General features: G+C 41.9%; 1 protein-coding gene and 1 long non-coding RNA gene across 5 annotated transcripts; both read left to right on the forward strand.

The window, feature by feature from the left end:
- Positions 1–78,839: 78,839 nt before the first annotated feature.
- On the forward strand, positions 78,840–217,071 carry MPPED2 (metallophosphoesterase domain containing 2). 4 transcript variants are annotated; one of them, XM_065592523.1, is made up of 8 exons: positions 78,840–78,860; positions 79,000–79,468; positions 85,200–85,443; positions 134,518–134,699; positions 165,281–165,506; positions 206,754–206,869; positions 210,783–210,896; positions 215,717–217,071. In XM_065592523.1, exons 3-8 carry the CDS (start codon positions 85,316–85,318, stop codon positions 215,833–215,835), a joined length of 885 nt encoding a protein of 294 aa, XP_065448595.1. In that variant the 5' UTR covers positions 78,840–78,860; positions 79,000–79,468; positions 85,200–85,315; the 3' UTR covers positions 215,836–217,071. The 4 variants fall into 4 exon arrangements, with proteins under 4 accessions (XP_065448595.1, XP_005286924.1, XP_005286925.1 ...); XM_024099950.3 differs by lacking the exons at positions 78,840–78,860; positions 79,000–79,468 and adding exons at positions 80,838–81,025; positions 81,580–82,443; XM_005286867.5 differs by lacking the exon at positions 78,840–78,860 and having other exon boundaries at positions 78,988–79,468.
- LOC135983076 (uncharacterized) lies at positions 196,785–206,626 on the forward strand. The gene is made up of 2 exons (XR_010600564.1): positions 196,785–200,059; positions 200,095–206,626. It is a non-coding gene; the product is annotated as an uncharacterized LOC135983076 (long non-coding RNA).
- Positions 217,072–288,358: the final 71,287 nt, after the last annotated feature.

Below are 288,358 nucleotides of genomic sequence, written 5' to 3' on the forward strand. Positions count from 1 at the left end.
ATGTAGGGGATCAGGAGGGATTGGGATCCAAACGCAGTTGCCAGGTTCATAGCCTGCCCACAGCTTTATATTGGGCCAGACCAAACCTTGGATCTGCAAATCTCTGAACATTGGAGGCTTCAAAAGATGGGTCTGACTTTTATTTAATTTCAGTTCTTTATTTTAATTTAATTCACCATTAAACTATTAAAGTATTTGACTTCTTTCTCATTACAGATTGAAACTGAGAAGCTGGGGGAGAGAGAGATTCTTTTCCTGTCCCTTTCCTCCCAACATGCATATGTCAGAGATTAATTACTAACAGGGTAAGACTGTAGGCAGCATTTTTTTTTTAATCTCTGTCTTGTGATTTGGCAAAAGCAAGTCAGAAGTGACCTTAGAAGGTCAAGAATGTTTCCTCAAAAGTGTGCATGTTAGTGAAAGTCAAGTTCATGATATTGATGACCAACTTCAGAAAGTTAGGCTAGGGAAAGCTGTGTGTCCTGTGCCTTGTAGGATTATAGATGTATACTCCAGATTCGTGGAATGAAAAGGATTCTGGAAATTTTGGGACCAAATTCTCCAAGTGGCCTCAATCCGGTCTCTAAATTTGTGCTAGCAGTTTTGCATAAGCTAAAACCTCACATTTGAATGTACACATTGCATTTACACATTTGATAATTAACTACTCCATTTAAAGACCTGATCCAATACCTATGTAATGCAATGGGTGCCTTTCAATTGACTTCAGTGGGCATTGGAAAGGACTTAAGCACACTGATGTAAATTTTGCATCTACAAAAAATTATACACAAATGTTCAGGTGCAAATTTAGGGCCCAATCCTGCAATACTTACTGATGTGAGTAATTCTAAGAAAGTGAATAGGATTTGAGTAAAGCATTGGAATACTTGTAGGGATAAAGGAGGGAGGATGGGGTTCTTTCCTTTTTTGGTTAATATAGTCCTTATATTTTCCCTCAGGATTTAGTAGAGATTTGATTTGATTATACATTTTTGATGCAAAGCCAAACTTTCCGTATGTCTGGGATACTCAGTCCATCTCCGATATTTGCCTTTTTCTGCTTTTCATACTCTGGCTGCATAACTCCCTTTTTAAATGAAAAAAGAAAAGGTTTGTATGAGTACTCATAATTTTATCTGGAGACTAACAATTGCTGTGGAGAGTCATTTAGGAGTAATGATGATTTGAATAATATTAATTAACTAGTCAGGTTGAGAGCACCAGGCTAGGAGGAGAATAGACAGACAAGCCTTTGATATCCAGAAATGCTCCTATGTTTTTGTTTCATGTATTCAGTTTCTTCTGCCTCTAATTCTATTTTATCTCTAATCAGATTTTCTTGTAGTTCAAATCCACATCTTTTGGGGTTCTGTGGACTTGTTCTCATTATGAAAGAGAGATCTTCCTTCAGAATCGAGGAAAGGCAATACAGATGAAAAATTAAGAGAATAGAGAATACTATCTGAAATGAAATGACTGTGGCAATTTCAGGATATATCACTGAGGCCAGGGCTCTTGAAAAATGGCCTGAGATTAATATGTTTTGGTGATGTTGTTTATTTTACTTGATAATATTCTGATTCTCCTGAAAATTCTCCTTTGGTGTAATATTCTATTCCTAGTCCAACCTTAATCCCAAGATTCAGCATAAGAATCTAATGAGCATACGAGAGTTTCAACTATGTGACATGTCATTGACATTTTCACAACAAAAATATTTTAATGAGAACAGAAAATGTGGTGCAGAGAGGGGAATATAGAAACTAATGCACAATTAGCTTCCCAAAAGTACAAATATTTACTTTGGAGGGTGACAGTAGCATCCACATCTTCCTTCTGCAAAACAATTTTTAAAGAAACTCCTGAGTGTTATTACAATGGGATGTCATGTTAATCACATTTCACCTGCTTACAAAGCGGAGCGCAGACCAGCAGAATATAATGCAAAGTAAGAACTCTGACTTTAGATACAAGAACTTTTTTTTATTCATGTTATTAGGGAGTGGAGAATGATGCCAGTGGTATCCATATCAATTGTTCTGATAGTGCATTGAAATACTACATTACTGAGAGAAACTGGGTTATAGCATGTTGCAGCACAATATATTTTAATCCATTATCAGATCACAATAATCTGAATTTAAAAACAGATTAAATATCTGTAAGAAATAACATTGACAGCTCCACCATAAATTGATTTGCCTGTGAATCTGGAACGGTAAAATCTCCAAAGGTCTGTGTCCCATATGCCCTGGCTCCACTGTAAAATCTGTAATGGATCATTTGGGACAGTCTTTTCTTGAGTTAGAAATCGTAGGAATTTTGAGGGGGTTTTCCTAGGACATTTCATTTGTCATTGTTGAAAGTTAGAGGGAGTAATCAAAAAACAGATTTCATATTTAAGACATACTCTGAGAAATCAAGCACTCAAAAGCCAGGAAAATACAGAGTTAAAGGCAGAAGAAAATGTTATCATAAATGTGTGCCCTCCTACATATTCAATATATGTGCTTTCTTGTTATATCATTATAATCTGATATTTCTTATACAACCTTGTTTACACTGTAGCACACAAACTGTACAACCATGTAGTCTTAGAACTTCATGGGAAAACTGTCAGGAAAAGGAGAGTTCTGCCAAGAGATGAGAGCTGGTGTGCTCAAAAGAAAGTTTCAGAGTGGAGAAGCCATCAAGGACTGAGCAAGAAAGACAAAAGAATTGCTTTCCCATAGGGCTGGATGGAATGAGCCTCCAGTCGATGTGGAGTCAAGTAGTAGTAACAATTTAAAGCAAAAATTGGTTAACTGATCAGAACTGGACCAATTGAAGGGTTTCAAGTACTTGAAATAGACTATTACATGGGGCTGGCAGGGGAAAGATGTTTATGTTCCCAGCTTGATACAGTGAGACTGAAGGGGCTCAGCTAACTAGGCATCTGCATACACAAACACAATTTGCACATATATCCTTGTAATCGTGCAATCAAGCTAAGCACAAGCCTTGAACACCCTGACCCCCCGCTTCTTTGTTCAGATCCATTTCCTTCAACACTGCCTTGCTTCCCCCTTGTCCCAGAGAGATTTACACACTCTTTTTGCTTGTTGGTGACTGGCTCTACAGACAAAAAGCCCACTCCTTAGGATGCCAACCCACAGTACAGTTATCCGCTAGAGCGCTGGTCTGTTCACTCCTGACTCTTTCTTCCCATAGTCCTGTAACAGCAAACAAAAGTAAACACACTTTCTCCCCACCAGCTCTCCACAGTGGGCCTGCTGAAGTCCTGAAGCACCTCTTCTCCCCCAGGGCTCCTTATCAGACATCTGGCTCTCACTCAGAATATCCACTGAGTACTGTGGTTGATAAGCTAACAGTAGTTACTGTTCTGTGGGTCCACAGGGCAGTTTGCCTTGGAGCCTTTTCACTCTGTGGTCTCCTCAGACTAGAAGAAGAGGTCACTTCCATAAAACCAGCACCAGGCTGCTTCCTCTTCAAGCATGTGCTTTGCTATATGGCAAGTTGAACAGGTTCTCCGGGTGCTACCTCTGACTGGCTCTCTCTGTAAGGAATTAGCCCCCTCCTTGTCTGAACTAGTGTCCTTTTATTCCCTTGGGCACAAGCAGTGTAAAAGTGTGTAGGTTCAAGATGGCAAAGTTGTGGCCTAAGCATCTGTAACACCGATAGACCCCGTTTATTGGCAGGCAGGATCGAACCTGGGATCTCTGGAGCTAAATGCATGAGCCTCTACTGCATGAGCTAAAAGTTATATGGCATTAATCTGTAAGTGTTCTCTGTGCCACTAGAGGGGACAGAGCACCACAACAAGGAGGTGTGTGGGTTACACATCCAAGACATGATGAGCCTAAAGCCTTCTTGCCTTGCATGATTATTATACAACTACGGATGAATCCCTATGTTCTTCCTGTCAAGCACAGTCTATATCTGCATGAGGAACAGACACAGCAAACTAAAAGGAGCAAAGAATGTGAGGGCTCAAAAATCACTGTGGTAGCAGAGAGAGAGCTCGTGTTCTTCTCTCCAAAAGGACGCCTCCCTCCCACTGTTTGACCAAAAAATTCCATCAGCTATAGTCAGTATAGAGTCCATGATGCACAGTTGAATAGTTCATACTCCATCCAGTAGCAGGAGTGGGACACACATGCTAGCCTCTTCATTACATTACTACCCTGTTTCCCCGAAAATAAGACATCCTCCGAAAATAAGGCCTACTTACAGTTTTGCCTCTCGTTGTAATATAAGGCATCCCCCCGATAATAAGACCTCCCCGATAATAAGGCATCCACCGATAATAAGGCATTTTTCATTTCTGAAAAATAAGACATCCCCTGAAAATAAGACCTAGCGCATCTTTGGGAGCAAAAATTAATATAAGACACTGTCTTATTTTCGGGGAAACAGGGTATGTGCTTAGAACAACGGTTTTTTTATAAGACTGAGGTGATGGCGTTTGTCTTAAAATAAAAAGGGATCAGCATTTGGAATCATAGATATAAAAGGGAAAAGTAAAGAGAAAACAGCTCAATGTGGCTCCTGAACCAGTTTCCTACTATTAGCTGTGTGTGTGCCTTAAATTTATTTTAAAAATTACTCTGGATATTAAATACTTTTGCAGTGTTATCTTGGTCAGTGTCGGTGTGAGAGGAGAGTCAAAGCAGTGTGGACATTCTTCATGTGGGTTGTGTGTGTGTTTAGTAATTCCCTTGAAAAGGAGTCCGAACTTTTGGCAACTGTCACTTTGGTACAGTAATACTGGTCTCATGAAACTCTCACCCAGGCCATTGCAAAGATAATTGAAAAATCATGTAAAATCCTAACATATAACTCGATGCCTGTGTTGAGGGCTTCCTACTTTGTGCTATAGTGATGTGACTTCAAAGAAAGAGAACTTCAAAGGCTAGATACCATATGGATCAGAAAGGGAATTATGTAAATTACTACTCGGCTGAAAACAGTCCTGGATTTAGGGGAAGTCCTTTCTTCATTTGTACTATACTGCCCCATCTCTTCATGCAGTCAAACCAGAACCCCAGCTCCAAACCTCTCTCTCTTCCTGAACGTTGGCAATGTTCCAGTCCAGAGCTGAACTTTGTAGCTTGAGCCATTCTTTAGAAGCAATTTTAGAAAGATACATGAGGGTCAGCATTCTTGGGGAGAATGTTTTAGGTCAGTGGTTCTCAAACGTTTGTATTTGTGACCCCTTTCACACAGCAAGCCTGAGTGTGACTCCCCTCCCCTTATAAATTAAAAACACCTTTTTTTATATTTACCACTATTATAAATGCTGGAGGTGAAGCAGGTTTTGAGGGTGGAGGCTGACTGCTCGCGACCCCAACATAATAACCTTGTGACCCCCTGAGGGGTCACGACCCCCAGTTTGAGAACTCCTTATTTAGGTGAATATACTAATGTATCTTAGGGTCAGATTCTGATATTATTCAACATGAATAAGAATACTTTTCGCCACAAATTGCCCTATTGACTTCAAAGGGCTGTTGTGGATTAAGGTTCACACTCAACATGAATACAGGTATCAGAATCTGTCCCTGAGCATGTTGTTCAAGAAAACAAGACTACCAGCCACAGGCAAGAAAATGAGACTAGCACTACTGGTCTCAGGCAGACAGAGTGGCAGGTATTATACAAGCTTCCATACCTTTTCCCCAACAGCGCTGCCAGTTCAACTCAATCTTGGTTGGCAACACCCCAGCTATTTCAGACAGGGGGTCCTCTTGATCATAGACTAGTCCAGTGATACCAAATTACGTGTTTTATACAAATTAGCACTAGAGTGTTTTCCTCCACCCCAAACTCATTTTCACTTGTGCTTCTGGGTGAGTATTTTCAGATGAAACAATGCTAGCAGGGACAAGTCATCTTACAAATTTCTGATGAGGAAATACATTTTCCAGGTTGCCTAGTGCAGTGGCTTTCAACCTTTCCAGGCTACTGTACCCCTTTTAAGAGTCTGATTTGTCTTGCATACCCCCAAGTTTCCTCACTTAAAAACTACTTGCTTACAAAATCAGACATAAAAATATAAAAGTATCACAGCACACTAGTACTGAAAAATGGCTTACTTTCTCATTTTTACCATATAGTTATAAAATAAATCAATTGGAATATAAAAATTGTACTTACATTTCAGTGTATAGTACATAGAGCAGTATAAACAAGTCATTGTATGAAATTTTATTTTGTACTGACTTCGCTAGTGCTTTTTATGTAGCTTTTTGTAGAACTAGGGCAAATATCTAGATGAGTTGATGTATCCCCTGGAAGACCTCTGTGTACCCCCAGGGATATGCGTACCCCTGGTTGAGAACCATTGGCCTAGTGTAACATAAAGCCCTAGATAAATTTAGCTATAGAGAGGGACGGGGTAGTGGAAAGAAGGATCTCTATTTTCCAGTGTCCTTGCTAATAGTAGTGTTTAGATTACAGTTTTGTTTCTGTTTTTACTCAAAAATGTATTTAAATGAAAATCCATTAGATAGACAAATTTTCATAGCAGAAATAATAACATGTTTTCTTCAGAGTCCATGACCTTGCAAGTTGTGCCACTGGAAGGTTTTGCCTTTTTAAATAAACCAAGTATTGCTGTGCAAAGAGCTAGGTATGAAGGGCTAAAATTCATAACACATAATTGCAGTAGAACAGTTAAAGGTAATTTATCTCTGCATCTTCTTGACAAATAAATACCTACTTGTATGTAAGTATATGTGATGCAAGGTCAGTGTGCAATGTACAGAGGAAAAAACCATTATTCCAGAGATTGATACACATCCCTCATAGTGACTGAACTTCATTGGCTACAAACTGAACCTCTGCAACAAGAAACTGGAGGGCAAGGTGTCATGGGCAGTGATCAAAAAAGCAAGGACAAAATTAGATGGAGTTTTTTATTGTAAACAGAAGACTGTGTTAATTGTCAACTGAATTTTTTCTTCTCTCTAAGTATTTGGACAATTTAACTTCAAAATGGGGTTTATGTAGAATTCTTTTGGTGGCTTCCTTGAGCTTGAAATGGAGAAAAGGTAGAATATGAAAATAAGAGTATGGAAGCAGGTCATAGCACTGAATACACAGCATTATCTGATCCTCTTTTTTTAAAAATCTCTAAATATTAAGCTTCACTAAGGGCAGTCAGTTCATCATCACTTTGACATTTAAATTAGCTCCAAGCTTCAGGATTCAGAAGCTATATCTCAGACTATTTACCGGCCAAGAGGCCAGCTGAGAGAACCACCATTCTTTTTAAAAACGCATACCTTGGGCAGTATTGTGTCTCTGGGCATCATTTCACAGCTCTCAGGCAGACTCTGGTTCAGTTTCAGCTATGATTGATAGGTGTTTCTGCATCTTGTCCAATTAAATTATGATACATCTAAATTAAGGCCTTCATAATCAGGAAATTTTAGAGAGAATATTTCCCAGCAACATGACTCAGCTGAGTTTGCATTTGTTGTGTTGCAATAATGATCTGTGATTATTTCCTTCCCAACAGTATTTTATTTGTCTAAATTTTACGCTTACAACCTTTGGCCCCAAAACAGAATTTTCACTGATTACAATCAAGCAGTAGCTATGTAACTGTCACACGTAAAAAAGCAAGAGCATCAACAATTTCCAATAGTAGAGGGCTTTCATGATAGTGTCGGTGCTCAAAGACAGGGGGACAAAAGATGGAGAAATGTCTCCAGTGTTGCCACTCAGCTCTGAATTGGGAACTGCAGAATATTACTGACCTGGACTAGATTCCAGGTAACTGACTTGGGGCTGATCTACACAAAATTTGAGCACCAATTTGGCTTAGAAACCTAACTTAGTTTTATAACCAAATTGAGCAAAATGGACTTAATGTGCTCTTAAACTGACTGAAGAAGAACCGCACCAGGGAGCTGCCTGGGTTTAACTAAATCTGTTTTTAAACCAACCTCACTAAATTGGTACCCAAACTGGGTATAGATCAGCCTGTGGAGGTGAAAGGTTCTGTATTTCATTGCTAGTTTCCTGAGCCATCTAGAACTGGTTAGAGTGGACATTTCATTAACTGTGTGCAGCACTGAACATGTGTCATAATTTTCTTTTTTAAATTAAACACACTTGGAAAAATCTGAGGAGGAGCGTCTCCCTGTGCCTTCAGAATGGTGAAAAGACATTGGATGGTAATGAAATTGTATTTTGTGCATTTTCCATAAAATGAAGTAGTCATTCCACTGTGTGAAGTGCTATAATTATAAAGCAATTTGCCACCCCTAATGGGAAGACTTTTATTTCATAAAATATTAACAAAATAGAATATCAGTGCAATAGGTTAGGAATAGTCTTATTTTCTCCATAAAAAGTCAATTTGTAACCACTGCAAAATGTCTTTCTCAAGATGACTATGTCTGGGTAACTGATCCTTTTATATCAGTGTCGAAATATAAGCATTAAAGTAATCACAACTGATCTCTCAACTCTAATGCCTTTCAACTTAGTAGGCAAATACTTTCTGCTATGAACATATTTAGTTTAGATTCTGGTGTCATTTCTGAATGGCATTGGTCAAGTGAGGAGGTATATGATCAGAGCCTAAATGCCTAATGTCACTGAAAGGAAACTAAATCTAAAGGCAGGGCTTTCTGCTCCACAACTCAGACCTGTCTGATTTGCTAAGGTGGCTAGTTGCACAAGCTGAGAGAGTAAAGAGAACTATTTTATATAATATGGGGAAAAAATCAACATTTTTTCCAAAGAGAAACAAGAGAGAGGAAAATGAGCGAGTGTCTGTAATGCGGCAATACAGTTGTGACCTGGGCAGCTGCAGGGCACATATGAGGAAGAAAGGACCAAGCAGAGCAGGTCAAGCCTTATTGGATTCTCGGATTAACTAATCTCACTTTTCTTCTCTCTCTTTAAATATTTTCCTTAACCTACTACTAGAATTCATCTTTTCAGTCTTCATTAGTCCAATTTCCCATGGTGCAGAACACCCTCAGCTCCCATGGAACTCAGTATTATTTATCGCATTTATTATGGTAGCCCCTGGGACCAAGCCAGAATGGGGCCCCATTGTGCTAGGCACTGTACAAACATAGAATAAGAGGCAGTCCCTGCTCTGAAGAGCTCACAGTCTAAATAGACAAGACAGGCAAAAAGTGGGGGGAAGGGATAAAACAAACAACAGAGTGAACAATGTGATTGGGGTGGCTCTAGCTATTGGCACACTAGGAAGATGCCTAGGGCAGCAGATTCTGCCTGGAGTGGCTGGGCCAAACCTGAGTGGCTCTGTGACCCCAGTGCCAGGTCACAACACCACTCATTCAAATTTGGACCGGCCACACACTCATCATGATGGAGAGGCATCTGGGCCAAACCTGAGTGAGTGGTGCTTGGCCCACCCACTTCTGCCATAACCACTGAACAATCAGAGAGCTTGCTGTGCCCCCTGGAGAAAGTCCAATGCGCTTACCCCCGACCCCAGTTAAAACCTCTGCATTCGATGGTTGGGGGAGGGAGTTGCTTTGTTGTTTATATCCATTCATTGGGGTTACGGTAGGAGGTGATTAGCTAGATGGAAAGACAAAGTAAGGGGAGGAGTTTGAGGGTGCAGGACACTGTAGGTATGTTTACATTGCAATTATGGGTGGATGTACCTAGTTTTAATCTACCTAGCTCAGGTACTAGAACAGTGAAGCTGTGGCAGCATGGGCTTCAGCACAGACTAGTCACCCCAGTAGGTACCCAGGGTTCCAGGTGAACCTGTATAGCCTCTGCTGAAGACCATGCTGTTGCAGCTTCACTGCTGTAGTACCTGAGCTAGGTAAATTAAAGCTAGCTTGGGTATGTCCAGGGCCGGCTCCAGGCACCAGCTTACCAAGCAGGTGCTTGGGGCGGCCACTTCAGAGAGGGGCGGCACGTCCAGCTATTCGGCGGCAATTTGGCGGACGGTCCCTCACTCTGGCTCGGAGCGAAGGACCTCCAGCTGAATTGCCGCCGCAGATCACAATCGCGGCTTTTTTTTGGCTGCTTGGGGCGGCCAAAACCCTGGAGCTGGCCCTGGGTACGTCTACACAAGCTGCAATCAAACCCCGAGATTGTAGTGTAGACGTACCCCAGAAGGGAAGGGTAGGAGCAAACAGTCAATCAGCACAAGAGGATAGGAGAAGAATGTGCTCATTGTTTTTGAAAATCATTTGTATATATATTTTTTCTTTTTGTTTGTTTTATTTAAAAATCCTTGTTGCTATAAAAATACCTACCTGGTATTTTGGATTTAGGCTTCCTAGTTTGCCTCACAAATCATCATTCTTTGCACATGCTTAATTAAGGTTCATAGGAGATAAGTTATAGTAGAAATGTAGAGGGTACAGGGAGCCCTTACCCAATCCCCTGCATTCCTGACATGGATCCCCTTCCTTTTCGCACTAGCTAGAGAACCCCTGAGGGTCAGCACATTAAACCTTATTACAGGATATACCTGCAGCTGCATTGTGCACCCAGAGGGGAATGAAGGATGAATGCTTCTGGGGACTGCAACAAGATGGTTTGGTTTTTAAAGCCACAGGACCAGTAAATGTGTGTTGCTTCATTGAGTCCAATAGAGCTATGCCAATTGATACCAGCTGAAGAACAGGCTCCTTGACTTCAGTGGAGTGACACCAAAAGAGAATCTGGCCCTAGATGTTCTGTCTTTGTCCATTCCAAAATGGTGTGCAATTTTGCCCAGTATTTTAGAAAAAGCCATAGGAAACCATGACACTCACAGTGATAAGCTGTAAGGAGCTGGTTTTATCTCCTGATGCTGTGCATCACTGCTCTGAGTATTTTATGAGTAATGAATATATAACAGTGTCATTAGATGCCTTCTGTCTGTAAAGTAACAGAGGAAATCTATAGTTTGTCATTTGCAGATAGCCCAAGGGCTGCATCCACAAGATATAAGCATTCACCACCCTGTTTCCCAAATGTACATCTAAACCAGCTTCAGCTGAATCATTTTGCTCACTTTCTCCAAGTGAAATAAAATACCCTTCATCGCAACCAAACAATTAAAAAAAAACCCTAATCTTTTTTTTATTGGATTTTTATAAATTTCATCCAAACAAAATAAAAACAGCTTAGGGGAACTAGACTTTTTTTACATACAGTACACACAATAAGGCAAGGCTCATTAGTATTTTAGCCATTCTAATGCCCAGAGGCCCCATCCTGGTGTCCTTTTATTGAGGCAAAACTCCCATTGACTTTGTGTTAAATTCAGTGGGAGACTAGTTTGAGTTAAGGAGCTTAGGATGGGGCCCCAGCTGGATAGTTGGCCCAAGTGCGTATGAGCTGCATATTTAGCCCCTAAAGAACGCAGTGTAATGCACAGGCTTGATTATTAGCAAATATTGAGTGGCAAATTTTAGCCAAGCTGCCCTAGCTGCTGGTGAAAAATCTGTATCTAGCAGTGTCGTTCACTCTGGAAACCCATCCTGCATCTATTATTAACAGAATGGAAGCAATCTTGCTTATGTCTGTGTGTATGTTCACAGCTGTCTGGCAATTGGAGGTGGTGGAAAACACAGAAGAAACATAGCCTAAACTAGTTGCTTGTGGGTTGAAAAGCAGCGTGTTGCTATTTATCCCCGTCAGCTGCAGGCCCTATTAACTATTTTTAATGAATCACCACTGCTTTTACTTTTGCCATCAGCCATGACCTTCACCATTTAGAAACACGCGGTCTCTCATAAACGATAGCCCACGACATATAAGCTTGAGAAGGATTCTATCACGGCTCAAACTACAATATCTATCACTAAAACAAACTGCTCTTTCTAGCTGAAGAGACACTCATATATATCACAGAACCAGCCATCCATATTTTGAAATTTACTGCTCTGCATCTATGCTTTTTTTCTTTTTTTCCTTTTTTTTTTTTTTTTAAGGAGGCCATGCAACCTTGCTCACTTAATACTTTTGATAAACTTCTACTGACAAGGAGCTTGATTAATGATGGTTAAAAGAATTGAATCAAGTGTAGGAAAGACAGGGCCAAAAAAGCAGACTGCTGGGCTGATGGAAACTAACGTCTCTACAGAAATATATGATGGACCCTCCTTTTTGCCATGCCAAGTAATTACTCGCACAGGCCTGTTGTAATAATTCCTATTACAGCCAAAACGGAAAAGTCAGTAACTCACAGCCCTGGGACAAGGTGAAGGCAAGGCCAGAGTAGTATGGATCAATATTTCATTTACTCACTGAGGTTAGCTTCTATCCCTGTATCAAATTCTTTTACAGAAAGCCATGAAAGAAATGAGGTTTGCTGAAAAACACCAATACAGGGCCCTCATTTCCTTGGGGGTGCTCATAGAGTAAGCGGAGCAACAAAACCTTTCAGCAAAACAATATGCACTCAAGGTCACTCATTACTCGCTACTGTTGGAAAATAAAGTGCCATTAGCCTGATATGAGTAATGTACATCAATCAACTGCAGACCAGCAAAAGTATGTTTTCAACTTGGTATTGCTGCTGAAAATGAATGAGCCATGTTAACACTTTCTGAACAGTTTGGCAACTGTTGTGGAATTTTTTCTTTGGCATTATCATTTGTTTCAAAGTTTCATTGCAACTCAACTCTTCACAATCAAAGCAGGTCATTTATGTTGGTTGCTTTGCTTTAGTAGAACTGAATGTATTTTCATTAAACAAAATTAATTAATGTTGATGATGATGATGCGCACACTATGCTGGATGCTTTCCAAATAGGCAAAAAGGTACTGTCCCTGCTTGATGGGGCTCACAGTCTAAGTACAGAGACAGACAGATGCATAATGGGGAAATAATACAACATGTACGTAAAATGGTCAAGGAGATATTTGGTCAGGCTTTAGCAAAATGAGATTAAGGTGCACAAGAATTGCTGTAGGCAGCTGAGTAAAAGTGGGTTTTCAAAAGGGACTTAAGTGTGGAAAGGGTAGGTTCATTGGATGGAGTTTAGGAATGCCATACTATATGTAGGGATACCACCACCTGAGCTCAAGGGCAATATACATATGTATTATATAATAATAAATAAATCTCTAAGATCCTGAAATGGAGATAGCATTCTACAATACATTTTCCCTCTGTCTTTTTCAAACTGCTTTTTAATATTTTAAATGTTTGTGTTCCCTGTGGATGTGGGGTTTTCTGACAAGCTAGCTGGGACAGGGGGTAACTGTGTCTTCTTGAGCACTCACTGCAAAATAGTCATGGTGAAACTGAGACCATTTGAAATGTGCTTGTTTTCCACTTGGTGGGGCATCTGTGAAAACCCAGCTTTTCTTTTGAAACTTTCAGCATTTGCGAAATTTGAGTGGAGATGACAGTGAAGTCTCTTGCACTCTCTGCATCTATGGGGGTTTTGATGCAGCTCTGACTGCTTTTTTAAAAATAATTTATGCTTGGGTTAGTTGGGATTGGTCACATGATTGAATTTATATGTTACTGTTTGAGGTTTCCTGATTGGCTGAGCTTCCCCTTGTGGTCAGGAAGTTTGGAAGAAGCCCTTTTGATTCTGTTCTTCTCAAAAGGGGGCTGTAGATAAGTTGCTCATCGCAGTCAGTGCTTGGTTGTTCCCTGACCAGTGAGGGATTAAGGAATAGTTATGGGCTACAGAAGCCTTGCCCCTACGCCCTTGCTAAGCATACTCTGGTTGAAGGTGGGGTTTAAAAGCCAGCGAGACAGCTGTATCTGGAGCTGGCAAGTCAGGACATAGGACATGCCCAGGGAGCTCACAGGGAGGACCAGAGCTGAGCCAGCATTGAGTCAGTGAGCAGGGAGAGCCCATGGCACCCAATGTGAAGATGTGAGTCAGACACCTGGGAGACAGGGTCCCTCAGAGATAGGCAAAGGCCGGATGGGATATGGACTGGGGTAGGAAGTGGCCCAGGAAAGCTGACTGGAGATTGACATCCTACAAAGGCAGGTGAGCAGCCCAACCAGCTACACAAGGCCCTGGGTTGCAACCCAGGCCGTGGGCCTGGGTTCCCCTACTCCATCTGCGCAGTGACCACTAGGTGGGACGGCTGCCATATCGAACTGTTGCCCCTAGGCAGGAGCCCCTGCACCATCACCTGGATCACAATTGGTGGATAAATGGAGTGTCTGTGACAGCATTAATCAACTCGGGCTGTAGTCAGACCATAGTCTGGAGATAACTCGTGGGAGAGCAAGATAACAGCAATACAGTTAACCTGCAGTGTGTTCATGGGGATGTGTGCCCCATGAGGGCTGTGGAACTCGAGATAAGGGGACGCATCAAGATGGTGCAGGTCGGGGTCTCACCAACTCTCATGTACCCAGTGATTCTGAGACAGGATCTGGAGGAGTTTAGGGAGATTGTAAAGGTTTGGGGCTATGGGCTCATCCGAGAAGAAGTGGGAGCCCCCCAGAGAGAGGATCTGGACCTTGGACAGAATGGGGGCGACAATGACCCTAGAGAAGACCTCCTCTATCCAAGAGCTGCCAGAAGGGAGGCAACCGGCTCCCAAACCCCAAGATTGGGATGAGCTGATTACAGAGGTGGACTTTATCAGCACCCAGAAGGAGTACCTGATGCTGAGCTGGGCGTATGAACAGCTCGCCAGCATAAATGAGGAGGTAGCAGATACCCATCTGGGGAATTTATGGCCCCATTTTGAACTGCGGGATGAAAGATTGTATTGAGTGGCCCGGGATGTACAGACAGCTGAGACCTGAGCCCAGCTACTGGTCCCCAAGAGTTTCCGATGGGAGATATTGCAGCTGGCCCACATGATAGATACCCTGTAGGGGACACCTCGAGTGTGAGAAGACTCTGGACTGAGTGACGCTTTGTTTCTACGGGTTGTGGGTGCATGCGGAGGTCAAAGGCTACTGTGCCTCCTTAAGTGTCAGCTGGTGGGGGCCCAGAAATCTCCCCTCCAGTCCCCCTTCCATTAGTCAGGATACCATTTTGAGAGGATTGGGATGGACCTGATGGGGGCCCCTGGAGAAGACAATGATTGTCTACCAATATATCCTGGTGATATTGGACTATGCCACGTGGTACCCAGAAGCCACACCACTCTGGTCAGCCATCATCACTCACATAGCGCCGGAGTTGCTGAAGGTGTTCGCGAGGGTAGGGGTGCCTTAAGAAATCCTGACAGACCAAGGAACCAGTATAACATTTAAACTGATGCAAGAACTGCATGTGCCCTGTTTAAAAATCAAAGCACTAAAGACCTCCGTCTACCAGCCCCAAGCTGATGGGTTGGTAGAGGGCTTTAAGAAGACCCTGAAAGAGATGCTACAAAAATTTGTAGCTGGGGACCTGTGACATTGGGACTTCTTTTATTCGCCATTCACGAGATGCTGCAGGCCTTGACGTGATTCTACCCATTTGAGCTCCTGTATAGGCAACAGCCCGGGAGGGTGCTGGACTTTCTCCACGAGACTTGGGAAGAACAAATCTGCTGAAGTCCAACGTGGTCCAATATGTGAACCATCTGCAGGAGGACTTGGAGAGGCTTGGGGCTTTCACAGGAAAAATGGCAGAAGGCTCAGCAGAAGTAAGAATGGGCCTATAATAAAGGAGCCAAGGGAGTTTGCGCTGGGGACAGGGTGCTGCTACTACTCCCGATCACCAAATCAAAGCTGATGGCGCAATGGCAGGGCCCATTCAAAATAGAGAGAAAGGTAGGGGCTGTCCATTTGAGATATGCCAGCCCAGGAAGCGGAAGGAAACTCAAGTATACCACATTAACTTGCTCAAATCCTGGCACAAACAAGAAGGACTCCTGATGACCTCAAAACCAGGGTGGTCCCAGGTTTCCCTGCCCCATCTGCATGACAACCACTAGGGGGGACTGCCACTATCATCAAGTGTTGCCACTAAGCAGGAGCCCCAATCACACTCCCCTTTGTGTTTTTCCCTTGCATATTACTGAAGAGAAGAGGATCCTTTGGCCCCAATGCCGAGTGTGTTACTCATCTCAACAGCTAACTCCTAGAATCTGAAATGCAGCCTCCCGTTTTGAAGTTGTTCAGTCAAATGAACAAAACTTTGCACTTTTTCCCCGAAGATCTCAAAGTACTTTACAAACATCAGTTAATAAAATGTATGCCTTTGAGTTAGGCAAGTAGTAGTAAACCGAGATGGTGAAACCAAAGGAAAACAAGAGGTGAAGAGATTGATCATAATTTATACAGTAAGTCAGTGGCAATGAACAGAACAAAAGTGAGGATTCCTGATTCCTCATCCCTGCTAGCTAAGACTGCTTTCTGTTCTAGTAAAACCATTGACAAATATGGATTTGAATATATCCGAACTTTTTTTCTTTAAATATGCTCCTGATTTTGACTTTGTAAAATACAAAACCACTAATACTGCAAGACTCCCAGGTTTATCTCTGGTTAGCTTTCACACACCCACGGAATGGGGTGTTTCCTGTCGAGTATGCACATGGCATGAGTGTCCAACAATACTTCCTCTCCCCCACCCCACTTTCATTCTGCTCTGCCTGCCTGTTCCTTTTCATTGTGATAGTACCCAGTATATCAGTCCTAAGGCATTTCACTTCCAGAGGGCTAGCTCTGTGTGTGTGTGTGTGCGCGCGCGCGCGTGTGCGTGCATATGAAGCAAAGCAGTGGTGTTGAATATAAAACTCTGACTAAACAGGGTCAAATACAGTCAATTTACTAAACAGTCTAGTATTAACAGGGGCAGGTAGTTTGCTGTCATAAAAGCTTTAGGCATTGCCTGAGGAGATTGTCAAAGGTACAGAGTGGAGTTATGCACTCCCTTCCCAGTGACTTTCCGGAGGATGTAAGAACCTAACTCCCCATTATAAACCTCCCCCGATGTGGTTTAAATGCATCTCTTAGCAGTCTCATTCACTGCAAATAGCAGCCCTTAATCTATCTCTGGTAGTTATATGGTGTCTCTTACCATACTATCTGAGTGCCTCAATATCTTCAGTGGATTTATTCTCCTAACACTCTTTTGAGGTAGGGAAGAGCTATTATCCCTATGTTGGAGATGGGGAACTGAGGCACAGAGAGACTACGTGATTTGCCTAAGGCTGTAAGGGAATTGAATGTAGGGTCTACTGGGTCTGAAGCTAGCATCCTAACTACTAGGAAATTCTTCCGTCTCTGTTCATAAAACAATGAATGACCACTTGGTATCACTGAGCACTGAGAATACATACTCTTGCCTAGCTCTGAACAGTGAAGATGGACGTGAGATAGGTAAAGGGACATATCCATCACCCAGAAGTATACAAGTGAGACAGCCTATGCTGTGCTTATAATAAAGAATAAATGTTTGGTCTGGAGGTCAAGATCCTTGGATCCATAGTGCACTTAGTTAGATCAAGATCTAGTATTAGGTTAGAATCAATATTGCAAATTGCAGCTAAAATGACAAAGGATATGTTTTCATCTGTGTTATGATTTAGGTACAGTAGTTGTAATGCATAAGCAAGTCAATTTCATTAAGAAGTAATTTCTTTAAGGGATCATAACTGATACTGAAACTTGGCTACTGGATGAAATTTGTATCTGAAACAAATGCTAGGGATATACATATTTCTTGAATGTCACTCAGTCGTGTTTCAGGAGAATAAAGCTAGCATATTACAGTGCACTTTGCCGAAACAAAGATCAAAGGAAATGAAGGAAAATTGTATATCTGTGCTGAATATATTGTGCTCCATGAACTGATGCAAACACCACTGTCAAAGCAGCATAATAAAATGGAAACTTATAATTTTATCTGTTACAGGAAACATTTTGCAGTTTAAAACACAAAAATATATTATCTAGAACCTTATCCCTCAGGCTGTCTTAACTCAATCAAATCAGGTGTGAGGTGAAACTCCTGTCTTTTAAAAGTTTAGTTTCAGTTTCTGTTGTATGACAAACCTGAGCAGAGTAAGCTTTTAATGACTTAAAAGCTTCTGAATATAAAGATAAAAGAGAAAGTGTCACTTGAAAAAACATTCTTTTCCTGTGCTTCAGCTGCTTAATGTGTAATCTTCTATTCCCAAGAAAGGATTAGGATCCCCCAAAATAAGTCTTGTTCTCAAAACCTAGGACAAAAAAAGTGATGTTTTTTATTTGACCATACATAGTAAGTTTTCATTCAAAAACATGTAGTCCAGAAAGGTCCCTGTAATACAGTATGTCACCAGTTTACACAGTACGGTTCTCTGTCGTCCTCTAGTGGCTGAACTGCTTACAGGTCTATGAGTCATCTACAGCGTTAGAGCTAAACGAGTTGTGTCTTTTAGCTCAGGCAGGTGAGGCTCATGGTTTTAGATCCAAACTCCCTAGGTTCAGTTCCCCATTATGGAGTCAACCAGGAGCATTGCTTTATACGTGCAATATAACCATGCTCTCAAAAGCTTAATGAGCCCTATGCTTCCGTCCATTCGCAATGCAAAAGAGCAGGAAATCCATCTAAAGTTACAGCACTGGGGGTGGTGATTCTGTGGCCTGCTCCTCTCTTCGGTATGAGCCCGAAAGTACTTCTCTTTGCACAACGATCTGCTCTGTGTTTGTGAGGAGGGAGTCTGGGTAGAAAGGAATCAGAAGTGGGGAACAGCTGCTTTGCATGGCCTGCTCCCTTGGCAACCTGGCAGATCTCCAAGTGGAAATCTCAATAGGAGAGTTAATACTGGCTTGAACCAGCATTAACTCCTCTCACAGCTTCAACACTTCTGCCTCTCCTCGCCCTCTGCAATGGAGTGGGGTAGTGCTGAGCTGAAATGGAGGGTGGTGATGGCCGTACAGCTTTTGAGGGTCCATGCTGACAGTGGGGAGAGTGACCTATGGAGCAGAGCATGGGGGGGCTAGCTCTAATCACAGATGCCCAGTGTAACAAAGGTGTTATACACAGGGGTGCTCGTCAAGCTGGGCTGCAATGACTCTACAGCAGGGATCAGCAGCCTTTGGCACGTGGCCCATCAGGGAAATCTGCTGGTGGGCTGGAACGGTTTGTTTACTAGCCGCGTCCACAGGTTTGGCCGATTGCAGCTCCCGCTGGCCGCGGTTTACTGTTCCAGGCCAATGGGGGCTGCGGGAAGTGGCGGCCAGCACATCTCTCAGGCCACGCCGCTTCCTACAGCCCCCTGGCCTCGAATGGCAAACCACGGCCAGTGAGAGCTGTGATTGGCCAAACCTGCAGATGCGGCAGGTAAACAAACCGTCCCGGCCCGCCAGCGGATTTCCATGACAGGTCTCATGCCAAAGGTTACCAATGCTCTAGAGCATGAGTGCCAATGTCAAGGCAGACTGTTAGGAAGCAGGGCACAAACCCCTAATTGGTTGTGAGATTTTATCAACCAATCATCACGTTTAAACTCCTCAGGCCCTGTAACATCCTTAACATGGAATCACAGTCCCCTGGGGTATTCTGATCTGTCTCACCACCCCAGTGAGCCTACGTTTGTGATAGATGGTCCCTGATACCAAGAATCACAGGAATATCCAGGTTACACTCAGTCCTAAAGTACCAATCACTTACCCCAGGTAAGTTGCCCCTTAGATCTCACACCAAAGACAATGCTTGTAGTTTATTATATAAGTGGCTATCTAAAGATTTATTAAATAGGAAAAGGAAACAAGGAAGTTATTTACAAGGTTTAAGAAGGTAACCATATTTATACAAATGAGTTCCAATCTTAAGTTTCAAAATGTAATAGAAGCTTCTATAAAAAGCACGCTGTCCTTTAATGCTAACCCAGGCTTAGCAGCTGGGGATCCCTTGTTTATACTTAGAAAACATTGCCCCCCAGAGTCCAAGCAGCATAGAGATACACATCCTTCTTTTTAGGGGTTTTTATTCCCCTCCTCCTACATGCCCTGAGCTGCAAAATCAGTTGATTGGGGGAAATCTATTTGCATGACTCATCTTCATGGGTGGAAGTAACGGGGGAGAGCAGAGTAGCAAAGTATTTTCTCCTTTTAGTATTCCACAATAGTCCATTAGGTGTTGATGGGCCTTCCTTGTTGTTTAGGACATAACATCTTCTGATGGAGACCAGCACTTTACACTAATCAATGTCTCTCGCCTGTCTGGTGATTTACAGTCACAGAGGCTTACCATACAAATGCTTAAATATTACTTTATAGTATGGGATACAGGTACTATACGTGAGATTAATGCATGCAGCAACTCACAAATATTTAATAAAGACTAAACACATTCTTATAATCCTAATACCTGTTTTAACAATACTAGCACACAGGGGGGCCAGACTGATTCAGTGTTCAGTTGAGACATGGGGATCTTGGTGCGAGCTAGCACCTGTGTCTGCCAGAGTCACGGTGATGGCAAGAGGCTGATCTTTATTTCGTGGCCCCAGTCGTTGGACATCAGCCAGGGTTACAAAAAGTTAACAACCTTGTCGCATGATTGGGTGAGCGTCCAGTGACTCCCTTTACAGACAGAGTTTTCCATGTGGCCTGAGGATCTTGAGGTTGCCTCCTGCCTGCTTTATGGGTTGGTCATCACTGCAACAGTTAGCTTGAGTTAGTACACAAGTTCCTCCACTTGAGCTAACCTAGCTTGATTAAAACCACACAGTGGGCATCTCTCCACTGCAAGGGAAGCTGTAACATAGGGCAAGTAGGCAAACCTGTACTAGTTGTAATCTAGCTACCTGGGGTACAATCACACCCTCGCTTGCAGTGAGACATACCCTGTGAAATGACACTGGAACCACACAGAGTGATCTGGTTAGCAGCACCCAGGGAATGGATTAGCACAGTGATTGGATTAGCAGTTGATGAGTTGTTGTAACAAACAGCTACATCACCACTGCATTACTAACTTGAGCATCAACAGCACTTGAGCTTCAACCATCTCACCCCGACCCCACACACATCTCCCCAAACAGGCCAGCTAACTCCAGTTTAGAGCACCACTTAACTCAGAGCTACAGATTTGTGTGTGTGGATGGGAATTGGGTTAGGGGCCTGTCATGTTCTGGGCTGCAATCCAGACCAGTGATGGGTAATGTGAATATCTGCCCTGAAATCCCTGGGTGCCTTAAATGCTCTGCTGGCTGTCAGTGCCCATGCAGTGTCTGTGTGATAAGCAGCTCCTAACTAGCAATTCTGATTCTAGCAGCCTGCTTTGTTACACCCCAGCCTGGTATACACCAGCTCTGGTTATACCTGGCAAGATGACCCCAGCACCCCCAAGTCCCTGATTTTCCCACAACTGTATATTCTGCAATGTCCAGTCCTCTTTTGGACCATTCAGTGGACTAATAAGGGTTCTTTGCTGCTCTAAAGAGACAAACTGCACAGTTGATCACTTTAACTGGTATTATCACTTTAATTCAAGCACAGCACTGGGATCGTTTAGATTAAAAGTAAAAGAAGTTTATTCACAAAAGGAGATAAGATTTTAAGTGAGTTCAGGTATCAAGGATAGAGTTAGAAAAGGTTACAAGCAAATAAAAGTGAAAAATGATTTCTAGTGACTAAGACTTAACACAACAAGCTACAGCCCTTGTTCAAGGTAGTTTCCTTATCAGTCTACCTTCCGCAAGATGGCTGACCACCCATCTGGTCAGGATTTCCCACAGAGTCCAAGGTGCTCAGTTCCTAGGTGAAAGATAACTTGGGGTTCTTTGCCCCTCTCTTGTATAGTCCAGTGAACCTTTGAAATGGATTCTTCTGAAGGTTACCCCCCAAAGTAAAGTTAATTCAAGTTGTGAAGTAGGTGACAGTCTACTGGTGAAGGAAATTCCATGCTGTCTTCTTCTCCCATTGGTGTTTGCTAAAATGCAAACTGATCTGTTTCCTGCAATCTTCTTCCCTTGGTGGGTCTGTTTACCTTCTATGTAAATTGCACTGCCATTGTCTTTTAATGTACTTTGGAAGAACCTTCAACTTCAAGGTGGGAGAAGCATATTCCCTTGTCTAGGGTGGGGTAGCTTCAGCCTTCCCTGGCAGACACTTTTTCAGAACATAATTCCCAATATGCTTGTAATTTTGAATTTCACCTTTGTACATGCACCACACAGTAACAATAATCAGTATTTCAGAGTAGCAGCCGTGTTAGTCTGTATCTGCAAAAAGAACAAGAGTACTTGTGGCACCTCAGAGACTAACAAATTGATTTGAGCATAAGCTTTCGTGGGCTACAGCCCACTTCATCGGATGCATGGAATGGAACATATAGTAAGGAGATATATATACACATACAGATGATTTCATGTTCTCTGTATGTGTATGTCTATCTCCTTACTATATGTTCCATTCCATGCATCCGATGAAGTGGGCTGTAGCCCACGAAAGCTTATGCTCAAATAAATTTGTTAGTCTCTAAGGTGCCACAAGTACTCCTGTTCTTTTAATAATCATGGGATCTTACAAGATTCCTTTTATATACAGGTTATGACCTTAGTGAGTTGGGGGTACACTCACCTGGTTAGGCCAGCTGGAACTCACTACCAGATACCAATGAGCCTCTTGCACTGGGATGCTGTTATGGTCATCTGGCAAAACTCAACGATCACTACAGTCAAGATCAACAAGGAGTGACTCAAACCCTGCTGAGGGGGGCATTCTTTAGAAGTTCCACCGCATAAGCGGAGTTTGCTGAGCTCTTTTTCAGGATCAGTTAGCCTGCTGTCAGGCACCGTTGAAGTTCCTGTTCTTCATTTAAACCCTCTGGTACATAAACAGTTTTCTGCCTCTTACATATTTATGAACATAGTTTGTATTTTAAGAATTAAATATCATAGTAATTGACAAAAGCTTTTTAAAATGCTGCCTTTCAATCATGCCATATTCTTCCAGGTCACTTCTGTAATGGTTTTGTATTTTCACTCAAAGCCTAAGGTTCAGATATTACTGACTAATATATTCCAGGATATTGCAATAGGGAAAGAAAAATCAATTGTCTGTATATTCAAGGGGTTCCAGAGTTTGTAAAAGTTAAGAAAGATGAAAATTAGTATCCGTTGACTAAAGCCCTCATGTTTATTTTTCCAAGACACACAAAAAAAGCAGCATTAAATTAAATTGGAGTAATCCATGCTCTGTTAATAGGTACAGCTACTTTGTGCTTACCATTCAGTTTTCGCTCCATGAAGGCAGTAACAGCAGCAGTTCAGACAGTTTCTTAAGGCTTTTCCTGCTCTTCTGTGCCCCCTATTTGATCATCTGCCAAGGCTTGTGAATAGTGCCAAATCAAACAGCACAGCATCTTTATGAGTCTGCTCTTGGGAGCTAAGGAATTCAGCAGTTGGAGTGCAACACAGGATGTAAAAGGTGCAATTATAGTGGACTTCTAGGAGTTTAGATTTAGAGTGTTTTATTTTTAATCATATATCATAGATATTTGGGGCATTGAGCCTCTTATACTGAAGACCATTTGCTTCCCATGTGCTTTGCCTACTGTAGATCTTACACCATGCAAAATTACACTTGCCTAGATTCAAGGGTAACATATTGCTTTCATTCTTTTGAGATACCAGAGGTCCATGTAAAATTTGGAGACTGTATTTTGTGTATGCTGTTGTTGATAACTGAAGTGCTGTGTTAATTTGTGAACAAGAAACATGCTCTCAAAGGCAAATAAGCACATACTGGAAATAAACAAGACCATGCTTCTGTGCGCAAGTGTTGCTTTTTTTTTCATAAATCGGTGGGGCCCTCCTTACTTTTTTAGTTTTAGTCTCTTTACTTGATGTCAGAGAAGAATGCGTTTGATATGATCAGTCATTATTGGGTTTTTATAATGGTTAAGTTAATCCATCAGTAGTGAACAAGGATGTAGTGAACTGTTTAAAGTGAAATAGGAGGAAATCTCTGAATTCTTCCAGTGAATTACAGTGTGGACGCTATAATTCTGATAACAGGGCAAAATGCACCCTCAGGCAGAGGGCCAGCACATGGAACTTAAAGCATCTCTACCACTTGTGCCAGCATGCTCAACAGAAGTGAGTTTCACCCAAAGTGAAATCCACTCTTCGTTTAGAGGCCGTTACTAAATGGGAAGTGTTGCACATTCTCATCAATTGTAGCTGATTCAGCACCTTACACAATTGAGTCCTAGGTGAAAAAAGTCTGAGTAAATGGGCTTTGTTCACTTTAAACTCCACTATAATTAGGCTTGGCAGAATCCATTTGTGTGTGTGTTTTTTTGTAATCATTTCAGAGGATAACATCGATGTTTACTTTAAAGCATTTTTTAAATTTATTGATTTAAATTTTAACAGTTGTGCAAAATTATGGGTTGTAAGCCTTTGATTTTTATCCATTTAAAATTCACAGCTATGGGAAATTATGTGGTGGGGGCATTCAGAGGGTGGGATAGCTCAGACAATAAATATTTAGTGACAGTAGAAATTGAGATCCAAAAGGTGAAAGCTTTATAACTGTTAAAACACAAATTGTCAACATCACATGTCAAAATATACAAAGTAAATATCCTTACATCAAATCCTAATAAGTTCTCGAGCAGAATTTTTCTTTCTTTGCCTATCTGTAAATTTCAGTTATCATCAATGGAAATATTTTTTCATCGGTTTGTGTGGGTACAGTCACCTGAAGAAGAGCTCTGTGTAAGCTTAAAAGTGTGTCTCTCTCACCAACAGAAGTTGGTCCAATAAAAGATATTACCTCACCTACCCTTTCTGTCTATGGTGAAATGGACATTTTCTGATCATCTAATCCTTCCAATTCTAATTTATAATACATTGGGGCTGAGGGAAGAAATCTTTACCACCAGTGTACATTTCGTGACCAGAGCGCACACATAGTTGGCCATGAGAGGACATATTGGATGCAGTCTTCCCTTCTACATGGGGCTTTGGGTTATGTGGATCAGTGCAGTGTGTGGAACTTTACTGGCCCCCTTCCCCATTTGTGATTGGTGTGCCTGCTTCTCTGACTTCTTATTCTCCTGGGAAGACCCACAAATGACTTGTTCTGACAGCTCAAAACAGGTTGCAGAAATCTCCTCCACGCGCTTGCCCCTCAAGTCTGTTGGGAGCACATTGGGCCTGATTTTCCTTTCACACGGCTGTGTAAATCAGGAGTAACTTCACTGAAATAAATGGCATTACCCTGGGTTGAAATGGGCGTAAGAGGAGAATCAAGCTCATATTGACTGCTTCATGTAGGCCTCAGGTGCTCACAAAGGGCATTTCAGCATTTGACCCAAGGAAACAAATGTGACCTCATCTAAGAGAGTTCCTGTGGTGCTTAGGACCTGATTGAGCTCTATTGAAGTCAATGGTAAAACTGCTTCATGTGATCCACATTAGAGTGCCTAAGGCCTCGTCTACCCTGGGGGGGGGGGATCGATGTAAGTTACATGACTTCAGCTATATGAATAACGTAGCTGAAGTCAACATACTTAGCTCTATTTACTGCGGTGTTTTCACTGCGGTACGTCAACTGCTGCTGCTCCCCCGTCAACTCTGCCTGCTCCTCTCACCGAGCTGGAGTACAGGAGTCGACGGGAGAGTGCTCGGGGGTTGATTTATCGCGTCTAGACTAGATGCAATAAATCGACTCCCGCTGGATCGATCGCTGCCCGCCGATCCAGCGGGTAGTGTAGACATACCCCAAGTCTTATTTTTAGGCACCACCACAATCCACAAAGCTCTCACTCAATTGCTGCCTAACCCTGCGGGTGTCTAACGTTGCTTGGCACATATGTTTTTGCAGTAAAAGTTGCCTGAGTGTCTATGTTTCTGCGTGTGTGTGTGCACTGCTGCCTCACTCTAGGAGCCTGGATGCCTGTCTCCCCACTAAACCCCAGAACAATCCACATAGCGGGGGAAAGACAGGCATTCAGCTGCCTAAGTCACATGCAGTGCCCGATCTGGTAGGTGTGCTCGGAAGCCACCTAACTCCACACAAAACAGCCTGGGTGCGAGGAGTGGAGAAGGATTTCCTTCAGCCCACGGGTTAGTGTACTCAGCAGGGATGTGGGAGATCCCCAGTTCAAGTTCCCCTTCTGCCTGAGAAGGAGAAGGGATTTGAACAGGGATCTGCCACGAAAGCTAGAACTTGTATGTGTGCAGGAGAAGGGGAATCACATCCTTAGATCATAGTGTAGACATAGCCTTAGCCTACAAGCAACATTTCTTAAATTGACTGTGTGTTAGAACTCATTACTACCAAGAACAAAATAAAAAAAATCCTTTCTAATCGTACTTGTTCCCCCAACCCCCACCGATGGTGTTTTAGAATTCAGGCTCAAATCTTTTCTACAGCAGATCAATACAGAACTTGTTTGCATTTGCAGGGCTAACTTTACAATTGGCTTAGGTGGCTGGATGTATACAGAGGTCAGTTCAGCTGGAAATGCTTGAGAGAAATCAAATCTCTTTTACCTGTTCTGGTTGAATCTAGGGCCAAGTTCAATACATAAAGAATTCCTCCTTTCTCCACAGAATATTAGCTTCTTCTTAATTGTAGCTACCATAGTTCGTTATTTATAGTTTCTATGAGGCTAGTAGGAGCAGTAAGAATCTTAGGTTTAATTTTATTTTTAATCTCACTCAGCAAAAACTCAAACCACCTGTCTGTCTTGCAAACCCTTTTTATGTATGTCCTCCAAACCTTGCAGTCAGATTAATTTTCAACATATTCATTCAAAAAGATTTTCATAAATCGGTCATTTTGGCTGATGTGTGCTTAATTGTAGCACATGCACTCACTGCATGCTAAAGGAGGGCAGGCTCATTGTAAAAGATATCACACTTACGCCCAGAGCAGTTGACTCTCCCTGTTACCTGACTCTTCCTGTGGGTGAGTTTCTAAATTGTACTGACATATGCTGAGGAGAGGGTTACTCCCTCAGTGGAGGATGTAAGCAGGAACTATGACCATTTATCAAGTAGAAGTGGATTCAGATGTATAGAGAGTAGGTAATAGCTGGTTGTGGGAATCAAGAGTGCTAAGAAAATGAACTTAGCATCTTTCATCCAACTGATTTCCATAATGACATTACAGCTTTCATTTTCTTCTATAAGGAATGGTGCTTTTCACCCATATGGATACCAAAGCACTGTACATAATATCATGTACTACAGTACTAACTGACTATACCATTTTGTATGTATAAATTGTGTACCCACCAGCTGAGTACAACCACTTTTGGGATGAAATCCATGAACTGTTTTACAGATCTCAGCAGTATTATACAGATTATGTCATGAAGAAAGGAGAACTGTATCCATTTGAAACTGTATTTGGAACTTTTAGTGAGACAGGAAGCAATAAAAACTCAAGTTGGAGTTTGGCCAAGGCCCCAGGGCTAATTTAATAACAGTACTCTTGTGAAAAGTACCACCGGACTCTTAATTATCACAGTTGGCCAGAGTCTTGGTTCTCTGGAAAGTCCAAAAGCTGGCACCTCTAGCAGCTCAGTAGCCACAGTACCATGCTGGAGCAATGGTTCAATACCAACTTGATGGATGCAGCTATTTACTAAATCAGTAGCACCACTTTCCTGTAGCATGCTGGGTTTCCTGATATGTTCCTCCTCCAAGTACTGACTGAGCCCAGCGCCATTTAGTTTCTGAGATCTGACAGAGTCACAGCTTGTTCATATGGCTGCAGAATTCTTAGTGTACAGCCTTTTGATTTAGGGCATGGTGGAACAAGGAAAATCCCAGGCTCAGGATGGAATGGATGGAAACGTTAAAGTTCCACAGGTGGAAAAAGTTTTTGCTTCACTTATGAATCTTGTGAATTCTTTATTTCACTAATGTGTAAAGTATCCTTAGAAAACAACCTACAGATACACTTTTATCCATCATTACAGAGGTTCTGATTTTTTTTTCTGAGAGAAGCACAGTAATGCTTTGGGCTTAAATCAGATACACGTGTAAAGGTAAAATAATTCCACTTTCTCATTTCTGAAAGTGGCTCTTTGTAACTCGTAAACCTCAACTCCCACTGACTTCACTGGGAACAAAACTGGGCCCATTGTATCTATTTTGTCTAAGACTGGTTGTGTGAGGTGCTCAACACCATAAAGGAAGCTCTCAAGACCTTCCAGGATTGGGACCTTACTTTTTCTGTTCTGTGACAGGGTGGTCTGCCTCTTAAGGGTAGTGGTGCCTAGGGGGTCAGCCCACCTCCATCATGTGTTGTGGGGCTTTAACATTTTGGAGGTCTGGTATATAAGGACCTAGGAGATTCATAGATTCATAGATTCTAGGGCTGGAAGGGACCTCAAGCGGTCATTGAGTCCATTCCCCTGCCCTCATGGCAGGACCAAATACTAAGGCTGGAAGGGATCTCAAGAGGTCATCGAGTCCAGTCCCCTGCCCGCATGGCAGGACCAAATACTGTCTAGACCATCCCTGATAGACATTTATCTAACCTACTCTTAAATATCTCCAGAGATGGAGATTCCACAACCTCCCTAGGCAGCTTATTACAGTGTTTAACCACCTGACAGTTAGGAACTTTTTCCTAATGTGCAACCTAAACCTCCCTTGCTGCAGTTTAAACCCATTGCTTCTTGTTCTATCCTTAGAGGCTAAGATGAACAAGTTTTCTCTCACCTCCTTATGACACCCTTTTAGATACCTGAAAACTGCTATCATGTCCCCTCTCAGTCTTCTCTTTTCCAAACTAAACAGACCCAATTCTTTCAGCCTTCCTTCATAGGTCATGTTCTCTAGACCTTTAATCATTCTTGTTGCTCTTCTCTGGACCCTCTCCAATTTCTCCACATCTTTCTTGAAATGCGGTGCCCAGAACTGGACACAATACTCCAGTTGAGGCCTAACCAGCGCAGGAGTAAAGCAGAAGAATGACTTCTTGTGTCTTGCTCACAACACACCTGTTAATGCATCCCAGAATCATGTTTGCTTTTTTTGCAACAGCATCATACTGTTGACTCATATTTAGCTTGTGGTCCACTATAACCACGAGATCCCTTTCTGCCATACTCCTTCCTAGACAGTTTCTTCCCACTTTGCATTTGTCTTTATTAAACTTCATCCTGTTTACCTCAGACCATTTCTTCAATTTGTCCAGATCATTTTGAATTATGACCCTATCTTCCAAAGCAGTTGCGATCCCTCCCAGTTTGGTATCATCTGCAAACTTAATAAGCGTACTTTCTATGCCAATATCTAAGTCGTTGATGAAGATATTGAACAGAGACAGTCCCAAAACAGACCCCTGCGGCACCCTACTTGTTATACCTTTCCAGCAGGATTTGGAACCATTAATGACTACTCTCTGAGTACGGTTATCCAGCCAATTATGCACCCACCTTATAGTAGCCCCATCTAAGTTGTATTTGCCTAGTTTATTGATAGGAATATCATGCGAGACCATATCAAATGCCTTACTAAAGTCTAGGTATACCACATCTACCGCTTCTCCCTTATCCACAAGACTTGTAATCCTATCAAAGAAAGCTATCAGCTTGGTTTGACATGATTTGTTCTTTATAAATCCATGCTGGCTATTCCCTATTACCTTACCACTTCCAGGTGTTTGCAGATGATTTCCTTAATTACTTCCTCCATTATCTTCCCTGGCACAGAAGTTAAACTAACTGGTCTGTAGTTTCCTGGGTTGTTTTTATTTCCCTTTTTATAGATGGACACTATATTTGCCCTTTTCCAGTCTTCTGGAATCTCTCCTGTCTCTCATGATTTTTCAAAGATAATAGCTAGAGGCTCAGATACCTCCTCTATTAGCTCCTTGAGTATTCTAGGATGCATTTCATCAGGCCCTGGGGACTTGCAGGCATCTAACTTTTCTAAGTGATTTTTAACTTGTTCTTTTTTTTTATTTTATCTTCCAAACCTTTGTGTCTGGGGTGAAATCTATTGCTGTTTCATTAGGGCCAGCTACCAGGAGCTTTTCAGGGCAAAGCTGCCCTCTCACCCAGATAGTGGGGGATCAGCTTGCGGAAGGAACCAGCATATATGCTGCCTTCTCTCTTCTAGCAAGAGACACACCAGTGAGAGCAGGGTATTTGCGGAACCCTCTAGCCAAAGAACTAATTAGGGTGGGGGGGAGGGGATGGAGCCAGCTGGCTAAGGCCCTAAAGGTAGCCTAAATTACAACCCAGCTCCAAGGAGGAGAGCTGGAAACTCCTGCCTTGAGAGGATGACTGGAGAAGATGCAAAGGAGAAGTAGGCCTTATTCTTTAATAAAAAGAAAGGGAATAGTCTCAAAATTTCAAAATACGCAAAATTATCAGTTTGCTTTTAGAAAATCACAAACTGCACAGGAATTTTTGTTACAGAAACTAACATAAATATTTCAAAAGAGACTTGGACAATAGGTATAATAAAAAATATGTGATTATCTATTCTTTAGTAATGAAAATACTATGTATAGTCCCTTGGAGGATATTTTGCTGTGTTAGGATGGAGATGGTTAATTCAAAATAAGATTAATTATAGTTCTACATATTGAAAAATCTATCAGTTTTAGTCTGATTTCTGACATATAAAAATGGATGGGTTTTCATTCTGAAGGTGCAATTGGGCTGTTTTACTGTGTGTAGTCAATATATAAATGCGCAACATCCAGAATCTTAGTCAAAGTTGTGTTTATACAATCTGCAGTTCACATTAGAAATCTAAAATAAGCCTGTTAATAGGAAATCTTTATATATCCTTCACCAATCATTTTTCATACAATTTAAATTCATATTAACTCACTTTGAAAACAAAGGAAGAAGCTAATGCAGGGTCTGATCCTGCCGTCACAAGTTCTGAGTCAAGGATTGCATGATTGGGCCGGAGATAGGAAAGTTACTATTATAGCATCCTGTGTTCACCTTGAGCAATTATATGGTTTAAAGTTTATGCAGCAAATTATTAGGTTTGGCAATGACTCAGTCATCAAGATTAGTTTTACACCAAATTGCTTTCAGACACCAAATGACAAGCTGTGTAATGAAAGGTTGGAATTATTTCTAATTTCTTCAGTAGTAGTCACTAATCACTGATGCTAATTCTCCCATTTGAGCATGGCTTATTTTTTTAAAGACTATCCCGATGTGTCTGCCTTACCAATGCTTTTATTCAGCTCCTAAAATTGACAAAGAAATCAGGTAAAGTTCTAAACAAGCAGGAGGAATTTTCAGACAAATTACTGTTGAATTATCAGTATTTGCAGTGCATTCTTATTACGCCTCTAGCTCCTAGGTAGCATTGTTCATTGTCTATCATTCATGTTTATTTATGTTTTCTCCTTTGGATTGATTAAAGTGAATTGCAACAGAATGTTTTAATGTGATTTATATCCATAATTTTTACAGTATGATATTAATACTGAACCAAATGCTGCAGCCATTACTCAAGCTAGACTCCCTTTGAGTTCAGTAGGAGTTTTGACTGAATAAAGGCAGCGGGATTTGGCCCGATAATATTGATAATACTACTCTCATAAGCATTTTACAAATTCTGGGCCTAATCCATACACGCTGAAACAGGAGTGGGCTCTCCTTTTAGGTATGTATCACTTATACCCATTTTTATACAGAGATGGACTAGTTTGCCAAAAATCTTGGTTCCTCCCAATGTGGAGTTTCCAATTACTTTTGAAGAGACTTAGAAAGTAATCCTTGTATCCCAAAGAAGTTTTATCTATAGAACACATGACCTGATTCTTTGCTTCAGGGACCTGGAATCTGAGGAATCTCATTAAACATAATGAGGGGTTGATTTCAAACTGAATCTCTGTTATGCTTAACCTTGGGCTACATTAGCCACCTCAGTATTAGTAGCACTCTCCTCTGCAGGCCAGAAAGTGAGCCATTGGAATGTCACCCCATGACATGAACTTGTATCCATTATGGAGAATCCACTATGGTACAAATGTCAGGGGGAAGGTTTTCATATATAAGAGGTGGGATAAAATGAGATATTAAACTGAGATGCCTATTTGCCCATTAGGGTTGTCTCAGTGCATCTTAAATATCAGATTGTACTTTGTAGATCACTGATGATGCATTGGAGAGGTTTAAGCTGAGGACTGTAGGTGATGGCCAATGGAGTTCTGTTGGTTTCTTTTTTGGGCCTGTCTTGTAGCAGGAGGTTTCTGGGTACATGTCTGGCTCTGTTGATTTGTTTCTTTATTTCCTTGTGTGGGTATCGTAGTTTTGAGAATGCTTGGTGAAGATCTTGTAGGTGTTGGTCTTTGTCTGAGGGGTTGGAGCAGATGCGGTTGTACCTCAGCGTTTGGATGTAGACGATGGATCGTGTGGTGTGTCCAGGGTGGAAGCTGGAGGCATGAAGGTAGGCATAGCGGTCGGTGGGTTTTCGGTATAGGGTGGTGTTAACGTGGCCATTGATTATTTGTACTGTGGTGGCTAGGAAGTGGACCTCCCGTGTAGATTGGTCCAGGCTGAGGTTGATGGTGGGGTGGAAGCTGTTGAAATCATGGTGGAATTCTTCCAGGGTCTCCTTCCCATGGGTCCAGATGATGAAGATGTCATCGATGTAGCGTAGGTAGAGAAGGGGCGTGAGTGGACGAGAGTTGAGGAAGCGTTGTTCCAGGTCAGCCATAAAAATGTTGGCATATTGAGGGGCCATGAGGGTGCCTATAGTGGTGCCACTGGTCTGGAGGTATATATTGTCACCAAATTTGAAATAATTGTGCGTGAGGATAAAGTCGCAGAGCTCAGCAACAAGTTGTGCTGTGTCATCATCAGGGATACTGTTCCTGAAAGCTTGTATAACATCCCACACACAGATGGAATGTAATCTTCTTATCATGGTCACTCTCACTCAAATAACGTGACAACTTATCCTTATGGTGTCCTGGCCAATATTAATTTATTCTCTCTTTCATTAAAAAAAAACAAAACCTGCTTCTAATTGCCTAAGCTGTGTGTGAGCTATTGTCTACATGGTTACTACTGCTACTACAAGTATTGAACAAATGACTTTGCAATGCCATAAGTATAAAAAATGCCATGTAAAAAGAAGCTCTAGTCTATTTTGTGTCGTGTTTCAACAGCCTAACGTACCTGAAACAATACTATTGTATTGGGCTCCTACTGCACTTTTCTGATAAGTGCTTTTTATAGAAAGCTTTTGCTCATGGTGCACATATACTGCATCCTACCAGGAATGTGCAGCCCCGGGCTAGCTATTCAAATGCAATGGAATAGTAGAAAGTTTTTGGATGCTATTGTGAGTAAATCTAGAGAAAGTAGGCCCTGCTTTTTGTTAGAAATAGTCTTTTAGGTTTTCTACTGTAATTCCTTTGTTTTTTTTTCATGGTAGTATTAGGAAAGAACTATACTGTGCAAGAGTCAACTCCTCATCTGCAGTAACTAAATGGGACTTTTTATTTAATTAAATATTAATTTCTTGTTCATCTGCAGTCTCGGTCCAAGCTGTGTTATCATACTACAACTTTGTATATGGTGTAGGTACAGCTAGTTGGTATTCCTATGGTGGGTCATCTCTAAATTTGTCCAACTATATCACTTACTAAATTTTCCAAATGATCTGGTTATCAAACATTCAACTCAAATCCTGTCTTATTGCAGGAAGCAGCATAACTAATGCAGCTTAACATAATACTGTATAGAGAAGGCAATACTCCACTTGGGACACTTGAACAAACTCTGGGGTTTTCTACTTGCGTTCCAGAATGAATCTCATTTTTAAAAAATGCTGAAGTGTTTGCATTGAATTTATTCACATGCAATGGGTATTTCCCCAGACCCAGGGGTACAATTGGATAGATATTTGTTGCTGTAGAGAGAACCTCTTCTCTGTTTCTGGCAAGAAACAAAGTGTGAGGAAATGACTGCTAGATTAGCAGACAAGGAAAGGTGTCTCCATATTCCTCATGGAGACCCACTCCTCAACACTTTGGAACAGATTTTCCACTGGTGTAAATTGTCATAGTTTCATTGAAATCAAGCTTACATCATTTGGTTGAAAAATTAAGCATGAAGAATAATCCAAAACACATAAAGAAACCAATCTGGCCTCTGTTTTAATGCTTGCAACTTTTTGCACCTGCAAAATTGGTTGTATGTTTGTGTGTGTGCGCGCGCGTGTGTGTGTGTGTGTGTGTGTGTGTGTGTGTGTGTGTGTGAGATGGAGAGAAAGAGACAGAGAGCAAGAGCACTTTGTTTGAACAGGAGCAAATATCAAACTTTAATACACCTTCAAGCATTATTATTAAAATATAATCTGTCAATAAGTGTTGAAATAATTAAAATAGGATTTTATTCCCAACAGTGGTATTTAGAGTATGGTGAAAAAAGAAATTCTGAAAGCTTGACGATAAAATGTTTTCAGTTTCTTGAGGGGGGGCGGGGAGGGGCACAATGTTCTTATTTCTTAACTAAATGGGGTTCAGAACATACAGAGTCCTGATACAGATACAGGCTGCTAGTCTGGAATTGAGCTCATTCTCAAAGATGTAAATTTTTATCTAAAAAGACAAATCACATTGAAGAAAGTTGATGGGCACAGCTCTTTTATGTCTGTCTCTCTCTCTTACAGGCTCCGCAGGCTTTTCTGCTTTATCAGTCAAACTCAAGTTAGAGGACCACTGCCTACTGTATGCTGGTGCTACTGAAGAATAGCATGGTGTGGGCTGCTAAACTCAGAAAACCTGTCACTACACTGAAAAATGCCAAAGTAGCACTGACAGCCAGACCATAGCAAAGCTTTATTGAGAGATAACGAGAGCCTGCAGCATATCTTACACATGGCAGTGTAAGCAAGCCTGCTGACAGTCCAGTGTAACACAATGAATTCCAGGAATTCATCTTAGATCCTGACTCTATATGATGGAAAAATAATACTGTATACTGGCTGGGGAGGGAAGGTAGCAAACCATTATAATCAAGAATATATTTTGGGGAGGCACCAATCTTGTTTGTTCAGCATATTTTATTAGTTGTAGAATATGTAGCAGGTTCTTAGTAGCAGTTTTGTGGTGGACAGCCTTGACACTATACAAATAATAAACGAAATGGAATTAAGTACAAAAAGGATAGGAAGGTTACCATCTGCTTGCAAATAGAATACGACTGTCACTATAATCACAGGAGGGACAGTAAAGCTAGCTCACAAGGCTAGCATTTCAGTCTCTATGGTATTTGATTCTTAGTACTGCCGGGTGATTTCCACTCCCCAGGCTGCCTTTACATTGACTATGTTCTTGTCTGACCTAACAAGCAAGTCAGTATTGAACCTATTCTTCATCACGGTATTAGGGAGCACTTTCCTACTGGAGGTGCTGTCTTACAGATGAGACATAAAGCTGAAATGTTAACCACTTGTATTCTGACTAGATTGCATTTTGGGTAATTACATATGTTTGTTTCCCTCTGCAGTTTCAAGAGGATGCAGTATTCTTCACTTCCTGTCTCAAATTGTGCAACATTTGAGCAGTAGGTGAAGTGGTGCCTGTATATTGTGAAGTTCTGCAAAGCACTTGAGTGCTGCAGATGAAAGGCTCTATATAAGTGTAAGGCAGTATGAATAATTAGCCTCTTAAATCCTGCACTATAAACTAATTAATCTAAAAACTTAAATGGTACCTTAATTTCTGTTGTGCATTTCCTTTGTATTAGGGAATCATCTTAGGCAGGAATATACAGGTGGCTATGTCACAGAGAACAAACCAAATAGCAAGGAAGCTGGCTTTCTCTTTTCGCCTCATCATCTTCTAGCATATGAGTTCCATACACTGTGGTTAATATTTGTCACATGACACAGATCAGTAAATATTGTAAAATTTCCTGCCACAATGGCTTTAGTAATGAGAGATCAAGATCCAGCAGACTGAGCCAGCTCAGACAATACAGAAATACCTCCATCATCTTCCTTTCTCATTCTCTGGGAAATTCCACAATATATAAAAACTCTCCATTTTTTTGCAGCTCTGTATAGTCAAAGCTTAGTTATCAATCTACTTTATTTTCAGCTGTCTCCATGCTAGTTTAAAATATATTATTTTCTTTAATAAGTTCAATAATAAGAAGATCATATCCTTCTACTGAGGTATTCATTATTACCACTGTTCTTTGACTCCAGAAAATCTGGTCTCAGAGGTAACAGATTTATTAAATCCAGAGGTATAACAACTTTCTGAATGGCATCCAATCTCCAATAACAGGTGCTTTTTTACTGGAACAATTTAACTTTTCTAAAGTATTTTGCCAGTGTGAGTGAAAAGTTAAGAGGTGATGGGACATCACAAAAGAGGGAGACTACTTCAACGCCCCAGCCCTTACTGTTTGCTATGACTAAATTGCTTTGACTTCCCACTGAAGAAATATTACACACAAACTTGAATTTCCCACCACTCTGAAAAAGTGAATGCCATAAATCAATGTGAGATTTGAGGCTGATATAAAGTTCACCATCCTCTCTACTCTCTCTCTCTCTCCCTCTCTCTCTCTCTGAAGTCTATATGACCATTCCTTCGTCATATGGAGTCCATCCCTGCAATGGTTGACACAATTTATTTTTCTGTATTCTGTCATTTGTTGCAGTCTCTTCTTCTTAGTCTATTCCCATGGGCTACTGCCTGGGACTTCCGCTTCATCAAAGTACAACTATGATGACAGGGAGAACTTAATAGCCACAGTACTATTCTTGCAGGGTCCAGAAGACACCAGCAAAAGCATAGTTAGTTTATATTTTTATAGTGCTTTGACTATGTAAACCACTACAGGCGTAAATGAAAAATACTGTTATTACTGTTAATTGACAGAGGGATGATTTGCGGACTCTTCCTCCGTTGTTGTTAGATCCACAGCATAAGGCCCCCTTTCAGGAAAGCATCCGTATTCAGGACAGCACTCAAACATATGCTTAAAGTCAATTGGAACTAAAGCATGTACTTACAAGTAAGTATGTCCTTATGTGTTTTTCTGATTAAGAATGAACTGAAGCACGTGCTTAAGGGCTTTACTTAATCAGGGCCACATTTCTTGAAGAGCACCATAGACTGAATCCTGAAGTCCTCACTAAGTTCTTAGTCAGTGCTTACTCAGGCAAAACTCCCATTAAAGTGAATAAAGTTTTGCCTCAGAACGGGCTTTAACGTTTGACCTCTTAACTTTCGCAGCAGGTGTGATGCCATAAGGTATTAACATTAGGGTTGAAATCTTGGCCCCACTGAAGTCAATGGCAGAACTCCCATTGACTTCAGCAGGGTCAGGATTTCACCCTAGGTGCATGCCTGAGCTAATCAACCTCAGCCATGCTGCATAAAAAAAGAACACAATGTAATAGTGACATCTATAGAAGTCAAAGAAGTTTATAAATAAAAGAGAGAAACATCCTGGATATATAGGAAGGTCTCTCAGCTACAAATGTGTAAACTTAGCTTGGTCAATTAGCAATAGCTACTCTTCTATGCTGTCATGAATACTCTCTTTAAAAAACTAAAGTAAGATGATGGGTATATTAAGTTGTCATTAGAAGAGAATGAAAACAAAAGATTCTGAAAATAAATGAGTACTCACATTGTTCTCTGCAGGCGTTCCAGCTTTGGCTGGGTGTGATCCCATAAGATCTCACAAGCCAAGCAGTGTTGGGTGGGAAATACGTAAGGAAAACCCAGGATGCTGCTCGAGGTGGTTTTAGAAAGTCAGTAGATGGCCTGCAGACCCTTCCCTCTGAGTGTGTGCTGAACCTGTGCCTCACCATGCTAGGGGATGCAGCACTGCTGAAGATGTGTGATAACACCAAGGGATTGACCTCTTGTGGTCATTAAAGATTCCACAATACTTCTTATGAGTTGGTCATTTGCCTTGTGTCCTGGCCAATTGCCATTTTTATAACTAGATTCTGCCTACCGAATTCCCCCCATAGAGTTTCAAATAGATAACATGGGTCAGATTCTGTGGCCACCTCCAGCCCTTCTGTCCCTCTCTTGCAGTACCAAAGGGCCAAAAAACAGCAGATCTCTCCATTTGGAGACTTGCCTGCTGTGGACAGTTCCCCAACTCATGTATTGCATATGGAGTTGGCTTTTACGTCAACCTGTCTGCTGTAGGTGCCAACATGGGGAGTTAGGGTTAGAAAAGAGCATGTCTGGAGTGCAATTATGCTTTGGAAATCTCTGGCTAGTGAATAACCCTTTGGGAGGACAATAACTAGCCAGTGTAGATTGGAGCAACCTTGTGGCTGCCCTGATCTACTCTGGGACTGGCAAAAAAACTGGTACCAGAATCAGAAAGCTGTAACCAGTTCCTTTGCAGCCCTGCACCAACCCTCTCAGCTGCCCTCACTGGATAATACAAGCAGCTGAGAATCTTATCATATTTTTCATACTTCCTGTCACAAACTGTTGTGCATTGTAAATATTTGCTGCATTCCACTATCGAAGTGGCTGCATTTTAATGGTGCATGAAACAATTGCTACATATAAATTGAGTAAAGAAACTTGGAGTGAACAGATGCCACACAAATGTAAGATATTTATTATTGCATTTAATTGATTAAAAAAATCTGAAGCCATGTTTGTGATGATGGTTGAACAATATTAAGAAACATGCTGTGTAGCTTCAAAAACCACATGGAAATGAGAAAGCACAGAATAGCCTGCATTCTTTTAACCTCTGTCCAGTATGCCTGATGGCTTATTTTTAAAGAGGTAGAATATTAATCATGAGAACTGGATCTGCAGTGGTATTTGCAGAATAGAATAAGAATTGGATATGGCCTTCAAAGTAAATCAAACACAGATGGAGTGTTTACCAACATATCTTTGCAAGGGATCTTTAAAATAAGGTACCTATCTACCCGATCTTTTTCTTGTCCTTTCTACTAAATTGTCATGGAGCTTTGACTCCAAATAAGGGAACTATAATGAAATAAAGGAAACATTGTTTAGTTGTCAAAATGAATTTGAAGTTTGACGTGTGTGGGAAGGAAGAAACCATACAAGATTGGATATTGGGTCCCTGAAATGTACCTATGTGATGTGATGACTATGTTCTGTCTCAAATGAAAGCTAGCCCTTCATGCTTGATAGAATCAACTGTTTTGTTGGTTTTCATGATTTCACAAACAAAGCAGAAAAAGTGAGATGGTTAACAGGAGCTGGGAAAATACTGCAAGAATGTTCAGTGAATATCTATTTGAATTATTAAACAAATTTGCCTTGACTGTTTGTGCCTCCATTGCATTTGATTTTTGTGAATTTTACTGGACGGACGTTTGTGGAAACAGTAAATTTTAAGTGAATGTTGCAGAATGTACACAGAAAGTACATTGTTGAATTTGTAAAATGTCAAATCAGGTTTGCAGAGCAGATACGAAGAGTCACTCTCATCCAGTCAGGAATCAGTAACATATCATGTGATCTTTGAGGCCAATCAATACAGCTACAGTTTCTAATATCAAATGTTTCTGGGATAAGGGATAAATGTCACATATTCTGACTACTGCTCAGTATCCTGTACAAAGGTTTTTACTCAGGGTTTGTGTATAAGGGAGCATTTTTCTCCGTACCTGTGATTGTTGTGTATATTATTATGAGTAAGTTGAAAAAATTATGAATTGACACATTTTAAACCAGAGACACGAATTTAAGATATTGTGTTTGTCTTGCAACAGCTAAGCAGTTTTAGGTAGCTATGATTGTCAACTTTGCAAGAGACACACAGAATCCCAAACTCAGATCTTGATAGTTACAGAAAGTATCTTGTTTTAGAGTGTCCCTTTATAGAAACATTCTGGAGCATTCTTAATAATGAGGAAGCCAGTAGGGTGCTATAAAAACTTTTTTATAGGTTTTCATAGAATTTTATATCATTGTTCAAAAAACCGGTTATCGTTGTTTTTTTCCAAAAGGGTCATGCAAAAGTATTTGATATTTTGAAGTCTATGCCTGTTTTAAGTTATGGTGTTCGTTGTTGAATAGAGGTATTTATTTTTTTAAATACGAGCATTGCAGCCCACCTTTCTGGGAAATAAACTGAAAGGTAAACGAATTAACTTGGGAAATCTGAACTCAGGGCTGAAGAGCAACTACAGATGTCTCCTCTCTTATTTACTCAATCCTGTGTACTGTACTTTACTCTGAGTACTTTTTTTTTTTACCATTTCTGCTTGGGGAATTGCACACCCAACTCTATTTCTGTTAACAAGTTATTGTTCCTTCTGCATTATGCTGAAAATATTCCTTAATAAGGTTACATTTTTGTCATGCATTTTCCCCAGATCATACGTCACTAGAACTCTGGTTAGAAATCAAGAAAAGCCCAATTATAAGGTAAGCCCTTCTTTCCTTCAATAAAGTTAAAGCTGAGAAATAAAGGGACATGGTTTTAATATATTGTATTAAATAAACATTCTTGGCCAACCCCGTCTAGGTGCTTTGCACTACTCAGGCAGCACAAAGTAGCTGGAAAGCTGCCCTAACAGGACAGCTGGGGATTCCCCTAGCTGAGGGGAATCCTGCTGTAAGCTAGTGGCTTGAATGGGCTCTCTCCTGCCATCTTCTGATGAACTGTGGGGAAGATTCATCAAGAGCACACTGTATTTGCATGGACACACCTACTTTGCCTAGGTGATCAGCAGACATACCTGCTTTCCCAAAGTGATCACTTTTCACTGTTTTGGGTTAAAAAAGTCTTGGATGTTATCCTTGTTGTATGACTAAAGAGCCACAGAAATGTACTTAATATACCCTAATTAAGTAAGGGGTAGTGAGGCCAAAATCCAAATGAAAGACACAGGGAGTATGGAAAGGTCTTCCAACCAGCTCTTGCTGTTTAAAGGGTCCTGGGTACATTAGACCCTTCTCCTCTTCCAGTGTCTAATCAAGGGATCTAATCAGCTCTGTCTTTAGAGTCCTTGTTTCTTCATGGTGATCACCAAAGCCGAAATCACAGATAGGCTGGTTTGCGGGGGCTGAGCCTTAGATCTGGTTTGGGGACAGTGTTGCGGTGAAAGATGCAGTGGAGGCAGCAGCAGCGAGGTTCCTCACTACCAAGTCAAATCACTAACAGTTGAAATCACTGAGAAGTGGGCCAGGTGCTGCAAACTCAGAATACTGCATCGCAGCTAATGGCAGCAGTGAACCACAACAGTAGTAAGCAGCAATAGAGGCAGTGGGAGAGGTAAGTACTATCATCCACCTGAAATTACTCCGGACTCTGGGACTTCTCTGACCTCTGACAACAAACCATGAGTGGGGTGCAGCAGAGGGAAAGCGGAAGTGGCAAGTTAGTGGATGAATGTCCCTTTGGACATTTACATCACAAGGTGAGAAGATGAGGCACAGGATTACTGCCCAAGATTGTGGGAGGTGGGTGTTCACTTATTGTTTGCATACTTTTGAGTCATTATGGTGTTTTCCCAAATTAATACTGTGTTCCCGCTCCTCTTAATAAAAATTTCATTTTGTTATACACAGACTCAGTGCTTGCAAGAGGAGAAGTATTGTCTCTTAGAGGCACCGAATGGTGGTGTTTAGTTTTCCCAGATTTCTGGGTAGGGACTTGAGCCATTTCTGTTATGTGATGTTAAGAAGAACCCCTAGATACTGAACCCAGCCCTTGTTGCGGTTGACACCACCTGGTAGAAGAATTACACCTTGTTGGTGTATAACCATGTAAACAACTCTCCTCCTCCTGCCCCTGCTCTCTTTCATAGTGAGCATGTTGAGGAAAGGGCAAAGATGGGAGGCTATCACAGGAACACACTGCTGCTGGCATAATATAGAGCAGCTCTCAAGCTATTCTGGAAGACAGGCTGTTCCCCTGCCAGCCCAGGATTTGGGGAGCAGAATGCTGATTTAGAACCACTTGACTCCTGAGATCCCTCACTGAATGCAGCTCAGTTGGAGCTGAGAATCTGGCACATTACATTTAAACGTATGGGTTATTAAGGAAAGTACCTTCCTCCAAAGAATATAATATTTATTCCATTTCTTAAGAAGAGACTTGCTTTTACTAACTGTACAGGAAAGGTTTAACAATGGCAGGCAATCAACATTTCTATCATGTGGGGCTGGATAGCTCAAGTGATTGGTAATAGGCCACTGGTTAGAGTCTGCCATAGGTTGATAGTGACTAAAAGTCATTACTATCTGACAGCTGTTTGTTAATCAATGTAAATAAATTGAGTGGATGTCTGGTCAGCTCCAGGCTGACAAGTGTCCCACATTTCAGAAACCACTAGTGTGATTGTCACCAACTGCCATGCTTTTTTTGGCAGTCTCTGCAGGGAGATTCAGGGACTGAATGGGTTATGGGGACATGACTTAAACCCCTTACAACTACAGGTGGGATAGACCTTCCCTCTACAACCCACAGTATGATATTGATTTATAAAGCCCTATGAGTTTTGTGCCCTAGCTATGTAACAGGAGAACCTCTCTCTTTTCTCTCATGCTTTGCTATGTCAGTTGAGGTAACGTGAGGTAATAATCTGTTAATGTAAATGTTGTGGGGCTGGTAACAGGACTTTCTCATGGCGGGGGAGGGATACAACTCTGGACTTATTTCTCCTAGTGACCTGACAGAGCCTGAAGTTTGCACATAGTGCAAAGCTCATCTGTTTATATAGGCGTTTCCATAAGAGAGCTTTGTGTATGCATCAAGAGCATTCAACCCTCTACCTTTAGCTTCAAACTCTAAAATAATCACCCCGAAGGGCTCCTTTTCAAAGACCTAAGATGATTCTGACAATTACTCTAGTATTTTATATCCATCTGCCTATCTAGCGTGCGTTTTGATGGCAAGGATAATGTGGTCTGTGGTGTTGAAACTAGTGCATAACAGGTGGAATTAAATATATTTGTTCACCAAGTCATGTATATGGATCTGGTCTTTTCATTTTTCTGTCCATGACTGTCTTGAAATGCAGTCCACTAGTGTGTACCTGTGCACCATCTTGTTGAAGTCACTGAGACGCCACATGAGTTCAGGGCTCGGCCCTAGTGGTTCATACTGCAGGAACAACGCCCACAATTTCAAATGAATAAATGATGGGCCAGATGTGTATTTAGGTGCAGCCTGCTGTCTAGAGTGAGGCGCAGCCTGCTGTCAGGAGTGGTGTGCAGTTGCACCACCCCAATGTAGCTCAGGGAATTGCTACTGCTTTCCTGAACCTTACTTGTTCATGGGGAAAAATAATCTCCTACTACTGACCTTTAGAAGTACCAACTTAATCCCCCCTCCTTCCTGCACCAGCTCTGTTGTTCTGACTGGGGCACTGAGGGCAAAGCCAAGGCTCCACTCATTCCATGTGTATTTACTGTGGGGGAGAGGGAAATTGGGTATGCAGCACCTGCTCTCCGGCTGTACATATAGCTGAAATGAAAAGAGGCTACATCCCTTTATGCCCCAGTGTGGCGATGTAAAACCAGTCCACAATATAGTCTCGAGCAGGGCCGGCTCTGGCTTTTTTGCCGCACCAGGCAAAAAAGCCTCCCGCCGCCCCGCCCCCGGTGGGGAGCGCGGCAGGGGAGGGCGGTGAGCCCGGCCGCGGTCCCGCTCTCCCCAACCGGCCGGAGCGCCAGGAAGAGGACGGCGAGCCCGGCCGGGGCTCCGCTCTCCCCGACCGGCCGGAGTGCCGGGAGGAGGGTGGCGAGCCCGGGCGCAGCCCCGCTCTCCCCGACCGGCCGGAGCGCCGGGAGGAGGGCGGCGAGCCCGGTCGCTGCCCTGCTCTCCCCAGCCGGCCAGAGCGCCGGCGGAGGGCAGCCCCGCTCTTCCCGGCTGGCCGGAGCACTGGGGGGAGGGCGGCGAGCCCGGCCGCGGCCCCGCTCTCCCCAGGTGAGCGCCGCCCCCCTCCAGATGCCGCCCCAAGCACATGCTTGGAAGGCTGGTGCCTGGAGCCGGCCCTGGTCTCGAGTTAAATAATTTGGTGAACCAACAAAAAGCTACAAAACTCAGATGAAAATGGCAGTGCATTTGTGCTGTATGTGAGTTGTTCAAATATTTCATCAGCAGCTAAACTGACCTCTGTTTAAATGGTGGTTGAGCCATCCCAGACTTGCAAAACTCACAAATTAAGAATTCAGTAAACAGAGGTTCCATCATTTGCAATCTGAATCTCGATGCAATGTTTGTGCAGACTGTTGAAATGGATTCGGAACAGTGTGTGTTACTAAGGAACGGAGTTTGTTCACCGAGGCTACAGTGGCGATCAGCCCGTGTGTGGGCTCCACAAATGGAGGAGGCTTTTTACACCTCCCTCTCTTTCCTCTCCCCTCCTTCCCTCCCCCCCCCCCCCCCCCCCCCATTGTGCCTGTGGAAGGTCGGTCACAACCTAGCTCTAAGTGTAAGGAGTTCTAGTTCCTCTACTAGACCTAGGTATGAAGGCAGAGGGCCAGACTCTGATCTTCGTTACACCAATATAAATCTGGAGTAACCCCATTCGCTGTAATGGTGTTACTCCAGATTTCTTGTGGTGTGTCTCAGCTCAGAATCTGGCCCTTAGATAATATTTTGAAGCATGCTTGAGAATGGGTACCTGGGCTAAAAACAGGGAAATGTCTGTTATTAGGGAAGGGTTTTTATTCTGTGTTAAATGTTAGATCTTTTTTAGCTTCACTTTCCATGTGTATTTACACTGTACATATAACTGTACATACAGTTTTTTATCATGCTTTAGTAAGATTGAAAGTCCTTATGGTAAATTGCAATTAGGCATTTAAGCTTATTCTGAACAATTTAATGTCTAAATCACTGAAATACGCTCTGACATGTTTAAAAGACTACCAAGTACTGTATTTCAAAAGCTTATATTTATGCTAGTGTCATTATATTTTATTAATAGGAAGTCACGCTACAACAACAAACTCCCAATTTACATACGTAAGATTTTAAAGATGAGGTATTATCCATTCTAAGTACATAATTCAATTTTGATGCTGGTTTTCCACTAAAAAAACAACAATTTGGCATATTTTTATTATTAGAAGTCATTTTGCCTTGATGGAGGACGTTTTAAGTAGCCAATATTTTGGAACAAAAGTTCTGATTTGTAACTTGTCATATGTATAATGTATAAGAAAATCTTATCTATTCATTTAATTAGAGTGCGAGGAGAAAGAAATATTTCTTTGATCAGTAGTAACCAAACTCTAACAATAAAGGGGGGGGAGATGTGCAGAAAGGTTCAAAATACAGAACTGCATTGTTTGCAAAAAGCCTGCTGTTTCCTTTATGTCTAACTGATCCATGCCAGAAGCCCTCTTGAATTTCTACAAGAATAGAGCTTCAGATCATCTGCATTCAGTGCCAGAGTCATGGCCCTGGAACCGATAATTGCCTCTGACAGGATTTAATTACCTTCTCCAGGACCTTTTCTCTGTTTGATTGGAGACCACCCCCTGCCTCCGATCAAATCAGACAGTAATAACACACTGAAGCACAGCAGCCAATCACGAGTCAAGTCTGAACAGTGACCTTGCTGAGTAGAAGCTGATTGGTGGTGTCAGCCTTGTCAACTGTGTCAGTGAACCATCAGACAAGAAAGAGAGAGAGAGAGAGAGAGAGAAGGAGAGAGAGTGGAAGATAAGAGAACAGCATTAATGCTAATGGAGTCTGTCAGCATGCAAAGCTCGAGGTTGCATTTCAAGCATGGCAATGCACAAAAACAAAAAATATTATAAAGCTAATGCAAGTCTGAAATATTCAGAATTGTACCTTTTTCAGGAGGCTAGTTATGGGAACACATCAAAGCTATAATTCACTGACAGCTCAGACACGGTGAAAGATACAGACACATAATGTGACAGAATCACTTTCAAGAAAGATTCTCCCTGCACCCCATCCCTAAAATTTCTCAATTTTAAGCCCACCACTGTCATATCAGATTGTAGCGGAATATTAGTAGCTGGTTTGCGCCAGGCAGCCTGTGTTTTTAATATTAACCTGACACATGCAGTCACTATAATATTTATGGTCATTTTAATGTGGAATCTAAATGTACCTGTGGTTTTAAGAATATGGTATTCTTTTAGCAGCTAGCTTTTAAATTCTTATTTCTTTTAAAGAGAAGCAGCTGAAGAAGTTAGAGTGTGGTATTTTTTGCCGAACATTTTCTCAGGATAGCATGGAAAACTTGACAAACTTTCCTCTTCACACCTCCTCCACGTGTCCCCTATTTATAAACCAAATATGCTCATGCTATTGGCTATGAGTACCAAAATCTTGAGACTTGAACTGACTGGGATTGGAGGGAAATTAGAGTCTTAATATGTTGACAACAGGCAAGGAGAACCAACTGGGGTCTTTTCATTTTTGCTTAAGTTTATATTGCTCTTGGTACAGGTAAAGGGCCTATTTCTGTTTGTCAATGGCAAAACTCCAAGTAAAGTAGGGTGGGGCCCATGCTCTTTTTGCTCTGTATTGGTTACTTTATCTGTTCCACCTCAAAATGAGATGTGAAAACATTTTGGTAAATGAACAGAGAGGTGGTATAGTTTCATGGTGGCTTCTCCAAGCATCCCTACATCCTTAGGTGAAATGCTAAACTTTGATTTACAGCAATGCTTCTTAGTGAATTGTAGCACCCCCTAGTGTTCTGTTGCTGTATTTCCTGTCTCCACCAATGGGAAGACCTACTGTGCTAATGAATGTGCTAAATTGGGGCATTTCCCCTTCTGTCCTGATATCTGTAGATGCCACTCTCAGGGTGTGTTTACAAAAATGAAGTCATAATTGAGCATCCATGTTGCTCTGGCAGTGTCAGTAATGGTTGAAGCTGTAGTGTAGAAAGGGCTCCTGTATTAGCTAATCAAGATCTGTGCATGAATTCCACATATGAATTTTGCTAATGTAGCTGTACCCTTAGCACCATACCTCACCATCACACCGAGGCCAGAGATATCAGGTAAGTGGCTTATATTGTGGTCGAAAAATATAACAAAGGTTATTTTCCTACTCTTGGAACAGCAATTTACACTGGAGCTGAAACTTCCACATTAAGGCCAAAGAATCCCACTACATGGAGTATGGCTTCGGTGAAAATAAGTGGTTTTACTACCATGAACCAGTGAATCCGATTTTTCTGTCCTTATGCTGGTTTGACTGAAGGACAGTTCTGATTATATTTTGCAGTGTAGTTTGTAGCCATGTTGGTCCCAGGATATGAGTGCGACAAGATGGTGTGGGAATATCTTTTACTGGACTTCTATTAGTGAAAGAAAATAACTTTCTAGCTCTACAGACCTGAAGAAAAGCTCTGTGGCATACGAAAGTCTGTCTTTTACCATTACCAATAAGAGATATTACTTCACCCACTTTGTCTCAGTTCAGATTATAATTATTTTATCTGTTAAGTGGACTCTAGCACACAGCAGTCTCCTTAGATATAGAGCATCTAGAGAGAGAGGGTTGTATGTATACATTTTTCACTCCATTGCTAGTATAAAGCTAAGAATCAAGAACACGTCTGTGGATTTGGGGCATCCAATGAATGATCCTAACTCCATTACAAATTATTTGGCAGCCTGTTACATACAATCCTGCTTCTTACTTTTTTCAGGGCGAACTGTCAAATAAATATATTAAAATAAGCACCTCCGTCTCAATATAAATCCATTTTGAAATATAGAAAAAAGGACTGCATCATTGTATGAAAGTGCAAACTTCTAGGGCTTACAGAACAAATAAAAATTTTCTTTACACTGTTTTGTGAACTTTCAGCAGTGAGAGAGCAGAACAGAATGGAAATTGCCTACCCTAAACATGGAAGGAGATTTGCATCATTTTTCTTTTGCCACTTGCCAGCCATCTGCCACAACCTTACAACCTATACAAAACTATATAGCCACAAATTCCATAGCAAATGCATAGGGCCTGATGCACCGGTTTTCTGCTGAAGTAACTCCACTGATTTCAGAATGGAGAATCAGTTTCATGTTTCACACTTGGAGGGAATAGGAAAAATGAATCTGATTTCTTTCTCCTTTAGATGGCTATACGGTAGTCCGTGCAGATTACATCAACTGCATCCATAATGGCAAAACATACAAGTGAAAGAGGGATGAAGGATTGTCCAGGGGTTAGGCTGCTATTTTGGAGACCCAGGCTTAATTCCCTGGAGCCACAGACTTCCTGTGTTACTTTGGCAAAATCACTTAAGATAAAATGATCAAACACACTTAAGTGACTTGGGAGACTGAGTCCCAGTAAATGTGAAAGTCATTGGAACTTAGACTCCAAAGAGTCTAATTCACTTTTGAAAATTTTATCCCAGTCTCTCTGTGCCTCAGTTTCCCATTTGTAAACTGGGGATAATAGCCAGAGCCGGCTCAAGGCACCAGCCCTCCAAGCATGTGCTTGGGGCGGCACCTGGAGGGGGGTGGCGCTCACCCGGGGAGAGCAGGGCCGCGGCTGGGCTCACCGCCCTCCCCCGGCGCTCCGGCTGGCCGGGGAGAGCAGGGCCGCGGCCGGGCTCACCACCCTCCTCCCGGCGCTCCAGCCGGTCGGGGAGAGCGGGGCCGCGACCGGGCTCACCGCCCTCCCACCGGCACTCTGGCCGGCCGGGAAGAGCGGGGCCGCCCTCCCCCAGCGCTCTGGCCGGCCGGGGAGAGCGGGGCCGTGGCCAGGCTCGCCGCCCTCCCCTGCCGCGCTCCCCGCCGGGGTGGGGGTGGGGGGCGGCAGGAGGCTTTTTTGCCTGGGGCGGCAAAAAAGCCAGCCCCAACCCTGATAATAGCATATCCTTAACTTCTTTCTTGATCACTGTGGACAACATCATCTCCTGCCTGTCACTCAGGTCCATAACCTAGACATGATCTTCAACTCGGACCTCTCTCTAGATTAGGGTGACCAGACAGCAAGTGTGAAAAATTGGGTCAGGGGGTGGGGGGTAATAGGTGCCTATATAAGAAAAAGCCCCAAATATCAGGACTGTCCCTATAAAATCGGGACATCTGGTCACCCTACTCTAGATCCTCATGTCACACTATATCTAAAACTTGCTGATTCTTTCTGAATAGCCTCTCTAAGATATGGCCTTTCCAGTCCATCCATGCAGCTAAAATTCTTGGCCAGACTCTCTTCGTCTCCCATCTCGGTTACTGCAACATCCTTCTCTCTGGCCTTGACAAATGCAATCTTGCCCCACTCATATCCATTCAGAATGCAGCTGCAAAGATCATTTTACTAGCCCATCACTTTGACCATGTCATCTCTGTCTTTGCACCCCTTCATTGGCTCATAGACTCTAAGGTCAGAAAGGACTAAAGGACAATCATGATCATCTAGTCTGACCTCCTCCACATTCCTGGCCACAGAACCTGGCCTGGATCCCCCTTGTCTATCACATCAAACATAAGCTGCTTCTCTTCACTTTCAAAGACCTTCGTGGCCAATCCCCACCCTATCTATCATCTTTCATTCACTATCAAACTGTCATTGCTTGCCTCTGATTGGTCCATGATGCCAGCCTCCATTGCCCACTTTTTAAATTTTCAAACAAACACCTTTGTGCTTTCTCCCATGCTGTCCGTCATGCTAGGGAGGAGCTCTCCATAAACGTCCATAAAGCTACCTCATTAACTCCTTCTAATCTCTCCTCAATATTCTCCTTTGTTATAAAGTCTAAAAAATACTTGATCATGGTTAGTCTGCTGGTGTGCAGAAATCACTGGCTATCATGCTGACCAAAACTGTTTAAAGTTTCCTTGTATTCCCCAGTCTGTCTGCATCCATCTTTTATTTTGTTTTGTACATAGATTGTAAGATGCTTGGGGCAAGGACTGTCATTTAGTTTTGTGATTTGTACAGCATCTAGCATTATGGGGTCCTGGTCCGTGACTAGGAGTCCTAGATGCTAAAGAAATACAAATAGTAAATATTAATAATCATGGGCATGGTGTGAGGATAAGTACATTCAAGACTGTCAAGTGATCAGATAATTACATGACCCCAGTTACAGTAGTATCTAAAATAGTGCATTTTCTCATTTTCTGGCATCATATGGTCCCTACAGCGACCAGAAGATCTGCAAGTGTCTACAAAATTAAACAAACACACTCAATCTAAAAAAATTATTCACTTTTGAATGAACAGTTGGGCTGTGATTGCTTTCATAGTCTGTGCTTAGAAAAGAAATGGGTTTTCCAGAATTGTGAATGTTCTGTTGTAACATATCAGTAGGATTGATCCTGCTCCTATAGAAAACTGGGAGAGTTTTGCCCTTGATTTCAATGGGAGCAATACTGGGCCCATAATTTCTGTATATTTTATTTTTTGCTTTGCCAGAACATGCTAAATACATAGACACTATCCTATGTAAGAGCCATGTGAAACAGCATGTAAGAGTTACGCTGTTCATCATTGGTGATCCCTCAATTCGAGCATGATCTCTACCACAGATTTAATATGGGTCCTAAGATCACTCAGGAGTCCGATCCTGGAACCACAGATCCACCTGCAGCAGGTACAGACATTTCCTGCAGGCCAGCTGACTGCTGGGAAAAAAGTTCTTTCTTTTTCCTTCCTTCTCTCTCTCTTTTCAGCTTCAAGGAAGGTGCTTCTCGAAGCGGGCCACTGCCTGATGGAGAATGTCTCCATTTGGGTCAGTTGGTGGCTTGCTCCTCCCAGCTTATGATGTCCACTTCAGTTTTCAAGTTACACTGTTAGCCACAGTGTAGATCACCAATTTGTGTTTGATAACAATAATCTTCAAATATGTTAAGGGCTGTTATAAAGAGGATAGTGATCAGTTGTTTTCCATGTCCACTGAAGGTAGGACAAGAAATATTTGGCTTAATCTGCAGCAAAGAAGATTTAGGTTATATGTTAGAAGGAACTATCTAACTATAAGGATAGTTAAACTCTGGAATACGGTGCCAAAGGAAGCTGTGGAATCCCCATCACTGGAGGTTTTCAAGAACAGGTTAGACAAACATCTGTCATGCATAGTTTAGGTATAGTTGGTCCTGCCTCAGTGCAGAGGACGGGACTAGATGATCTCTCAAGGTTCCTTCCATCCCTACATTTCTGTGATTCTATATAGGGTCAACTCCATCTTTGGTGTATCTTCATGGGCTTCAGTGGAGTTACACCCAGGATGAATGTAGACCAATCTGTCTAGCACAGGCTGTGTAACAAGAAAATGCTTTTACTAGCAGAACAAGTTAGGATCCCATCTGGCACCAAGTCCTTCAATGGCTAGATCTGTCCTGATATCTCTATAGTGATTATTGAGAGGAGTAAAGAAACAGGAGAAATTCAGAGACTCAGAGTGTTACAACTTGCTAAGATAATTCTTGATTTTACATCCTTCCTCACCCCATTTTCCTGATCTTCAGCCCACTTTGAGTAGTTACCAATCTAATTCACAGGGCGGTTGTAAGGATTTGTTGTTTAATATTTGAAAAATGCTATAAAAACAGATCCTGATCCTGAAACAGCTACAGAGGCCTGATCCAAAGCCAGTGAAGTCCATAGGTATCTTCCATTGACTCTAATAGACTTTGGATGAGGCTCTACTGAATTCTTCTCATTAAGTAGCTGCAGGATCAGGCCCATAAAGCATAAGTGCTGAGGAGCAGTAACATAGCTATGGGAAGCCTTTTTTATTTTGGAAACCCAAAACTAGGCAAAATTTACCAGGGTTCATGTTGTTATGAACCTGAAAGTTGGCCCATGCTCATCAAGAATTGCAAACCTATTGGTATGCCTTGGCTGAGCTTCAAGCAAACCTAGGCTGATTTATGATTTCAGGTAGAAACCAGATGGAACATGGCGTTTTCAGCTGCGTTCTGCTTTGATCTTCTGAACAATTTGAAGCCCTGGAACATGAAACAAAGCTGGAAAAAGAAGTACACATGAGTCCTTCTGAACCAAAACTCTTTACATCTAAATATATATTTAGTTAGGCCTGTGACTTGTAAATATGTGTATATTGCTATACAGGGAGTTGGGTGAAACCTCATTGAAATTGGTGGGCATAACAGCTGGATAAATGTAAGTAGTCCTTTGTAAGTAAGATTTCTGAAACAATAGTAGCCACTGCCTAAAACAGGCCACATGCAAGGCCAGTGAGGAGCTGAGTTATGTGGACAGAGAGGTTTCACTGGACATTGTTTGGTAGAGCTGTGAGTGAGAGTAGCAGCCAGAAATACCATAAAAGAAAATAGAGAAGGCACTAGAAAGCCAAGAACAACTAGAGAAGTACTTCTAGCATGGCCCTGAAAGAAAGCCAAGATAGAGGGCTTTTGGAGCAAAGTCCTGGTTGGAAAAAGAGGCTTGGAATATTCAGCAAGCAGTCTGTCTTCTGTTGTTTGATTCCTATGGTGTCCAGCAAAACACTACTTTGTGTACATTCTTTGTAAATAAGATTGCATCAAAGAAATACTTGACCCCAGCACCAATTCCTCCTTCCCAATAGAAACAACCCATTTCGCCCCAAATATTGGTGAACCACTTGGATAAAAAGTGGTAACAATATGTACTACAACATATTTTTATGTTCTACAAGATGTACTACAACTATTTTTACCACTTGTGCTGATATCAACCAACTAACCAACACAACAAAGAGCTGTTTTGTATAGTTGTATTATTCATAAATCACTGTATTTCTATGTGGTGTTTTACTGGCATAAAATAAGGTAAGGTACCCACCCAGGCAATTTACAATCTGTGTAGTGTCCACAGAGTTTGAGATTTGTGCTGATCTTCCAAAGTGAAGATACATTTCCCCTATAAGGAAATGACTAATTCTTAGTTACATTATGCTAAAGCCACATATCAAGTGGACTGGGATCAAAATTCACAAAAGTATATTTGAGATTAAATAGTTAATAGAGGCAAACTGTCTTTGAGACTATTAATCCGGTGCTGTTTGTGATCCTTAGCACAAAACTCCTGTCAGAAACATTGTAAGTGAGAGCAGGACCAGGGGAAATTAATGTAAAAGGAGTTGCTTATAAAATACCAGTGGATGCTTTTGTTTGTGTATGTGTCTGGGGAGAGAGGGTTGTTTTTAAGGTGACCCCATCTGCTTAAGTGCACTGCATATTTATTTTAAAACCCTCATAAAAAAGATAAAATCCTGAATGCAAAAAGGCCTAAAAATGCATCTAAATTGAGAAACTGCAGCCAATTGATTATTCAGCTGGCAAAATGGAAATTTCAAGTTGCATAGACTGCTAATTGTGGCCTGCCTATGGAATGACAGGTCTATAATTTTTAGTTTTGTGCACATTCAAAGCCAGTCACCTTGACACTTAGCAGTCCATTATCTGCTGGCCACCAACCATATGATGATATTCAAAGAATGACAGGTCTCTTCCATTATAGAATGATAAAATGTGCCATGCTTTATTTGGATAAAGCTGTCTTCACAGACAGAACAAACCAGGTGCTTATCTGATCCCTACATGTGACAGTGACTCTGGGGCACCTTGTACTACACAGGGTTAAGATTTTCTTTTGTTCTTCTGGGAAAAGATGAGTGAAATTGGCATCCTCCGCATTGCTTTCTAAACAGACAGGTCACTTGTGATTCACTTCTCTGGATTCTTTCAGTATTGAGCATTTTCACACAAGACAGATTGAGGGAAGCTCTGGGTTCCAGTTCATAGAACTAAATGATTCACAACCTGATGAGAAATGTTTTCTTTTCTTTTCCTTTTTTTTCTTTCTTTTTTTTCTTTTAAACGTTTTTATTGAGTATTTTGTATGAATAGAGAACAAGGTCATGAAAAGTGTCCCAGGCGACACATTATTAGACAATAAAAATCAACAAACCAGGACAAATCAACAACAAACCAGGTCAGGACCCAGCATTTAACTCAAATTTAAACAAACAGAGCGCCAGATTCAGCTTGGGTTTATGTCAGTTTCTGCTGCACACACAAGAGTGCAGTGCCTGGTAAGTCTGTCAGTGGCACCTGGTAACAGAACAAGATGGCTGCAATCTCCCCAGTGCTATAGAGCAGTGGTTTTCAACCTGTGGTCCGTGGACCCCTTGGGGTCCACAGACTTAAGTCTAAGATTTCCAAAGGGGTCTGCGCCTCCATTTGAAAATGTTTAGTGGTCCGCACATAAAAAAAGGTTGAAATCCACTATTTTTAGAGGACAAGCACAGACTGAAAAGTGGGTGATGCCTGCTAGTGAGAGGTGTTGCCATTTTGACTGTGGGATTCTCTGATACTGTAACTCCTCACTTAAGTCATCCCGGTTAACGTTGTTTCGTTGTTACGTTGCTGATCAATTAGAGAACATGCTCGTTTAAAGTTGCACAATGCTCCCTTCTAACATCTTTTGGCAGCCGCCTGCTTTGTCCACTGCTTGCAGGAAGAACAGCCCGTTGGAGCTAGCTGGTGGGGGCTTGGAACCAGGGTGGACCAGCAGCCCCCTTATCAGCTCCCCGCTTCCCTAAGTTCCCTGTGCAGCAGCCACCCAGCAGGCTATCAATTGCTGGCAGTTCAGCTGTCCCTCCCCCCACTGCCTCTGCATTGGAGCTGCTCCCTGGAGCCTCCTGCTTGCTGTGAAGGGCGGGGAGGAAGAGAGGGGCTAATGTCAGGGTGTCCCCCTCCCTCCTGCTCCTGCACCCCGGTTACCCCATCTTCCATAGAACAGGGGGGACACACGACAAGGCTCAGGACGGAGGGAGCTTCCTGGCAGCAGCTGCTATCTCAGCTTGCTGATCTACTTAAAAAGGCAGTGTACTTAGAGTGGGGTCAGCGTACTTAAAGGAGCAATGTGTATCTCTCTCTCACACACATGGTGTGTGTCTCTGTCTCCCATGCTGTCTCCCCTCCCTCCATTCGTGCTGCCTTAGGGCTCAGCCAACTGCTAGTTCATCATTTAGCAGTAAGGCATTACCTGGGAAATATCCCTCTGACTTCACCGTCTCAACCAAGCTTCACAATCATCATCGCTGTGTACCAGTATTAAATTGTTTGTTTAAAACTTATACTGTGTGCAGGGGTGGCTCTATGTTTTTTGCCGCCCCAAGCACGGCAGTCAGGCGGCCTTCGGCGGCGTTTCTACGGGTGATCTGCCGGTCCCACAACTTCAGTGTACCCTCCGCTGAATTGCCGCCGAAACCGCGGAACCAGCGGACCTCCTGCAGAAATGCCTCCGAATCCGCGTGACCGCGGATGGCACACCACTGAAGGCCGCCTGACTGCCGCCCTCACAGCAACCAACAGGACGCCCTCCACAGCTTGCCACCCCAGGCACGTGCTTGCTGCACTGGTGCCTGGAGCCGCCCGGACTGTGTGTGTGTGTGTGTGTGTGTGTGTGTGTGTGTGTGTGTGTGTGTGTGTGTGTGTGTAGTTCTGTTCTGGCTCCAAAGGTTTTGTCTCAAGCCTAACTCTCTAGTTTCAGTAAATAACCAGGCATAACTCAGTTACTTTACCTGAGGTTTGATTTGAGAATTCTGTACAACCCATTCAACAGGAAAACTGTTTTAGAAATATTTTAGGGGGTTTTAGTGAGACACTAGTACCATGTTTGTATCTCTCTGCCTATAACTCCAAGGCTGCCTTACTCACTGTAGGCCTGATCCAACACCCACAGAATCAGAATCAGTGGGTCAGGCTGTATAAGCCCAACTGAATGCAGACAGAGAAAAACTTTCAATAATATATTTTAGAAATCTCTAAAAATGACCTAAAATGGATTTTCTGTACAAAATAAAATTGCAGATTTAAGGTCCGGTACCTTCTAACCTGAGCTAGAAACAATAGCCTTATACTTCAGGAAAGGAGGATTCCTGGCTTTGAAAATGATACCCAGCTTCCATTTCAATGTGAGATTTTATACCATAAACTCCGCACTCAGCCAGGACTGAGTACTGAAAGCTAGAGTAATTTGAAGGGAAAAATCCACATTATTCTTGTAAGTTTTTTGTTTTTAAGAAATATTTGTGTATAATATATTGCATACACACAAATACCCCCCTTTTAGATTCTAATGTGTAGATCTTGTACAGTACACTCCACATACCTTAACTCTAGAGAATGGACTAATGGAGAGAGAGTGCTCTAAACCGAATAATCCTGAGATTCTCATCTATTCCTTATATGCTACAATAGCACTAACACACCTTTTACGCCACAGGATGGCTTGCACTCAGGGAATTGTGTTTCATCCAATTTTCTTACAAATAATGAACAAGTTCTATCAGGTTTATTGGCACTATCTTTGTGCACACTTTTTTGGTGTAAATTATTTATTCTATTAATTTAACTGCAAACAGTCATGGACCGTGAGCTTACTGTGGCAATTTCATACACATTGGTTGTAGGTTAATTATTTAAAGATTGAGATATGTGTGGTAATGCCAAATAAGTGCCGATCTTATCAGTGAAAAAAATTGGATGCTTCTAGGTTTTTCCAGACTTCAGATCATGCAGCCATTATATGATGCCTACTAAGTTCTGTGTGTTATCACAAAAGAACACAAATGTGGTTTGAGATAGTGCAGGAGTTAACCCCTTTGGTTCCCATTATTTCCTCGGCTGACAAAGAGCTTTGATCCTTGTAAATCAGCTGGCCAGAGCATGCAAATCTACAAATAGTGTTGCTGTAGTAAAGGGGATGGTGCATGCTGCTACTGGACATATATGTTATGAGATGTTCCAGTGCTTTAGATGTGTTGAGCATGTTGAAACTTGCATGCCTAAGAATAAGCACCCAAATCCATGTTTAGGCACCCCCCAAAATGGTCTGATATTCCAGAGGTGCTGAGCCCCCCAAAAAGACAATGGAATGTGTGGGAGCCCAATACTTCTGACAACCGAGCCACGTTTATTTGGATATCTCAATATGGATTTTGATGTCCAAAAGTTTGAAAAATTTGGGATTTGAGTATAATTAGATATCTTGAACTCCACATAAGATTGATATTCAGTGTTAGTAACATAGAAAAATTGCACAGTATTCCATTCCTACATCACTGACAAAACCTCATTCTCCATCAACATGTGGGTTACTCAGCTCGCAACAGGAAACTTTAACAGTTCACTTGAGGTAGTGCGACTCCGATTAGCATGGGCAGGGAATGAGTCTAAAGAGAGATCACCATCTCCAGCGAGGATAGAACGTTGATGTTACAGCAAAGCTGCTCCCTTTCTGTCATCTCTTTTTCTGCAATAATATTACTGCCCTGTGCTGCACCATACCGTTACACACCTCACACTATTTTCAAACCAGGTCTTCAAAAGGGCTAGAAACGCTACTTTTGATTCTCAGTATATTTTATATCCAGTTTCTGCATGACAACATTTAGAGCATTTTTTAAAGCTGCAATTACAATTTTTAGAGTTTTATTTATCAGACTATATTTGAGCTTATGCCTAGGCTGTGACCACCTGATTCTGTTATAGCTGTTATAGTTCCTATGATGGGTGGTCCCAGCTCAAGCCAGCCAGGAAAAACACTGGATTAGTGCATCTCCTAGGAAACTACACTGACGGAACTCCCATGTAGCACCAGCCCAGACTGTAAGCCTTTCTTTCTTCTCTCCTTCCATAACCTTCAGCAAGATCCTTTCTTGTTTCATAACCTCCAACAGGCCCACTATTCTTACCTCAAGCCTGTGCCTTCTCTGTAACCTCACAGTCATCACCACCACTGCAACCTCAGTGCAACACACTGTTTTTTGTCATCTTAAATGCACACATGTATGACATACCATGTTGGAAACTTCACTGCAGGCAGGGTGTAATGATGCTGCCCTTGGTGGGATACATCTGAGAGTCTCAATTCAGGACAAATTGATTAAAGCAGGGCAGTTACAGCCCAAGGCTGGGGTTCCTGTGCACACCAAGGCAAACCAAACCAGCCAAACAGAGAAGACTTTGGCTTTACCCCACTGGCTAACTATAAGTCACACAAGCGATTCCCTTAGAGACTCCAGTTTCCCAGTATCACCACCAGTGCCACTCGTTATGGGGATGAATGGTTATGAAAACCAATACCCCAGTAATAGAAAAAAGATTCTCCCGATCCCAAAAGACCAAGCCCCAGACCCAGATCAATATACAAGTCAGATCTTACCCACAAATCACGCTGTTGCCAATCCTTTAGAATCTAAAATCTAAAGGTTTATTCATAAAAGGAAAAAGATATAGATGAGAGCTAGAATTGATTAAATGAATCAATTACATACAGTAATGGCAAAGTTCTTGGTTCAGGCTTGTAGCAGTGATAGAATAACTGCAAGTTCAAATCAAGTTTCTGGAGTACATCCACAGCTGGGATGGGTCATTCCGTCCTTTGTTCAGAGCTTCAGTTTGTAGCAAAGTTCCTCCAGAGGCAAGAAGCAGGATTGAAGACAAGATGGAGGAGATGCAGCAGCCTTTTATAGTCTCTTGCTTTCTTTGTTCCAAAGACAAACTATCCAGCACATGGCATGGAAAAACCTTAGAGTTCTGTCCATAGGCATGTCCCTGCATTCCTTGCTGAGTCACAAGGTGTATCTGCCTTCTTTCAATGGGTCAGTTATATAGCTGATGGTCCTTAATGGGCCATCAAGCAGGCTAGGCAGTGCTGATGCCAAATTGTCTGGGGTGTCACCTAGAAGCACAGCACAAGTTTGAAATACAGCCAGTATAGAGCCAATACTTATAACTTTAAATACAAAAATGATACATGCATACAGATAGCATAATCATAACCAGCAAACCATAACCTTGTCTTAGACACCTTATTTGACCCCCCCTTTATATGAGATTTGGTGCCACTACAGGACCTTGGTTGCAACAATGATCTATAATGTCGATATGTCGTTCCTGTCGATAACGTCACACAGGGCCCAGCTGGTTTCATAGAATCATAGAATCATAGAATATCAGAGTTGGAAGGGACCTCAAGAGGTCATCTAGTCCAACCCCCTGCTCAAAGCAGGACCAATTCCCAGCTAAATCATCCCAGCCAGGGCTTTGTCAAGCCGGGCCTTAAAAACCTCCAAAGAAGGAGACTCCACCACCTCCCTAGGTAACGCATTCCAGTGTTTCACCACCCTCCTAGTGAAATAGTTTTTCCTGATATCCAACCTGGACCTCCCCCACTGCAACTTGAGACCATTGCTCCTTGTTCTGTCATCTGCCACCACTGAGAACAGCCGAGCTCCATCGTCTTTGGAACCCCCCTTTAGGTAGTTGAAGGCTGCTATCAAATCCCCCCTCATTCTTCTCTTCTGGAGACTAAACAATCCCAGTTCCCTCAGCCTCTCCTCATAAGTCATGTGCTCCAGACCCCTAATCATTTTTGTTGCCCTCCGCTGGACTCTTTCCAATTTTTCCACATCCTTCTTGTAGTGTGGGGCCCAAAACTGGACACAGTATTCCAGATGAGGCCTCACCAATGCCGAATAAAGGGGAACGATCACGTTTCTAGTCCCTCTGCTGAGAAGCACATGACATGACCAATTTACATCATGTATGCCCCATTATGCTCCTCCCTTAGAGACATTAGAGTGATCTGAAGGATTAAACTGAAGGCTGGGAGTCTGGAATGCCTCAGTTCTAGTTCCAGATCTGTCACGGATTCACTGTGTAACTGGGCAAGTCAAACCAAGCTTCTGTCAGTTTTCCAATCTGTAAAATGAGGATAATAAATAATACCTACTTAACACACTGAATTTTGCAACCTTTATTTCCAGGGTGGCACATCTGTCTGTTGCCACTGTCCTACGATTTTAGTCCCCTGATTTAGTCTCAGTTTTTAATCCCCTAATTGCCTGTTCTGATACACTTTTCTTTAGTATTTTACTCCCTCCCCTGGGAAGTGTAAACACTTCATACATTTATCCCTCCCTCTTAGTGGAATTGATAATATTTCTCTCTCTCTCTAGTAATATCTTTTTCTGTTAATTATTTACCCCAGCCATCTTTCACTGGCCTCTTTCCCTTTTTGCACTTAAATTGACTTACCATGTATCGTAACCTATATGTTAATCTTTTCCCAGCTTTGCCTTTTTTAAAATCAGTGTAATGCTGTGAGTGGAAGTGGGCAGATCAGAGGTATCATTTCTAGTCTGACAGTAAGGGTTGGTCTCACTGCAGTCACAGGATGCAGCATGTGTATACATACCTGAGTGAGTTTTAATATAGCTAGCTCAGGTACCAGAGCAGTGAAACCGCAGCAGCACACTTCAATGCAAGTATCAGGAGGTAGCCGTGTTAGTCTGTATCCACAAAAACAACAAGGAGTCCGGTGGCACCTTAAAGACTAACAGATTTATTTGGGCATAAGCTTTCGTGGGTAAAAAACCTCACTTTTTCAGATGCACCCACAAAAGCTTATGCCCAAATAAATCTTTTAGTCTTTAAGGTGCCACTGGACTCCTTGTTGTTTCAGTGCAAGCTGTACAAACTTGTCCGGAATCGTGGGTAATTACTCCTGCAGCTAGCCTGTGTGGAAGCCCATGCTGCCTTGGTTTCATTGCTCCAGTTTCTGACCTAGCTAGATTAAAGCTAGCACAGGTGTGTCAGTGCGAGCTGCAGTCATTCCCCGTAATTACAATGTAGACATTCCCTAAGACATACTGATCTCCTGCTTTGGTGTTTTTTGAGCTCCCTGGTTCCTCTGAGATTTTTGCCCTTACACTTTTGTATTATGATGACAACCTCTCCCCAAAAAGAGAACTAATAAAACTCAGCACCCCAGCGAGAGGATAGAACTTTGGACAGTACATTGATAATGGAGTTGCTTTAGCAGTTATCCAGTCACGCAAGAGGCTAGAATTTGATGTTGGTCCATGGCCAACTTCTCAATAGAGATCCAATGGATGGATACTGAGGGCTTTCAAAAACTCACTTGGGTGGGGTAGAGGTAAACTTCCAGTAATGAGATTAAAGATTGATTCTGTCAACCTACATTTCATGGAGCTCTGGAAAATAAAACTAAAAGTCATGGAAGAAAGACTGCAATTGTTGGAAGCTTATGAGGAAGATTAGCTAGGACATGAAGGAAAGTATATAGCAGCTGTAATTAATGGAAATACTCCACTTTAAATATCATATGCCATTAGAATGTGTTAAAAAGCAAAAAGCTGCATTATTTAGAGTGTCCAGCAGGTATGGAGGAGGAAGAAGGCCACAAAGCAATTAATTGCAAATTTTCTTTAAATTATTTTAGTTGATCAGACTCCTGTACAGAGCCACAGCCAGGGCTTGGGCTGTAAGGCCTAGTGGGTGTAACCAGAGTCAGGCCTAGTTGGTAAGGCCAGAGCAAAGGGTCAGAGCCAGAATCAGAAGCCGGGAACCAGACCAAGCCGGGGTCGGAAGCGAGGAACCAGAGCCAAGGGTCAGAGCCAGAAACTCAAATAAGGCAAAGGAACAGGGTCTGTCACCGTAGCTGGCAGGGGATCCACGTAGTTACACAGACAACTTCCTGATGCCCCTCCCATCTTAAGGAGTGCACCTGGACTAATCAGGGATCCCGGGAGCACTGCCAATCAGGCCCTCTGTGGATGACCACACAGACTGCTACTTTGCCAGAGTTGTCAGGTAGTGATGTGGATGCGGCAGTCTTTCAGGGTCCAGCAGCCACAGGTTCTAGTCCTATGGAGCATCACACAGTCCCTTTGCCTTATTCACAGGTCCATCCTGTTGGCTTGAAGCCCTGAATGTACTTATAGAAATGGAAACACGGATTGAAAAAGTCTTCAGAACTACATTATGATAAAAAATAATAATAATGTGGAGTTGATAGGATTATATGAAAGATTTGGAGCAACTGGGAAATGTGCCCACTATCATTACTCTTTATAGACTTATTTTATTAAAAACTGGCTTTGAAGCCTGTGAACAGTAAAAAGGATTTTTTGTTTCCTCAGAACATAAGAATATACACTTTGCTGACCTAGTAAACTGGGATGAAAGAAGAAAATTTCTTTAAATCTGACTTTCGAGGAGTAGGTAGTAGTACAAGATTAACTTGATTATTTATCCTGCAAAGCTGAGAGCCCTGTATAAGGTGGGGGTGGGGTGGGGGGAGGAGCTATGCAAACTAATTATGAGTAAGGTATGATTTAGCAATTTAGCTATTTTACCTGGATAGTGAGTTAGAGCAAGAATTGGAAGAGAATTCTTTAAAAACTGAAAAAAATCTTGAATGAGACAATGCAAATCTTGAATATAGGTCCAACATGAGAAGAAAACATTTATGCCAAGCAATAAAGTGATGCTTCATAGGACACTAAAAGCCTCAATGTTCTCAGGATTTTCAAGCATAGAAATATTTATTTTACTGACCCTAGTATGGGCATCTTGGCTAGTCCAATGTTTAACTAGGATGTTTTGCTATAAATTCTATGATCTCTCTCTGGCTGTGAAAGAACCTAAGAGCAACTTACAGGCTATGAACTTGCATGTAGCACTAGAATTCCTCCTGTTTTTAAAGTGTTCCATTTCTGCTAAGTAAAATCTATTTATTCATGCCTGAATATTGATAATATACCAGAATTTTCAGAAGACTTCTTGATCCATCGCTAGCTTTGAGTACTCAGCAGCAGACCTCCCAGAGATCAACCACACATCATATATCCATCTCCGCACTGGTTGACGTACCACCATTCCTGCCATGATAACCTTCTCAAGGTTATTTCCATCTCTACACCTAATGTGACCAAAGCACATAAGTTTATGCATCTTGATTTCTGACAGCAGGGTCTGCTTCTCTCCAGTGATATTTCTAATATAAGTATTTGTCGTTTTCTATCCAGGAGGTACACAAAAATCTTCCTTAGCAGCACATCTCAAAGGCTTCAGTTTTATTTTTGTCAGCAGCATTACTTCTTCTTCGAATGCTTGCTTGTGTCCATTCCATGCTAGCTAGGTATGTGCCATGTGCACAGTTGCTGGAGATTTTTCCCTGAGTGATATCCCTAGGGTCAGCTCTAGCACCCTCTGGAGCCACACACATATGTGCCAGCGCCACTGGCCCCGCATGCTCTCAGTTCCTTCTTACCACCCATAACAATTGCTGGAACAATCCTTCTTGCTGTGGCAAGGTTTCTTCCCCAATGGTTGGACTTTCTCTGTCATATTCTGTATAGTTATCATAGTTAGTGTATATAGTTCTTAGTTAGAGTTAGTATATATGTAGCGTTAATAGTTTTTCCTGTCGTTGGGGGACTATTTGCCCCTGGGGCTGGGCATGCCCTGGGCTTCAAGCCGTGTGCCTCTTGCGGCAAGCTGATGCCATTTAATGACCCGCACACTAGCTGTCTAAAGTGTCTGGGGGAGTCTTATATCAAAGAGAAGTGCTAGATCTGTAGGACTTCAAACCCCATAACAGAAAGGACAGGGACATTTGGCTGAAATCCATTCTTATGGAGGCGGCCCTCAGACCAGCCTCAGAGCCAAGCCACTCCAAATTGGATCAGAGTACTTCAGTATCCGTGCGGAGTGCTCCTCTGGCACCATGTTCTTCACAGAATTCTCCAGTGCTGAAGAGAGACAAGCGGGGAGGGACTGATGCAGTGAGACTTGCATCAGGCCACTCATCCTCCCCTGAGCCACTGATGGCTTTGCAGACTGCCTAGAGTGCTGAGTCCGGTATGGGACCCACCACCGACTCTCAGGAACAGCCAGGGGGCCATACGGTTGTAGGCCCCCTCGATACCAGAGGCCTTTCAGATGGCGAAGGATCTGCTGTCCTTCCCGATCCCACCAACCCCTCAAGGAACCCCGCCGGGTAGGGCGACATGGGTCAGAAGGGAACAAGGTCTGGCAAGCTCCATCCTGGTACTGACCACCGTGGCACTGTCTGGAGGCAAGTCCTCCATGGTACCAGTGCATCGGTCACCATCCCGGCACTGGTCTCCAATCTCTCAGCACCACCTGGTGGCAGAAGCAGGTACTGCACCGCCATGGTCTACAAGGGAAGAATATTCTTCGGAGGGCAAAGAGGAATCCTTCACTCCAAATCTCAAAGACCTACCCATCCTCCAGGCCTCCAGATTTTGGTACTGGTCCTTCCATGACACTTGGCTGCCAGGCCACTGGCCGATGCAGTGGCAGTACTGGAATCCCTGAGGGTTCCCCCCAGTACCAGCTCCCAACTTGTGGCTATCTTAGAGGAGTGCAAGACAGTGGCCAGGACCTCCCTTCAAGCAGCTCTGGATGCAGACAACTTGGCAGCCTGGACTATGGCATTGGCAGTCACCATGAGGTGCTTCTCACGGCTTCAATCGTCTGGCCTTCCTCACAAGGTTCAGCAGTCTGTCCAGGACCTCCCTTTTGAAGGCTCCTCCCTGTTTTCCAATCAGACATACTCGAAGCTCCAGAGCCTCAAAGACTCAAGACCTACATTTATTCCTTAGGCCTTTACATGTTGCTAGCCTCCAGGAAGCTTTTCAGGCCCCAGCAGCCTCCCAGGTTCATGGCACCTGCCAGGCAGGAGCCCAACAGAAGAAAGGGGAAAGGTTATAAACAATGACAACTCCACCCTTCTACCTCAGCCTCCCAGTCGGGCTCTCATAGATATTTCAGTGAGCCGAGCGGGCCTTTTGAAGATACGCCCAAGGGGGTTAACCAGTCTCAACTCCAGATCCGACCCCATTTTTGTTTTTTGGACTACCTGTCACCCTTCAGTTTAGCGTGGTCATAGATAACATTGGACCATTGGGTACTGACTACAGTAACAGTCAGTTAACCCTTCAAATTTCATCCATCCCTCCCAACCCCTTCCCCCGTTCCTCTTCAGGGACCCTTCTCACAAGCAGCTTCTCATTCAGGAGGTGCAAGTCCTCCTACATGTGGGGGCCATGGAGGCAGTTCCTCAAGACTTGAGAGGGGGAAGGGGTTTTACTCCTGATATTTCCTAATCCTGAAGGCCAAGGTGGTCTACAGCCTATCCTGGACCTGTGTCACCTCAAGAAATATCTCAAGAAACTGAGGTTCTGCATGGTCTCTCTGGCCTCCATCATTCTGCCCCCTCCTTCCCCTCTTCTCCCCACTCCCCCCCCCCTGAGCCAGGAGACTGGTACTCTGCCCTCAACTTAAAGAATGCCTATTTTCACATCTCTATTTTCCGCAGTCACAGAAGATTCCTCAGGTTCATAGTTGGGCAATGCCACTACCAATTCACTGCTCTTCCCTTCAGTCTATCAGAAGTCCCACAGGCCTTAATGAAGTATATGACAGTGGTGGCAGCCTTCCTCAGGCATTGAGGCATGCAAGTCTACCTGTATCTCGATGACTGGCTGATCAAAGTTCGGTAGCAGGCTCAGATGTGGCACAGCATCTGCACAGTATGGGCCACCTTCCAGGCGCTGGGCTGTTGATAAATGAGCAGAAGTCAACCCTGGTCCCAATTCAGAGAATAAAGTTAGTTGGGATAGCGCTCAATTTGACCCGGGCCAAAGCTTCCCTACCGGAAGCCTGTTTCCAAGCTATGTCGGACCTGATTTCCAAGGTCACAGTCCACCCACTAATGATCACTCAGGTCTGTCTTAAGCTGTTGGGTCACATGGCAGCATGTACCTACCTGCTGCCACTCACAAGACTACACCTCAGACCTCTTCAGATGTGGCTGGCGTCAGTCTACTCCCCGAACAGATACCACCTGGACTCAATAGTCACGAATCCGCCTCCAGTCCTCGCTTCACTGGCCTGGTGGAGAGACCCAAGATCTGCAATGAAGGGGTACCCTTTGTTGCCCCTCATCTGTCAGTAACCTTAGTCTCGGACACGTCAGACCTGGGATGGGGAGCCCACCTCGATCCCCCCATGGGACTTAAACCTGGTCCTGTCGAGGCTCACAGGGCCTCCCTTCGAGCCGTTAGTATCATGCCCCATACTGCTTCTCTCTTGGATTGTATGTGTGTGTCTAACAATGGATTCAGGTAATGTCTATTTAAACAAAAGCTCACTGTTGTAATGTTTTCTTTCTGATATGTACATGACAAGAATTTGTAAACCTGTTAATGCTTCCTAAATGAATATAATATATATAATATAATATGGATATGGATTTAAGAGCAAAACCATCACCCAGTTTTAAAAAGTTTGGCTTCGGGTTTATGTGAGTGGAGTGAATTTTAACTACCGTGACCACCAGCAAGGATGGTGAGGTGTGTTCAAAAGTGGTGATCAGTGAAAAAAGTAAATCTGTGTTTGAGAACCTTTTTATAGTTAAGTAAGTCTCTTCTCTCACTCACTCTACATTCACTCTACATCTCTTCTTCCAGCATTCTGCTTAGTAGCTGTTTGAGAATATACTAATAAATTAGCCCATCCCATGATACCCACTGTCAAGGAGTTGGTGGCAAAATGTCGATTGGATGGTGAACGTCCCCAGGGTGGAAGTTGCCAAAATGAATCACTCCAACGTACATCTCAACTGAATTCCCAAAATGCACGTACATTTTTTTCATTTACCATAGTTTTGATTGAAACAACCGATTTAAGATGCCTGAAAGAAAAAACATATTAAAATGTTTAAAGTCATCAAATACTGCATAGTAATAATACATGATGCTGATTAAAGTAATGGAATATAGAATAGTATGGTTCCAATGCTGGTACTGCTTATATATGAATGTCTTATAACTAGAGCTGTCAAGCGATTAATCACTTTGTTAAACAATAATAGAATACCATTTATTTAAATATTTTTGGATGTTTTCTACATTTACAAATATATTGATTTCAAGGGCACATCCCCTTGAGCACAATGCAAATCTTGAAACTTACAAGTGGAAGGACTGTACTTTAATACAAAGTCTATAATGGCATCCAACATATTATTGAACTGTTTTTCAGTTTCCTTTTTCATGCTGCTGGTAGCACAAAGCTGAGGCTGTGCTATAGGAAAACTCAGACTTACACTAGTGGTGCTTGAGTTTCAGATCTAAAGAACTCCTTTGTCTGGACTGCCTCCCTTAACTTTGTTCAGAGAGCTCTTAGACCATCCAAATGAAAATGAGGGCACGTGCCTGATTTGGATTGGAACCACAGTGATCTGAGAGGTTTGAAATAAAAGGAGTTGACAGATTTGGGGGTTTCCTGTTGGAATCTAACCTTTAAAAGACTCTCTAGAGACTAACACTTTGTCTTTCATTGAACTGAGTCCTCTCATTTTTACCAAAGGACGTGTTATTCTTTAGTTTAAAATGTTAAACTGAGATTCCATCTGCCAGTTTCAGAAGTAGGTCAGTATTTGATAACTGTATGTATTAGAATTAGTTTTTGCTAGAATCCTCTCTTGCTCTCCTTCACGAATGTGCTTACCATCCCTCCCAATTTTCCTAAGCATGCACATTCCATTGCGGAGAAGAATTTTAGTCTCCTCTATTTTATTTTTTTTAAACTGTCCCCCACGATGGAGGTGGAGCTTTGTTATGTGTGTTTGGTTTTTGTTTGGTTTCCATCTGCTAAAACAGCTTCCATCCAGTTACAGATATGGGTCCAAACTGGTGTAAACAGTGACAATCCCCACTGATTTCAGTGGGAAGTGCACTCACTTATTTCAGGGCTGAATTCTGTGTCTCGCTTCATTGTCCTGAAAAGTGCAATCTGTGATCCTGTGGAAATCTCTGCAAATGCTTAGAGTATATTCAGAGAACATTTAAATATATTTGGTTTAATTCTCAAGTCTAACACCCAGCTCATTTTCAATGTGGTCCATCATTCTGGTATGACATTACTGAAAACCTTCTGATTAAAGCCAGCTCTCTTATGCATACTTTACCTCTGTGACCTATGAGTAGCTTGAAACCATTTGAACTCCCTCTAAATTGGATTCCCCTGGTTGTGAGTGTTACTGCCTGTCAGTTCTATGTCAGTTGGATGGAAATCTTGCTGCAGAGGATGAAAGTTCATGGCTCAGTATTAATCTACTGGGCAAACTACATCTATTGCTTTCAGTTTTCTTGAAATACAGTTTCTGATGACCTCTGACAGGTAAAATGCAATATAGAATGTTCTAATATTCATTTTTAGTGGGGATATTTAAAATGTAGCATGTATCACACATGTATGCCAAATAAATACTATGAGAGACAATATTAAGAACACCGAGAAATGGCTATTGAAAATGAAGGCCTTATTAATAGAACATGTTTGGGACTATTTCTATGTTATTGTCTTTTTCTCCATACAGAAAACAATGAGCTTTTCTTATAAAGGAGGCTCTCTCCTGAGAAGCCAGTCCTGGTTCCCTTGATGTCAAGCGAAGCAGGATCGGGCATCCAAATTGGTAAGTGAAAGTGACTCTCAAAAATACCTGGAGCAGCACTACTTTCAAAAGTGGCAGGATAAGTCACGAGGGTGCTTGTGCAGTGTGTCCTCCACACACACACATGTGAACATTTAATTTAGCATCAACAAATGTTTAAAAAGAGAATTTGTACAGAATATTGCAGCCCAGGTGACACAATAATTAACCCAGAAAGGGCCTGATTGCCCTTGTACAACAATTTGGCAGTGTAAAGGAGCCCTAAACTGGGAGCAAATTACATTTATGCCCCCTTTAAGTCAGTGGAAAGGGACCTACGTGTAAATGAAAATCCATCCATGTCCAGCCCAAAGAATAGAACAGGTGTGGGTTTGTAAACCTAAGGCTCAATCCTACATCCGTTTAAGTCTATGTTAAAATTCCTGCTGATTTCAGTGGGAGCAAGGTCTGGCCCTTGATTACTATCTTATTCATTGAAAGATGGGCAGCAGATCCTGCATTCCTTGCACACTCAAAATTGCATTTGAAGTCAATGGATTTGGAATCAAGAGGATTGATCTCTAACTGCTTATATTGGCAAAACCAGTGTCACTTAATACAAATAATGCTCCTAAAGTACGAAGCATGGATCAAATTCATCCTTGGCATAGCAGGGTTTCAGTCCTATTGAAGTCAACTGGAAGAAGTGACACTTCTGCCAGGGCTGAGTAGAGCCCTGTGTGCATAGAGAACTTCAGATATCAACACCATGTGAACATAGAAAGCTTAAAGCAAAAGACCTATTAATCTAAACACCATTATGTTTAGCTTCTTATACTCTTCACCTCTTTAAAAGGTTTTTCCTTTTAAAAAACATGACAATTCTGACAAACCAGACAGAATACCACATCTGGCAAACCCTTGCCATGCTGCCATTTGGTTTCTCTCAGACACTGCCAACAATAAATGAATAAACATTTTTTTTAAAAATGATGAGATATAATGTTGATATAAATAAGGGTGGGTGTAATTCCAGATGTTGACTATGTGATCATTCCTTGTACAGGACAGGAGCATATTTTCCCACGAGTTCTGTGTTTGAATCCAGACTGTACTTATGCACTCATTGTGACATTTTTTTCCTGTGAGCCACATGCAAAAGTAAAGTTGTGAACTCATATTATTAACAAGTGCAGAAGAATTACAGTCCAAAACAGGGGGGAAGGGGCTCTTCTCTATCAATAGCTCTAATGCTGCAGTTGAATCTAAGGCAGTGGAACCGCTCATGGGTGCAGAGGTCCTTCTGTGTAGCTCTGATTGATGGGCTGGGGCCTAGTGTGTTAAGTCCTTGGCTCTGAGACCAGAAGGCAAATAAAAATAATGTAAACATTTTTGTTTTTAAAATGTCATGATTTTTTAAGCCAAGCTCATGATTTTGGGAGGCCTGTTTCATGATTTTTTAATGCTTGGGTTTGGCAATACTGAGCTGATGCAACATTAGTGTTATGAACTGTCAAGCCTAGTGCAAAAAAAAGTGATACAAAAGTGCAGAGGATAGATGCATGTTTTAGAATGTCTTACAGTATGTCTAACATGTATTTGGCCTACTAGGGAGCTTCCCAAATTCTGAATCAAAATTAGCAAAGAGTACATTGGATTGATAGTGGTGATCTTGTCCTTCATTTCTCTTTTGTTCTGATTGTTGACTTGGGATAGAGAAACCCCAAGCATGAAGAGATAACCTGCCTTAAGTACTAAATGCTGCATTTTCTGATAGTACTGACAAGTTTCAGCTTACAATGTACTTTGTATGTTAATAAACTGGGAATAAGAAAAATTATTTAATTCATACAGGATGGAAAATAGAGTAGTAGGTTTAAATGTATTTGTTGCTTATACAGCACCTGGCTTAGAATAATGTGTGCTTAAGAAAAAGTTCCCAATATACAGTGTAGTACAGACATTTCTACATCTGATAAGTCACAAATAAAAGATCTGATCAGCGGAAACCCAGAGCATCTACAACTTCCGATGTTATCAGTGACAACTGGCATTTCCGCATTTCCATGAGGAACGCACAGATATTGCTTGCAGACTTAAGTGGGATGAAGGGGACTCCTCTCTCGCTTCAATGTAAAATATGGCTGTAGTCAAAGAGACAAAGGTACACATATACTCCAAGATTTTTCCTAATTTGACATTGTTACTTTTTTCTAAAGAGACCAGATGGGTGAGGTAATATCTTTTATTGGGCCAACTTCTGTTGGTGAGAGAGACAAGCTTTCGAAGGTCAGCAGTTAGTTCATAGTGGTGAAGAGACTGATTTTCAGGCCACTGATATATCCGGCATCTATTTTCCACTCTTACCTCTAGGGATAGGCTCCAGTTGGAGCAGGATACCAATCTCCACCTCAAACTCTGGGACAATTTGGATTTGGCTCCAAACATTGCAGATTTGGCCTGTGTGTAAAGTGGGCCCAAACTAGAATCCAAAATGCAAACACCTCTACACTTGCAGAAAGTTGTGATCTGAATGTGGATCCTATCATTGCTGTTCAGCCCGGCTCTATTTTTTTTTCTTTGCCTCCTTCCTTATCTTTTTCACTCTGTTTTTCCTACTCTCTTTATTTTATTCTCACTCTCCTTTCTTTTTTCCATAGGTGAGAGGCTTTCCAGACTACTGTGATCAGTGACAGACATCTCAATGGACAGTTCCTTGTGACTACTGGGGTTTTACAAAGAGACAGTGTGGTTCTGCTTCTCTCAGCCACTTGCTTTCAGACTATGGCATGTGCAAGTCTGAAAGCAAAACTGGAATCAACATGAATCCTAGACAAACTAAAAGATACCTTGGTAAAATTCTAAATGATCTTGATTTTTATAGACTGCTTCTGCTTTGGATGGCAGATTTTACAATGAAAGCATTGTTTTGAATTCTCAGTAATAACACTATTAAATACGACCTATGGGGTCAATATGTCTGAAAAACAAAATTATACAGAAAGGTTCCTGAAATTCAGAGTTCGGTCTGAACGGTGAATTGGCAGAGAAAAAATGACTTTTAATACCTTGGTTTTGAGATTTCCTCCCATGTAAAGATGACATCAAAAGCCCAGAAACTCATGCCTGGATTGCTTTTAGAAGCCTGTATGTATTGCCTGGAAATCCTCTCAAGATTCCACTCATTCTTTTTTCTAATAAGCCTCCTATCTTTCCACCCTTTTATAGGAAGACATCTTCAAGCTGTTTATTAACACAAGTTGTACTCAAGCCCATTGACAATTATTTTATATAAAACTGTGTGATGAAATTTCTCAAATTGAACTTTAAAACACAGTACAAAACTTGCTTGTGGCATTGTTTGTTTAACCACTTACAAATCTTCTTTAATTCATACTATCTACACCTCACATTGGTGTTGTGGGGAGTAATTAATGTTTATACAGTGCTTTGAAATTGTAATGAAAAGAAAAAAGTGCTAACTATTGTAAATGATTATTTTGATATTAGTATTTTTCTTTCATACATAAATAAAATCTTGATGCCGTTTTAATCAAACTCTTGATATTAATTTTTAACCTATTCTAGCGTTTTCTCCCCCTGCCCCATTACTTCCTGACTATTGTTCAGCTCTGAGAGTATGCTGCTAAATGGCAGCAGGAATAACATACATAGCTTGCAGTCTATCATCTGCATTCCCTTTGCATTAGGTGTAACACTGGCATGAAAATCAGAGCCCCAGCTCCAATTTTTCCAGCTGTCTCTGTCTCCCTGTGATCTTTTGGTATAAATTTTCTGGCATGTCTTTGAATATACAGGCTTACACCCCTTGATTGTACCTAGGCATGTCGCCAGCTTAAAACATGGATAAATCTGAACAGAATCATTGACTATTTTGAACATCAGTAATTGTAGTGAGGTTAGTGACATAGTTGAGCCCTAAAAAAACAAAACAGAAAAACAAACAAAAAATCAGAATGTCTTTTTTTTTCAAATTTATATATGGTTTAGGTCTGTTTAGATTTCATTCAGATGTAGGAATATCAGAATTTCCTCAGTGTAGTCTTCAAGTTGTCTTTATGAAGTCCCTTAACTCCTTCATGAATTGCTAACTTTTAAGCAATTTGTGCCATCTTACTTCTGAGGTTACATTCTTTCTCTTTTTAAATTCTGTAATATATGTTCTATTTTGGTCTCTTTCTGTTCCCGTGAGGGCTTGAGCTATAGCCAGGATTTACGCTGGCCACTGCAAACTGTTCTGAGTAGGCACATGGCTAGCGTAGACAGGCTACAGTGCCAGGACCAAACATGACATTCCTTGTGAAAAGCCTGTGCCAAGCTGTAGGTCTGAACAGTTTAGGGGAGACATGATGTCACTGTCTACCTAATGTTAATTTGGACAGTATTTTTGTTGTATTTTTAGGTGTTGGTTTCAAAAATAACAATAAAAAAATGATCACCTACATTTCCTTAATTTTTTAGTATACTATGTGGTTGCACAGCTCTTGCCCTGCATTTCTCATGTACTGGTAGTATTTCTGTTTCATTATTTTTCAAGCACTGTTTGATTACACTGATTTAGCAGTTTCTCACAGTTCACTGCTTCAGTTTTCATCAAATTATACTTCTAGTTACACTAGACACTTTCATCATCAATTTCCATATGCCTCAAAGACATGTAGGGACCAGTTTGCCAACACTGAACTCAAATGCTAGACAATAACTAGAGTAGAATAGTTTCCTCATAGAATGTCTGAGACAAAGGGCTTAGAACTCCACAATTCTTCCTTGTAGCAGGCTGTTTCTGCTTCTATATGCCCAAAATCTAGACACAGATAACTGCTAGAGAATATTCATTTTAGTGTCAAATCTAAGTGTAAAAATGAGCATTAGCCAGAGATTAATCTTACTGTAGTGTAGGAACCTTTCCCAATTCTTCATAGGAACCTACTTTCCATGAAGGTTCACTTCATGTGAATTAAACCTTAGTTCTCTCTCCACAGGATAGAAGCATCATAAGCAGCCTACACCATATTTTCTATATAACAATTGAAATGTTTATTGTATGTATATTATAGTAAGTATGATGTTTCATATTTATAATGATTATGATTTCTGCCTTCAGGATCTAAGCTATTTGAAGCTTCAGATCATTGGTGCTACTGGCAAAATTCAGGAACACTAAGAGCCAAGAATTGTGGGACTATAAAAAATGACCATGGAAAGACTTCTCTTTCTTTTTCTCTTCATTAGAGCTTGTTCATTTTGTTTATGGCTAAAATTAAGACCAATAACTGTATGGAGAACAATTGGGAGATATTTCCACATTCTGATACTTACTCCCTTAGAAAACTTTTAGTGATATTCACTCTACAATTTCATTTTCTTTAAAGGGAGCCCTGCACATGAGCAGAATTTGTCCCATAAACTAGAACTGAATGTAAAAATGCTGGAGACTGTCAGTCATGCATCCATCAAAAACATAAAGTTCATTATGCAAAGCATAAAATGAAGCAATGATGCCCACATATCTGAATGTAACAGAGGTTAATCCTGACTATCTGTTGACAATGATTGTCATCAATAAGTTGTTTTTCTAGTGTAGACTGGACTTAACTCTGAAAGGGAATATCCCTTAAAATAATCTTCAGGACTGTTACAAAACAAAAGCACTGTGAGTTAATCTGTATGGCAGATTTTGCAATTGTTCCATATGTGGAACTCCCACTGATGTCAAGGGAAGTTTCACATATGAAATGAGTGCAATATGTGCAATGGAGAGCCACATCGAGAAGAGAATTTTACTCTAACGGTAGGAATGTTGGTTCAGTAAGTCTTTCTTTTACTTAGTGCACATAGCGTAATATGAACTGTCTTCATCTATGCTTGACTTCTCTTACTAAAATCAGAAAGACATAGCCAGAGTAGGAGCATGAGACGGAAGCCCCCTGAGTTGGTTGTGGCTTCCCAAGACTCTGATCATTTTTGAGTGGAAATGTAATGTGATTAGAAGGTTTTAGTCAGTACAGTATGCCTCTCTGCACTGGCTCATGTTCAGGGCTGCTTCTTGGTTGAATAATCTACATGATGAAGAGGGAGGGGACTGTTGCATAGGTCAAAGGTCAAGCACTATTGATGTTCATGATAATGATCTTTGTTGTATGAGTGTGCACTTGATTTCTGTCAAAACCTAGAGTACTGAAACTTTCCCCTACAGTAGGTATGTATGTTAGCTGTGAGAGTGGCTGGGCTGCAGCCACAAAAAGGTGAAATTACTGTTATGATATATTGGCTCTGTTGCTGCCTGTATTGCAGCAAAGTCAACCCTTTTGAGCATCCTTAATCCTCCCACTTTACATCGGCAAATAAGTGGTCCTTTGAGAGAACTGATTTAGTGAACAGTGTATACATCTGTCATCTACTTAACAGATAACTGATACAGAACAAGCAGGAAGTTTGGACACCCAACATTACTTTTAAGCAGGATTCTTTTGCCTTTTGTGTTCAAGACCTGAAAGTGAACTGCCACAGATTGTTGACCAGAAGGCAACCTCCAAACATCTTTCCTCCAGTCATGGTCCGTCTTTCCCACATTTCACTAGGTTTCACTGTCTGTGGACCCTAAGTGCTCCTGATGTAATGTTTGTCCCATAACTACCATGTGTGAATCAACGTTAACATTTTTACAGTACATGTGTATTTATAAAACTGAAGTAACTATACACCCAGTTTACCAAGGAGTTATAAATCACTCTGATTTCCTTTGTATTTTTAAAAATAGTACTCAGCAGAATATGCAGAAGACCAAAAATTCGCTGCAATAATTTCTTATCTGGGTGCATTTACGGGTAGATACACTTCTGAAAATTTCAAATGTAAGTGATTAATCCACAGATTTTTACATTGCTTTATTATTTTTACAGAGAACAAGTGGGAATATTCCAATTAACTAATTTAATTTAATAGGAGCAAGACAGCAGATGACCATTATCTTGTGACAAAGTTCTGGTCCAATGAATGTAAAAAGAATGCCCAGAGGAAACTGGTGATATTTCCTTTGGTAGCCTTACCGATGCTCTATCAGCATTACAATGATATATCCCTCCCTGACTGAGGATGCTGATAGCACATATGAGAGTCACATCCCTATGAGAATTGTCCCCTTCTCAGAATCCTGGACTGCTTAAATGGACAGAGAGAAAGATGGTCCTTGTGTCCTTCCCTAAGATGCAGTGTTTGCTGGAATGTTCAACAGCTTAGTTTCTGGAGCTTGTTTTTGTGAGAGGGGGGAAATCAAATAAAGCTACAGACCAGAAGAAACGATAGAGGAATGAGATTACAAAACCCTAAACCTTGGACACAAGGTAGCATTCATTTTTTCATGGTTCAGTTAGCTGCTGTTTCTTCTTGTTCTATTTATTTTCTTAGTTGAAAGCACTTTTAAGAGCTATAAGAAGAGCTTTCTAGCTAGTCTGGATAGCTTGTAGTCTGAACCCTCTGACTTCTGACCTTATTCTGTATGTACTAATTGTATTCATATAGTCAACGAAATTGCTGGGGTCGGCTCCCGGCATCAGCGCAGGAAGCAGGTGCTTGGGGCGGCCAATGGGAAGGGGCCGCACGTCCAGGTCTTCTGCGGCAATTTGGTGGCGGGTCCCTCAGTCCCTCTCAGAGGGAAGGACTGGCCGCTGAATTCCCACCGAAGAATGAAGCGGCGTGGTAGAAGTGCGCTGATCGTGGCTTTTTTTCTTTTCTTTTCTTTTCTTTTTTCTTCGCCGCTTGGGGCAGCAAAAAACCTAGAGCCAGCCCTGCAAACTGCCTATCCAATATGCACATTTTCAGGCTATAAAATGTGGAAAAAACAAAACCCAGTAGAGATCTTCCTAGATCTAACATTAGATCTTCTCTCTCAGATGTGATGACTGATCCAATGTGTTAGTGTTTGCTTTAAGTGTCTTCTCTTCCCCAATTACTTAAAAATATATCCGTTTTACCAGATGTGTGGGCCTGTATCCACTGTAATCCATGGCCAAATCCCACTGACCTCTGTGTGAATGTGATCAGACCATTGGTCTTTGTTGTAGAGTTCTACTTGTAGAGTTCTTACTTGAATATGTTGCTACTAATTAATGATCACTTGGGGACAACCAGATTCCCAGATCATACCTTTCTTCAAGCAAAAAGAAGAACAGGAGTACTTGTGGCACCTTAGAGACTAACAAATTTATTAGCAAGAATCCTTAACTCTCTAACCTTAAGATGTCAGAACGTTGTAAACACTAAAGCAATACAGAATGTACAGAGTATCTCTTTAGTGTTGCATCCAAACCAGAAGAAACTTTCAGTCACACTGGGTAGCACTTTACTGCAGAAGTAGTCCCATTGAAATAAATGGCGCTGTTCATGGAGTAAGGCACTGAGTAAGGATGGCATAATCTGACCCATAGATTGTATGCTCTTTGGGGCAGGAATTGTGTAATTGTGTATGTCTATCCAGTACTGCAAACACATACCAGTACTATGATTTAAGTCAGAGTCTGAGAACTCATTTCTTTCTTTCCTTATGGAAGATGTGCAAAACTTTTCTTTGTTTCGGAAAACCATCCTTAAAGAAAGACTTTAAAAATGCTTTTCTTGTACAGTTTCACAGATGATTTGGAGAGACTTTCCAAAGTGACTGATGGAGTTAGGTGCACAAGTCCATTGACTTTCATTGGGGGTTGTGTCCCTAACTTCCTTGTGCACTTCTGAAAATCCTACCCTCCTTTCTTCTGTTTGCCAGAGATAAAATACAGTGGTATTAAGCAGTGGAACTGCGATGGGATGACAAGGGGAGCTTCTATAGCACCTATTTATTTTACAAAATAATGAAATCTGTAATGAAACTTTTAATAGGCATCAGCCTAGTCCGTGTATTTCTTGTAGTTCATTTTAAATTAATATAAGTGTAAAAAAAGTGTCTAGGGTCAAAAAACATGGTTACGTAGATCTTTTTTCCCATTAGAACTAGGAAGCATTTATGTAAACAAAAGCTGTTTGTTAGAACCCGAAGAACATTTTTAATTTCATCCAACCAGAAAATCAAACCTGTGGCAATCACAACAAACCACTTGTTTACTTTTTCTATTCCCAAATGTATATCCTTAGATAATCTCATCAACATTTGTATTAAGAAATCAAAATCCCCAGTCGAAATAAAGACAGACTTTCACAGTTTTTCTATTCTTGCTTATCTTGCATTCTTGTATTTAATTTTTTTCAGGAACTTAACACTTCTTTATCAATTAAGGAAGAAAGGCGGGAAAACAAAATAAGAAGTTGTATTCCAAAAACCACCTTAATCAATTTAAGAAGATTTGCTCTGCTGGAACAACCTCAGGACCACATCTATTCCTGTTTCACATCCTTCCAGAGTAGCCACTGATCTCTGGTGCCCTCATTTTTAACCAGTGATCACTTAAGAACGTTTTGGCCCCAATTCCTTCCTCCTTCCTTGCAGTGTCAACTTGACTAACGATTACTCAAAAAGTCTTGCCACTCCTCTGTGCATATAAGAGAATTGCCTAGGAGGCCCAGAATTGTTAGAAATTAATTCCTTTATTAAAAGAATTTGGGGTCCAATGGGTCCCCATTTGACTGGAAATGTTGCATTTCTCAGAAACATTTTCAGAATGGTGATCCAGATGACTGGGTAATGACTTAGCACTTATAGACTGAAATGTGTGGGTGGAAGCAAAGTGATCTGCAAGTTGAGTAAATATATGCCCTCAATTTACAAATGAGGAAACTGAGGAACAAAGAAGTGCCCAAGGTGAGGCAAATCAGTGAGAGAGCCAGGAATAGACAGCACCTGTCTCTTCTGATTCTCAGTCCTGTGCCCTATCCAAATACCTCAGGGCAATATTTTTTCCAGTGGTGGAATATATTTCTCTGAAGTTCAGTACTTTAAATGCCTTTATTTGGTGAGAAGGAAGACTCACTTGTTTGAGGACCATTTTAGCCAAAACAAATGAAATCTCTTTGGGGCCTTACAATGATCACCCTAAAATAAGCCCAGAAGGGCCTTATGACCAGCCTTGAAAAAACTCCTGCGACTCAATATGTTTTAGGCTGCTAAGTGGGATAACTGTTTATTTGTTGCATATGTACACTGCTACCTTTGCTCTCATACTGGATTTCTACCTGATGATAGTCTAGATCTGTGAGGCTATCTTCAACAAGAAATTTAGGTCTGGTTGCCATGCATATCCTAAGGCTGGCCAAAATCAGCAGTACTTTTAAATGCATAGGACCCTACTGGGCATCATTCTTCAGGGTCAGATAGAAATAGTTTTATCAGCCTGATTTTCTGGGTTTTCTTTGACATTTCTCTCCCCCCTTTGCCCCTACTTGTATGTTTTTAGAAGTCTTTTCTTCCATTTGTTGTCTTCAGAGAAAAAGAACAAACAGTTCCAGTGTTTACTTTGCTTCTGATGTGACTGTTGATACAATTACTATAGGCTTCTTAGGAGGACAGCGAGGGGGAAAGAAAAATCCCAACAAACTACTAAAAAAAACCATGTTTATTATGCTTTCTTCTGGGCACTGAGGTTAATTCTTGCTATAGAACAATTAACACATTTCAACCAGCTATTGTATTTGTACCTCCTGCATTACAGAAAATGTGCTTTTCACAAGGGAAAGCAGAAGTGCAGAAATCTGGGGAGACAGGTTTTTGTTTTGTTTTGATCATAAAGTATGCCTACTTTGTTCTCACCTAGCCCCAGCTGAGGGCTTTTCCCCCTTCAGGACTGGGGAGGTGTTACAATGCAGGTTTGTTTGTGTGCTCCCTTATCCGAAAAGTCTCCTGAATTTCCTGCCTTTTATTATTATTTATTTCAAACGCGATGCTCAGTCTGTCCTTCTCCTTTGACCCAACTAACACAGCGCTTCTCCTTTCTTTCTCTTCCAGGCTCCATGGGAGGGGGAATTGCAGCAGTTTGGCAGAAGAGCTCTGCCCCCTTTGCTTGGGGAGTGAAGTCAGAGGCAGCAGGAGGAGCTGGCTGGCTGTGTGTGTATGTGCAGAGCTCCTTGGCCGCCCTGTTTCCTGGTGCTCTGCTCCCTGACCCCAGTGGCAGTCCCTTCTCACTGCACGGCTCTGCTCTCTCCCTTCTTTGCTCTCGCTCGCTCTCCCCTCTGTCTCTCTCGCTTGCTCTCTCTCCCAGATCGAGGCTCTGCTCTCATTCTTTCTCTCTGTCTCTCTCATTTCCACTCTCCAGCCAGCCGGGGGACCCTCAGGGTCGAAGGTTTTGCCCTGCCTACACCAACCTCCACCTTCCAGCCTTTCTCTTAACCAGCTCTCTCAAATCCCCCATGGATCGGTTCCTCTCCCAGCACTGAAGGCATCCCTAGGACACACAGCAGCAGCCAGAAAAAGAAAGGTAATCAACCCCGATTAGAGAGAAGGGGAGAGAAATCAAATGGAAAAATAACAAAACACAAAGCCTCGGGTTAGAGGTGCCTTGTCATGTACAAGTAGAAGGGGATCAGACAGGGGCTAGCGCAGCAGCGCCTGAGCCAGGCTGCTTTAAACAATAATAAGAATAAAACTGGCTGCTTATTTTCCGTTCACCAGAATGATCATTTAGCTGGATGGTTTGGTTTTCATTTGTTTGGGGGTTATTTTTTGCACAGTGAAAAGCTAATTATTTTGTTGAGCGGCGTGTCTTGTCTCCCTCCCTCCACCCCATGCAAGCCCCCCCTCTATCCCCCACTGCGTTATTTCTTGTCTAGGGGGGAGGAAGTGGTGGAAGTGATTTGGCAGCAGAGAGAGAGAGAGAAATGGGATGAATTTTCCTGGCTGTTTACTAGAAAGTCTCGGGTGATCGGGGTTATAATGTTAGAGCACGACCGGGGGAGGGTAGGCCAGGGAGCATTTTGCTTGCTGGAGAGACCAAGGAAACGGCAGATCAAGCGGGCGAAATGCAAAGTACAGTTACATTCAAACTGAAATGTGGCGTTTGCTCCGATTTTTTGTGCATTTGAAGGGGGCTTTTTCTCCTCCCCCCCCCCCCAGCAGGCAACCGGAGGGGCGGAGGGAAGCGAGACTCCAAGAAAAGTACCGATTGCAAACCGGTTTCTTTTATATTCAGAGCTGGAGTTTCGGTGTCTTATTTATATGCGAGAGAACTACATTTTAAAACATGCTTTGAAATCCTGATCCCAGAGGCCTAGAGCACTTGGAAACCTTTAGAGAGGAGGGATATTTTTTCGGGGGGGGGGGGGGATTGTGGAAATGACACAGCTGCAATAAAAAGCATGTATTCTCTTGTTATTTGACTATGTCGCTCGTCCCCCCCCCCCCAAAAAAAATCAGTTTTAGTGCAAATGTGGGCGTGGAAAAATAACGTGCATTAATTTCAGAGAGCGGGGAGGAAAAAGGAGGGTGGAAACTTTATGTATTTAAAAAAATCAGAAATGCCCCCATCCCCGAGGAAATAATAAACACAAGAGCAATTGCAAAATCAGGAGCTTGCAGGGCGGGTTTGTGCTTCCCGGGGGCTCTGTCTGTGTGGTGTGTTTGATCTGGGCTATAATGCCAGCTCGCCTAGTGGAAGGGGAAGATCGGATGGGATGAATGACGTTGGGAAAAGCGGGATGTTGTACAAAAGGCAGGATGGTGCGGTGTCAGAGCCATTGGCCACTGATTGCGATCAATCGATCCGAGCCTGGGAAAAAAGGGGGTGAGAGGGAGTGAGCCAAGCACCCAGCGCATTCACAACAGCCAGCACAGAGGGTGCCCAGAGAGTACGAGGCGGCAGCCGGGCATGGACTGACTGATAGAGGAGGTAGCTTGTGCAGACTGGTACCACTTCTGCCTTTTCCGCCTAGTACTGAGTGCTACAGAGTTAACCATTTTGGCAACTGGATCGTTTATACTGAGGGATCGGCTTGCCACGAGGTTTTATTCCACAGACACATGAAGGGAGAGGAAGTCGGTGTGTGTGTGTGGGGGGGGACGGGGACGGGAGGTGGTATTTATGAATGTACAGCGTTGCGTTTGTTTCTCTATGCGACTCACGGTGTGTGTGCATAGTTTTTTGGATAAGCTTTCTGTGGGCATCACTAGTTTGATTTAACTTTTCATGCCTCCCGCTCTCTCTTGAAGTCTGCGAGCGCTTATCTAGAAGTGTGTTAAGAGTGGGTAATGTGTTGTCTAGAATGAAATTTTAAAACACACGTCTACACTTAGTATATGCGATGTCACTCTGATATATGCACCACTCTTGATGAATAGATGAAGTTGGAGTTGCATGAAAAGTATAGTACTATACAGCATTGTAGGGATTTCGGGCAAATTATGAAATAATCACTAGCACATCCTGCAATAACCTATAAGAGACCAAATAACTATCTTATTTATTGTGGTGGGCTTGTGTTAATATTTTTTTAATATGTTGTTGCTCTATCAACGTTGATGTAACAGATATTGGAAGCCTACTTGAAAAGAAAACGTTAACAGATAATTTAACCCCTTTTTTTCCCTCTTCAGTCTTGACAGACTTCGACATTTTCTCCCACCAGTCAGAAGAGAAAAAGCATTGATTGTTCAAACTGAGGACACACAAGTGCTTAAATCTGAGGGGGATTTTTTTTAATATAGTGCTATATAAGTCCAAAGAGCTATTATGTATAATGTTTTAATTACAGTTAAAATTAAAATAAAATTGTAAAAGCTGCTCAGTATGAATACTCCTTAGAAAAGTAGGCTGTAGTATAAAATTTTTGTCTGCCTTTTGTTTTTAAAAGTGCCAGCCTTGTACATTTTATAGATGTAAAACTGAGCAAACAGACCCATGCACTAAGGCATCTCTTTGTAACATTCTAAATCATAAATACACACTGAAAGATGGCTATTGTCATTCCCAGAATAACCTCTGGCATATCATTAGTAAAACATGATATAATGAAGTGGATTGCATATCCTTTTTATAGTTAGATTTCTTGCTTAAAAATTATCAGGTAAGAAGTGGCAAATATTGCATACTAGGTTGCACTTGACAGCTATGAAAAAACATGCAACTATTCTTTTGTGCTCATCATCTCAGTGAGTGCTTACTGTCAGGGGGGTGAGAAGAACAATAGTGCTGAAAAATGAGCCTTTTTTTCCTTGGGCTTAATACAAATTTGTTTATGAAAGTTCTGAAATACTCTGTTTCAGAGTAGCAGCCGTGTTAGTCTGTATCCGCAAAAAGAACAGGAGTACTTGTGGCACCTTAGAGACTAACACATTTATTAGAGCATAAGCTTTCGTGGGCTAGAGCCCACTTCTTCGGATGAAATACTCTGCTTCTGTTTGACATTGTCTTCAAAGAACTCCACATTAAAGAAGATAATAATCCAACACCTCTGATAGGTGAGCTGTATTGCTATATAAAACATTCAAGAGAAATTAGAAAATGAAATTAAAATCAGCCTCCCCGTCATATATTTGACTTTTTTCCACGTCGGATATTTGTTGTTACCTTTCAGTTGAATTCGTTGCTTTGTTTAACTTAGTCTTATTTAATCATAAAGGTATATTTTTAGGATTAAATATTATGGGAAGTTTTTACTTTAAATATTACAATGAAACAACTTAAAAGTATTTTCTATGACTATCAAATATCCTCTTAGTACTTCTGTTTTGTTAGTTAGCGGAAATTTATATTTTTGTAATAGTTTTATGAACACTGTAAAATGATGTTTAATATTATCTTTGTGTGTAATTCACTTTAATGAGCAAATTAATTTTTTTCTGAGTTACTTGTAATAGGAAATGTAATGTTCTGACTTTTGCTTATACTATTAATAGAAGTACATAGCCTTCCTAAAAGTCTGAGCAAAAATTTGGTTGTGGTTGCTTTTAATGTTCTCTGTTTTGCACAGTAGATTTTGATTGCAAAAAAATAAGATTGGGCATGTAATTTCCACACTATTCCCTAATTTATGTAAACCCTAAAGTTCTTGTATAAAAATGTGTTTTTCCCCCCCCTTCAAGCCTTGATGGCTAACATTCTTTTTAATGACAGTCATTTCTCTAACAGGAAGATGTTTTCATTTGTAGTTACTTTTGAGTGCAGTGCAATTATGCAGTTTTTACGCTGCACACTCTTAATAGTTTGTATCTCAAAAGAATTACAATACTTAGAACAGGACTGCAATTTGAAGCAGGTGTTGTGTTTTACTGTTATGCAAAATAACAGTATAATATAATTGTGAGGGAAATTAAGGAAACAGCTGCAAATTTGGTATGGAAACTACCACATTATGATTCGTGAGCAGTTATTACATGTATCTTACATCACACTTAACAGGGCAAAGATTTGATTTAGTAAATCTTACCTTGTTGATTTTTATCCCTCAGACCCTTAGTACTATTCTTATGAGGGCAAATTAGTATAAAGACCAAACAGTGATTTCACTGAAACATACAAAATCACAAGTAGCTCTCTCTCGTGGTGAGAATTTTAAGGTTTAGTTTAATTTTGTCTGCTTTTTACTGATATTGGAAATGGATGAGAGAATCCTATTCCTGGAATGAAGATTGTGGTATTTCTTTGCCCAACTAACATATGGAAGCGGAGGTAGGCCTGAGGTTGTAAAATAATAAAATAAATGGCCTATGGCAGGCCATCTGCCATTTGCTGGGCATTTTTTCAATATTTTATGCCAAACTGGAAACTAGTCTCGTAATCTAAATAAGTTTTATTACAAAGAAAAGATTTCAAAATTTTAATGTTGCATGTGGTAAACATACTTCTGTTTGGGAGCTAAGAGTAGTCCAAGAGTATCACTGTAGGGAAAATATTGCATAGTTTGATGCCTGAGGTTCAGATCAGTCTCCTCCCTTCTATTTCGTATGTTCTCATCTCAGCACATAGAGATTTACTCTTGTAACTTACACATAAATACAAGAACCTGCACCTTGCATCTAGTAATTTAAGGCCAGATCCTCCAGCTGAGGATCTGGCCCATAAATAGTACTATACAGAGATTGAAAGCGCTTTACAGACATTAACTGATCAATTTTCACAATACCCTTGTAAAGTAGGGTCGTCTTGATACCCTCATTTTACAGATGGGAGGGCGGGGGAGAAATGATTTTATGAAGCAGTCAGAACTAAGATTAGAAGTTGGGAGTTCCTGGCTCTTAGGCCTGTGCTCACACTGCTAGACCACCGGGCTGGGCTTCTCCACTATAAATACTAATATTCTTTATGATGGCTCTGTGTGTGTGTGTGTGTGTGTGTGTGTGTGTGTACACGTATGTGTGTGTGTACGTATGTGTACTAGAATTTGATGCTGTCTGGTGCACCAGAAAAGGTGTTGGTACTTTAGTGACTGGCACATTGTGAGTGACTTAGGCATGAGTGTGTATAAGCAGAGAAGCATGTTTTTCTTATATCTTGTATATGTATGTAGAATTCTAATTATATATGTGCACTGAGAGAATGCTGGTAATAGTAGCAAATAAATCACAACTATTTGATTACATAAAGTGTGTAGAAAGCTTAGTTTTGTTGCAGGTAGAATGAGTATATCGGTAATGCTGCTCAAATGCCAGTTTTCCTTCTGACCGATATAACTACTTTGAACCAAAGTGGTTTACCTTTTGTTACAGCTTTGTAAGATTGGCTGTCTTATATTCAGCTGGCAAAAGATCTGACGAAGTGTAACCAACTTTGTAAAGCTAACTGTGCTTCCAAGAGGGTGCAGGCATTTGACAAGAGCCATTTGACCTTCGTGAAGTTAGGCCCAGTTATTAACTTTCACAGCTGTAATTAGCACTAGATGTTTATTTAAAATTAAGAGGAATAGTAAATATAGGGCATTTAGCTGGGGCTTTCCACACAGATTATTTTGTAGTGTAAACAAAGTCTTATTTTAAGCAATCCATACTACAACGGTTCTTAAAACAGTGCAAAGTGAGGAAGCCTTAGAAAAAGATGCAGATATAATTAACCTTTAGTGGCTAGATACTAAAATAAATGGGTACATTAGAAATATATAGATAGAAATTTCCAAAGGATATCAGCATAGGGCTAGATTGAAATACAGCCATAATTTGATCTTTTTGGCATCTCGGGACTTTAAACACTGTCTCTTGTGTTATTTTTCTTCCTTTTGTAGAAGTCTGTAGTGTTGATGAGGAGATCCTTGGGTTCAGAAGTTGGCTGGAACACAATGCCCTCCGCCGTTCTTGACTCTGGAAAGTTGTAAATTGCTCATGTCTATAAGGAGGAAGGATGGCTCATGGAATTCCTTCACAAGGCAAAGTTACCGTAACAGTGGATGAGTACAGCTCAAATCCAACTCAGGCATTTACACACTACAACATCAACCAGAGCAGGTTCCAGCCTCCACATGTACATATGTAAGTATTATTAACCTTGATTTTTGAACCTAATTTAAAATGAGATCTGTCAATAGGACAGTTGGTTGAAAGCTAGAACAAGGGATTTGTCAAATAAACCACTTGACGAAAACTGCCAATATTTGTTACGTAATATATTTTACAAATAGTGTTCCATCACCTCTAGATGCTACTGACTTTGCCTTCCCAAGAGCATGGCACAGACTTAGGCCTGCTCTACACTAGAAAATTAAGTTGGGTTAACAACTTTGCTCAGGCATGTGAAAAATCTGCACCCCTGAGTGGCATAGTTAAGGTGACTTAACACCCAGTATAGACAGCGCTAGGTCAACAGAAGAATTCTTTTGTCAGTTTAGCTACTGCCTCTTGGGGAGGTGAATTACGTACACCAACAGGAGAATCCCTGCTGTCGGCGTAAGTAGCATCTACATTGAAGCACTGCAGCAGCGAAGCTGTGCCACTGTAGCATTTTTACTGTAGACGTAATCTTGGTGAAACTCATCAGAATGTAGTACTGTGTATGAGGTGCCAGGGTCTGAAGTTCACTTGTAACTTTAGTGATCTCACTGCAACTTGCTGGAGGAACCTATTTCTTTAAAATTTTAGCACCCTTCCCCCACCCTTTACACTGAGCTGCAAAATAGGCCTAATTGGGACTAATTGTCCTCTGATCACTGAATCCTTTGTCCTCCTTGTTGTGAGTGGAACGTGTGCCGCATGCTGTATTCCACTCACAACAAGGATTCAGAGATTGTGGAACAATTAGTCCCAAGAAATACAAATACCGAGTTAAAATAATGTTCATGGCCTGAACTTAAACCAACAAAAGCATGGGAAATTCAGATCTAAGGCTCCTTACCTCATGGTGTTATCCCTTAGTATTATATGATTTGTAAAATCATTCTACAATATAGTATCTAGGCACAATGGGGAGTGCTAAGAACTAAGTGCTAGCTTTAACTCTGAATTTCCTTCCCATTGTTTGGCTAAGTCAGATCCTTATCAGCTATTTCTATTTAAGTTCTTTTTTTCTTAATAGCCTCAAATGTATGTTAAACTATAAAACAAAAGGGACAGCTCTTGACCTCAGAGGGGCCCCCTGTGTTAACCAGGATTTTGCACATTGTCACGCTATTGCATTTGATAGGGCCTTTGCATAGTAAAAGTGCTAAAGTAGCATGCCACTTCATAGCATTTTTGCTATGCAGAATCCTGTCAAGAGGTTGACAATCCAACAGTTGAGCACCTTCTCCTGGGACTTCATGTAGTAACAATATGCATAAAATCATAAACCATTGGTGGAGCTTCTAAAAGGATTAAGTTCAGAAGAGTAGCCACTTCCCAAACTTGGAAATGTTTACCTTAATTACATTTTGTTGTTGCTGAAAAGATCATATTACTCTGCTTTCGGGGCAAAACTCTCCCCTCTGCTCCACAGTGTGGATCTCTTATCGGCAGTGCAGATCTCCATTGCACATTCTGCACTCCAGGCTGCCCTGCTGACTCCCATCAATATCAATAGAATTTTTCTGTACAGATGAGTTCAGAATAACCCATCAAGATCTAGACTGTAGATTGGAGAGAATTTTTGTTCTTGAAGGGCCTCTTCTAACTCCTATTGAATGCAACAGGAAATTATTGTGGATTTCAGAAGGTCCTGAAAATGGCTGAAAGACTAAAAAAAATTTACTTTTCAAAATGCATCTGTGATTGTTCTAGAAATAGGCAATAATAATAATAATAATGATAATCTCTAATTTTAATATTTTTGTGCATCTCTAAGCCAGAAGTAGTTTGGCAGATATCTTAGTTTCATTGGATTTGAAAAACTCCCTAGTCTGAATTAAAAAGCTGAGGATATAATTTACAACATAATGAAAATGAAAACAGACTCTTAACTACAATGTTGCTGCTTTGATTTCAACATGTAAGCATAAAAGAAGGGTGTGATATGATAAAGGGATGGAGTGATGGGAGAAGGAAATGATTTTTGCACCAAAATCTTGACTAAACTGGAAGAGAGTGAGTGAGGTGAGTTACAAAGTGCAGAAGGCCAAAGATTGCAGAAGTTGAGGCAAATTTTGGCATTAGGAATGGAGAGCAAATGCTGGATTTTAGAGAAGTGATAGAGGAAGAAATGACAGGATGTGGGTGCAGAGGCGAGTGATGAGGTAAATATGTCACCAGAGTTGTGAGTGTGAATAATCAGGACAGAGGAGTTGTCTCTGGTCATGGAGAAGTGACAGAAAAGTGAGAGCTTCAGAAAAGGATGCTCATTTGCCTTTCCAGGGTGTTATAATGGAAGCTGTGTGCATACACAGGAGTCGGGGGATCAGCAGGCAAAAAAATCTGGGGAAGAAAATTGGGAAAGACAAAAATAATCAAAAAACCTTTCTCTAAAAGCACACCTGCTCTTTTTACCCTTCAGTCTCTGTATTAATGCCACACTGCTGCAGCTGCCAATCTTTTATGCAGCTTTGTTTTTCTTATTGCACTATCTTGTTAATGCCTCTTTATAAAGAGTTCGAAGAACTTTTTTCTTCCTGTTAATGGAAAGTTACAATGCAGCCTAATAAAAGAGTGTTGGGAAGTTGATAAACGAACAAAAGAGTATACAAGCATTGAGCATACTAGAGTATACAAGCCCATGCCAAAGGACTGGTATATTGCTTGCTTGTTCTAAACACCATAGTCTAAGGTAGAACTCAGTTTGAAGGCCAAGCTGTCATGTTAGCACCCAGGTTTTCTTCTCAAGGAATTTTCAAAATTATGTGTGTGCAACACATCTCAGTTTCTCCTTTGTGTGCGTGTTCCTCTGGGTGTGAAGGCAAGGGTTGGGGACAAGGCTTAAAGGACTACTGAATACAATTTAATCTTGATTGCCTGAGCTGCGTACACATCTCTTGCATTCATAGGGCTTGATTCTGACCTCACACTGGTGTAAATTAAAAATCAGTGGAACCTTATCAGTGTAAAACTGCAGCATGAGATCAGAAACATGCTTACTGTTTCCTTAGACTTTGTCCACCTCTTCTTCCTCCCCTCCATTTGATGTCTCGGTACAGAGACACCTGGTGTAATCAGCACAGAACAGAGAAGTACTCCTGTTCCTTTTGCGGATATAGACTAACATGGCTGCTAGTCTGAAAACAGTTTCTCTTGTGTTCTAGTCCCGGTTCTGACACTTCCTGTGGCTGTGGATGAGGTGTTCTAAAGCGGTACTGTCAGGTGAAAAGTCATTTATTAAATACCCCAACCAACCAAAACCCACATTTGTCTACTCTTGTTACTCATAGCAGCTTTAATTACTAAATTGCAAGAATTGTACAACTCTAATATAATTTTCCCCATTTATGCTTTTTTAATTTTTGCACTGCAAAAATTAAATAATTTTGAGCAGGTGACACAAGGCCAGTTTCACTTTTTCACGGTCTGATTGTTCTGTATGTGTGCACAGTGATGCAGTGATTGGTTTGCAGACACCATGAGACCAAAAATACTTCTTTTCATTCATATTTTAAAGAATTTATTAAAATATTTCGCTTGCATTTTGTAAAATCCATTCATTTTATGGTTTTGGACTAAACTACCTGATTGTACCATGCTTAAAGGGAAACTACTAAGGAAAAGTTACAAAGTAGCAGCCGTGTTAGTCTGTATCCGCAAAAAGAACAGGAGTACTTGTGGCACCTTAGAGACTGAAATAAATTTGTTAGTCTCTAAGATGCCACAAGTACTCCTGTTCTTTTTACTAAGGAAAAAACACCACAAATTGCATTTGTATCCCTTTTTGCTTCTTAAGAATGTATAAAGAAGCTGTGAAAGATCGCTTTCCCCTCAGATTTTTCTATTTCCTCATTTTAAAATGTTAAAAGTATCAAGAATATATTTTTCCCCCTCCTGATTCTGCTGGAGGTCTCATTGGCAGACTCTGAGAAATAGGTTGAAATCTTTCATAGTTCTTAATTGAAACTTTGACAAAGATAACTTTCCTTTCATTTGCTTACTAGGTATTTGAATTAAATAGGTATCAAAAACCCAGCTGGCCAGCCAAGAAAACAAAACAGAACACTAACCAAAAAACAAATACAACACAGATAGTTGTAATCAGACTGAATAAAAATCTCTTTCCTTCTCAAACAAGTTTCACTTCTTTGATAATTGTGATTTTATTACCAGTTCTTCAGTCATCCATAGAATAATTTAGGAAAAACAAGGTACTGAATATTTCTAATGTAATAAAGAAACATGGAAGAAAAAAATCTTTAAAAAATAAAATGACCTTCAAGACTTTTAAATACATGCATCATTTATGTAGACTGTAAGCTCTTTGGGGCAGAACTTTTTTTTAACTGAAGGATTATACAACACCCAGCACTTCTGGGCTCTGATTGTGGCTTGTGGCCTCTGTGTGTTGTTGTAACACAAGCAATAATAATAAAGCAAAATAAAAAATGCCTCCTCTTCCACACCCTCACCCCACTTTTTCTAGGCCACCTTTAATCTTCTTTCCTCAGTTTTATTCACTAGGGGTGGTCTTTTTGATTAACAAATAATAATTGTCCAACTATATGAAAACTTTCACAGCAATACTCATTTTTTAAATTTTTCATTGAAATGAATCAAAAATGTTTCGATTTGAAACAAAAAAAATGTTATTTTAAGTGAACTGAAACTTTTTTAATTTTCTGGGTTCAGACCTCTCTCTCCTCTCCGCTTTTATTTTCATCTTGAAAAGAGAGTAAATGGATGTGAAATTGAAAAGGGGAGGGAAAAACCAAACTGAAAAATGTTCAATTAGTGCCTAATAAAAATGCATTTTTTTTGTTTAGTTTTGACAAAAAGATCACAAATTTCCAGGAAAACTTTTTTGGGGAAAAAAGGTCAATTCTTTTCTTTTATTTTTTTTCATGGAAAATACTTACCATTTTTTGACCAGCCCCATTATTTACTCCACAGTAGTGTTGAGAGGATTTGTTAATTGAAGGTTCTACTACTGCAAATTAGTCCATGTAGACAGATCCTCATTTACTTTTTTGGGGCTCTACCCAGTTATAAAGGTCCACCCATGCAAAATAGCTTGCAGGAATGGGATCATTGTTTTTAAGGTGCTTTGAAGATGAATAGTGCTATATAAGCATTAAGGATTAGTATGTTAAATGTATGGTATGGTTTAAGGACAGTTCACCACTTGGGAGTAAGGAAGGTGGCGATCTCAGTACAACAGCAATCGATGGAAACTTGCCTAAGGGCTTGTCTACGTGGGAAAATTTACTAGTATAATTATGTTGCTATCATTATACTAGAATAACACCTCTTGTGGACACTCTTATTCCTGAATAAGAATACCCTTTTCCACTTCAGCTTGGAAAAAAGGAGACTGAGGGGGAAGGTATGATAGAGGTATATAAAATCATGAGTGGTGTGGAGAAAGTGAATTAGGAAAAGTTATTTATTTGTTCCCAAAATATAAGAACTAGGGGCCACCAAATGAAATTAATGGGCAGCAGGTTTAAAACAAAAGCAAGTTATTCTTCACACAGTGCACAGTCAACCTGTGGAACTCCTTGCCTGAGGAGGTTGTGAAGGCTAGGACTATAATAGGGTTTAAAAGAGAACTAGATAAATTCATGGAGGTTAAGTCCATTAAAAGCTATTAGCCAGGATGGGTAAGGAATGGAGTCCCTAGCCTCTGTTTGTCAGAGGGTGGTGATGGATGGCAGGAGAGAGATCACTTCATCATTGCCTGTTAGGTTCATTCCCTCTGGGGAACCTGGCATTGGCCACTGTCGGTAGACAGGATACTGGGGTGGATGGACCTTTGGTCTGACCCAGTTGGGCCGTTCTTATGTTTAGCATATACTCCCACCAAAGTGACACAAGGTTAACTGGAAAAAAACTTTTATTCTGGAATAAGGGTATCCACATGGGAAGTTATGTCAGTATAACAGTGGCAATGTAATTATGCTGGAAAACTTTCCTTTACACTGGGATGCTAAATTGTTAAACCCACAGTCATTATGAGAGAGTTAACCTTGGAAAGTAGGATCTTTTACATTTTTCTTCTTATAGGGAGCTGATCCAACAGTCACTCAGTGCTTGGAGCTCCTATTGAAGTCAATCTGTATGTTGCTTGGATTTACTTTTTAGTATTTACTTTTCAGTATTTATGCTGTTTTTAAAAAACAAACAATACAAAATAATAAAAAAGCAAACACACTACATTTAGGGCTCAAGCCTGCAAACACTTAGGGCTTGTCTACACTTACAGCTCTATGTAGCTTCTGTTAGCATAGGTTACTCCACCTCCCCGAGAGGCAGTGGACATAATGCTATCTACACTGGGAGTTAGTCTGGTAAAGTTCCGATTTTCCACATTGCTGAGCAACATAGATATACCAACATAAGTTTGTATTGTAGACCAGGGCTTGCACACCTGAACGTGTTTGCAAAATCAGGGCAGTGAAAACAGGCTAGTCAGTTTTATTTAGTCAGTGTCCGTTTCATTTTCTGGTGCTCATATAGTAGAACAATGGGATTTGAACTGCAAATATGGTCATTTTTACTTGCTTGCAAAAGGTCTGTTCCACTGTTTTTTTTTTTGTTTTTTTTTAAGTCATGGAAGCATTACTATTGCTCTTAAATTTTTAATCACTTATTTTATAAAATCAAAGTTTGGGACCTGCCAGTATTCCTTTAATTTCATTGTGCCTAAAATTCTTTATCTGTAAAGTGAGAATAACAGTGTTTATCTACCTCACAAGGACATTGTTAGGTTTAATTCATTGTATGTAAAGGACCTCAAGATCCTTAAATGGGATGTGCCAGAGAAGTGAAAAGTATTCATATTATTTTCATTTATAGCTCAGAGATTTGAATTTCATTATTAAAGTTCAAATTAGGACCCCAGTCCTGTAAGCACTTATACATGTGGAGAAGTTTAAAAACATCTGTAGTCATTCACACTATTCAGATGCTTAAAGTTAAGCATGGAGATAAGTGTTTGCAGGACTGGCGCCTAAGGGTGAAATCCTGGCGCTATTGAAATCAGTGGGAATTTTGTCATTGACTTCAGTGGGGTCAGGATTACACCCTTTGTTACATTGAGTATATTGTGCTAAACTCTCTTTAAAAAAGTATTCCCTCTGCTTTCTGTTTGTAAGGCACTTCACATCAATTTTAACATTGCAGCTTTATAAAGAGACTGCCTGTGATGGCATGTGGCGCATCAGCGACTGTCAGTAGTAAAAATCCCCAACGGCTGGAAATGGGACACTAGAAGGGGGAGGGCTCTGAGTTACTACAGAGAATTATTTCCTAGGTATCTGCCTAGGGGGTCTTGCCCACATGCTCAGCGTCTAACTGTTCACCATATTTGGGATCAGAAAGGAATTTCCCCCCAGGTCAGATTGGCAGAGACCCTGGGGGGTTTTCACCTTTTTCTGCAGCATGGGGCCTGGGTCACTTGCAGGTTTAAACTAGTGTATGAAAGGAATCATGAGTCTGACTCACAGATTTTGCTGATCCACTAAGATTTATAAGAGACAAGAGCAAGCCAAATATGTGCTTTGCACCAGCTGATGTCACCATCCAGATTGTTGGTCGTCCCAACATAGTACGGCCTGGAACAGCTCATTAAAAGGGGTTTGCTATTGTGAAAGGGCTCAATAGAAAAGTTGACTGCCTCATGGGACCAGTATTCTCATCCCTACTGAATGTGGCACTTCCAAGGCCCTCCCCAGCATAGAACCCAGAAATACCAGGAAGGCAGGGATGTTGCTGTGGAGGCAGCAGACCCCTCCCCTCCGTTCATGCATGAAGAGTAGGATCAGGCAGGTACAATCTGACCTTTTGTTATCTGTATGTTTAGAGCTACTGCCTGATTGTTTCCGCAGAGGGGTAGGGAGGAGATGGCACTCCTTGTGGAACTGACAAGGGAGTTTGACTCCTGCATGCTTTGGATCTCCCAAGTTTGGCAGAGGCTCTGTACTTCAGCAGTGATTCCCGGCCTCTTATTTTATGTGTCTTTGCTTGAATTTCTCCATTAGAAAAGCAAACTCAAATGAGACTAAAGGAGAGCCCTGCAATGAGTGTATGTTTGTAATGTAACTGCACATAGCCTTCATGCTTGTTTCTTGCATGACTGTTTCAGAAACATCAAAACATTAGTGCAAGCATCAGTTTCAAATAATATTTTACACAATGACCCTCAAGTTTGGATTTCAAATCTTGAGCTACCAACATTTACAGAGGTTAAAACAAACAACTCACTGCTGAGCCAGCTGTGGAGCAGGAGCTCTGTTGTAGGGTCCTAGAAATTCAGGGCAGCATGTCTTCCCTCTCCTCAAATGGTACCTGAACGTTTTTGCTTATTTCTGAATTCTGTAAAATGTCTTTCTCAGGATATGTTGACCCTAGGTAATAAAGCTTCTCAGACATGATAGAAAAATCATAGGGTAGGGGAATTTCTTGAAAGCATGTACCTTTTCAGAATGCTGCAAAGTTACTTATTCAGAGACATAATAAAATTTGGCCTAGGGGCTACCTGTGTTGTCACAAATGACAAGTGCTAGCTGAAAAAGTCAGCACCAGAGTCAGGCAGAGAATCTCCTGAGTGTCATAATGTGAATTAATTCACCTGTAAATCTCAGACCAGATTTTTCCAAGTCCCTAGAAAGGATTCCAGTATGTACTAATCCTTGAAATATTGGCATATATAATCTGTGGGCCAAATTCAAATGAGATATAAGAAGGGGAAATCCCATTTATATCAGAGATGTTGTTCCTGCTTTACCATGCCTGATTTTGGCACCTCCCTCCCCCTGATTTTCTTTTGTTTCTCATTTGTTTTGTGCAGAGCTGTACAATATGCATAGACTAAGGATATTTTAAATGTACTTAGCAGCATTCATTCCAAAAGATCCTAAAGTGCTTCACTAACTATATACATATTACACCATGGAAATGCAGCCATCTGTGAGGTGGAGCGCAACAACCAACTGGAACATAACTCACTGTTCAACAGATAAAGAGGGTACATTTTGGCTAACGACACTAGGTACCCTATTCTTGCCATAATTTTTTAAATTTTGACGCAGAGCTGACAAGGCCTGAGTTCTTAAGGTTTGTCTGATGCAAATAAACAATATAAAGATAGCCTGCTGTGTTTTTGTTGCTTATGTTTATAGGGCAAAGACATATCCAATACAGTGACCTTATTTATTGTGCAGCATTTTGGAATTTTGTACTAGTCCTCAGGAGAGGTAGTGACCAAAAGGGAAAATATGTATAAGTTAAAAACATTGTGACAGGAAGTGCTGTGTAATAAACACAACTGGATCTTTTATGGTTTTATTTCAGTGGACATTGCAAAACAAGATTATAGAATCTAATACAATAGGTCCAGCATGCAAAGATGTACTTCCCCAAAGTTTAAAGCAGGACACTGAAAGTCAAGGTTCCTGGGGACCTGAGTTTTCATTGTGTTAAGAGTTCCTTTATGCAGTCCATCAGAGTAGGGGCCATAAACCAACAGATCCGTCCAATAGGTACTATCCTTGCATAGTAGATCTATCTCTCTTGCAGCTGCTAGGGCAGGGGAGCATGTGTTGAGCAAGATGCATGTGGATGTGCTCTGACTATTCTTGGTCACTGGAATGTTGAGGCACTCGGGGACCGGAGCAGCCTATAGCTGGCCCCAGAATATAGGTAGCCCTTTTTATGCTTTGTGAAGCTCAGCTAGACCTGAGAATCAGGATCTTACCATCTTTTCCTGGTTCTTCCATTGACCTGTTAACACATGGATAGTCTTGTATCAAACAGCCTGTCTGTTCTTCCTATTCCCATGTCTAAAGTTAGAACGATACCACCCTATCTCACTAGGGTGTCCTTTTGTAAAGGATTTGGAGATCCTTAGATAAAAACATTTCTCAAAGGAAAATTTGAGGAAATATTCTGAAATGGGAAGAGCAAGAAGTTTTCTCCATAGACATGCTTCTTGTGTGTAATTTTAGATTTTATGGAAAAGTCAGCGCTGACAGGTTTTGTACTTTTCACTGACGGAAGAAATTTCTGCCCTTCTTTTTTATAATGTGCATATTTTAAACATGTATCATTATGTATACGGATAAAATAAGTAACAACAAGAAAACCAAACCCCTACCTTGTTTTTACCAAGAGATTATTCTTCGCTTTTGAACTATTATACCATGGTATCTTGTAAGATTTATTTTTATCTCCATTTTTGTATTTCTTATTCCAAGCTCTTTCTTCTCTGTATGCTGCTTGACATTAGGGCTACAAAGACCCAAATAGATGTTGACAAGAAGAGATGGTACTGGAGGCTCCTTCACAGCAAAGCCCTGACTTATAGTACTGGGCATTACCTTATATCCAGTACATTGGATTGAAAAGCACACAGCCATTCAGCAGTAACTAGTTCTGTCCCTTCCTAGGAGGGAGGATAGCTGCTGGGGAGGGGTTGAGAGAATGTGTATGAGAGAGGGACCTTATCTGATGCATTTATAAGCCAGGAACTTGCTAGTTACCACATTTACAGTTTCTGTGGCATAAGGAATTGAGTGCAGTGATTAAAGATAGGTACACACTACCCGCCTGATTCGGAGGGTAGAGATCGATCTTCTGGGATCGATTTATCGCGTCTCATCTGAACGCGATAAATCAATCCCAGAAGCGCTCCCCCGTTGACTGCGGAACTCCTGCTCGCCGAGAGGAGGAAGCGCTGTTGATGGGGGAGCTTGCCTGCGCTGCGTGGACCCGCAGTAAGTAAACTTAGTTCGATCTAGGAAACGTCGACTTCAGCTATGCTAATCTCGTAGCTGAAGTTGCGTTTCCTAGATCGATCCCCTGCCTCAGTGTGGACCAAGCCTGAGAGCAGCAGGGTCAGTACATTATTCCTAAATGTTTAGCTACTGTATCAGTTTGCAGGGAGGCAATGGTGCTACTACTGTACATTTTCCCTGGTACTCATGTTAGAGGACACAAAGCAAAAACTCACCAGGGTTCAATTATATTAGAATATCCATCTTTTGAATGTCATGTTTGCTTTTGACGAACAGTTGGAAACAAAGAACCCTTCTGTGAATCCTCAAATGCAGCAAGGCAATAAATGGTGAGGCTGTGAATTTTGGGAGAAACAGTAGTGTATTTGAAATTCAAATTTCATGTAATTCAGAGTTTGTTGTAACTCAGGGCTCTGTCCTCCTCCCATCCCATTAAAGACAGTGGTAACACCCTCATTGGTTCCATTGGAGCAGAACCAGCCTCTAAGAGGCTATATAGCAATATTAGTAGATTAAAGGGACTCATCAACTTATCAGTCACACTTTTTAGTGGAATTCTTTTACCTGTGATTGTTACAAATAACACCTATGATTGCCATAACTAGCAAATATTTGGGGTGGAATGCAGGGGAGTCAACATTTTCAGTTTGTTTTCTTTGTGCATTTGATGGCAATTGTATAGTGCAGCTGGTCAAAAAATGAAACAATTTTTGCAAATTCTTTTGAGTTCAAAATTTTGCTGAAAACATCAACATTTTGGGATTTTTTTGATCTGCTTTAATGTATGGGAAGTTTCAAACCTGGACTGCACACAGTTTTTGTATCAGTATAACTATGTTGGTTTAGGGTGTGGTTTTTCTTACTGAACAACACCTAGCTAGTATGGACTAAACTATAAGAACATAAAGATGTTATATACTAGTGTAGTTTATTCCCTTTCCCATGGGGATTAAACCATACAGATATAAGCATCTTTATACTAATATAACTGCATCCATACAAGGGGGGTGCTCTGCTTTAACTATATATAACTATATATATAAAACGTGTACAACTTTGGGTGTTTTTTCCTCAATGTAGTCAGCCAGTTTTTGGTTTCCTCTGTTGTTGCTGTGTGACAAACTTGCACAAAGAGGGGAGAGAATACATTTTAAAAAATTAATGTGACTAAAACCACAAAAATTGGGTGGGAGACCCAGAGATGTGTAAGCTCTGAAACTACTTTTAAACTCATTTTAAAAAAAGACTAGATTTCAAATAAATGGTATCCCCTTAGATACTACCTTGATTTTCCTTCCTCTTTTCATATGAAGAAGAGATGTTTGTGGTTTTGAAAAGAATGCCATTTTATATGCAGAACCTATATAGTGGTAGGATCGCTATATATAGATAGCTTGAGAAGAAGAACATTTTCACTTGTTGAGGTCTGATCCATATTGCAACCTCTTGGATCTTTTGGAGATTGTTTTACTTGCTTGTGCTAAGTTTCTAGACTATTTTGTCTACTAGGAATGTTATCATTATAATGAGGCAGCACAGATCAAATACAGCAATACAAGTTTGTAGATACCCTGTGAGAATTTAAAAAAAAAAAAAAAGAGAGAAAATAATAATCCACTGGGGTATTATTTATAATGTTTTTTCTTTTTTTTTTTCACTGTGACCTTTGATGGTATTTTTGCCAGACTATTTTGTATTGCCATATCTTGACAGTGCCACAGTATTAACGGAAGGAGGCACAGGCTTTGTTTATTTCGGAATCTGAGACACCATTTTGGCAACAAAACTAAGACCTTTAACTCTTGGAGTTTTCACCATTTGTTGTTAATTATCCAATCTTGTAAATTCAACGCCTTGGAGAAAAGGGTGTGTTTTGAAATGTGTATGTAAGTAGAGCATTCAGTTTCTCGGGGCAAAAAGGAACAGGGAGTCCTAACGGTATTGCTTTCAAGGAAATTAAATGCTCTGGGTTTTTGTTTTTGTTTTTCAATCTGATTCAGCTAGATCCCATTAATACTGAGAGGATTTTACTGTAAAGAACCTTTGCAATTCAGCTATGGTCTAGATTAAAGAGAAATCCCAATTTAAGTGAAAAATGAACTTTGCATTGTGTTGCTTTCCTGATGGTCTGTTCATGCTGTAATTATGTATTGTACGTGCAAGAACCATTGTTTCCAGCCACCTCTTCCTTTCGAAGCTGAAGACAACATGCTATAGAATGGCAAGAGGCTTTAGCTGCCCATCTTTTATGATGTGTTTATTTTGTCCAATATAGAATTAAAGGGTTTGATCCAATGAAAGTCAATGGAAATTTTTCAAGTGACATAAATGAGCTTGCGATCAGGCCCTACATGAACTAGGAGCCATTAGCAGATTTCATGCAAGAAATGACAATTTGCAGGGAAGATTTTACCTTGAGTCACACTATAAAGAAATAATGCAGTTTCCTTAGGCACAGTATGAAGGGCCACCACACCTCCTGTCTAATAAAATACAGAAGGAATGCAGGAAAATAGCAAGTGAAAAACACAATGATGTTAGGCAGGGAACAGAATAAATGGAAAATGAAAGATGAGCAAATGATTTGAAATAACCAGCAAGCAACCAGAGGAAAAAAATATTGGAATTAAGTATAGCTCTCTCTCCATGTCCTGCAGCTGTGCTTTGTGTGTCAGGATTTTACTGTCTGCATATGAGTTTGAAGGCATTCCTGCTCTAGCATGAAATATAGTGATTGCATATGGCACACATTATTACTGAAGCTTTAATACCAGAGTCAATCTGAAGTTGTTTGTATTTTATTATTTCCTAAACAAAAGCTTTTTTCAGCTCTTAAGCCTCTAGTCTTGTGTCTTGTAGTTGCTCACAAGGGAATTTCTCAGTGCTGAACAAGGGCTTGTATGTTCACATACTCATGCAAGGTCATTTAAACCTTTCAGTGCCATGTCCAGAGCCTAACCACTTTAAAGACACACTATTATTAATTATTATTTTATTCTTTACAGTTTTTCTTCTATTAAGCTTAGTGTGCTTGTGAAAGGTGCCAGGCTGACTGCACTGGGAGAAAAACCCACTCTCTACAGAGCTATTGTAGTTGCCATTAAAGCTTCCTTCATAGTGTCCAACAAATGACCCTCATCTCTTACTTCTTTCAGGATTGCAAGGGTAGATTCGGCTTCAAACCCATTGAGCCCTAGGCATTTCTTCAGAGAAAGCCAAATGTAATGGTTGCATTTGCAAAGCAGACACTCATCTATGAGGAAACAGACAGAGGCCACTAACTTGTTTCAGGCAGGTTACCAACAACCCATCTGATTGTAAGGGTTTTTGTTGTTGTTTCTGTTTGTTTGTTTAAAGTCAGATTAGAAACAGTGATCTAAGTGAACAACCGCATGACCCATTACCAATTCCCCAAGCCATCTACTTCTGTGCAATATACTCTATATCCCTAGGACATAAGGATGTCTCAACTGGACCAACAGGATGTTTCTAACTAATTTACGGATTTCATCTTTTTATTTTCCAACATGAAACTGAGTTACTCTGACTCATATGGTGATTAATTTCCCCTTTTCCCCAAACAAACAAGATCTTCTTGTAGCACTTGTTACATAAAGTGGTCACCTTTAAAAGTTTGCTAGTTTTGCCTTAGATTGATGGATAGGTAGTCTATGTACTGTTCCCTAATTTTCTAAGGGAATACCTACAATAGTGCAAATACAGTGTTAATATTACTTAGTTAACTGAAGCAAGTGTTTATGGGTGACCACTTTCTCATATGAAAGTTATATCATCATCAGATACGACAGGACACTTTAGGATCTTTAGGGTTGAGCTAGTGTAGTTCAGAGTCCAAGACAAGTACAATGAGTTTAACTCTTTGCACATTTTAAAGCTTACAAGTGCCGTTAAAAATTCAACATTTGCCACTCTGTAGTGGTTGTGGGTACCAACCACAGTGTCACCTAAGAAGTGAAAGGTTACTGCAGGGGTTGTCAAAGGTGAGATTTTGTAAATAGCATTCACTAAATGGTCCTCCCGGCAAGGTCATCATTTTAAGAACCATCACAATGGTGGAAAATTTTAAAAAAGATTATTTACAGTTTACAAAAAATGACTTACTTTTCTACTAGTTTTGTGTTCCTTCTGCTATTATTTGTGTTTGAATGAAAGTTTTCTGCTTCTTTATCCAGGGTCACATTTCCTGGATCCTGTGAGGAAGCCATAATGTTGTGTTTTAGAGATGAATTGCTTGTTAAAGACATAACTGGGATGTCGCAGAGTTAGTATTTAGATATCACAGCAAAATCAAGTTGAAAGTTCATATGGGCTGTAAGAGAGAGAAACTTTATTAACCACCCCAATATATCTTTTGATGATTAGAAGAAGAGGCAGAGGCAATATTAAAAAACACTTGAAAGGTGTAAAGTATGATATATTAGTGAGTATTCCCCCAGTGTGAGAATCCCTTTTTAAAATGGGGTGAAGAGAGAGACATCAATATTCAGGTCCCATTTAAATGAGAGACAAGGTGGGTGAGGTAGTAGCTTTGATTGGACCAACTCCTGTTGGTGAAGAAGACCTTATGTTGGTGAAAGAGACAAGCTTTTGAGTTTATACAGAAGTTGATCCAATAAAAGATATTACCTCACCCACCTTGTCTCTGTAATTTCCTGGGACCAACACAGCTACAACAATTCTGCAAACAATTTAAATGCGTCTGTAGTCTACATTATAAATATACACTGGATGCAGCGGAGAAAACCGGCACACTCTCTCAGGATGCTGTTAGGGCCAAGCAGAATCTCATTAGGGACAACTTCAAAGATCAGTTCCTCATGCCCATAAAAACAAGTGTAAATTATCTTGTGTGAGTCTGCTGTTAGCAGTTGCACTGTTACATTATGCATGATTCTAGACTGCACATGGTTTGTACAAACTGCACTATGTTCCATTAGTGTTTTTCATTTTTATGCTAAGCCTTGCAACTTAGCAATTTATTGGTGTTATTTTGGCTAATATATTATTTGACTTATAATTTCCAATACATTTGCTGTTAATAATGACACAATATCTAGAAAGGACTAACAAGGTTCTACAGAGGTTAAAAGAAATAAGACATACAGCTCACTCTGTTTTATTGACAGCTTCACCTGCTTTCTCATTCCACTGCTTCCCCAGTCATGGGTACAGATTTTGAAGGTAGTAACTGCTCTTGAGTGACTGTGTGTTTCAAATGAATCTAGAAATGCTTCTTGGGATACTGCACTGAGGCAATTGACCTAAATATTTGTGAAAATAAAAAATACATTCAACCCTCATTAACTTGTACTGTAGCCATCCCACACACCCCATAATACACATAATACCAAAAGGACAGTCTCTTACCACTAATCAGGAGAGACTTAAATGTAAAACAGCCTCTGTATACTATGGAGTTTTGCCATTCGCTTTGGTCGGACCAGGATTTGGCCCCAAGACTTCACTATCCTTTCAAATACACTGCATAATAGTTACTAATATGCCATGGTGACAGGTTTCAGAGTGGTTGCTGTGTTAGTCTGTATCAGCAAAAAGAACAAGGAGTACTTGTGGCACCTTAGAGACTAACAAATTTATTTGGGCATAAGCTTTCAAAAGCTTATGCCTTAATAAATTTGTTAGTCTCTAAGGTACCACAAGTATTCCTGTTCTTTAAGATGCTATGGAATATTGTATTACATTTCTAAAAAAGAATGAAGTGCATTTTGTGATGTGGTGTCTTAATTTTTTTATACAGTTTGGTCACTTGGGGCTCAGTCCAACTCCCAGTGAAGTCAGAGGGATCCTTTCCATTCACTTTCTTTGAGAGCTGGATTGGGCCCTTAACTGGTAATTTCATAACTTCTAGTTGATCACTAGTGTATAGTTTACAGCTAGCTTTACAGGTATCAAACAAGATGCTCTTGCAAATTATGTCTAGGTTATGGGTTTACATGGTTGGTGATGGGTGGTTCAAAGAGGTCAACATTCAGTGTGCTAGTGAATTGTTTTGTAACATTACAGAACAAGGAGAAAGGATTTCCCACCATTGTCCAAACCTACAGGAATCAGGACTCTGTCATGCAAGACAATTACCACATCCTTGAAGGCCTGATTCTGCATCTGTTGAGATCAGAGTGGGCATTTTAACACTGACTTCCATGGGAACAGGGCAGGTCCCTAAGGCAGAGAGAGATCTGAGCTTCAGACCCTCTGGTTTCTTTGCCAGAGTCAGTGAAATCACAAGCACCTGAGACAAATGTTAAAAAGAAACATCCCATTCTAAATGCCTGTTCTCATTCCTTTTACATGTGGCAGTTGTGGTGTCGCTCATTGTCAGGGAAACCAGGGCACCTACAGCTCTTCTCAGAACCATGAGGCCAAATCATCTGCCTCTGCTCAGGCAAACTCTCATTGATTCCAGTGGACTGGCCATGGAGAAAGGATACATGTCAGATTTCAAACATTAAGCCCTCTGGGGCTGTCTTATCTCTCCATCCTGAGCTATGCAGACTGTAATACCTTTCCACTGGGCTTCCTCTGAGGTGGGGATCCCCAGGGTCCGTGACAGAGCTGAGCTGCAAGCTGCCAGATCCCTGTCAACATGGTTCCGTTGGAGCTGTGCTGGTGGAACATGGTGAGGGAAAGGAGCCTTGAAACACCTGCCCTGACCTCTCTCTCTGTTTCCCTTGAGAACCATGTGGTGATATCCTCCTGTTTAGCTCTGTCCTCCAGTCTGATCATCCCCTCCCACAGGAAAACTGAAGTAGATCTAGTTTACATGACGAAAGGTTGGCTGGCATAGCTATACTGGTGTAACCATAGCAGTAAACCTTCCTAGGATAGACGCAGCTTATACCAAAAAATATGTATACTGGTTTGGTGAGTGAAATAAGCTATACCAACGAAGTGCTTTTATGCCTGTATCACTGCATCTATGCTAAAGCCTTTGCTGGTATAAAAATGTGGCCAAAAAAAAAAAAAAAATCACACTCCTCACCAACACTGCTATGCTGTCTGAAGTTTCATAATTACCTCCCTAACAGACAAATCCAGAGTTCTTTATTTAGGCAAACTCCCAATGACTTCAATGGTGTTAAAATATAGTTAGCCTGATCACTCCCTTCTACTTATCCAGGTGTAACTGAGCACATAATTTGGTCGGTTGTCTTTATTTCTGTGACTAAAAAGAAGTTTACAAAAGGTCATTGGGTGTGTTATAGGTAACACTTACCAGTTGCCTGGGGAAGATGGTTACATCCATAAATGCCTTTGTGATTGTTGAAAACCTGCATCTTTATGACATTTTTTAAGCTGTAACTTTCTTTTTAATTCAGCAGAATCCCAACAATTTCTGCATTATCTGAACCTAGAGTGATCAGTTTCATTCGGAGTTTAGTAAGAACAAGGTGGGAAGAAATGTTCACTTAACATAATAGTTCAAGCCTGAGTTTTAGATGACCGTGGCAGATGACCTTTGAACTGGCCATAAGATAAGAAGCAACAGTGATAATCATGCTATAAGGTTACTAGTAAGGCATGAAGTAACATTTGGACATTAAGCATCAGGGGGTAGCAGTGTTAGTCTGTATCCACAAAAACAAGGAGTCCGGTAGCACCTTAAAGGCCAGATTTATTAAGCTTTCGTGGGTAAAAAACCTAACTTCTTCAGATGCAATTTGGACATTGGAGGTCTGATTCATAGGTATGTCCACACGTGGCTGTGTAGTCATGGCACCAGCGCTGGGAGAGAGTTGTAAAAAACCCATCCCCACCCGGGGGGGGGTAGCTAACAGTGCTGGGAGCCGTCCCAGCACTGGTGCACTGTCTACACTGCCACTTTACAGCACTGAAACTTGCAGCACTCAGGGAGGTGTTTTTTCACACCTCTGAGTGAGAAAGTTGCAGCACTGTAAAATGGCAGTGTAGACAAGGCCTTAGAAGTTGATTGAAATGTTCCTTTTCCCAGGTTTGGCAGTTCAAGTGGCATTCATGTCACTGTGTCCCTTGGGGGAAAAAAATCAAGGTGTTGTGAGAAAAATCCTGTGAACGAAGGCTGCAAAGCAAACTTGAATTTTCATTTACAATATAGTTGTATACTTCTTTTAAAGTAAAAAAGAAAAAGAGGGGGGAGGGTTGGGTGGTGTAGTAGTCGCGGTCTAGCCTCAAAAAAAGCACAGGATTGGAATAGCCGAGTAGGTAGGGACTGAGAGGCATTCGGAGAGATGGTGAGGAAAGTTGCAAAACCTGGTGCCCAAGCACAATAAATAATGCTGGCACAAATCAATGCTGCTATTTACCTCAATCTCACAAGTGCTAAATTTTCTCCTTTTTGCGGGGTGGGACAGCAGCCTGGGGAGGGGAAGAATGAAAGTAAATTATGGGGAAAGTATTTTTGAGTCTGTTTGGTTGGGAAGTTTATGAGACTCAAATCTAACTCCATCCTTAACAAAATGGATCTTTGGAGGGTTAAAACTATGATGCAAGTTCAAACTACCTTTGGTATTAAAAGAGAATTTAGCCTAATGAGCTTGACAAACCAATGTAAACTTTGTGCTCTGTCCTTGTACATAATAGCAAAATAAAAATACCGAGGTTGCACTGGGGAGCTGGGAGTGTCTCAAACTTTTTCATGGTGTGGACCACATCGCAATAGAGAGTTGATCTTGTAAGTACCTCCATTCCCATTCTTGATTACACTGACTACTTCACCTACCATTGGTGGCTGAGTAGCATCTCTGTAGCAACAATGGGCCAATTGCTCACACAGAAGAGTAATCGGGTAATATTTATTGTATATTTAGCTTTTCTTAATATGATTTAGCAGCTGGAAACAAGGAGGAGCCAGGACCATGTGATCAGCTGACGCTACATGGACCATCAGCAAGTACTCTGTAACCATTGTTGGTACATGGAATCACAGTTTGGGAACCACTGGGGTAAATCCAGGAAGTAGCAATCAGGTCATCATAAGTCTTCCCTTTGCTCTGCCCATTTGGACTGTTTGTGCAGTAAATAGTGATTTACTGTGGTTAATTTCAAATGCAAAAATGGTACAACTTTGTACTCACCTTACTGCATAACTTTGACATCTGGTTAGCTGGTGAGAGATTGTGCTAAGGCAGAATTTTGTTTGTATCATACTACAGTTGTCCTCCCAAAGATTGTGCATGTACCCCTCACACTTGGATTGGAATTGCATTTTTACCGTCAGGTTGGGAGCTGAAAATTGAGTGGCACATGCCCAAAGTAGGATGACATGTTAAATTCCAGTGAGGTTGCATGCCATCTAAAGCTTGAATGAGCTGAATGTGGCTAAACAACCCTAGATTCACTAAGGTCTGATGATACAAATGGCAGGTCTCCTCAGACTGAGGAATAACTAGATGGCAAGTCTGTGACTTGTGCATGCTGTGCTATGGTCATGGTTATTTATCAAAGGTCAAGGACAAAGCAATGAACTGGCTCATATGGTTTTATATAGATTTGTTTATATACCACTGCCCTCTAGAGGAGCAATTATCGGATCTACTGTTGACTATTATATCACACGTTAGTTAGCTGGTGTACAAACTGGCTACACAGATGCTTATTTAGCTAATTTGTGTTTGGAGTGATCCTTGATGACAACTGTGGAGGGTGTACAGCCATGGAATCATTACAGCAAGGACACAGGTACCTCTAAGAAATTCACTGTGGCCATTGATTGGTGATGATTTGGAGTACAAAGAGGCTCTCACATTGCAGAGAAAATCAGAGCAATTCCTCAGAATTAGGAACTGCATGTTAATCACTTCACCAGGAAAGACTGTTGAATGCATGAGATCTGAGAAACTTTGTCACAATGGAAAAAGGGTTTCATGATCCAGGAGAATTTGTAATAGCCTCCCCCCCCCCCTTTGTGGAGAGTGCATCTGAAAAGTGTAAGGCATTAGATTCACTTCCTTATGTGATTGAAGCAGCTGCTAGAGAGCCAGTTGCAATGTCCCCTCCCCTTTCAATGGGCACCTTTAGACAAATTTCACTTTTGACCAGTAATTTAGTACAATAGCCATATTATGAGGCAGATTTGCTTGAGCCTTCTAACTGTTCCTGGAAGTTTAAAGAGAATGGGCCCAATCCTGCAAGTTGCTCAACATGTCCTTTGAGGAGGTAGGCCCCTTAAACTCGCTGGGAAGTCAGCAGATGTTGAGAGTACTTCCCAGCTTGTAGAATAGGGTCTGCTGCAAACAGTGACAATAGAACCTTAGTTTATATTAATGAATGATCAAGTACTGAAGCAATTTCTAGAGCTGGGTGAATTATTCTTTGCAAATAACTTTTCTTGCCAATTTAGCCCTTTTTTCTGAAGATTGGCTCAGAAACACCCTATCTATGGGTCTATTTGTTATTTGTATTTGCTTAATAGTTTGTGTGAAAAATCTTAGCCTATTGGTTGTTTTGTGAGCTTGTTTTTCAAGGTGTGTGATTGGTCACTTAAGTTACATGGTTTTGTTTTTGTTCCATGATTAGATGACTGAAATTTTTCAAAGAAGAGAATAATGAATAACAAATAACTTTCAGTACTAATCATTTGACCTAAAATGGTTGAACATTTCTGCTGGTACTTACTGTATGTTCTTATGGATAATGGATAATATAGCACCACCAGTAACAGCAAGCCAGCTTTGCTTTTTCTAGACATGAAAATATTTGTGAATCACTGCTTGTGTTTTTTTGACCAGGTCTAGAGACTTCACCTAGATTTTGTTTAGATGTGTTGCTTTTTGGTGCTGAAGATGTGTGGAATGTGAAAATTTGTGAAAGAAACTGGTCAGTTTTAACCATAATTCAACTTCAACTCATTTTTCAATTATTCTTATGCTATTTATTATTTGTATTATTCTAATCAAATACCAGGACCAAACTATAGAACAAAAAAATTGACCCTACTTCACAGAGGTTACAACAGTTTCAGCTAAACAACTACTGGTGCATTGAGGTGAACAAAATGTTGTCACTTAGGCCCTGATCCTCCACCATTAAAGTCAGTGGGATTGTTGCCATTGACTTCAATTAGCGTAGGATCCTGGCCTTAATGATGTGCTAGTAGCAACATTGGTCACATTGCCAGATTGCAATTGCTTGCGAAAATATAAAGAACACTACAAAAGAATAGAATTCCTGAGAGAAATAGTTCTGTGTTTAGAGGATAGAGTGGTTAAAGGACAGCTGTTCCCAGCTCTTTAACGGACTGGACTTTGTATCTCCTCAGGCAGGTCACTTAATTTGTGTCTCCTCATCTACAAAATAATATTGCCTGCCTCTCAGGGGCATTAGGAAGTTTAGTTATTCAGTATTTTCAAAATGCTTTATGATCATTTTGCTGGAAGGTCATAGAGAATTTAAAAAAAAGATACTACAGCATGGCAAAGCTGTTATGAAACTTTACCAGCCCATGAACAAAATGCTTCACTACTCTTGCCACAATGATGATGATGATGATAATGAAAAAAACTGATACCTTATTTGCATGTCAAAAAAACCTAATTACCCTGTATGACTGAGTGGATAGAATTTTGCAAATTTTATTATTAAAAGCAACTCCCCTTCCCAAAAAATTTACTTGTGTTGATACAATCCAATAGGATTGCTGCCAAATATCACTAACATATATTTGCATGTCAGTGTTGCCAACTCTTGTGATTTTATTAAGTGTCTCACAATAGCTGGTGTTGTCCTTAAAGCCCCAGCTACGAAAGGTAACTGGTTACATGAGAATTTCAGCTTTCATTTGAGAAAAAAAAGAAACAAAAATAAGTTTCTAACCTTCTTGGTTGCAAAGAAAAGCTTGAAAATGTAACCCAAGTGTCCAGGCTTATCGGCCTGGGGAAATGGACTTTAATGACTATTGCGGAATAAACTATTCTGGAGAATAGCTATAGTGATTTAGGCTTGGTCTACACTAAACCCCCAAATCGAAGTAAGGTACGCAACTTCAGCTACGTGAATAACGTAGCTGAAGTCGACGTACCTTACTTCGAACTTACCGCGGTCCACACCCGGCAGGCAGGCTCCCCCGTCGACTCCGCGTACTCCTCGCGGCGAGCAGGATTACCGGAGTCGACGGGGAGCACTTCTGAGTTCGATTTATCGTGTCCAGACAAGACGCGATAAATCGAACCCAGAAGTTTGATTGCCTGCCGCCGAACCAGCGCGGTAAGTATAGACAAGCCCTTAAATTCAAACCCCACTTTATTCCAGAATAACTTGCCTGTGTGACAACTGTAGAAAACCAGAAAGCAAATAAAAAGAACCAAAACATTCTTCTTAAAGATCTCATGTTTTTAAGCTAATCTTGTGATTTTTGGGGCCTGACACATCATTTTTAAACATTTGGTGTTGGTAATATTTATGTTGGGTAAAATTCACTCCAATGCACCATTTACAACCTGGGTTAAAGGTTTAAGTAAGGTTTAATCTGTTCCTTGCCTGCATTCACTGTAATGGGGTGAAATTCACTCATTGTGGTGCCTATTTGTTCTACTGCAGGTAGGTTGTGTCATGATTTTTACATGTCTGTTGCACTGGTTGCTAAACAAGCAGATTCAGTCTTTTGTTTTAAAGCATAACCAGCAAGACAACATTTGCACTGCTTGTAACTGAATCACATAAGCGAAATTACATTGCCTGCATCTCATTTTGTATCATAAAATGTTATGGGATGCAGCTTGTTTCCCTACCCCCCCTAGAGCTTCTTATGGTGGCATTCTTTTTCCGCATTTCAAAGCTAGATTGCATCCGCTTTCTTTGTTAAGCATGGAAATAGCTGTTCTCCAATGTGTGGCAACATCTGCTATGCAAACCAAGATTTCAATTCTGCAAAGTGTTGATTTGGAGAGCATTTGGATTTCCAAGTTTTCAAGGTCTCATGTTCTGCTGCATAACAAGCGATTGCTAATCAGGTTTGCATCATTAGTGATGACTTCTGCTTACTATGTAGTAATGCCTAAAACTATTCACATTCATGGGCATATAAAACTAACATATTGTGGTTTTTCAGCATGTTTGACTACAGAATTGACTTGTGTAGTAGAACTGCAAACATTGTCATCCAGTCTGTGGTTTTTCTAATTTTCGTTACGGGCATAAAAGTGAAGGTAAATGTATTTTCATATTGAGTTTTCTAGAAGTGTTCCAAGGCAGATCTTTATCTTGACCATAATTCATGTTAGAATTTGATTTTTTTTGTACCTCTTTTTGAAAATAAATTATTTAGTACAGTAAGAATAATTGTCGACGGCAGAAGTCAGAAACATTTGTGATAAATTTGAATGTCCCAGATATTCCCTCTGAGGATTTCTTAATTCATTAATTTTTAAGATGGAAAATAAGATAAGCAAAAGTAAATGTTCTCAGATAACCTATAACATAGTGTGGTTGCCCACAAAACCTCTGCTTATTAACTACATTATTGATAAAACCTCCTAATGCTACATACAGCAGTGCTTCTCATAGTGCTGTTTGCCTAAATGCAGTATGTGTTTCAAATAAACTCTATAGACAAGTTATGATAGTGATGTAACAAAAATATTAATTGGTGTCTGTTTTAAATTAATGCAGAAAATAGTTTTTATGGTGCTATAGGTACGAAAGGGGTTCAGTGACCTGTTGCATAAAAATAGTCATTGGAGAAAATGCATGACTGCATCAAAGGGAGAAGGAAAGTTTAAATAACAGCAACAAAGGTTAAAATGTCTGGGGTGTACAGTTTTGAAGTGGGGAGGTCCTGTTACTCTTTCTGGAGTTGCACTATGCAGTGCTTTATTAAAGAGGATGTCAAAATTTTGTTTCCTTAGGTAGCTTTGTCAACTTGTTAAACTGAAATAGTGTTTGTTTCTAATTCGAGTAGTGCCCCCCCGCCCCCATGGGTGCCCCACTGTGAGTGTATATGCGTCCCTGCACTTCTGATCAGGGATTTTTGGTAGAAGTGTCTGTTTGGCGTGCCCGTGCGCTCTCCCCTCCTTGTGCTCTGCCTCCAGGCTAATTAGTGCTGCACGGACAAACCACCCTCTGCTCCTTCTTAGGTGCCTCCCCTCACCCCAGCTAGAGAGGACGCAGCGATTAGCTATCCGTTCACGGATACTTCTACTCTTTAGAAATTCATTCTTAGCTAGTTTTAGTGTTTTTCTTCTTAGTCTCATATAATTTCCTTTAGGTTTTTTCTCTTCCTGTTTAAAAAAATATATTTTTTTCTATTATCCTTCCCTCCCCCCCAGTACTGGGGATTGACCCCCAGTAAGGGGTATGCCCGGTTCTCTTGGTTTTAAGAGATGCCTCTCTTGCAAGGAGTCCATTCTGGTAACGGACAGACATTCCCGCTGTGTCCTTTGCCTCAGAGACCGCTGCATTCCACAGAAGTGTACTATCTGTCAGAAGCTAAAGACCAGACCCACCCCCATCCACCCAAAAAACCAAACAAACCGGGAACTGAAACTACAGCAGCTCCTCATATAGGGAGCTCTTCAGCCTGCGTCTGACCTGCACCCAGAGGTCTCCCAGGCGACCTGAGTCTTCTCTGCAGCCTTCCTCCTCCAAGGCCAGTGAATCCAGGAAGAAATCCTCGGACACCCCATGTAAGACCTCCAAAAAGAAAGCTTTGAGCTCTCTGACTAAGAGGGTGGCAGATACATTAAAGATACTTCTTGAGGAGATAAGACACTCACCTTAAGCTAATGGATATTCTACATACATCCTCCTCCAGGATAGCGCTCCCCATCAATGAGGTGCTTTTGGACTCAGCTAAGTTTATATGGCAAATGCCAGCATTGGCCATACTGATATGCAAATGGGCCGATAAAAAAATATTACGTACCTCCTAGGGAAACTGAATTTCTTTTTTCCCACCATCTGCCTATTTCCATCGTGATAGGTACAGTGAACTCCCGTAGCTAGCAACATCATTCCAAGCCCACCCCTTATGATAGGGACTGGAAGCACCTTGACCTATTTGGACGAAAGGCCTGTGCTTCTGCTACTCTGCAGTTTATAATTGCAAACTACCAGGCCTTAACTGTAAAATATAATTATATAAACTACACCTCTACCCCGATATAACGCGACCCAATATAATACAAATTTGGATATAACGTGGTAAAGTGCTCTAGGGGGGGAGGGAGCTGCGCACTCCGGCGGATCAAAGCAAGTTCGATATAACGTGGTTTCACCTATAACGGAGTAAGATTTTTTGGCTCCCAAGGACAGCGTTATATCTATATATAGAGAGAGGTGTATACCAAATTTAACACTTTATTGACCATCTTTTAGAATCACAACCAGAACAATTTTGAGCCATTATCAACGAAGGGCAGTTAGTGGCCAAAATAGCACTTCAGAAGGCACGTGATGCATCTGAAAGAGTGGCCTTCCATCTTAAGAGCAGTCATGATGCGGCAAGAGTTGTGGTTGTATCTTTCAGGCTTCCCAAAGGAGGTGCAAGCAACTGTCAATGACCTCTCCTTCGAAGGCTCTTAAGTTGTTTGCTGAGAAGACAGATGCGTCACTCCACTCACTCAAGGACTCCAGAGCCACACTTCGGTCACTATGCCCAGAAAAGAGAGAAAATGTAGTTCTCTGCCTTCTCACAGACCGCATAAACCGCAGTTTCCACCACAATGCTACTCTGAGCCACAGAGAAAGAAATTCAAATTCCAGAGGTTCAAACCATCAAGCCCATAATCTTTAAGATCGCAATCTGAGAGATCAAGGTCCTGAGGGACCACTCCCTTAGACTTAGCTGCAATTCCCAATCCATTGCATCCCTTTGGATGCCAACTTTTTCCCCATTCTGCCACAATTGGGAACACATAACATCCGACAGATGGGTTTTGGAGGTTATTACCAATGAGTATTTTATCCATTTCACTTCCCTTCCTCCCCACCCCGTTCTCCATCACTGTTCAAGGACCCTTGTCATGAGAGATTGTTGCGACAGGAGATAGATTACCTCTTCCATCCCTCTGCATCTCCGTGGCAAAGGTTTTTTATTCTCAATATTTCCTGATCCCCAAGAAAAAGAGAGGTTGGAGACCCATACTGGACCTCAGGGCACTGAACAAATATGTCAAGGCCCAAAAATTCATGATGGTCACACTAGCAGCTATTATTTCATCTCAGGAACAGGGAGATTGGTTCTCGGCCCTCAACCTCCAAGATGCATATTTCCACACATCGATCCTACCGTCTCACAGACAAAGTCCCCATATTTCCTCTAGATCAGGACATTACAAGTACAGAGTATTCCCCTTTGGTCTCTTGTCGGCTCCCAGAGTATTCTCCAAGGTCCTTTCCATAGTAGTGGCTCACCTATGTACCCAGGGGATCATGATCTGCCCATACTTAGACAACTGTCTCCTGAAGGCCTGCTCCTTTGAAGAAGCCCTACCATTCACCCACAGAACTATGCATGTATTCATGAACCTAGACCTGCACCTCAACATCCAAAAATTGAGTTTAAGTCCAGTACAATGTTTGGAGTTTATAGGAGCCAACCTTGACTCACTGCAAGCGAGGGTGCTCCTTCCATAACATAGATTTCACAGCCTATCCACACTTAGAGATAGTTCAAACCAGCCCTCAAACTTTGGCCAGACATTGCCATCACCTTCTGGGGCACATAATGGCCGATATGTTCATCATATCTCATGCCAGGCTACCCATGAGGTGTTTGCAGATGTGGTTCATCTTGGTTTACAGGCTAAAGAAAGACAGGTTAGATGAACCTCTCTTGATGCCTTCCAGGGTCAGACACTCCCTGAATTGGTGGAAATACCCTGTAAAATGTGTGTAAGGGGGTCCCGTTCACTCAGCCTTCCCCCCCCCCCCAACTTTGCTTCTCAGAAAGGATGCATCCCTCTTGGATTGAGGTACACACCTCAATAATCTCATGACTCAGGGGAAATAGTCACGATATAGTACCTCCATCTGGAATTCACACACACTCCATGAGGTTGGTTTCCTCCTCTGTCACCTTCCTCAAAAATGTTACCATCTCGCAAATCTGTCAAGCAGCCACCTGGGCATCTATACATATCTTTGCAGAACACTATGTGATTACTGGGACTCTGCTTCCGACGCTAGCTTCAGCTCCGCAGTATTACCATCCATAACAGACTTGACTCTGAAGCCCCAACCTCCCATTAGGGATACTGCTTGGGAGTCACCTACAGTGCAGCACCCATAGGGATACTACTTGAAGAAGAAGAGGAAATTACTCACCTTGTCCAGTAACGATGGTTCTTCAAGAAGTGTCTCTCCATGGGTGCTCCTCCCTCCTCCCTTCTACTTCTGAATTCTTGATATGGACTCTGAAGTAGAGAAGGAACTCAGGGTGGTTCGCCCACACAGCAATAAATAGCCTCGAAGCAGAGCACGAGAAGGGGAGAGTGCATGTGCAGGCCGAACAGACCCAGCTACCAAAGGTCTCGGATGAGAAGCACAGGGATGCACATATACCTACAGTGGTGTATCCATAGCTCTTGAAGATCCATCATTCTTCTGCACAAGTTGAGTAACCTCCTCTTCTTGAGGGGGCACAGCAATTGTCTTGTAGTTTTTTTGTCATAATCTATTTAAGTTCCATGGAAAGAGAGATGCATCTGATCGTATCTGATAACCTCTTTTTAACTGATAGTTTCCCCTGTTTTTGACATGATCTTTTAGAAATATGGAGATGTTTTTTAAAATGTGAGGAAAATCAAGTTTTAGGATTCTGCTCTGCATATCCAGAGGACATTAGAACACCCCTCAATTCCAGTCATTGAGCCATTATATTTTCTTGTACTTGGGATCTAATTCTATCCGAGGATGTGTTTCAGTGGTAATCATGTACATCTAAGACCAGGTATGAGCCTTAAGAGGGCTACTACAATAGACCTCTAAAAAGGTAAGGGGGGTAAGGACAGCATCAAAATTAGGCGTGTTAAAACTTAAAGGCCAAATTCTACAATTGCATTTATGTGGCCCTACTGAGGTCATTGTGGGGTGGCACAAACAAGAGCAGAATTCGTCTCTAACCTTTTCTTCCTACTTTAAAATATGTTATATGGAACAAATACACATTTTTACTGAAATTATGAGTCTGATTCTGATCTCACACCTGTCTAAATCTAGAATAACTGCATTGGCTATAGTGGAGTTATTCCAAATTTATGCTGGTGTAAATGGCATTAGAAACAGACCCAATATAATTAGTACTAGTGTGAATTAGCGTAAGTAAGTTAGGCCAGTTGTGTTACGATAGAGCATGTAAAAGTTTTTATGGTGTCAGCTACATTATGATCTGAGATTTTCAAGTAAAAAATGTTTCAGATCTGACCCTGGGCATCAGCAATCTCACTATCCTTCTGCCAAATAAAATACATTTAAAGTAATGAAGCACTTTTAAAAAAACTTGCATTTTCTAAAATTTTGCCACTCGGTTTCATATTTCACATATACTTCAGATACAGTCACATGGTTTCTGACCCACTCCTATGAGTAAACAAGAAGTTTTCTGCAGGGAGAGATGTTTAATATACAGTTCTATGTAGAGCAGGGGTCGGCAACGTTCAGCACGCGGCTGGGCCAGTTTTATTTACCTGCTGACGCGGCAGGTTTGGCCGATCGCGGTCCCCACTGGCCGCGGTTCGCCATCCTGGGCCAATGGGGGCGGCGAGGGCGAGTGATGTGCTGGCCGCGGCTTCTCGCCGCCCCCATTGGCCCGGGACGGCGAACTGCGGCCAGTGGGGGCCGCGATCGGCCGAACCTGCCGCGTCAGCAGGTAAATAAAACTGGCTCGGCCGTGTGCTGAACGTTGCCGACCCCTGCTCTACATAGAACTGTATATTAAACATCTCTCCCTGCAGAAAACTTCTTGTTTACTCATAGGAGTGGGTCAGAAACCATGTGACTGTATCTGAAGTATATGTGAAATATGAAACCGAGTGGCAAAATTTTAGAAAATGCAAGTTTTTTTAAAAGTGCTTCATTACTTTAAATGTATTTATTTGGCAGAAGGATAGTGAGATTGCTGGTGCCCAGGGTCAGATCTGAAACATTTTTTACTTGAAAATCTCAGATCATAATGTAGGTTAGGAGAAACCTTGTATCCCAGTCAAGATAGGTTTCCACTAGATGCTGCATCCCACACCAAATCTGACCAGGCAGATAAGTTGTGTTTTGAACATGTAGCTTCTTAATGCATTGTGTACTTGTTCTGAGTCACACAAATTGAATCTGTTGATAATGGACAGTTTAAGCCCGTTTAATTCCTTAAAATAATATCACATGCTGTATGAATAATAGGAAATTTTGTTCCCTCCCCCTTACCTGTCTGCTCATGGGTCCTCCACTAGCATCAGTGGGAATTCTGCATGCACATTGATGGCAATATGTGGCCCTTAATACAAATGGAAATCACTGGGTTTGTCCAGGATAATTCATCCTTGCTTTGAACAGGTTTTTGGCCCCAGCTCAATCCCCCATGGAAGTAGTCTCGGTCATAAAGCATATCAGCACACATTCACATAATTAGCAGTTACTGGGTATGTCTACACTGCAAAAACAAACAGACAAACAAACCCATGTCAGCGAGTCTCAGAGCCCAGGACAACTGATTTGGGTTCGCACCAAAAGTCTAAAAATGGCAGGGTAGACGTTCCTGCTGGAGCATTAACCACTCTGGGAGTACGTTCATCACTTTTATAACTCTCAGGCATTCAGCTGAAATAGTTGGAGCTACACCAGGGATGAATTTGGCATCCTCCTTCTAAAGGGTTAAAAACATGGCTGTCTCAACTTTCAGTGCCCTTAAATGGGCATCTGAATGATCTGCAAAGATGTGAATTTAGGATTCCAGGACATATGACCAAAATAGATTTAGGGAGGCAGTGTGCCTACTGGTTATAGCAGGGGTCTAAGGATTTGTCTAACCTAGAAAGGGTTAGACAAACCCTCCTAGTGGAGACATCATTTGTACCAGCAGATGTGCTTTTGCTGTGTCACGGGGGGGTTGGCCCTTGTGAAGGAAGTAGGTCCAGTGCCCCTGTGCCAGAACAGGTGTTCCTGTTTGGCCGATTAAGAGCGTGTGTCAGTACCCGGGGGCTATAAGGGACCAGGAAGAATCAGAGACAGGGAGAGGACCCAGTTAGTTGGAGGAGACCCAGTGAGTTGGGAGAGACCTCATGAATCAGAGCTGCCTGAGTGGGAGTTAGGGGCAGATGAAAGCTACCAAAGACTGTATATTTGGTACCTGGGAGAAAGCTGAAGGCAGGGGAACAGCAAGAAGGGTTTGCCGGCTGGCATCCCCAAACCAGAGAGCCAGGGCTGGAGAGAGCGGAAGTCAGGTGCGGCAGAGGGAGAGCTGAGGCCTAGGAAGGTCTGAAGGTAGGGGAGCAGCAGAGGAGCTTACTTGGAAAGATCTCCAGGACCAGAGAGCTGGAGCCAGAAGACTCATGAGAGGGCAAGGAAGAGTAAGGGATGCTCTCCTGGTAAAGATTATCTCCCAGTAGACAGGTTGTGGGGGTAGTTGCTGGGAAGAGCAGGATTACAGTAAGAAGGGTTAACGTGGCTGTCTGGGTATGAGGACAGAGGAGGACTGCCAGAGAGTCTGGTCATGGTCAGAGATACCAGTGCATGATATTTGAGGTGTTGTGGGATGAAGATGTCAGGTGCTATAAATGACTCATAGACTTTAAGGTCAGAAGGGACCATTATGATCATCTAGTCTGACCTCCTGCACAATGCAGGCCTCAGAATCTCACCCACCCACTCCTGTAACAAACCCCTAACCTATGCCTGAATTATTGAAGTCCTCAAATCGTGGTTTAAAGACCTCAAGGTGCAGAGAATCCTCCAGCAAGTGACCTGTGCCCCACACTGCAGAGGAAGGCGAAAAACCTCCAGGGCCTCTGCCAATCTGCCCTGGAGGAAAATTCCTTCCTGACCCTAAATATGGCGATCAGTTAAACCCTGTGCATGTGGGCAAGACTCACCAGCCAGCATCCAGGAAAGAATTCTCTGTAGTAACTCAGATCCCACCCCATCTAACATCCCATCACAGACCATTGGACATATTTACCTGCTAATAATCAAAGATCAATTAATTGCCAAAATTAGGCTATCCCATCATACCATCCCCTCCATAAACTTATCAAGTTTAGTCTTGAAGCCAGATATGTCTTTTGCCCCCACTACTCCCCTTGGAAGGCTGTTCCAGAACTTCACTTCTCTAATGGTTAGAAACCTTTGTCTAATTTCAAGTCTGAACTTCCTAATGTCCAGTTTATATCCATTTGTTCTTGTGTCCACATTGGTACTAAACTTAAATAATTCCTCTCCCTCCCTGATATTTATCCCTCTGATATATTTATAAAAAGCAATCAAATCTCCCCTCAGCCTTCTTTTGGTTAGGCTAAACAAGCCAAGCTCTTTGAGTCTCCTTTCATAAGACAGGTTTTCCATTCCTCGAATCATCCTAGTAGCCCTTCTCTGTACCTGTACATGGGAGACCAGAACTGCACACAGTATTCCAGATGAGGTCTCACCAGTGCCTTGTATAACGGTACTAACACCTCCTTATCTTTACTGGGAATACCTCGCCTGATGCATCCCAAGACCGCATTAGCTTTTTTAATGGCCATATCATATTGGTGGCTCATCATCATCCTGTGATCAACCAATACTCCGAGGTCCTTCTCTTCCTCTGTTACTTCCAACTGATGTGTCCCCAATTTATAACCAAAATTCTTGTTATTAATCCCTAAATGCATGACCTTGCACTTTTCACTATTAAATTTCATCCTATTACTATTATTCCAGTTTACAAGGTCATCTAGATCTTCCTATATGATATCCCGGTCCTTCTCTGTATTAGCAATACCTCCCAGGTTTGTGTCATCCACAAACTTTTACATGGGGTGAGAACAATAGTATACGTGTTTGGGGCTTATTTTTGAACCATTTGAACAATGTCTTATAATAAACCAGCCCCAAAGATATTATTAAAAGCAGCATGCATCTGACAAAGTGCGTATTCACCCACGAAAGCTCATGTTCCAGTACGTCTGTTAGTTTATAAGGTGCCACAGGACTCGTTGCTGCTTTTACAGATCTAGACTAACACGGCTACCCCTCTGATAAAGATATTATTGTGTCAAGAGAGCTTGCATGGAGTTACTGGGGAATCTGAAAAGGGAAACTGAGACTGCCATACCTGTCATGCTGTCGCCTTCCGTGGGGGAGGGGTGTATGCGCTCCAGGTAGGGACTGTGGTGTGACATGCTGGTATAGCCCCAAATGAAATAAGCTATACTGGTAAAAACATATTTTTTTGCCAATATACCTACGTCTACATTAGGGCTTTTGCAGGTATAAAAATGTAAAAAAATCACACCCCTAATCGACATAACTATACTGGCAAATGTTCCTAGTGTAGAACAGGCCTTAGAGCAGAGGTTCCCACTCTTTTTGCTGGCATGACCCCATTTTAATGAATTATTTCCTCCCAGGACTCCGGACAGCATGGAGAATGCTGAGCAAAGTGGTGTCCTCTGCACAGCGTGACCTCACATACACAGTATGTGTGAGGTCATGCTGCATGAGGGATGCCATTTGCTCCACAAAATGGCATCCTCAAAACAGTGTGATCTTGTATATATGGTGCATGTGAGGTCATGCTGTGCGGAGGATGCTATTGTGTAGAACAAAATGGCATCCTCTATGCATTGTGACCTCATATGCACTATACATGCAAGGTCGTGTTGTGTGAAGCAAAATGGCATCCTGTGCGCTCTAGAGATCGCTGTGACCCCATCTGCTAATGTCATGACCCCACTTGGGGTTGCGACCCACAGTCAGGGAACCACTGGCTCAGAGTCAAGGCTGTTGGATTCAGTTCTCAGTTCTGCCACTGGCTTCCTGTGAAATCTTAGACAAGTCAGTTAGACCCTGATTTTTAAAGGTATTTAGGCATCTATACATCTGGTTAGGAGTCTAATGGGGTTTTCAAAAGCAGATAAACTGGTTAGGTCCTAACTACTTAGGCACCTTTAAAAATCCCATTAGGCATCTATCTGCATCTTTAGGCACCTAAATACCTTTGAAAGTCTGACTATTAGCCTCTCTGTGCCTCTATTCCAGTCATAGCTTGAGGGTTAACCAATGCTTGGGTCTTAAATTGTTAATGTTTGTAAAGGATTGGAAGTTGTTACTAAAACTGTTTATAGGACAGCTTTTTTCAAAGTTTATTTTCTTTTACACAAATTGTAACCGTAGATAGCTAGTCAGTCTTTTTCATTTAACCTCACAACTATCCCAGGGAGTAAGCAGCTCCATAAACTGTATTACAGACAGAGGTGCTGAATTTCTAATGTGCCAGGGGGTGCTTGACCCCACCCAGGTCTGCCTGAGGCCCCACCCTCCTCCACCTCTTCCCGTCCCCACTCCACCCCTTCTCCCTCCCAAGCCCTCGCCCCACCTCTTCCCACCCCCGCTACAATCCTCCCACTTCTCATCCTGCCCTTTTCCGCCCCTTCCCCCAAGCGTGCCCCACACTAATTCCTCCCTCCCTCCACCAGCGCCGCTTTCATACCACAAAAAAGGCTGATCTGCAGCAGGTAGGAGGCGCTGGGGAGGCATTGATTGGTGGGGCTGCTGGCGGAAGGAGAGGAGCTGGCTTCTCAGCACCCACCATTTTTTTCCCGTGGGTGTTCTCTGGAGCACCCATGGAGTTGGTTCCTATGATTACAGGATCTGAAATTTTCCTGCAACGATAATTGTTGGAAACACTGGCATGAGTAGAAATTCGTGCACAGAGTCTTGTTACAGTTTGGTAAAAGCAGTTTTTTCAAAGGCTTTGCATTGGGTCACAAATATCACCTCTCTCAAATACACTTAGGGCTCCATTTTACAGTCCCACAGAAAACTCCTATAGATTTCAATGGAAGTAACAAGTGCATAAAGATTTTGGAATGAAAACTAATGTTTTAAACATTTGGTGATAATCTGTTCTTAGACATATGTGTAAATCTAGTATCTGGTAATAAGAATAAGAAAGGTGTTATTACCCTGGTGTGCTTCTTTTGCTAGACAGGTGGAAAACAAGTGTCTTTGGGGCTTGTCTACAGTGGGAACTGGCATCATGTTATAACATCTGTTAATGAACATGATGTTGAATATTTGTTAATCTGGATCTAGCAGCCTGGCTACAAACAGCTAACATGATTTCATACACAACAGTCTTGTGTATAGTGAGTGCTACTATGTAATATGTCAGTTAACACGTTCTAACATGATGTCATTTTCCAGTGTATATTCTCACTGTCAGTATATTCTCTTGCTGGAGATGTCAAGTTATCGGTTGTGATACACTGAGAGTTAGTGCTGTACGAAGTTGCTTACTAACTAGTCTTCCTTTCAGTAATGGATACATTTAGAGAAGTTACCAGACAACCTGCCTGTCCATTTACCAAAGTGCTTGTAGTTCCCATTTCAAGGTTGGGAGCAACAATTATAAATATTGAAAAGTTAGTCCATTGTCCAATCTTTTTATTATATTAAGACAATTTTAAAAAAAATTCTGCAGAAGGTTTCTTAGGAAATTCTTATTTAACTTGGTGAAATGACATAATCACTGAGGTCAGTAGAATGAATTCGGGACCCCAAATTCTTACTCAGCAGTATTATTCAGATCATTTTGGAAGTAGGTGTCCTGTATGATAAACGTAAGGTTTCTGGAGCATACTAGTGGATCACAACTCCTTTTTAATAAGAACTAGCTGTTCGTGTTGCTAACCTTTTCTCCCTGTCCACAGATCTGATAACTGGGGGATTGGAATCTATGTCATTTAAGCTATTTTCCCCTCAGTATTCACAACTGCCAAAAAATGTTCATACCCTTACCCAATTTTTAGTTTTGGAGGGATGTGCCATTTACTGGTGTGTTTTCTCCAGTACACCCCTGTGAGACAGTTCATGTCAATTTACAATTACACTCATTTGAAAAATGATCGTAATATTTTGGATCCAGTTTTTAAACGCAGATGATGAAGTGTTGCTTCCAAAATAATGTGCATGTGCACCCATTGGAGGTATTTATTCAGAATTTGACCATAATGCAGCATTGCAACCCAAAAGCATTCCAAAATTATAAATCAGGCCTCCCCACATCACAAAATTGGCATAATTATGAGATTTAAAATAAATAAAAAATGTTGGTATTTTTTATTTGCCTTTTGATTTCCGAGTCTTTAGGGTGCACTCAAGTCATATTTTCATGCATTTCTCTGCACCAGGAGAGCTAGAAACATACTCATTTTTTTTTTTTTTACATAAAAGCTGTGAGTCTCACATAATTATGGACTCCAGCACTGGGGCTTTAAGAAAATTAACAAATATAACGATACTCATGATAAAAATCACAAGAGTTGGAAACCCTGATGATGTGTAGTCAATATTTTAAGAAGCCGCTTTCACAGAAATGTCCTCCTTTTATTTTTCATAAACCCCATGTATGTGCACATGTGTGTGCAATCTCATGCCCACAGAGAAAGGGGGCGATGTTCTGGGAAATCTGTTCTTTTGGTTATATCCATTTTAAGTACAAATATGTTTTCTTAAAGCCATAGACGAGGAGGGGAGGTATCAGCACTTAGAACCAAACTTGTTTTAAGTGCATTTGCTGGAAATATTTGTATTGCTCCTTTTGAGGGGGGAGGGAGGATTTCTGAGTGTACTGATTTTACTGCAGAGTGTTTAATTTACAAAATTTGAAATAGGGGTAACAGGGGGCTCTGTAAGAGGACAGTAAAGTATAAAAACAAACCCAATTCATCACCGCTGGTGGTGAAAAGTATGAATGGTGAAAAGTAATTGATTAAAATGTTTACTTAATATTAATAACACAGCTGTGTTTTAATATATGATATTTAACTTATTGCCCCTCTAAATGACCCACAGAAACATGTGTGAACGTTACTTTTGCGAACAAAGGTGACATTTTTGAATTTTTTAGTTGCCTTTTAACAAATGCTTAGCACATATTAACTAACACCATTGTAAATTCTAGTATAGATATTACACAAATGTTTGTACCAGGAGACAAATGTGTGTTGCTGATTGCTAGGCACTGTTTTTTGTTGCTGTAGCCTACAGTTAAGATTGACTAGTAACAAATGGTTTTGGTCTACACCAGAATTTACAATTGCATTAATTAACATATATTAATTAATGTGTTTAAAGCACGACTAAAAATTCAGATGTAGACCTACTCCAGTGGAGAAACTCATCTAGAAAAAAAAATTGTTTGGTGACACATAACATATAATAGAGGCATGGCCAATATCCATTTCCACAGCCAGCAGATCTGGAAAAGGGTAAAATTTCAAGATCCTTTATGGTGGCCCCAAAGTTGATCCCCTGTAGCAAAACCAACAAAGGCAGTTTAAGAGCAGTAGACTGTACACAATAATATTGCTGCTAAAATTTGTGTTAAAAAATGCCTGATAGGACAAATAAAATTTGTGTGTGTGATGTGTGTAAATGTTTTACCTACCTGCATGATTCCCCATGTGGGGTATTCCCAGTGAGAAGACTGGAAGTTCTGCCAGGCAGAAGTTGCAGCGTCCCTGGAAATCTTCCATAATTGGTGGGGAGGGGATTTGGGGATTGGCTTCTCCACACACCAAAAGGGGCGGGAAGACAGCCTTCCTGGTAGTGAAGATACATATGGTTCTGTTTTCAAAGTTAACTGATGCCGTGCTCTCTGCCCCTCATTCTGCAGAGAGCCTGCAACAGTAGCTCTGAGAAATCTGGACTGCCCCATTTCATTTCAGTGAGACGTTGGTCTGAAATCGAGAGATGACTACATGTCAACATTAACTATTTCACTACTGAGTAGAAACATCCAGCTAATGTACTTATCCCACTGTTCAATGTCTCATGCCTCCCCATGTGCCAAAGGCTCCAATCGTCTCCCATCTAGCTGCCAAAACCTCTAGCTTTCCCCTTTGATAACTTCTGCAGCGCAGTTGTGCATTGTCACTAAAATATTTGTGGCATATCCCAAACTGAAAATTTAGAAACAATGCAAAATAAATTTAATATGAAAATCATTACACCGGGGATGTTGCAATGATTGCAGTATTTATTTTTATTTTCAGTAACACATTAATTTTTTAAAATGTAAATGAAGCCACCACAGAATATCTAGTCAGCTGCATTAGTGCTGTGGAAGCTAGTCTCACCGGCTGCAACGTACGTTGTGGCAGGCTGAAGACCCTGCCTCTACACTGACACCTAGCTCTCCTGGCCCCCATGTGGCCTTTTGTCAATGTAGTTCCATAAGCTACTGTGCTTTGCTCAGGGCTGCCATATTGGCTTAGTGGAGGTAGCTTTATATAGATGGTGATGGACCCATCCACCCACAACTCTGCTCATTTCCACACTTCTCAAGCTAATATATTAGTGTAATGAGGAGCCTTTAGACAAGGGGTCTTCTATAGGGCAGGAGGTTAGAGCTGGAAAGCTGATGGTAAAAGCACCTTATTTTAAATTGGGCAGTTGTTTTGGGGGGCAGGGTCTATGCATAATATACATACCCCACTATTGCTTCTGATTCGTAAAATGTGTTGTCATAGAATTTATTTCGCATATGTGTTACCCCAGAGTGTGCAGAATTTACCATTACTTTTCTTAATCTTAGAAAGCATTTGATGGTCAGGTATCTAATGGGATATCATTAATTGGGCATAGAGCACTCTAGAATTCTCAGGAAAAAAATGTGAAAAGCATCTAAGTCACTTAGATTCATTTTGAAAATGCGGCGTAGGCTCGTATGTCATCTAGGTGCTTTAAAATTTTTACCCTAGTGTCACATTCTGGGATGCAGTCCAGACTAATGAGGGGTTGTGTCACCGGCTGCCCCGCACCTTTGGGTGCCTCTCAATGCTTTGCTGTTGTACCTTCCAACCAGGGCTGCTCACAAGCAGCCTACCAGTAGGCAGGTCACACCCTGAGTCTGTGTATAGCTGCAACCCTGGTCCAGCAACTCTGACCTCAGCAGCAACCCTCCAGTCATAACTCCGGCTTTTATCAGCTTTGCTTACTACTTGCAAAGTGACTCCAATACACTCCTAGTCCCAAATTTTCCCAAAACCTTTTCCTTGCCTTTCCCTGGACAGTTCAGTAAAGACCCAGTAAAGGGTCAATATTCAACAATTTGATACTTTTAACTGGAGTTACCAAACAGTTCATTTTAAACACAACACTGGATTAGTTTAGATTAAAAATAAAACAAGTTTATTTAATTACAGAGAGAGAGAGATTTTAAGTGAGCACAAATATAAGGTATTATGGTTACAAGAAAAATAAAGATAAAATGCTTCCTAGTAGCTAACATTTAGCAAGCTAGACTTGGTTCAAGGTAAAATCCTTACCACATGTTCCCAGCAACAAATTCTCAGGTCAGGAGCTGCCCGCAAAGTCAAAGGGCCAGTTCCTTTGTTGTTTTAGGTATAATTGATGAGAGAGAGAAACAGAGAGATCCTGGGGTATTTTTGCCTCTCACTTTTATAGTCCACTCACCCTTTTGAAAGGCATTTTCCTGAGGGTTACCACTAGTTAAGTTCATTCCCGCTGGGAGGAAGAAGACATGGAGTCTTGTGGTGAAAGAGGTCCCATATTATTATTCTGAAATGCAGCTCGATCTTTTCCTGCCCCGTCCATTGCCAAAGAATGGCCACTTGACAGGTGATTGCCAGTCAACTTTGATAACAGCTGGCTAGTGGAGTCAGCTGGTCCTTTGTCTTTGAGAAACTGGCTGACCCACTCCACAGGTTGTACTCATAATTTCATCTTATGCTTATAACTCTTAATATGCATTTCATACATACATTACACAAGAATATTGATGATCAATGTGTTAGTTTTCAAATGATACCTCACAAGGCATATTTTGTATAAATATTACTACAGTAGTGTGTAGGGTGTGAATACGTGCTGCTTTTGGTCACACACAGTGCTTTGTATTACCTGGTTACCATATTAATCAAAACAGATGCACATGTGAAAAAAATAATATGCTTTATTTATTTTTGTTAAAAGAAAGCTATGGCTGCCCAGTAAAATCATGCAGTGTCAGGCTGTATTTCACAAAATTGGAAATGTGTTTGCCATTCCTTCTCCTCTTCCAGATGTGACAGTGGAATAATCTTCAAGGTGTTTTATTCTGCCAGCTGGGATCTTTTTATTCAAAACCTGGGGACAGGGTGCTGAGTGGTTCAGGGAATTGATAAAGGAAAACAGAGCCTTTCTCCTTTCAGTCCTTGGTTCTAATATGGCTCAGGTTGGTAGTGATTAATTAAGGAATTAAGGAATTAAATGCCCCTCTCCCATGACTTGCATCTGAAGAAGTGAGGTTCTTACCCACGAAAGCTTATGCTCCCAATACTCCTGTTAGTTTCAAAGGTGCCACAGGACCCTCTGTTGCTTTTTACAGATTCAGACTAACACGGCTACCCCTCTGATACCCTGTCCCATTGGATTTCAGTGTGAATTGGATACGACTCCCTTGGTTCCTTTAAAAATCCCAGCCTGAAATCTGTTATCCTATGGCCATTGAGGGTATGTCTACACAGGAATAAAAGATCCCTCACCCTCGCAAGTTCTTAGAGCTCAGGATCCAGCCTGAGCCCGAATATCTACACAGCAGTTTTACAGCCCTGGAGCCCAAGCCGTGTAAGCCTGACTCAGCTGATCTGGGCCAGCTACAGGCTTTTTTTGTCTCAGTGTAGACATGCCCTGAGTGGCTAGTGTGAAGTGGTTTCAGTGCAGATCCTAATGAACAAGTATGCACATCAGTGGACAGACCAAGGACTGAATGGATATGGAGTGTGATGAGTTTCTTACTCAAGTAGGTAGTTGAGAGTTTCATTGGCATTGTGATGCAGGGGGAGTTTGCATTGCTGTGGCTTGTGCTGTAGCTGTGGATAAATAGAGAACTTCAGCTGCCAGGGCTAGCAATACACCGTCTTTCCTAAGCCTCTGTTGGTGGAAGAGGATGTTGAAATATTCAGCTTGTCAGGTGATCTGATGGGCTGGGTATAAGAACCTGCAGTGGTTTAGTTTCAGATATTTAGTAAACTAGCATTGCTTAATAACCGAGGAAATTAAGCGCGAATCCAGAGGAAAAGCTATGCAGCAACATCATAGTACTCACAAAGAGAAGAAAGGCTCATAATGAATTTGGATTTTGTTATGCTCTTTAGGTTAGTTATTGCATGCATAGAAAATAATCATAAGCCAGTCTCCAGTAATATGCTTTGATGGGATTGCCTGTAGCAGAGCAGATCTTGAAACAACCAGCATGTTTGGGAATGAGCTGGAGGGAGCAGGGAAAAATGTTTACAAGCAAAAGTGGGTGCCACAAGATCCGATGATGCTATTCATCTCTAATGCAGACATACCCGAACAAAGTATGCTACAGCAATGAAAGCAGACGTTCATTTCTTGTATTGTCTGGGGGAAACATTCCTAGAAGAAGAGATGTTGATAAGACTGTAGCTGCAGAGACCCATGTATTTACTTGGTAATATATATCTCAAAGTTTTCAATTTAGCCTCAGTAATGGGAAGGAAGATGCCAAATAAGAAAGCACTATTGCTTATAATCACAGTTCTGCCCACGTTGCCAGTGTGATCTCAGTGGATTAGTGAATTTTCTCTGTGGTAAAAGCGTTATTAATTTCTAACCCTTGTGGCGAAAAACCCATTAATTGTGTGTTGGAGTTAGGATTTCTTTTTGGGTTTCCAATTAAACCCACCGTGATAACCAGTTATATGGGCCTGTAAGGGTCCGGACTCACCCCTGCGGCGCCCCCTACTGGCTACTCCGGGGAATCAGCTCGTCCAGCATCTGGAGCGCCCTCTGCAGGCCGGTGATCTGCCTTGTCCCTACTTCTGGCCCCTGTGTCCCTCCCAGAACCCCTGGTGCCCCTTGCTCTGGGTTGCTGCCCCCTGGCAGTACCCCACAGATCTGGGTCTCCTCCCCCGGGGTACCCCCACCCACTAGCCCCACCTTGCCTCAGCCCTAGGCCACTGCCAGTCACCAACTAGCCCCCACTCCTTGGGGCAGACTGCAGTATAGGCCACTCGTCACTGGCAAGGCGGGTTTGGACCTGCTGCCTTGGCCTAGCCCTGGGCTGCCCTCTGCGACCCCCAGTACCACTTGGCCCTCCGCTAGGCCGCAGCCTGGGGCTATCCAGGCTGGAGCTCCCCAGCTCCTCAGCCTGTCCCCAGCTCTGCTCCACTACAGGTACCCTATGTCTAGCTTCCTGCAGCCAGGCTAGGGTTACCATACGTCCAGTTTTTCCCGGACATGTCCGGCTTTTCGGCAATCAAACCCCCGTCCGGGGGGAATTGCCAAAAAGCCGAACATATCCAGGAAAAATACCGGTCGGGCACTTCCTCTCCCGCGGCTGCTCTGCTCCTCCCCGGACTCAGACTTCGGCTCTGTTTAAGAGCCAAGCTGCCTGAGCCAGCGCTACCGGCTTCGGGCAGCCCCCGTGCCTCCGGACCCTGTGCCGCCGGAGCAGAGCAGCTGGAGCCGGGGAGGAGAAGTTCCCGGCCGGCGGCTGGGGTCCGGAGTCAAGGGGGCTGCCCGAAGCCGGTAGCGCTGGCTCGGGCAGCTTGGCTCTTAACCAGAGCCGAAGTCTGAGTCCGGGGAGGAGCAGAACAGCTGGAGCCCGGGAGGGGAAGTGCCCGGCTGGGGGTGCAGGGTCCGGAGGCATAGGGGCTGCCCGAAGCCCGAGTGCTACCGGCTTCATGGTTTGCCGGGCAGCCTCCAGACCCTGCGCCCCCGGCTCGGCGCTTCCCCTCCCGGGTTCCAGCTGCGCTGGGGAAGTGCCGGCCGGGGGCGCAGGGTCTGGAGGTTGCCTGGCAAACCGTAAAGCCAGTAGCGCTCGGGCAGCCCTTTCCACGTGGCTGGGAGGGAGGAGGGGGAGTTAGGGCGGGGACTTTGGGGAAGGGGCAGGGAACGGGCAGAGTTGGGGCGGGGTGGTGGTAGGGAAGGGGCAGAGCCGGGGGTGGGGAAGGGGCGGGGCTAGGGCCCGTGGAGTGTCCTCTTTTTTTATTTTTTAAATATGGTAACCCTAAGCCAGGCCCTTCTCTCTCTGCACTCAGAAAGTGACTCTGGCCTGAGCGCCTGGCTCCCAGCCTTTATAGGGCCTGCTGAGGCTGTTTAGGGTGTGGCGCCAGCTGCAGCCACTTCCCCTAATCAGCTCAGCCTTCACACTGCCTGCTCCCTGGGCTATCTCAGGCCCTTCCAGGCAGGAGCAGGTGTCCACCCTGCTACAGGGCCATATAATCATACAATCTGCTCATTATTTTATTTTTTGGGAAAACAAATATTTGCAGTACTAAAAAAAAATACAGGAACAAGTCCAAGTTACATACCAAACAGCTCCTTCCCACCTCATTCAACTTGCAAAATAAAGACCAGGCAAATAAATTCAACTAAATACAATTGAACCTCACTGATTTGCACCAGTACCTGGGGGGTACTTTATGAATGACTGAATTTTACAAATTAGCAAATCAGTGAACAAATGCAACAAAAACTCGATTCATTTATATGACAAGTGAACTGTGGTTTAGGCCTAGTTATTTATGATTGTGCTTCATAGGATACTAGTGTGTAGCAATGTGATCTATCCATTCCTAGCACACCCATCTTTGTAGCTCTTGGGCACTATTCAGGAAATGTTTTGTAGTATATGAGATAAAGTAAATAAATTCTTGGTAGTAAAAAAAATACTAGCTAGAGTATTCTTCCATTAAGGCCCTGTCTATACAGCAGTTCGTCTTTTGCACTAATGTATTTATGCTAGTGCAAGCCCCAAGTGTAGATAGGTTGCACCAGTGTAAAATGAGGTTTGCGGTACTGAAGTTTATCCCAATAGGTTGTCAGGGTAAGTTGCACTAGTACGTGCCCCGTTTTGCACTGGGATGGTTTGTTCCCTTTAAGAAAGGAAGGATATGGTCTGTCCGGTGGTTGGGGTAGTACTCCAGGACTTGAAGGACACATGTTCAATACTTTAATCTGTCACAGACTTCCTGTGTGACTGCGGGCAAGTCACTTAATCGCTGTGCCTGTAAAGTAGGGTAATAGCACTTCCCTAACTCACAGAGCTGTTGTGAGTCTAAATTCACTCAGTAATGGGGACTATTTAAGTAGAATCATAGAATCATAGAATCATAGAATATCAGAGTTGGAAGGGACCTCAAGAGGTCATCTAGTCCAACCCCCTGCTCAAAGCAGGACCAATTCCCAGCTAAATCATCCCAGCCAGGGCTTTGTCAAGCCGGGCCTTAAAAACCTCCAAGGAAGGAGACTCCACCACCTCCCTAGGTAACGCATTCCAGTGTTTCACCACCCTCCTAGTGAAATAGTTTTTCCTGATATCCAACCTGGACCTCCCCCACCGCAACTTGAGACCATTGCTCCTTGTTCTGTCCTCTGCCACCACTGAGAACAGCCGAGCTCCATCCTCTTTGGAACTCCCCTTCAGGTAGTTGAAGGCTGCTATCAAATCCCCCCTCATTCTTCTCTTCTGGAGACTAAACAATCCCAGTTCTCTCAGTCTCTCCTCATAAGTCATGTGCTCCAGACCCCTAATCATTTTTGTTGCCCTCCGCTGGACTCTTTCCAATTTTTCCACATCCTTCTTGTAGTGTGGGGCCCAAAACTGGACACAGTATTCCAGATGAGGCCTCACCAATGTCGAATAAAGGGGAACGATCACGTTCCTCGATCTGCTGGCAATGCCCCTACTTATACAGCCCAAAATGCCGTTAGCCTTCTTGGCAACAAGAGCACACTGTTGACTCATATCCAGCTTCTCGTCCACTGTGACCCCTAGGTCCTTTTCAGCAGAACTGCTACCTAGCCATTCGGTCCCTAGTCTGTAGCAGTGCATGGGATTCTTCCGTCCTAAGTGCAGGACTCTGCACTTGTCCTTGTTGAACCTCATCAGGTTTTTTTCTGCCCAATCCTCTAATTTGTCTAGGTCCCTCTGTATTCGATCCCTACCCTCTAGTGTATCTACCACGCCTCCTAGTTTAGTGTCATCTGCAAACTTGCTGAGAGTGCAGTCCACACCATCCTCCAGATCATTAATAAAGATATTAAACAAAACCGGCCCCAGGACCGACCCTTGGGGCACTCCACTTGAAACCGGCTGCCAACTAGACATGGAGCCATTGATCACTACCCGTTGAGCCCGACGATCTAGCCAGCTTTCTATCCACCTTACAGTCCATTCATCCAGCCCATACTTCTTTAACTTGGTGGCAAGAATACTGTGGGAGACAGTATCAAAAGCTTTGCTAAAGTCAAGAAATAACACATCCACTGCTTTCCCCTCATCCACAGAGCCAGTTATCTCATCATAGAAGGCAATTAGGTTAGTCAGGCACGACTTCCCCTTCGTGAATCCATGCTGACTGTTCCTGATCACTTTCCTTTCCTCTAAATGTTTCATAATTGATTCCTTGAGGACCTGCTCCATAATTTTTCCAGGGACTGAGGTGAGGCTGACTGGCCTGTAGTTCCCCGGATCCTCCTTCTTCCCTTTTTTAAAGATGGGCACTACATTAGCCTTTTTCCAGTCATCTGGGACCTCCCCCGATCGCCATGAGTTTTCAAAAATAATGGCTAATGGCTCTGCAATCTCACCCGCCAACTCCTTTAGCACCCTCGGATGCAGCGCATCCGGCCCCATGGACTTGTGCACGTCCAGTTTTTCTAAATAGTCCCGAACCACTTCTTTCTCCACAGAGGGCTGGTCACCTTCTCCCCATGCTGTACTGCCCAGTGCAGCAATCTGGGAGCTGACCTTGTGCGTGAAGACAGAGGCAAAAAAATCATTGAGTACATTAGCTTTTTCCACATCCTCGGTCACTAGGTTGCCTCCCTCATTCAGTAAGGGGCCCACACTTTCCTTGATTTTCTTCTTCTTGCTAACATACCTGAAGAAACCCTTCTTGTTACTCTTAACATCTCTTGCTAACTGCAACTCCAAGTGTGATTTGGCCTTCCTGATTTCACTCCTGCACGCCTGAGCAATATTTTTATACTCCTCCCTGGTCATTTGTCCAATCTTCCACTTCTTATAAGCCTCTTTTTTGCGTTTAAGATCAGCAAGGATTTCACTGTTTAGCCAAGCTGGTCGCCTGCCATATTTACTATTCTTTCTACACATCGGGATGGTTTGTTCCTGCAATCTCAATAAGGATTCTTTAAAATACAGCCAGCTCTCCTGGACCCCTTTGCCCTTCATGTTATTCTCCCAGGGGATCCTGCCCATCTGTTCCCTGAGGGAGTCAAAGTCTGCTTTTCTGAAGTCTAGGGTCGATATTCGGCTGCTCTCCTTTCTTCCTTGTGTCAGGATCCTGAACTCGACCATCTCATGGTCACTGCCTCCCAGGTTCCCATCCACTTTTGCTTCCCCTACTAGTTCTTCCCTGTTTGTGAGCAGCAGGTCAAGAAAAGCTTTGCCCCTAGTTGGTTCCTCCAGCACTTGCACCAGGAAATTGTCCCCTACGCTTTCCAAAAATTTCCTGGATTGCCTGTGCACCGCTGTATTGCTCTCCCAGCAGATATCAGGGTGATTAAAGTCTCCCATGAGAACCAGGGCCTGCGATCTAGCAACTACTGCTAGTTGCCAGAAGAAAGCCTCGTCCACCTCATCCCCCTGGTCTGGTGGTCTATAGCAGACTCCAACCACGACATCACCCTTGTTGCTCCCACTTCTCAACTTTATCCAGAGACTCTCAGGTTTTTCTGCAGTATCATACCGGAGCTCTGAGCAGTCATACTCCTCTCTTACATACAACGCAACTCCCCCACCTTTTCTGCCCTGCCTGTCCTTCCTGAACAGTTTATATCCATCCATGACAGTACTCCAGTCATGTGAGTTATCCCACCAAGTCTCTGTTATTCCAATCACATCATAGTTCCCTGACTGTGCCAGAACTTCCAGTTCTCCCTGCTTGTTTCCCAGGCTTCTTGCATTTGTGTATAGGCACTTAAGATAACTCAATGATCGTCCCTCTTTCTCAGCATGAGACAGGAGTCCTCCCCTCTTGCGCTCTCCTGCTTGTGCTTCCTCCCAGGATCCCATTTCCCCACTTACCTCAGGGCTTTGGTCTCCTTCCCCCGGTGAACCTAGTTTAAAGCCCTCCTCACTAGGTTAGCCAGCCTGCTGGCGAAGATGCTCTTCCCTCTCTTCGTTAGATGGAGCCCGTCTCTGCCTAGCACTCCTTCTTCTTGGAACACCATCCCATGGTCGAAGAATCCAAAGCCTTCTCTCCGACACCACCTGCATAGCCATTCGTTGACTTCCACGATTCGACGGTCTCTACCCCGGCCTTTTCCTTGCACAGGGAGGATGGACGAGAACACCACTTGCGCCTCAAACTCCTTTAAAAATTAATGGAGATATCCTATCTCCTAGAACTGGAAGGGACCTTGAAAGGTCATCAAGTCCAGCCCCCTGCCTTCACTAGCAGGACCAAGTATTGATTTTGCCCCAGATCCCTAAGTGGCCCCCTCAAGTATTGAACTCACAACCCTGGGTTTAATAGGCCAATGCTCAAACCACTGAGCTATCCCTCCCCCGAAATAGGGGGATACATCAGCATAGTTACACTGCTGCAACTTTCCCTAGATTACACTGATCTTAGACTTCACTGAGGATGGGGAGGGACAGCTAATGAACACACAAACCCGCACTTTACATACACATGTCACCTGAGTCTGGATTAGGAAGCAATAGTGAGAATAAAGATCTAAAAATCTTCAGAGTTCTGTACAAGATCCTTTGGCTCCATATAGTATGTGACTCAGTAGAATGTTCCGTTACATACTTTATGGCTATGATCTTGTGGGATATTGTTCTATGTATCTTGTTTTATATTACATAGTTCTGTTATTTATCAGCTCTTCTTGTGACATTTTCACTGTGTGGTTCAAATTCTCAGCCAGCATAAACTGGCACCACCCCATAGACTTCAACGATGTTCTGCCAATTTACACCAACAAAGAATTTGGAACTATGCGTGGAGGTTGCCACACAGCTCAGGACATAAATAGATATATATGCCTATTTAAAAAAAAAATAAAGAGGAACACTACTAGGCTTTATCTTTTCTTATTAATTGTCTTATTTCTCTTACAGATAACACATCACATTACTAAAACGGAAGGCATTTTTTAAAAACAAATCAATTTTATTCTTATGCTGGCTGTTCACCTTTTTTCCTTTCATTCAGTTCCATCCTGCAAGGTGTTGAGCACCGGCAAAGCACTTAAGCGTGTGCTTATCTGTATGCATGTGGCTGGTCCTACTGAAGTCAATGGAGCTATTCATGTGTTTAACATTAAGCATGTAGCTTAGTGCTTAGCTTGACTGAAATCATGTTGCTCAGTCTCTTGCAGGATCGAGCCTATTAGGAAACTATTCTGGCCCAGCTGGCAGTGATGTTATGACCCATGCACGTGGTCATTTAATAAGATATGTGGTAGCATCTATTGCAGGGATAGGCAACTTATGGCATGCATGCCAAAGGTGGCACGAGAGCTGATTTTCAGTGGCACTCACACTGCTCGGGTCCTGGCCACCGGTCCGGGGGGGCTCTGCATTTTAATTTAATTTTAAATGAAGCTTCTTAAACATTTTAAAAACCTTATTTACTTTACATACAACAATAGTTTAGTTATATATTATAGACTTATAGAAAGAGACCTTCTAAAAACGTTCAAATGTATTACTGGCATGTGAAACCTTAAATCAGAATGAATAAATGAAGACTCGGACACCACTTCTGACAGGTTGCCGACCCCTGCTATTGGTTGAGTGAAAAAGGTCTGACTGGATTATACATCTCTAGAATCCATGTTCTCTGATTTCTTCATTGATGTTAATATCAGGACGTGATGCTGGGCAGGCCATATCATGTATAATTTTTGACGGTCTTGTTTTCCTGTCAGGAAAGTGTTTACCTTTTGGGTTGTTCATGCTGCTGCATTATGGAGTCCTAGACAACAGGACATTTCTGATCTTCCACAGTTTTCTCACTAAGCACTTTGTGTTTATAGATTTATGTTCATATTTAAAGTAATGCATGTGAGGGTTGTAACCCATGTAACTGTTATGGGCTCTGTTATGTGTCTGCTTTAGGGTCGACCCTATCCCATATGACACTCCAAAACCAACGGGCCACACGCGATTTGTCTGCGTCTCAGACACACACTCCAGAACAGATGGCATCCAGATGCCTTATGGGGACATCCTTCTCCACACAGGCGATTTCACCGAGCTGGGACTGCCCTCCGAGGTTAAGAAGTTTAATGACTGGTTAGGTAAGGAATTATTGCATTTTGGTGACCCCAATTAACCTTTTCTGTCCAAGTGTCACTCACTGCTTTCTAATTGAATTAAAGCACTTGGAGACCCCCACCTCCACAACCCCTGCTTCAGTTGTTCCTATGTGATGTGCTCTGTCTAATATGATCGTGTTAATTAAAGATGAATTGAGATATTTTGCTTTATCACTGCATTATCTTGGGAGTGGGACCTCTGTCATTCCAAGGCAAGGGTACAGGAGCTATGTGACAGTGTACACTGTAAGGGTGGGACTGGATGTGTGCACACAGTACGTCCCACTGGCAGCTGGCATTTCTGTAACTCTGGGTCTGCAGCCAAAAAAACCCTTTTGCCACCACTGGTAGGGGCAGTTTCAAAGGGTTGTACTACACAGTATGTGGTTGTGATTACTGAATTGAGTGCACCTTTCAGATAAAGGAGGGCTGCCATTTTAACTCTTTGACTGCTGACTCCTGCTATGCTCTGGAATTTCCCAGATGGAAGCACCTATTGCACTGGTGAATTTGCCAGGTGTGTCCTAGTGATCAGTTGATACTGGTGGGTCATTAAGAGAATGACAGCAGCTCCGCAAGAATGGGGCAGGTTGCAGCGAGTAGGTTATACTCAGGAGAATGGATTTTCCCATGTGCCAGGCATCATTGTTACATATGACATCATGCGGCCAGTTATGTGTTGCCATGTCACTGTTTGCACTAGGGATATTAAAGACGCTAGGATGGCCCAACAGAGCAAGCAGATCTTCCAAAATCTCTTCCTTTCCAAAATAAATCTGCAGCATTGTATAAAAGCTTTTAAAACCATGGCTGAGTCATTGCACTGTGCCCCAGTCATTGCACTCTCTTTCAGCTGCTGCTGTGTGATGACCGCGTCTCTAAAGGCCGTTAATAGCATCATTAAATCCCATTGGATTCTCTTGGCTCTTAGGGAGATGAGAGAGGACTTTTATTTTGGTTCATAAAAAGAAACAAAAGAGCTTTCCTTCCACATCCTTTGCCTTTCTCACCCTCCTCCTTGCTTTTCCTCTCCCTGTCTTGTGCATTTATACTTTCTTACTCCCTTTCCCCCACTTGCTTTCAATGTCTCATACTTCCTTGTCTCATTTTAAGAATATTTGCCCCTCCTCTGGCTGTTGTATACTGGTTACAATGGCTTCTAGTATTCCTTACAGCCACCCTGCTGTAATTATGCCTCACCACCCTTATGATTAGAAAGTCCTAGTGTATTCAAATGGTTCAAAACACATCCCTTTCTGCAACAGTGTTAGTACAGGGTCAGATTGTGACAGGAGCTTATGTGGGAGTATAGGAGGAGGAGCATACAAAGAGCCATCACTTTTTGTGCAGCCTCCACAAAGGCCTGTCAAAACTGGAGTCCATATGCACAGACATATGCAGGGGATACATGGTTTCAAAAGAGATTGAATATGCTCCCCCCCCCCCCCCCCAAAACGAGCCAGTCCCACTAGGGAAGTAGGAAGCACTATTGTTAAAGACGGTTCAGTCTTCAGACCCCTTGTGTGGCAGGCTGCTCCTGGAAGGATTTGCTGTCCTGAGCCCATAGACCCAAGTATCCACCATGGATGGAGCTCAGTGCAGTGTCTAAATATTGAGTCATTACTCCAAAATACCATAGTAGTATCTTGATAAGGATAGTGCTGAGATACAGCACTTTATTTGAAGATGCCAATCTGCGCTGCTGGAAGCCAGCACAAGTAAATTTTTTCATTGTTCCATATTGATACCCCTTTTTTTGACAATCAATTATTATCATTCGATTTCATCACATAAGCCCCTCGTGTACGTGCTTAGTATATGTGTGCAGGAGTTACATGTGTATAGCTTAGTACCTTTATTCATATTGCTCTGTGGTTAACATTAATTACATATGTTATCATTCACTGAATAGATACGTTCCAGCCTCCAATATTTATTTAAGGGATTTTTTAGTGTATATATATATATATATATGTGTGTGTGTGTTTGTATATGTGTGTATATGTGTATACACACACAGACACACACACAGACACACACTCACACACAGGGCTGGTAGAGGTTGGTGTGGCGTTTTTGTCTAATAGGCCAGATTCTGTAGTCTTGAGCAGTGAGAGCATATGAGAAATCTTAGGCATATGATTTGCCCTTGCACATCTATATTTCCCTCGCATGTTTAAAGGAGATCTCTAGTGTATTTCTTTCTGGTTTTGGTAGTCCATAGAGTCCGCCTGTAACTTCATACACAAAACAATACCTGCCACTCTGCTTGCATATTAGAATGAGGCTGCAAATGATTTTTTCCCCACCATATAATGGTTGCAGTTATTCTTAGCTTTCTTTTAGGTGATCTGTTGTCTTGCTTTCTGTCATACCTCACAGTGATGAAATTTCCCTACTCTCCTTGGGACGTGCCTGTACACTCCCCTTTATTTACGCAGTGCATAGAGGAACTGAATGGCCCTATGGAAGAAGGTGGGGGAAGAGTGACTGGGCAACACATCTCTCCTGCCTAGTGTGTAGCCACCTCTCCCCTCTGTGGCTACTGTGAAAAATATCATCACCATGAAACCATGGAGAAAGGCCATGCCCTGAGCACTGCCCTGCCTGCTGCTCTCCATCTCTATAGCGAGCATCCGCAAAGGTGCTTGTATAGGGTGAGGTGGTGGTGGTGGTGGTGGGTATTCCATATAGGTGGCACTCCTCCATTACATGCCCTGCCAGTGTGGATCTGTTGCTTCTCCTCTCCTGGAATTAGAGCAGTGTGACTTTAGGCAAGTCACTTGGGGCCAGAATTTTAAAGGCATTTAAGCACTTAACTACTAATGGCTTCAACGGGAGTTAGGCATCTAACTCCCTTAGTCAGTCTGAGCCTCAGTTCACCATCTGTAAAATGGGGATAATATCACTGCCCTATCTCATAAAAGTGTTGTAAGGAGAAATATAATAAAAATAGTGAGATGCTCAGATAGTGTAGTAATGGGGGCATAGCAATATCTACATATGTTAGAGGTGAGCAAATCATCTTCTGTTTCCTATTCTTAAGATTTATTCTCACTTCTGCACAATGGTATTCCTTCTGTCTTAGCTGTGCATCCCACCCTGTCTGTTAGGGCCTGTTCCCAAAACCTTTCTGCACATAGAATTCCCATCAAAGCCTATGGGTGTATCACAGAAAAGGGTTTTGTACAGCAGGATTGCTAACGCAGGTTAGTGATTCTGCTGTAAAATCCTGGTGTGAAACCAGCCACCTGTAGTTTTCACTGCAAGGTAGCTAGGTCAGGTCAACAGTATACTCCCACCTGTGGTTGACCTGGTCTAATTTATCTTGTGGTAAAACTACAGGGCCTTGCTCCACTAGGATTTTAGAGGGATTGCTAATGTACATTGGTTGTCCCATTATAAAAATACACCCTTTTGGCAGAAAAACCTAGGCCAAAGTCAAGAGATTAATATCCTACCCCATTTTTACTTGATTAAGAGTTTTGTATGCAGGACTGAGTCCTTCGTTTTGCCTTATGACTCTCTTAATTTTTGTGCACCTGAAATGCCTGCTGGACTCAGTGGGTGTTTTGGCTGCATAAGGTATTTAGGTTTGGGTCCTACCTATCTGCGTCATTAATATATGCAGTGGTGTTTGTGATGGGTTGGATCACAGAAACCCCCTTGGGAGCTGACACCTGATGTGCAAAGACTACCTCTGCTCCTGTTTTCCCTGCCAGCTCAGGACTCCAGCACCCTGTCTTGCTGAGCCAGACACTCCTGTCTCCTCCAACACAGACCCAGGGTCTGAATCACTTGCCCCAAAGCTGCAAGTTTACCTGAAAACAGGTCACAGAAGTGTGCTTGTCTTTAGCACTCAGATGCCCAACTCCCAATGGGGTCTAAACCCAGATAAATCCGTTTTACCCTGCATAAAGCTTATGCAGGGCAAACTCATAAATTGTTCGCCCTCTATAACACTGATAGAGAGAGATGCACAGTTGTTTGCTCCCCCACGTATTAATACATACTCTGAGTAAATTACTAAATAAAAAGTGATTTTATTAAATACAGACAGTAGGATTTAAGTGATTCCAAGTAGTAACAGACAGAACAAAGTAAGTCACCAAACAAAATAAAATAAAATAAAATGCGCAAATCTATGTCTAATCAAACTAAATACAGATAAGTTCCTCACCAGTTCCAGAATGCTCCCTTTTACAGGCTAATCTCCTTTTAGCCTGGGTCCAGCAATCACTCACACCTCCTGTAGTTACTGTCATTTGTTCCAGTTCCCTTCAAGTATCCGGGGGGGGGGGGGGGGCGGCGGGGGTGGAGAGGCTCCTTCCTTAGCCAGCTGAAGACAAAATGGAGGGGTCTCCCATGGGTTTAAATAGACTCTCTCTTGTGGGTGGTGACCCCCCTCCTCCCTCCTATGCAAAGTCCAGCTCCAAGATGGAGTTTTGGAGTCACCTGGGCAAGTCACATGTCCCTGCATGACTCAGTCTTTACAGGCCGAAGCCATTGTTCACATGGTATCTTGCATGTCTCCAGGAAGACTTCTTATGTGGATTGGAGCATTCCAAGATGCATTGTTCCCCAAGTGTTTCCTGATCAGGTACTTAACCTGGTGAATTCCTTCCTAAAGAAGCTGACCAAATGCCTCACAAAGCTTACTTAGAAACCAAGTAAGCATACAGCCCATATTCTTAACCTCAAGTAGAAAATGATATATCTGTACAAATAGGATGAATAGATATAGTAGACCATAACCTTTATGGAGATATATTACATGGCACAGGCAGCACAAAACATATTCCAGTTATGTCATACATACATTTATAAGCACTCGCCCCCCCCATAAAGGCTTATGGGGTATGCTGTCACAGTGTTGTAGCTGTGTTGGTCCCAGGATATTAGAGAGACAAGTTGGGTACGGTAATATCTTTTATTTGACCTGTTTCTGTTGGTGAGAGAGAGCGAAGCTTTCAAGCCTACACAGAGCTCTTCTTCAGGTTCTCTCACCAACAGAAATTGGTTCAATATAACAGTGTTTCTCAACGACTGGTCCATGGACCAGTGCCGGTCCCTGAGATCTCACTGCACAGTTTAGGAAAGCAGCAAGCCAGTCCCTGGTATCAAAAAGGTTGAGAAACACTGCAATAGAAGATATTCTCTCTCCAACCTTGTTTCATTAATGTCAGCTCTTCTTCCTGTGCCTGTTGTGTTTTTCAGCCTTGGTCCACCATTCATCAAACTCTGCCTTCCACATCATGTCTTCTGCTCCCTATAGTTATGTAGTCTATAGCATAGCTTTTGCTAATTCTTATGCTTTTTTCCCTTGACTGATAAATTTTCATTATTGGTTTTGCATGAAACTCTTCTGGGCTTGTGCACTGAATAGCCTCTGTGGTCACTTAGTGATTACACATGCCAGCTGAGGTAATTTATTCACTTTGTTTTGGTGTGAACATGTCCCACGGGTCTTGTAACTGCTGTAATCACTTGACCTTAGTGGCTGTTAAATGCTTTAAACACAGTTATTTTAAATTTATAATTGTTTTCATTAAAAATCCCTTATAGTAACTTAACTGACCTTGCAGTAAACACAGCATTATATGCTGGAGAAGAATTAAGATATTAGGCTTTGGCTAATATACTTCTTTCCAAATATACTTAGTCTATTATTCTATTACAGTGCGCATTTTCCCCTTCCCTTCACATTGAGTCATATATGGAAAATTAAACAGAAGAATATGTAATTATAGCATAGTTGACGATATACAGTATGTCCTTTCGCATGTGCTGGGAAGTGACTGAATAAGTCATGAATGGAAAAGTAAAGAGATGAATTTACATAATATATATCTGCAATGACTGAAGGTATATTTATCCTGTCGGACAGGGCCTGATTTTGCAAACCCTTAAACCCTTGCTCACATGAATAGTCTGCATCAATTTCAATAGTACCATGACTGAGGTACTGTTTGCAGGATCTGTTTCTACACCAGCTGAAGTTCTTCAACCACTTTTTTTTACAAATAATTGCTACTGCTACTTATTTCCTGAAATGCGTGTTCTGTTCTTACTTAGGCAAAACTCCCCCATGGGGTGTGCAGGTTCGATGAGTCGGGCTGAATTATGGTCTGTGGCAACTGTGATTTCAATCTGGAATAACTCCTGTGAAGTTGATGGAGTTACCACAAATATACATCACTATAACTGAAAATTGAAAATTTGACTCACTGTTTCTGAAATGTTTGGGAGGGGCAGAATGATTCTTTTATGCTCTCCTTTCATCTTATATGTTCATTGCCAATAGTGTTCCTCTTAGGGTACATCTACACTGCACACTGCTGGTGGCAGCATGTAGGGTATGTGTAGCTACATGCTGCAATGAAAAGCAACTGCATCCACACTGAGACATGTAGCTGCATGCATCAGTGAAAGGATTTGGCAGGAGGGAGGCAGCAGGAAAGGACGTTGGCAACGGCGAGACAGCAGGACTGTATATAATTGTTTTTAGCAGTGTAGATAGGGGAGGCACTGCTTGGTTGTGTAGAGGACTGTGTAGGGTACATACCCACAGAGATCAGGTGTGTCTTTACTCACCTAAGAAGTGCCTCACCATCTATGCTTCTGTTTATACCCATGCTGTGGGGTGTGCAGCGAATGTACTCTACACATTGATGTAAGGGGTGTACAGTGTAGACGTACCTTTAGGGTTTTCTCTTTCTATTGCTGCTGCATGATATAGGTAAGCTGAGGAAACATGTGAATAATGTGACATAGTGAGGCAAGTCTGATTTTTGGATTAGGGTCAAATTCTTCTAGTTACACCAGTGTCATCTTTGTTGACTTCAGTAGAAATGCACCGGTGTAAATGAAAGAAGAATTTTGCCTTTACATGCAGTATATTTAGTTTGTCCAATATGTTAGTGAAAGAAATAAAAGCAGAGGACATGTATATTTAAATTTGGTGAGTGGCTGGTTACATTGTGCTTATTTGTGTATTGGTGGTAGTTCTGTTAAGGCTTGTTTTACGCTAAGCAAAAAAGTTACTGTGGGTTATGTTGGTATGTGACATTTGATTAAGTTAATGAAAGTGGCAGCTTCAAATGAAACTGTTGACTGTAATGTAGAGTAGATGATAAAGCTGGAAGAGCTATGATAACGTGGTGTTGCTGTAGGAAGTATGAACAGATGATCTGTTCTAATCCACCCTTAGCTTGTCCACATGAGCCCTTGTCGATATCTAAAAGTGTATCCCACAGTTGTAGATTGGATGTCTGCCATTATAGTGTTTGCTTCGTAAAAACCAAACTTATTCTGAAGCAGACAAATGGAATAAAACAATATAATGAGATTGGGAACATTTTCTTATCACTGTTAAAAAAATCCAACATTCAGGGTTACATTCCTTTTAGGAGAGGGGGGAGAGAAAAGGGCAGGGAGAGCTGGTTCCTTTGCTCTTCTTCCCAACCATCTCTTTATACCTTTTTGGTTAGGTTCCTCCTTCATTATTTTCTCATTATAGTTGCACACTTGGATCATCTCTGAACCCAATCCTCTACTTACGTAGGAATAGTAAATGGGAATTTTTTTCTGAGAAAGGCATGCAGCGCCTCTCACATATTTAGGTACATTTAAGATAATAAATTCACTGTGATCAAACATTTGACCTTTCAGGACTTCATTTCATTGTATTCCTTTTTAAATATTATCTTTTGTAATAAGAATTCGGTCCGTGTTTGATATGTAACTAATATAAACACATTTGATTATTTATGAAAAACAACCCAATAAACTCCAAATTGCCAAAAATTCAGAAGACTATTAATGCAAAATGCTCTGAGATAATTTAAAATCTAAAAGCAGTTTCAAAATATTATAGATTAAATTATGGCAACAGAAAACAAATTTTTTATTTTTATAAATTTTGATTTATTTCTACTTTCTGCTCTTACCATCTGGAACTTGTTTTAAACATGCTCTGTTCCTTACATCCAGAATGAATAATTAAGTGACTAACTATAAAATACCATATTGCTGCACTTAGCTCTTCTAACAAATTTTGAATGCATTCAATAGTTGCAATTGAAAGAAAATGTTGTTCTGATTTAAATCCTCTTAAGAGTGTTTGAGTTCTGCACTGCTGCTCTGGGAGGAGAGAAGAAAGCTCCAGAAAAGTTTGTTAGTCTCATTTTAGAAAAAGCTACGTCTTCAGTGACTGACTTCTAATAGTGTAGGACTCTTCCATTATGCATTGGGACAAGTTCTACTCTCTTGGGGCCAATGGGAGCAGGAAAAGGCTTTCTGTGATCTCTTTGCTTAAGCGAGGATTTCAGGATCCAGCCAAATTAGCTGATTGCTGCAGCATACTTCAGAAGTGAGATGGTAAGTAGAGGTCTTGAGGTGCATTGACAGAGCTGTATAGGCAAACTTGCACAGTGTCTGCCTACCAGCACCTGCTGTTAGCTGCTCAGTTTCAGAAGCATGAAATTCATCCTTTTAAAAAATCTCTTGGGTATTTATTAAACTTCTTTTAAAAGGATTATCCTGTTTTGCTTCTTGTAAAAATATGTGTATCTTTGTTTGAGAGTCCAATCTCATCTTTAATTGTGTCCTAACTTGTAATGTGTTTAACATCATTTTAAACTGTGGCATAAATTTTTTAAAATCCCCAATTGAATCTATGTTCAGTTTTATTTATACAACTTCTCTGGAATAAAAGTCTGTCTTCCTTTCTCAGGAGAATAAAAACAAGTGTGAATGTCACATCTTGATATGTTTATAAAGTATGGGTAAATATACCAATAAGCACTTGGTATCATAAAATAAGGAACTATATTTCCCCCTTCATCTAGCAATTTATAAAGAAATTCAAAGCACAAATGTAAAATTCTTTCTCCGTGCCATATTCATTCCAGTTCTTTCCTGATATTTTATTTTACTACTTTGTGTGTCAGCTGAAATTCTTGCTATATGCTATGTAGAAAACAGTACCCTGAAAGTATAACTTTGTAAATATAGTAGAAGGGACCATTTTCCTGCCATTGATTTGCATGCAAAAATTCCATTGACTTCAGTGGAAATTCTCCATGTGGATAAATGTAAGTGTGTTAAACTTTTATATGTATCTGATCTCCCTCCCACCCCCCTCCGGAAACTTAAAAAAAAGTCTCAAGGAACTGCATGTATTTTTTATTGTCTGTTGAAGGAACCTTGGTCCTTTTTGTCTGTCACCTCTGCAATCAGAGTAACGCATTGGAAATACACTGTAATGCAACCTGTACAACTCAGATACACCTCTACCCCGATAGAACGCTGTCCCCAGGAGCCAAAAAATCTTACCACGTTATAGGTGATACCACGTTATATCCAACTTGCTTTGATCTGCCGGAGTGCGCAGCCCCGCCCCACCCCTGGAGCACTGCTTTACCACGTTATATCAGAATTCGTGTTATATCGGGTCGCATTATATCGGAGTAGAGGTGTACTACCAAGCATTAGTATGGAAATCCATCTTAAAACAAATCAATGTAAATTTTAGGATGACATCTGAAAACAGAATACTTGGCTGAGGTTAATCTTATTTTCAGAAAGGACAACATCTCCAGAGAGACTTAATATAAAGAAACCACTTCAATAAGTTAATTTGGTAATTTTCATTGAAAGAAAGGAGCAGGGGAGCACTAGAAAATATTCTACAATTTTTGGTTGTGACTTTTCATCTCAGTAATTCCTATGTGATTTCTTGGATCTGCTTGTTAGGGCTGCCCTTACTTAAAGCTGGGATAGTTACTCAAACCACAACCAAAACAAATGCACTAAATAATCACAAGTCACCTCCTCACCCCGCAAAAAAATCCCTTTTAAAATATAACAAAGTAAGAGCATTGCAGGAAACAGCCATGAGAAAAACCCAAGCCACTCAAACAGAAAGATGAGTTCCACAAACACTGCTGTCAGGTTTTTCTGCTACACTGCTACAAAACTCAGTCTGGAAATGATTTCACTGAAAAGCAGTCCTAAAGCATGTTCTCTTTGTATACCATTGATTTATATATAGCTTCCAAATTAAGCGTTGCCTCAAAAATAAACAAACTACAAACTACATAGATGTAAACCTCTCTACTGAATCTTTCACTGCACCATATTAACAGTACTTAATTTTTTTTTAAAAGTCTTTTGGTTAGTAGAGCATTACGTTCCTGCTTAGTAAAAACAATTGTTTCAGAGGAGGAGGAGTTGCTTGGAACAGAGCGTTGGGGCTGTGGGGGAGAAAGCACTGTGTAGATTTTAGAGTGTAGTGTCCAAAGAAATTTTATCTCATCATAAAAATTAGCAGGCTGTGTAATTCAATTTAAAATTGGTCATCAGTGTCCTGTCTATTACAGAGCTCTTTTTTGCCCTTTTATTTTTTTTAAATCACCACTCTGTTATTTCCAGCTTAGGTGGCAAAGAGTACAAGGGCTCTTAGGGTTTTTTTTAATTCTCCTCACAGTTCTACTCATTTAGGAAATTGTTGGTGAATACAGGAGATTATTTGTAAGATGAGTAAAGAAAGTGCTTGCTCAGTGGAATGCCTCCTTGGCTTTTTTGTTTGTATGAAATGAATTTCTTCTGGTCAAGCAACCAGTGAGAGTGAAGATCTGTTAAAAGCATTTGTTGGATATAGGGCTTGAGTCCTAAAACTCTAATGTTAGCATTTATTCACAGTATCATGGGCATTACTATACCATTCAAAAGCAACTTGCAACAACTTATGTTAATGCAAGGCTGGCAGACTCTCATCTTATGGTAATTACCAATACTGGGGGTTAATTAATGTTCCAAGAATTACTGTCTTTATTTTCTTTATTGCCAGAAAAATGGGCAGCTTTTTGAGCCATGCTTCCTACTGGATATTACCAGTCTATGTGACTTGTTAATTAACCCTCTTGTTCCAGTGGGCCAGAAGCCAGGATTTGAATGCTGACAAATTTTGCATTGCGTTTTTATATCAGGTTAAAAAAAGAAAACCCATGTAATTAATTCTGGGGTTGTGTTGAGAGTGTATAGAAGATTGATGTAGAACAGGGGTAGGCAACCTATGGCACACATGCCAAAGATGACACAAGAGCTGATTTTCAGTGGCACTCACACTGTCCGGGTCCTGGCCACCAGTCCGGGGGACTCTGCATTTTAATTTAATTTTAAATGAAGCTTTTTAAACATTTTAAAAACCTTATTTACTTTACATACAACAATAGTTTAGTTATATATTGTAGACTTATAGAAAGAGACCTTCTAAAAATGTTGAAATGTATTACTGGCATGCAAAACCTTAAATTAGAGTGAATAAATGAAGACTTGGCACACCACTTCTGAAAGGTTGGTGACCCCTGATGTAGAATATTTATTTGAAATTCTTTACTGGGAGATCTAGAAAAGTAAAACCTGATTTCCAGCAGTGTTTCCAGGGAAGGTATAGTAATACCAGCAGTTTGGTCATTTATCCATAGTGCTCATTGTAGTGATAAACAAGATGCCACAGTTTACTTTTTTGAAAGAGGAAATTTGCTTTTTAATATCTGAGAACGACAGTGTAAATAATTATAGCTGTTCTGAAAGACTTCTAGATGGGCTGGTCTGGAGGCCCACAGACAGCTTCTGCTCTCAGTTGTATAAATCTGAAATAATACTATTGAAGGTGAAGAAATTAAATTAGTGTGTTTGAGCAGAATTTGGTCCACAGTGACTACTGAACTGCCCTGTGGGCTTCTTAGGTTTGTGAGGAACCTTGGGACTCATGTTCCCCGTGTCCAAAACAATTAAGAACTTGAAGTTTCCCATGTTGCTCAGTCAGGAGGCTCCATTTTTAGAAACTCAGTTCACTCAAATGCTTTATTTAATTGATTGGCCTCTTACAATTGGTATGCGTACTTCCACCTTTTCATGTTCTCTGTATGTATAAATATCTTCTGTCTGTGTGTTCCATTCTATGCATCTGAAGAAGTGGGCTTTAGCCCACGAAAGCTTATGCTGAAATAAATTTGTTAGTCTCTAAGGTGCCACAAGTACTCCTGTTCTTTTTTCAAATGCTTTACTCCACCTTCTTATCATGCTGTCCTCAGCTGTGCTGGGCTTTCTGTTCCCACTCTGCATGCTAGCTGTGAGGCAAAGGTTATTAAAACCTCACTACTGATGGCACATGAAGTAGAGCAGGAACAAAGCAGCACAGCAGGGGATAGTAATGTAAGGAAAGAGGTGAGGCGATGCAAAGACAACACAAAATGATGACAAGAGAACATCAGACTGGGAAAGGGCATGGAGAGAGACTACAAAGAACAGAGAGATACACAAGACAACAGGGGGACTCAAAAATAGTCAGATGGGAGATGTTCCTGCTTTACCCAGGGCTCACTTTGATCCATCTTAATACAAACATTTGGACTTGGAAACCCTCTGTGCCCCATGAATTGCATATTACTAGTGACAAGTGAACCCTCACTTGTTTTGGATAAGTCTCCAGAAATGTTTGGTTACATTTTTCTAACGCAGCTGAGTTTCTTGAATTTTCCAAACTGGGATGGAAATAGGACTAGAGCAGCCTTTCTCCTGGCATCTTGGCATTTTCTCTTCTGATGCTGTTCATAACCAAGCATGCAAAAATGGAAATTCTAATAGAAAAAATAGCCACCAAAGTTGTCCACATTTTGTCATACCTCTATACAGGGTCAGCTTGGTTATTTATCTGAACTGTCTGCTCCCTCCCTATGTATTACATCATGTTCCTGGAGTTTGCTGCCTCTCAGTAAACCTCACTATACTTGAATACCACATGGGAGACAGGAGAGATTCCAGAAGACTGGAAAAGGGCAAATATAGTGCCCATCTATAAAAAGGGAAATAAAAACAACCCAGGAAACTACAGACCAGTTAGTTTAACTTCTGTGCCAGGGAAGATAATGGAGGAAGTAATTAAGGAAATCATCTGCAAACACTTGGAAGGTGGTAAGGTGATAGGGAACAGCCAGCATGGATTTGTGAAGAACAAATCATGTCAAACCAATCTGATAGCTTTCTTTGATAGGATAACGAGCCTTGTGGATAAGGGTGAAGCTGTGGATGTGGTATACCTAGACTTTAGTAAGGCATTTGATACGGTCTCGCATGATATTCTTATCGATAAACTAGGCAAATACAGTTTAGATGGGGCTACTATAAGGTGGGTGCATAACTGTCTGGATAACCATACTCAGAGAGTTGTTATTAATGGTTCCCAATCCTGCTGGAAAGGCATAACGAGTGGGGTACCGCAGGGGTCTGTTTTGGGACCTGCTCTGTTCAATATCTTCATCAACGACTTAGATATTGGCATAGAAAGTACGCTTATTAAGTTTGCAGATGATACCAAACTGGGAGGGATTGCAACTGCTTTGGAGGACAGGGTCATAATTCAAAATGATCTGGACAAATTGGAGAAATGGTCTGAGTTAAACAGGATGAAGTTTAACAAAGACAAATGCAAAGTGCTCCACTTAGGAAGAAAAAATCAGTTTCACACATACAGAATGGGAAGAGACTGTCTAGGAAGGAGTACGGCAGAAAGGGATCTAGGGGTTATAGTGGACTACAAGCTAAATATGAGTCAACAGTGTGATGCTGTTGCAAAAAAAGCAAACATGATTCTGGGATGTATTAACAGGTGTGTTGTGAGCAAGACACGAGAAGTCATTCTTCCGCTCAACTCTGCTCTGGTTAGGCCTTAGCTGGAGTATTGTGTCCAGTTCTGGGCACCGTATTTTAAAAAAGATGTGGAGAAATTGGAAAGGGTCCAGAGAAGAGCAACAAGAATGATTAAAGGTCTTGAGAACATGACCTATGAAGGAAGGCTGAAAGAATTGGATTTGTTTCGTTTGGAAAAGAGAAGACTGAGAGGGGACATGATAGCAGTTTTCAGGTATTTAAAAGGGTGTCATAAGGAGGAGGGAGAAAACTTGTTCACCTTAGCCTCTAAGGATAGAACAAGAAGCAATGGGTTTAAACTGCAGCAAGGGAGGTTTAGGTTGCACATTGGGAAAAAGTTCCTAACTGTCAGGGTGGTTAAACACTGGAATAAATTGCCTCGGGAGGTTGTGGAATCTCCATCTCCGGAGATATTTAAGAGTAGATTAGATAAATGTCTATCAGGGATGGTCTGGACAGTATTTGGTCCTGCCATGCGGGCAGGGGACTGGACTCGATGACCTCTCGAGGTCCCTTCCAGTCCTAGAATCTATGAATCTATGAATCTGTGGTGTTGGAGCTCAAAGGCTTACAGCTGAGGGACAGCAGAAGAGCTACAGGGAAATGATGAAGTTTTGTACATGAAAGTTCCATTGAGTTTTCTCTTGGAATTGTAGTGAAGGAGATTGATTCTTATTCCTCCTCTCCTCTGTCCCCAGTGAAGCTTTCGGTGCTGGTGGGAATAAAGTATATTTGCTTTGGCGATGCTTTTAGTCCTAAAACTAAAGGATTTTTACTAGCCACACATCCCTTAATAACCACAACTCTGTAACTCCTAGAATAGCAGTGCTGTCTACTGTAGAAAAGGCAGTTCACCTGGAAGTATACAGTACCATGGTGATAGCCAGAATCTGAAGAGAAGGAAAAGGCATTGAACAGTGATGGAGTGGGAGATACAATACTGTCTAGTCACCAGGACTGCTCCATTGGAGTAGCATTGGGTCTGAGTGGAAGGAAGAGGCCTTGCTTTCATGACTGGACAACTCTGCCTATGGATGTTAAAATGAGTCTGGCATTTGACCAAATGACTTCAGAGGACATGCATAAAGTTATAGTGGAAGCAATAGAGCCATTCATAAACAAGTGCTTCCTTGAGGCCAGCTGTAAAAACATTAGCTTGCATTACTAATTGCCAGTTCTGATTAAGTGTACTTGTCTATTCTATAGTGTTTAAGGTGTGCAAATCACACTTTTCAATAGGGGGTTGATTTTTTTATTTAACAAAACACTAGAATCGAAGGCTGAAAAGGATAAGTGAATAGGGTCAGTTAAGAGTAATTGAAGAAGACACAGTAGGTTAGAAATTCCAAATGCTGCCTGCCCAACACTCTATTACAAATGGCATTTAGGTGCAGAAGTATATTTTCCAGCAGGGCTTTGAATGTGTAAGAAATCTTCATACAGGACGGAAAAGGGCATTTGCAGCAGAACTCAGCTACTTCAGAACCTCATTAAAATAAACGGTGCTGTGAATTCAGATGCACAGAAATAGTCACAGTACTTAGCATTTTACCACTTCAGTGTTCTGTGTGAACGTTAATTAACACAACAGCTCTGGGAGTGAGGTAACTGATATTATCCCCCTCTTAATAATGAGGAAGGTGAGACAGAAATGGATGGGTAAGATGGTCTTGTAGTTAAGGCAATAGACTGGAACAGAAGAGATCTAGGTTTTATCTTGACTCTGCCAAAGATTTCCTGGTTAATTCTAGGTCTTGGGCAAACCTCTCAATCTCTCTGTGCCTTGATTAATCATTGTAAAATGGAGATTATAATACTTACTATCTCCCACCCTTTGTCTGTCTACACCCCTATCTTGCAGTTAACGCTGTATGGGAAGTGACTTTATTGAGGTGCCATGCAGGCATAGGACCCTGCCCTGAGAGAGTCACTTGCAGCAGGATCAAGGCCTTAGGTTTTAAGCTCTTCAGGACAGGGGCAGTCTATAATCATATGTATGTACAGTGTTTAGCACAGTGGAGCCCTGAGCTCAGTTGGTGCCTCTAGGCACTGCCATAATATAAATAATTGCAATGGCTTGCTCAAGGCCATACACGGAGAGGCAGCAACAAGAACAAAGTGCTAAGATTGGAGCTCAGGAATTCCTGGCCCCCAGTGCCATGATTATTCCTTTAGACCAGGGATTGGCAACCTTTGGCATGCGGCTCGCCAGGGTAAGCACCCTGGTGGGCTGGGCTGGTTTGTTTACCTGCTGCGGCCGCAGGTTCAGCAGATCATGGCTCCCACTGGCCGCAGTTCGCCGTCCCAGGCCAGCACGTCCCTCGGCCCACGCCGCTTCCCGCAGCCCCCATTGGCCTGGAGCGGTGAACCGTGGCCAGTGGGAGCCGTGATTGGCTGAACCTGTGGACGCGACAGGTAAACAAACTGGCCTGTCCCACCAGGGTATTTACAGGGTGGGCGGCGGGCCAAAGGTTGCAGATCCCTGCTTTAGACCATCCTGCTACAGTCCTCTCTTTGTACAGATCTCCTTGTGGATGTCAAATGAGGATTTTGTAGAGGGTTACGGTTACTATATGTCCCTACATTTTCATGGAAAATGTCTGTGGGGGAGGTGTTCCTCTCCACAGGCATCTGTAGATGGCTAGTAAAATAAATAAATAAAAACAAGGATTAAAAAAAACAAACAAACTTGCTTGCCTGAAATAATAAGGAACAGCTGGAATGATTTGGTTGTCTCATGTTAGTAGCTAAAAAACCTCTCAGCGGGTTGGATTATTAAAAGGAATTTCCGTACAAAACTCAGGAGATTCATGGTATCCAGGTTCATCTCGAGAGACTGTAGAATGTTTAGATTTATTTAAAATAATAAATTTAAACCTGGGCAGTAAAAAGAGGCAATAAATGATGGATAACAGTAGCTCACAACCATCGTGCACCTGAATATATTTTTTAAATTGACTGTAACCGCTGATAGCATCTTCCCTGCAACTAGTCATTTGTTTTCATCCCCTGTAGAAAAATCTAGAAAAGAACCATCAGGTTTATTGTGAGATCAGATACATTAAGCAGAGCTATCAGGAAATGCCGTCAGGTTGGTATTGATCAGCTGCTGGAAGTGGGGTTGGTTCAGTTTTTCGTCTTCTCCTTTTTGGAGAACAAAGAAACAAAAACAAGAAACCGAGCTAAATTCAAGAAAGATTTAAAAAAATATATTATTTTCTTTAACAAATGTGCTTATTACACAAATGTTAACAAGTAAACACATGCGTCCACACACAAGATATGGGGTAAAAATTTGTAAAGCACCTAAATAGCTTAGGAGCCTAAGGGCTTGTCTACATGAGGACATTAAGGGCTTATCTGCACTCTTCTGCAGTGTGGGTTGTGGGATTGTGAATTGCAGAGTGCAGAAAGTGTTGCATGCTAAGTGTTCTGTGTGAAAGCTGCTGACACAAACTAAAAGGTACCTACCTACTTCATGTTAATATTAGTTGTGTTTGAAAGAGGACTATGTGCACTAGTTACCTTTTACTCCACACAGAGCAGTTAGTGTGCAACACATTGCTGTGCTCTGCAGGTCACAACCTTGTAGCCCACACTGCGGCGCAGTATAGACGTAGCTTAAGGGAGTTAATCTGAATTAACTTTTAAAGTTGATTAATTAAACTGCATTAAATCCCTGTGTGGATGCTCTTACTCAGAATTAAAGTGGCCTTAATTCAGTTTAGTTTATCTTAATTCACTTTGGAAGTAAATTAAACTGAATTAAATCCACTTCAATTCTCAATAAGGCTACATCTACACTACAGACCTTACAACGGCACAGCTGCGCCGCTGTAAGGTCTCCCATGTAGCCGCTGTATGCTGATCAGAGAGAGCTCTCCCCAGCGAGCGGCAGTCGCTATCTCAGTGAGTGTTTCCTGCCAACCTAGCGCTGTCCACGCTGGCGCTTTTGTTGGTGAAACTTATGTCAGTCAGGAGTGTGTTTTTTTTCACATGCTTGATCAACAAAAGTTTTACTGACAAAAGTACTAGTATAGACATAACCTAAGAGTGTTCACACAGGAATTTAGTGCTGTCCAACTAAGCCACTTTAAATTCACACCTCTTACTAATTAAGATGAACTTTCCTGACTCTTCCTGTGTAGACAAGCCTAAAAGTCCCATTTTCAGAAGTGATTTAGGAGCCAAAGTCCCAGTGAAAGTCAGACGTATGCACCTAAGTCACTTAGATGCTTTCACAAATTTTACCCTGTATCTTTTTCTTCTTATGTTTGTGTTTTTACTTGTATTTATTGTTCCTTAGTATTGCCATGGCTTATTATTGATTCTCATTAGTATTTTATTCAGTTATGTTTAACATTTGTATTGCGGCACTGCCTAGTAGCCAGCCAGGTCCAGGCCCCATTATTCCAGGCAGTTCATAAACAATGACAGTTGCTGCACCAAAGAACTTATTATTTCTTGAAAAACAAAATTTATTATTTCTAAATATAAATCTGAAAATTTGCAAAAATGATGGCTAGTTTAATAATAAAAATTCCTTACAAGGCTTCTCTGTATGTGTGATTGTAACTATCTTTGTAGGATACAGAACAATCAAGGCAATTTTTTGGATTTGTGTAGAGGGATTTTGTTGTTCAAAAAATACTAAATGGACATAATAGTAAGGTGTGATACATATAAATGTGTGTGAACACTGTTGCATATGAACTGTAGACCTCGAAGAATGTGGGTCTCTGGGTTTAGAAATTAGCAACAAAATAAATAGAACAAATTCATGGGGGATGGGAGACAAAAGGGAGAGTTTTGGTATTTGGGTGCGATTCTCAATAAGAGGTGTTCAGGTATAGAGCCAGATCTCACCTTTGTTGACAGCAATGAGAGTCTCTCCATTGATACCAGTGGGAATTGGATCAAATCGTTATACAAAACCAGTAAAGATTTTTGGCCCACATCTGGGTGTGGGTCCTGCAGTCTTTATTCAAGAAAAATCTTCCATTGATTTCAGGGCATTGTTTTGTCTGAATAAGAGGTGAAGTATCAGGTTCCAGTCATCTTAGATCTTTCTTTAAAACAAAGATTGTCTTTTGACGTGAAATTCTAAGTAGTAGCATTTGTTGGCCTTTTGAAGTGTGGAAATATATATACAGGAAAATACCAAGGCTCTCCTCCATGATAATGATGATTAGTTTAATTACATTCAGTATAATTGTTTCTCAAGATGACCTCCTTTTCTGATAGCCTTTTTTTTTTCATTAAAAAAAAAAAAGCTTAATTGGAATTGTAAATTGCAGAAACGAAAGAGGATGTTATTAGAAGTATTAGCTATTTGTGTCAGGCACTGATGATTGGTTTTGGTGTTCTTAAGATGCAAAGAGCAAATTATTAAAATTGACACGGTGTCGATGTGCACAAGGGAATATCCACTTTTGATGAATTAGTTCAAAATCTGGAGGTTTTCGTTATAGAGGATTAGGTTATATAGTGAATTGAGACTCTGAAAAGAAAATAGAATTGTGTATTTATGCCTTTAGAAATATTATTTGATGGCAATAAAATGTTCCCTGAAATTCCCTCCTGAGTGGAGAAAATGGAGTTTGTTTGCAGTAATTGCATTTTCTAGCATTTGCTTTCGCACTTTCCAATATGAGTTAAGCCAATTGGAACTTGTGATTTGGTTTTGCTTATTGGCAAAAGTACCATGTAAATTGATCTGTGATGCATTTATAGGGAATGCTTTGAAAGTTTTGAAATTGAGATGGCTTTTTCTTATTAGATTTAGATAGTAGTATGATTCATTTCTGTATTTTAGCCTAATGTAATATTAACCAAAAATGTTCTTTTTCAATTTAGTTTTAATCAAGTTCTAGAAGAGTATTTCCATTTCACTTCACTGGCACAATGAAGGCTGAGTTTTTGTTTCCATTATCTGCTCTGTATCCAAAGTTCAATATCTCAGCCATTTGAAACAACATTCATTGAGTCAAAATTTATCTGGAATTTGTCAGATCTAATGTGTCATATCTTAATATATTTAGTATTTCATGTCCATGGTTCAAAGGGATAATGTTAAGTTCTTTAGGAGCCCCCCTCCCCATTTAAACTATATGGGACTAGACACCGATCTTATTTACACTGGTGTAAATCTGGAATGATTCTGCCTAAATCAGTGGAGCCCCACTCCAATTCACCAGATGAAATGAAGGCTAAATCTGGCCTATAACCCTTATATTATCCCAAGTTAGTGCTATTTCGTTTCAGTGGATCCTTTTAAAAGCAAACATACAGCACTCAACAATCAGGTTAGGCCTGCTCTTTGTGCCATGTATTGTTTATATGACGTCCTAGAGCCATTGGCACATTTAATTTTTTTTTTACAAGGATTGATTTTAAAAATGAATGAAAAAAACAATAAAAGCTATTGCAAGATGTAATGACCATATTGCCCTTCAGACTTCGTTAAATTTAAAGGTAGACTTTAAGGACAATGTTGCCAACTCTTGCAACTTCATGTGACTTTTATTGATATTTGTTATTTTCCTTAAAGCCCCATCTCCTGGAGTTATTATATGAGAATCTCAGCGTTTTTAAAGTAATTTTCTAGCTCTTCTCATTTTGGAGGAAAGCTTGAAAACATTAACCCTAAAGGCTCAGTCACCAGCAGGCAAATAAAAAGAGTTCCAAATGTATTCTTTTTAAAATCTCATAATTTTTAAGCCAATCTCATGATTTTGGGGGGCTGGCGCATGGCTTTTGAATACTCGGATTGGCAGTACTTTGAGCTACAAAATCATGCTGCGGCTTTCAAAGAATGCCTAATTTGTATTCCAACTTCAGGACAAATAAATACTGTGCACCAGTTGATAAGATCTAGAGAAAACCTTCTCTTACTAGACTCCACTAGAGAGACAGTTTCAGTTACATTATCCCAACAAACTTCCAAACAAACTCGAGAGGTAAAAAATAACTGATGTCAATGCAGCTGTAAATAGGCTGTGGCATCAGTGGTGAAACAAAAGATTGTATCTTACTGTCATACTAACATTTTTTTTTCTTTGAACAAAAATAACCCCGGATATAAATCACAAACAGTTACATTAGAATAATGTTACGGTTGAGACATAAATGCATAAAAGCAAGGAATTTCCAAGTTACTATTGTCACTGCATCCTTAAATCAGCCCCTTTGTAACTAGATACCGCAGTGTATATGGCCCTGTTTCAGGGGTCCTACTTCACTTGGTGATGTTACATGTCACTGTCATACAATATATTTTACTTCTGTATGGGCCAGATATCTGGATAGGAATATTTGCAGTTGAGCACCACTGGTTCTGCAGCATAAGACTGCTGGTCAGGGACCACACAGGTCAAGTAACATCTCCTAGTGCTGTGGACTCTAGTGGAAGGCCTTATGTGCTACAGTGCTTCAGCTGTTGAGGACTGAGTTACCGGTGATGAGACAAAGATTCACTCAGCATTTCCTTGCTTTCGTGGGTTTATGGCTCAACCTTGGCATTATTGTAACGTAGTTTTTTGTGTTTAATGTTTCTTAGACTTGGTTTTCCATTACCAGCATGGAAGAAACCCTAATGCATGAGTTTCAGAGGAGAAGGTAGCAGTCTGAACCTGCTGTGTGGCTCGATCAGCAAGTGTGAGTATTAACGCTAGAGCTGTCAGGCCTTGTGAAAATGAATGAAGCCTGACGGTTACAGAGTGAAAGGTCAGAGGCAGAGCTTGCACTTACATAACATTTCTTTTCTGTGGTGTCTAACAACCTTTTCAACAAAGGAGAGCTTTTATGTACAAGCTTTAGATTTATCACAGGAATCTAGGGATCTCAGCCTTCACTTTTCTCTATACTGCGGTCTGATGTTTTCTTTGCATAAAGCAAAACAGTTAAACTTTTACTCTTTCGCCCACCTTGATATAGTTTCCATGTGTTTTTATCTTTCCCTTCACGCTCTTCCAAAACCAAATGTTGCTTTAAAAAGGCATTTGTGAACTCATGGTTAAAAAAACCTGGTGGAATATTTTGCAGCAGGAAGATTTGCAGAGTTTTGGGACTTGGGCTGTCTTCAGTGGCCTGGAGCTATGCCTGGACCTTGTGTTTCTGTTTTTCATGTGTGTTTTGCTTGAACTATTTTATTGTTGTGAGTTGTTTAATTCTTTTTATGTCATCAAGATGTGTGTGTGAATGGTTGGAAATGTGTGTTAAGCTGTTAGCTTGTTTGGCCAATATAGTTGTCATTTTCTTTTTTTAATTATTTGATTAAAGGATTTTTTATTTTGCAGGGCCGGGGATAGTGGGAGGGATATTTATTCTGAGAGCAGCCAGAGCTTTTTCATTGCTGGTATAATCCAAGGAAAGATGTTTGCTCCTTCTATCCTGCTTTGGATTCTAATTTTTACAGAGGACTATTGTTGTTCCATTCAGCGTGGGGAATCTAGCATGTATTATAAAAACTGGCACAGATACGAGTCTGATCCATCCATTCCATGTGGAAGGAGGGAGCAGAGCTTTTGAGGCATTGTCCCACCTTCTCTCAAAATAGAGAAGGTAGGACATTGTGTGGTTGGGGCATCGTGAGTTTGAGAGGTAGGGACGGCCACATGCAGGGAAGAGCTAGAGGTGAAGCTGCTGTTCACACTGACTTCCAAAACCAGTGGAGTTTCCACCAGACAATCTACCAGGAATTATGGTTGCAGAACAACATTAAGTTCCACTTTACAGCATTTGTTGCCCTCACCTCATTGAGGGGGATTGTGTACAGCTGCAGCCAGGCCAATAATGGCAGCCCTTCTGCTGGGTGAGCTCTGCTGCCAATAGCAAGGAACGGCACAGAGAAATAAGTGGCTGTCTATAAGGATGTCTGTGATCTGCTGATTTCCCTGCTGATCTCTGAGCTTCTTTGTAGTTACAGGAGAATGTTCCTTGCTGCTTCTACATATCTGTAAGCCCTGTTTCATTTAGTAGTAGTTAGAACAGGGAATTGAGAGTCTCAGACTGTGACTCGCTGTATGACCTCAGGCAACTCCCTTAACCAGTCTGTGCTGCAATTTGTCCACCTGTAAAGTAGGCATGATGATACTTACCTATTTGATGGAGGTGTTGGTGGCCTAGTTAATTAATGGTTAAAAAGAACAGGAGTACTTGTGGCACCTTAAAGACTAACAAATTTATTAGAGCACGAAAGCTTATGCTCTAATAAATTTGTTAGTCTCTAAGTACTTCTGTTCTTTTTGAGGATACAGACTAACACGGCTGCTACTCTGAAACCTGTCATTAATTAATGGTTGTAATACCTGTTGAGATCCTTAGATGAAAGGCACTGAAGGAGTTGTAAAAATGAGAAGACAGCAGTCAAATATCTGTGACTGAAATACATTTACAATGTTATGTACTACAGCTATAGACCCAGCAAAGCCTCATTTCCATGTAATCAATCAAAAGTAATAACAACAGATAGCAAAGTGTGCCACTACCCCAAATGCCTGAAGCATGAAGTTGAAGGCAATGTGGCTTTTACGACAGTGTGGAGATCTGGAGTCATTGCACTTCTCAACCATGTTATGATTATTGTTATATTTTTGAACAGTTGACTAAGAAGATCTGGCATTTTTGCTTCTAACATGGACATGCATAGTTAAATCTCATAGCCAATCACATTCTGTCTTTTATAATGCCATATGTAGGGTAAATCTTTACTTTTCTGAGTAGCCCCACTGAAATCAGAAAAGACAGCTTGGGTGAATATGGGCTTCCAGGATCAAGCTGTTATGAAGCAGAAATTTAAAGAGAATTATTTGGTGTGACATTAGGTTGCGGTTTTGGAACCCCTGGCTAAATCATGTAGTAAAAATCTGGCCGTTTAAGTATTTAAAGTTAATCTGGCAAAACCAGTTTCTTTGGGAGGGTCATATATCTTCAATGTAATCCTTAATTCCAAAGTCATATTTTAGTGGCAACTGGTGGGTGGAGGAAGTATAAAAAATTATTTGTGAGCCCGAAACTGACTGACTTACTCTTAACGGTGATGTTCTTCTCTGAGCAAGAGTGCCACTGAACTGTCATATTTAGGAAGAGAGAAGCCTTCATAGCTATTACAGTAATTTGTTAGTCATGGATTAAATTCTGCCCTGGGATGTGCACAGCTTCCATTGCATGCAGATGGAATTACATTCAAGGATGTAATTGGCCCAAGTAATATATTTTGGCACGTTGACATGGCTGTTTGATTTTGGAAGTTGTAGAGTGACTGATGTTTGAATATCTCCATCATAAACTCCTTACCAGTTGCTCCAGTGGGACAGTGGCTTCCTTTTAATCCTCCTCCTGTTAAGATTTCACATGCATACACTCAGCAGCTGCAGTTGTGGCCTTTGGCCTAATCTGGAAACTGGTCGAATGGTTTAAAATTGGACTTTACTGTCACTTTGTGAGTCTGCGACTAGGGTTTTTGAAGTGCTCACTCCAACAAACGCATCAGGCATCTTCCACAGCTTAGGAATGGATCCCTCCCCACCCAGCAATTTCATGGAATAATTTAGAATAAGTAGTATTACTGTTTTCCTGAACTACTGTATTACGTTAGTATGTGTGATATAAAGAAAAAATGGGGAAATGCCCATCAAAGCTTGCACTGTGCTACCCTCCACCGAGCTACCAAACAATTTGAATGTGGATACATAAAGATTAATGTAGGCAAGAGGAAAACTAAAATACCATTGAGTAGGAGATTTGTGTGTGACTGTGGTTATGCTTCCATAGAAAACATAAAAGGTCAGCAGATTATAGACGAAGGGCACCATTGCCAAAAGAAAACATGCCAGAATATTTCATAAGTTGTAGCACAGAGAAAGAATGAATGTTTTGCATTATTGGGGCCCTTTCAGGAGGAGATAACCTGAATGAGATGTACAAATACATAATCTGATTGGAGGTAATTTATTACTCTGATTAATACTATATACACTTTCCTAGGGGAAGGGGAAAGCAATGGATGGACTGCCTCTGCTCTTCATGGGCCTGTGCTGGCTTTCGACAGATTTAGTTATATATACGTTGGGGGCAGGAGTTTTTTTTTTTTTTTAAGAGCAAAATTCCCCTCATCTCCTGAGCCTCCTTCTATGCCCCTACCCATCAGAAAAGGAAAAAGAAATCTGGCAGAATCTAAAGTCAAGAAATTATGGAGCAAAGTCAGGTTTGTGGTACATAATGAAAGTATTTAAGCATTTAAATGTACTTAACACACAGCAAGTACTGTCCCATGAATGATTAAAGATAGAATGAAGCACATTCATCCTGATCCATTAAAAAAAAAAACCTGTATGCCATTTAAAGACTGCAAGCACATACAACCGTGCCCATAACTGATTACTAATCAAGCTAGCATCTTGAGGGTGTGCTATACGATGTACCATGACATGCTTGCTTCACTGTCAGATGCGGATGTACATTTCAGTGTCCATGCTATCACAATACAGTCTTAGTACACTACACTTAGGCATTGGGATGCTCAGTGTCACAATCCCTGACTTTTGAGCACTAGAAAACCACAGGAACAACACTGCAGTCCACAACGCCTAAGTACCCTACACAATATATCAGGAGAAATAGGCACCTTAGGGTACATCTACACTACAGGGGGGAATCGATTTAAGATACGCAAATTCAGCTACGTGAATAGCGTAGCTGAATTCGACGTATCGCAGCCGACTTACCCCATTGTGAGGACGGCGGCAAAATCGACTTCTGTGGCTTTCTGTCGGCGGCGCTTACTACCACCTCCGCTGGTGGAGTAAGAGCGCCGATTCGGGGATCGATTGTCGCGTCCCATCGGGACGCGATAAATCGATCCCCGAGAGGTCGATTTCTACCCGCCGATTCAGGCGGGTAGTATAGACCTAGCCTAAGAATGTAATCCACAAAGCCAGCACAGTGGGGAGGAGGAGCCAGCGGAGATGCCAGTGAGAAGCATGTGTGCTAAGCCCTGCCCATCTCATGGAGATAGGTGCCTATCTCTGCTAGAGATCCATAAACCCGGGGCAAGACAGGCACTCTGCTGTTTAACTTGTGTGAAGGGCCTGAGCCGGCAGGCTTTCTCAGAGGCAGCTTACCTTCGCACAAAACAGACTGGGTGTAAGGAGTATACTGAGGTCAGTCCCCTCAATCTCTCCTCTTGAAGTTGTTCCACTTTAATTCAATAATTGGGCAACAAAGAGTGAGACTCTGTAGCCAAGGAGGTAGGGCACTGACCTGACAGATCCCTGTTCAAATCCCTTCTCATCAGGCAGAGCAGGGACTTGACCTACTAGTCTCCCACATCCTGGTTGAGTATCCTAACAACTGGGCTAAAGGGAGCTTCTCCTCCTCCTATTTTGGCAACCTCTGAAAGTGCCTCCTGGATCAGGCTTCACAGGCAAGTTAAGCAGAGGAATGCCTGCCTTCTCCCAGTTCATGGATTGCACTGGGATTTAGGCAGGAGATAGGTGTCCAGACACCGAGAGTGAAGTAGCAGTGTGCATGCTGTGATGCTGTCTGGGGATACTCAGAGTTGTGACGCACCTCACTTGTACTTGCTCTTAGTGTGAGGAAGCCTTTCTGTGCTTACTGTGGATGAGCTCCCCAACTCCACCAGCCTCTGGCAACACAAGCACTCCCCTCTAGGCCACCACAGGCCCCACTCTCTCTTTACAGGTTAGCGATAGGGCACACTCCAATCCCCGAGTGCTCCAAGCGTCTCCCAGTTCCTGATCCACTGGATGGTCACAGAATTCCTAGGTCCTCTGTTCACAAAGGAACAGTACATCACGGCTTACCAGTACAGTACAGAACACAGTTCTGCTTAACACACAGCACTGAGATTTGTTTACAGAGAAAGCAAGTAGAAGTTTATTTAATAAAGAACAGGGATTCAAATGATAGCAAGCAGAAATACTGGCAACGAAGGTTTACATATGAAATGAAATCGTAACACGTGTACTAGAGCCTAAACTTAACTAATAGGACATTGTTCTGTCATAAGAGCAAAACCTCACCCAAAATCCTTCCAGCCTATTACAGCCAGGGCTGGCTGTGATCTTCCACTCACGAAGCAAGCCCACTGTCAGCTTACTTCCTAAGTGAAAGATGTCAGGGTGTCTCTCTGCAACCCTAGATACGGCAAAACAGTCCTTTGATCTTTATTCATAAACCAGACACTCTCCTGCTGTGTGTTCCTTCCTATAGCTTTAGCAATCTCTTGTCAATTTCTCAATGTTGATTAGCTGAGGGGCTTAGTATGTAAATAGATATCTATTGTGAGATATACGATACCCAGTTGCATATAACCAGACAGATAAGCGTCTTATCAGAAAGGAACATGTTTTTCAGCTTCTGGTGCCCTGCTTTAACTTTCATACCTTAAGAACTTATTCTTCAGTATAGGCAAGTACCTCCTTTAATATTATCCTTATATACATGATGCAGTGGTTATGCCAACCAGTGTGTTACTGGATCTCAGTCGAGACTTCATATGCCTTTGTTGAATTATTATGCATATAACTGACCCGGGGGATCCCTGTAAAACTCTGTGCACACCCATGCCCTCTGCCGGTAGCACAAATGCCCAGAGGCAGAAACATAGGTACCTAGGGAACTTCTACTGCAAAAACATAGGTGCTGAGTGACTTTAGGTGCAGAGTTAGGCAGCACCTGAGCAGGAGTTTTGTGGATTGCAGTGGAACCTAAAAATGGGACTTAGGCACCTGAATCTGGGGGGATATGCACCTACGTACCTTTGTAGATTCAAACCTTAGCCTCTCTGTGGTTCAGTTCCCCATCTGTAAAATGGGGATAATACTACTTCTCTCTCACACAGGTGTGTTATGAGGATAAATACATTAAAGATTGTGAAGCACTTTGTGATCTACTGATGAAAAGCACAATATAAAAATAGGTATACAAAATGAAGACTGAGCAGGGATATGATTGCTATCTATAGATACATTGGGGACGGGAGGTGGTAAACACCAGGGAGGGAGAAGTGTTATTTAAACTAAAGGACAGTGTTGGCACAACGGGCATGAACAAATTCATTAGAAATTAGAAGAAGGTTCTAACCATCACAGGAGCGAGAACAAGGGGCCACCAAATGAAATTAATAGGTAGGAGGTTTAAAACAAACACAAGAAAGTATGTTTTCACGCATTGCACTGTCAACCTGGGATTGGGTGATGGGGCATGGATCACTTGATGATAACCTGTCTGTTCATTCCCTTTGGGGCACCTGCCATTGGCCACTGTCAGAGGACAGGTTACTGGGCTTGATGGACCTTTGGTCTGACCCAGTATGGCCGTTCTTATGTTCTTATATGACGGGGTTACTTGTGACAGCAGGGGTCAGGACTCCATGACCGAACATGTCCCTTCCAGTCATTTGTTTGTGACTTTGCCATTAACTTACAGGATCAAGCCCTTTGTTAGTTTCCCCTCGTCCTTTTGGGCTTATGCACATGTATATCATTCCATTTATAAACTCATACAACAGTGATTGAGTTGCAGTTTGTCTGCTGTGTTCGGCATGACTACATAGGGAACTCTCCAGCTTGGGATGTTTGTTTGGCTCAAGAAAAAATTGTCTTGAAGTAAAATGTACAGCTTTTCATTGGGCATGAGCTCAGTGGTATGCTAATTTTAAAGTATCTTATTAAACTAAATGGGAAAATGTAAAACCTGGTTATTTATCCAGAATCTGGCGGGAAGTTTTCTCCACTGAAGTTAGCAAATATTGATACTTGGCAGAAACCTGGTTTTAACGTCGCTATCCACCTTCTCTTAAGAATTTCACCAAATCTAGCTTTGCAGGGATTGATAATTGTGACAAGTGTATCAGATTTCATGCCAGTGGTATCTTTTCTGTTTCCTGAGAGAGAAGAAAATAGCAATTTTATTTCGTGCCCAGGAGTCACAGAGAGCAGGAACTGTAGGTACCTATTATTCCTAGTTTTTAAATAAAATGAATGGCAGAGCAGCATGTGACAGAGATGGGAAAGAGGGGGCGGGAATGGGGCATAAACTGCAGAGGAGTGACAAATGCCCAATAGCATCTCCCCCAGCTTTTAGTCTAATGCAGCACCACAGAGAGTTATTAATATGTATGATCTGCATTTTGTTAAGACATTAGGAATCTATGAAGATGTCTAGTGTTTGGGAGGGGAGGGGTCATAGCTTTTTATTTTTCTACCCAGAGTTAACAAATTTTGATCAGGAAATGTTTGCATAAAAATCCTGCCGAACTCCCATTTCCTTGCCATAAATATTGAAAGGGAAAGAATTTTCACTCTTTCCCCATAAGCCCCAGTGGGGTAAAGTTAGTCTGACTATCACAAACATTTCTCTAATTATTTTTTCAAGTAAGCTTTTTGATTTTATTTGCAAACCAAATTTTGAAATAGGAAAGTTGTGTGTGTTTATGGGTGATAGTGCTGGCAAGAAAACATAGAGCCCAATCCTGTATTCCTTCAGTGCGCGCTTCAGGAGTGCAAAGACTAAAGAATTGGGGCAGTAGTGTCCTTATTAGAATAGTATTCATAAGTATAGAATATTAGTCTTTCCTTCACAGTTTGTACAACCAAATAGGGCCAAGAACAGTAAGAAGAGGTGGCTATCTAATCCATGGTATTTGTAAGGAACCAATCACCTTTGTGAAATCATTCCCTTAGTGATCATTAGGAACACGCACTAAACTAAATGAGTTTCTATAAGAGAAGAAAGATGGCTTGTGGTTAAGGCGCTGCATTTGGACTGGAGATCAGAGGCCAATTCCCAGCTCTAACAGTTTTCTGTGTGATTTTTGGCGAGCCGCTTTGAATCAGATTTTTTTAAAAGAACTCAGCTTTTGTTAGGGCACTGAAATAAATGACCTTATTTTCAACATTTTTTTTTTTGCTTTTTTTTAAATCTGGCACCAACTGGGGGTACTGAACCCTTGAAAATCTGTCCCTATGGGCCGGTCCCATTGACTTCAGTGAGCTTTGGATTAAGCCCTTAGGAAATACTATTATCCCCATTTTACAGATAGGCTCTCTGTGCCTCAGTTCCTTTCTCCCACCCTTTATCTGTCTTGTCCATTTAGCTTGTAAGCCCTTCCGGGTAATGACTGTCTCTTACCATATGCTTATAGAGCATCTATCTCAGGGTGGAGCCCTGATCTCAATTAGGTGCTACCATAACACAAATAATAATAATAATAATAATAATTAATAATAAAATGAGAGTCCATCATAAGTGGACTGGTACTGTGTAGAACAGGGTAGAGCATGGGAATAAATTGCTTAATGGGTATTTCGGCATCCTTAAACTCTCGTAAAATATACCTTTAATAAGTAATCCTACCTAATATATACACAGTGTAGAGCCTTTCCTTTGAGCACTTTACAAACATTCATTCATTATGTCTCACTGCATACTAGACTGGAACCCAGGACTGCTGACTTCCAGCTAGTCCCATGTACTAACAGATAGCATGCCAGATGTTCAGAGCTGTTGTATCTCCCTTCAAGCCTGTGGAGCTGAGAAGATTTACACCAGCTGAGGATCTGTCTGCATGCCTGCCAGCCTGTTTTGTTTCATTTTGCAGTACATGCCTTTGGTTATGACATTTCTTTGTGTGACATTACTTTACATCTTAACAAAATTTCATTCAGAGAAAAAGCAGCAGCATTAATAACGTTTGCTGCCCATGGAGATACACACGGATCCTGTGTATTTCATTCTGTCAGTGTTAGCTGTCTACTTATTTTGCCGGCTATGCTGGGGTGGGAAGCAAATGTGCTAATTAAGTGCTCTTTTTGTTATTTCAGGAAGCCTGCCATATGAATATAAAATAGTGATTGCTGGGAATCATGAACTGACATTTGATAAGGAATTCATGGCAGACCTTGTTAAACAGGATTACTACCGCTTTCCCTCTGTGTCCAAATTGAAACCAGAGGACTTTGACAATGTTCAGTCACTCCTGACAAACAGTATTTACTTGCAAGATTCAGAGGTAACAGTTAAAGGATTCCGAATATACGGTGCCCCATGGTAAGTCCCCATTTAAACTTTCTGTGCTTATATTTGTTTTTTCAACCACAGCAAGAGTTACTGCCATTGAAAATGCAATGAGTCCTGCTTTGTTGTGCTGCTGTGCAGAACCGTACTGTATCTTTAAGTAAACCTTGCATTGTGCACAGCTATGAAAACACAGACCGTGTTGTTTTAATTGTAGTGGTAAAGATTTTATGTAGCAAGAGAAACATAATTATTTGTTTGTGTGAGAGAGAGAGTGAGCAGAACAAGAAAAGAAGAGCTGTGATCTATATCCATTCTGCCTGCTGTTTGATTACTGGAAACTCGTGGACAAATTCTGCTCTTCTCTGTATCCATATAGTTCCCATGAATTCAATGGTCTAGTATAGGTGTCAGCAAGGGCAGAATTCAGTCCCTAAAATCTGAGTCTCCACTGCCTTGTGTGTTGTGTAGTCATTTACACTTCTAAAAACTTAGATCAGTATGGTACCATTTTAAAGTTGGTGCCTTAATCTCTATTTTTTTTATCTTGCTACTGAGGAATACTGAAAATTTGTCTGTTCTTCTTTGTTATCAAAATTTTGATAATTAGACTTTGAACCTAATTCTGACCTCAGTGACATCACTGTAAGTCCATTGCTATCAGTGTTGCTCTTGACTGACACTAGTGTGAGAGAGATCAGCGTTGAGGCCCTGTGCTGAACAAACTCAGGAAGATGCTGACTATAGTTGTCTACAGTTCTGTACTGAAGATACCTTGAACTGAGTTTTCAAAATGCCACCTCCTTTATCTGACCGCTATTCTTTCAATCTGTTGTCACATCACATTGCCCGGCTATTTAGATGTAGGATCTTGGTACTTCTTGAATTCAGTTAGCACAGTAAGGAAAACTGTTATGCCTGTGCCACAAAATTGAGTCTCAGGGATGTTAATAATTGTTAAATATGTAGGAATTATAATAGTAACCTCTATTTAGCTGATTAGATATTAGTGTGCAACCTCTAGCATGGACTTAATATAGGTATATCATGTAACTCAGTGATACCAGATTCACTTTAAATGAGAGACTAGGGGTTCTTTTGCACCAAAGAATGGGGCTACTTTATGTGCATTTCTGCAGTTGCTTCTTATGCGCATTTGAGAAGATCTCTCCCTTGCTCACCTGGACAGTGCTGCTTAGCAATTTATAGGCAGCACATTTGCTCAGTTATTCTCTGGTGGTGAAGTTCCTAGCCGTGTCCCGTGTATGGTCCACATGCAACAGTGCTGGCTACAGACGACCCAGGTGGGAAGGGAGAACTTTATAGACGTACTCTGTGTCCTATGCCCTTGACTTAAGCTACTGATTTTTTTTTATTCAAAAGTCATAGTCTTTTGCTTCTAGTTTAAATCAACTTGACACTACCTAGTTTTTAAAAAATACTCTTAGATTCACAGTGTCTGCTAATTGATAGAGATGGTCATAATTCAGGTAAAGAACATCTCTTAAAGACATTTCAAAGTCTTTTTTTTTCTAAAGTAACCATAGGTAGTTCACTGAAGAAGACAAGGGCACATAAAGGCCTTGGTAATGTAACATGGATTTGAGGCTGTTGCTGGAGGGCTAAAAGCTCTGTGAGCTCTCTGGAATGTTAACTGCAGATTACCATGGTGAACAGCTTCCTCCCTCATGTGTGAGCTCTAGACAGAAAGCTTGCAGTTTGCAGACAACCTCTGATGTTTGCAGACATCCTTTCATATTAGTATAGATGGGTTTTACTTAACCTAGATTAAGATTATTGCCACTGGAGAGACCAGAGGGGAAAATGTGGTCTACAGGCCTTGAGGAATGTCTTCTTGTGGGACATGTGACTTGGTGTTTTACAACAGTAGACTCTATTATACCCTTCCAGCACGTGTATAGATGTAGTGATTTTTGCCTTTGTTTCCTGAACCCATAATGGTGACCCATGGCCTACTTTTTCCAACTGCATCCAGAAGTCTTTAAATTTTGCATATTGTATGTGTGAAGATAGAAAGTTTATTATGAAATATTAAGGGACAACTGATCAAGGAACAAAGGTTCTCCTAACCAGAGGCTCTGAGTGGTAGAGATGACCTTCCCCATGCAGCACAAGCCATTGAACACTTAACTTTATTTCATAATAACCTGACTCCTTAGCCCATTGATCCTGGGATTTCCTTGTGCAAAACGCATGGATGGCAATGGATACTTTTCCAGAAAGGAAAGCTGAGCTCCATCCATCCTAGGACACTTCTCTAATCTCTCTTGAGCAAAGTCTGTAATTTGTGTCAAGTTGTGATGAATTGTGGTAAATATGTGTGTAGGGCAAGTGGGAATGAGAAAATTGAGATGAGACAACTACACCTCTACCGCGATATAACGCTGTCCTCGGGAGCCAAAAAATCTTACCGCATTATAGGTGAAACTGCATTATATTGAACTTGCTTTGATCCACCGGAGTGCGCAGCCCGCCCCCCGCCCCAGAGCACTGCTTTACCGCGTTATATCAGAATTTGTGTTATATCGGGGTAGAGGTGTAGTTTAAATTCATGTAGCTCTTTAGGTTAGGGAGTCTACTTATCTTGGTTTGGAAGATGCTGACTGCTGATGCTGAAATGGCAGCTTTCATCCCTTCCTCTTGTGTCAGCTACTGGGAAAGCATGAAATCCAATTAGATTTCTGCATTTTGTGTGGCTACTTCAGAGAAGGGAAAAGGTGCATCAGATGTACGAAGTCAGTTGTTCAAAATTTTACAGAGAGGAGACTGCTCCTTAATGATTGGAAAAGACATTTTTAGCTTTTGTGCTTTTCTTGTATATCGCATTCTCCCCACCCTCCATACTTACCCTGAGCTTCTATCATAAATACAGATTACCCCAAAAGGAGGAAACCTCTGGGGTTTTTTATATGTCTGCTTACCTTAGTTAGGCTTTTTATCTACATATATAAAAATACACACACAATTCTGTCTCAGAGGTGGAACACAAGTGCATTAAACCAAAAGACACTCCAACCCTAAATTGAGCTAAGTTGGCAAGTTCGATTTATATGCATTTTAGATGATATTTCCAGAGGGAAAAATCCATGTTTGCTGATACAGCTAGTGGTTTTAATTTAAGAAGAGGAACCAAACTAAGAATAACATCTGCAATTCTGAGGGTTTCAGCCTGTCAGAGGTTTCTAAGAAGTAATTGCCATCAGACTGGGAAAACTGGTTATAACTCATCTATCTATTTAGAAAATGTAAATTGCCAACTCAGTGTAGCTATGGGAAAGGAATATCAGTCCATATTCATTACATGTTATTACTCATGGTACATCTGAAAGCTTTCTAAAGACCTAAGAGAATTCAAGTAGTGCCTCCTAACTTACAATTTAGTAGAATTTGTATGTAGAAAATAACTTACAACACACCAGAGCATTCATGTGTATTTGCAATTGGAGAGTGCAGTGGAGCATATCAACAGTCTTTGAGGTGCAGAAAATTTGAATGTAGCCTGATGGGTCTGGGAGTATTAAATGGCATTAGCTGCAGAGATGTTGAAAGTGGAGCGCCAGCCCCTGAAAAGTGAAAGACTCCTCCTGAGCAAGGGTCGGACATGCTAAAGTTGCTCGTTGAACTCCTACTTTCAGAGACTGGGGATGTAACTGCTGTTTTTACACTCTAACTAGGAGACTGGTTGATGCACCTTGAAGAAATAACATGGGTAGAGATTTTCCATTTAATCTATAGATAACAATCTACTTCTACAATCTGCTTCCTTTCACTTCCTACTGTCGTTGCCCTCTGGACCTGGTTTAGTTAGTGGAGAAATATCTGATTGTATAGCTCCTTATGCAGGCAAAACCCCTAACGATTTCAACAAGAATATTACCTGTTTCAGAAGTACGAGTTTAGGTCTTAATTGCTAGCCAGTACAAAATAAATAAATAAATCTCTTTGAACTTTATAATTGATATTTAATGATTTCACTCTTAAAAAACTCTTTAATTTCCACAGTCATAGGCCTCAGACATTGAGGTGTCCAGTAAAGAGGGCAGCGTGTAAATCTGTTTTTTTTTTTATGGATCTCCAGCATCTGAGCTGGGAAAATCCTTTCTCCTCCCAACAGGAACAGCTGCATTGTTCAGCAATATCCTGCACCTTTGTCAAGTTGTAGCTTGGTCAGGTCTCAAGAACAGAAACACAAAGCTGGCCTCCCAGTTGCTTTTAATGAATGCTAGTGGGTTTTTCCTATGTCCAGCAATTTGATCCATAGGGTGATCCAGAGGTCAGGAACAAACAGCTCACTATAGCTCACCTCTGAGACACAAAGGCTTTCATTTGCTTTTTTTAGTAACTCTGGAGGAAGTGCCTTAATTTTTTTTCAGAAGCAAAATTTTAATTGGCATAGATAATGTGACCTTGAAAAGGCCAAAAGAGGTTGAAAAACAACACCACACAGTTCAGTCATCTCCTTTAAAATACAATATTTTTCTCCTCTGTGTGTGTGTGTGTGTTTAAATCTGGTGTAAAATTGCTGGATTCACACCATCATTTAGCCTAATTTTGCACATATTTCAGTAACAAGAGTTGAAACTAAGCATGTTTATTTCTCCATTGCATTTACAATTATATTTTAGTACAAATAGCTATTGGGTTGTTACAGCTTCCTTGTTCTGATCAGTGCTTTAATACTTTGTGTTTACCCTGTCAGAAAAGCATCAGATTTTTTTTCCAATTATAAGTTTTGTAATGCATCATGGATTTTGCTGACAGTCTTCAAGTTCTTGAAATAGCAAGCAAATTAACAGCAGATATTGAGTGTGAGGATTAGAAAACCAATTGGCAACTCACATGATAGGATTCAGATATACTGATGGGTAGAATGAGTCTCATTTCTTTTATTTTCATAGTCTTACTTGGTAATTAACTTGGGCCTTAAAAAAAAAGTGAAAAAGGAACAGAAATTGCCATGCTCAGCAATAAAGTTCCTCCTTGCTATTAGCACTGGGGAATAGAAAGGGAGATTGGAAAATTATATTGGTGCTGCACAGTCTTTCAGGAATTCCGGCATTTATTCAGTAGAAGTCAGCAGTTGAGAATAGTATTGGCAAAGAATAAGGTCTTCTGTGTGTGTGTTAAACAAATAGACACACTGCTGTAACGTGGTTGTGTTTAAAGGCACAGGCTCCTATTTCATTTTTCTTGGCATTTGTCCTTCAGCTCTCTCATTATAAGATCGAAGAATGAATTCCCCCGGGTCTAGAATTACAGGGGGGTTGTTTATATTTTTGCCTCTTTGGGAGTGTCACAGATTTCTGTTCAGTTTCCCTGAGATCAAATTCACTTCTAACTTAGCCTCCATTTTTATTTTTAACAACAACAAATTAAAAAAGACTGTAATGCAGATCATTTTAAAATGCATTGTCTCCTAACCGCTTTTAATAAGACTCCAGCCAGCAGCAAACTAGCCGTTTTCAAAATGCTCTACCTCTAAACATTTGGCCAAATCATGCAGTGCTTATTCTGTTTACACTAGGACTTTACTTCAGTGGGAATGTTGCCTGACTAAGGAGTGAGTAAGTACTTGCAGAGAATGTGTAAATACTAGTGTAATTTACAGACCATGCCTGCTTGCAGATGACATGTTGCTGAAATGAAAAACCATTAACAACATTCCTTACACCTCTGTGTTTGTGTTGGTGTGTGGACAGGATTTGGACTAATTATTAATCTCTTCACTGCTCCATGAGTGTTCAGTGAGTGGTCAACCAAACGACAAAGGTAACATGCCATACGTCTAAGATTCCTTAAACATTTCTATGAAGCACAGTAGATGCTATACAAGAATTAGTGGAGGCAGAATGTGCATCAGCTGCGGTGCTCCAGGGGTTAATAGATTACAGGAGACTGCTATTCATAAGTGTGTATATGATCTGATCAAGAAGAAAGTCATTGTAAAATGAAAGTTGCACTTACAAAAACCACAAGCTGTGTGTGTGTGTGTGTGTGTAGATGCTTTTCTTCCAGTTGGCAGCTGTCCAGAAAAAGTTCCTTTTCCTCTTGCTGAGTGTTACAGCAGCACATGGGTCCACGTGGCATTTGTTCACAGTGGTACAAAGCGGTATCTCATTGAGCAGTTCAGAGCATTTGCGCCCAGCAAGACGTTCAAGAGGAGCAGGCACTGCTTAGATTACTACAGATTCTGATTTTTGCACACCACCTCTATAAGGATCTGATCCTGAGAGGAGTTGAGCACCTCTGGAGAATATCAACTTCAGTGACTCAGGCTCAGAGGGGTCAGGCTCTGGGGTTAAAAATAGCAGTGTAGAGCCCAGGCTCCAGCCCGAGCCCAAACATCTACACTGCCATTTTTAACCCCACAGCCCAAGTCAGCTGACCCATGCTCTAAAACATGGTGCTGCAGGTTTTTGATCACAGTGTAGCCATACCATGAGAGAGCTAGGGAGCAACTGAGTGCTTGGGGTCACAGTCAGTGTGGAGAAGAGCAACAGAAGCAAGATGAGAGAGAGGAGAACAATGCAGGCTGAGTGAGAAGCGGACTAGCAGGGGAATTGGGACCTAAGGGCTGGAAGAATCTATAAGTGGGGGCGGATCAAGAGTGTGCTGAATGGGGATACCACTACCGGGGGGCTGAGCACTGGAGAAACCAGCCAGCAAGACACTGGGATCATCAAGCCCAAGATGCTTGGGGAGACCCAGCCACTGAGGGCACCTGGGAAGCCAGAGGGACAGAGAGCAGAGCCTTCAGACCCAAACAATAGAGAGAATCAGTCAGTCTAGAATCAGAGGCTGGGCCTGACCAGCGGGAACCGAAGCCTTTAGGCCTAAGCAGCGGGTAGGCCCTGACCGTTGAAGGGGAGGAGAACCAGACAAGCATGAAAGCTCTGTCAGAAGTACAGCTGTTGCAGAAGCTGACAAAGTGTGGTACAGTGCGAATGGAGGCAAAAGTTTCAATTAATCTTCTGTTGTGCTTCAGCTCAGCCACGAGAAGAGAAAGTTACTACAAGCCAATTAGGTCAAAAATTGGTCATTTTAAAAAATGCTCTTTTAGTTAGAGAATAGGAGTTAGGTTACCAATCATTTCAGACCCTGTAGAACAGGAAATGATTTTAGAAGTGTGATCTGAAATTAAAGTGATACTCAGGATTTTGTCTGGGAATTTGTGAGTCTCTCTCAAAATGAAGCCAGTTATATCCATACCGTAATAACGAAGGGTGGCTGATAGATCACGTACAAAGGTTTACGAGTAGTAAAGGCTCATGCTTTTAGATCCAGAGGTCCTAAGTTGAATCCCTGTAGATGGACCCCTTCAGGAGTCTTCTCTGAGATGGAATTACCTGCTTCAGATCTACTTTCAATGAAAAGATGGCCATTAAAAGGTTCTTCAGACAGATTTAGTGGAGGAAACTGATATGCATGTAGTTTGCCAAGCCTCTTAGGTAGCTAGAAATAGAACTGGTCAATGATTTTTTTCCCTTCACACAAAAACATTCAATCACAATGAAAACATACCCATTTTTGTTGAATTTTCCTCTGGAAGTTTTTGGGTTTAAATCTAAAACTCACAAACAAAACTTCTTTGGTTAAGACCTGAACATTTTTGACCAAAACAGAATCTTTTATGAAAATACCTATTTAATCAAAAAGGCATTTTCTGTTAAAAACAAATTTTCCATTTAGTTTTTTTTTTTTTTAATCAGCTCTAGCTGCAAACCGTCTGGAGAAAGTATTCATTCAATACCTAATCAGGAGGTGGCCAGGGCCTGTATAGTAGGAATGTCAGAGAAGAAAAACTTGTGAGCAAAAGCCCCAATCCAGCAACACTCTTAAGCAGATGTTTATGCTTGCTACCATTTTGAGGCAATTGTTTGTGGCACTGGGCTGTGCACCTCATCAAATGCAGGTTTTATAAGGGGAGGAGGGGGCGGTGTGAGCCTTTCATTCTCCTTTTCCTGGCACAGTTTTTAATACATCTTGTTTCCATACCCAACAAGAGACAATTGGGCACATAAGAAAAAAAGCCATAAGAAAGGAAACGTCTTTTCCTTCTTTTTTGGTATTCCATCTGGGGCTGCTTGGGATGGATCCAATATTCTGAACTGTAGAATAATGCAGTAGATGGGCAAAATGCACGTTAACCTGAAAACTCTAGTTCTATGGTTTGCCCCAGTATATGGTAAACCAGAATTATGTGCGCCTGCAGTTATATTTTAGGTTTGTAGCAGTTTTTGTCTCCCTCTGCTGGTTGCGATATAACTCTATAATTCATTTTAATGCAATTTATTCTGGAGAACAAATTTTCCCTTTCACAAACTAAACACCCTGTTCAACTAGCTATGTCAAGTTTATGAAAGACATTTTCTGGTCCTTTCATATGCCTAACTTTGAAAAGGTTTGAGCTTGTGAAGAGAGTTGGAAAAATGTAGAAATAATGAATGTAAAAACCACATATATAAACCCCCACAATATAATTCACCACAAAATGTTTAATCTTTCTGTAGTTAAATGAATAAAAGAGAAAGGGTAAAGTCCTGGCCCTGTTCAAGTCAAAAGGAGTTTTGCCATTGACTTCAGTGAAATGAGGTTTTCACACACAGATTTTACACCTCTAATGATGGGTGCAATGTAACATTTTCCTGTGTGCTCCAACTGCCCAGCATCCTAAACCAGCCACAAACTTTCATTTTCCTTTTTAACCTGAACCACTAAATTTCATGTTAAAACAAACAAAAATGCAACAAATGGATTTAAATAAAACAGAACAGAGAAATAAATTTGTTATATGGCCATTATATTTGTATACACATTGTATACAGGCCAAATTTACCTCCTAACTGAAGTTTGGTTTGATTTGTAAATCATGTAACACAACGAAACTGACACTGAAAGCCGAAGCTTTTTCCCCAAGCTCAGCTGTATCGTAAGTTTTTACCTTTAGAACCGTATCTGTCCCAGGTGCTAGTTCCTTCCCTCCCTCTCTTTGCTCCTCTTGTATCCTGACTGGAGTCAGCAAAATTTAACTCCCAAAATGATACAGTGGTAAATATCTTGCATCTTTATGCAGGGTTCACAAACCTGACGTCAAAATGACTCTGCAAAGGATCTTAGCATGTGTCACCATGAGACAGTAACATTTTGAGTAATATTCATTCATTCCAAACCACAGCTCAGTGACACACACACACACATCCTACAAACACACATGCACTGTCTGAGCTGTCACATGTGCTCTTCTGTCCATGGTTGTAATGGAAAAAAAAGTTTGGAGCTTGGAAGTGTCTGTTGAAATCAGCAAATGCCAAATTAAATGGAGATATTTCTACAGTAAAACTAGAGTAATTCATCATTCCCTTGAAAGATTTTGTTTCTGTGTTTTTAATCTTGGAGTTAAAGCATAGATTGATCATCCTGAGATATGTAGCCTGATCAGCCTATTAGAACCGAGCCTCTTCAGCACGGAATTGTGATTCATCTATACGAGTGAAATACTGAGACTTGGCCCTGAAGATTTGTCTTTGGTTGATAAGTACTAACAATCAAACTACACAGTGTTCACCTTTCCTTATTCATATTCCAGTACTGTAACCTTCCTTATTCTCTTGTGCCTTTGTTCTATTAATCTACCAAACAGGGCTCGACTTGTGATTAGTCCTTAGAGCTTGTTTCTATTAATCAGTCTGCAAAACAAGTCTACTTGAATGATTTGGTGTAAGTGCTTAACGTGCTGTCTTCATCAGTCTATACACAGAGCTGCTAGGGATGGGTTGTGTTAAATGGGACTAAAATCTGTGATATCTGCTACAATTTTTTTATTTTTACATTTTGATTTTCATTGCTGTGGGATATTAGCAGGGGAAAAAATCATTTGAAAAGTCAGCTGAATTTTGTTTAAGTTGTTTAAGGAATGTTTAAGTGACTACATGCTAGTAGAAAACTTGTGGAAGATTATCAACAACTAGAACAGTGTTCTATCACCACAAATTGATTTGTCAGTCATATCTTGAGTAAAAAGGACGCTCTCACATTCCAAAATGCAAGGCTCAGAATTCAAGTTTTTATAAAATAAAACGGGTAGATTTTAAAACTTGCAAAAAAAAATTTTCTTCAAAAAAGCCTAGTGGTTGTTTAAAAATGCAGATATTCTCCTGCATTGGTGGAAAGCTAAATAAGCTAATATCTGAAAATGAGGAAGTCAAATGGATTGTAAACAAAAAGTAAAACTCATCAGTAGTAATTTCATTGTTAAAAGTGAGTGAAATGCAAACATAAGAATGGCCATACTACTTCAGATCAATTGTCCATCTAGCCCACTATACTGTCTCTGATAGTGGCCAGTGCCAGATGCTTTAGGGAGAATGAAAAGAGGCAGTTTCAAGTGATCCATTGTCCTCTGTCATCCAACTTCTGACAAATGGAGGTTTAGGGACACCCCGAGAATAGGGTTGCATCTCTGACCATTTTGGTAATAGCTATTATACTTTTGGCCTTCACAGTATCCCCTGACAATGAGGTTGACTATGTGTTTTGTGCAGAAGTTCTTCCTTTTGTTTGTTTTAAACCTGCTGCCTATTAATTTCATTGGTTCTTGTGTTATGTGAAGGGGTAAATAACACTTCCCTATTCACTCTCCACACCATACACAATTTTATAGACCTCTATTATGTTCTTCCTTAGTCGTCTCTTTTCTAAGCAGAACAGTCCCAGTCTTTTTAATATCTCCTCATACGGAAACTGTTCCATACTCCTAATCATTTTTGTTGCCCTTTTCCAATTCTAATATATCTTTTTTGAGATGGGGCGACTAGACCTGCATGCAATATTCAAGCATGAATTTATATAATAGAATATCAGGGTTGGAAGGGTCCTCAGAAAGTCATCTAGTGCAACCCCCTGCTCAAAGCAGGCCCAATCCCCAGATCCCTAAATAGCCCCCTCAAGAATTGAACTCACAACCCTGGGTTTAGCAGGCCAATTCTCAAACCACTCAGCTATCCCTCCCCCCATATAGTAACATTATGATATTTTCTGTATGATTATCTATCCCTTTCCTTGTGGTTCTTAACATTAGCTTTTTTGGACTGCCACTGCAACATTCAGTGAACGTTTTTAGAGAACTATCCACAATGACTACAAGATCTGTTTCTTGAGTGGTAATAGCTAATGGAAACTCCCTCATTTTGTATGTGTAGTTGAGATTATTTTTTCCAAGGTGCATTACTTTGCACTTATCAACATTGAATTTCACCTGTCACCTCACTGTTCACCCCTTTTCCCAATCATGAATATGTTGAACACTACAGGTTCCAGTACGTATCCTTGGGGGGCACCACTGATCACCTCTCTCCATTGTGAAAACTGTCTATTTATTCCTACCCTTTGTTTCCTATTTTTTAACCAGCTACTGATCCGTGAGAGGACCTTTCCTTCCATGACTGCTTACTTTGCTTAAGAGCCTTTGATGAGGGATCTTATCAAAGACTTTCTTAAAGTCCAATTATGCTGTATTAACTACATCACCCTTGTCCACAGGCATGTTGACATCCTCAAAGAATTCTAATAGATTGGTGAGGTATGATTTCCCTTCACATGATTTCTTCCCCAACATATTGTGTGTATCTGTGCATTTGATAATTCTGTTCTTTACTATAGTTTCAACCAATATGCTTGGTACTGAAGTTAGGCTTACTGACCTGTAATTGCCTGGATCACTTCTGAAGCCTGTTTTTAAAAGCGGCATTACATTACCTACCCTCCAGTCATCTGGTACAGAAACTGACTTAAGTGGCAGATCACATATCACAGTTAGTAGTTTTGCAACACTTGAGTTCCTTCAGAACTCTTGGGTGAATACCATCTGGTCCTGGTGACTTATTACAGTTTAATTTATCAGTTTCTTCCAAAACACCTCTATTAACTCCTCAATCTAGAACAGCTCCTCAGCTTTGTCACCTAAAAAGAATGGTTCCGGTGTGAGGATCTCCCCAACATTCTCTACAGGGAAGAATTCATTTAGCTTCTCCAAAACGGTTTTGTCTTCCTCAAGTGCTCCTTTAGTCCCCTCAGTCATCCAGTTGCTCCATTGACTGTTTGGCTTCCTGCTTCTGATGTACTTTAAAAACTAACAGCAACAATTTTGTGTATGTGCATGTCCTTAGCTAGTTGCTCTTCAAATTCCTCCTTGGCTTACCTTACTACACTTTTGCATTTAACTTGCCAGAGTTTATGCCCCTTTCTCTCTTCCTCATCAGGGTTTGACTTCCAATTTCTAAGAGTCAAAAAGGCATTCTTAACCGTCTCTTTTACTCTTCTGTTTAGCTGTGGCGGCATTGTTTTAGTTCTCTTACTGTTTCTTTTGATTTGGGGTATATATTTAGTTTGAGTCTCATCATAGTGTTTGTCAATAGTCTTCATACATTTTGCAGCCATTTTGCCCTTGTAATTGTTCCTTTTAATTTACATTCAACTTGCTTCCTCATTTTTTGTAGAGGTTGTGGTAGGTTTCTTTGGCATATTTTCCCCTACAAGGATGTTTAAATTTAATTACATTATGATCACTATTACCAAGCAGTTCAGCTATGGGCATCTCTGGGACTAGATCCTGGGACTTATTTAGGACTAAATCAAGAATTACCTCCCCTTCCCCTCCCCCCCCGCCCCCCAAAAGGGTTCCAGAAGTAGCTGATCTCGGAAGCAGCCATTTATGGTGTCTAGAAATTTTATCTCTGCATCCCTCCCTGAGGTGACAAATACCCAGTCAAAATGAGGATAGTTGAAATCCCCCATTATTGCGTTTTGTGCCTTTGTAGCTGCTCCAATCTCTCTGAGCATTTCAGTCACCGACACCATCCTGGTGAGGTGGTTGGTAGTATATTCCTACTGCTATATTATTATTATTCAAGCATGGAATTTCTTTCCATAGAGATTCTTTATTATAGTTTAATTCATTTAAGTTTTTTACTATATTTGACTCTGCTTTCTTTCACATACAGTGCCACTCCCCCACCAGCATGACTTACTCATTCCTATATATTTTATATCCCTGGTATTACTGTGTCCCATTTATTATCATCGTACCAACTTGGGTATCCAGCTGTCCCGATTTTATAGGGACCGTCCCGATGTTTGGGGGTTTGTCTTATATAGGCTCCTATTACCGCCCTTACCCCGTCCCGATTTTTTTATACTTGCTGCTAGTCACCCTAGTACCACCAAGTTTCGACAATGCCTATTACATCAATATCCTCATTTAATGCCAAGCCACTCTAGTTCACGCATCTTAGTATTTAGACTTCTACCATTTATTTATAAGCACTTGTATATTTTGTCAGTATTCAGTTGTTTGCCTTCATGTGTTATATTTAAATAGGACTCATTCACAATTGACTGTGCCTCATTAGCTCCTACCTGTACTTGGCCAACTTCTTTCCTATCCTCTTTATTAGGATATAGAGTTTCCCCTTTAGTAAGTTCCAACCCTAAGGGGTATAAATAATAAACCAGCAACATAAATGGTAAAAAATAAATTAGCTGTTTAGATTAATTTCAGTATATCAGGTATTATTAACCATACAGAAAAATGTAATAAGTATGATCTGATGTTTATCATGACAATGTCATTTAAGGATATTTTAAAAAGAACAATTTTTATTTCAGGAAAGGTCTTTCTTAATTTAAACTAAGGAATTATCTGTCCAATTAAATATGGGATTTAATCCATGCAAAATGAAAATATGTTTTAAAATACATATCGAAAAGAGCATGCCAGAACTCCTGTTAATCAGCCCTTTGTTGTTGATTTTTAAAGTTTTACCTTTCTGGTTTTATGATGTATTTGTTTGTTTAATTTAAATTCTGTCACTGAACAAAATTACTGGAGGCTGATGTGTCTGGATTGCTGTCTGTAAAGAAAATCAGCAGTGATACAACATGGTTTTCATCAGCTGAGTTGCTGATCTCTCGCTGTGTATATGGCTAGTTTTTCCTTTATTTTTATGGAATGCAGGCAGAACTCTTGATCCATTTTCATTGGTACACAAGCTTGAATTTTTCACTCCTCAGACAAAATGGACCCGCTCATGCTCCCAGTCCAGTCAGTGGCTGAACTCCCATTGACTGTAACAGGGGGCATGATTGGGCCCATCATCACTTTGCATCATGACTCAACTGCTAATTTGAAAGGCTTTGTGTCTCCTCACCCCCAGATACTAGCTGCTTCATTAGGCTCTGTTTTGTCCAGTTTGACCTTTCATGGCCTACAGAACACAGTTAAATACCAACACCCCTATTTGACACAGTCCAGACATAATTCCTTCAGTGCATATCTTATCAAGATCTGCTACTGAGATGAATAGTTGAGTGGTCTATGTGCACCCAGTAGCCTGCTTCGTAGCAATTAAGGGGAATGGGTTCCAAAGTGTATTGTTCTTTAAACACGTCTTTCACATTATTTATTTTTTTCCTGTTGGTTAAGGATTTCTCCACTAGTTACATTGTTGTTGGTTTTTCTTGGTGTGAATTAGGTGTATATTAGCAGTACTTAAAATCTGGAAGCCTGGGTAATGTGTTACAGGCTTGCAAAATAATAATAATAATTTATCAAAAAAGAAAATTAATAAATAGAATAATTAATTACTAGAAAGAATAATACCCAAATCATTAAATACTAAGTGTAGCCAGCTTCCACCCAAGCTGTTAGGAAGCCCTGGTGTGCAGATTTTCATTTATTGTATTTATTAGGAATTCAGAAGAAATAAACCCCAAAACATGGTTTTGTATCTTTCTTTTTGGACATTTCATTTTCACTAGCTTTATCTACAGATTTTATTTGATCATTTCCCCAGCTATCAGAGAAATTGTTCTTCCTGCATTGATTCATTTCGACCCACGTCTGGAAGGCAGAGAGAATCAAATTAACTAATATTTTACTTTTGCATGTGATTAATGCTAATGCTTACAAAGAAGAAAATACTTTTCCATGATTTAATTTCCATTCTCTAGTTGATTCTCCGTGATTTAATTTTGCAGAGGTTTGTCTCTCTGCTTATTGTCTTTGGAGCTCATAGCATGGAATCATAGAAATTATAGCTGGAAGAGCCCTATTAAGTCATCCTGCTAGTGTAGGATTGTTCCCTGGACTATTCTTGAGTGCTGTGTCCATTTTAAATAACTCAAGCACTGGGTCTTTAACCATTTCCTCGTGGAGACTGTTCCTCAGTTTATTAGATGTTTACTGATGGGCAATTTTATTTGATATTCAACCTACACTTTTCATTCTTTTACTCCAAGTTTTATACCCACATTGGTCCCCCTAAACAATTCCTTGCGGTGTGTTTACTCTTCAAGTACCTCGTTTATTATACATGTGTAATTCTCAAGAATTAAATATGTATAGACAGGTTATTTATAAGTACTTGAAGAGGGTAAATCCTCCTCCCTTTGTTTCTGTTGCTCCTCTGTATATTCCCTCATTTTTAATAATCTTTTATTGAGAGGCTCAGAACCAAAACACAGTGCTCCAGGTGCAATTTTGCCAGTGTAATATATGTTGAGAGAGATCCTTAGCTAGATGGATCACTGGTTTGTTCTGGTGTAGCAATGCCTATGTTTCAGTACTCCAATAGAGAGGAGCAACCTAGGATCTCACTGCACTCTGCTGTGATGCCTCTGCAGCTCCAAATCACTTTCGCTTGTCATAGTGCAAGCTCCTACATATTTTGCTATCAACTATTTCACCTCAGTCTTTTTTGGCTTATCTGCTTTCCAGGTTTCTCCCAATAAATATCGATATTGTGGATTGTTTTTCCCTCAGATGTATCAGGTTGTCTTTCTCCATGAATAATCCCATTTTGTTGTTTCCTCCCCATATTTTTAACCTCTAGGTCCTTTTTGCATGATTTCTTTCTCCTTTGTTGTGCTTGTAACAGCTCCTAATATATTACAATCTGTGAATTTAATTAATGTCCTGTTTATCCCTTCTTCCAAATCATTAATAAAGATGTTAAGTAAAACTGATCCTAATACCAGTCCCCACAGCAATCCACTGAACACCTCCCCCACATCACTTCAATCCCTTTGTTTATGGCCCTAAAGCCACAGTTCAATCCAGTGACAGTCCTCATATCTAAGCCAATTTGAGTTCATTTTTTGAGAGTACTGTATCCGATGTTTCACTGAAGTCCACTCTTCATAATTTATTTAAAAAATAAGTTTAGCTGTAATCTATGTCTTTTGTAAACCTAAGCTGTTTAACATGTATGGTTCTGTTATCTTTTAGAATATGATTGCGCCTTTTTTTCAGCACTGAATTTAGACCAGCTATTTGGTAATTTTCAGATTCATTCCTTAATTTGTATTTGGAGAACAATACTGCATTTGTTTTGGTTTTTTTCAGTCCTCTAGTTCTCCATTTCTCTGATTTCAAAATAACTGCTCTGATTGATATAGTGTATTTGTAACTGATTTATAGAATTTTGAGATGCATATCATCCAAGCCAGAGATATTCACTATCCCCAAGCATTCCCATAGCTGTTTGTTAACATGGCAAGCTTTGTTACTAATTGTACATATCCACTGTCTTTATTTTTCGTTCACCGATTTGGAGGAGCAGCTCCATAATTAAGCCATCTATGTTGATCTTTTACTTCTCATTTAGACTGAACCAGCAGCACTGGGTCAGTGGGAGTTTTGTATTTTACTTTAGTGCAGGTCCTGATAGGGTGGGATTTTCAAAAATACTCTTTCTGCTCCCATTGAAGTCAATGCAAAAATTTCTGTGGATCGTGTGTAGAGTTAGGCAAATGCCGAAGGCACTTCTGACAGTCTCACCTTTACTGTGTAACTTATCATCAAGCAGTGTATATGAACCAGTTCCTGGCTAAAATTCTTGTAGTAATTAGGTGATTAAAAGCCAAATTTTGGTCTCAGACATTTGCACACAGCTCCCATTGAAGTCACTGAGCACTGCATGCAATTGTGAGTCCCTGATTAGGCAAAGCACTTAACCACCTGCTTAAATCCATTCTTATTAGCAAAACACTTAAGCGTGTGCCTTAATTTTAAGCACACCTTTAAATCTCATTGAAATCTCCAGGATTTAAGCACATGCTTAACATTAGCATGGCTTAAGTGCTTTTCTAAATTGGGGCCTGAGGAAATAATTTGGCCTTTAGTGCTTTGAGTTTATATTTCATTCAAATTCACACATTTTAAATTGCAACAACACAAATCTTTTGCTTCATTCATTATATTGCAAACACCTACAGAGGCCAGAGTTGGATAGCCATCTATATTCTCAGCAGATGGATAAAAGATGTCCTGGAAAAATTTATATATTTGCAGTTTGATTTTTACATGAACAATGCAAAAATTTTATTTTATATTATAAAACTGGAGCGTTTATTTGGAAGAGCTAGGTTGGAACGCAGTGCAATGCAGTTCACCGCTGAGTCATTAAAAGAAGGTGTATGGACATACTGCTTGTGGGCCTACTGTAATCTAGACCTTACAATGAGATAAAACTGAAATAGCCTATCTATCTGCCTGTGTATTTTGATTGGGCCTAAATTAACAGTACCAGATGGCAGTAGTCAGTGAAATGTAATTTTTTTTGCTGTTGTTTGCAAAACTGCTGCAAATAGTAAAAAAAAAAATCCCACTTACTAGTCATCTGCCATATGTTGCCTGTGCTCCAGTTTAATACTGTTTGGGTGTCTGGAGGACTCAGCACATGGTTGAGAGGTTATGAAGTCATGAGTTAAAATCCCTGGTTCTGATACTGGCTTGCAGGCCTTGGGGAATAACTTTGTCTCAATTTCCATATCTGCAAAACAGGCTAACAATACTTACATGCTTATTTCACAGGGGTATTGTGAGGGGTGGATTAACTAATCAATCTTTGTGGAGTGCTTGAGACAGGTAAAGTGCTAAGTATTACTATTACTTTATTTTCTGTAGGGTGATTTGGATCCCATTTCAACAAAGCATTTAATGTGTGCTCAACTCTGAGCAAGTGAATGGTTCCATTGAAGTTAATGGAACTATTCTTGTTATTGAAGTTACATACCTGCTTTGCCTCCATCCTGGCACTGGTGAGCTTAACAGGTGTCTATTTTTACAGAATGAAAAAAATGGCATTTTATAGAGACTGTTGGAGTACTTGTGCTATTTGGAATTGATAATGTAAGTCTCCTGAAATCACATAACCCTCTCCAAAACTGAAATATAAATATGAGCCCTATGTTGAGTTGACCTCTTGCAATTGCTGTTTGAGGCAAGAAACACATTACTTGATAATTAGTTCATTAAAACAATGCTTGCAGGTCAACTTTAATCTATATTGAAATATTAAGGGAGCATTGCTAGTAAAAACATCCCAAATATTTTGATGGAAACATTGTGCCCTCTTGCTGCTATCAAAAGGAAGCAGCAAACTCTGTATTTTTATTTCTACTACACCTTAAATACTTCTAGAATATTTGCTTTAAAAAAAGAACAAAACTTAAAATAGCACCCACTCACTGACTCTCTGTGCTGGGAGGAAGGAAGGAAGGAAGGAAGGGCAGATTACATTCCCACTGATAGTAAGGTACAAAGTTGCTGGCTACTGAAAAAAAGGGAAAAATTACATTATTTTAAAATGGTTGCTCAGAAAGAAGTCTATACATTGTCTCTCAGTGACTTCCATCATTCCCAGAGAGTTCATCCATGCAGTTAGTTACAAACCGCATATACCCTGGCCGAAAAACAAAAATCATGAACCGTAACTCCAGATTGCAAATTCCATGGAAGTTTGGATCTAGTTCTAAACTCTTTGGCTGTTCCTTCTCTCTCTGATAAACTTCAGAACTGAACAATTCCAAAATGCTGACGGAATTTAGAGCTGCATTCAAATGCTCAGGTGCATCTAGAGAAAAGACAAACACACCCTGCCTGACCCTCTACAAAATAATGATAATTTAAAAACCAACAACCCGGCACTTTAAAATGAAAGAACAAGAGGTTAAAACAAACTAAATACCCCAGGAGCTTCCATAGTGGTTAGGTTCTTTCCAAAGGTTTCTTTGAGAAAAGAATTCTGCCGTCTAGGCAGTGAAAACCTTACACTCCTTTGCACCTTCTATCAAAAGCTGTGTTGAAATGTAGGGTCTGCTAGTGTATATTTATTCAGGCATCAATCACAATCAAGCCTCTTGCTAGTTCATCTGTAAGGGCATTGTAATCCTATTTTTATCAGTTGCTTCCTGTACAGAAGACAGTTAAAATAGCATGAGTAGGGGTCAGAAATATCTTAATGGATTTGGTTCCCAGAGATATCAGTGACCAGAGGGAGAGTATTGCTGAAATTTCTTCCTGAGCAGATAAGTTAGATAAGCAGCAGCAAGGTGTAGAAAGAGAGCATGCAGTGCAGTCCGGAGCATTGGGTGGTACTATAAATGCATAGAAACCAGAGATTATCTGGTACGGAAAAGCACTGAGAGCAGAGGGGAAATACACTAATATTTGCAGATTAACACTGTGAAAGTAAAATTGTTTGATTACGGTAACTTTAGCACTTTCTGGTGAAGCCCTGTTTGTGATAAACTTGCTGATGAGTTTGGGCAACTAACAAATACACATGCACACAACCTGCCTGTCCATCTGTGTCTCTTGTATCTGCCCCCTTCTCTGAATCCTGTGCTCTGAGCTGCTTAGAGAGTATATAAAGTTCAGTTTAGTTACATCAGAGAAACATGAAAAAGCTTTGTTATGCTAATGGTTGCCTGCAGATCATATGGCCCATATTACACTATGTTTCTTTTTAATTTTAGTTCTTAATTATTTAAAGCTACACATAAACATTCTACCACATTAAAAATTATTTAAAAATAAATGGAATCTCACACACAAGTGACCAGCTGGTAAAGCCAGGAATTCTTGTGAGGCTGATAAAGCAGTGAAAGCATCAGCATTTTTCAGTCATGAATAGTGAAATGATAGGAATATACAGAAAACACATGACAGATTAAAAAGGATAATTCCATAGTGAGCTACACCCTGCCTTTCCTTGCTGGAGTTAAGTTGCTGATGGTGTGGCAAGAGAAGTGCTGGCTGGTATAATGTTTTTCAAACCAACCTTAGACAAGAAGGGTTGAGGCTTGTGGGGGCATACACTTTAATAAGCTCATGCCATTTACTGCATAGTAGATCTGGAGTGGGAAGGGTGGTCATGCGCTCAGCTGGCAGACTATAATCCTACACGGCTGTGGAATGCTGGCAAGCACAGTAGCTAGGTCTTGATAGCTATTTTACCTTGGTACTACATTCTCCTTCAATGCACCTTCACAAAACAGGGTAGGATTTCACCCACGGACATTATGCTGATTTTTTAAAAAAAGGCTGGACGATTTTATGACCTGTAATACTTGTAATCATTCGTATTAAGAGTAACCAAATGTCATGCTTCAGGGGTCACTTGGATTGCCCCATTGGTCAGGGGCAATGAGTTCAATTGCAATGAATGCTGGTTTCCCTCCCCTCCCCCCCATCTTTTGAAGTATCAAGTATTGATCACCACTGGAGGCATAATACCCAACTCATTAGACCATCGGTCTGATCCTTGATGGCAACAGGTAAATAAAAGTCTGGACATTTAACATTCTTCTGGTTGTGATGAAGTTTAATTGTTCTTTGCTTTTGTCAGTTTCACATCACAGCTTTCAAGTAATACAACATAGCTTTTTAATGTAAATATATTAAGGGTGTCCTTTTCTAGATAGTAACATTTCAGGTGAATAGATTTTAATACATTACTGCAAATACTGGCTAGCAAGGGTAATCTCTATAATTTATAGAGACTGTTGATTCTTGATGTTGCATTCTAGCGTCTGAGTTTTTGAGTTAACATGATGATTCTTCAAAACACCAGCCCTTAGGATTGATGAGAACCTTAGAATTGTCCTTTAAATGTGAGCAGTAAATCTAACCTTATTATTCCACGGCTCCCACTGGATACACTCAGCTCTTCGCTCTTCAGAACTGAAGAGTTGCTGTTTAAACTTGCACAAGTTCATACTTGGTATTTCAAGAACCATGACTTCCCAGCTTGGGATCCCAACATGCAGTGAGTTTGCAGAGCCCAGCTGTATAGGAGGTGGTGTCCCCGTTTCCTGTGGTATTGGGAGTCAAGACTCTCCACAGGAGGACATCAGGCTTCCAGAAGTTGTGAGAATGATTTTTAACCTGCCAGCATCAAAGGAGATCTTCCTGCATGACAGGGGATGGATCACTCAATAAATTGCCCTGTTCTGTTTCTTTCCTCTGAAGCATCTGGCGTTGACACTATTGTAAGACAGGATACTGGAGTAGATGGACCACCGGCCTGACTCAGTATAGCCATTCTTATGTTCCATCAGTCAAGAAGAATCTGTGCCCATTTTTTTTTAACCAGATCTTAAAAACACTCTACTTTTTAAAAAAGAATTCTGTCATCAGTCTGCTATAAAGATATTGTGCTAGCATAATACCATATTATCTGTTATCATTATCTGTTATAGTTACCCTATAGCAACAATTCCTTCATAAATGAATACCACTGAGAATATCATTTACAATACAAAAGTGAGCGAGGTAAGTGAAAGCCTCTTATAATTTGGTCCATTCCCCTTTAGGAAGAACAGAATTTCTGTCTATAGTTTTAAAAAGAAATGCTACTGTGATAATATCATGGAGCAACTCTGGTTTGGAATCACCATTTCCTACAGCTTGAGTTCAGTTCCATCAAAATTAAAACATCCTTGAAATATCAGTGGTGCAGGGGGTGTTCTGTATTTTATCATGGATGTCTACTGCTAATAAGTAGAGAACTCCCAAATGTTTGAGGGGGGGGGGGAAAGAGCCAAAGCCAGGGTATGGGGTGTCTAACAAAATATCAGACCGATATGCTTTGGGGTCAAAAATAGGGTTAAGGTAAGGTGGAAATTAAGCTAGTCAAAAAATAACCAAGATGGTTGTAATTCTTAGCTTGTGTAAATTGGCATAACTCAGCTGGGAATCTGGCCCAAAGTCTTTGTTGATGACCCAGGACCAGATTTACTAAGGTGTACAGGCACCTAAAGATGCAGACAGGTGCCTCCTGGGATTTTCAAAAGTGCCTAAGCAGGTTAGAATGCAGTTCTCAAACTGTGGGTCAGGATCCCATTTTAATGGAGTCACCAGGGCAGCGTTAAACATGCTGGGGCCCCAGGGCTGAAGCGTTGGGGAGCGTGGCTCAGTTTACAGGCTCCCCGCCCATGGCTGATGCCCTTGTGCTTCGGCTTTGGCCCTGGCCCCCCCCACCCAGAGCGGCGGGGCTCTGGTGGGCCCAGACTTCGGTGACCCCTCCTGGGGTCATGTTGTAATTTTTGTTGCCGGAAGAGGGTCGCAGTGCAATGAAGTTTGAGAACCTCTGAAAATCCCATTTGGCAGCTGGCTGCCTAAGTACTTTTGTATATCTGGCCACCCAGGGCCTGATCCAAAGCCCATTGATGTCAATGGGCTTTAGAATTAGTCCCTCAATCGTGAAGATCTTAGTCAGGCAGAACTCTCAGAGGAAACAGGAATAGTTTATTAAGTTACCTGGAGCTCTGCCTGATTAAGGACTGCAGGTTTCTGTCCTGAGATACTTCAGTCAAGTTCAGCCATTTATTTTCTTGACTACAGCTAGAATGTGTTATATAAAAGGTTTAGACCAGTTTCACTATTTAAGGCCCCAATCCTGCTAGTATTTACACCCACAATTAACTTTACACATGCAGATAGTCCCATTGGCTTCAAAGCAACTGCACATGTGAGTAAAGTTATGCATAAGCTTAAGCGTTTGCAGTACTGAAGCCAGTGACAGTGCATCAATGATTTGTTTTTAAAAATGCTGGTTGCCTTTCCATGGGGAAAATAGGAGTTCAACATCACACGCTGATTGTGGAAAAAATTCCTGAGGTGAAATCCAGACCCCACTGAAGTCAATGTCAGCTTTCTCATTAACTACATGGGGCCAGGATTTCACCTTAAAAGTTTTATTTGTTTGTTTGCTGAAGACTATATCCTTTCAAATAGGAATGAAGACCAACAGAGTCTGATCTCAAAAAGACAAACTAAATCAGTTATTTACCTTTTTCACTTGTATGCTGTCAATGTAAGAGCAATAGAGACAGCTGCTTGAAATAATTAACTCAATGAGAAACCCTTCTGAAACAGTTTTCTTAAAAAGTAGCACAACTTTTACTGAAGAATTCTAGTTCTAAATGTCAGAAAACTTGGATCCAGATCTGCATGATGCAGTCTGACCTCAGATGTTCAGAATGGTAACTAATATGGTAGATATATTTAAAATCTGACACCTAAAACAAAATTAGGTATCAGTATCAGGAAATTTGTCAGACCTTTCAGATTATTTTCTACTGAACATGTGCAGTGCTTATAAGAAAGCAGCCATTATATTGCTGTTAGGGCCCTTGAGAGGCTTCTCATAAAATATTCAATATTGTTGCTTTCAAGTCCACAAAGTTTAACTTCAAAAGCTTGGAGTCTGCAATATAGCCCATGCTATAGCCAGGGTAACATAAAGGTTGTGTGTGGGTCACATGAAATCCCTAGCCTTCCTCTCTGCCAGCATATCTCCCATGGACTTCAATGGAAGCAGAATCTAGCCCCAGTGCATTTGTTTCTGAAACAGAAATTTTGTAGAAGGGGTTTTCTTCTATTTTTCATTCATATCTGGTTACCCAAGACTCGGTCTAAGTAATTTACAGTACCTAATAATGCATCCGAAGAAGTGAGGTTTTTACTCACGAAAGCTTATGCCCAAATAAATCTGTTAGTCTTTAAGGTGCCACCAGACTCCTTGTTGTTTTAGTACCTAATAAGGTCTCTTATGGATCAATCATTTGAACTCTTACTACTGATGCATTGTTTTTACTGCAGCAATGAGACTACAGGATTGGGCCCCTAGTGTATTCATATTCATATTTTCTGGTGTTTTCCTAACCAGATTTTTGAATGAAGCCAAGTCCCCAATACTTGTCTCAGTTACATTTAAGGTTTGGGGGTGGACCAAAAGCCAGCAGGCAAAATACGTTTTCACATGTGCCAGGCTTGCTTCACTGGGGGAACCAGTGAGATGGTTTTCTAGTCCTTTGCTCATTTATCATGGAGAGAGTGTGTAGTGACATTTCAAACTGCTAGCATGGAAGCAAGATAAAAAGTGTTTGGGACAACTGGGAAATTTCATTTAGACAGAATGTCAGAGCGTAGTCTCCAGTGTAAATACATGGCTTCACCATGTCCAGCATTGTGATATTTTATATTAAATTAAATAAGAGGCCAGCTATGAGCAGGAAAGCAATTGAGATGGATAAATAAACTTTAGTTCATAGTATAATTATGGCACCCCAGCCTTCTTCCCTTTCTACAGCAAGTTATAAGGCATTGCAAAGGTGCTCAGTGTTTTGAAAGCGCAGTCCCCACAGAGAAGTCCTTTAATCCCACGCATTACACTGAAGTTTGTAAAGTTTGTTAAAACTCTCTAAAAACTTTACTCTGGCCCTCATTGTTTTCTTGAATCAAGTTCATGCTGGCTAACAGTTATTTTGTTTTGCACAGTAACCTAATACTGATATTTCAGGACAAATAGGCACCGGTGTGGCTCCTGAATGGTGGGTGAGTTGCATGCATTCATAAGCTATTCCATTCATTTCTCTGACATGGGGGGAAGGGAAGGGGAGAAGAAGGGTAGGGCTGCTTTCATCTTGCTGCCAACTCTTATCTTAAAAGAATCAAATTTCAGGAAAGCTTCCTGCCTGGGTCAGGATTTCAAAGGCCTCCTGTACTATTAAGAAACTTCAACTTTTTAATTCTCATAATTTTTTGGTGGATGTTCCTTTTCCCACCAAAAAGTGGGGGGGAAGGGAGGATTAGTAACAATGTTTATGTTCTGTTTTACTTTACTTCCTACTATTCAGGACTGTGGATTGTTAAAAGTGATGCAGTGTTTATACACATTGTGGTTATGGCTAAGGCCATGCTATTGTTGAAGGATGTTATACACCCATTTATCACAGTATGTCAGTAAACCCATTGTAAAAATGTCCCACTAGTTAAATGAGGCTTAGATTTAATGAGACTGTAAGAAAGGATTTTTTTTCTCATACTGTAAATAAGGTTCCTATAGCAATGTCATTGGGATTAAGGTGAAGATTCCTTTTTCTTTTAAAACAACAATAGTAGCCCTGCAAAGGTAAGCAGGCAATCTGAAGAAAGCATTTTTATGAAGCCTTTGAAGAAACGGTTGGTTTGGTCACACTCAGGCTAAACAAATACAGTAAACAAAGTGTGGCACTATAAAAAAACAAGGCAGGAAATGAATATTTTTCAAGGGTTGGAACTCTCAGTTACTTTGGTTCATGGCATCTTTAGTCAGGCAAGAGGGCAGCAAAATGGGCAGCTGTTATGTACTCCACAATAATTTACACATAGTCTTGGACACTCAAGCCTATCGTTTGGGGATAGGGATGTTGGCAAAGACATCCTCTATTCTTTCCCTATAGTGCCATGGGTTCTTTAGTTTGGCTAATCAAAACTAAGGGCATAATTTAACTCTACAGTCACAAAGTGTAGGCTATATACGTGAAGTCTGTACAGAACTACACCGATTTACACCAGTTGAAGCTCTGGCTAGGTATATTCCTAGGGATTTTGTGAGGGCAAAATTTGGCCCATTAGAGTTCTAATTTAATAAGAGACTGGTTAGTTCATATTAATTTAATGAAACGACAGAGTGATAAGAACACTAAGCTTTCAAGAACAAGGAAAAAAACTCTTAAGTGCACTCTAAAAGGATACTGTCAGTTAAAATAGTTTCAAATTTTTGACCTACTTTACAGTTGTAATAATCTAGTGAATAACATTGTTTGGAGTTAAAATACATGGTTTTTTACCACATTTCTGCCACTGAGCATGTAAAAATGAAACCCCCGGCCACTGTTAATGTCTGACCCAGCAATATTTAGGTTAAGTTTTTTTTGTTTTTGTTTTTTACAGCTGCAGAGGTTGCTTGCAAAAGATGCATGTGGTAATTTTCAAAACCCATTCCCAGAACTGCTCTGGCGTCAGCTGTGGTATTCAAGAAAATCAGAGAGTGAAAACGGGAAAGCCAAATTGGCTAGTGTGTCATAAGATAAAGGCAATGAGTTTAATGTATGTTAAAATAAGTAGTATAAAACTGCTAGGGGTATAAGAGGTAAATTTTATTTTAACATTTCCAAAAATACATGATGAACAGTGGAAGGTCCTTCACATTTATTTATTACTAAAAATGCTGCATTTAAGTATGGCTTAAGACTTTATTTCTAGATCACCCATTCAAATCCAGCCCAAATGAGCCCTGCACAAAAGCTGTTACCATCTGATTATGGCTTTGGCTTATGTAGAAAAAGTTTTATTGTTTCAATCCACTTAATACTGGACAGGTGTCCACATCACAACAGCCACTATTAGAGTGGGAATTAACTTGTACCCTTGTTCATTGTCAGAACAGAAGTTGTGCTCAGCTGTCTTCAACTTGGTCACATTAGTTAGAGGCTACAGAACTTGATTCTGCAACCTCGGATTACAAATGTTTATGGCTGGCTCCAAAAGGAAGATCCAAACAATAGAGTATTCTTGGGGCGGGGGGGGAGACAGTTCAGGATGAAGATAATTGGATCCACACTAGCAGCCATAAACATTAGAGCTTTCCTCCCTCAACACAGAAGTTTCAGTCTACCTCCCTTTCTCAATCTAGTTTTATATCCCAACGATGTCTCATGTTTGCCCTCTGCAGCACATATCCTTTTTCCGGTGCTAGGCATTTGGCTTAAAGCTTGCCAAAGGATGTTACTATGGGCAGAATTTTGATTATATTATCCAACACAATTGTGAATCCATGTACCTCTCTGTTGAGAAGGCTATTTAATGCTCTCTCTCTCTCCATTTGGAAATAATAGTCTTGTAAAAAAAATTTTAATTAAAAAGTCTTGAGAAAGTAGTTAATTATAAAAAGAAACTAGCCTGGCCTGAAGTATAAAATACACTGCGGATTGAGGACTCGCATAGGAGTGCATTACTAAAATAATTAATGTCAAATTTTACATATCACACACAGCAAATGCTGCTGCTGCTAACGAGTCCAGTGCCCTCCTAATATCTGTGAGCATCTCTTGTGCCTCACATCCAGGCACTTTTAGATATGCTAGTATTACTTTTTGATGTGAGCATATGATTTAGTTTAAAAACAACAACACAAATCCACTTTTTTACATGAGGGCAGTAGAGAAGGGGGGAAATCCTATCTCTCTCCTCTTTCCCCTCCCCCCCCCCCCCCCCCCCCGGAAGTCAATGAGACCGGTCTTGGGTAGTTTTTTGACTCACTTTCCTTCTATCTGAACATGCATGTGCCCAGGATAGTTCACAATATGTTTTCGTTTGTCTCCCTCACCAAACCTCGTTTTGTATTTATCAACTATTAATATTGTGAGAGTCTTGCCTCTTGTCAGTCTAATTTCTGATTGCTGCTGGTTCCTGACATCCAGCACTTTATCAAACATAAGCTGCTTGGCTCCCATTACCACTGATCTCAGCATTGCTAATAAACAGCAACACCAAGGCCATATTTTCTAGTTCCTGTCAGACCGCTGCTTTCCTGGGTGAAAGAAAAGTCCTATTAGCATGCTCCTCCTCATTGGCTCTGACAGCTTGATTAATTAGACCCCCTGTTTAGATGACCTCTGCACTGACACAACAAGGAGGTGAATATAAAATGAATAGTTTGCCCATATAATGGGCTACTGTAAGTTTCCAATTTTTATCACATCAGATTGTCTGAAGTTGGGAGCCTGTATTAAAATATATAGTGTATAGCAATAGGTGACTACAGGTTATGAACTGCAAAGATTTACAACATGGTTCAAGAGTTGAAAACAAAAAACCCCAGACACCTGACATATCAACTTCTCCTCTAAGAATTATCCTGTCCTTATACTGTCGTGGCCATACAATACAAATCTAACTCCTTCTTAGGTTAGGAAATAAAATGACCTTTTGTTTTCAACAGATTTTTATTACCAGAATATACAGCATGTTAACTTTGTGGTCATTCAGCCTCCCAGAAAACATGAATGTAAAAGTTGTTGTTATAAGCACCACTCTAGTTAAATGTCAGTCAGCCTTTCCATTATAATCTCCTAATTTGGGGATTTAGAATAGAGCCCCGCAGCAGGCCTGGGATCCCACAGAACCCTCTGCCATAATAGTGGGAGCAGGATTTTAAAAGTTCCATGCAGGGCTCTAGTTTATAGCTTGTCTGTAAAAACTTACTCTAAGCTGAAACTTGGCATGGGAGGTCACAAACTTTCTCTTTTATTAAATATAACTTTGTTAAATACAGCAGTACAAAATGCAGAAGGATAGATATTCTCATTTCATCTTCATTTTGTACTGCTACGGAGCTTCATCTTCCTCCACTGAAGTCAGTGGGACTAGGATCAGTACCTTGATAGGAAAAATTGGGGCCCAATCTTGAAAGTTGTTATATTTAGAGCTGGCAGTTGAGAAGGAGGAGTGTTACTAACAGTCTTCATTAAAACAAAACACAAATATTTTAATTGTCAATTTATTTTAAACATTAAAAGATTTTCCCCAGCATTTTAACCCCGGTTCTGAAGTTACATTGTAGAAGCTTTGTTTTTTCACTTTAACTTTCTGCTTTCTCCATTCACCCCAGTTTTACTCTAGGACAGCAGTTCTCAAACTGTGGGTTGTGACTCCATTTCGATGGGGTCAGCAGGGCTGAAGCCCAGAGCTGGAGCCCCTGCCATGAGCCCTATGGGGCTGAAGGTAGGAGGTCGCAATTTTTTCTACTGGGGGGAAGTCCAAATGGGATCGCCAGCACAAAACATTTGAGAAACACTGCTCAAATTCCTGTTGAGTTTTATTGCCAGTGTGCATTGAGTCATGTTGCGTGTGAGGTAGATAATAGTCGTGACTGTAAGTACAGTGTGGAAACTCTGTTCCCTTTTCAGAAGCTTTTCTTTAGAGTAACAGCAAATTGAAAAAAGTGCTATTCCCTCTTCATAACCCAGCTATTGTCTCTCTTCCCTGGTTAGCATGCTGGACTTGACTTTGCACCCTGGCTTATACTGTGATGTCACTGAATTTCCTGTCAGCAACGCTATTCCTTATTTGTTAGTGAGGATCTAATCAGATTTATGCCTGCCTTTGTAGAGTTGACTGTGCTCAGGGGTGTGTGTGTGTGCGCGCGCGCACATGTGTGAGAGAAAGCATTGTATTATCTTTTGCATCTGCAGAGATACTGCTGACATTGCAGTCACTTATAGGAAAAAGAATTTGAGAATATTGGCCCTAGACAGCTCTGCAACAGAGTTGGGCATGCCTCAAAAGGTTGAGAGAGAGGTGACAAATCCAGAAATCCTGTTTGGTGCACAGTGCCCCTCAACTTCTGTTACAAAACACCTCCGATTGTCAGGGCTCTGATGCTGATCTGATTGGTGACCTCTGTTCATTCCATCTCATAATACAGAAACATTCAATGAACCCAAAAGGTGGCAGATTCAAAATGGATGAAAGGAACACTGTTTCTAGCCTGTGGAACTCATTGCCACAAGATGTGATTAAAGTCAAGAGCATAGAAGGATTCACAGAAAGACTGGATGTATATATGATAAGAGTATTCAGAGTTGTTGTAATACATATTAAAACATGAACAAGAGCTTTGGATGCATGCTTCAGGGCATAAACCTCCAGCTTTCGGAAACTTCACCTACCTGAGGCAGAGTTTCTTGTATCTTCCTTTGAAGCAGCTGGTACCACCCACTATCAGAGACAGGATACTGGACTACATGGACCGTTGAGTATACCATTTTCTAATTCTTATGAACTATCAGAGCTATCTGAGGCTCCCTCCATAGTCTTTCCATATCTTCAGTATGCCCCCAATTCCCTCTCTCCGTTGCCTTTGGTCCATCAATAGTCCCATTTCTTCACCATGAACATCTTATCTTTTTTTTTTTTTTTAAGTATTTGCATGTAAGGCACAATGACCAATTTATCTAGGCACCATTACATATAATAAAAGGAACATCAGTGATCCTCAGAGTGAAGAAACCAGTGTACCTCCCTAATATCCCCCCACTTGTCATCTCCTGTCTCACACAATTATGCAGTGCCTCCAGGGCCCCCCTCTTCCTTCCAATGTCTAGTCTTCCAATGGGCCACATCAATGGGTGAAATTCATCCCTATGCACAGGAGTGAATTTCACTCAAAGAGTAAATAAGGTCTGGCTGGATCATGAAAGCCTGCCCTCATTCAGCATTACATTAAAGTCAGCTGGTGTTACATGTATGGCGGGGCTGAGGGATCAGGCCCTAAATTACTCCTTTGGGAAAATGTTAATCCATCACATTGATGTATTAAATTACATAGGTTAATAGGAATGTGTGTGCATATGTGTATAGTTATGTGTGAAGGAACTGGAGCAGTATATAAAAAATATGCACCTGGCATTCATCTTGTTTGTGACCTTCAGCATTTAATATTGAATAAACAATCCCATTGTTTTCTGGCCAGTTCAGGCTCTCAATAATGCAGGGATAGTAGACACTCAACGTTGCTAAAGAAACGTTTTAAGCAGCATTGAAAAACACACGTTTCTAGAGACTGCTCCTTGGAAACACTAGTTCAGATTCACTACTGGTGCAAACAGGCACAACTCCTTTACTTTCAGTGGCTTTGTATCTGTTACACCAGTTCAGATTTTGGCCAAATTTGTTTTGTAACAAATTGAAATAAAGTTAAAAGGTTAGCTGCCTTTTAAATGTATTTTATAAACATTATTGTTTTCTGTTTGTACTATGCTCTTAGAAACTATTAGATATATCTTCTTGCAGATTTTGACCTTTTCATATGTCAAAGATTGATTCTTCTCTTTACCCACCCCTTTTCCTAGAGTCTTTCTATCTACATAATGAGCTCTATCTTAATTTACTCTACATTTTTATACTGCACTTCTCATGATGTTATCCGTGCAAACCATTGTATTTTCAGCGGCGCCAAAACAAACATGAAGTTTTTTGTTTACTTCAGTGATGTTATTACAGAGCTAGGAAAAGGTTACAGAGGTGAGACTACTGCTTCAGATCCAGCTGGGGGAGCTCAGACACTTTTTATGAGTCACGCACAAAAATGTTTGGTCTTCCATGGATGCTAGAAGGTATGTAGCAACATGCAAAGATCATTCTTGTGCAGTCATGTGTTTGGGCAGGTGTGTCTTCCCAAAATGGATGTTCATTTTATTTTGCATTCAACCTCTGGGGTAGGGTCCCAGCCCCAATCTTTTAGAAATGGCCACAAAAAAAAAATCTGTATTTAAAATGGTAACACTTAGGCCCTCAAATATTGTAGCACTGCTGAACATTGCAATTGTATGCAACAGAAAATGTAGAGCTGTAGAATTCCAAATGTGGACATTCTTACTCTTACTTAGGCTACAGTCTTTTTTAAAGTAGAGTAAAATTAGCCCTAAAGTCAAATTTGAAATTATGTTCATAATTTTGGGATATTAAAATACTTCCCAGAGCTCATTATCTAAAGCCCTAAATAAAATTGCAATATAATTAGAGTTTAGGAAACCTCAAAAGGTTTAAAGAGTGTTTTCTTTTCAGATGAGCAATGAAGTGTGCAGATGCTTATTAAAGCTACTCCTCTCTCCTCTCCCATCTCCCTCTCAGTGGTGCCTCCTTATATCCCCATCTCGTTCAGTATTCCCCTCCTACACAATTCCTGTCCTCAACAGGCCATATGTTCTTTACTTCCCGCTTTACATTTTTCTTTCCCTCCTGTAATCCCCCAGGATATTGTTGGCATCTTGGTCTCCTCCCTTTCTGGCCCTGTTCCTCAAAGTCTCCCTAATGCAGATACTGCACTATATGTTCCTCCACACAACCTCCTTCCATTCTCTTCTTGCACACTTTTAATCCATACCACTTAGATGCTTGTCTGCTGGCTTCTGGCACCAATAATGTGAAAAAACTGCAAGTTCTGTTACACTGTGGTGGTTCTCCAGTGAGATGCATACCATATATAGTATAGCAGGACAGAGAATTGTAGAGCAAATGCCAATAGTTTGGGGCCCCATCGCAGAGGAAGCATAGCCCTGAAACAGAGTTTCAGAAGTGGAAGCAAATGCTCTTTGAAGCATGTTAGTGAAATATGGGACTCCAAGAAGGGAGCAAGTCAGAAGTCTGTTGGGAGATATCATGGAAGGAGAAGGAACCTGTTTGAGGATGTGTGAGAAGTTCCCCATGAAATAAACCTTTTGCCTGTCATACAAAGGACTGAAAGGTGTATCCATTTCTATGTCTATCCTTAAATACGAGCTCTGTCTCCATAGACAGTCTAGGCCAGATGCTCAGCTGCTGTAAATCGGCAAATGGCTTCAGTGGAACTATGCCAATTTACAGCAGACGAGAATCTGGCCCTCTCTTTTTCAACTGTGGGGCTGCAAATTCAAGTATAGAGCTCCACCTGAAATCATCCTAACCTGAAACACCCATCTAATAATTCATACTGTTCTGAGGATGGAAGCAAGAACAATTTGAAGCAAGAAGCATATTTCATACTTGGATTAATGGTGGCAAATATAATTGTGTAGTGCACTCATTTGCTAGCTTTTTTTTTTTAAAACGCAAGCTCCTCTGTAAGAGAAAGATGCAATCAGTGAGTGACTGTGGTGTTTGAGAGGAAAATGGCCCACAACAGCATCTCTAAGGACTCCACTGTCCATACATAGTCTGAGAACCATTGATGTGTAGCAAATCGCTCCATTGGGGGGTCATCTAACACATTGTGATTCCACATGTAAATACACACAAATTATGTACATCCAGTTTTGAAAAATGGGGCATAAAGCAAAGTGTAAAATACTGATGTCAGGTATTGCAGAAAATAGCTACCACATGTACACTGTATGCTTTCAAAATTTAAATAAGCCATGTCTTGTTACGGCAATCTAAAAATTGAAAAACTGTGAAAAGCCACTGCCAGACCGTGGCCCATTAAGTCGGCCATGTCTGCCTCTGGCAGTGTAAAGCAGAGTTAGCTGGTTTAGTTGGCCAGCTGAGGATATCCCTGTCATAAGGGAATCCACGGGTGGCATTGGGCCAGTATAGTGACTCCTACACAAATCTCCTCCTCTCCCTGTCCCCGATGAAGGGGCCTGGCTCGAAATAGGCTTCACTATCTGTCTCCAGGACCTAGGACCAGTGCCTGGCTGCCACAGGATCAGGAACTGCAAAGGTGACTTACTGACATCTTTGCTTCCCACCCCTTGTCTAGAATTGCACAGCTCAGCTGGGCCAGAGGATGTGGGCCAAAGCTTTTCTGGAGTTATCAGCATCTCTTCAGAAAAAGATGGTCGACCCCCATCCCCATTTCACCTTGTCCCCCACAAAAACAAAACTAAAGTAACTCAGCTGAACTGCTTTCTGATATTACTTCAATAAGAACAGTTCAACTGGAGGCTGATAGCTTGTGTAGATCCCAGGGCATTTTCACTCTGCCCCATAGGGTGAGAGAGCCAGAGAAGAGAGAATGTGGTCGAATTGATTGAAAGACAGTATAACACTGGCTGAAGAGGACTGCATGCCAAAGTACCTCTGTATTTTACATACCACCACTCTTTGCCTTAGACTGTGCGGAGATATAGGAAGAAGGAGACACACATCAGGGCCCAAATGAGGCTCTGGGTAATCACTACTTCCCACCACCCAACACAGATGTAATGAGGTTAAGTGGTTTCCGTATAAAGAAATGAAAACTACTGATTATTCCTCAAGAAAGTCTTTTAATGACTTATGGCTATAAATGCAATACAGAAGACAAGCACAAGTACAAGTAAATTTTTACGACTATTTTTAATACTGCAGCATTAATATAATCTGAGATCAAATTATTCCAACACTATTATTTTTTAATACTATAGTGTTAGTACAACTTGAAATCAAAACAGCTCGAGCAACCCAGACTTCTTTACTCTGTTACCTTATTTTGCATGCAACCAGACTGTTTTACTTTCAAACATTACCCTGCCGAGAATACGGTACCCTTTAGTCAACCGCTCTTTGCATTGGCCAGGTGCAGATAGTCGGTGCAGTTCAGGTTTCCTCGATTCAGGGGATGCGGATCAGACTGATCAAAGAGAATAACTTCTTAGACCAAGACACACACACACCTGAGGTCCTACACATTTAATCTCATCTGCCCGCCGTGTTTTTTAGCAGGTCAACCAATCAGATTAGGCCAAATTTAGTGTTGTCACTTTGGCTATATAATTCATGCTTACTTATTTTCTTGTAGCCAATTGTTGTTTTAATTTTATAAATTATGCTCAAGGAGATAGCTTATTTCTATATAGCCCACTGTCTCGACTGTGGTTTCCCTTAGTTTTCTAGGTAACTTACCTCTAAATGGGCTATTGGCTTGATTGTGGGTAAGGTTATCTTGTGGGTAAGGTTATCTTGATGACCTAGGCCTAGGTCATCAAACCCACATAGGAATCAGTTTTTTGGCTGCAGCGTCTCTTAACCACAAGTTCCAAAGGTGGTTTCAATAAGCCATACCCGGGGGCATGACCTATTATACCATATAAGTGTCAGCATAAAATGTTGTCGGGTTGTAGGTGTCTTTTGACCACAAGTTGTAGCTTCATTTTGCAAAGCTTGCTTTTTAAAGATAATTTTGCAAAGTTCATTCTATAAAGCTTCCGGAAGTTTTAGGCCTAACACTGGCAATACTGGTGTTCATCTTAAGCTTGACAACACTCTTGCTCAAATTAATCACAGACTGCATTAGAGATTCTGGGTTATATGTATCTACTCATTCTAGAGGTCTACAAAAGCAACATGACTAAAATAATCATAATATTGTGCATCAGCATAGTGATGTCCACATGAAGTACTCAAAGTGCTTTACAAAGAATATTGAAGTCCTAAAGAATTAAACCTCACAATCTTTGTTGAGTTTGACAGTATTAGCCTCATTGTAGAAACATGAGGCACTGAGAGGTTAAGTGACTCTCCAGGATCACACAGGAGGTCTGTAGCAGATCTGGGACTAGAACAAGTCACCTGACTCTCAGACTTGTGCTTATGTCACAAGACTATCCTTATGACAAAAGAGCTGCGAGAAATACACTGTATTTATTCTTTAAGATTTTCACGCTGTGACCCTTATTTATTGCCTGCTTCAGTATCTATTATGAAATAATATCCTGATGTTTGCTATTAGAAAGGGCTTAATCAAAATTAGGTTCCATGGAGATTAGTTCCAGGGTTAAAAGTCTTTAAATTATAGCAGTTCTTATCTTGTAATTCATAGATGGCTTTTAAAAATGCACTTACTTAATCCATTTCACACTATTTTTTTCCACTTATTTTGTTTTTACTTAAACTACATACACACCGCTCCCCCCTCTACAACAATTTTCTGTCTTCCCACGAAGCGCACTCTGTTGTTTCATTAAATGGAGAAAGTCGCATGTGCTTTTCCTCCTTAGCAAACATTTATGAGCTGTATGTTTTTTATTGAAAGGCCCTTCTTTATTGTGCATAAAGGTCAAATCTTCCCTTTACAGTTTGTTCAGTTCAGGACAACTCTCCGCTATTAAGTCCTAAATGTAAAACTGAAATAGGTACTTTCAGGATGTGTTTATAGGGCAGTTCTGTAATTGAACAATTCTGGGAATGCCTATTTGGTGCTCTGTTCTGTCATTTTTGTTCTACAAATGGAACTACTATCTTCTTCCCTAGCAGTCTCACAAGTTTGTGCGTTTGCTCTAAGTGCTGACCAAAATAAAGAGCCCATCATCATCATTATTACTTGTGTGTAACTGTTTCCTTTGGAGATGGATTTTAGGCATTTCCCCCACTATTGGCCTGTGGAAAGAAAACAGACATAGGCTTGGCCTACACTACACAGTTAGGTCGATGTAAAGCCGCTTACATCAACTTATGTCAGTGTACATACTACAGCCTTGCTTCCGCCAGTGTAGGTGCCCTACTGACATAATAACTCCACCACCACGAGAGGGCTTATGGCAGTGTAGTCAGGGTGATGCAGTGTCTACACGTTGGCTGTTGGCTCTCATGGAGCCGTGAAATTGACAAGAAAGCTAGGGTAGGTAGGGGGCTCCAGCAACAGCCCAGCTGCCACCTGGGCTCCCTGCCCAGCCACAGCCTGGCTGTCCCCTGAATTCCCTCTCACCTATTGCCTGGAGGCTCACACCAGGGAGTGCTGGTACTGCCCAGAGGCTCCCAGCTTCCTGCCCCATAGCCCCCAGGTGGAATCATTTTGGGGAAAGGAAATCTGGTGAGAAACAAATCCTGTGCTGCTTTTCGGCAGCAGAAGGGATTGTTTTCCTTGTTAGGCAGATTTCACATACACCTGTAAGTCTCATCATGAAGCTTAAAATTCCCCTCCCTCTTGTGTTTATGTCAAGTTATGTGCACGTCTCTAGCAGTAAAAGGTGTGAAGAGGTTCTGTGGCCTAGTGCAAAGCATCTTTTTAATTGCAGAAAAAGTAGCTTCCAAATTGCCAAGTGGAGAGGAATCTGCGGGGAGAGTACTGGCCTTCTGCATAGAAGTCAAGCGCTGAGGAGAGAAAAATTGGCCAGGTGTCTGCCTTTCATCTGGATATTCAATGTGACACATCTGGTGCCAGTATAACTGCTATTTCTAAATGATAAGGAAGTTTTGCAGTCATGGGAGGGTTGAGCTGTCAGGTGAGCCAGAGATCAAGAATTATCATGACAGTTTCATGGCATATGAAAGATGCTGTGAAGTGCAGTATGATTCTAGCCAGCGGTGGTTAAATTAGGTTCTCTTGGACTTAGTCTGATGTGCAGGATAAGAGGGACCAATATCATTCCATGCATTGTGTAGGAGGAAGTTAGGGTTTGTTTGGGCCCACCAAACGCAGAGACAAAATCACTTGTAATGTCCGATTACCAATCCCGTGTTTTACTCTGGCTCTGGGCTTCAGGGATGGTACTACTCAGCAGTCTAATTACTTTCTTTTCTTGAAAATGTCGTAAAAATCAAGTATACCAGTAATATTTCCAGGAGCCAACTAGTCACTTTCATTTGGTTCCCAATCTTGCAAATTTGTCAAGAGTCTAATCATGTGTACCACTGCCTAAGCAACCTTGAGTATCAACTTTGCCCCCTGCTTCAGCATACCAAAGGCTTGTGTAAGGAAAACTGATTGAAATCTCTAAAAAACAAAAACAAAAGCAGTATCTTCCACCCCCAGCTAAGGAAGTTTCTTTTAACAAGTAATCAGCCCAGGAAACTTGTGCGGCATATTGGTAACTACAAGTACAAGTTAATTTTCTTCTTTGTGAAATAATTTAAAAGTATAACAGTTATGACTAGATCTTGCTGTTTAGGCATGCAAAAAATATAATGCAATTGAAATAAATTGTAACTATTTGCAGTAGGGAATCTAATAGAGGCACTTAATGTTACATTACCCCTAGTCCAGTCTCTCTCTCTTACTCACTATACATGTTTCAGGTTTGTTGGGGGTAAACAGCTATTCATTGGTCCGCTCAAGGGATTCACAGTACATCAACTTCATTTTGGCTGCACCACACCACAGCATAGTACAAAAACGGGATGACCTTTCTTGTGATCTCATCTAAACCTGAATCTGTGTCGGAAACCCATTTTTTATTGACATTGTTCTGAACAAGTTCTCCTGTGTACGCTTCTAACAAGCTTTGTTCTCTCTAGAAACTTGAGGCGGCATAAAGGGCAAGTGAACAACTCTGCTGAGTGAGGGCACAATATTCTCATTGAATATGCACAAGCGTTAGTAAACTCAAGCTGAAATAGCTCCACCAGGAATTGCAGTTTAAATCTCTGTCATCCCAGGGGTTCTTTCTGTCACCCCCATATACAATATTTATTAATTGCTTATGAAAATGTTTAGTGTGTTAAAGAGAATGTTTTACACTTTATACTATGCACACATGGCACTACTGGGGAGGTTTGCGAGAAGTTGTCTTACAAGTTAGTTCCCATGTGGTGTCTGTTAGTCACAGCTAATTATTAAGTCTTTGGTGAATGCAGACTACACTGGAACTCTGATTCCCTTTCTCCTCTCCCCCCACTGCTAACGAACAAAAATTACTGCACATAATCTAGGTTTATTGCATGTATAATTCTCCAAAGAGCTCCAGTAAGATAACAGCTATGGTTTCACATTTCAGGTTTAACTGTAGTATTATTACAGTACTCTTTCCATGAGAAACGGGTAAAGAATCATTAATTGATAGTGACAAATTTTCAACCCTCCCATTGTGTGTGTGTTTTGTCATAGTAGAGTTTGACTATGGTTTGTTATATAGTTGAAAAATTAGCCAAATTATTTTTTAATTTTCAAATGGAACGCTGAAAAATTTAATCATCTGCCTATGGCTAGAAACTAGAGTATTACAATAAAGGAAAGATTGTTAGCTAATTTAGCTGTTTGTTTCAGACACCTATGAGTAAGAAACTGAACTTAATTGCAGTGGAAAAGAATAGCAAAAGCAAAGTTCTGACACGGCAGAGTTTAGGGACACAAACTCCAGTCCAAATTCAGCCTTCACCTATTGAACTCTGCTGAAAGCAATGGGAGTTTTGTCGTTGACCTCAGCGGGTGCAGGATTAAGTCCTAAATGGAACTAGAAGTTTTCTTTCCATACGTAAACTCACAGGCTGCAATCTTGCAAACTTTTACTCAAGCCAGTAATCCTGACGTACATGCATTATTATGTATGGGACTACTTATATGATGAAGGATGGTCTGTCTATTGTACACTTTAAATGGTTCCTTTCAATGAATCTGGTATCTGCAAAGGTTCCCATAACTCTTATACCGGAGTCATCTTTATAGGACAAAAGACCCTTCCATTTCACACACAGTAGATTGAACAGGTGTTCAGAATATCAATCCCTGGCTAAATACTGATCTTCCTCAGATCAACTTCTGATAAAAACAAAACATTTGAATTATGAAAACAAAAAGTACATTTATAATCTCAAAGGGAAATTGTTAATTTAATGTAAGTCCCAAATATAGTTATTGTATAATATGAAATGCCGAGGGGGATGGGTGAGGATGCAATTTTCACAGTGGAGATACGTAACTCTTGCTGACTTCACTGTAAACTGAAATTTTAAATAAATATTTCCTTGAGGGTGTTTTACATTTTTAATGAAAACAGATTTTATCTATTTAAATGTTCCTTTCCAGAGTAGTGATTCAGTGTTGGCATAACTCTTCTCCCATTGAAATCAATGGGAATTTTGCCCTTCAATGCGATCAGAGTTAGGCCCAAACTGAGTACTGTAGAAAATCCCACCCTCTATTCAACACCTCTGTGGTAGTACATCACTTGAGAGAGAAGGAGCTAAAAATCTAGAGATGGCCCATTGTCTAGACTGCTTTGCTTGCTGCTTGGATCCCAGATTTTAGCCCAAGAGCATCTCTAATAGTATGTAAAACTGACTAGCTTAAGTGCCCAAGCCACATGAAATGCAAAACTGCACAAATGGTGAAAAACAAGTGAGGATTTTGAAATTCCTTTGCTTGTAATAACCTAAAATGTTGTTAGTAATAGAGGTAAGGATATAATTTTTATCTTGATGGTATGCATTTCACATCTGATAACAGCTTTTATATTTCTACATCAGAACTACTCAATTTTGCTTTCACATTTTATAGCAAAACTTATCAAATATTAAACTTCAAATATTATAGTTCCTTTCATCCCTATAAAGAGCGTGTGTCTCAATCAGATGGTTTCTATAACAGACTCTCCTAACTGCTATGATGGAGAAAACTGAAGGGCCCCATTTCCCCCCCAGAATTAAATATGTATTAAGGTATTTTAAAGAGTGTAGTATCTTTTTAAGGTTACCACGTATAGTTATGTCGTATCATTTCACTGTGCTCTAATGTTAGAGATAACAAATATGACGAGTAACAATGGTGTTAAGGTGTGATTAGTCTATGAGAAATTTACCATGGTACAGCCATGGTATACTATACAGGGCCTGTGACCATTGACACAAAAAAGGTACAACTGTTCTGTGTTCCCATCTTCCATTAGGGCACCCTGCACTGCAGGTGGTTCTCTTTTCCCTGCTCCCAAACCATGTTTTGGGGTTTGATATTTTTTTTGGTCTAAGTCAGGGGTGGGCAAACTTTTGGCCCAAGGGCCACATCTGGGTATGGAAATTGTATGGCAGGCCATGAATGCTCACAACATTGGGAGTTGGGGTGTGGGAGGGGGTGAGAGCTCCGGCTGGGGATGTGGGCTCTGGGGTGGGGCCAGAAATGAGGAGCTCAGGGTGCTCTGGGCTGGGACCGAGGGTTCGGAGGGCAGGAGGGGGATCAGGGTGTGGGAGGGTGTCAGGGTTGCAGGCTCCAGGTGGCACTTACCTCAAGCAGCGGAGGCGCTGCCCTGTCCACAGGCGTCGCCCCTGCAACTCCCATTGGCCGCGGTTCCCAGCCAATGGAAGCTGCGGGGGCAGTGCTTGGGGCAGGGGCAGCGTGTGGAGCCCCCTGGCTGCCATTACACGTTGGAGCCGGAGTGGGGACATGCTGCTGCTTCTGGGAGCCACGCAGACCAGAACAAGCCCCGGACCCCGCTCCCTGGCTGTAGCTCAAGGGCCAGATTAAAACATCTGGAGGGCTGGATGCAGCTCCCGAGCTGTAGTTTGCCCATCCCTGGTCTAGGTGCTTACCTTAAAGTAAGGGAAGAGCCCAAGCCCAAATCCTGGAACTGACATCCCCCAAAGATGTAGGTCTGAACACACTGACTGTCTCCTTTCTTTATGATGGGTAAACCCAAGCCCCGGAGTTGAATACCCTTGAAACTATAGGAAAGATGGGCTCCTGATCTGGATCCAAATTTACAGCTAGGACACTTTAAAGTTTTTGTTGTTGTTGTTTTTTATTAAAGCCCTTTGTTTTGGGAACAGTCCCTTCCAAAGACGAATGCTCTTTGGTCAGTGAGTGATCTTAAAAAGACAGGAGAGATGGCCCAAAACAGTACAGAAAAATTTACAATTTAGAAATTCCAAAGAGAGAAAAGATTGCTGTATCAGACTGAGACAGTTTGTCTTATTTTTCCCCAAAGGACACCATGGTTTAATGGATGGGGCTTTAACCTACCCAGAGGTCAGTCTTTGCTGGACAAGTGGAACCTTATCCCTGAGGGCATTGATATACTAATGACACATGGACCTCCTCTTGGTAAGTGAATGAAAAGCTGTGTGTGGTTTTGTATGTAGAAGCCTTATGGCTAGAAGAGGTGAAAACATTGCACTTTTAGTGCAAGCAAAACTATTAATACCTTAAGTGACACAATTTTACCCTAACACAAAACTATGAATTAAAAAAAAAATCAATAAAGAAACCTAGTACGATAATTAAACTTAGCAATTATGTTGGGCTCCTAGGTATTTTTTTAATTAATTTTTTTGATTTAGTGAAGCCAAGGAAAATCGAAGGTGTATCTAGCTGCACAGCCTTTTGAGTTAGATCCTTTATTTTAAGAACAGTATTCTATTTGTCTGACAAAGCTTCCAATCACATGGGCCTAGGATTCTCCGGGACTGACTAAAAACGTTTTGAAAGATTGGTCCTCCCTCAGAACCACCACCAGCATTAGAACATAATGTTTATTTAAGCTTTTTATTGGGTCAAGATTATATAGTGGTTATCTAATTACTCTTCTAATTTACCCTTAAAAAGTATTTGCTTCGTGTAGCGGTGCCTTCTCCCGGCCCCACCACAAACTCAGTCGGAAACCACTCCAAAGTACATGCACCAGTGCTCTTTTACTGTCCATGCCTATCCCCACCACCTACCATTTACATATCTGACAGACCACACCCTGGGAGACCGCTAGCTTCTCCTGCCAGCAGGGATCTAGAGCTCCTTGCTCCTCCCTTTCCTGACTCCTCCCTCTGCTTCCTCCCAGCCAGCTTTATATAGCAGGCTGGCCACTCAGGCCCGCAGGCGCATCCCCTCAGGTGATTACAGCGTGGCCTCCCCAGCCAGTCCTAACTAATCCCCCTTTTAAGCGGAGCTGGGCTAACGGGGTCCTGGCTTGGATCTCCTAGCCAGCACCCTGTTACACTTCATTAAACGGATTTACCAAAAGTTCACACTTACGCTTAAATATTAAAAATTGGATTACATTAATGAAGGACCAAAATTCTGTCGCCACCTATTCATTCAAACTACACCTATTTATTTCAATGAGAGATGAGTACAGGTATCTGAGTGCAGAATCTGAGTTTTCATGAATGGCGTCTTGAGCCAAATCCCGCTTCCCATACTCACATGAGTACCCCTGTTGATCCACAGAGTTATGCTATGATAAGAGGCATCTATAGGGTTGTCCCCTGATTGCCTCAGAAAGCAGGTAAAAAGAGTATTCAGCACACGTGATTTTAAATAGAGGGTAGGATTTTCTACAGTACTCAGTTTGGGCCTAACTCTGATCGCATTGAAGGGCAAAATTCCCATTGATTTCAATGGGAGAAGAGTTATGCCAACACTGAGCCTTTCGGAAAATGCTACCATAACACTTCTTCATGCCGTGTTCCACCAAGTCACACATGTCTGGTTCCTGCTCTGTAAGACAGATACAAATCTAGGGTCACATCCTCAGCTAATGTCAATTGTCATAGCTCCATTTAAGTCAGTAGAGCTATGATAACTTACACCAGCTGAGGATCTACCTGTATAAAAATGTTCTGTCAGGGTGAGGAAGATCAGGTGCAAGGACGCATTAAGTAGTAGATAGTGTGGTTTTGCCAAGCTTTTAGCCAGATCCTCAGCTTATGTAAATTAGAGAATTTCCACTGACTTCATTCTGACAGAGCCATACGAGCTATACAAGTTTGCACCAGCTCAGCATCTGAGCCAATCGTTAAAAAATACTATTTTAAACTGTGTATGATATGCTGTGAAAATGGCATTTAAATGCCAGAGGCCAGCTGAATGGTCCAGCAGGTTTCTTGGTGGATGGAGTGTGAGGAATTTAATGCTTGGTAGGGCATCACAGCTAAGGGCTTGGCTACACTATAGCAGCACAGCTATAGCAGTTGCTTGTAACCCCGTGCTTGCTACAGTGACGTAAGGGGCTTTTCCAACACTGAGTTAATCCAGGTCCCTCTCCCCCCCAAGAATTCTTCCATCTAGAGTGGGACTTTAGGTTGTCTTAACTACATCTCTCAGAGGATGAATATTTTAACACCCGTCAATGACACAGCTAGGCTGACCTACGTTTTAGATGTAGACCAAGCCTGAGTTAGGAGTCAGCAATCCTAGCAGAGCTGAATGTTGTGGGACTTATACTCAGTGCTTATCTTTAGCCTGGTTATTAGGGGCATTCAGTATATAATGCTACCAAGGGAATATTGTAAAAATGTGCAGGTCACCTTTAAATCCTCCAGAGCCAATGTGTGTCTTCAACAGAGCTGTGATCTAGCACTCCTTCTCAGTGGAATGCCCTGTACTTTGAAAGCCACCCTTCTGATTGTAGTGATTCATTTATTTACATTTTATCTATTTACTTCTTCCCAAGAAACAAAAAAAAAAGCCCCAAGCACCTTTATAACATTTGCTGGTTGCTAGATTTCAATGGGGGCCAATCCACATATTGTAAATTGGTTTCCCATAGTGTACTTTAGTCTCAGCAGCATCACAGTATTTCTTAGTTGGATTTTTTGTAACATCCCTTCTGAAATTGTACTCCAGTCCTTCTTTGAACAAAGCAGAAGTATAGCCTCCATTTTGTGGATATAGTTAACATCAATTTTAATTGTGGGCACAGATCAGGGCATTAGAGATGCAAACAGAGATACTGGGCCTCAACATGCCTGAAAATATACCTCAAATATTGCCTTTTAAAGTGGCTACATATTAATTTAGGTAGAATTATGTCATTACCTACCTTGGCTGTTCGACTAGTTTTGAAGAGGACATATAGTCCAGTTTATGTCCCACCACTTTTAATCAGCTTGGGCCAAATTTATCCCTTGTATAACTACTTTGAAGTCAACAGAGTAACATCAAGGGTAGGTCTATACTTACCTCCAGGTCCGGCGGTAAGCAATCGATCTTCTGGGATCAATCCCGGAAGTGCTCGCCGTCGACCCCGGTACTCCTGCTCCGCGAGAGGAGTACGCGGAGTCGACGGGGAAGCCTGCCTGCCGCGTCTGGACCCGCGGTAAGTTCGAACTAAGGTACTTCGACTTCAGCTACATTATTCACGTAGCTGAAGTTGCGTATCCTAGTTCGAAGTGGGGGGCTAGTGTGGACTAGGCCCAAGAGTGAGTTTGCTCCTTCCTTCAGCTAGGATTTATCTTTTGCCTCTCACAATCCTTCACACCCTTTTGAACGTTAGTCTAGGCTGTAATAGTCCAGACAACCCACATTTATACTAATTGATGTCAAATTTTATGGATTTTCCGTATTAACTATAGAACTAAGTGGTTTTTACTTTAAAAGTAGTCAATTAGCACTAGGTTGCTTGTAGCTGTTTCCCTGTCGCTCTGTGCTGCCTATTTTCAGTGATCCGGGCTCCACAGTAACCTAACACTCACAGACCCTGGGCCTCTGGAAGTTGTTGAAGATGATATATTTTAAATTTCTGGGGTGGCAGTGGTGCCAGGTGTGAGAACAGAAGATCCTTCCATTGGCCTGTCTCTGGAATAACTGTGACCAGCACTTTTTACCTGACTAGCTTGGGAAGTAGACTGCTACAACAGCAGACAGGAGCAGAAGGGAGGAAATAAGACAGGGGGTGGGGGTGGGAGAATCAAGAAGGGGAAAAAATTGCAGCACTGCCAGGAATAAGAGTCACAAAGCTTCCACTCATGAAGAAGAGTCTAAAACTCTAGTTTAATAAATCAAATCACATACAGAAAATGTTAATTAGGCAGGAGTGGGGGGGAAGGAAAAAGGAAAAAACCTTAGGAACCTAAGGAAGACAGAGTGAGAAGTTTCTTAAAAGCCCTTGTATGCTTTAATGGAGAGGTTAGGATTACAGATAATGTAATAAACCTTTAGTGAATTATGGCTTCCTGAAAGTCTAAATGAAACCTTACCTGAATAGAGAAAATTAAGAGTATTGATTGCATTTTGCCCTCAGGTTTTCGAGACTGGGTTCCAAAGGAGCTGCAAAGAGTTGGCTGTGTGGAATTGTTGAACACTGTGCAAAGGCGAGTAAGGCCCAAACTCCATGTCTTTGGTGGAATTCATGAAGGTAAGAAATAGTAGGGCTCCCTAGGTCTGTATGAGAATCCTCATGGGGGAAACAAGTAGATCTCTGAGGTACTTTATACCAGATGTGGGCTTTCCATTTATTATGACCAAGGGCTTGTCTACACTACCCGCTGGATCGGCGGGCAATGATCGATCCAGCGTGGGTTGACTTATCGTGTCTAGCTGAGCGCTCTCCCATCGACTCCGGTACTCCACCAGTACGAGACACGCAAGTGGAGTCAACAGGAGAGCGTCAGCTGTCAACTTACTGCAGTGAAGACACTTAGACACAAGTAGATCTGAGTACGTCAACTTCATCTACGCTATTCACGTAGCTGAAGTTGCGTATCTTAGATCGACCCCGTGCGGTAGTGTAGACAAGCCCATAGTCAGAAAACAGTCAGATCTGCTGGGTGCTCAGCACTTTGGAAACTCACTTCTTAGTGTCCAAACAAAGACTTAGTAATCCACCTTGAGGAACTCATATTTTAAAATATTGACCACATACAGGATATCCACACCTGCAACTTGCAATAATTGTGCTGTGCCACTTTATTTGCTTTCAAAGCTTCTGTGGGGGGAGTTCCCTCATATGTAGAAGAATAAAAGCAAATTGAAATTTGTCTTACCAAACCACCAGAAAGTCCAGTTACTCCAAGTACAGGAGCCAGCAAAGGAGGTAGAAGAGACAGGGTGGTATTCAGAGAAAGCTTGCTCCATCAAGTCACCTCAGTCAGTATATGGGGGAGAGTACAGTAGAATGGAGGGCAGCTTGTGCCATAAGTCAGGAGGGAAGAGAGGGTAAGCACCACCGTTCCTTTGACATCCACTTGTGAAGTCATTCTGCAATACATTTCATGAGGTGTAATCTTTCAAGGTCTGTGAACCTCAGAAAAGCTTTTTCAGAAGATATATTTCCCCATTTTTAATCTCACACCTGGCAGGCGGAGTGTGAAACTTCAGAACAATAAGCTCATTTTGTGGGGATGGGAGGGAATGAGAGATTAAATAAATACATTTGGAGGTTTTTAAATATTTAATACACTTTGTGGCTTTCATGTTCCAATGAGACAAATACTAGGAGTCCAGCCTGGGAGAGATAGTGAGACTTTGTGACCCTAGGACTAAAAATTACACACTAAGTGCTTTATATTTCCCCCCCTGGAGATTTCACCATTGACTCTAATTAAGCTCTCCATAGGCTCACAGAGTTGGAGAACTTTATAAAAGAACAGACAGCTTACTCGCCTGCTGTTGTTGATTTTCCGAAGCCCTCATGACTTTACACAGTGAATTTTTATGTGCGGGTTATAAAGTCCTGTAAATAAGGAGTTTATAACAGAAACATTGACATGACCTTAACTATAGTGGCATGAATAGCAGTACTCTAATGCAAACCAGGAAAGATTGGACGTTTTCTATAAATATTAATGCTCAGATATTAATGATAAGTGAATACAAGAAGGATTCCAACTAGAACATGCAAATTGCCTATAGCCTTTTGTAGGTGCATGGTAAGCTGAAAGTAATCAAACTTCCTGCAGTAATCACGTTAAGCTGAGGGAAAGCAAAGGCTTCTTAGTGCGTAAGATCATTATGAAAAAACACTGTGGAGTCATGTGCACCTTACTTTTAAACCTTGTAAGTAAGATGGCAACACACACTACAAGCATGAAAGGAGTCTTATTTGAGCATTCAAGGGCACTAAAAGATCCAGATCCTGCTCAGTTGACTAATGCTGAAGGCAAAGGAACTGCCTACTCACTTTACTGTAGTAAGATTTGGCCTGAATTTTTTCTGAGAGTTTAAGTTAAGACACAATTAATTCAGGACCAAATTCTGCTCTCAGACCACATGAACCCATTTTTCATTGAAGGCCGTAGGAGTTGCACACAAGTATGTGGGGCAGAATTTTGCAGAGTCTCAATTTATTTTTTTAAACCAGTATTTTTCCACTGCAAAGTGACCTAACTCAAAATTGCCAACTTAAACAAACAAAACGATACAGGCAGACCACACAGCAATTGTGAAATGATTAGTCTCTGATGGACATTTTGGTAGCACAAACTTTGTGTTAACTTTCATTCAGCAGTGATCTGTACTATATCGCATTGCAAAAGGAAAAATATTTTCCCTGAGGTTTGGCCTGCTAATACTAACAGTGGGAAGTTCCTCTCCTTTGAAGGACCAGTCACGAGCAAGACATTTGGTGCCAAGCCCTTCCTACTCTGTCTAGTCTCCTGTCTCTTTTCCTGCCTCTCCATGAGCAAAGCAGCAAGTGTCATTCTGGGGCACCGTCTTTCAGTGCCATCTGTCTGTCCCATCTAGTCCTTCAACGGGCCAGTGTGCCTGAAAAGTCAGCTGCCTCCTAATCCTACCAGTGGGAGTTAGATCTGAACAGGTATCCCAGGAGAACAGAGAGGAAGAGGTAAAGCAAAGGAGTCCCTTCAGACTCCCCCTACTTCCAAAACACTTTTTTGGGGGGGGGGGGAGGAGGGAGAGAAGCAAAGACTCTTTTGGGGGCCAACATCTGTTTCAACAGAACTTATCATGCCTCTCTGCTCTCCCCAAAAGAAGCTCCCCGAGCAGGTTGTTCCTCGCAGGTTCTCTTGTCTCCTGCTCTGCCCTCAGTAATCTCCGGGGACTGTTACTAGTTTTCATTCCCCCTCCCCATCACCCTATAAACACTTTTGAGAGAGAAGGAGGAATGTGACTCAGATCCTGAAGGCCGCGGGCAGATAATGGGCCCCAAGGGTTTATTCTGCCTGCCCACCATTACAGGAGTGCATTACAGGCGTGTACTTGGCACGGTTTACCCCTATCCCAGACACCTGCCCCTTTTGCGGCGTGAGGGAGACCCTGGCGCACGTTTACCTGGAGTGCGCCAGGCTGCAGCCCCTATTCCGGCTCCTCATGGATATTTTGTTAAGCTTTTGGTTGCACTTTTCTCCTCACCTTTTTATTTATGCACTCCCTATCCGTCGCCCCACAAAGTCACGGGACCTCCTGGTCAACCTCTTCCTGGCCCTAGCGAAACTGGCCATCTATAAAACCAGAGTGAGGAGGTTGGCCGATGGAGTCTCCTGTGACTGTGGGGCCTATTTCAGGTCCTCCGATCATTCACGTATCCAGGCAGAGTTCCTCTGGGTAGCGTCCGCTGGCTCCCTTGACGCCTTCGAGGAGCAGTGGGTGCTGTCCGAGGTTCCCTGCTCGGTGTCCCCGTCTGGTTCGCTTCGTTTGACCCTTTGACCTCACTCCTGTCCCTGTTCTTTTATTAACTGGCCCCCGTAATTTTTTGGTCTCCAGGTCCTGTGGACCCCCCCCCCTTAGGCTGGAGCCCGCCCACTTCCTGGATCCCAATAGGATTACAGGAGTGCAAGGCACTCTAGCCATTTCTCCTCATGCCCCTACAGGGGAGCCAGGAACAAGTAGCTTAGAGCTGGCTACATAGGCTTTACCTCACCTCCTGTGCAAGGAGAACCCCAAGCCAGCTGTCGAGTTCTTTGTATGGAGTTGAGGATGGAGCAAGGCCGAGAATCTAGCCTTACATTCCTAAAGGCAGTGTCCACTAAAGAAGTAAGGTAGAAGTCTATGGTCACTCCTGGACCAGGTTGAGAGAGCTTGTGGTCTCCAGGCCAGGTGATCATCCCTTTCATTAAGACAACAGCATGCTTCACATTTGTTCCAAATCCCTTATCAGTCTCCTCTCTTCACCTTTTTATCCCACTTCTGCCTTAACCTTAAGGATGGTGGGGAATCCTGTGAGCTTTCCTTGGACATCCATAAGCCTCTGATGTCTTATTGGTTCTATATGTAGCAGATCAGAAAGCCCCTTTCCCTCTTCATTGAGGATCCCCTGCAAGGAGCTCCTCCATCGGGTTCACTTATACCTCAGTGAGCCTCCCCTGCTTGGCCAGCTTAAAGCCCATTCTTTCATTACGATAGGCCTCTCTTGGGTCAAGAGAGGGAAGAGGCCAGCCTCTGTGGAGGAGCTCTGCATAGCAGCCACTAGAGCTGCACCCACACTTACACTTCGTACTATCATTCAGTCTCTCTATCAGCGTTTGTGATGTTCAGACAGTAGAATTCTCCAAACAATTGTTCAACCACAGCCTTAAGGTTTGTGGGAGCTAGTATCCCACTCTTCCCCTCCCTCTTTGCCCAGTCCTCAAGCCACTTCAGCTCATCTAGCTGGCCTTTCATTTTCTGTGCCCTGGGCTGGAATTGCTGGTCAGATCCATTGCCCATGCTGGGAAGCCAAGCTACAGAAAATGCCTATTCTTTCCTGCTAATTGATTTCCGAGGTTTAGCAAACCAGTGTGAACACCCACCCCCACAACCCTTGAGCTGACAAACTAAACAATATGGCAAATGCAGGATAGGCCAGCCAAGTTTGTTTGAACTCATTGAGAGGATGTCTGCAGACCAAGTGCCTAAAAAGAGAGGGGTTTTCAGCTCCTGCTCGGTCCTTCACAACCTGACACTAGGAGCATACCAAACCATAGGAAACCAATTAGCTCAAAGAAAACAAGGGTTTTTTACCTTGTTCAGTTGCAGTACAGTAAAAGGCCTTTCTGGTCAGAAAACTGCACTTTTAAAACACCCCGTTTTTATTCCAGATACAATGCATTGCATTTTTTTTTTATTTGTAACTTTGTGGTAGCTTTCAAAAGCTTATAACATTTTGACAGGATTCATTGAATTTTATTCCAAAGCCCTGCTTTCATAACAGGTTTTTGTGTACCTGCCTATAGGCATTGCATAAGGTCAGCATCGTTTGTTTATTTATATTATAGTGTTTGTGACACATTCTCCCTACAGGTTATGGCATTATGACAGACGGTTACACAACGTACATCAACGCCTCAACATGTACAGTCAGCTTTCAACCAACCAATCCGCCAATTATATTTGACCTTCCAACCCCTCAAGGATCATGAAGCACTACTGCACAGTTAAGTGGGGAAGGTCTATAAACTGCCATTTTCTAATTATAAAACTTACATTCTCTTACATGTTTATTTCCAAAATTATGTGGGGTTTTTTGTAAATTGCTGGTACAAAAAAGAAAAAGAAAAAGAAAAAGAGGTTGTGCTTTTTGGAAATGCAGCATCCATTTTAAATTGATACAGCCATTGTGAATTTGTAAAATGAACTTTTTTTGTTTTCTCAAACTTGCCATTGTAAAATTGTTATAGTATTCTCAAAAGGACAGCCAAGCTTTCTTTTAACAAGTGAGAGACCTTATTTTAATATTATATTATAAGCTAAAAAGGCAGCATTTAAAAAACACCAAATTTGCACAACTGTTATTGTTTGAAAGTTTTTAAATGTAATTTTTTCCTAGTTAAGATGTCACCTTCCCCTATCTCCCCCTGCAGTTATATTAAACTTTTTTTTAGTATTGTAAACATGATTTAGGAGTCTGTTTGCCCCTTGATGAGTGTGCATGTACTGCACACTCCTATTACCAGTAATGTGCAGCAAGGGGAGAACAGACTTCACAGTTGTTTGTCTCTGCCTACGTTAAATATAGATAGCTGCATCCTTTATGTGATTTTCTACCTTTTTATTATTTGGGTGGGGTTTTTTTAAATTATTTTAGCTTTAAAAATATGGGGATGAAAGCTGCAAAGAGCAGGTGTTTCATGCAGTAAAAACATGTAAATGCGGACTCCTTTTAAATATGAATTTATATATATATGTATTTTTTGTGCATTATAACTAGGAATTTAATATTGCAAGTATAGCATCTGAAAAATTATGCTGTACAGCACATCTAAATTATGTAGGATGTGACATTTTCCAAGTGCTCAAGGCCTTCAAGAGCTTGAGTTAAATCTTTGTGCAGTTTCTGGCATGTATAGAATCAAATGGATACAATCAAGCCTAACTAAAATAAGGCTTAGTTGTCCTTTATATTTAAATATTCTTGAATTGTCTTTTTATTTCCTTTTTTCCTTATTTTGCACTGTGTGTAAATGCAATCTTGCTAGCACAAAATATTGTTGCAGATAGTTATTTCTGTTCTACCACTGTAAATGCTATTGAGCTTTGTTCTGTTTTATGTTACCTTGTTAATGGAATTTAGAAAAGCAGTTGTTTCTTTAAATTTATTGTGATATTATATATCTAGCGGCCTTTATATGCAAATAAAATTGCAAGATTTTTAAATACTTGGTGTTAAAGAGTCTTTGAATTAATCCCATAGGCCTTGATTAGAATAAGTAAAAAATTCTCATTTTCCATAAATTTTTATTGCTCACCATTCATAGGATGGCAGTTGGGTCGATAAAGCACTCAGTGGACTTTTCCTTCCGTTCCTCTGCCATCCATCTTTCCACAGCTTTTACATGGAGATTTTGTATTCAGGTGTAATTCAGTGTGAACTGAGTTTATGTGCAGTTTAAGGCTCATAGGACAGTATTTCAGACAGTGTATGGAAAAATTGATTATGTAATAACCTTTGTACCTCCTCAGTTATTCATAAGTACTTTAACTGCTCTGGGTGTTTTATGTTGTTCATCGCTCATAGGTTAAAAAATTAATAGTCCTAGATGAAATATAGTGCATATTTATTTTGTTTTGACCTATTCTGCAACTCTAGGTCACAGAATTTGCAGCAGAACCCACCCCTTGCAGGAGAATTGTGCAAGAGCATGAGCGCCTTAAGGCAGTGACTGTAATTTACTGTATGTTTGTACAAGGCCTAGCACCATGGGGCCCAACCTTGCTTGGTCTCTAGAGCTACCGCAATATAAATGTAAAACAAAAGTATTTTGTAAATTACTTTTAGCTCTTATGAAGATAAATGTCCAACTGGCAATGGATATAGAGCTGTCTTCGTGAACCTGCTACAACCTAAAACAATAGCTCAAGAGAGCCATGAACTGCACCCAGTCACCTCAGCAGATTAACCTTTAAACCTACCGATGATTTTGGAAACATCATCATCAGCTATTTCACTACTGAGCATTTTTAGTAGAAACATGTAGATAACTGGTGCCAAAGTGCTTTTGTTCCTTTTTAAAATCTCCCAAGTCCCATTGATTTTCAGTATGCTTACTCATGTCTCAAACAGTACCACAGAACTTCCCTGAGCCCAAATTGTCCCGTACCCATTCGCAAAATCCCAAACTGTCCCATACCCAGATTCCAACCTCTTCCTCCTGGCTTTCCCTTTCCATTATATAAATCTGACATGCTGAATGCTGAAAAAAGCAGGGGGCATCTTTAAAATGATTTATTTCAGTATAAACCAGGATGCTGTGGTGATAGTATTCTGCTTGCAGAGTTAATTCTGTCTATTTCTGAATTTAGCTAAAGCTGACATCAGGTCTCCAGTCTGCTACAGCAGAGTGTTACAGAAACTACGAGGCCTTGACAATATACAATAGGTGTATATTGTATGTTAAAGTTTAGGGGAATTTTACACCAAATCCCCTAGACACATTTGAAAATCTCAGCCTCAATATTTTTCCAGCCAGAGGCTTGTGTGGCTTTGATAGTCTGAAGTAGGAACTTCCTTCCCAAAGAATAATCCTGTCTCTTGTTTTGTATGTGACTGTTTGTTTGGTTTCTTTATGGAACAGACATTCAACAAAGTGAGCACAGCTTGGTTGACTTTAGAGAAAAAGCTGCCTGCCAGCTTTGCTTACACCAGGGCTGAGTTTGGTCCCTTAAGTCAACATGTGTCCACTTATATGAAACCCCCTTTTCTGACTTATATTCATAATCCTTCTTATATGGGTTTTCCTTTTAAGAAAGTCTACTTCAGAGATTCAGAATAGTTTTAGGCAACTGCACCAGTTTATTAGACCAACAGCTCAGCTGGACCAGTCAGTGACCCTGATCCCTCCCCTCCTTCTGCAACTAGCCCTTCCTACCCTAGGATCCAATTCCCCAATGAAACCAAAGAGTAAGGTGGTATTCAACAAGTGGCAGAAATGGGCCCCAAGCGTGCCTGTAAGACAGTTGTGCATTGGAGATAGTTCTGAACACCACCTCCCCAGGGGAAGCACCTGGAAGCACTCTTCCTTGCATAAGCAGAATCTTTGTTGGCACTCCCAGGCACAAACAGGCAGTGCGCCTCCAGATACACCCCTCTGTGGTCTGTTGCTGATTTGTGCATGGGTCCACTGCCTTGAATCCTTTGGGGTGCTGTGCCTTTGAGGGAGCAGGCAAAGAAGAGGGACTGCAAGGGTGGCTGGACCTTAAGTGAGCTCTGCAAAATGGAGATAGTTCCTTGTGCCCTCTCGCCCATTGCCGAAGGCTTGGGCACAGTCTGCAGCTCTAATTCAGTTGTGTCTCTCCGGTAAAGAGTGCACTGCTCCAAATCCCAGAGCAGACCAGGTTGAGGTTTAGGGGAGCTTGAGCCCTACTGTGGGTTAAAGCACAGATCCAGTTGAGTAGGAGCCATCACTGATGCTCCAAGACAAAGTACAGAAGCTGAGGCTTGACTAGGGTAGGCGAGACCAAGTACCAATGTCAAAACCTCAAAGTACTAGAGCCAGCACCAGGAGATTAAGGCACATCATAACAGTTCAGGAGCTGAGTACAGTCCCTACAATCATACCATTCTTTCTGCATTGGAAAGCATGAGGACTTGGTCGTGTAGGGCACTGAGAATTCTCTCAACTCCTGTGTAAGCTTGGGTCTTTAGGACCCATCACCACCTATTGATGTAAATGGAAATTGGCTGTATATTACCCTAGTGAATTTTATTTTCCCCAAAATGATCAGGTAGTTTGTATGGTTCTTTCCTTGACCGGCACCGCCTTCAGGTTCAGCAATCATCTGCTTTATTGAGCTTGTCTCCTCTCCTCTAGAAACTTTCCTAGTTCTTTTCCTCCTTTTCCAGGAGATTACAGAAGTCAGTCTAGTTTTTTTCTCTTCCTTGTGAAAGCCAACCAACTGGCTAATGGAAACTGCATGAGGACAGGGAGCATTAGCAGATACAGCGTTTAGCACCTTTTATTTCTGTGCTGTTCAGAGACTGTGTTTTCTGTCACAGACAGGTAATTTTCCTTTGCTAGATATTAGGCATATTTGACAAGAAGTGTGTATCTAGGATAACATTTGTTGAAGAACTATGCTTTCATCTGTGATAAGTGTGCTACTTTTCAAGGGTGCCTTTCTCTTACAGGGTTCCATATTAGCATATAGAATAAGTCTCTGGTAACAATTCTTCCTCTGGAGCCTGCTCCAAAGTCCATTGACCTCAGCTGGAGACTTTCCATTGACTTCAAAGGGCTCTGGATCAGGCACCAGGCATCTAACTGGAACAAGTTTCTGTCTATTACTCGCCCTTCAAGCTGGAAGAGAAGTCCCTGGTTAACATGCAAGAACCTTTTGGCAGGAAGAGGGACCTGCCTATTGTAAGTGCTGAATCGTTCCAAGTGATTGATTAACAGCACTGAAGTCGATTAACCTTTCCTCTTTTGAGAGCAGCTTTCATCTAGTCATCTTGATAAGGCAGAAAGCAGTCAAGGCCTTTATCAAGGGAGGGCTGCAGAACAGGATGTTCCCCAGAGGTGACTGGTTCCCAATTCTCTGTGCATAGTGAATAGTGAATTTAGTGAATTCAGCAGACCTTGAGGTCAAGCATTTATTAGGTTAAGAGACTGTCAAATCAATCCGGTCTACTCCAGGCAAATTCTACTAGGAGAATGGATTTTGCCAAGACTGTGTCTAAGGAGGAGATTGATGGACTAACTCCTGTTCTAGCTGCTTGTTTTTCATTTTCTGTGATTCAGACTTTTCCCCCCCATTGAGAGATATTTTCCCCATAGGAGGCATTTTAATAAGCAGAGCGCCAGTATTCAAAGTGAATGTAACTTAACATCACAGGGAGACCGCCACCAAGCCTTGCAGCCCTTCCAGATTGATGGTAAATAGACCTGAGAACTTTTCCTGGGGCCAGCTTCTGACTATACTTGGCTGATTAGGGTTTTAACATTTCTGCCTTCTCTTCATGACTCTGTCATTCTAGTTGAACAACCGTGCATCTTCCACCAGTGGCACAGGTCCCTCCCTCCCCATCCCAATATGCTAGGGCCCACTCTCTCCTCTGCTGGGCATTATTGGCTTCTTGTACTGAAAAGAGGAATACATTCCCAATTCTCTGTGTAACAAAGCGTGCAGCAACTTGATTGTGTCTTTACTTGGAGGTACAGATCCCAGCATTCACACAGCTCTTTCATCTTCAAGAATCCCTCTTTTGTGCACAATCTCTGCTGCTTATTTACGTTCACCTGCTATTCAGTTAAAATCCTATTAAGCATCCCATTATGATTCAATCTCAGACAACCACTGCAGCCATTAGCCCCTTACACCCTGTGTGTGTGTAGGTTTACGTTTTTTCCTTAGGTTGATGAGACTCAACAGCTGAAAATGTTAGAACACACCTGGAGTCCTCGTTGCACATGATCTACTTGCTGTCTTGCACATTCCCACAGAGTCCTTTTAATTGAGTTTCTGTTGATTATATTAGTCCTTTTGGTGGCTGTTTTCTCTGCAGGAGAAGTCAGAAAGTGTTCCATTGCACTGCATCTGTGTCTTGTTTTGGATCACCATACAGATTTACTTTTCCCAAGTGAGGTCTCACTTTCTGAGCATGCATCCCGCTATTGAGCCAACCAGTTTTGTCCCAATGGACCTCTGAAGTGTGCTGCCAACTCATGTACAGTACAGGTATCTGGATTTATTCTGTATGGAAGGGGGTTGTTTGGGGAGTTTTGGATGCCTTTTCCCCCAAATCTTTCTGATGGTGTGGGTTTTTCCATCTTCAAGCTCAGTGTGTTTGCTATTTGTGGATTAGAGGTAGAATGAGAGTCAAGGTCCTGACTCTTTCATAGGGGGAAGTTTCCCTGTGCATATCCTCTCAGTACAGAATGATTTATTCACATATATTTTCATACCTGAAGATTATATTTCTGTTAGATCAAAATCTATGTCTATATCTCATCTTGTGGGTGCATCTTCACAGCACAGTTAGCTTGCGTTAGAACTTGTTCCTGCATCTCAACTCCGGTCCACACAAAATAAAATCTCTAACTGGAGTTAAGTGGTGCTTTAAACTCTAAGCTCACCAGTTCGTAAGGCTTGGGGGAAATGGAGTGGGTATGGGTAGAAGTTCAAGCTACTAATGCAGTGGGGATGCAACAGCTACAATAAATTACAACTCATTATGAGCTAATCCAATCGCTGTGCTGCTAATCAAGTCACTCTGTCTCACTCCAGCACTGTTTTGAACTGTGGCTCTGATTCAACCTAACAGTTGCAATGAAGATAAGCCTCACTGCCTGTGTTCTGTATGTGTCTCTCCCTAATCAGACCTTGTGAGTGTCATCTAGGTAAGTGGCATAGTGGTACTAATAAATTCCATTAGCTAACTAGCACGATTGTGGGCAGGAACTCTTCAAGAGGTACTGAAGGATCTTAGGGAAGACCCTTCAGTAAACTACTAGAATAGTGGTGTTCTTTACAAGCAGGTATAATATACATCATTTCAAAGTTCTCATACAGCTATTGCCAACAGAAAATGCTGCTAATTCAATGTCAAACTTATGTCAATTGACAAGAGCTCCCATTGATGAAATATGGATGTTTACAATGACAGACTGTAAAAATAAATCTTCAATTTTGTATCATTCTTTACCATTAGAAAAAGAGGTTCAATTTAAAAAATACTCAAGAGATTTATCATTGTTCCTTGTACAGGTAAATAATCTCATCATTAATATATCAGGAATATACCTGATACCCTCAATGCAGCCAACTGCTCTGCAGTTCTGGTGCACAGACATTTCTTTACCCCACTTTTAGTTCACTATTGGTATTACAGTAGTGTCTAAAGCTATTTTGGACCCCAGAAGTTTGGGAGTTGTATATGCACGTAGTAAGAGGGAGACCATACACTGTAGAGCTGACAATCTAAATACACAAGCCAGAAGAAGAAAGGGACAAAGAAAATATTGTGCTCCCCATTTTACAGATGGAAAACTGAGGCACAGAGAGGTTAAGTGATTTGCTCAAGATCACCTAGGAAGCCTGTGACAGAGCTAGGAATTTAACCCACATCTCCCGAGCCCCAGTCCAGTGCCTTAACTACAAGACCATATTTTGAGCACTAAGATTGAAAAATGTAGGGCCAAATCCTGCAGTTCTTACTCCGGATAAAATAAAGCCATTGGGAGTGCTGCTTGAATAAGGACTTAAAGATCCAGGGATCTTTTGTTTAGCAGGACATGTTGCCTACTAAATGCACAGGAACATCACTAGTCACCTCAGTGTTCAAATGCATCACGCATTTTTCTCCAGCAGGCAAACGTGAGATGATTTAACTTCAGCATCATTGCACACATTCACTTGGTGGATTCTTTAAAAGGTCAGAAGTGGTTACCAAGCATATTCATAAGCTTACTGAATAGGAGCCAGATAGAAAGTAGTAGCTTCAGCACCCTTTTGCAGCAATTCAGTGTCATTACTGGCTTCACATTACTCAGCACACATCACGTATGTTGATAGTAGAACTCCTCCTGGTCAATACCTCTCTGGAGCTTTCCTATCCTAGAGCACTCAGTGGGTTGTGCTTCAATGAGTTCCACTGCACCAATCAACACATTGGACCTAGGGTTTACCCAGACAAATTTCCAGGTAGGTTGCACTGATTGAGCAGCACTTTACATTCACACTCAGAAGTCTTGATTGTTTGAGATATCAGTCAACTGAAGGGGAATACTTGATGTAACTTTCTCCAGCTTAGAAAGAGCCTTAGGGAGGACCCAAGGACAGTCTGGTTTAAACATTGCATCTCTCACATAGTAAGACTTCTACCATTTTGTCATATGCCAGGTTTCCAGTTAGGAATGGAGGGCCAGATTTTTAAAGGTATTTGGGCACCTAAGAGGATTTTCAAAAGTGCCTAGGCTCCTAACTCCCATGGGCTAGGCATCTAGGCACTTTTGAAAATCCCACCAGGCTTCTGTCTACATCTTTAGGCACTTAAATATCTTTAAAAATCTGTCCCCGAGTCCTTGACCTTTCGTGGATTTGTCCTGTGTAGAAAGTCATCTAGCACTCTCTGCTGCACTGACATTCTTTTTGGAGCTCCTGTTCAGTAACTCCTGGATTTACTTACAAAATACTGGGAATACTTGCACAATAAAATTTACCTCTAACTTTCCTAGTATAACATTAGGATATCCCAAATGATGATCTGTATCTGTGTTATACAACTATTCCATCCCACGAAAATTAGAGCTCCCAATTTTATGCATGGAGGAACTGAGGCACAGAGAAGTCAAGTGATGTGCCCACAGTCACAGAAGAAGTCTGTGGCAGACCCGGGACCTGAACCCTCCTCCCAATCTCTATCTGCTGCTATAACCGTAAGACTGTTCTTCCTCTCCAAATACTACAGTTCCTGATTATTAGTATTGTCTTGAACTCCCCCAACTATTTATTTCTAAGAATCTGAAACTCATATTAGCTGTCTTTCTAATGCTTGTCTCAGACCTGCACATTTTTAATTGTTTCTCTCTCTCTCACTCACTCATACACACACAAAAATCTTAAAAGGGCATTCTAATGGCACTCTTGATTTCTATGCCCAAGTACATACATTGTAACTCTGCTGCAATAATATTTCAAGCACCTAACCTTAAGTTACCAGTTGAAATTTAAAACAAAACAAACAAACAAACCACTAACTATGTTCAGGCCCTAATGATGCTGGTAGAGGCAGTTGTTTCTTGTCATTTTTATCTGAGTAACATCCACCTGCATGAGATAGGGGACGTGTGTTGGTTTGTTGATGGAGTACTAAGGCCTTTGGATGTGTGTGCGCTGAAATACCAGCTGTAGATCGAGTATAAAGAGCTTCACATCTCTAAACATTTTTGCTGACTTCGTAGTCATATTTCTTTGGGATGGAAATGCTTTTGTGTTGAAAGCCCAATCCTAACTTTTAATTTTTCAATCAGTCAACAGAGCTTCGATACACCATGTAATAAAATTCTCTCAAACTATGTTTTGATGGATTTAGTTCCCTGACAAAGACATGCTCAAACACAAAGGACAGGAAAGCAGTAGGGTTGCACTGATGATTTAGGATTTGCTGGCTTTTATATGGAACAAGGGGAAAGCTGGACTGGTGTAAGCAGTCATCACAATCTGTCCGTGATGTGCTTTCCCAACACAGTGGCACTTGAGAGACTGTTTTAATAGTAACAGTTACAAAGCAGACTTTTCCAGAGGAATGTATTATGTACCTAATGCGTCGTAGCAATATGCAGGCAACCGCAGCCGTAGGTGTCGATTCAGCAATATTGTGTTTACAAATATGAATATTTATAACAGTGCCGGTAAAGTTGTGGTAGCTTTATTTGCTTGGTTATATTGGAATCTCTGTTTCTGAATGGCTATTTAGCATGCTTTCATAATACTAAGGCAAACTTTATTTTTAAAGTAATATTTACTGAAAATTCCATCCACTGGGCTTCTAGGATTGCATAAACTAGGGATTTCTGACAAACTAGCGAATTACAAAGTCAATCAGGCTGCTCACGTGAGTTAGGCTTGTAAGACAGATCTGTGTGATACAAACACCAATGAAATATGGCATTGGTAAATAAATCACAAAGCCTGATGGATTCTAAAAGGAGACACTTCTATCTTGACACAAGTATCTTGACACCCAGCAGCTACACTGAGACCAGAAATACTGAAAGTGTCCAAAATTACCTGAATGTTGCTGAAAAATATTTTGAAAAATTTACATTCTCATCCAACACTACACAACAAGTAAATGATAATTTGGTTGAATGTCTCAGCTGGAGGAGGAAATTGGCCAGATGCAGATAGAGCACTAGTATGGTTTAGAAATGGCAGTAAAACATCATATGCAAGACTATGAAACGTTACATGTGCCAAGTCTGCAGACCAGATTATTTAAATAGCCTCTAGCATTTTCTGACCCCAAGAAATCAGTCAGTGGTTGCATTACTTTTACTAGATATAATATCTGTACGCTGATACAGTGGTGATAATTTGGTACATCCACAGTAAGTATATAATCTTTCATCTAGGTCAACTGGTTCTTTTTTCCCCGAGACAGAATAGTAGTTCTTCATAGCAAATGAAGCCTCTCTAATCTTCAACCATTGTCCATTTACACATTATCAAATATGTTAACCTGTTCCTATAATGATAGAATAATACTGAAGACTAATACAAAGTGACTTTAGCAACACCGAGACCAGTACATTATATTCCGCTCTGGATAATATCTGCCAATGTAGCAAAGACGAACTACAATATTTGATAAAAGAACAAATTAAGGGATATGAAAAAAAAAACCAACAGGATTTCAGCAGAGTCCCAGCCCCCCAGTGAGGGAACAGGAATTCTCTGGTGAAGATATTCCACAGCTCTGACCTTGTTCATTCAGAAGTTCTGATGCTGATACAAGAAATGGTTAGTGCAAGACCAGGAAAATGGGTGCACCATGAAGAACTAAACAAAATTGATAGCTCATGACCATTGCTCTTTAACTCAGTGTGCTTTGAAATCAGGTCTTCTCATTTACACGTGAGAACAATGAGTTTAATTGTATTAGCTTTTAATATGTACAGATCTATTGCGAAGTCAGCATCCAGATAATTTGATGTCCATTTAGTTAAAATCAGCCTTTAGTGTATGGTCTTTAGCAAAATAATGGCCCAGACTGTTCCATCCTCTGATGGTGTGGCTGGAAAACCTATGGATGCCTATCTTGGGTCAGTGAATTGAGGAACAGCATTTCTGCAGCCTTGTTCTACTCTCACCTAAAGTTGCTCGGAGGGGGATGGGAACCCATACATGGAGGCTGAGGAACAAGTGCTCTCTGCACAACAGTGATCCTCCATCAGTGTTAGTACCGATCGGGGGGAGGGATGACTCTCTAGCCCCTAAGGGAGGGTTCTGAGTGAAGGAGCCAGCAGAAGAATGCGTGGCAATATGACTTCCTTCAAGCTGCACTGCCCTGGACTCTCAGACACAGTTTGGAGGCATAGAGCCTCTCTATGGACAACCCCAATCCCAGGCACATACTGGGCTCTGCATAGATTTCACCAATTGGGATTTGTAGGTTTTGTGGGCAGAAACTCAAGTCATCTCCACAGGGGGCCGGTCTCCCACAGACAGAATATTCATAGAATCAGACCTTTTTAAGTCCAGAACGGACCATTACGATAAACTAGTCTGACCCCCTACCTAACACAGGACAGAGAATCTCACCAGCTGCATCACGGGTATAACTTCAGAGGAAATGAGTCTTCTTGCAGATTTTCCTGTCCTCTGTGTAGATTTTCCCCTGCATAAGAGATGGTGTGGGCTAGTGGTCTGCAATAGTAAAACATTTCGTAACAAATTCCCATGCAGGGGCATTGCAGAAGTGTATTTCCCAAATGGCATGTCTAAAATAAAAGCAGTGGAATACTGCTAACATTACTCAGTCAAGCTGGAGTGATTAATTGAGCTAGGCAGCTTCAAGCTCACCTTTGTCCCTTAAAATCTAGAAAGTTATCCCTTCTATTGGGGCAGTTTGTCCAACACAATTCAGCCAAGTCGTGTGGCTCATACTTGCAATAATAGGTCACCCTAGGCCTCACATCTGGTCCTACAGAAAATCTGTATTTAAGTAGCGCCTCTTCATATGAAGACAACTATTTTTAGGAGAAATTCTCAAGAGTACCATAGGTAGATCTAGCAGTGCTGATAGGTTAGTAATTTCATTAATCACCATTAAAACCCCATTTTACTACTAGGGCATACCTGGTAAATGTGGCTACAAGGGACAATCACACCCTGCGTTGTCTTTAATATTTAGAAACCTGGCCTGGACGCAGTTGTGTGCTGGTTTTTTTAAAAATGGGTCCAATTCATTCGATGGTCAATGGATAAGGATGAATTCTCTAGGGATGACAGAACAGAGATGTTTTTGATTAAAAAGTAATAGGAGAGCATAAAGTTCAGTGTATTTACATCTCTTGGCCCTTCGCTCTCCCCGATCTCGAGCCAGAGGAAGTGCTGTATTATAGTTTCATATAAAATCTAAATAAGCTGCCAAGTGAACACTACAGCACTGGCCCCCAGTTTGCAAAATAGTTTTTAACTAATAGGAAAAGAGTTTCTTTTAAAGAATGCAAGGGGTGACCCCTCCTCTCTGGAAAACTAGTTCCACACTACTACATTATGGAAGCCAAGGTTTAAAACCAGAAGAATTTTTATTTTCTGCAGAAATTTAAACGCAAAGTGAATTTAAATACAAATGCTTTGGCACCAAAGTAATATTTCAAAAGAGCTGTACAAATGGCCCTGCTAAAATAAAATATGCCAGGTTGGTTAACTTGGGACCTGAACTGCTCACTGATTGCAGAAACCTAGGTAAAATCCTTCAAATAGCAAGTCAATATCTTGGTCTTCCTTGATTGATGGGGCTGGAAGCATCAGATTCTCTAAAATAGAGTTAGCTCATTGACAAGAGGAGAGTAGGCAATAGGCCCAAGTACATTTTAGATCAGTGGTTCTCAAAGCCGGTCCGCCGCTTGTTCAGGGAAAGCCCCTGGCAGGCCGGGCCAGTTCGTTTACCTGCCACGTCCGCAAGTTTGGCCGATCGCGGCTCCCACTGGCCACGGTTCGCTACTCCAGGCCAATGGGGGCTGCGGGAAGCGGCGTGGGCTGAGGGATGTGCTGGCTTTGAGAACCACTGTTTTAGCTCATACAATTCATACACTGAGGTAGTTTCCTTGAAGGCTTTGATGCTGAATGGTGTCAAAGTAGGACACTGACAACCACCCATATAGAGTGATCAGAATATAGGCAAAATAAAATGATTTGGGTTTCTCTATATTGCTATTATTCAGCATCTCAAAATTCATCCTATGCTCCATTTAACATACAGTGACAGTGTAACTGTATGATGACAGTTTTTGGCTTGAAGGATTAGATTACATGAAGTTTGTAAAGGACTGCCTCGTATGACAGCATTGAATGAGGTGGGAAAATCTATGACTGAGCTCCGTCTTCTGTGAGTAAAGTAAAACACTTAACCCTGCTTTATTCATACTGAGGTTTCTTTTAACCAAGATTAATGAAGGTCTGGAGGCCCTGGCGCCACAGGTTCAAATCCTAACAGCCCTCATCCACTCCATACCATTCATTATATATGGGAATCTTCCAGATGAGATCTTGAAAAATTGAGGTCCTGCTGCTCTGCACGTATCCTATTGCTAGGGCCCTACCAATTTTCACAGCCATGAAAATCATGTAATAAATAAGCCCTTCTCCGTGAAATCCGATCACCTAGGTGCTAGTGCAGGCCAGGCTGGGGAGGGACAAGAGTTGCACAGCAACTCTCAGTGGGGAGATCAGACCCACCTCCAGAGGGAGTGCGTAAGTGAGGGTGTGCTCCTGCCGGGGCTCGAGGTGCCTGGGCTCAGGGCTTCTGCCCCCGGGGTTCCTGCCGGGGCTTGAGGTTTCCACCCAATGGCTCCTGCCAGGGCATCTGCCCCTGCAGCTTCTGTTGGGGCTAGGGATGCCCATTTTCCAGGGCACCCCAAATTGGCCAAGGCCCCCGGGCACTGGCCAGAACTATCAGCTAGGAACCCCCCAGCTGGGGCGCTCCCAGCAGCATGGAGGAGATTGGACCCATCTCTGGGAACCAGAGCCATGGAGCTTCCTGCAGCTGGGGGAGGAACCCAGAGTTGGGTCCGATCTCCCCACTAGACGGGCCATGCAGGGGACGAAAAAGTCCTGTGCCTCCCCAGGCAGCCGGGGCTACCAGCTAGGAGCCCCTGGCTGGAATGCTTCCAGCAGTACTTCAGAGAGCCTCCTCCAGCTGCAGGAAACTCCGCAGCCCAGAAGTGAAGGTGGCAATCCAGCGAGCCCCCTACAACAGCTTTGCGATCTCTCCACAATCCCCTTTTGGCTTGGGACCCCCACAGCTACAACACCCTGAAATTTCAGATGTAAACATCTGAAATCATGAAATTGACCAATTTTAAAACTCTCTGGCCATGAAATTGACCAAAATGTACTGTGAATTTGGTAGGGTCCTACCCACACAGAACTTTTTGTAAGGGCAGAGGTTTCCCCAATACCCTTAGCCAAAGTTTCCCCCTCCAGTTGCTGTGCAATGAGTGGTTCATTCTTCCACCCCAGATGTGACTGTCCTTTGTCGCGTATGTGAATACACTTTCGGAAACACTGTTATCCTTTTGTGCTCTGTAAATGTGAATTACTATTCATGCATATTAAATGAATTGCTCTCAATCCATAAAGTAGGTTGAATTTGGTCCTCTCACTAGAAAAAAACTGGATTTATTCCACTGACTTCAATGGAGATATTCTAGATTTACACTAATGTAAGTGAGAGTGGGTTCTGGCCAAGACACTTTCAAGTTAGGTCCCTTTAAGGGCAACCCACTTTTGGTGGCTGTCTCCCTGCCAATTTAGAAACTGGCACATGAGACATTTAAAAACTTTTGGAAAACTCTTTTTTCCAACTGCCCGGGACTGTGTTAATAATCAAGGAACAACGCTGGAGATATACATATAAAGAATATAATGTAGGTCTCCAATGTTAAAATGTATTTAAAGCTTGTGCTTATTTTTAGAGGGTTTCTTGCGGTTATTGTCAAACCTATGCTAAAGCAATTATTGTCTGCGAGGGTCACCAAGAGTTCAGTATTACTGAGAAACGTACAGTATTTGGTATTAATGGCATGAACTGCTTTGCAGTCTGGACAGAGTCTTAAAGAGACAGAACAGCATTTCACATGTAAATATTCTAATTTTTATTTTTTTTAAGTAGGTTTAATTCATTGTTGTTAATTATGCCAAGTCACACTGCAAGGAAGTATTACTAAGATAATAGCACTACTTTGCATTTCTCTTCTGCTTCCCCCCACCCCATGGATCTCAGAGGTATTTATAAATAAATTATAAGCCTCACAGAACCCCTTTGAGGCAGGTAAGTTTTATTATATCAAGCCTAAAGATGGGTAAACTGAGGCAGGGAAAAGTTAAATGACTCACCCAAAGTCCTAGCAAGCCTTGGCAAAACCTAGAAATAACTGAGCCCCAATCTCGTGCTGAAACCATTAGACACCTCTTCCACCACTTGACCAGCTGCCAATGTCAAGGAATTCATTTCTCTCTGACCAAATTAGCAAATCAAGGTATGAAATTAGATTACTTTACTGCACATGCCACTCCTCTGTGAAGTGCAGTTGCATCATTATGAAAGTTTTTACTGTCTGCAGACAGTTTTATTTCTAATATCAGATTTCCCCCAACTGATTTACAAAGTCTTAATTTTCAGAAACTTCATTTTCATTTTTATTTTAGGCAAGTTAGGAAATTAGTTTCTCTGCCCAGACCTTGGATTGGGCATTACTGAGGGAGTGTAATGCAAGGCAGCTGTTCCTCCATTTTAAGGCAATAATACCAAAGTCTGAAAACTACTACATAGAGAGTAGCCTGCAGCAGGCAACAGGAAGCCTGTCAGCCCTGGCAGAATTTCTCACTGGGCACTTTATATGAAGGAAGGACTGAGAATTAAATTATTGTATGTGTGATGGGACAATATAGCCTTACATTCTTCTTAAGGAAAACAGCTGTGATGTATTGAAGTCCTCAGCTTGTCGTTTAAAGACTTCAAGGTGCAGAGAATCCTCCAGCAAGTGACCCGTGCCCCACGCTGCAGAGGAAGGTGAAAAACCTCCAGGGCCTCTGCCAATCTGTCCTAGAGGAAAATTCCTTCCCGACCCCAAATGTGGCAATCAGCTAAACCCTGAGCATGGGGGCAAGACTCACCAGCCAGACACCCAGGAAAGAATTCTCTGTAGTAACTCAGATCCCACCCTATCTAGTGTCCCATCACAGGCCATTGGGCATATTTACCGCTAATAGTCAAAGATCAATTAATTGCCAAAATTAGGCTATTCCATCATACCATCCCTTCCATAAATTTATCAAGCTTAATCTTGAAGCCAGATATGTCTTTTGCCCCCACTGCTCCCCTTGGAAGGCTATTCCAGAACTTCACTCCTCTGATGGTTAGAAACCTTCATCTAATTTCAAGTTTAAACTTCCTGATGGCCAGTTTATATCCATTTGTTCTTGTGTCCACATTGGTACTGAGTTTAAATAATTCCTCTCCCTCCCTGGTATTTATCCCTCTAATATATTTATATAGAGAGAGCACCTTTCATCCAAGAATCTCAAAACATTTAAGTCAAAGGAGCTACATTGATTTACACCAGCTGAGTCCACTCATTTTAGAAAATTGGAAAACACTAATATTTTTCACATTGACACCATGGCACCCACAGAATTTAAGTCCCCCATGGTTTTAAGAAAGACTCTTCAGCCAAAAGTGAAGCCTTGTTTCACAATATACTACAAAGGAGGATGTTCCACACCAAACCTCCTGAAGGTACAAAGTTTTATTTGTATTTACATGTCTTCCAATAGCAGGATAGTGTTTAATTATAAAACAATGACATAACTAAGATGTTGTGCCAAGGAAATTAAATTAATATGTAATTCTCCATGCACGCTTTTAGAACACACTGAAAGGACACAGAGTAGATTACAGATGTTTGGGTACTCTTGGACCTAGAATATAACAATTAAGGTCATGATCCTGCATCCATCTAAGTCAATGGGAGTTTTGCCATTCATTTCTGAAGGAGCAGCAGCAGATTTTTAACTGAGAAAGAAATGCCATCAATTCTAGAGAGACAAGATGAGTGGGTAATATCTTCTTATTGGACCAACTTCTGTTTGGTGAGACACAAGGTTTTGAGCTTACACCTCAGAACTCTGTGTATCTCACCAAACAGAAGTTGGTCCAATAAAAGATATTACCTCACCCACCTTGTCTCTCTAATATCCCTCGAATCAACACGGCTACACCACCACTGCGTACTACCAATCCTATTCAGACAGCATTGTTTTATTTGCTGGGGAATAGAATGTTAACCTCTCAAAAAGCTCTGAAATCAAATTTTGGAAAACAGCACAAAATGTATTTGGTCACACGATCACACAAATCTGCATATTTAATTATAAGAAATATTGACAGTGATATAAGGGCATCAGAGTCAAGTCTGTTCTGTAACGGTGATTGGTGCTTTCAGAAAAGGCTCAATCTTTATTGCCTGCGAGGGTGCTGTCAGAGTAAATAATGATCATGAACTTCAACATAAAACAACCAAACTTCATTGCATTGGAGAAGCTCTATTAAAAGCTTGGATTGTTCTTAATTTCTAGTGCAATCGATTCCTTAGGGAAACAGACACTAAAAAAATCAATACGCCATAGCAAAGGAAGCTGAGGTATTTTGGTCATGTCTACCAGAGGAAGTGGAATCGTCTGGAGAAGGGGACTCTATCAGTCCCAGTGAAACAAAATGCTGATAAAGCTAGTTGAAAACAAAACCTTCTAATCAAAAGCTCTGGAACTACTAGGAACAGATGACAAATTTCTAGAGGCAAATCAGACAAGATTAATCATACTTGAAACAGAGTTTCTTTCTAAGTCCTATTGTGATTGCATTAAGCTCCTGATTTAGGTTTCCTCCTGTTTCTTAATTGTTCTTATCTGGCTAGTTTTTGCATGACGTCGTCTAGTCTGCCATCCTGATACTTTTTCACTTCTCACTGCATGCAGCAGCTATGCAGCTGCATAAAAAGCTTGACTAGTGCTACTTTCCAGCTTCAAGTTTAACTTCTTTCATCTTTAGAGTGAGACACAACAAAGGAAGCTTAACCACACCTTCTGCTTATTTTTCTCAGCAAAACTCTAATTTTGCAAGTCAAAATATGCCTTTTCTTTTAAAGAGAAACTCCAATAATACTGAAGATCTAATTTCAAAGGGTGAAATCCTGGTCTTAATGAAGTCAATGGCAAACTCCTGTTGATTTCAGTGGGGCCAGGATTTCACTCAGTGGGTGCATGTGTTTAGCTTTGGGATCATAACAGTGAGATGGAAATGACCCATTTGATTGTTGACACAGACCCTGGTCCTGTATGAGTAATCCTTATTTGCACAAACAGTCCCATTGATTGACTGATGGAGCTTTCTCTATAAACTTATACTATTGTAGGCACTGAGCATACCAACAGAGTTGGTCAAAAAATTCACCCCAAAATTAAAAATGTTGTTTTTGTTTTACTCTGTTCAAAATGGACCCTTTGTTTATTATAATATTTTCCCCTGACTGGGTTATTGAAATATGTACCCCAAAACCAAGTAAATACATTGTTAAGAATCATTTTGATAACACTTGTGATCAAAATATTGTGAAAAATTTCAATTTTTTAAAATATTGATAATTTTTCACACCAAAAAGTTCCTTTTGAAAAAAGGCAATTTTTCAGCTAAACTCCTTTTTGTTTGGAAACACCTCCACCAGCTCTAACTACTCACAAATGTTAGGATCATTAAACAAGTAAGGCTTACAACATCAGGCCAACATTTTCCCGCATAGGAGACATCAGATGTTAATGGCCACCTTTAGCTGAACTGTGCCCGGATAACCACAAGCTAATTTTAAGGTGGAGAAGCAGTAAGTCATGTAGATGGAGGATATATTAAAAGAACAACCAATTATTTCCCTTTTCCTTCACAGTGTTAATATTAGGAGATCAAGAGCATGGTTTCAGAACTGGAGTAACAGGCCTCAACTCTTTCAAGCTGGTGTCACACTACAGAATCCTTATTTTATGAGCTACAGAAAGTTTTTATGCCATTTCAGCCTCTTTCCAAAAGTAAGCTCAGAGAGCACTCTCAAATCCACAGTGTGAATGTTTAAAATAGTCACTATTTTATATGGTAGAAGACATGGCTTTGAGTGATTGACATGGCAGGTGCCATTGAGCTGAAACAATTCTGTACTTCAACTGACTGTTGATGCTGCCAAGCCCTGTTATCAAAATCAATAAAGTTTAAGCTTAAGGGGATTCTGGGTGTTTGTGTTATTTGCCAGAAAGCTCATCTTCTAATAGACCAGCTGCTTTATTCCCTCTCCTTCCCTTTGTATATGGGAGCCACATGTAGAAATGGCGGAGCTTGGCTGCCAGCTGGGGATATCATATCATCCTTACAGTCAGTCTCCAGCGGGGAACATCACCTCTTCTACCTTGCTCAACAAAGCACATCACATTATTCTCAGGCTTCTGACAAGAACATAGTCCAGTCTCTCTTCATGCCTCCTTTCTGTGGCCTGGGAACATCACTAATGCTCAGATTGCAACTGCCCTCAATGAATGTCTGTTTTATATTAGAGATGTAACTGCTAATGTGATAAAGTCCTTTCACAGTCTCTTCTCTGACGTATGTCCTTGAAAAGGTATTTAATTTCTGTAGCAGGAAGTACTCAAATGAAACTGCCTACCATTCATCACCATGAGAATTTATGGATCTGTTCTCCTCAGGATGCTCTTAAACCTTGTATTCTCTGATGGCCACCACATTAAGATATTATTGCCACATATCTTAGCATAAACAGAGAACTGGCTAACACCAAGAGTGTAAGGATATCGTCTATTTCCCATCTATGTTTCTATCTATGAAATATCCTAGATTTGTTGTAAGAAATAAGATCAGTTTACATTCTGTGTTCCAGGTAGTAATATAAGGGTACTTTGGGCATATAATACTACTTTGGATTTCTATAACATCTTCAATCCAAGGGTCTGAAAGAGCTCAACAAATAAAGATTAATATGGCCTCAATACACCTCTGAAGAATCATCATCACCAAAAATAACTGAAGCACAGCATTAAGGCCCAAATTTTCCTAAAGGGGTCTCAAATCTGGGGGGCGGGGAGGGCATAGTTCAGACACCAGGGGCCTGTTTTCCAGAGATGCTGAGCATTCATCTCCCATTTAAGACGGTGTTCAACAATTCTGGAAGTCAGATCCTATGTGCAACTTGAGGAAAAATCAACCTCCCTCCTTACCACTTGAAGATCCCCCAAGCAGATGAACCAGTTCAATTTGCTGAGGAAGGGAGGCGACTGAATTCTAGTAGCCTTGCACAGGGAGGGTCTTCTCTTGCATGGCAGAAAGCTCAGAGCCTCCATATGCAAGAGCTCGTGCAGACTAAGGGAGGGTTGGGAATGCAAGGGTTGGGTGGACTAGGGGATCCTTGCATTGCCTCCCACACTGTATTTAAGAATTTGCCCCTTAAAAAAACATGTGCTGCATCTGTTACCTATAGACATTTACAAGAATCCTGGAATCCAGCACTGTGCCTATTCACAAGGCAGAGCAGAGGTATAGCAATGTGCCCAAGCGTGAATGAACTAAAACAAAGGTAGGTCTAATTTTAGGCCTGACAACCTTGCCCACATCCTTTTCTAACCATACACGACACTGTGCACCCTACTGAAAAAAAAGAAGAAAACATGATTCCCCTTCTATGTGGGATTTGAATGGACACTTTTCATAGCTTAAGCCCAAGTGGCTTGCTCAAGGTCACATAAAAAACCAATTGAGTCAGAGTTCTAGGCCTGCAAGGACCACCAGATCATCTTCTAGTCTCACCTCCTGTATATCACAGGCCGCCAACACTAAGCACCTGCACACTAAACCCAACAACTGACATTAGACCATACAGCCCACAGGAAACTAGATTATTATGTGCCAATGATGGAGAATTGGAAGGACTGAAGTACACCAGTGCTCGAGACCCCTGCAATGAAATGATTGAGTGAAATATACCTACATAATCTGGCAACTTACCTGTACTCCCGCTGCAGAGAAAGGCAACTCCCACCCACAAGATCAATGACAATCCTAATTTGGGGGGAAATTCCTTCCTGATCCGATATATGGCGTACAGTTAGACCCTGAGCATGTGAACAAGAACCAGCCAACCAAATACTTGAGAACAGAGATGCTGATTCCATGGGTGCTCCGGGGATGGAGCACCCACGGAAAAAAAATGGTGGGTGTTTAGCACCCACCAGCAGTCCCACAGATCAGCTCCTTCCCCACAGCTCTCCCACCCGCTGGCGGGCTCCACTGATCAGCACTTCCCACTCCCTCCCAGCACCTCTCGCCTGCCACAATCAGCTGTTCAGCAGCGTACAGGGTGGGGTGGGAAGGGGAGGTGAGGTTGGGGACAGAACGGGGTCAGGTGGGGGCAGGAGGAGATGGGGCAGAGCGGGGACCAGAAGTGTGTGGGGGTTGGGGGATGGTGTGGAGTGGGGGCAGAGCGGGGGTTGAGCACCTCCCTGGGAACTCAGCACCTGTGCTTGAGAGAGAGGGAGAATGCTTGATGCGATCTCAGAGCCATGACCCTCTTCATCCAGCATCCCATCTCCAGCCATGGTCATCCCTAATACTTCAGAGGAACGGAAAAAAAACAACCTCCTAGAGTACATTTGGGGAATTCCCTTTCTGGCCCCTGCAGATGACCAGGTGAAGCCTTGACACATTCATTTTTAGGAACATACGGCAAACTGAAACGAGCCCTGAGTCCTTTCCCCTGGGATCACAAGCTACTCCATCTTACAGTTGAACTCAGATTTGACCAGCTCCCTTAAAATAAATTATTTCCCCCCACAACTCCTATTGGGAGGCTGTCCCAGAACCTCACCCAGCTGATGGTTAGAAACCTTCTTCTGATTGCAGCCTGAATTTATTCATGGCCAGTCTATATCCATTTGTTCTTGTGCCAACACTGTCCTTTAGCTTAACTAGTTCTTCACCCTCCCTTGAATTTACCCTTACCATATTCACTTCCAGCATTATCTTTGCTAGACTAAACAAGCCATGACCTTCCAGTCTTCTCTCATAAGATAGGCCCTCCATTCCCTTGATCATCCTAATATATTTCTCTGCACCTGTTATAAATTTAAAGTGTCTTTCTTGAAAATGGGTATCCAGAATTGTACTCAATATTCCAGATGAGGTCTTGCAAGTGCCTTGTACAATGGCATTAATACTTCTCTCTCTCTACTGGAAATGCTTTGCTTGATACATCATAGGATCACATTTGTCTTTTTCACAGCCAAATTACATGGGTGGCTCATAATTAAGGCTCCATGTTTGTCACGGATTCTGTGACCTCTGCGACTCCTGCAGCAACCGGTGCGCCTGGCCCGGGAGCCACCTGAGCAGCTCAGGCAGCTCCCGGATCAGGTGCACTGTCCTGCCCCCTGCAACCTCAGGGCTGAAGTCCAAGCCTGAGCCCCACTTCTCCTGGTAAGGTGAGGAACTCCCTGCCTTCAGCTCCTAGCTCCACGTGCTGCCTCCGCCTGCAGGCCCCACCCCCTGCAGCTCCCATTGGCCATGATTTCCAGCCAATGGGAGCTGCAAAACCAGGGCTTGGGGTGGAACAGACATAGCACATGGAGCTAGGTGCTGGAGCCGCCACTTCCCAGGAGCCGGGTAGGGAACCTGTCCCAGCCCCACCAATTCTCCACCCCCTCAGCACTCACAATGTTCTCCCCAGGCCACGCCACCCTCTCCAGCACCTTTGGCACCCCCAAATGGGCCGTGACATCTTCCCCAGCATCCCCAGGGCCACCCTCCTGAGCCACACCCCTCCCAAGTTTTAGTCAGTGGGATAAGTAAAAGTCATGGACAGGTCACGGATCGTGAATTTTTGTTTACTGCCCGTGATCTGTCTATAACTTTTACTAAAAATACCCGTGACTAAAATGTAGCCTTACTCATAGTCATCCTGTGATCTACTCACACGTGCAGGTCTCTCTCCTCTTCTGTTGTTTCCAACTCATGAGCCCCCATCTTGGGGCAGAAATTCTTATTATTAGACCCTAAGTGCACGAACTTGCAGTTTGTATTATTGAATTTCATCCAATTTCTGTCTCTACAATCTTCAAGGTCGCCAAGATCTTCCTGCATAATATTCAGATTCTTCTCAGTATTGATGATTACTCCCAACTCTGTATCATCTGCAAAGTACATTAGCACACTCCTACTTTTTGTGACCAGGCTATTAATAACGATTGCTAGTGGAGTTCCTTCAGGATCAATCTCCCTCAAGTTTCAATTCAACTTTCTGCACAACCTGTTGCCTTCTCCACCTTACAGTTCTTGTGCTGATTCCTAATTTAACTACTAATTTCCCATGATGCACTGTGTCAAATGCTTTACCCAAGTCCAAGCATGTTAGATCTACTGCACTTCCCTTATCTCAAAAATCTCAACTATGGCAGAGCTAGGAATGGGACCCAAATTTCACGAGTTCCAGTTCTAAGCCTTCAAGTCATGTTATAACTTGAAAAGTGACTATGCAACAATGACATTGTGAGGACCCATATTTATGGCCTCTCTATGACCCCAGATCAAATCCACTTAATTTACAAGTAAAATTATTAGTTATTTTTTCTAATTGCCAGCCCTCATGATGGCTGATTTATGAGAGCAGTCAGAAAACTAAGATGTGTACAATTACTTTATTTTGACTGGCCATTTAACATGAAAAGGCTCTTTTTGATTCAGCATGAGTAACCTAAGGAGAAATCCATCAAGATAAACTTGGACATGGTATTTCCTTTTGCTCAGAAGAGAGAAATGTCAGTTGATGGATGTCCATGCAAGACAAACAACTGAGGTCCAGGAGATGACAGCTTCAAGCTGGCAAAATTCACAATACCCTTTTCACTCGGGAGTCTCAAAAACATCTTTAGCAGACACAGAACATCTATTGTCCAGTAGCAGACCACTGCATGAGGATAGATAATAGTCTTCCTAGAGAGGCAGTGTGATCCAGCATACTGTGAACCAGATTAGGAGAACAGAGTTCAATCCTGAGCTCTGGCATTGACTTGCTATGTAGCATAAGGCAATCATCACTGATCCGCTCTCTGGCTCAGTTTCCTCACCTATAACAAAATGGGGATAATAAACCAACACCACCACCCCCCGCCCAGAAAACTCTTTAATCTACAGGTGAAAAGCACCATGTAAAGTAATAGGTATTATAATATTAAGACTTGGATAACTAAAAAAGGCGAGAGTGTCAAAATGAGACCAGTTCTTCTTTAGAAATTCAGCATCAGGAGCACCAAGAACCTCTTAATGCCAGCTGGCCAAAGGGCACAGAGCAGGTGCGTAGAAGATACAGGCATCGCTTAATTCTGTCATGTACATCCTGGTTCACCAAAGAATGTCATGCAAGGTATCAAAGGAAAGCCGATATAACTGGTTATGAATATTGTCGTAAAAATGTACTGCTATTATGTGAATTTATATATATATATATATATATATATATATATATATTACACACACACACACTGGAAATATGTTCTTATAATTTATATTAAGGTGTTAATTGCCAGCAGAGGTTAAAAACTGGTCTCCTGCCAGACCAGAGATATTTATCCATCTTCCTGTTGAAATGTAACTTGAGTACTGTTTTGTTCATAGCCATTAATCTGAGCTAGATGCAGATGAAGGCTTGCGAGATTTAACAGGAAAAGTAGAACAGCAGGGAGAAAAGGACCTTTTCCCAGTTTCGCTTTAAAGTTTTAATAGGGAACGAGGAAAGCACCCTGTTATCCTGCACTTAGCAAGTAAATGGACAGCACATTTACATTCACGAAAAAGGGATCCCAACCAGCCTTGGCTGGAAATGCTGCAAAAGACTTTGGGTGAGATAAGACTGCGCTAGACCCGAGGTTAGCCTGTCAAGTTAATTTTACTCTCTCGAAAGTGTGCACTGATTTTGTTTTGTATGTAATCCTTATGTTCCCATTATCCTTACTCACTCTCTCTTGAATCATGGTCTTTGATAATAAACATGATTGTTTTCACTGTAAATATATCTTAGTGGTGTGGTATTATACAAGGAGCTGATCCCCAGTTGAATCAAAACTGAGGTGCATACATCCCCCTGGGGATAACAACCCTGGTATTTCTGTGAGTGTTAAGTGGATAACATTTCAAAGGAGCATAGGGACTAGGGTGCACTTTTGTTAACCTGCAAGGCAAAGGAAGGGCTGGCGTATCCCAGAGGAGAGTACTTGGGTAGCTAACAGGCTAGAGGTATCAGGGAGCTGTCACCCAATTAAGCACAAGCAATTCTCCCTCTTGCTGCAGGCAGGGCGTAACAAGGTGACTCTCAGTCCTGCACACCCCGAGAACCACCACAGGAGGATCTAACAATTCTCAGCAGAAATTTAGATCAGAGTTATAATTCACACTGCTGTAGACTTCTTTATCGTAAAGCAACAGAACTTAATTTAGCTCTTAATAAAAAGTGTCAGAAGATTAAGACCAAGTTGAAAATTTCTAGTGCTCTCCTGGGATTGAGAGGTTATGCTGAAATCATTAATACAACCACTATTTGTACCCTTTTGATCACCAAGTATTAAATACATCCATAAGTATATAAATCCTAGGAAGTGGGAAAGCAGAGCTATGCATCATAGAGAGCCCTTTTTACTTGCCTCGCTCAGCACTGCCAATGGTTGTAGTGTCCTCCAATTATCTTTTGAACTCAGTGAGGCACCAATATTATTATTGCTCCTCTCTGTGAAATACTGGCTTAAATCTCTTTTTAAGTTCAGTTTTCCTGTTTTGGAACCTTTCATAGAGCATGTGTAGAATTCCTTGCTGGGACACCGTCTGGCTTAGAATTAGATCATCTGGGCCATACACAGTCTTGCTGAAACTCTACTCAAGTGAAAGGAACTACACCAGGGTTGAATTTTACTTGCTTTATAATGAACAGGTATCTCGAGTCCATTTGTTTAAATGCCACTGATGATTCAAGATATATTGAGAGGCAAGTTCATCTGCATCCCCCAGCTCTGAGAGTCCTGCAGAAGCAGCAGTTTGCTGAGGAATGAAGGGACCTGAATTCCTGGCAGTCAGGCAGACATGCAAACCCTCTGCATGACACAGAGCTTAGGTTCACAGCAACTCCAAGTGGCACAGTTTGGCTGTATAGTGGGGGAGAGTATAGGGTCAGATCTTCCCATTGCCGCCTCCACCTCACCTAGCAGGGCCACATTAGGAATGCACAGGGCTATTTCACATGTGGGGCAGAAGTAGCTTCCATGGAGAAGCATTAGATCTGCCTCATGAGCTCGGGAGGAGGATTTCTACTCCTCATTCTTACTACAACCAGTTGGGTTGGGTCCTGGGTGATGGATTTGCTAAGAATGTGTGTGCTGCCTATTGAAATGTACAAGAACCCTGAAATCAAGCCAATACTGCCTTTCCAAAAGGCAGGGCAGATGGAATGGAGGTATGTACATACATCTGTGAACCAAAACAAATGTAGATCTAATTTTATGTCTAACAATCTTGACCGTGCCCCTTTGCGACCACAGAAGATGCTCCACACTTTACAGAAATAGAGACAACTTGGTTTCCCATTTATGTGGGCCTTTATTAAATCACCTGCTAAGAACAGGACAAACCAAAACTCTGAAAGATTACTCTATTTGTTCCTAAACAGGGCTGTGTTGAGAATGGATCGAATGGCACAGCAATCAAGGCAAATGTAACAAAATAAAAATACCAAACTATGCTTCAAGAAATTTTTGCACTTATATTTGATTGGAACTTGTCTTTTTTTTTTTTAAACACATATTTCTGAATCAGATCAAGGATAATGCTAATAGGGGTGTTTAGCTGAGACTGCGGCTAGGCCTACACTACCCGCCTGAATCGGCGGGTAGAAATCGATCTCTCGGGGATCGAATTATCGCGTCTCATCGGGACGCGACAATCGATCCCCGAATCGATGCGCTTACTCCACCAGCGGAGGTGGGAGTAAGCGCCGTCGACGGGGAGCTGCGGAGGTCGATTTTGCCGCCGTCCTCACAGCGGGGTAAGTCGGCTCCGATACGTCGAATTCAGCTACGCTATTCGTGTAGCTGAATTTGCGTATCTTAAATCGACCCCGCCCCCGTAGTGAAGACCTGCCCTTTCATCCACAAGCTATAGCTCAAGCTCTATATCCAGGCTTCCTTCTAATAATGTCTCACCTCATTAAAATAAAACCTTTAACAAACATCTTTTGCAGTGAAATGTTTAATTCTTCTTTTAATTATATTTTCTATTCCACTTTAAAAAATATTTGTGTAAAGTTCTCTCTCTAGAGCAGGGATTCTCAGGACAAAATTTTTGGTGGCCTCAGAGTGTGGCCACCAACTCTTGCTGGTGGCCGCTCTCACACTTTCTCCTAAAATACTTAATTGCCTTTAGGAAAAAATAAATATACACATATACACATCCAAATTATTGTAATTTATTTATTGCTAGCTAATAAGCCTGTTGTGAAAAGTGATACTTTTATGTTTGTTAATATCACTTTTCACAACAAGTATCACTTTTCACAGCAGACTTACTCAGCCCTGGCAAGCCTGGGGACAAATTAAGCCCTTGATGGGGTGGGGGAGGAGGGCTGAGGGAGGCAGCAGGGGGCTGCAGCCTGAAGCCCCACGGCTGGAGGACGTAGCCCAAAGCTGCGCAGCCGGGAGCCCAGGGCTGGAACCCGAAGCCCCGTGGCAGGAGCCTGCCCCCTGCAACCTCAGGGCTGAAGTCCAAGCCTGAGCCCCACTTCTCCTGGAAAGGTGAGGAACTCACTGGCTGCCTGCTTCTCCAGTGTTGTGTCCCAGATGTCTCCAGGGAGAGGGGAGGAGGGCAACCCTGCTGGCGGCCCCAATAACCAACCCCAGGACGGTGCATCCAGGAGCACCAGGGAGGGGCCACTGCGTTGCTTTCCTGTCCCTTCCCCCCTGTGACATTGCATTCCATAATGCTTTATCAAAATATGTTTATAAAAGTGTGAATATGATGTAACTGGAATATGCTTTATGTAAAAGGTTTCTTGTAAGGTATCATTACAAAGTTTATAATCTACTGAATGCGTTCATCCTATTTGTATGAATTTATCATTCTTGTATCTGAAACTAGGAATATGTAGCATAACTCTGAGGTCCTATTGTAATTATGCAAAGTGTGGGCCATTAATGGTGGTTTAAAATCTTGTCTAGGACAATTGACTGTACAGGACTCTGTTTACCTGCAAGTCTCCACTACATATCTGCAGGCCAGTTCTGGGGGAATGGAGGGGGGCTCACAGGACATGTGATCATGTCACCTGAGTGGGAATCCATCTTTAACCTGGTGCTTTTTCATTTAGAAGGAGGGGTGGGAGAGAGAAAGGATTCCTGCTTTGTGCCAAAGCTATAAAAGTGGGTGGAACAGAACAAAAGAGGCCAGTCATGGAGAAATCCCCTAGCTACCACCTGAGCTGGAACTAACAAGGCTGTACCAGGGGAAAGGATTGGGGCCAGACTAGGAAGGAGTCTAGTCTGTGAAAGAAGCTTATTGGAACATCTCTGAGGGTGAGATTTATCTATATTCAGTTTCTTCATGTATTTAGGCTTAGACTTGCGTGTTTTGTTTTATTTTGCTTGATAACTTACTTTGTTCTGTCTGTTATTACTTGGAATCACTTAAATCCTACTTTTTATACTTAATAAACTCACTTTTGTTTATTAACCCAGAGTGAGTGATTAATACCTGTGGGAGCCAGGGCCGGCTCCATGCACCAGCTCAGCAAGCAGGTGCTTGGGGCAGCCAAAGGAGAGGAGCGGCATGTCCAGCTCTTCGGCGGCAGGTCCGTCACTCCCTCTCGGAGCGAAGGACCTGCCACCGAATTATGAAGAGGTGGCGGTAGAGCTGCCACCGAAGTGCCGCAGATCGCGATCGCAGTTGCGGCTTTTCCCCCCCCCCCCCTGCTTGGGGCGGCAAAAACCCTGGAGCCGGCCCTGGTGGGAGCAAACAGCTGTGCATCTCTCTCTATCAGTGTTATAGAGGGCGGACAATTTGAGTTTACCCTGTATATGCTTTATACAGAGTAAAACGGATTTATTCGGGGTTTAGGCTCCCAGAAAGACTGAATACTGGGTGCTGGGAAAGTACCTGTTAATTGAGAAGTGAATCTGAGTTTCTGTGAACTGCAGGGGAGCGTGGCCCAACCTCTTGCTCTGTGCTGGAGCTGACTGGTGTGTCTAGCTCAGCAAGACGGGAGTGGAAGGAAGCCTTTTCTGGCAGGGGGATTTGTTCTCAGTGGGATCCCAGCACATCTAGTGACAGTCTTGAGGGAGTTTCTGTGACCCAACCCGTCACACACACACTCCCCTTCCCCAATAACAGTCCAGGAGGCTGTGGCCGTATTTGAGATATGCTGCTCTAGAGGATTCTTCAGTTTCTGTGTTGTTTTCCCTCACATCCACTCCACCCAAAAAATATCAACCTAAAAACCTTTATTTAACTTTGCAGAATTTTTTTTTCTGATGCACTGACAGCTCAAGTTATATTAGGAAATCCGTTAGAAGATGAAATGGTCTTAGTAATACTTTTGACTTTCATTACTCAGCCAGATTGTGGAGTCTATCAATTATACCAACATTGACAGTCTGGTGAATTAATTGGTACATTTGACAAGGACAGCTATTACCCTGTGTTGTTCCGACAGCTGGGTTTGATATCAGAAATTTGTCAACCTTCCCCTTCATGTGATCTGCTGAATGAATGGTTGAGTTGATCAGGCTAGGACGTTTCAAGATTTCCCCACCTCCCCCACAATCTCAACATCTTATGATAACCTAAACCCTAAATAAAACCATAGACATTCATAATATCAGTAAGCCAACAGCATGCCAGACTTGCACTATAAAACAATCTACTGTCTGGGCTGACAGTGTTTGAGGAGTCAGAAAACTAATTTATTACCAGAAAAGTTAGTACCTTTCCATAATGACTTTCCACGTGTCCTTCAAGTACCAGTTAAACTTAATATACTTCAGATATACTGATTTTTGTTGAAGTTTAGTAAATTTGTCTATGTGGTTACAAGACTGCAAATAAACTTGATCATGCTAAGATCAATAGTATGATTTATTTGGGTTGTGATTCAATGTAAATAGTTCTAGGCACAAAGCAGAATAACTAGCAACAATGACTTTTTGAATATCTGTAGTTGCCCCATTTCAAGAGCCTAAATTGTTGACATTATTTCTATGAAAGTGTTACATGAAGAAGAACCAGGATACTGACTTAATTTCAGTTCTGCAGATGCTCCCAGGAGCCTCTCTTAGATCTAGATCATGGAGTTACTAAGAGCACTGACTAATGGGCAGCTTATAGCTGTGCTTCCCCAGGAACAGACCAGAGTTTGAACTGACTCAAAGTGACAATTCGGTCCCAACTTCCCTTTTGCTCCAGGAGGAAAAAACCAATGCCAGCCCTATAGCTGGTGCAGGGTATTTCCTGTCTGTGCTAGCTAGTGCATTGTGGGGATGGAACCTTAGCTCTGCCCAATCCCCATCCTTACCTGCCTATCTGTATGGGAAGAGAAGTGCGCTCTCTGCATTCTACAGAGCAACTGTATGGGTAGACTTGCGTCCCCCAGGTGGCTGCATAAGGCAGCTCATGATTGATCCAAAAAGAGGGAATTAGACTCAGCATTGCAAAACCTAACTCTTTACGCACCCTGCTGTCTAGTGGATCAATAGCCCTGAGTTAGGCACCCAGGCTCCCTGTACAATGCATGGGGAGAGTTACGTGCCTAAGAATGGGATTCACAAAAACCAACACACTGAGCAGGGAGCCACCTAAACTAGGCAATAGGAAGTGCTGAGGAGAGGAGTGAGTTTTAAGTCATAAATCCTCTCCTGGAGTTAGGCCTAAACCAGGTCAGGAGAAGGAGCTAGGGCACTCCCCCAGGATGTGTGGGACCCCGGTTCAAAACCCCACTCTGCCTAATTTGGAGCAGGGACTTGAACCTAGGTATCCCACCTCCTAAGTAAGTGCCCTCACCACTGGGTTATGAGGTATTTTAGGGTAGGTCTCACTTTCTCTTGTTTAAGTTGTTTCCCTTTGTATGAAATACTGCAATCATCAGAGTGGGGACTGGAACCTGGATCTCCAATGTGAGTGCCCTGAGCACTAAGCTATGGAGTTGGGTTATACATTTACTTTGAGCCACTATTCTAGTATTTTTAAATAGTCTCCCAGCAGTTAGCAAGTATTTCACTCTTGGTACTGTTCCTTTTAATTTCTAGCTAGCTTCCTCATTTTTGTGTGGTTCCCCCCCTTTTTTTTTTAAGTTATATGCTACAGTGGTGGGTTTCTTTGGCGTTTGCCCCCTACAAGGATATTAAATTTAATTATATCATGGTCGCTATTCAGCTATGTTCACCTCTTGGACCAAATCTTGTGCTCCACTGAGGACTAAATCAAGAATTGCCCATCCCCTTGGGGGTTTCAGCACAAACTGCTCTAAGGCCTGGTCTACACTAGCAGGTTATGTCGAATTTAGCAGCGCTAAATCGAATTAACTCTGCACCCGTCCACACAACAAAGCTATTTAGTTCGACATAGAGGTCTCCTAAATTCGACTTCTGTACTCCTCCCCAACGAGGGGAGTAGCGCTAAATTCGACATGGCCATGTCGAATTAGGGTAGGTGTGGATGGAAATCGACGCTAATAGCTCCGGGAGCTATCCCACAGTGCACCACTCTGTTGACGCTCTGGACAGCAGTCCAAGCTCGGATGCTCTGATCAGCCACACAGGAAAAGCCCCAGGAAAATTTGAATTCCTTTTCCTGTCTGGGCAGTTTGAATCTCATTTCCTGTTTGGACATCGTGGCGAGCTCAGCAGCACTGGCAACGATGCAGAGCTCTCCAGCAGAGATGGCCGTGCAATCTCAGAATAGAAAGAGGGCCCCAGCATGGACTGATCGGGAAGTCTTGGATCTGATCGCTGTGTGGGGCGATGAGTCCGTGCTTTCCGAGCTGCGCTCCAAAAGACGGAATGCAAAGATCTACGAGAAGATCTCTAAAGCCATGGCAGAGAGAGGATACAGCCGGGATGCAAGGCAGTGCCGCGAGAAAATCAAGGAGCTGAGACAAGGCTACCAGAAGACCAAAGAGGCAAACGGACGCTCCGGATCCCATCCCCAGACATCCCGTTTCTACGAGGCACTGCATTCCATCCTAGGTGCGGCTGCCACCACTACCCACCACTGACCGTGGACTCTGAGGACGGGATATTGTCCACGCCCGCTTCCTCTGAGATGGTAGTGGGCGGGGAAGAAGAGGAAGGAGATGAGGAGGACGAGGCAGTCGACAGCGCTTACAACGCTGATTTCCCAGACAGCCAGGATCTCTTCATCACCCTCACAGAGATCCCCTACCAACCGTCCCCAGCCGTTAACCCGGACCCAGACTCAGGGGAAGGATCAGCCGGTAAGTGGTTTAAACATGTAAACATTTATTTATAAAAGAATATAAATATTAACTGTGGCTTTTTCATGATTAGACTGTCCTAGGCACTTCAAGTTCTAGTCTTTGGCAGTGCCACTGCTGCAAAAAAATCTAACAATGTCCGGTAAATCTTGATTGGTTTGCCCTAGGCGCTGTACTGTTTAGCCCTTGCCAGTGCAGCTACAGTAAAATTAGGTCAATATATCCGGGGATAGAGCAGAAATCCTCATGGGACATCTCCATGAAGCTCTCCTGGAGGTAATTGGAAAGCCTTTGCATGAGGTTCCTTGGGAGAGCGGCCTTGTTGTGTCCTCCATAGTAGGAAACGTTTCCGCGCCAGGCTACCATCAAGTACTCCGGGATCATTGCCTTGCACAGCATGGCGGCATACGGCCCTGGTCTTTGGAGGCTTTCCCGAAGCATGCGTTCTTTCTCGCTGTCAGAAATACGCATCAGAGTGATGTCGCTCATGGTCACCTGCTTTGAATTAGGGCAATGTTAGTATTGGGACTGCTTCCCTGTTCCTTTACAGAACTGTAACCGCCGGTTTACAGCCATGCGGTGGAGGCGGGAGAGGGGCAGCATAGAGGGATCTTTCCCGGGGACAGCCGCGAGGGGGTGGGACAGGGGCAGAGTTCATGCTTGCCGGATTGCTGGCAGCAAGAACTGGCCAACGCTAGGAGCATTGCTTTGAACGTGAAAGTAGGGCAGTGCTATTATGAAAGTTTTAAGCTGCCACAAGTCCACGGCTTACCATGTCTGCCCGCTACCCAAATTCTGCTGTGCTGTTCCGATTCTGTGATCTGCACTGCAGGACCCCAGGGACTGAATGCGAAGGCCGAAAATTCGACCTTGTCCTGAGTGCGCATGTGATAGGTGCTGTGAATGGTCTTTTTCACAGAGAAAGACTATTTTCATTGTTCACTCAAAAATTTATCTTTCTGAGGAATTCACTCCCTTTTTCCCATCCCACAGCTGTGGCTGTCTCCCGACCTACCCTGTCATCAGACTCCCAGAGGCTGTCGCAGATTAGGCGTAGACGGAAAAGGACATGGGACGACATGTTCTCTGAACTTATGGGCTGCTCCCGTGCCGAGTCAACACTGCAGAGTCAGTGGAGGGAGAACTTGTCCCAAATGCACCGATCACACATGGAACGGGAGGAGAGGTGGCGGCAGGAAGACCAGCAGGCGACTCAAACACTGCTTGGACTAATGAGGGAGCAAACGGACACGCTCCGGCGCCTTGTGGATGTTCTGCAGGACCGGAGGCAGGAGGACAGAGCCCCGCTGCAGTCTCTCTGTAACCACCGTCCCCCGCCACAAAGTCCCATACCCCCCTCACCGAAAGTACCAAGAAGGAGGGGCTGCAGAGCCCGTGAAAACTGTCACTCTACCCCTGCAGACTGCTCAAGTGGCAGAAGGCTGTCATTCCCCAAAATTTGATAAATCCTTTCCTTCCCGCATCACCCAAGCCCCCATCCCAGTTTCATTGTTCATTTGCTAATAAAAAATACGTTTCTGTTAATTGCTGTTTCCATCATGTTTTTTTAGAGGACAGTCTGTTTTAAGGGGGGGAAAGGTGGTTGGTACAGACACGGGGGCAGGTTCAGCAGCAGGTCACACACACAGTGCGGTCACTAGGCACCCTGGTCAGTCTGGGAGGTGGTTTTCATAGTCTGTGGGTGGGGGGCTGTGAGACTTTGTGGCGGGGGAGGGCGGTTACAGATCTTATGCAGCGGTCCTTATCCTGGATCACAGAGTCACGCAGCAGGGAATCTGTAACCGTCCTCCCCCTGCCACAAAGTCACATAGCCCCCACACACAGAGTCCCAAACAGGAGGGGTGGCAGGCTCCATTCAAACAATCAGTCCGCCAGTGCGGACCACTGTAGAAGAAGGAGCCTGGCATTCCTCCAGTTTAGAAGTGTCCTTTGCATGAGTACTGTACACCCGCTCCCCACCACAGTCTGCGTCCCAGTTTCAACACTTTACCGCGAAAACAGTAATAAATAAAACATTGTTCATTAACAAATTTTCAGTGATTTTATTTTTAAACGTGTGTTGGAAGGGGGGAAGGGGGTGAACGGGGTATGAAACTGGAGAGGATTGTGAACAGTCACTGGGTAAAGAAACGGGGGCAGGTTCAGCTTCTCTGTAAACCAACAAAATTGTTACAGGTTACCCTGCTCACTCAGGAACCTAGCTTTCAAAGCCTCCCGGATGCACAGTGCGTCCCGCTGGGCTCTTCTAATCGCACGGCTGTCTGGCTGGGCGTAATCAGCAGCCAGGCAATTTGCCTCAACCTCCCACCCCGCCATAAAGGTCTCCCCCTTGCTCTCACAGAGATTGTGGAGCACACAGCAAGCTGCAATAACAATGGGGATATTGGTTTCGCTGAGATCGGAGCGAGTCAATAAGTTTCTCCATCTCCCCTTGAGATGGCCAAAAGCACACTCCACCACCATTCTGCCTGTATAGGGCTTCATGAGACATGGCATTAGCGGGTAGGCTGGGTCCCCGAGGATCACTGTAGGCATCTCCACATCCCCAACAGTTATTTTGTGGTCCGGGAAGTAAGTACCTTCCTGCAGCCGTCTAAACAGACCAGAGTTCCTGAAAACACGAGCGTCATGAACCTTGCCCGGCCATCCGACGTAGATGTTGGTAAAACGTCCCCTATGGTCCACCAGTGCTTGCAGCACCATGGAAAAGTAGCCCTTTCGATTAATGTACTGGCTGGCCTGGTGGTCCGGTCCCAAGATAGGGATGTGAGTTCCATCTATGGCCCCACCGCAGTTTGGGAATCCCATCACTGCAAAGCCATCTATGATCACCTCCACGTTTCCCAGGGTCACTACCTTTGACAGCAGTACATCAACGATTGCCTTGGCTACTTGCATCACAACAACCCCCACGGTAGATTTGCCCACGCCAAAGTGGTTCGTGACTGACCGGTAGCTGTCTGGTGTGGCAAGTTTCCAGAGGGCTATGGCCACTCGCTTCTGGACAGTCAGGGCTGCTTGCATCCGGGTGTCCTTGCGCTTCAGGGCAGGGGACAGCAACTCACAAAGTTCAAGGAAAGTTCCCTTCCGCATGCGAAAGTTTCTCAGCCACTGGGATTCATCCCAGACCTGCAGCACTATGCGGTCCCACCAGTCAGTGCTTGTTTCACGTGCCCAGAATCGCCGTTCCACGGCATCAACATGACCCATTACCACCATGATGTCCACGGCGCGGGGTCCCGTGCTTTGTGACAGGTCTGTGCCACTCTCAGACTTCATGTCCTCATCGCGCTGCCGTAGCCTCCTCGCCCGATTTCTCACCATCTGCCTCTGGAAAAGGTGGCTGATAAGGTGCGAGGTGTTGACAACGGCCATAACTGCAGCGATGGTCGCAGCGGGCTCCATGCTCACAGTGCTGTGGCGCCCGCGCTGTCACTCAGCAGAAAAGTGCGCGAACTGATTGCCCGCCGGCGCTTTCAGGGAGGGAGGGCGGGAGTGACGGTTGGATGATGACCGTTACCCAGAACCACCCTCGACACATTTTTTCCCCCAGCAGGCATTAGGGGCTCGACCCAGAATTCCAATGGGCAGTGGGGACTGCGGGAACTGTGGGATAGCTGCCCACAGTGCACCGCTTCCAATGTCGACGCTTGCCCCGTTAGTGTGGACTCACAAAGTCGAATTACTGTCCTTAGTGTGGAAACACACGTTCGACTTTGTAATATCGATTCCACATATTCGATTTAAGTGACATCGAAGTACTCTCGTAGTGTAGACATACCCTAAGAAACCATCATTTATGATATCTAGAAATTTTATCTCTGCATCCCTTCCTGAGGTGACAAATATCCAGTCAACATGGAGATAGTTGAAATCACCCATTATTATTGCATTTTCTGCCTTCGTAACTTCTCTAATCTCCCTGAGCATTTCGCCATCACTCACTGTCATCATCCTGGTCAGGTGGTTGGGAGTGTATTCCTACTGCTATAATCTTATTGGTGAAGGACGGAATTTCTATCCATAGAGATTCTTTGGTAGTTTGATTCATTTAAGATTTTTACTTTATTTGACCCTATGCTTTCTTTCACACATACTGTCACTCTCCCTCTAACATGAACTACGCTGTCTTCCTATATATTTTGTACCCAGGTAATATAATGTCCCATTGATTATACTCCTTCCACCAAGTTTCTACAATGCCTATCATATCAATATCCTCATTTAATTCCATGCCACTCTAGTTCTACTATTTGTATATAAGCACGTGTACATTTTGTCAATTTTCAGTTGCTTGTCTTCATGTGTTATATTTAAAATGGGACTGTAACATTTGACTGTTCTAGAAAAGCTCCTACCTGTAATTTACCAACTTCTTGCCTATACTCAATAGCAGGACATAGAGTTCCCCCTTTAATAAATTCATCCCTGAGGGATGCATCTGCCTTAACTGTGTGCTCCTCTGTTCCTGTTGGCTTTACCTCAGTTTTTAGTTTAAAAAAATTCTCTACGTTTTTTAATTTTACATGTCAACAATCTGGTTCCGTTTCGGTTTAGGTGGAGCCCATCCTTCCTCTATAGCCTCCTCCCTCCCTTCCCAAAAAGTTTCTCAGTTCCTAATAAACCTAAAACCTTCCTCCCTACACTATCATTTCATCCACACATTGAGACCCTGTAGTTCTGCCTGTCTAACTGCCCCTGCACATGGAACTGTAAGGCTTTTAGAGAATGCTACCATGGAGGTCCTGGGCTTTAATCTCTTACCTATTAGCCTAAATTTGGCCTTGAGGACCTCTGTCCTACTTTTCCCTATATCACTGGTACCTACATGGACCATGACCACCAGCTCCAGCCCAGCACTGCACATAAGTATGTCTAGATGTCTTGTGAGATCCGCAACCTTTGCTCACAGCAGGCAATTTACCATGTGGCTCTCCCAGTAATCACAAACCCTGAGAGGATACCATGACATCATCTGGAAGGAAGGTCCCTCCTTGCCTGAGACTGGGTTTTCTCAGACTGGGGGTGGGACTGCTTTATTGTGTCCCTAAAAGTCTCCACTAGGTACCTTTGTCTCCCTTAGCTCCTCTAGTTCAGCCACTATGGCCTCAAGGGCCCATACTATCTCTCTGAGGGCCATGGGCTACTTGCACTGTATTACATGTTCCCTGTCCACAAGGCAGGTAATCATACATGCTGCATTCAGTGCAATAAACTGGAAAGCTCCCACTCTGTTACTGGACTTCTGCCTGCTTCATTTCTACTCTTGAAAATTTTTGTTTGTTTTTGGGGGCAGTTATTGGTTTAAGTTTAGAATATGCTTGCTGGGTGCATCTGTTCCTCACACTCCCTCTCTAAACTCCCTCCCTGTTGGCTAGCTCCTCTGGTCACTTGGGAGTCAGTTTTTTAACCTCTTTTCTCCCTGAGTTAGTCTCACCCCCTTGTCAAGCAATCAGGCTAGGGATCAAAGGTCATAAGGTCAAGGGGTTAGAGATCAATGGACAGTAGGCTAGAGCCGCTAAGCTTTCAGCCTAGCTTAGCAGGCCACTTGTCTCAGTACACACACACCCCTAAAACAGACCACACTAATACCATACTACCGGTATGTGCACTACACATTGTTTTAAAGATACAAGGGGTATGAAACTGACAAAACATAGTGTAGTTCATTCCAGACGTTTAAACTAAATAAAATAATCACAGAATTAAACAGATGATTTAATCAGGGTGCAGAGAAGGCTGAAAAAACTGAATACAATTTAATGATGGAACATTTCAATTCTGAGGCACCACGTTAAATTACGTAGCTGTATATCAAACTAACTTTTATGTCAAAGTGACCTTTGGTTAAGGTAAATTGGAACTACACAGTCTGATTTTATGAAATATTGTTACACCATAAAAAATTACATATGTAAAGCACAGATTCTGCAATTTAAAAAAAAATGCCAAACTAAAAAAAAAAAGAGTCTTAACTTTAGTCCCCCATTAGGATATAGCATGATTCTCAGAACTACCTACCCCCACATATACAGAGAGAGAAAATCCCAAATTACTTATAATTAAATAGCTTCTTTTTAAGAAAACTAGTAGCTATTGGTTAGCATAAAATTAACACAATATAATCAAATTTAATACTTAAAGCATATGTTAAGTTAATTAGCCGAGTCAGAACTGCAGAAATAGATTTCTTTTACAGAGGATGGTGAAGAAGACATATACTTTCAGATTACCTTTAAATATTTTACTGTAGACTTAAAATAGCTACCTAGTTTTTTAAAAAGGAACATAATTTCAAAACTCTCAGCTTATTTTTAATTTATAATCCTTGAAAAAAAAAATAAGTGGATAGCCCAATCATTTATATGCCTGGGCAAAAGCAATACATCTATATAAAAGTACAGTGATATATTTCTGTTGCTAGTTTAATGTGCTGCTCTGTGCCCTGCGTGTTCTGATTCATTGGAGAGCAGCAATCATGTCGACAGGAGCTGTTCTTCAGTTCCCATCAGCGACAACTAAAGGCCAATTCAAGGTTGTGGTGGGGTCATGAATCTAACAGTCACTGATAGAACAATTTCCCTTCCACATGACACTGTCAGTGGGGGACACTAAGAATATACAGTGAGATCTGCTATAGGTATCTCTATCTTCTTGATGTTATTTTATTTTTTGTTTTAAACCATTTTTGGCTATGGTCTGTGGGCACAAAGAGCCACTTGGGAATACAGAGTCAGTCAGTGGAAGATACGTAGAGGGGAAATTTTCTTCTCCTTGAAGAAACTGGAATAATCCTGCTCTCAGTGCAAAAAAAAGCCATCCAACAACAGAAACCCAGATCAAGATCTTAGTGAGACAGTGAGAGAATAGAGATCCACAGCAAAGTCAGAGTTGTATATGGGAAAGACACCAAACCGAGTTTAGGACCTGATCCAGAGGTCCTTACACCTAGGTATAACCCCACTGAAGTCAATGGCATTTCATAGAGTGCAAGATTTTTGCCTTACAGTCCTGTACCATTCCCACTGAACTAAGTCCACCTGAATCTTTCTATTGACTTAAATGGGACTTGGATCAGGCCCTGAGTAAGTCACAGACAAAAGGATTAAACTTCACTCTCATGGCTGTTGCATGTGTCTGAGCGAGGGCAGATTTTTTGAAGCAGATTCTTTACATTTCATTCCCAAAATAATACCATTGTAAGTGGTTAACAGAATGTGCAGGTCTGTGGTTTTAAAACTTGTAGGACCCAATCCTGCAAACACTTAGTACCAACCATTAATAAGGCTGAATACTGGGAGTAATAGCATTGCATCTGATGGCACTACTTATAGTAGCAAGCTCTATGCTTGGTAGGAAGTGTTTGCAGGACTAGACTTTGTTGTGTTCATATACAGCACTCCGTAGTTTACCCAATCTTCTTATTTGTAAAATGCGGGCATGCACATTTATTTTAAATAAAAGCATTTTGTAGTATTAATTCTTATTTGTTTGTAGTTTCTTATAACATACTAGCTGTAGTACAAAAAAAGCTAAAAACCACTAGTTCAAGATGTGGAGAGGAAGCAATTACAATGGAACTAACCCAAGACAAGGAGCATACTTATACCTGAATGCTATACTCTCCAAGTACAAGAAAGCCATGATGTCAAAGCCTGTGGGAGGGATAGCTCAGTGGTTTGAGCATTGGCCTGCTAAACCCAGGGTTGTGAGTTCAATCCTTGAGGGGGCCACTTAGAGATCTGGGGCAAAATCAGTACTTGGTCCTGCTAGTGAAGGCAGGGGGCTGGACTCGATGACCTTTCAAGGTCCCTTCCAGTTCTAGGAGATGGGATATCTCCATTAATGTAATTTAATTTAATTTAGAGGCACAAGCTCTGTGGTGGGGTGTACATGGTACCATATAGCAGGGATAGAACCAGTAAGAATTCTGAGCCATTCAGAATTGCTCCTGGTGCTACCGGGAATGTCACCTGCAGTAGGAGCTCTGCTACCCTTTCAAAATGTGCATCTTGTGCTCCTCTCTGTATCTAGCCAGCTCTGCCAGGCCAAGTCTCTGCTTCCTCCTCCCTTCCTATCTCTGTGATAACCTCAGTCAATTTTTTATGTGGAAAATTACTATTAGGAATGAACAGGAAGCAATTTAGCATGTGGAGAAAAGGGGGCAGGCCACAGAGCCAGCATCACATGATCTGCTTGCTCTTCTCAGAGTGCTGGTGCCTCATACACCACAGTTTGGAAAGTTAATACCAAGACCCTTGGAGCTGGGACCGTGTCTTTTTTATGTTAGTACAGCAGCTAGCACATCTTGATTGAGGCCTTTGGATGCTGCCACAATACAAATTATAAATGCATAATATTCTAATATCTCTTCAGTGGCCTGTGCAAAATAAGTTATTGGGCCACTCCACCAGTCCCAGTACTGGCATATTCATTACAATCTCAGCAGTGGCCCCTGGGAAGGAGGGTCTCATACAAAGCTCAAACGCAATGGACAGACTCCCTTTGACTTCAACTGGCTTTGGATCAATCCTTATAAAAGCATGAAACTCTGAACAATCTTCTCGCTTCCAGAGATCGTCCTTCTAGGTCTGGGCAGAGGCATATTGGTAGGGCAGAGAAGGGAAGCCTGAACATTTACTGCTAGTTCTGTATCTGTTCTGTGGATAAATACAAGGCTTCAGAACCCAGGGCTGTCAATCTGGTGCCATTTGTGAGCACTAAATGCATGTGGATTTAAGGGAAAGATGAGGCAAAATTAATAAAAACTCAGCTCTAAAATATAGGTGTAATTTACAATTGCCTTTCTAATACACTTTTGTTCCCCAAATTTGCTGTACGTGAACATATTTATAGCATAAAAATGGATATTTATAGATTTGTGCTTGTGAACAAAAAGCAACTGCTGGAAATGGAAAACAGCTTGTGTAATATTAATGCTGAACCACAGACTTCCCTACAGTGCCTCACCAATGATATTAACTCTCAGTCAGTAACTCATCGTTCAGGCTCAGATACTGTCAGCTGTACCCAGCTGTGTCAAGGCTCATGATGTATTTTTATTTTTATTTATGCAGTTCAAGCTGATACTAATCAAACTAATTTCAGATAAGATCACAGACATGCACTTGAACTCAAAGGTGAAAGCACATTTCTTTATCCTCTTACTGAGCAACTTCCCAGTCTCTCTCACACATCACAGAGTAAGAAAACTGCGGGTCTAAAATCTACTGTCCTTGGTGTCTCTGGAATTGTTTAGGCCTTTTCTTCAGACACAAAATATTTTGCCATAGGCTTTAACTGTTATGTTAAAAATGCTTCCATGAATATGAGATATACACTTAAGTCTCTCATATTGTTTTAGATCTGAGCTGGCTACAGATTTATTATTAAAAATACCACACTTACGAAAAAAAAAACATTTCTTATGTTACAAGTTACTAGCACTGAGCATCATTAACATTATATCTGATGAGCTTAGTTCTTTTTTTCTGCTTATGGGATACCCACAAACGCATTGGAATTTCCTCAGATTTATTCATTATTTGAAATCAATTAAATTTGTACAAGTTTGGCTAATGTATGGTTTGCACTTTGCTTCAAGTATTCAGTGCTCAGTATTTGAAATTTAAACTGTGCTTAGTTAATTATGATCGATTCATTACATCAAATGGTATTGTTTCTGTCCCTTGGCTGGATCAACATGCAAATACTTCCAAGGGAAATACTTGCCCATGTGAATTTAATATCTAGTTTCCGAAACTAGGGTTACCATACATCCGTTTTTTCCCAGACATGTCCGGCTTTTCGGCAATCAAACCCCCGTCCGGGGGGAATTGCCAAAAAGCTGAACATGTCCGGGAAAATGCCGGCCGGCACTTGCCCTCCCGCGGCTGCTCTGCTCCTCCCCTGACTCTTTGGCTCTGTTTAAGAGCCGAGCTGCCCGAGCGCTATGGGCTTCAGGCAGCCCCCTTGCCTCCGGACCCCAGCCGCCGGCCGGGCACTTCCCCTCCCGGGCTCCGACGGCGCAGGGTCCGGAGGCATGGGGGCTGCCTGAACAAGTTTGAGAACCACTGCTCTAGAAAGAAATAATTTAGATTAAAATTGTAAAAATATTTAAGATCTACTTTTCTTTTCTCTCTTTCATTTTTACACCATTGATAAGTAACTAATTTCACCTTCAGGTTCTTGTATATTGACATAACACTGTAGGTGGCAATTTTTAAAGGTACAAGTGAGAGTTAGGTTCCCCAGTTTCCATTGATTTTGAACGGGAGTTGAGTGCTTAGCTGTCCTTTGCGCTTCCAAAAACCTCCATCATAATGTTCGGGTTGAAAATTCTGTTTCCACTATAACTGGAAAAGACATGCCATGGAAATATTTCTATTAGTCACAGGGTTAATAGAAGCTCATTGCTTCTCAACATAAATGGTGAGCCAAATTTGTTCAGATAGTGTCCATTTAACTGAGCAGAATAAAATGGAGTCAGAATTTCCCCCCTTCAAATGTTAAGTTTGTTTTCCCTCCTCATTCCAACAGTTTAATTAGAATCCATTTGGAACAAAAGGGGGGAAAATCAGTTACCCTACTACTATCTCAGGATACAATACCAGACTCCTGGCCCTGCTACAGTCTCTTTCACCACCTTTGTATCACTCACCTTTCACAGCCCCCAGGGCAGGAATTGTGTAAGAGTGGAGTCAAACAAAAGGGAACTCTAGCTATTGCCAGCAGCTGAAACAACCTCTGGGCAGGTGAGTGCAATTTAGAGCAGTCCTGATGCTGTTCTAATTGTGCAGTGGACTAAACCAGGCTCTGATCAGCCCCAGGTTCAGGGAGTGCACAGGTGGTGAAAAGCCACCTTTACCCCTCCCCTCAGGCCTGCATTGAACAGAGCTCAGCTGGACCTGAGAATCAGAGCCACAGACTTGACAAGTGTTAAATGTGTAGAACACTTAGCCATTCTCTTAATACAGCTGCAAAAAATAATTAAACTCTCTCACTGTGAATAATCTGGTGAATGGCATTGTCCATTCCTTCAAAAATAAAATCAGTCAAGACCCCTGGCTGGAGCAATGTACTAAGCAACCTTTATTCGTCTGGAATCCTAGACAACCTTTTGCTCAGAGAGCTAAATGCACTGCTGCCCCAGCTAAATCTGCTGCTGCTCCAAGATAGCCCCTTATAGGGACATCAGAATTATTGGAATAAATCTTACAGTGCTAGTGCCCTCAGTATATTTAGGAATTTCATAGCTTTCTACTGGACATTCTAGCTGAAAATCTATACCTTCAGTTAAGAAAAAGTACATACGGGGATAGAAGCTTCAGCAGGATACAGCATTACAAGTGGCTACTTAAAATGATAGCGAGCTCTGTTTTCCATTCCTACATTCTGATAGTATAAATTTCAGCTGTCTAGTACAGCAGTCATCACTTAACATGATCAAACTGTGTAGAAAATTTGCAAACTATTCTGTTAAATATAGGAATTATACATGCACATCACACTGGCAGCTGTCAATCCACTAGATGCACTGTGAGAGCAGTAACAGAAAATACAGTTTCATTGAATAGTAAATGTTATCACTTGTGGAGTTACTATACCAAATATACAGTATCAGTTGGGACCCCTCTAGTGCAAGCCAGAGAGTCTTGTGCTAGAGACCTCCACTGCCTAAAGCAAAGGCTTACTCAGGTGAGCTAAGGACTAACCCTCCAGATTACCAACTGCAGCAGACCGATTAAACATCTAGTCCAGCCAATAGATAGGGGAAAAGACCCACAAAACTCTGCTGTGGTTACCATAAATAATATAATTCTCACTGATTTACTGTATTTAAATCACTGGACATTAAAGGACTCTGGCAACATGAATACAAATTCTGCCATTACTCTTCACTTCGCTTTTAATTCATTTTAATTATTTGTGTTACAGAAGCACCCAGAGGCCCCAATTAGGATCAGATTGCCATCCTGCTGGCTGATTTACAAAAGACAGTCCTTGCTTAACAGACTTGGGGAAAACACTGTGCTAATATTAGGTATAATGTTTCCTCCCCTTTCCTGAATCTCAGCTTACTTCTCAGCTGTGCCACAGATAGAGTTTAGCCTTTTCAGGACTTTGATAGCTATTATACGGAGTTAAATCTTTGATAGAAGGAGAATAACACAATTTCTACAGGAAAATAATACACCTAGTACCCCACCCCTAATTTACTTAACTCTTGAAACAATTGTGACTGTTGTCAATGACAAATCATTTATAGATAACACTTGAGGAGTGGGAGGTCTCCAAAGTTTTAACACTTATGATCACAAGTTCAAATGCAAAAATATCATTATGCACGCACACACACACTCCCCTAGTATTCCTCTCTGGACTTACCCTTCTAGGTCTTTGTGGAATGGTGTATAAACTCCCCGTTGGGCACATGCCTGGTCCTAAAAGTTGGAAAACCAATTATAGTCTCACAGTCTCCCTCAAAACTCCCCTTGAGTTTCTGCAACAACAATCTGCAATTTGCCCAGGCCAAAGGAAATTCTAGTTTCTTCTCCCATGGGGTAAGAGTGCCTGTAGTATAACCCAACAAAGAATAGGCAATCCCCCTGGACACAATCCTCACAGCTGACCCTTCAGAACCTTTACACTGCTCCACCAGGGAGTCTTTAGAGCTAGCCCCACTTCTCCTATTTATAAACTCCACCCTCTCCTCTTCAACACCCCTTAATTCCACTCACAGAGAGTGACTCTGGGTGTGTCCTGCCAGGCTGCTTGCCCATAATGGAAGTCATCTAAGTAGCTTCAAACAGCTAATGAGCATGCTTGGTACCGAACACACCCTATTACTGGGTATATCTAGCTCAGCCCAACCTGGAGTTACCACACCCAGCTTTAGTAAGACTGCAGGGGTACAGAGCCCCCAAAACAAAAAATGTTGTATGCACCCCACCCCCATTCCTTCACTTATCTACACTGCTAAATTCTGCAATGCAAGCTGTTGGAGTACATATGCTTACTGTCTGAATAGACAAGCCTATGATAAATGGGGGGGAGGGAAGATGCATCCTATATGCAGAGTGATCAATAGTGGTTGGCAAATGTCAGTTCCACCTCACTGTCTTTAATATATTTGAGGTGAAGTAAGGGGAAGTAGCAGGAGAGGGTGGGTAAGAGGGAGCAAGGGAGGACAGGAGAGCTTGTGACCTGAGGGAGGGATGGGACGGGACTAGACCTGGCTGAAAAATTTTCATCAGTTTGTTTAATTAAAAAAAATGCTTTTTTGGTGTAATGGAGATTTTTATGGGGGGAAAAAGTCTGTTTTTGCTTAAATGTTTTGGTTTTCATTGAGCAAATAATTTCCCCTCCCAAAAATGCTCATTTTTCATTTGCTGGATATTTTTCAGAATTTTGGAATAAAACTGTCAAAGAAAACATTTAAGTGAAAACAAAAACAGGTGTGGCCTCTACTTCTGGGGAATTGTCCACTGCATTTCTTCTCCAACAGATGTGTCCGGGGAATGGGGAACTGGCCTGGGGCCTGGTGTCCCCAAAGGTGAGAGGTCCTCTACTGGGTCTCAGTCCAGAGGAAGTCTCAGTGGGCCTTATTCCCTCGTACCCCATGCTGCAGCACAGGTTGGGATGGGACTTTGCTCTTGGGAACTAACTACAAGCCCTGCTTCCTTTGCAGCCCACGTGGCTGGGGGGGATCAAATGACATAATCCTAATTTGAAATGCTTGCATAAATCTCCAAAGCAATGCCTCATGTGGGGAAGTTACTGGCACAGAGTGTGCGTTTTCAATTGGGCAACAACTTCAGTTGAATGGATATTGACATATGGTTCCAGCTGAAAAGTTATAGAGATCTGCACACTACTGTTTAATACTAACGAGTGAATACTTGTAAAATCAAATGCATTTTTCTCTCGCCATTGGAATTCATCTCAGGAAAAGCTGAGAACGTAATGACAAAAGATAATGGTTTGCATCCAGTTTATATTACAGCTCCAACATAATACACTGCAGCTAGTCAGTCATGGAGTGGAGGAATATCTATCAAAATAAAACACAAAGGTCACCGCTAGATCAGCTAGTTCAATTCTAACCCTTGTCACTATGCACCAGTGTGTATGGTAGCCTCTCCAAAATGATTGGTGGCATCGCTGATCCAAAAGACTCCCATTGATTGTAATGGTTTTCGCATGAGGCCCTTAATCCTGTTCCTAGACAATTGTCCCCATCATAAAAACTACAATTAGCACTAATTAACAAATATGTAAGCAGTCTAATCAGAGGCACCAAGGACTGAATTGGTATGGACAATTTAGGTCAGGGATGAGGCAAATTGGTGGTACAATGCAGGCAAGCCTGTATTTTTAGTGCCTGGGTTTGTACCCATTTCTAAATAAGTAGAGGATTCAGCTCTATACAAGAGTTCAGCGTTTAGTACCCACTTTTGATGGGTACTAAATTAACACAAACATTCTACCAAAAATTGGCAGCTTTACCAAAAAGCTTTTAGAAATGAGTAAATTATTTGCTGATGAAGAACTGAAACACAGAAGCAACCAGAATATTATTCAGAAGCACGTGAGAACACAGCATTTTTGGCAGACATTTAGGCTTTAAGAGTGTAGTGTGTCTGTGTATTTTACGAGAAGGCAGAATAGATTTAAATGTAGCTGCTTATTGATTTACACTCTTTATACTGGACATGGCTTTTTATTAAAGAAAGCAGATATTCAATAGTGTTAACTAGTAATGGGAATTGACTTTTCACTAATTGCACAGACCCTGGCATTAATACACTTTAACAGAAAATGGGTCCAGATCAATCCTGAAGTTTTTCTGTAGCTCACTATGGTCAAAGGATTCCAACAACAATGAGACTAAATGAGACATTTTGACTTTCTTGTTTTAAATGTAATTTATCCAATTAGCAGGATAAGGACTTTTTCCAAGGGAAAGAGGAGGGAAGCTCTCCAAAACAGTAGCTCTCCTTCCATATCTTGGTTCCTTGGGGATCATTATTCCCAAATGGATAGTCTTGTCCTTCCATTTTAAACATGCAGGAACACTATGTGCTTCTCAGTAGTATAAGGGGCCTACCATCAATCAAACATAGGCCCAACCCCTGACCCCTCAGGTCCCACCCACCCTAAGATCCACCCCTGGGGTATTACTTCCGGGATCAAGATGACACATGACTGGAAGCAAAGGGTGTTATGTGACCCCTCTAAGAACCCCTCCCACCACCCTCTACCAATCAGGATGTGTTTTGCCCCACGTAGAACCACCCCGAGAGGAGATTTGACCAATCAAGGGGTGTTCTGGGGTGGGGTGACCCGCCCAGAAGTGGGTCATGTGACCCCTCTAAGAACTCCTCCCACTGCCCTCTACCAATCAGGATTGGTTTCAGCCACAGAGGACCTCCATGAGAGCAGATTTGACCAATTGGGGGGGGGGGTTCTGGGGCAGGGTGACCTGCCCAGAACAGGGTCATGTGACCACTCTAAGAGTTCCCCCAACTGCCCTCTACCAATCAGAGTACAGCACCACCCCGGAAGTCCCAGTGCCACATGGAAGAGGCCATTTTGTTCCAAGAATGCATGTTTTAGAAATCATGGAAATGCTGAGAGGAAACATGGACTCCTTCACCACCCCCATGAGAATTTCAGACTTTGTTTTAGCTCTGAGGACCTTTGACCATCTGCGGAGAAAGCACTACATCAGCGACAGTTCCAAGGAGGAGGAGGGAGAGCCAAGGGGATCCCTTTGGCCCAGCCACTGATGGATACGCCGGAACCTGACCCTGAAACCCAACCGCTCCTGAGGAAGACCGATGAGCATAACAGCTTCTCGTCCCACCCCCCCCACCCCCCACTAGAGGAGGAAGGCAACCGTGGCTCGTGGGAGTTACCGGTGGACTAGGTAAATGGAAAAGACTTCGCTCAGGTATAGTGACAGTCGAGGATGGGGTGTAATGGGGTTAGGAACTGATCCAGGGTTGCATAAATCTAAAAACAAGCAGTGTTTTCAGTTGTTTCTTTTCTGAAAATTTTTCGACAGCTCAACGATCCCTTTCTAGAGGCCCTGGACAGCGTTGCATCAGACAACAAAAACAAACCGGGCCCATCTTGTTTTTGCTCAATGCCAGTACAAGTCATTGATGAGGATGCTGAGGATGACGACTATATGGATTTAAGGAAGAGGCTTGGCACGGAACTAACTGAGTCAGTGCCACATTGTGAGCGTAAAAAAGTAATGTGTTCTATTGTACGTGCTGCTGTTTCTGCTGTCCTTAATCACTGCTTTAGGGAAAGCTTTTTGAAGATTGTGAGGGCTGTGTCATAGATGTGCCAGCCCAACGGCATCATGACGATGTGAGTTGGACTTCGGAGGATATAAACTGCAGGCTCCGGGACCTGTGCACTGACCTGTCTTTGGAAAGCTTATTAAACACTGTTATTGCCATAGGTTATACTTTGCAATGTCTGTGCCTAACCCAAGAAAATTTAGCAAAAGGCGTGACCTTCGTAAATGCTGTGCAATTCGGTCAAGACCCTGACAGTATTTTAAAGAAAATGATCAAACCGCAAGATTCCTGCTTACAGCATTATATTGACTGTCTGGTCCGCACAAAAAGTTACAGAACCCTGCTTAAGAAAAATACTATTTGTCAGAAATCTAAAAGGATTAAGTTAGAGAATGGTGAGGGAACAAACATGCGATATTAAACTTAGTAGCTGTAAATAAAAATATCTATTGAAAAGGGCTTTGTGACTATCTGTGTTTCTGTTAGAAGGTCTATGTGGCCCTTAAGTAAGATAAAAGTTTTGATGGAGCATCTTGGTTTGTTTTCAAGGGGCTGTACGTCTTTTAAGTAAAAAAATAGTTTGTGAGAAACTAGCTCTTGTGTCTTTGTGTAAAAGAGACCCGTTTACAGTCAAAGTCATTAAAATAATATATTTACAAAATTAAACAAGGGTCTAACCCAGGGGTCTCAAACACACGGCCCGCAGGCTGCATGTGGCCCGCAGGGTTCTTTCACGCAGCCTGCCAAGCTCCCCGTGCCCCCCCGCCCCTTTGCCTACCCCGTGGCACCGCGAGCCCCACGCAGCTCCCTGAAGCAGCTGAAACTATGGCCCTGCAGCCCCGGGTGGGAGGGGGGGGAGGAGTAGACGGCTCTGTGCTCTTGCTTCCAAGCACCGCCCCCTGCAGCTCCCATTGGCCGGGAACGGGGAACTGCGGCCAATGGGAGCTTTGGGGGAGGTACCTGGAGGAGCAGCACATGGCGCCGTTTCCTGCTCCTCTCCCCCAGGACTCCAGCTGCTTCCTGGAGCAGAGTGGAGAGGGGCCAGGGCAGGCAGGCAGGGAGCCTGCTCTGGCCACAGTGTGCAGCGCTGCCACCCCAGAGCCGCTCTAGGTAAGCGGCGCCGGGCCGGAGCCCGCACCCCTCCTGCACCTCAACCCCCTGTCCGGAGACCCCTGCCACATCCCACACACCCCTCCTGCACTCCAACCCCCTGCTGCACCCCACACCCCAACTCCCTGCCCTGAGCCCCTTGCCACACCCTGCATACCTCCTGCACTCTGTGCACTGAGCCCCCTACTGCACCCTGCACCCTGACCCCCTTCCACACCCCTCATCCCTCCTGCACCCCACACCCCAACTCCCTACCCTGAGCCCCCTGCTGTACCCTGCACACCTCCTGCACCTCAACTCCCTACCCTGAGCCCCCGCCACACCCCGCACCCCTCCTGCACCCCCTGGGGGCAGGGAGGGGGCAGAGTTCGGGTGAGGACTTCAAGGAAAGGGTTGGAATGGGGGCAGGGAAGAGGCGGGGCAGGGCCTCATGGAAGGGGTGGAGTGGGGGCGGGGCCAGGGGCAGCAAGGGGTGGGTGTCAGTGATGTGGCCCTCGGACCAATGCACTAGTCCTCATGCGGCCCTCATGGTCATTTGAGTTTGAGACCCCTGGTCTAACCCCAATCTGAAACGTTTCAAGGTTTCACAAACCTCCACCATACCTTTATAGAACAAGCATTTGCTGTAAAAACAGTTAAAAGGTATTTGTAGGGTGTTTACTGTGGTTGTGATACATCCATTTTATTTCAAAATGACCCAAAACTTTAAGCATGAAAGAAACAACAAAACAAAACCAAGACATTCATTGATATCAGTCACATTAAGGATTGTTGTGTATGGTGATTTACTGTTTAATACCGTAACAAGGCCCTACAGTGCTCTGCTTTCAGATTGAAACAGAAAAATGTATTTTAACTAAAAAAAAGCAGCCCAGTTGAGCAGACAACTTAATTCTCCCACCCCTCAGATCACAAAAGGGAACTTTGGGGAGGGGTGGCTAACTTCCTTAAGTATCTCTTAATTCAGAAAAAAGAATAGGAGTCCTGTGACACCTTAGAGACTAACAAATTTATTTGAACAGCTTTCGTGGGTTACTGCCCACTTCATCGGATGCATAGAATGGAACACATAGTAAGAAGATCTATATACATATGGAGAACATGGCTACTTCCACTTTTTCATGTTCTCTGTATGTATATAGATCTTCTTACTATATGTTCCATTCTGTGCATCCGATGAAGTGGGCTGTAGCCCACGAAAGCTTATGCTTAAATAAATTTGTTAGTCTCTAAGGTGCCACAAGTACTCTGTTCTTTTTGCAGATACAGACTAACACGGCTGCTACTCTGAAACCTGTTAATTCAGAGTTGTAAGTGATTGAATCAACCCGCTTACTACAGACTCTGAAACAAAGAGTTAGGATGGTATAAAAACCTCAGGTTTTTGGAGACTGTCGTCTTTCAGCAGAAACTATCTTGAACAGAATAGCTGCTGGACTGCAAGACTAGGTATGCTGCTTGTTTTTAACTCTGAAAATATATACTATATAATGTCATTCTTTGTCCACGCTGTCCTTACTAAATAATGGTACCTATCTTTATTGCAGTGTGATCTGTTTAGCATGGAAATAGCAACTTCAAGCTGCTTTTCACCAGGGCCAGTTAAAACCCCATTTTTAACTATAGTTGTGGTTAAAACGCACCAGGTATAACACAGATTGAATAGGGACTTTAATCTAATTGGGGAATAATTCTAACTAATAATGTTGCTTGTTCTTTAATCCAAAGGCCCAAATACAAAGGAAAAATGAAAAAGAGAGCTGGAAAGGAAAATTCACCAGCATTAACGGCTGATGGATGGATGAAGCCCAGTAAATATATTTTGCTTATTGGTTTGGTTATTTTATGAGGTTTGGTATTTTAAGCAAATACATAGGTGTGGGTGAGAAAGGTGGTAAAGTTAAGTTTTGTAAAATGTTTATTTGATGCTAAATTGGAACATCTCTGTTTTTCTTAATCAGGCATGGGCAGCTCTCCTGACAATGCTGTAGTCAGAGCTATAGGGACACCTCCACACACAGTCTGATTTAGAAAATTCCCCAGAAGGCTCTCTAGACAGGTCCCGGTCTACTCCTGATGATCCTTGTGGTGGCCCCTCGTAGTCCGACTCTCAAATAGCATCTGATGTAGAAGACGCAGATGGTGGTCCCTTTAGAGGAACCCCCAAGAAACCCTGAAAATGTAGATGCAGACCCCCAAACAGACCTGTATATGGAGCGAATGAGAAGCTGGCAACAGGACTTACCTAGATTTGGGGGGGTTGGTGTATCGTGAGGAATTTTTTGTCAATTTTGAGCAAATAAATTCAGCTCAGCAGGTCGTTGAAGCCATACACAGGGGGATACAGTTAGTTCTCAATGACGTTAACAGTAGAGTAGCCCCTGATGATTATGTTCAGTTTGGAGAGTCTTAATTTAACCAACCCTTTGTTTTTGGTAAGAACTAGGGATGAGCTGTCTGCTGAAGACTTCTTAAACCAGACCTCAAAGCTGTTACAGAGTAATAGAGAGATGCATGTGGATGGGACATTGCACCTCATTGTGACAATTGTAAAAAACCTGGGTGGGGGTGGCCATAGAGTTTTAAATTCTATCCTCAGCAGTCAAATCATCCATAAAAAGAGACAGAGTTTAGTAGACCTAACTGACACCGGTACCAATCTGTGTTTTGCGGGCAGGCTCTTGGCCGTTATGTCCAACTATAAACCCACAGACGCAGAATTGTTAGACAGGATGAGACAGTTGCATGAGAAACTGGGGTGGTCAGATCAAAAAAAGATTATGCTCAGCAATGTAGGAGCATTTGAACAGCATTTAGGAGTCAACATACAGGTGGTACTTTATACGGCAAAAGGTGGGTGGGATTTTTTTAAAACGGGAGGCCCAGCGTGCCCCAAGACTTTTTTTCATCCTGTTACATGATGAGCATTATTATGGGGTTCTGGATGTGAAAAAGTTTGGTATGAAAAATTATTGTGAGTTTTGCCACACCTTGTACAGTCACGACCACCCTTGCAGGTATTGTTGCTGCCTCTGCTTGAGTGCGACGTGTTCAGACAGTGTGGCCATGGAGTCCTAGTTGTAGACTGTATTGTTGCTCCAAAGAGTGTTTAGATAGACATGTCAATTGTGCATTGAAAAAACAAGTTGAATGCCTGTCTAAAATGTTGTGATCAGTGTCAGTCTTATGTGGACAAGGGTATAAAGGGAGGCATTGTAAGCAGTGCTAGGGTTTGATCACTGGTAACATAGGCAGCCACCTGTGTTTTATGGATAGCATTAGAAAGCCCGAATCATTGGAAAAGTATATTTTTTATGATTTTCAGTGCACGCAGGAGACGGGGTTGCATGTGCCCAATTACATTTTTGCTATGTCCCTAAAGCCGGAAAAATCCTGGGAATTTAAGGGCAGTGAGTGTCTTTCTACCTTTGTTAAGACCTTTATTGGCAAAAAGTTCTGGGACTAAACGCACCTCAAGCACAATTCCAAAGGTTACGATGTGTACTTCGCCGTTAGACAGTTACTGAAGGAAAAGATGTACCTAGAACTGGTAGCTCAGGGTAGTAAACTTATGTGTGTGGAAGTTAAGCCCCTGGGCATTCGTTTTATAGACTCTAAACTTCTTGCTCATGAAGCTGAGCAAGCTCCCACAGATGATGGGGTTTGAAGGTTGCAAAGGATATTTCCCACACCTTTTTAACACTTTAGAAAACCAAAATTACGTGGGGCCTATGTCCAGGGTGGAGCACTATGACATAAATAGCATGATGCCCAGGGAGAAAGCAGAATTTCTTGACTAGTATCTGGACAACAGATATGAGATGTTTGACTTGCAGAAAGAACTTGCATATTATTGTTGGCAGGATGTCAAAATTTTGAGACAAGCCTGTACCTTGTACAGAGAAGAGATCATGAAAATGACAGAGATGGGAGATACTGTAGAGAGAAGCTCTGGTAAATTCACAGCGGTAAAATTGTGTATACATCCTTTCTGGTACATAACGCTGGCATCTGTCTGCATGGCTATGTACAGGTTTATATTTTTGCAGCCTACACAGTAACTCTTCTCCCTCCAGACAACTATCACAGGCAGAAAAAGAGATATTTGACCCCCTCTATTCAGTGGCTGTTGTATACTGCTCACAAAGAAAATATAGAGATATGGCATGCTTTACAGGGTGGGGAATTACAGGTAGGCTGCTACTTTCTAGATGGTTATGCCGTCATTGACAGGGTATGCACAGCCTTTGAGTTTAACGGGTGTTTTTTCCATGGCTGTGTCACCTGTTATTGTGGAAAAAGCACAGAACCCTACGACGGGGACAGCTTTGGGTTTCTTTATTACAAGACACAGCTCAAGACCGACTACCTGAAAAGACTTGGTTATACAGTGAGGACCCTCTGGGAGGACAAGTGGGAGGTGATGATAGAAACTGACAGGGAGCTTGCGAATTTCTTAAACAAAGCCCAGCTGCCTCAGCCTCTCGTGCCTAGGGATGCTCTTTTTGGGGGGAGGACTGATGCCATCCACCTATATTACAAACCTAACCCCGGTGAAGAAATCCACTATTATGATTTTACCAGCCTGTACTCTTTCGTAAACAAAACCAAAGAATATCCTATCGGACACCCCGATATAGTTCATGACAAATTTGGACCTCTCACAGGTAACAACTGGAAAAAGAGTGGGTGGCAAATGTATGTTCCCGCTATGCTGAACCTGTGCGGAAACAAGCAGCAGGAGACGTGCACTCATACTGACAAGGAGAGGGCCATCCTGGGGACTTGGTGCATGGTGGAATTGAACGCGGCTGTAGCGAAGAGGTAAGCGGTGATTAAAATCTATGAAATCTGGAATTTTGAAGAAAAATCTGACAAACTTTTCAGAGTACATAAAATTACACCTCCGCCAGAAACAAGAGGCTTCAGGATATCCCAGCTGGGCACAGATGAAGAAAAACAAAATAAGTATGTTAACAATTTCTACCAGAAAAAAGGCGTGCATTTACACCAACATGAGATCACATTAAACCCCACTAAGCACCAAATCGCTAATTCTCTTTGGGGGAAATTTGGCCAAAGAACAAACCAGCATCATGAGAGATCCTGACAAACTCTTTCAGTACCTGTTTTCCCCCAATTACGAGGTTTCATCTTGTGAGTTTATCAATGATGAAACAGCGTGTGTGTCTTGGAAGCACACAAAAGACCGGTACTCAGTCTCTGGCAATACCAACGTCTTCATAGCCTGTTTCACCACCGCTTATGCCCACTTAGAACTAAACAACCTGCTAAACAGGCTGCAAGAGTGGTGCCTGTACCATGACACTGATTCAGTGATATTTGTGAAAAGGGAGGGTGACTGGAACCCTCCTCCGGGGGGTTATTTAGGGGATCTCACAAGTGAGATCCCACCAGATCAACACATCACCGAGTTGTGTCAGCTGGCCCGAAAACATACGGATACAAGCTGTTGGGAGGAAAGACCTGTATGAAAGTCAAAGGAATTACCCTGAACATAGCAAACTGTGAAAAGTTCAACTTTGACAGTTTGAAAGATCTTGTCCTGGACTATAGCGTGGCCCTGGGAGAGAACACCCCAAAAAGACAGAGGTGCAAGGTGTTCATAAGGAACAAAAATCAGTGGCAAATAGAGACAAAGACCCTTAAGAAAATGCAGAAAGTCATTTACAACAAAAGGGTCCTCAGAGAATGGTTTAAAATCCTGCCCCGCAGCTTTTGAAAATGGATACGAGGTGGAAGCACCCCTTTTCTGTAATTCTCGCAGGGTCTAGCAACTGTGGGAAAAGTTACTTTATAAAAAATATGTTGGATAATGCCAAACGAATGTTGTCTGTTATGCCTGAGAACATTGTGTGGTGTTACAGTTGCTGGCAACCTCTGTATAAAGAACTGCTTGGTAAATATCCCTTTATCAATTTTGTGGAGGGGATGCCTGATGCTATTGACGATGACAGTTTGTTTCCTACCAATAAAGTAAATATGATTATCGTAGACAATCTGATGAACTCTGCTTGTGAAAGCAATGAAATTGAGAAAGCCTTTACCAAGTACGTGCATCACAGGAATCTGAGCATTATGTATATAGTTCAGAACATATTTTGTCAGGGAAAAAAGAGTCGCACGATTAATCTAAACACAAAGTAAATGGTTCTGTTCAAAAACCCCAGTCAAATCGTTATGCTTGCTCAGCAAATGTACACCGGCAAAGCACAATTCTTTCTAGAAGCTTTTGAGGATGCTTCCAAAAGACCTTATGGCTATCTGGTGGTGGATATAAATGCTTCCACACCAGGAGCTTATAGACTAAGGACTGGTCTTTTCCCTCCAGACTGGCCGGTGGTTTATACTTTGAAAAGAACAACAGCTGGATATAAAAAGAGATGAATTATCAGCAGGCCCTTTTTAACAGCCAGGGTTGCTGACCGAAAACATGTCTAGCTGCGTGAAGAAAAATCTGGTCCTTTTTAAATTACTCAGCAGATTGTCCCCACAGCAAAGGAAAGCTATACTGGGTTCGACCTCTGACAATTTAGTAGCGGCCATCTCAGAAATAGCACTCAATACCTTAAAAGGAAACCTACCTTTGACAGAATCAAGTGCATGTGCTGAAAAAGAGACGCACACTGATAAAAACTTTATGTAATAAAAGGGTTTTACTTAAAAGAAAGAAGCATCTGGTGAAGCAGTCTGGGGGGTTTATCGGATCTCTGTTAAGTTTTGCTATCCCTCTGATAACGGGGCTTTTGACTAATCAATAATGGAGTATGCAGAAAAAATGTACCTGGTGCAATTAAGGGCTACCCCTCCGGCGGAGGAAAATATCAAAACTACCGCAACCCGCTTACTGGATGCTGAAATGAAGTCTGTTCTTCAAAGGACTGATTTAGCCGAATACGAAAGGCTAAACTTTACAGCACCGTGCTTCAAAGGTATCTAACGTACGTGAAGCAGTGATGTGGATAAAGGGAAAATAAGTCTGTTTCACACCGGAACAGAGTGTGACTGCCAAACCCCCAGAAACACGAAAGACCTCAGACTCTGTTGCTCAGGAGGTGTTGGATAATGTGAATAAGCGTTATAAGAAAAATGCATTAGTATTGCTAAATAAGCTGGGTCAGGATAAAAATCTCTCTTTTTGGAATGATAAAGGGGCTTTTGTATACAAAGGCTCGGTGGTTAATGGTTCTAACATGCTCGACTTAGTCAGGGCCGTCACTCAGACGCGCTCTGTTCCTAGCAGACACATACCTAAAGGATGGGATGTGTTTATGAATGCCATAGCGGAACTGAATGGCCCATCTTCCGTCATGGGCAACGTGGCCAACAGAGATCTTTTGAAATGCCTGAAGGCCTTGACCACCTACACCAGGGGTGATCAAGAAACACTGATCCTTTTTTTGCCATCTAAAAAATGAAAATTGGCTAAAAGACCTGAATGGCTCAGTGTGTAATGTTTTTCATGTTCTAAAAAAATAAAAATTTAAAACTGGTAATGTTTTGCTTTAAATAAAACATTTCTATACTTTTCAAAAAAATTAATATCTACGTGTATTTTTTCTGAATTGGTCATTGTTTAAAAAAAAAGAAAAGAAAAGAAAAAAACCCACCAAACATCAATTGTCTTTAAACCCCTCACCTGGGGTGCCTTATTGGGTAACATGGCTATGAAAATCGTTGCAAGATACACACATCTGGGTTTGTTGAAACATGTTTCAAGTGAGGCTAGGCATGCCTGAGAATTTACATTTTATATTTTTTTCAAAATTCATCACCATCCAGTCGTTTTGCACTAAGTCATTAGAATACAATTTTAAAATCGGGTCAAAAGATAAATCCTTGCTATGGTGATGTAACAAAAACATGCAGTGATAGCTGCAGGTGACAGAGCAAGGGTCTTGTACTTATCTAGTATGAAACGCAATGTTGGTGGCATTTTTAAAAAATTCATAATGCTTCTAGGAAACAACACACTATTCGGGGGGATGCCCGTATGAGTAAAAAAACTTTCCATGGTTATGCTCCGCCAGATTCAAGGCGAGCCAGTGTTCACCCAGTTGGTTGTACGCAGGGCCGGTGCTACCATTAAGGCAAACTAGGCGGTTGCCTAGGGCGCCAAGATTTGGGGGCGCCAAAAAGCGGTGCCCCCAATTTTTTTTTACAGCGTTCCTGAGCTGGGCTGCCGGCGGCGCGCTGACACGTGCGGCTCAGACTCCCTCTCCCAGCGCAGCGGCCGCTCCACTTCTCACGCCTCCTAGGCTTGCGGCGCCAATCAGCTGTTTGGCGCCGCAAGCCTGGGAGGGGAGGAGAATTAGAGTGGGGTGGCATGCTCGGGGAGGAGGCGGAGCAGAGCTGAGCTGGGGTGGGGATCTGACGCACGACTCCCCGGGCTAGGGGGGTGGGGAGCTGCCGCAGGGAGGGGGGTGCCTCAGGGCAGGGGGGAGGGAGCTGCCACAGAGCTCCCCACCCCAGTTCACCTCTGCTACGCCCCCTCCCTGAGCACGTCGTCGCTGCTCCACTTCTCCCGCCTCCCAGGACGGGAGGAGAATTAGAGTGGGGGCGGCATGCTCGGGGAGGTGGTGGAGCAGAGGTGAGCTGGGGTGGGGAGCTGCCGCATGGCTCCCCGGGTGGGGGAGAGCTGCCGCAGGGGGGTGCCTCAGGGCTGGGGGGGGGCGCAAGGTGGAAGTTTCGCCTAGGGCACGAAACTTCCTTGCACCGGCCCTGGTTGCACGGATGCGTGTTGACCACCAAACCTAGGGTCTCTGAGACAGCTTGCTGCCAGGGAGCCAATCGCAAAGGAACTCATCTAAGAAATTCTCTTTTGTGTAAAGGTCCACTGATAAGGAACGTGAAAGCTGGATGGTGTCCATATTCACATGTAGTCAAACAGAACCTTTCTCCTCTGATTTATCTCTATGATACTGTCAAAAACTCCATACACGATCATATTGATGGTGACCGTCAAAGCCTTCCCAAAACGTATTTCTGCTCTCAGGTTCCTAGTTTTAATCAGGGAATAGTGATCGGCGCATTCCTGGTTGGGAGACAGGTCAAAGGCAAACAGGATGTAACCCTGTGCAAACTCCTCACGGGTTGATTAACAGAGAACGATCTTTCATGTGTTTACCAGCTATCTGTACCAGACTCCTGTACTCTCTCACGCAGCGTCCGGCCTCAAAGTCTGGTTGCAGAGGCTTGGTTGGTACCTGTTCACCATCCACATACAAGGATGCTAAACACTCATTTCCACATGGTCCACAGAGTATTTAGCATTAGTGGTAAGCAGGGCCTGCACAAGCCCAAGACAGATGCCGGGGGCCACCTGTACTTTCTTCACAAAGAGGGACGCTGATACAATGCGCAGTTTAAAGCCTTCGACCACATCGCCCATTAAACAGAAGGCAGCTTTAGTGCGTATCAATTTAATTTTAACATCCACTCTGTTCAACAAAAGTTTTTCTTGAAAAAACAGGTCGTTGTGTAGATGACCCAACAACTCTATCGTCCTGCTCAGGGCCATCAGCTTTGCCCGCCTCACAAATCCTAGATTCCTGCCATCCAACTCTGTTTCTTCATGTTGTCCGGGAGTGTCTTTGTATAACAGGTCGGCGGAAAACTGTGTGGCGAGGGTGTTGTCACTGTAATTGAGCACTGATTCTATAAAGACCCTGTAAGGGTAACAGTTGTTGCTTTGGCTTATGAGGCAGTATCCCAGTATGACATCCAAATGATTGAAAATAGATGCCATGGGGTAACTCACCAGGCCCACTTCGGCATCCCTGGCAAGTTCGGTTCCGTCTTCTTTTACAGTCTTGCAACAAAGGTACAGCAGCGTGTTGTTTAAATCCATATAATCTATGCCATTCCCTGCTATAAAAAAGTCGATGGGGGCAGCCTCCATAATGGCCAATAGCGGCGGCACCTTGATGTAGATGTTTTTTCTCGATGCTTGTCTGCACAGGGGACAAGTCTAGTTTGGATTTGGTGCACTATTCAGACCCGTAGTGAACAAAAGCCATATTAATTAAAATATCTCTCTTTAACCAGGTAGAGAGCATCTCCTCTTTCGTCCAGGCTTCCTCTTGGACTTTCGCTTATGGCTGGCCCTGTGCATCAAAGCCCTTCTTTTAAAGGGTTTCGGAGGACCAATGCGTCACGGGTATGATGCATTTCTCTTTCTCTTCCTCCTTTTAATGTACATCATCCCTGATCGCTCCTGTGCAGCTGGATTCCTCACCTTCTCCAGAACAGCGTTATGCTATGTTTTGAGTGGCAGTTTTACGTGGGATTTAATAATCTCTAGCCCCCTCCTCAAAAGCAGTATGGTTTTTTGAAAGAGGCTATGGAATATTCCGCCCACAACAACCACTATTCGGGCGTGGAATGTCCTGTCACACGTCGGGCAGACATGTAATGGCACTGTCGATGATGTACGAGCAGCTCTGGACTTGCACAGCTCACGCTTTTTTTCAGCCTCAGCAATACGCCTCGCCTCAGAGGTATTACTGCCTGTGTGAATGAGGCTGTGCCATGCTGGACGGTTCAGTGCGAAGGTTTCCCATGTGGCGGTGTTGATCTCGAAGGACTTCAAAGAGGTCTTCAGCGTGTCCTTGAACCGCTTCTTTTGTCCTCCATGGGAGCGCTTTCTCTGAGTGAGTTCTCCGTAGAAGAGCTGTTTAGGAATGCGTTCGTCTGACATTCTCATGACATGTCTGGCCCACCTGGTCTGGGCTATCATCAGCAATGTGTGAACTGACGGCAGACTGCCATCTGATTTTTAGAAGCTTTCGCAGACAGGAAATGTGGAAGTGGTTGAGCCTTAGTGCATGACTCCAATAGACAGTCCACGTCTTGCAGGCGTACAGCAGAGTTGGAAGCACCACTGCTCGGTAGACCTTCAGCTTCGTTGGTAGGCTGATCCCTCGACGTTCCCAAACGCTGGAGCACAATCGGCCAAATGCAGAGCTGGCTTTAGCAATTCTGCAGTTTACTTCATCATCGATTGATGATGATGATTGCGCTCCAAACGTTGGAGCGCAATCGGCCAAATGCAGAGCTGGCTTTAGCAATTCTGCAGTTTACTTCATCATCGATTGACACTGCTCGGGAAAGGGTACTGCCCAGGTATGTGAAGTGGTCCACTGTCTGAAGTCTCTGTCCATTTACAGTGATGGACAGTTCTGAGAACGGAGCGTGGGGAGCTGGCTGGTGCATAACCTCAGTCTTCTTGATGTTAATAGTGAGACCGAAGTTGTTGCATGCAGTTGAAAACTTGTCCATACTGGCTTGCATTTCTGGCTCTGTACTAGCATTCAGAGCACAGTCATCAGCAAAGAGAAAGTCTCGAAGTACAGTTTCCTTCACCTTGGTGATGGCACACAGTCGCCTCAGATAGAATAGTTTCCCCCGTCAGTTCTATACTTCAGGCCTACTCCTTCAGTGCAGTGTTGAAAGGCATCAGTCAGAGTGGCAGAGAATATCATGCTGAACAAAACACACCCTTGCTTGACGCCGTTGGTGACTGGGAAGGCCTCAGATGTTTCACTGTCATCCAGGACACAAGCCATCATACCATGATGAAATTGACGTACCATTCGTATAAATCTGTCTGGACAGCCAAATTTCGACATGATCCTTCACAAGCCCTGGCGACTGACAGAGTCAAATGCTTTCGTGAGGTCCACAAAAGTTGTGTAGAGTTCACGATTCTGCTCTTGACATTTCTCTTGTAGCTGACACACAGCGAAGATCATGTCAATAGTCCCATGTCCCTTGCGGAAGCCACACTGTGATTCTGGCAGTAAGCCCTTCTCCAGGTGAGTGATCAATCAGTTCAACAGAACCCGTGCAAGAACTTTCCCCGCTGTAGAAAGCAGCGAGTTTCCATGGTGATTGTCGCATACCTGGCGATTGCCCTTCCTCTTATAGAGGTGCAAGATGGACACATCTCTAAATTCTTGTGGAATGGTTCCCTTCTTCCAGAAGGACTGAAACAGCTCAGTGAGTTTCCGTAGCAGCACGGGTCCACCGACTTTGTACACCTCTGCTGGTATGGCATCTGACCCTGGGGCTTTGCCACTTGACAGCTGATTGATAGCTTTCTTCACTTCGTCCTCTTCTGGTGAAGCATCCATGGAGTGCAACCTGGGGCATCTTGTCAATGGCCTCATCATTGATGACTGACGGGCGATTGAGAATTGCTTCAAAGTGTTCAGCCCATCTCTGGAGAATCTGCGTCTTCTCTGTAAGGAGCACAGTACCATCAGAGTTCAGGAGGGGAAAGCTCCCAGAAAACTGTGGACCATAGAGTGTGTTGAGGGCTTCATAAAACTGCTTATAATCGTTCCTGTCTGCGTATGCCTGTATTTCATCTGCTTTGGCGCTCAGCCACAAGTCCCGCATTTTGCGCAGTCGTTTCTGTACTGTTCTGCGAGCTTTGATAAAGGCGGTCTTCTTTGCTGCTGAGGATGGATCGTTTTGATATGCACGATGCAGGCGGTGCTTCTCAGCAAGTAAGGCCTGGATTTCTGCATCATTTTCGTCAAACCAGTCTTGCCGCCTGCTTGTGGAGGGCCCCAATACTTTCGATGCATCTGTATGGACAGTGTTGCGGAATCGCTCCCAATCTTTCTCAGTGTCATCCTCAATACGAAGATCAGCAAGCTCATTCTCTAGGTCTTCCGCTATATTTTCAGTGATGCGGCTTTTGAGAGCCTTACAGCCTTGTGGTCGTCTCTTCGGCATGATACAGAGCTTCATTTTGGATACTATGAGCCTATGATCCGTCCAACAGTCAGCGCCACACATAGCTTTTGTAACCCTGACATCTTGTCTGTCCCTTCTCCTGATGATGACATAATCGATCAAATGCCAGTGCTTGGAATGGGGATGCATCCACGAAGTCCTGTTATGGGTAGGAAGGCGGAAGACTGTATTGCTGATCAGAAGGTCACGTGCTGCACAAGTTTTCAGCAGTAACAGGCCATTGCTGTTACACTTTCCCACTCCATTTTTCCCGATGACTCCTCCCCAGGCTGTGGCATCGCAGCCGACTCTTGCGTTAAAATCACCAAGCAGAATCAGCTTGTCTGTGCGGTGCACTGACGATAGCAGAGTATCTAGTTCTTCGTAGACTTTATCCTTCACATCCTCTGGGTTCGACCGCTTTTGTGGGATCCCTGCCAGCTGCGGTGTGCTGGCCAGGGTAAGGTGAAGCAGGCAATGTTTAGGGCACCTTTTCTAGCCCCCTCCTCATTCTACGGAGGTGAGCAGTGCAATCCTGAATAGGGCTGCTCAGTCGCTCAAGATGCCGAGTTCCATTGCTGCTTCGGTCAGTGAGGAACGACCATTATGCCTGAGCCGCCTATGTGCAGGTCCGCGGCTACAGCTCCCAGTGTATCCACACCTGCTGCTTCATTGCTCGCCCATCGCCACAGGACTTGATATGATGTAATATGATATGATATGATGTCGAGACATGCGCGTGAATTGGATTAAAGTGAGGGAGAGTTGCGCGACGTCAGCCTCACTCTCTCTTCCCAGTTCCTATCTGTATCCAGTGGCAGGACAGAAGTCAAGACGGCTGGAGATAGGGCAGGGCGCAGTGGATGACCAGGACGCCTATGTGTCTTGTCGTGCTCTTAAGCATTCCACAACGCTTGCTGTCACCGCCTTCCTGACCATTAAACCAGGTTGAACTAGGTTGCCTCAGTCAGCCGGATCCAGCCTTCGCATGCAATGGGTAGACAGGCCCTAACTCACCGAGAGTCTCATACTCATCGGCTACCCTCACCTGGTTTAGCCCGCCAGTCGAGACGGTCTCCGGGTGTGGCCGCTGTCGCATGCTGACAGCTACTTGGAGCCACAGGTGAGAGCTGGGTGTCAAGTGGGGACCAAAGTGGATGAGCTACTCCTAGGAGTACGACTGCTCCCCCATCAGAGGTACTACCCCTCCCTGACAACCCCATACATATTTGGATAGAACGTCTATCACTATTAAGATGTACTTAAAACCACTGTTGTGTTTGGAGAACCGGTGCATAGCCACCAAATCTGCTTGCCATTGTGCATCCACATCTGAAATGATGGTCTTGGTTCTTTTAAAACATATTCGAGCTGGTTTGTGTAAAGCGTAAGCATCCTGGTCTGAAAGCCAAGCTGTTACCTGTCTTCTATTCAAAGCTTTACTATGCTTTTTCACCGCTTGAAAATGAGGGTTCACCCTCCCAAAGCTCCCAACTTCCCGAGGGGTGTAATATATTTTCTTTAACAGAGCTGTCTGCGTAGACATGACTGTTACTTGTACCGTCTTTTACTAACACGAGTATGGAGGGGACATATTCATATTGACAAATTTAAACAGGATTTTTAATCGCCTGGTTTATTACGCCCTTTTACAGCCTCCTGTGAAAATGGACGCCATGACCCCTACAATTAGGGAGTCTGAGCTGGTTCATTCTTCCATTTTGTCCTTTTCTGGATTTTCCTCTTGAGATCTGTGTTTCAGACACAAGCAAAAACAGCTGATGCATGATAGATTTACTCTCACAGAGTTACCAACGTGTAAGCTCTCAAAGGCCTCCAGAAAGGCATCGTCAAGCTGTCGAGAGATTTTTCAGAAAAGAAACAGTGTAAACGCCCCCGCTGCTTGTTTTTAGATTTACGCAACCTCGGGTCGGTTCCTAACCGAATAACACCCCATCCTCGACCGTCACTTCTTAATTGTTCATTTACCTGAGTGATGTCTGTTCCGTTCACCTTGTCCACTGGTGACTCCCATGAGCCGTGGTCACCTTCTTCCATGGGATGGACAACGAGAGGCTGTCACGCTCGTCAGGCTGCCTTACAAGCACTTGGGTTTCAGGATTGGGTTCCATCATATCCATCAAGGGCTGGGCCAAAGGGCTTCCTATGGCCGCTCTCTCCTCCTCCTCAGAACTGTCGCTGATGTAGCACTTCCTCCACAGGTGATCGAAGGCCCTTGGAGGTAAAACATAGTCTGAAGTTCTCACGGGGGTGGTGAAGGAGTTCGTTTCCTCTCACTGTTTCCATGATTTCTAAAACACACGTTCTTGGAATTAAACATGGTGCTGGGTTTTCTGGGGGTGGTGCTGCACTCTGATTGATAGAGGGTAGTAGGGGGAGCTCTTATAGGGTTCACGCAACCCTCTTCTGGGTGGGTCATCTCACCCTGGAACTCCCCCCCCCCCCGATTGGTCAAATCCACTCTCGGGGAGGTCCTCTGCAACTGAAATCCATCCTGATTGGTAGAGAGTAGAGAAAGGAGTTTTCAGAGGAGTCACACGACCCACTTCCGGATGGATCACCCTGCCTGGAACACCCTATGATTGGTCAAATCTCCTCTCGGGGTGGTTCTATGCAGGGCAAAGCCCATCCTAATTGGTAGCGGGTGGTGGGAGGAGTTCTCAGAGAGGTCACATGATACCCTTTGCTTCCAGTCACGTGTCCATCTTGACCTTGGAAGTAATACCTCCAGGAGGCGGGTCTTAGGGTGATAGGTGGGCAGGGCGCCAGGGGGCAGGGCCTATGTTTGATTGATGTTAGGTCCTTTATACTACTATCAGTTGCAGTGAGATGTTATTTTAAAGAAATTGGGGCTGCCTTTGGGTGATGCCCACATTAGTCATTATCCTGTTATACATGTTGACTGTGTGTGTGACTAATACTTGTGCCCTCATATAACTTTGTTTTAAAGCAGCAGAGTCAGGTTAAAAATATCGAAAAAATCTCTACCCATTTTACTAAAATATCTGATTTACATTTTATAATGCATGCTGCTTTCCTTTTTTAACATTTGGACCACACTTCCTGCCAGCCTCCCATTAGCCCACTATAGATGAAGAAGCAGGAGAAAACTGAATCATGAATTAGACTGTAAGCTCATTGTACTGTTTGTACAGCACCTAGCACAGTGAGGTCCTGATCCCTGAGTGGGGTTTCTAAGTGCTATCACAATAAAAATAAATAAATAAATAAATAACAATTGTAAGGACTGTTGTTTTATCTTATGAACATCAAAACAACTGATTAGAAAAGGGAGCTCTGAATCTGAGTCTTGCTCCATTCAAGCACTGTTACAGTCTTCTTTATGAACCCAAACCAAAAAGCAGAATTTCAATAACCCCACACTGGGTAAATTCAGATCCAGATCCGCATCTGCACCTATCAGCTTGGGCTCACCTCTAAGTCTAGTGATATTTGCTTAATACACCCAATGGAGAAATTTTAAGAACGACACCATTATGACTTATTTCTCTAACACTCAATCAGTGAATACTTGTGGAGGATTACGGAAGCCATGGTTTCTGCAGAATCTTTCATTAGGAAAAAACACAATTCTACACCCCCTATGCATGTGCAGTTGCACAGGCACCCATGGTGTTTGGGACGCTGCCCTGAGGAGCTCTATCCCTCAGAGGAGGCAGTTTTGCAGAGGGCCATCTGGTCAGAAGAAAAAGCATGCTAGAGAGTCCAACCCTGAAGACCACCAGCATCATGGGGCGGACTAGGGCCTATCAGACAAGCACCCTGGCCACAGGTATATCTGAAGATAGGAGAAGCAGTGAGGGAAGCCAGCTAGTGAGCGAACTAGGGCTAGGCAACAAGACAATGCTAACATGGATTATGGTAGTATTTCTTTAATGATAGTACTCATAACTTTGCCTGAACAGCATCCAAACCCTGCTTAACCTACTTAATGATGGATATTCATCCTCCACCCCCAACTCCTCCTACAAGGAAAACCATTTCCAGCTCCTACTGCCTACGGACTGGACTGCCTATGCCCTGCCAGTAGTGACAAGTGTGCTGAACCCTCTTCCCAGTTGCTCAAACTTCCTGCTTCTAGTGAAAAATGGCCATCTTGACCTCCTATGCTACCAACCTCCTCATGATGCACAGTGCATATCTATGTCACATTGCTCTCCACAAATCCTAAAGCAGTCCTGAGAAAGGCAAACTAAAGCTTTGAAAACTTGACTCATAATGGTGATTCTTATCTAATAGGGCTAGAGGCTGGGGAGAGAAATTCCTCTCTTTCTGAAATCCATTTGTTTCCAGGCTAGATCTAGCCAGATTCTAGCCAGATTCTGATCTCAGTCACATAAATGTAAACCTGGAGTAACTCTGACTTCCGTAGAATTATTTGGATTGCCAGTGATGCAGTAGCTGAGATCAGAATCAGGTTGACTGTACATAAGCATAAAATGATGTGCATTTTCCAGTTAGTTACATATTATTCTGTTTTTCAGCCAGGCTGCCATGTTGAGTCACTTTCACAGGTGAGACAACCTCCTTTTAGTACTACTTTTGACTAGACTCTAGTTTAATAATAGCATTTGGCTAAGCATATACAATAAATGGTTGTAGGTAGCTTTGTGGAGTCTATAATAATTGTTTTTTTCTCAGTATTTTGTTGCTCATGCCTTATCTGGACACAGGAGAAATGAAACTACAGCTCAGACTATAGAAAAACATGTCAGCAATTTAGACTGACTACTATTTCAAAGCTTGTTATGTTACTGGCAATAACATGTAACTAATATACTGTTAATTAATATTATGTCCTAAAGCTAATTTATCACATTAATAATCAGAGCAATAAATCTAAGGAAAACTAAGCTCACCTGGTCTTTCATCTTCTCTACATATGGTCGTTTATACACAAATCTGCACTTCTTCTGGCTGTGCCAAACATTTGGTTGCTTCTGGATATGTGTCTTGTATTTGCTAGCACAGTAACTTGCCCCATAGGAATATTTTATTTAGCAAGACAGGACTTAAGTGAAAGGGTAACCATTTCTGATCATAACCTTGGCTTTGCACTTCTAGTAATTATCCTTTAATTGCATTACCCTATTTGAAATAGAGTTGTAATGGGAAAAAAACAATTTGACATTCCCCCATGCTTATTCTGACATGCACTATTTGCTTTTTATTCAAATGTAAATTTTCTCTGTAATACTATCAAAGAAAGGGAAAAAATAAAGCAAAATTGAAATGTCAGTAGCAATTTCTGACACATAGGGAGCATCACCAACTGGTGCTGGATGGTAGGCAAGGCTTTCAGTTCAGTTAAAAAAAAAATCAAACTGTGAAATTAGCATAGTCAGACGAAAGGGAGAGATGCAAGGTAGAAAAGAATTGCAGCTCCATTCCTTAGGGATAAATGTCCATTTCACACTGTGATATCAAAATATCAAACAAGCTACCAGCTGTAATTGTGTGATGAATGAGCCTTTCAGATTACATTGAAGGGGGAAAAAACATAGAAGGATAATTTTCCAACAGCAAAATATCTTGACTTAACAGTTAGCTCTTGAATAATTGTTAGGGTCAGTAAAAGCCAACTAAACATGGGATTCCCGTTTGTCGTACCCTACCTTACAGAACATGTACATATGTAGAAAAATGTCTGTGCATCTTCTCTAGCAATTCCAGGCATCAGGAGAGCCTGCCTCTCAGGAGTATTCAAACAAACCTACTCTAATTATTGTCAACTTGTACCATGTAACTTGTGTCTTGCATTTGGGTGATCCTCAAAAAGCAGGGTCAGACAAGCCTCGTAGGCCCAGCAGTGTAAACACTTGCACCTTAGTAACTTTACTAAGATTCATAAGAAGCATAAATTGCAGGATTGGGGCCAGCAGCTGAATCCTTCTCTTAAAGTTGGGTATTTTTAATTTAACTTATTAAAAATACAAAGTTAGTGGGCTACATTCATCCTCACTGATGCTGAATAATCTTGCAACAGGCAGCTTTCTTCTGGGGACTAGACAGGTGCCTCACCACTTAGTGGTGCATGAGGAACTTGCTGAATAAATGTATTCCACCATCCTTGGACAGAATCACCCGATTTCCGGGGAGAACAGGGTTTCAAGCCTTCTCCCCCTCCCCCCCCCAAAGGAGAAGAAATAGCAACCATCTCCCACTACCATACTATTGCACTTGCTGAATTTTCCATGGTCAGCGACTCTGCTTTACTCCAGCTGAAGCAAGTATAATCTGGAGTGGATCTGGCTCAGTGCTGTACGTTAAAGAATCAGCAGCACAGCATATAAAAGGTAAGAAAGCGGGGGCTATAAACCAGAGGTATCTAGCACAGAGCAGGCAGGATGAGCTGTCTTTTTTTTTTTTTTTAATAATTGGAGGCAAAAAAGAAAACAAAGAACAAGAAAGAAAGAAAAAAAAGGACAGCCGCACCAGGAAAAATCATATGAATGCATTTGGCTACCTGCTTTCAGATGTCACCCACCAGCTTCCGTTGCTGTGAATGCATTATCAGTGGGTTTCTGCCCAGTTAGTTAGTATGACTGTATCCAACACCAAGGAAATTAAAAATACATTCATAAGTTTCCATATTTCCAAAGGCTTTTTTGCTTGTTTTATCCCTACCCATATCCCCTGCACAACTAAAAAATCTTTTAGAACATCTAGTGAAAGGAGCAGCCAAGATAGCTAGTGACCATCACTGCAAAGGTTGGCCAAAAGTTTTACTTTTCTCAGCATGCCAACACTATGCTCATGTCTGAGTAGCTGCCCACCATGGAAGCTAAGTGGCTTATTGGCCTCAGAATTACTGTTACCTGCAAGCATCATGTCTGCTGATCTGTTAGTGCTAAAACAGACATGGCAGCTGTGTCTGTGCTAGCTCTAATGTGGGGATAGCAAGAGAAAGACTTTTGGTCCATTAGTTGACACTTTAAACTTGCCTATTGTCCTTTTGTGGGGCTGAACTATCAGCTTCGAACTGTCTGCTCCACAGTATGTAAATGTTGGCCTGTATTCACATGAGTACTTCCACTCAAGTCAGTGGGACTACAGGGATAAGAACTCAGCAGCATGAAAAGAGGTTTGCACAATTGGGCTCATGGTTTTGCCTAGGAAAAACCTAGATAAAAACAGGGGTTTTGATTTTTGGTTTTGTCTTTTGGCTAGGGGGTTTCTTTTTCAGCAGGTGAACAAATGGGATAAAGTGACAATGGCATATTCTCAGCTCTAGCTTCTTCAGTGACAAAAATGAAGGCTTTCAAGATACAAACCAAAATCCCTAAGAAAACAAATACATATGCAAGATCAGAAGACAAGACTGAAGAAAGTTTTCCCCCTCCCTCCCAGTTTAACATGCAGCAATGTCACAATGTGATCCTTTGGCTATTTTTCCATAAGAATGGGCAGACAGTGCCATCCCCTGCAAAGCAGAGATGTGAGTTCATTACAGTCCATCCATCAGTTAGAAAAGTGCTATGTCAAACAGAGCTCCCTCGAACCTTGGAAGAGCAAACAGCAGAATACTCCGTGGAGTCCTCACTATGTAGCTCTCATGTACCTATCCAGCACTTACAATGTATAATGCGGGCACCATAAAGAACCGTAAGACAGAAAGAGAAGCAGACATACAGATCATATTTATAAACCAGTGACATCAATGTACAGTACAAACAATGGACTGTATTTGGGGCTTTCTGTTTGGGTCTGAGAGGCGTTGTCTCTGCTGCAGCCCTGAGAGGTTGCTGAAGCACCTTCACCTTGCAGTCTGCAGGGAGTCTATGGCAAGTGGCTCTGAAAGTTTTTTTTTTTTTTTTAAAGGCCCCTTCAGCTTGCCAGTCAAATATTATGGCTGAGTAAAACACCTCACAAGAGAGGCACTTATACTGGAAAAACTAACATTCTTAACTGTAACAACATACATGGCACCACTACAGTAGTGTGGACATTGACAAGTGTTTTGCTACGGCAAGGTCTGCAGGACTGAGCCAGACAACATCAGGCAATCTAGAAGAAATATAAGGTAACCTGGTGACTTTGGGCTGGGGGGCGGGAGACAGGAAGAGGCATGACCAAATTAATAAGAGACACTGCAAATCTAGTGTGTTTAAAAGTAGAGCTACATCGATGTTGCCTTGAAAGGCTAAAGGTCCATCAGCAAATTTGAAAAACAGAGACAATAAGTAAAAGTACACAAAGCAAGCATAAAACATTTTGACTGCTCTATGATTTTAACATTAACCTCATACTTAAAACTGCACCAATCTACAGGGCCTGATCCTGCAACCGTACTCACATCTCAAGCCCATTTCCTGCCTTTGGCTTCAATCCTGAATGGCTCCGCTATTGTGAACCCCTGAAACCACGTGGAGTCTCACTGTACACTGTGCTTGCAAGCATATACTGTTATGCTAACCCTAGGAATGTAACCATTCAAGTTTGTAGTAAAACGATGCCCTCTGCTGGATTTAAGAGAAGCCCTGCCACTCTATAGTTAAACGTAAGAACTAGTCCATTTAAAAAGGATATTCGTGAGGTTAAAAACAACTAAAAATAATCAGTGACATGAAGCTTAATTATTATTATAGTGGATACTTATTTCTATAGCATTCCTAATATAGTTTGCTCATGAAAGGACACTGCAACTTGAAATCTAGCCAGTTTATGAAATGAGTAAAAATAGTTTCAAGTGCTCCTGGTGTCAGTTCCCCAACAAAGTTTTGTGGTGTTACTATTATATTTTTCGATTTTAAAACTGTTTCTCTTTTCGCCGTTGCTGTGTGTGAAACAATTACATCAGTAAGCATTTAAACTGACTGACTGGCTGAACAGCTCTCTATTGGGAATCAATGTTGTTGACTATGCACAAATTGCCATCAAATACAAGAAGTAAATAAACCTAAATAAGATAAACATGTTACTCATTTTTCTATTACAGTAATTTTAGGTGTCACTTGTAACAACAGAAGGCAAAACACACTCCAACAAATTGTGATTTTTAAATTGACTATCCCATTAATGTTAATACTTAAAAATTATAGATGCTTTTAACCCTTGATCCAATTGTAGGCTTGCGTTGAAATAAAGTTATTCATGTCATCCTAATCAATTTCATTTCTCAACATGATCAGTCAGTTTGGAAGGCGAGTCAAAACTTTTAGAGCATCTCATAAAGAAGAATTATTGGGGGAAGTTACTGACCTAGATTATGGCAAACCTTGGATTAAGTCCCCTCTGAATGCAATAGGAAATTTGCCTGGGTGAGCTTTCTGATGTCTATACTTTAATAAATGAAATTGAGAAAGCAACTGGAAAATACCTTACACCTGGCAATTATAAAAATATGGAAAATAACCCAGAATCTGGAAAGACTTTTTTTATTTTAAAGGAACTCCATAATCAGGTGAGAGGAATGAAATGATTGTGTGTGTGCATGCATCTCTCTCTCTTGTGCTTTGAGCACAGGATTAAGAGTAGAACTCATGCTTTCTCATTCTGGTTTCATCCATGTGTGGAGGTGTTCAAGTCCCATAGGGACAGATTTTTAAAAGGGCATACACAAACAAAATCAAATGTACAATTGCCCACATAATCTGTGTAAATATAACTCTGTACCCAATCCAGGCATACTGTTGTGGCAGCTTTAGGTGCCCCTACCCTTCTGTTCTTTTGGATCCTGGCCCTTAATCTCTGTGCTTCAGTTCTGTACTGTGAAATATTTATAGGAGTCTATAAACAAAAACCAAAACAACCAAACAAAAAAAAAGTTAAAAAAAATTCAGGTTTCAAACTGAAGTTTGAAATATTGAAGTTAAGGTTTCCTGCACAACCTTAACTCTTCCCCTAATTATTTTCATCAAAGATTTTTCCTCAGTCAGTGTCTGCTGGAGTCAGTTATTACTGAA

This window comes from Chrysemys picta, chromosome 4 (assembly GCF_011386835.1).
Source record: "Chrysemys picta bellii isolate R12L10 chromosome 4, ASM1138683v2, whole genome shotgun sequence".
Lineage (NCBI taxonomy): Eukaryota > Metazoa > Chordata > Testudines > Emydidae > Chrysemys > Chrysemys picta.

Excerpts from the sequence above, each read along its gene's own strand:
- MPPED2 (XM_065592523.1), top strand. The coding sequence starts at position 85,316 with ATGGCTCATGGAATTCCTTCACAAGGCAAAGTTACCGTAACAGTGGAT. Across the intron at positions 85,444-134,517 it reads CAGCCTCCACATGTACATAT|GGTCGACCCTATCCCATATG; the intron begins GTAAGTATTATT and ends TGTCTGCTTTAG. Across the intron at positions 206,870-210,782 it reads GACACATGGACCTCCTCTTG|GTTTTCGAGACTGGGTTCCA; the intron begins GTAAGTGAATGA and ends TTTTGCCCTCAG.